We start from the raw sequence: 288,358 nt of genomic DNA, 5'->3' as shown, positions 1-288,358 counted from the left end.
AAAATATTAGTTTTGTGATGTTCACTGTGTGTATATATGTTCGTTCTACTTATCTCAACTTCACCCCTCCTTTCAAGATGGAATGTATTAATTTATTCTTCACAACACTGGCTTTACAAGGATATCTTGGGTGTCTTAAAGGACATTAGAGAGGGGATCATTAAAATAACTTAAAATTGGTACAGTGGAGGTTAATGGGTTTTTTTTTCTTTTTTAAGGGCATGGCTGAATTCTTTACATTTAAAAAAATTACTCCCTTATCCCCATTTCCTGTTGTAAATGGGCAGAATTGTCTAGCCTCTGGAGTTAGAGAAAAAAGGTACAGGGAACATTCTGATGAGTAAAAGGAGGAGTAATTTAATTGTCTAACTCCTTCTGTGCTAGAGAATATCAGACAGATGGGGAGGATAAAACAAGGAGCTCAATAATTAATTTTCATGTTTCTCACTAGTGGGACCCTTTTAATCCCTGTTCCTATGATTATAGAGAAAGGTTGGAATCTGAAGTTTCACTTATTAGCTATGTGTTGTATGAAAATACCTGTATTTTCAAAAGGAATAGTGACAAGAATGAAAAATTTCTGCTATTAAAAATATCTCAGTGTCAGGGTCTTTTGTGAAAGAACAAAAATTCTCTGATTCCCTCAGATAAATAATGAAACAGATGGTTGTTGGGGGTTAAAGGTCAAGCTTTCCCTGTTGACTATAACACAAGGTTGACTTAAAAGATTTTGAGAAGTTATTCAGGATGAATTATCTTAGGGTGCACCTCCTGCTTTTTAATGAAATGAATTGGAAAGTCTTAAAAAATATTTCAGGAGTTGCATTTTCAAGAAGTGATTTATTTTTACATAGTTAACCTATGTTTTGCAAATTATTTTGTCTGTATGAATATTATTACCTTTCTCTTTGTGTGTGTCCTTCTCCCCCCCCATATGTTTGTGTATTTATACACAGATAGAGAAAGAGAGAGAAAGAGAAACCGAGAGAGACACAGAGAGAAAGACAGAGAGAGAAGAGAGAGAGAGAGTGAGACAGAGAGATAGGGACACATAGAGAAAATCACATACATATAGACAAAATCTTCTATGATGAAGCAAATGGGCTTGTGTGTATGTGTACATGCTGTTGGACATGTAAATGTCCAGAAGAGACTCCCAAAGCAAACAGGCCATGATAGATACCCAGACTAAAACCAATCACATATGACAATCCCAATTTTTATCAGTGTGGCAGATTATGGCCAACAATATTCTTTCCACATGTCAATACAACATCAAAAATGGCCCTCTTTCCCCAGAGGCACTAGGGCATCTACCCATGGCAAACTTTGTAGTGGGGTGCTGAGCAGAGCCGGACTGCACCTGCCTTCTTAAATTGCCCATTTCTCCGCTCAGCATCCCACGAGAAAGTTTCAGATCCCCTTACAATTCTTCCTGCCCCTGTTGCTGGAGGCAGCCAAGGTGGCAGAATCTGTAATCCTCATTGCTGGAAGAAGCAGCAGTGGCAGCAGTGGCATAATCTCCCTTCAAGTGCACCGTCCGCCCATGCTGCACCTGCCTTCAATCAGCATTGCCCCGGAAAAGGCAGGGAAGCAAAATTCCTACGTGGAGCTTTTCCTGGGTGGAAATTGCCCCAGCACGACCTTTGTGTACTGTTTGATTCCAGGGCAACTTTCCCAACTAAGTACCTGAGTCCTTCCATCCCCCCGCACTCACCCTGCTTCGCTCGCTTTTCTTCTCAGGTGTGCCTGGAAGCCTGTGTTCTGCTGCCGGAGCTGAGTGGCCTCAGATGCCACCTTTCCATTTACTTCTCTGCCCCTTGCAGAGATCTTGGCTCAGCTTTGTCCTCCACCTATAGAGGCATGGCCATTGACTCCTGCTGCCCAATGGCAGCGAGGCTGAGGGGGAGGGGGGACTCAGCCCAAATGGAGAAAATCATCCCTGCCGCCAAGGAGGCTTTTTGGCCGTGGGCTACCAGTTCCCTTCTCGTAAGATTCCCTCCCTTCCTCAAAGGGGCTCATTGTCCTTGATCATGGTTATGAAATGCTCCACGGGGATCCTCTCTGAGTAAGCTCTGCCCCCCAGTGAGTCACAGGGACCTGCCTCGCCTCCTTCTCATGTTCCCATGTGGCTGTATTCTCCTGCACCATAGAAGGCATCTCTCAGCGCAGTGATGGGGCGGCCAAGTGAGTCGTGGCCTGAAGTACAGTGCTGGAGGCCTGGCCTTGTGGTATGCCACTCTCATCTGAGCCCAGACCTGGATGAATCAGCTGCAGAAGTCAAGGGCGAGGGGAGCAGACAAACGCCTCTCCGCCGAGCAACATCCTCCCTCCAATACTTATGCACAAGTAAGATCACCATGACATCTTACCTGTGCAGAAGTGGGCAAAGAGGACAGAGTATCTCAATCGACAGAGGGGTGCTCTGTCTCCTCCCATTTCCCTGCGAGCAGCAGCTGATTATTCCAGGTCCAGGCTCAGTGGAGAATGGTGCTGGGCCAGGCCTCCAGCACTGTGCTCCCGAAGGCCACGACTCACTCAGGACAGCTGCCATCACTCCACCAAGAGATGCCTGTGGTGCAGGAGAGCACAACAGACCACACAGCTGGAGCTCGGGGGGCACTGTTGGTGCTGGCTGGGGTGGTGAGATTTGGTTGCTGCACATACCCAGAAGCCAAATCTCACATGCACGGTGCGTGCACAGCACATGCATGGCTGGCGGTGATGGAGCTGAGTGTGCATCTCCATTATTGCTGGTGGAATGGTGTTCCACCCCATGGTGCCTGCTGCCCATCTCTGGATATATTGCATTATTCATTTCCCTAGTTAGTGATTGGTAAATGTATTGTCCTGTTAGCCATAAACATTCTGTAATAGCTAAAAGGAGGGGGGGGATTAGCATAATAAGCCCAATGAAATTCAGTTATATTTAAACTGGGAAGTAGTACTTGTTTTGAAATACAAATAGTACTTTTTAAATTCAATAACTACTCTTTGTTGTATATTTGGAGAGAAGAAACTCCGGCAATTTCACAGCACATTAATGACAATTCCATAATTTGATGTCTCTCTCTCTCTCTTTCTCTCAGAATAGAAAATGACCTGTTAAAATATCCCTAAGAGAATATGAATTAGCCCAGGTCAATAGGAGGTCAAATAGACAGGGTGCTAAAATCCCTTTACTACTTTGTAGTATCTTATGATAATTCATTCTTCTTTTCTGTAATAAACAAAGCCAGTTGAAAGTAGATAGCATCACACAGTGATGGGTCCCAAAGCTACAATTTAATACAAATCTAGTAATTCCATTGTACAACACATCCAGTTCATTTAGAAGTGATGAATATTAAAGATGGCCCAGGACTGAAATGCCTTTTCTCACTCAGCAAATATCCTTGGAAGGATATCCTTAGGAGAGAGGGTGAAAGAGGCGGGAGGAAAGAGGGAGGGAGGGGAAAGAGAGAGAGGAGGGAGGGAGAAAGAGAGATCACTAGATGTGTAAATTGAAATTTACACATTGTAAATTGCTGATGGAAACAATTCCAAATGATTTGTAGAAACTTTTAGGTACCCCTAAATGTAGCTGCTAAAAGGCATATGAATTTTGGAATATATTAGATGATATCTCTGACTGGAAGTGACAGTGGAATGGATTATTTGTAAATAATTACAGGAACGATTGTCCATCAAGAAGCATCTAAAAGGATATAAAACATGACATGAAGTTGATAGTGTATGAACCTTTAATCAAAATATGGCTTGGTGAGGCTATTAACTCAGTAATGTCTTAGTTAAGGCCCTAAAAAAGCATTAGATCATTTCCCCCTTGTCAGATGAAATATGTATACAATTAATAAATGGAGAACATTTAAAATAAAGTTGAGAAGATTGAATCTTTCTTCTAACAAAGGGGTATAATTTGGACACATTTGAGGGCAAATCATCATAGAACAATAATTTGTTACTTGACAAGTAGATGAAAAAGAGTCTCTCAGAATTTAGTCATAACTGACTATAGTGGGCACTACTGATCTCCATTTCAAGACCATTGAACTAGTGCTGCCCAAAGACATTTAACAGTGATGTGGCCAGCATGATATCATGGAGCTCTTTTACTTTCCCACTAAAGTGATATCTATTAGTATGCTTGCACTTGTATGCTTTCAAACTGCTGGTTAGCAGGTCCTGAGGTAAATAGTGGGAGCTGACCGTGTCATGCAACACTTGGGACTCAAACCTGGGCTGTTGCCTTTCAGATGACAAGTCCAGCATCTTAACCACTGAGCCATTGCACTTCCCTTATTCAGCAAGTGGTCAGTCCTAATAACTGATTGAGTAAATATATTATTTGGAAACAGACAAGTTTTAAAATGGACTTATTGTAGCTATTTGCATTGGACAAATACAGAATTTATATTAAGCACTTAATATTTTTCAACATAAAAATGGTAAAATGTTCACCTGTCCAAGAATGTCTAACTTTATAGGGTGGTGACTATCTCTGTTTTCTACCCAAAAGAGACAATATTGTTAAAAACGCCTCCATGGTCACGTGGCTAGCATAGGAGCATGGGATGCTATTAACTTCCACTACACTTACATTTTGGTAATGCTATTATGAAAATGGTACCTATTTATCTACTTGCATTTGCATGCTTTTAAACTGCTAGGTTGGCTGGAGCTGGGGCAATAATGGGACCTCACCCATCATGTGGTCCTTGGGGTCTTTGCCAATTGACAGCCTTCCAGTTGACAAGTACAATTCCATATTATGCACTAATATTATTCAATATACTCCTTGTTTTTTAAAAAATGATCTGATTGCACTTCCAGGTTAAAAGGATTATCCAGTGACATCACCATTGTCCAGAAAAAGCATTGTTGGAGGCTGTTTCATGTTTTGTTAATGTGCTCACTGAAGTGGTACCTATTTATCTACTCATGTTTACACATTTTTGAACAACTATGTGACTAAGAGAATGTGAGGAGCTTACCCCATCATATGAGGGTCATCCAGAAAGTAATGCACCACATTTTTTCTTTAACAATTATTTATTGAACACAATGAAACTTACACACAAGAAAGAATGATGTTTCTTCTATATTCTCTATTTTTCAACGTAATCTCCATCCTGTTCTATGGCCTTCCTCCAGCAAGACACAAGGGCGTGTATGCCTTGTCGGTACCACTCCTTGTTCTGGTCATGAACTGTGCAAATTACCTCTTCATCATCCTCAAAATGCCCAAACAAGAGGAACAAACGTTTGCGAGTATGCGGAGAAGGGCGGCAAAGAAATCTAATAAATTATTATTATTATTATTATTATTATTATTATTATTATTAATTATATATTTTATTTTTTATTGAAATGTTGTAAGCCTCCCCAAGTCCACAGAGAGGGGGAGCATATAAGTCCAATTAATAAATAATAAATAAATATATGTTGATATAATTCTAAATGATATACTATTGTCTTATAGAACGTTTCTTATAGAAGACTACATGAAATAAGGATGTGGTTCCTTCTCCTTATTCGCAATCACTGTGAACATGTGATATACTCCTAACTGCAATCATTTATCAGGTTTTTTTAAAAAATACAAAAATTATCAATACAAAAGGGTTGGAATTTGCCATTTATGTGAGGATCACAGCTAATTAGCTTTAGTTAAGTAAAGCATATCCTTTTTTAAGGACAAATCTCCACTTTCCTCTGAAGAATTGCTCCTTATTTACATTTTTAATATTAATATTTTTCAGCCTTTTAATTGTGAGTTGGTGGTGTCATCTGAGACTGCTTTGTAACAAACAACTCAGATTGCTTTTAAGGAATTCTTTTTAAAGGCTGTTTTCCAACAGGCTGAAATAGCTGGTAGTAAGTCTAATATTCCTGTAATAGGATGAGCTATTTTTCCCAAGAGATAAATATCCTCCAGAAGTACCATGAGCATCACATTCACAGTGGTAATAATGCATTAACCAATTCAACATATAAATCTAAAGATTCTCTCCCTGGATTGCTCCACCTTATTGCTCTAGGAATGCATGACAAATCTAACAACAAAAAAAGCTCTTGCAAATGTTATCAATGTACAGATATCTAGTTCTCTTGGATTTCATTTTGTTATCAGTTTTCCTGTTTCAGGTTATTACTCTTATCAGTTTAATCTTAGTTAAACATAAATCTTCTTAACATATAGGGTGGTCCATGTTGGGTAAAATTTAGGCACTGAACATTCCTCAACAATTAAGTTATGCAGTTTTATAATACTATTTGTATACAAACTCAAGCCATCTGATGGACCCACTCACTACCTTCAAAATATGGTTGGTACAACCTAGAGTGTTCCATATTGAGCATATAAATGTTGGATGCAAGCATCCACCAAATAGCCGTGATGGTGCAGTGGCTAGAATGCACTATTGCAGACTAACTCAGCCAACTGCAAGCAGTTCAATCCTGACCAGCTCAAGGTTCACTCAACCTTCCATCCTTGCAAGATGGGTGAAATGAGAACCCAGATTGTTGGGACCAATATTCTGACTCTCTAAACCACTTAGAGAGGGATGTAAAGCACTATGAAACCATATAGAAGCCCCTGATGCGCCAGGGTGGCGCAGGAGGTAGAGTGCTGTACTGCAGGCCATTGAAGCTGACTGTAGATCTGTAGGTCAGTGGTTCAAATCTCATCATTGGCTCAAGGTTGACTCAGCTTTCCATTCTTCCGAGGTGGGTAAAATGAGGATCCGGATTGTGGGGACAATATGCTGGCTCTGTTAAAAAGTGCTATTGCTAACATGTTGTAAGACACCCTGAGTCCAAGGAGAAGGTTGGCATAAAAATCAAACAGATGATAGATAGATAGATAGATAGATAGATAGATAGATAGATAGATAGATAGATAGATGATAGATAGATAGATAAGTCTGCTATTGTTATTCTAATATGTTAGTCACTGGCAACACAGAAACATTTATGTAGAGCACATCAAACCCTATAAAGGGATTTAGTTGCATTAAACCTGAATCCCCATTGCCTGGCTTATTTTTCTTCTCTGTATTCATGAACCTGCATAAAATAAACTTTCTAGGACATGATAGTTTCATATCAAAATAAATTTCATGTAAGTTAATTCGCTGGAGGCTAGAAATTTCATGCTGGAAGAGGGCATGTACTGAGGAATCTTTAACAAGATCACTGAAAAGATTACTGGTTCAATAATGGAGATTTTATTGTAATTCCTCTGAGAAAGGGAAAACATCAAGGGACTAAAAAGAAGAAACTATAACCTTGGCCTGAAAGAAAAAGAAAAAGAAATGGGAAGAGAAATAGGAATTAATAGACCAGTATGTTTGACTTCAATCAATGGTAGGCAAGATTCTAGAAATACTAATAAAGAATAAGATCACAAAACTTCTGGAGATATAAATTAATTTTCTGAAGGGGTATATCCTGTCTGACAAACAGCCTTTTATTAAAGAGGGATACCACATACTAGAGATACAAGTAACTAAATATTTAAAAACTAATGTATTCGAGGGCAATGTGTATAAAATATACCCAATTATAACAAAATGCTGTTTATTAACTTGGATAAAAGTTTAATGTGCAATGAAATATATTATGCAAATTATGTAAAATTCTAATCTTTATAATTTAGTTATTGGTCAAATAAGGAAGTGCAAACAGAGATTTACCTATTTTTGTGTATGTACAGTTATGTGGAGGTGTATAATACTTTTGTTAAATATTGTATACTAAAAGTAAAGGTCAAATCATATGATACAGATACTAGACTTGGACTAAGTGACTTAGATTCACTTTGATTAAGTGAGTCACGGCATGATTTTCTTTATTGAAGAAAAGAAATGATACACTTTGCTTTGAAGAAGTAGTACAGAGGTGATAACATTTTTGTTAAACGGATATCCATCTTAGCCCTCTCCTCAGAACTTTTATTCAGCAAATTTTGGAGATTGCCAATGATTTTGACTAATAGAGCCAGAGTGGCGCAGCAGGTAGAGTGCTGTACTGCCACTGAAGCTGACTGTAGATCTGTAGGTCAGCGGTTCAAATCTCATCACCAGTTCAAGGTTGACTCAGCCTTCCGTCCTTCTGAGGTGAGTAAAATGAGGACCCGGATTGTGGGGGCAATATGCTGGCTCTGTTAAAAAGTGCTATTGCTAACATGTTGTAAGCCCCCCTGAGTCTAAGAAGAAGGGCGGCATAAAAATCGGATTAAATAAATAAATGAATGAATGAATAAATAAATAAATAAAATAAATAAATCTGGATGATCTTAATCATATGTCAATGATACTCTAAGATTGAGTTAGATGTTTTCACCAGCCCAGACATGATTGGACAGGGGAAATCTTTGCCTTTATATTAGAGATATGCATGCCCCTTTGAATTAATTGGAATCTTTGAACTGGAAACTGTAGATAAAAAACTATAACTACTAGTAGGTAAACTGTAGCAATCCAGATGAGAGTCAACAATTACCTTGCCATTGAGAATTATTAGAAGCTAATAGCCAAATATCTGGAAGTTTGTACTGTCTACCTGTGCCTATAAAATCATGCATAAAAGTACCACTGAAGCCAATTGTAGTTCTAAGTATGTTCAACATCCCAGTGAATTTTTTCTATGCAGATTACATCTGGGAAAACAGTTATGAACCTACATATATAAAAACAGATGTTCTGGAAAAGCTACTAATATTTGCAGAAGTCACCAAGTTAGCCATTTAATGGAGGAATGAGATCTCACATGTTGCTTCATACATGGTAGAATAAATGAGTGGAATAAATGTTTTGTAACTTCCTGTATATGAATAAAGACACCATCTATACTAAAGGAACATACTGCACAGCAAAGTGTAGGAAACTATAGTTAATCTGGTAATAAATTCAAAACCTATTCTCGAACTGTGCTAATATGCCCCATTAAAATGGCAGAAATGTTAAACACGTGCTGCAAAAAATATTGAATTCGATGAGCCTTATCAAAACGTATTTAGTTTGACATCCTATTCATATTTCTGCATGGCAGAATCCCATGTTAGGATTTTTGTATAGGTATGTTTAGTGCATTTGCAGAAAAAAATACAACACTTTTATAATCACCACTTCTGTTTTTATAGGAGGATGTTAGAATCAAAAGTATCATTACCGGTCAGGAAACAGATAATAATAAAGTTTAGAGGGATCTACACAGTGTCGTGTAGGCACGCACTTGCACAGTGCTATAAACCAAACTTCTGTGCATATGCAGTAGCAAAAAACAACATATGCATCTGCACAAAAGCAAAGAACAACATAGGTGCCACAAGAGAGCTGATTAAGGGTCATGGCAGGCCTGGCTCATTGCCAGTTTGGCAAGGGGGGAAATTTACCACTATAGAACCAGTCTGTCTATAGAATCCCTGGCTATAGATCCCTGCCAGACTGGTTCTGTAGGTCCACTGGCTATAGATCCCTGCCAGACTGGTTCTATAGGTCCACTGGCTATAGATCCCTGCCAAACTGATTCTATAGGTCCACTGGCTATAGATCCCTGCCAGACTGGTTCTATAGGTCCACTGGCTATAGATCCCTGCCAGACTGGTTCTATAGGTCCACTGGCTATAGATCCCTGCCACACTGGTTCTATAGATCCACTGGGTGTAGATCCCTTCCAGACTGGTTCTATAGGTCCACTGGCTATAGATCCCTGCCACACTGGTTCTATAGGTCCACTGGCTATAGATCCCTGCCAGACTAGTTTTATAGGTCCACTGGCTATAGATCCCTGCCACACTGGTTCTATAAGTCCACTTCTGGACCTACATACAGGAAATAAAACCAAACTGGAAAAATGACTGATGTTTTCACAGACTACTGAGTTAGCTTAAATCTAGAAATGAAAACTCACATATTATTCCAGACATGACATAAGAAAGGCCTGGAGTAAGTATTTCATTCTTGCCTATGGAAAAGACCATATATGTTAAATATTGTAATTCCTGTCCTTACATAGTTCTAACTTAACCTGCCATATCTTTAGGTATTCCAAGGAATTCCCGACCTTTTTGGAAAAAGGTCTCTTCTCCAAATTCCAATTTGTTTGGAAAATTCAAAGGATGAAAATTTATAGAATGTTTATTTCATCTTTCTGACATCGCTTGACAGTGGATCATTCCAGGCTCACAATTTATAGATGTAGATGATAGATGTAAGAAAAATCATGTAGATGGTATAAGACAATGAAAAGCAAATTTTGGCTGGTTTGGTTTTTGTCAAATTTTTACTGAAAGGAATTATCGTTCCTCACATTAAGTATTTGACCAAAATCCACTTACTATACTATAGTACACTATAAATGTATAGCTGGTGTAGGAAAGAGCCATTAAAATGTTCCATCAGGCCCAACTTCACTGTGTTAAAATGAGTATTAAATTTCCCTGGAAATGTTGTTGGGGGCATTCTTTTTTTCCCCAATACAAATACACAGAGTAGTTCTTTTCAGAGATCAATTGAAATTTCACTTATGCACAGAGTCTATACAATAATAGAAAAAAGATCAAGCTTGTAAGCACATTGAGCCAAGCTGAGGATCAGCTGATTTGATTAAAATACCTATTCCCTTCATAAGGTTTTATTTTTTGCAGAAGGAAATGTTTACATGATCTCTCATCAAATGTATACAGTGATTATATTTTAAAATTCAAACAAAACAGATACTTCACGTTCTGTAACATTGTTGATGTAATGTAGCCCAGCAGCAGAATTTTCTTACATTAAAAAAATCCATCAGATTTTATGAGTGATTAATATATTTTTCTAAGAATTCAAAATACACACATCTGGGTGTGTTTTCAATTTAGTTTTACAGATAGAATAATTTTGAAAATTGAGATCCAATATCTTCATATGCAAAATGTGATTGTCATAAATTATTCTCATGTTCTTTGTCATTAGGTTGTGTTATAAATTGTGATTTATAGATTTTAACTAAGGAGAAGGAATTTACAATAAATCTCCTTCTCATACTTAATTTGTCACTTTTCCCAGCCACCCAAATGATTTAGCTGTCTTTATCATAGTAATAATAAAAATTAAAAGGAAATAAATAGAAGTAGTAAGTCTAAGACTGCCTTGTTTAAAATAACATTTTGTAGGGGCTTTTAATAGTGCCAATAAAATGAATAAACTCTTTTCGTTATTTCTACATGATGTTCAAATAAAATAATGCAATGTCAAGAATCAAAATAATGTAATATAAAAAAGAATATATGTAAAAATGAATGCCACACAAGAATTAGTATAGACCAAATATTGGCAGAGGGTAAAATTGCCAGAGAATAAAGCAGGCACATTTAAATGCAAATATCTTAGGCTGCAAAAAGACCATTGCCAGAAAAGACACCACAGTAAATATTGTTTGATTCTTTCTTGAGATGAATTATATGATAGGTCATTGCTGAATCTTACTTTGTTGTCTAGATGTGTTTATTAATGTAGCATTAGCAATATGAATGTTTTGTATTTTAATATTTGATTCTCAGTCCTGGCTCCAGTAATAGACTATTAATGGGTTTACTAACTTGGCCCAAACTGACTTAATCTGAGAAAAAGTTGCATGTTGACTACAAAACTGTGAAATAGTTTTCCTTATTCATCATTTAATGCAAATTTAATATTTAAGCACTCCTTTATCCCCAGAGCTCTCAGATGCAAATGGGCAAAGCAGAACATGAAAATGTCCAAGATATCTGGCTGCAAATGACAACTTTGTTAGAAAGGAGACATCCAAAATTTTGCAGCCAGTAGAGAAGAATGAAGGGTCACAAATTCAGTAGTGGGGCTTAACCACTTTAGAATGTGAAATTAGTACTATCGTGAAGTTGCCTGCCTCCATAAGACACCTGACCATGTTCATGACTTAGCAGAGTTGGCCTTCTCCGGGTCCCGTCGACTAAATAATGTCGTTTGGCGGGTCCCAGGAGAAGAGCCTTCTCTGTGGCAGCCCCGACCCTCTGGAACCAGTTCCCCCCGGAGATTAGAACTGCCCCCACCCTCCTTGCCTTCCATAAACTCCTTAAAACCCACCTTTGCCGCCAGGCATGGGGGAATTGAAATATCTCCCCTGGGCCTATACAATTTATGTATGGTATGTTTGTATGTATGTCTGATTAATAATGGGGTTTTTTAAATGTTTTTAAACTATTAGATTTGTTATGAATTGTTCTATTGCTGTTGTGAGCCACCCCGAGTCTACGGAGAGGGGCGGCATACAAATCTAATAAATAATAATAATAATAATAATAATAATAATAATAATAATAATAATAATAGTTCTGTTTCAGAAAGGATGATCATTTTTATAATGGATATGCATTTTGCAGTTAATCAGTGTGGTGTAAGAATAAGAGACATGAGTTTCTAGGCCATCTTCAACTACAGCAGCTCAGTGTATGACTTTTGAGCTCTTATTATCTTCTCTATCCAGTGGACATTGAAATGTTGATTTAGGAAGGGGGGGAAATCTAACATTTAAGATTACCATTGGCTACTCTGATTGTGACGGAGATGGAATGAGAACGTGGACACAAAGAGCTGGAAGAAATGGGTCACTTTATTGTTTAACATATTAAAATAACTGATTATAATGAAGCCAATCATAAAAATGGGGCGGAAATTCCTAACGGTAAACATTCCTGGGCAACTAAGGGCATAGCTCCTTGCCAATTAAGGTGAGGGGTCAAATCCATCACTATGTTCTAGGCCACACCCACAAAGCATGTAGGAGGGGCTTACTGACCAATCCCCATCCGAGAATAGTGTTAGGTGAGTCCCAAGAGCATCTCTCCTCCAATTGCTCAAGCGGGTAGCCACCCGGAATTCCTGGTGAGGGGCCACCCATCACCTCCCCAAAGATGCCCTAAAGGAGAATGCGCAGAGAATGCACATTTCCACCCCTTACCTGCCAAACCCCAGTGACCAAAGGTATAAACCAATTGTAACCAGATTGAAACTAAAGTGCGCTGCACCCCCCTAACCAGTCCATCCTTACTCTCCAGTGTGAAGTAGGCAAAAAAATGGCCCCAACAAAGGTTGAAACCGTAAAAAATTCCTACTTGGCCCCTGAAAGGTGACCCCTAGAAGCACACTACAAAGTAGAGGAGGACGGGCGTGTGTTCGCTCATGAGATGACAGCCGGGGCAAAAAGGAGGAGCCTCCCCTGCACAGCCTAGGCAACCAGCCGAAGTACAGGAAGGGCTGCTACATCACCCTTTGCCAGGTGAGCAGGCACGCCCCCAGCTGTCAAAGCAGCTTCAGCTGGTTGCCTAGGCAACCAGCCAAAGCTCAGGAAGGGCTGCTGTGTCACCTGCTGCCATAAGGGTTTTTAGCTTCTTTAGTATTGGATTGTCGCACGTTGTTTTTATTATTGTCTACGGAGAGGGGCGGCATACAAATCCAATAAAACTAAACTAAACAAACTAATGCTCCCCGGTCCAGCTGAAGCCTTGGCTGCTTGCTGGGGGTGACGGGGAGATTGCGTGCTATCTCGCACGATCTCGCCATGCCGGCGGCAGCACTGGAAACCACATTTCTCTGCTGGCCCCCTCGCAATCTCCAGCCAGCCATTTAATCAGCTGGCTGTTCATATCTTATGGGTAATTTTAAAAAGTAACATATGAAATTAAATGGGAGAACATTGATTGAAACATTTTAGAGAAATACTGTATAATGAGGTTGACATTTCTCAATATAAGCTTACCTTCATACTTCTTTTATTGCTTAACTGAACTCTTCTTTATTACCGGAATTACAAATGCACTTATCAACTGTAAATCTGTGTTGCAGGAGATTTTAATCTGCATCTGAAATTATGCAGACAACCGTAACTAAACAATAACCAATACCAAAAAATCAGGAGTTGTTTGGTATCATTTTTGCTGACTAACAAATTTTCTGGAAAAGTATGAACTGTTGTGAACATAATAATCTTCATTTGAAGCGGACTACTTTAGAATATAAATCTACATTTCAAAAATAATGTTTTCTGTACTGTTTATATTACTGGAATAGGATTCTTAAGTAGTACATCATATAGAAACTATATATAAACACACATTGTTTTAAGGCACATCCTTTTAATGTATTTCTTTCTAACTTATGTAGCTCAAGGTCCTAAACTTTTTTTTCCCAATGGACACATTAAGGGCGTTGAAGGCATTCTGAAGGCATGGGAAGAAATGTGAAAGGCATTCTGAAGGCAGTGGAAATAATGTGCTGGTGTCTGGAGACTGTTAAGTTTTGAATGGGTGTTAACAGGATGAGGCTCAACCCTGACAAGATGGAGTAGCTGTGGGTTTTGTCTCTCAATGACAATCCCATCTGTCCATCCATCACTTTTGGGGGGGGAGCTCCTTGCCCCCTCAGAGATGATCCGCAACTTGGGCATCTTCCTTGATCTACAGCTGACCCTAGAACACCATCTTTCAGCTGTGGCAAGGGGGACATTCACCAAGGCCTGCCTGGTGCACCAGTTGCAGCCTTATTTGGACAGGGAGTCTCTACTCACAGTTACTCATGCTCTTATCACCTCGAGGTTTGATTACTGCAATGCTCTCTACATGGGGCTACCTGTGAAGAGTGTTTGGAGACTGCAGGTAGTGCAGAACGCAGCTGTGCAAGCAATCATGGGCTTTCCGAGATATGTCCATGTTTCTACAGCACTCTGTGAGCTGCACTGGCTGCCAATTAGTCTCAGAACGCAATTCAAAGTGTTGGTTATGACCTATAAAGCCCTACATGGCACCGGACCAGACTACCTACAGGACTGTCTTCTGCCTCACACATGCCAGCAACCAGTCAGGTCCCACAGTGTTGGCCCCGTCCAGATCCAATCAGCCAGACAATGCTGGATGGTGGGGCCTAGGGGAAGAGCCTTCTCTGTGGCAGCCCCAGCCTTTTGGAACAAACTCCTGCCAGAGATTTGCACTGCCCCCAATCTCCCCACCTTTGCTGACAGGCTTGGGTCCACTGAGTTGTTAATATCTAGCCCTGGCCAATGATTGAATGTATGGATGGATGTGATTGATTAAATTTTAAGTATTGGGTTTTTAAGATAGCATTTTAATTATGGATTTTATTGTAGATTTCTAACGTGTTTTTGCATAAATTTGCTGTAAGCCACCCTGGGTCTCAGGAGAAGGGTGGCATAGAAATCAAATCAAATCAAATCAAATCAAATCAAATCAAATCAAATCAAATCAAATCAAATCAAATCAAATCAAATCAAATCAAATCAAATCAAATCAAATCAAATCAAATCAAATCAAATCAAATCAAATCAAATCAAATCAAATCAAATCAAATCAAATCAAATCAAATCAAATCAAATCAAATCAAATCAAATCAAATCAAATCAAATCAAATCAAATCAAATCAAATCAAATCAAATCAAATCAAATCAAATCAAATCAAATCAAATCAAATCAATAAACACTGAGCAGCAACATATTTTTTTTTTTTAAAAAAAATGCCACCTAGCATGTTGGCAAACTCATTTTTGCCCCCAGACACCACTTTTTTTTAAAAAAAGGAAATTATCTATTTTCATTCTTTGGTATGTACATTTCTCCAGTGTATTCTTCTTGGACATTTTATATTTAAATGAAAACTGCTCAGCCCTTTTTAAAAAAATCCTACACAATTTGTTAATACACAAATTTCAGCAGCATAGTTTATATTATAGCTTATTCTAACAGTCAGATTTTCCTTGGTTTTTCTTAGGTGAGATGATGGCATAAATCCTGCTGAAAATGGCATTTCTAAATCCAGACTCATAGCATAGCAAAAAAAAAATTTCCAGGTGTCTAATTTTCAGTAAATAGCCTTGGATTGTAAGAGAATCACATAGACAAGAAAAGCTACAACTATTGGAGTCAGTCTTGCAAAAACAAAAAGAGTAAAGGGCTATATATCTTTATGTGGGCTCTTTAATTTCAGTAGTTTTTCTTCTCTGTGTGATGAATAATAGGAAAAATAGCAGTGATGAGTGGAAAGTCTGTGGAAGAGCAGCGTCACTAAAGAAAAATTATGGTAGTATCTCAATGGAAGTGCATGTGACATTCATATGAATATCAAATGAATTCATTATAGTCATTGCTCTTCCTATGAATACTAAATGATTGTATAATGATTGCCCTCTTAAAAAGCTACATTTAAAAAAATAATGCCAGAAATAATGGGAATATTAACCTCATTATATATGAAGAGGTTATATTTAGACAAAGTATTTGTGGAGATATGAGTATGAGATTTGGGGCTAGGCCTCTGTTGAAATCAATGCACGTCTCTCCTTAGGATTTAATTTCACATTAGATGCAAATGAATATTTATCAGAGATCATAGTTATTCAAATTGCAGCATATTACCTTAGTATTATTTGTAACAGTAATAATATATACTGTCAGTGAAGGGCTACCAAAATTTTTACTACCACACTGTGGGTGTGGTTTATGCAGGACGCCCTGCAATTTCTATCAACATCTTTCAGTGAAAATTGGATGCTCTGGGGTAGAGCTTCATTTTCGCTACCCCACTGCATCCCCCCCTCCCCTGTCTGTGCAGTACCCCACCCGTGTATACTGCCTATGTAATAGTTTGCTTTGCTGTGTCTCTTTTCTATTATTCATTTAGACTTTCCTGTTCGCTAGTTTGGTGTCTCTAGTATTTAGAAGGCATTCTTCCATTATTATTCCAGAGCTTTTAAGAAGACCACTACAAACAAGCTCAAGATACAGAAGAATCTATCTAACAAAATGAAATTCAATGGTGAAAAAAGTAAGGTTCTACATTTAGGCAAGAAAAACAAAATGCACAGGTGCAATATATGTGGCACCTTGCTCAACAGTAGTAACTGTGAGGGGGATCTTGGAGTCCTAGTGAACAACCATTAAAATGTGAACCAGAAGTGTGCAGCAGCTGATAAAAAAGCCAACAAAACTTTCTAGGCTGCATTAATCCTGCTGTTCTGTTCGCAAAGACTATACACTTGTTCTATTCCCGGGTCTATTTGACCTGGACTAAAAAAAAGGTTGATTTTAGCTACTGGAAGTGTTTTTTTGAATACCTTTTGCATTGACATACTAATTTGAACATTCCTAATCCTAAACTAATGAAAAACGAAATGAAAAAAATAATGATTATTTGTTTATTTTGCTCAGGAAAGCGTCCCCCCCCCAGCTGTGTGCATTTTTTTTTCATTTTATACATAGATTAGGCTGCAAGTTCCAATTTTTTTGAATACCTTTGGAATTGGTATACTAATTTGAACATTCCTGATCATAAAAAAATAAAAAATGAAATGAAAAAATTAATGCTTATTTATTTATTTTTCTCAGAAAGCCTCCCCCCTTCAGCTGTGTGCAATTATGTTCACTTTATATATAGATTAGGCTGCAAGTTCCAAATTACATCCTTGTTTTTAGTATAATGGATTTATTTAATAAAATTAGTTGTCTGGGTATCATGTACTTACTTTTCAAAAGGTAATATTTGGAACTTGCAGCCTAATCTACATATAACATGAACATAATTGCACATAGCCAGGAGGGGGGCTTTTCTGAGCAAAATAAACAAATAAGCATTAATTTTTTCATTTAATTTTTCATTTGTTTATGATCAGGAATGTTTACATTATTATACCAATGCAAAAGGTATTCAAAACATTTGGAACTTTCAGCCTAGAAAGAGTGCAGACGAGAGCAACAAACATATGAAGAATAGTTGCAGGAACTGGTATGTCTAGTTTAATGAAAAGAAGGACTAGGGGAGACATGATAGCTCAGGGGTTGCCACAAAGAAGAGGGAGTCAAACTATTCTCCAAAGCACCTGAGGATAGAACAAAAAGCAATGGGTGGAAACTAAACAAGGAGAGAAGCAACTTAAAACTAAAGAGAAATTGCCTGAAAGAAGAGTTAATCAATGGAAAAGCTTGCCTTCAGAAATTGTGAACACTCTAACAGTGGAATTTTTAAAAAATATTTTGGATAACCATTTGTCTGGAGTGGTGTAGTATTTCCTAAGCAGGGGGGTTGGACTAAGATACCTCAAAAGTACCTTCCAACCCTGTTGTTGTAGTTGTAGTTGTTGTGGTTGTGGTTGTTGTCGTCATCATCATCATCATGATCCAGGGTTCTTTCAAGCTATCAACAACAGCACACTAAAATCAAGAAGAAAATTAGAAGTCCAAACTCAGTGGAGGAAGCACCATCAAAGTGATTAATTACCAGTCATTAAATACAAAACTGGATTAGTTCACTGGACTCAAGCAGAAGTAAAAGTCCTGGATAGGAAGACCCAAAATCTAATGATTGATGCCCTTCATCCATGCAATAATATTTAAAGACTCTACTTACCAAAGAGCATAAGTGGGTGTAGTACATAGGTGCTGCAGTAGACTAAACATACAATGTATGAAGGTTAACTGGAAAGTTAGGTTACAAAGCACGTAGCTCTTGTGTGGAATGTTCACGGGGGAAGTTGGTATTGCTATTGTGTAGTGGGAAGCCCGCAGAAGAGAACAAGCAGTGCCAGCGATCAGTAGATAATAGACTGGCATTGTGGTGAAGGTTAGAGATGAGTGTCCTCATTCCATTTCCCTCCGAGTGTGAGATGCGCACTGTAATATGCTACCTGAATGCATGAACGCTGCTGCAATGGGTGCCCAAGATGCTTACTGAAGCACATAAAATCAACAGTCAGTGCCGCCTGAGAATTTCTTGACCATTTCGAGATTAAAGGTGAGGCTTTTCTCAACTGTATACTGACAGGAGATGAAACTTGGGCTTATCATCATACTCCAGAGAACAAACATCAATCAATGCAGTGGCACCATACCCATTCTCCTTCAAAACACAGCAATCAGCGATAAAAATCTTGGGCACCCATAATGCACAAATCCTGATTTGAGGAATCAGGCGGGAGAATCATGAGTTTCTGTGGCTCTTGAGTCACTTGGGAGTTGCTCCGGCATTGCGTTTTGGGTGGCAGGCAGTGCTGATTGTACGCCCTGATTTTAGAATTTAGAACTGCCTGCTCTCTGAAATGCGATGTTTGGTCTCCACATGTTCTGTTTTTTAATTGGGGAGGGGATCATGGCATTGCCATTTGAAAATGCTTTCCTCCTGCCCAGCGCCCACTTCGCCAAACGAGTCCCTACCTTCCCCTAGCTGCAAGTAAGTAAGGATCCATTTTGCCTGGAACCACCCAAAAAAGTGATGTGCGGAGGCTGAAAATCTCCAAAGGGTGGGGGATGGTGAATGGATGGGGCCACATTCGGAATATAAAATGCACCCAGTTTTTGACCCTCTTTTGGGGAGTAAAATGTGTGTCTTATACTCCAAAAATATGGTATGTAGACATGGTGAATTTTTTTAAAAAAAATTTTTTAAAAGGAAGACAGACTGTCAACGAACAATACCATGATAAAATAGTAACAATGGTGCATTGGACTATTTGCAAGGAACACTATTTGTGTGCAGACTGGAACTGGTGGGACCATAGAATAGATAAAGTATTAGACAATGAAGAAGTTAAAGATCTCTAGAAGTTTAAAACTCAAATAGACGGGCACCCGCCATATAATGTTCTTGACTTAACAATTGTCAATAAGAAAGAAAGGATGGGGGAAACTCTGGATAATGGATGTGGAGAAAATAAAGAATTGGAGAAAATCATATAATACAAAGACTTGCACATAGATGTAAAATGACTGTGACAAAATAAAGTAAAGATATTACCAATAATAACAGGTGTCTTGGATGAAATCCCAAAACATCTGCAGCACCAATTGAGCACCCTTGACATTAACCATATCATTATTTATCAATTACAAAAGTCAGCTTTATTTTTAGCAGCTTACATCTTTTATTACATACCTTTAAAAAGTTCAAAGAACATCTGTCTATCCCAGATCCTTGATAGATAGATAAAAATGCAAAGCCCAATCTAAATATCTGACGGACAAACCTTGACAAACTGTAAAAATAGTAATATTTTCAAGTAAGAAATTTTAAAGAGCAACCATCTATAAACTTTAGCAGGATGGAAAGATATTAGTTCGTCATATTTATACCATTTTTGATAGGTTAATTGTTCAGTTCAGGCTTAAGCAGTTGTAAAATAGTATTACCGTGTTTCCCCGAAAGTAAGACAGTGTCTTACTTTCTTTTTATCTCCAAAAGCCCCACTATGTCTTACTTTCGGGGTATGTCTTATATTGTTAAAGGGGCACTGACAGCTAAAAAAATCTGTGTAAAATGTGTTTTTTAGTGTATATGCATTTTACCTTCTGTGATGGGCGGGGGGGAGGTTTCTTTGGAGTAGGGACATGCCCGAGTAAATTTGCAGAGGCGGCAGTGACAACTGCAGGTGACGGCGCGGTGACGTATGGAGAGGGGGACGGCGCAGGCGTGGGCAGGAGGCGGTGCTCATTTGGATCAGACGGAGGCGGCAGATGCGGTAACGTATGGAGGGGGGGCGGTGCGGACGTGGGCAGGAGGCGGCGTGCAGCTAGATGAGAGGGAGGCGGCAATACCCCCGTGTTTCCCCGAAAGTAAGACATATGTCTTACTTTCGGGGTACGGCTTATATTAGCCAACCCCCCTGAAACCCCCGATACGTCTTACAATCGGGGGTGTCTTACTATCGGGGAAACACGGTAATTGAACAGCATCACTTATAAACCTATGAAGAGAGTAAATTAATACCCCATAAATTCCACCAATCAATGGAGGGTCCCATTAATAAAATTCCAAGGGGTAATTCTATCTTTTAGATGGCCAGTAGATCCCATGAAGTAGAGACAATGCAGAGGAATAGTCCTGCGCACATCTTTGGATTTGCAGCTGAAGAACATAATGTATCTTTTCCCTAGATGTTGCCTTAACTCAGACTGTGATAATTTCTTTCATAGCATATAGTAGCATCAACATAAAATCCATTTTTACACCCATATTTTTTTCTTTTACCAGAATTCCTTTGTAACACAACAAAAATGTATATTATTCATTTACCCAGATATTAAGACATGTTTGCCCACTCAGGATACTAGAAATCAGTTGCTGGTATGTTTTGAAATTTGAAACCACACATCATGGACAAAATTTATATGCTTTCCCTTTCTGTCTCTTTGCTCTCTCTCTCTCTCTTTCTCTTGCTCTCCCTTCCTCCCTCCCTCCCACTCTCCCCCCATGTGTACGTGTGTGAGGGTGAGTGTGTGTGTGTGTGTGAGAGAGAGAGAGAGAGAGAGAGAGAAATAAGTTATTCAGTCCATCACTAAATAACTTTTATGACTAAATCTAAAACAGATCATTTTTAAGAGCTGAACAATGTTATAATAACTTTGATTAAGACTGTCTCTAAATTAGTATTGGAAAGTATTTTAGCAGAATATTTGAGAATTCCCTTAGAATTCTCAACTAAAGCTGTCACAAAAAAGTTATTCTTGTAGGCCTTTAACAGAGATTTTAAAGGAATTATTCTATTGTCTTAAAAAAAAATAAATGGATGAGATTCATACATTAATTCAGCCCTGATATGACTTTCAAAATAAGATAAACAAAAACTCAAATCTCTAAGCAGTTTGTCGATATCTTCAGGATGCACAACTATTCATAATATGATTTGCTAGTTCACATCAGAGTCCTTGTTAGATTTTTGTAATAGTAGCTAAATAAATTACAGTGGATTATATTGAACAATTGCAACAGTAGCAAAAAAGTAAATTACCAGTATGGAATAAGATGACATTTGGCTATTTTAAAATTCTGTTTATTTCCATTCAAAATCATTTCTTCTAATTACATCTTAATGTAAAATACAATTTTTAAACATTAACTTTTCCTTTCTGTTCACAGAAGTCCAATTCAAAGGATAAAACTTTGTGAATTTTATTCAGCCAACTTTTAGACCCTAGAACAAAGGTTTCCTTCCAAACTGTATTGTCATTATTGTGTCACAATATAGCCCAAGCTCACATACTGGGGCTAATATTTAATGAAACACTGGCATCTTATTTTTCTTCCCAATTCACCATCACATTACTATCTAGGCAAAAATGAAATATTCAACCAAATCAGGTATTTGCTAGGATTCTTTTGAATTTATTACATCTCTATATGGTTGAAATATAGTCGACATTGATGTTGATTTGATGGCACATAATCACCAAATCAAATATGAAAAGGATGTCAAGTTGGCTTGGTTTTCAAATTAAAGAAAATATATTTGATGTTCTTTTACAATCTTGACATTGTAATATGCTCTCATGTTTCTTTCATTTATCTGATATAATTATCCAAACTTATTTTAGAAAACTTTTAAAATTATTTATTATATTTTATTATTAGCTCCTCAATGCATCCAAAAGTGCCAGGTTTTCAGCATCTGCTATAACATCTGAACCAATCAACAAAAAATAGTTTAATTGTATATACTCCCATATACTTACTAATGTTGATCCATCTTGTTTTAGGTCTCTTTCATGGACCTGAGTTCAATTGGCAAAAGATAGTTCAGAACCATATAGGTTGGAAACATGCAAAAAAGGCCTTCATTATACAATGGATAAACAATGGCTAAATTGATGATACTGATTGACGATAATACTATGTTTCTTTTATAATCTCGGTAAAGTTTTAAAAGTGTTGCTAGAAATAACCAATAGTCACTAAAAACAGGTTCAGAAAATTTCCCATTACATATGTTGGAACAAAGACAAACATAGTTGTTCTGTCTGGGTCCCCCCAGATGCCAACACCAACCAGAAAGAGTATCCAGACACACTGGTAAAAAGCAGAGGCAGTTTATATACTGGAAAGCAAACACAGGTAACAAAAACTGTTCTTACAGACAGGAACACGATGCAGTTTCACAGAGGTTTCACGAAGGCCAGGCAATAAAACAGGATTCTTGCTGGCAAAAACAACTCTGGAGATAATAAAACCCACGCCTCCCCCAAGTCTTCCAGGCTTCTAGGCCACAAGCCAAGATCAGAGACGCCAAGAATCGAAGCAAGGTCACAGGACTCCCAGTTGATAACTCTCCACGAGACTGTAAGGGCGGGCCTGCCTTTTCAACCCTGCTGAGGAGAACCACACCCAAACCCAGCTGTTGCCAATTCAGGGATGGAAATATCTTTCTAATTGGCCCCTTCTTTGAGCTGCATGTCTCTGCCTCATGTCTATTATAGCCTGTGCGTCTTCATCCAATGAATCCAGGCTACTAACTGGGGAGAGGCCCCCCCCAGGGGTCTCAGGCTGCTCTCCCTCCTCCTCCTCCTGACGTTCCTCTCCCCCGTCTGCCTGGTCCTCCTCCTCTGGGCATGGATCCGGCAGAGCTCCAGCCGGTCCCTGAGGAGCCTCAGGCTGAATCGCAACACATAGTATTACAACATTTTGTTTTTTAAAAACTCTGATATTTATTTTCAGTATTTGTGCAGTAAATGTAATATATTGAGCTATAAATTGGAAAAATAATTGCAGATCCTTTAAGAGCTTGTATTTGAATTAATTGCTGCATCTGTCTGTAAAATTTATTTAGAGCCCCACCACAATACTTCTAACTTTTGCATACCATTTAGAAAGAGGTTGCAATAATAAGGAATGCATTTCCATTGTTTTTCATGTGTAGGGTGATGTGCGTTGTGTTCTGAGTGCACTGAACTTTTTGTAACTGTGCTCAGCCTGCAGCTGTGCACGTGACAGAGTTCCTAATTGAGACACATGAAGCTCATAAGAGGCTTTAGACAAGATCCAGCTAGCCACAAAAGTCATTATCTCATTTTCATTTTATTAACATGATATTTCCAATGGATTAACAAGGTTTTCCCTTTTGTTGCTTGTGCTATGACACTAGCCCTAAAGGGGCTGTTGCTTTTTGTATCTCAAGTGACATTTTTATTCACATTAGATTATAGTAATGCTCAAATTAAAGGAATGCACATTTATTATACATCTTGAATTAAAATTTCCTATTTAAAAGAGGATTTACTTGAGGGAAAGTTTAGGATAGGGCAAAAATTTGTATAAATGTTTATTCAATGATGTGTGAGAATCAACTTTTTGTCCCTTATTACCAAATATCAAAGATATTTTCGCTTGGTACAGAACGTGCATAAATTGAAGGACAAGTTTTGCATTGTTGCCACTTAAATCATTTCCCTTATTTATTACCTGCATCTTGCCACTTTTCCCAATTGCTCACAATGCACTTATGTGATGGAGTTGGTAAAGAGATAGTGACTTCTAAAAAGCCACAATGAAATTTTCATTTTTGCATGGATGTGAACCTTGGTTTCTCTCTATCGATTTTTGCATACCTTCTCTTGCCTTTTAAAAGAAATTTCAGGACAAGGACACCAAAATTTTCATATTGTATCAATATATCAAGTTTTATACCATCTTTTTTTTTCATCAAGAAATTCTCTATTGTTTTCTAAATGCTGACACAAACCACTTTTGTTTATTTTAATATGGATTAATGTTCATAAAATCCATGTCATAAAGTATACCCCAATCATGAGTATAGGATTCGCTTCTCATGATGTCATAATATCTTGTTTGCACACAGTATGTGTTGAAATCTGTGTGTGGTTGTATTTCAGAATTTCTGGGAAGAAGCCTGCTATCTGAGTTTCCATTCTGACTTCCAATGAACCTGCTATATTATTTGAGTGCAAATATTTTTCCGTTTAAATGCATTATGGTGATAGCATTGCTGAGTCAAAGTTGCATTTGACATATACATAAGGGCTTCAATTCTGTAACTATAGTCCATGAAATTATAAGGAGTGATTTCACAAAACCCTCCAGTGAGTCTGTATCAGAAAAATAAAACCAACTCTTTTTGTCTTTCTTAGTCCACAGAGCATTATGTGCTATAGAATGTGATACATTATTCTACGTAAATTAATTATTACAGGCAATCACTTGACTAACTTTAACAGATTTCCCAAGCAATGTGGAATCTGGTTGATGGTTAGAATATTTGTTACTTTTCACATTCTGGAGAGTCCTTTCTATTTTTTTAAATATTTGGATAGAAATGATGCTCTTGAAAAACAGACCTGGTTTTACCAGTACAGAATACTTGACAACAGCAGCCAAAGCTGTATTCAGGTTGACAGGTATGCTGGTCACATAACGGACTTAATCTCTCTACTAATTTGATGACTAACTTGATCATTTCAAAGGAAATCTTCACTCTGGGAGGAAACTTAAAACACTGTTGTACATAAAAATCAATCATTGCATAAAATGGATTATTGTGTCTTCATTTTGCATGTTTCTGTAATATAGCAGGACTATAATGAAGAAAAATGATGAAATTTGTTGCCAGGCTGTGCTTTCACTGGAATTGGTTTTTGAATTACTCTTAAACCATAACAAGCTCATTTCATGTTTTCTATAATACTGTAAAATTCTAAGCAATAGACTGAACACTACAGATTTTAATACTCTTCCCTGAGTCTGTTAATTACACCTCATGCAATGGGAATGAAGATTATGAGTCTATTTTTCTTTTCCAAAGTTTGCTGAAATTGGCTGTCACTGTCACTCCTCCCTTTTTTGAACTAGTGAGATCAAGGCGTTGTCCAATTCTTCTTAGGTTGACATTTATATTCATCCCATAGTTGCAAATAACCTAGGAATATTTGGTATTGAGTTTAACGAGTAAGAAATTTGGACCTGACCCATGGGTAATAATGCAAAATCAAAAGTGGTGTTTGCTACATTGTCATGTATTTGCTTTTTACTCTGGGATATCAAAAGCATAACTTCATCTGGGACTCTCCTGTCCTACTGCACTGCTCTATTCTCTGAGCCTTTGAGTTCAATCCATCTCTGATTTTTGGGTACCATTTAGTAGAAATCAGTGCAACTAATGAAGACCATACCTATTAACTTGTGGCATTGTTAGAAAACAGATAACTATGCATAGAGCCTAATGTTTTTGCAGCTTTCTGTTCTACCCTCCCTTTTATAGCCAATTAAGAAGATGTTTTATTTCCCTCATTAAAAGCGCAGCACCAGTTACGATGTTGAATCGCTAAGACTGAGCTTGCATATCCTGCCTGTAACCTTTCCTTAAAGCCCGAGAGCCTTTGTCATTTTTACAATGAAGCTCGCCGGTTTTACTGATCAATATTTTTTTTAAATGATCTGGCCTGAGAAGCATGCACACAATGTATGCTCATTAATTCCAAGATGTTATGGGCTCTTGTGAAGGTGAATTTGCCTATGTTACATTATAACCTCTTCTGAGAAAAATGGCCAATATTTTTCATTTACTTTTTCTCTTTTGTATAACCAAATTCTGGTCTTTTTGATTTTCCCCAGATAGTGGCAGTAAGTAAACTGAAAGTAATAAAATGGTTGCAAGTATATACTCCTGGCTTATCTTGCAGATTTAAGACATTTGACAAGCAAATGGAGTCAATTTCAGGGTAAGTTCTTCCATGGGATGTAGAAAACATTCAGACGGAATTGCTTTGCAAACTGTAATTGGTTAGAGATCAAAGTTTCTTTGAAACATTTAATGCAGCTGATCCTGTTTCAAGTTAAAATCTTTAAGAAGAACCTGGACAGCCACTTGCCTGAAATGGCTTTGACTTCTTATGAATCTGCTTATTAACTTCCCTAGTTTCATATCCTCTTCTGCTTGAGCAGAGGATTGGACTAGAAGACCTCGAAGATCCCTTCCAGCTCTATTCAGATTGTTTGAGCATAGAAAGTACTGCTGATGGAATTGACAATACAGAGAAATAAATGGGTATGCAGCAAGAGCCACCCAAAGTCGTTCAATAGTGAAATGGGCAGCATATCAATTTAATAAATAAATAATCAACCATGGTCTTCAACACAATAAACTGGATTTGGAACCTACTCTGAGAGCATGTTTTATAATACTCCACTTTCAAATGTTTGTTCAAATCTAGCATTTGCCAACAACATTATTTGATTTTAAATGCTAAGAAACTTACAATATGATGGGTTATTATTATTTTAATTACACAATAGTAATATTTGATATGGTCTACTCTGAGCTGTGGAGATCTTTTTTTCCCATTCTCAATAGTTACATGGAGAAGCATCTCACATTTTACAACACAATATTTTTTAAAAAAAAATACTCACACAGTTGTGCCCACTGTCCCAGATATGTTTGTCCTTCACCCTAGTCATAATCCTGGAATACTCACAGTACTCACTACTACTTTTTAAAGATGTTTCATATGTCACAATTCATGAACCTCCTGAAAGAGATCTGTTTTTATATAATATTTTTAGGTGAGAAATTTAATTAACTTCAAGGAAAGGTGTCCTGCTAATTTCCCTGATCTTATGAAACCTAACTTCTAAAAACATTAGAGTAATTTATACATTTGATAAAGTAGGCATTGCATTGTTTGATATTTTCAACTGATGTATTTTCACATGAATTATAATGAAAAAAATATAGAAGAAATAATCAAACTTTAACTTATTTATTTATTTATTTAATTGGATTTGTATGCCGCCCCTCTCCAAGGACTCGGGGCGGCTCACAGCATATATAGTAGACATGACAATACAATAAATCCAATTAATCCAATTAATTTTTTTAAAAAAATTCTAAAACATTAAAAAAAACCATTCATTAACATTCATCCAATAACTTACGCTAAAAACATTCGTTGGGAAGATATAATTACCCTAGCCCTGGTGACAAAGATGAGTTTTTAAACTTTTTCGGAAGGCAAGGAAGGTGGGGGCAGTGTGAATCTCCGGGGGGAGCTGATTCCAGAGGGCTGGGGCCCCCACAGAAAAGGATCTTCCCCTAGGTCTCACCAACCGGCATTGTTTGGTTGACAGGACTCTGAGGAGACCAATTCTGTGGGAATTCACCGGACGCTGGGATTCGTGCAGCAGAAGGCGGTCTCAGAGGTAATCTGGTACTATGTCATGTATGGCTTTATAGGTCATAACCAATACTTTGAATTGTTTTTGGAAACCAATTGGCAGCCAATGCAGTCCGTGGAGTGATGACGAAAGATAGGCATGCCTTGGAAGGCCCATAACCGCTCATGCGGCTACACCCAGCATGAGGCTGCCTCACATACATTGCGCCAGAGAGAGAAACCGAGGGGGAATGGCAGGAAACTGCCTGGGCCTTCGTGCCACTCTCAAATTTCCTGGGAATTTTTTCTGGTCTCAGGTTCTTAAGTAGAAAATGGTTCTTAAGAAGAGGCAAAGAAATCTTCAATAGCCTGTTCTATCTAGAAAAGTTCTTAAGTAGAGGCGTTCTTAGGTAGAGGTACCACTGTAGGTTTGAAACCATATTCCAATTCTATTGATTTCCTGTACTCATTTTATTCCAGGGGAAGATATGTTGATATTATTCATCCAGAAGTAGCCATATCATAGGGTGAGATATAATACAACTATTACAGACAGAAAATTTTCACCATCAAGGAAATGGAAGGTACATCCTATGTATTTTTCCCCTCTGGAAACTCCATGAAAGAAATTCCAGAGGAACATAGTAGGACAACATCTACAAGATCTGAAGATGGATTCAACTTTTAAACCCAATTGCCTTTGATATGTTTTTTGTGTTTAACACTACTAGCGACTGCTGAGGAAAAAAAGGAACTGAAATTGCATGCCCTATTGTGTTATACCTCTTCCTCCTGCTTCTAATTCAGTTATTAGGAAAACATCCTTAATTCATTTCTGAATGTTATCTCATTCTAGACTTTAACAATAATCCAGCCCCATTTGCTTCAATAATATTTGTATCTGTGTCAAGATAATCTTTTTTACTCTCTACACTGTTCTGCCTGGGTTTTCCCAAACCTCAACACCAACTGAAAAAACAGCCAGACACTCTGGTAAAAGCCAAAAGTATTTTATAGCTGGAAAAAATAAGCACAAAGGAAAACCTGTCTTCACAACAGACAGGTTACAGCAGGGTCCTGATGTCCAGTCAATACCACAAGCTTCTTGCTGGCACACCCCCCCAAGGTTTCAATAGTCCAAGGCACAAACCAGGATTGTAAGCCACCAGAGTTCACAGACAGGTCTCATGAATCTCCAAGATAAAACTCCACAAGCCAGGAAGGGTGGGTCCGCCTTTTATCCTTTCCCAAGAGCACCACACCCAAACCCAGCTGTGACCTCTAATGCTGGAAATACTTAGCCAATTGAGTCCGTCTCTGATTAGCTCTCCTTTGTCGCATATCTATGATGTCTTGAGCATTTTCCCCTAAGGAATCCAGGCTGCTTGCTGGGGAGAGCTCCCCCTGGTGGGACTCTGGCTGTCCTTCTTCTTCAGCCTGGGATTCCTCGTCAGTCTGCACCTCCTGTTCCTCAGCCTCTCCCTCTGAGCTGGAAACCGACAGAAGGTCAGCCATTCCCAGAGGGGTCCCAGACTGAACCACAACATACACCAGACTGATTGATGCATTGATTTTATTGGAAACTTGGAAGCACTATAAATTGGAAGAATTTCAGAATAAATCTAGAGTGAGTAAGTATAGTTGACTATTTGAGATCAGCTTTGTCATATTAATAGGGAAACTTTTATTTACTCACAGTACTCTGATTTGTAACACCATGGGAGGATCTGGGGCTTCAACTCACTGCCCTGAATTCCAAGGGAGCCATCGGTAATGTGATAGTGATCTTATTCTGAAAAGCACTAAATGAGTCAAATATTATTTGGAGGAAATGGTTTACATCTCATATTACTACAGTACCTCTCTTGTTTTTCTTTAAAATTGAAAAAATGCCATTGCCTTAAGAAAAGGCAGCAAAAGTTGTTAACTTAATCCTATGTAGTTTCTGCTCCAGTAATCTCACACTACTAACCAGAGCATACAAAACTTTTGCCAGACCAATCCTTGAATACAGCTCACCTGTCTGGAACCCATACCGCATTTTGGATATATACACGCTAGAAAATGTCCAGAGATATTTTACCAGAAGAGCCCTCCACTCCTTCAGTCACAACAGAATACCCTAGGCAACTAGACTTACAATCCTAGGTTTAGAAAGCTTAGAACTACGTTGCCTTAAACACAATCTAAGCATAGCCCATAAAATCATCTGCTACAACGTCCTTCCTGTCAACGACTACTTCAGCTTCAGCCACAAAAACACATGAGCACACAACAGATACAAACTTAAAGTAAACCGCTCTAAACTCGACTGCAGGAAAATGCCCGGCCAACGGTTTTTAAACCGTTGGCCGAAATTGCCTCAGGGGCGGGGGCAACGGTGATTCAGCTCTTTCGAGCTGCAAACTTCCGGGTTCATTGGAACCCGGAAGTTCGGCTTCTGGCAGCGTGCCAATGAGAGCGCGCTGCCGGTTTGCTTAGGCGGGTCCTAGATCGCCCTATTTAAAGGGCGATCTGTAAGGACCCGGCATTGCACTTTTGAAGCGAACACCCGCCCACCCTCCGCTATCACCAGTGTGTCCAAAGGAGGTCGCCTCAGGGCCGAATAGGAATTTTTTGCGGCCTCCCCTTTAGAGGCGGCCGTTTTTTCGCCTATTCCACACTGACAGGTGCGGATTGGATTGGTTAGGGGGTGCAGCGCATTTAGATAATAAATAGACCTCCCTTTGGTCATTAGGGTTTGGCAGGTGTGGGGCGGAAATGGGCAATTAGAAGCAACTGCGCATGCTCCTTTTGGACATCCTTAAAGGGTGATGGACCGCCTCTCTCCAGGAACTAGAGGTTCGAGCAACGTCGGGGATTGGAGAGAGGATGTCCATGGGAATCACCGGATCCAATTTCCCACAGGGATTGGAGGGTGAACTCCTCCCACACGATGAAGGGGTGTGGCTTGGATCCAGGTGAAGGTGGTACCTTCATCTGGTTCAGCAAGGAGTTCTTGCCCAATGTTGCCAAGGAATTTTATGGTAGGAATTTCCGCCCCGTTAGTTTGGCTCTGCAGGTCCTTAGTTTGTTTTGAATTAAATATTGAAATTTACGTATTCAAATTTATTTAAAGTTATTTAAATATGTTAATTAATAAATCACCCTTAATTAATCCACAATATATGTCTCAGCGTCTTTACTCCGCCTCCGGGGCAATACGACTTTAGTAACCAAATAATTGATGCATGGAATTCATTACCAGATTCTGTAGTATTGCCACCTAATGCCAAAAACTTTACTCTTAGACTATCCACTGTTGACCTCTCCCGATTCCTAAGAAGTCAATAAGGGGCATGCATAAGTACACCAGAGTGCCTTCCATCCTCTATCCTAATGTTTCTTTTTTACTAGTATCATGTATATGAATATTGTTATATCTTTGTATATCACCAATACGTACTTGACAAAACAAACAAACAAATAAATAAATAAAATCACTCAATAGCTATAGGAGGACTCTTTCAGGTTTAGTCAATTTTTTTTTAAAAAGGAAAGGCTAACTGATTCTATTAACAAAGAGAAGTCTGAAACTCTTATTCTGAGCAATTCAAAGAATGCAGAGTCACGTTAATCACATACTGTACTTAACTGAAAAGAAACTTAATTTTATCTCAAATAAGATAAAAGGTAGTAAGAGTTCTGATCCACAATGAAGAATATTACACCATCCAAGTGATCACTACCAGATTTTAGCCTAGAGATGTTCGTGGCCTTTAGATTGTGGCTTTCTCTCCCTTCTTGCTGAGCAGCTGGACATACTTCCAAACAAAGGAAGGTGGGGCATCTATCTTTCCTTATTATTTTCTAATGATGCCTATGGAGCCTATGTGGGACCCAGATGTATTCTTCTGATTGAAAATAATGCTAGAAGCAGAGCTTTGGTTGCTGCATGCTAGTTAGATGGGGCAGACACTGACAGATGCCAAGGGAAACATCTATAAACACTCTGGTCTGATGGGCACTATGTTGCCCACGTCTGGATTATCAGTACAAAGGTGGTATTATCATTTCACAGGACTGACAAACATTTTTTATGAATCTCCAGTCAGCTGACAGCAACTTTTGTTTGGCATCAAATGGATTCCCTTGCTAGGGATTACTCAGGATAGCTGGCTCCATGAACACAGCCGTCAGTGCTCTCAGTAAATCTACATTTCCCTTAATGCAATTTTCATAAAATTCATAGTGAGTGAACCAGCAGTTGGGGAAGGAGAAACAAGAATTATTCATGGCTTAAATCACTTATCACAAAATGACACATTTTTCTGCAAACTTACCTAGGTGTTCTTTTTTAAAATGGTGAATAAATGTATTTGTTTATAACCGAAGCAACAAGTGACTTTCATAAAGTCTGATGGGGTTTGCTCTCTTCCAAGAAGAGGAGTTTAATTCAGAATATCCGATTTGCTGCTTTCAGAATATGTTTTGCTCAGTCTGAATCAAGAAGGATGAAACTGTTCACCTGGGAGGCAGTTCTATGAAATTCACTGCAATCAAAGAGGATTGAACAAGATTTGATAAGCTTTGAGTAAGCATCTGATTGAAAGACTCATTTCAAAACTGGAAATGGGAAAGTTTGCTTATCACAATCCATAATGCTGATTCAATTTTGTGGTAGATCCAACTGCAAGAGAAAATTGGAAATGATTAGAGGAAAATATAGAAAGCAGCTTTTGAATTCAGATCCAATTAAAGAAAGCATTCAGAAGTTCAATACAGACCCAAAGTTCAGCATATATCCCAATGTTCAGCATATATCCCAATGTTTTAAATGTTAACATTTAAATGTTAACATTTAAAACAGTAATACAAATTAATAAAAATTATTTGTAAATAATTCCATAAATTACACAGTAATTACTTACAGGACCGCCTCCTGCTGCATGAATTCCAGCAACCGGTTAGATCCCACAGAGTCGGCCTTCTACAGGTCCCGTCAACTAGACAATGTTGTTTGGTGGGACCTAGGGAAAGAGCCTTCTCTGTGGGGGGCCCGGCTCTCTGGAATAAGCTCCCCCAGGAGATTCATACTATCACCACCCTTCTCGTCTTTCATAAGAGTCTGAAATAAATCAATTTCCAGCCTCCAGAAGGCCTCCAGGGAGTGGGGGAAGCTGTTTTTGCCCACCCCAGGCATTGAATTATGGGTGTGGGCACTCACGCATGCATAATAGCACGCACGCATGCATGCACTTTTGGCACCTGAGGGAAAAAAGGTTCACTATCACTTGTATAGGGTTTCCTTGCTTAAGCAGAGGTTTGGATTAGAAGACCTCCAAAATCCCTCACAACTCTATTATTCTGTTCTAGTCTAAAATGGAATATAATTCTCACAAATAAATACTTTCAGTGATGCCTCAGTACTCAACTGCTTTGAAAGTTGCCAAAATTTATAGTGGATGCATTTTGAAGCAAAAATGTTGTTCCTGTACTCATTGTTTCTTTAGTAATCCATGAGGAAGCTAGTAGTTGCCCCCGGAGGCGGAGTAAAGACGCTGAGACATGGATTGTGGATTAATTAAGAGTCATTTATTAATTAACATATTTAAATAACTTTAAATAACTTTAAATAAATTTGAATAAATTTGACTAAATAAATTTGAATATTTAATTCAAAACAAACTAAGGACCTGCAGAGCAAAACTAACGGGGCGGAAATTCCTACCATAACATTCTTTGGCAACATTGGGCAATAACTCCTTGCTGATCCAGGTGAAGGTACCACCTTCACCTGGATCCTAGCCACGCCTCTGCGTGTGGGAGGAGATCACCCTCCAATCCCCGTGGGACATTGGATCCGGTGATTCCCATGGACATCCTCTCTCCAATCCCCGACGTTGCTCAAACCTCTGGTTCCTGGAGAGAGGCGGTCCATCACCCTTTAATGATGCCCTGAAAGGAGCATGCGCAGTTGCATCTAATTGCCCATTTCCGCCCCAAACCTGCCAACCCCAATGACCAAAGGGAGGCCTATTTATTATCTAAATGCACCACGCCCCCTAACCAATCCAATCCGCACCCGTCAGTGTGGAATAGGCGAAAAAACGGCCGCCTCCAAAGGGGAGGCCGCAAAAAATTCCTATTCGGCCCCGAGGCGACCTCTGGAGGACACACTGGTGATAGCGGAGGGTGGGCGGGTGTTTGCAAAAAGGACAAACAGTGCGGGCACTTTTGCAGATCGCCCTTTAAATAGGGCGATCTGTGGGCTCGCCTTAGCCAGCCGGCAGCGCGCTCTCATTGGCGCGCTGCCAAAACCCGAACTTCCGGTTTCCGAAGAACCTGGAAGTTCGCAGCTCGAAAGAGCTGATTCATCGTCGCCCCCGCCCCTGAGGCAACTCCGGCCGACGGTTAAAACCGTTGGCCGGGTATTTGCCCCCGGAGGCGGAGTAAAGACGCTGAGACATGGATTGTGGATTAATTAAGAGTCATTTATTAATTAACATATTTAAATAACTTTAAATAACTTTAAATAAATTTGAATAAATTTGACTAAATAAATTTGAATATTTAATTCAAAACAAACTAAGGACCTGCAGAGCAAAACTAACAGGGCGGAAATTCCTACCATAACATTCTTTGGCAACATTGGGCAATAACTCCTTGCTGATCCAGGTGAAGGTACCACCTTCACCTGGATCCTAGCCACGCCTCTGCGTGTGGGAGGAGATCACCCTCCAATCCCCGTGGGACATTGGATCCGGTGATTCCCATGGACATCCTCTCTCCAATCCCCGACGTTGCTCAAACCTCTGGTTCCTGGAGAGAGGCGGTCCATCACCCTTTAATGATGCCCTGAAAGGAGCATGCGCAGTTGCATCTAATTGCCCATTTCCGCCCCAAACCTGCCACGGAGGGGGGGTCAGATCTCAATCTTGGCCCCCCCGACCCCCACCCAGCCTCCTACACCAATTCCTGGAGGCACCTCTGCAGGTCCGACAGGAAAATGGCGTTCCCCTCCTCTGAGAGGTGAACGCCGTCGGCTCGGTAGAGCCAGGGGGTTCCAAATTTTATATGGGGATGCTTCACTACACACACACCCAACTCCCTAACCACCTTCCCAATGGCCTGGTTGACCCTTAACCTGGCCTTGTTAACGGCTTTGGGTGAAACAGCATCCCGCCAGACAAGTCTGGGAAGGATCTCAGACCACACAAGACGTGTGCCTGGATACGCGGCTGCGATGGCCCGAAGGTCTTCGCGAGCCTGGATGCTCACCGACAAGCCGCTCAAAACACCAAGATCGTTGCCCCCGAGGTGGATCACCAACAACTCGGGGGCTCCCTCGGATCGACACCGTCCAAAAAACAGGGGGAAAAGCCCCTCCCAGCGTATTCCCCTGCGGCCCATCCATACAACGTCCATCTTCGAGCCCAGGGAAAGCTGCGATCCGACAGGAGACCGTGAAGCAAAACGGCCGGCCCAAAGCACGAAACTGTGGCCCATGAGCCAAACTGCAGGCCAGGAACCAGCAACAGCTGAAACAACAAACAGAAAATTAAAACGGGCAAAACGGGTCCCTATCGGGGGGGCCTGACGTATGTACGAAAGGCTGCAGACCTCCAACGGCCTATGCCCATAATGTGGCGATCCGCCAAACCAGCAGTGGCGGCTGCGGTAGCCACGCCTATACGAAACGAGTGTGTGCCAAACCTGGAGGGGTCCGCGCCCACTTGTTCAAGGGCCCGCTTAGTAACCGCCCAGAATTGGTACTTAGTCAAGGGGGCCCCATTACAGTGACAAAATAAAAATCCCGGGGTTTCCCCACGACTAGCGCAAAAAGCGGTTAGAGCCGACACCGGGCAAACGGCACCATCAGTCGTTGGTGCTAAAACAATCTCCACACCGTGACCATGCTGGTCCGTCTTGGACTGTCGCAGGCGTATGGAGACCCCACTAGTTCGTAGCTGCACGTCGCTCCGCTGGAGCGCGCGCATGCTATTGTCCCGAACAGAGCTGGCTAAAACTTCGCCCACCCGAAAAGCCCCAAAAAAGAGCGTAGTCACTGCCGCATGGAAAAGGCAGGCTTCATAGTGTGAAGTGCACAGCCTGATCCACGTGTGGCTTAAGGCCGACAGCTGTAATATGGATAAGGGCTGCCGGGCATCAGCCGCTGGTGTCGGCCATTCCCGGGACCACCCTTCTAACATTCTCCTAACCCGAAAGTCACTACACATGTCAGGGAACCCTTGAGCCTTGGCGATGAATGCCAGGCCTGCCAACTTGCCCCTAATGGTTTTCACGGTCAGACCACGTTGGTGTAGCAGCACGCAGTGCTCTAACAACTGGTCGACCGGTGCGGGCCACATCTGCCTATAGCCCTTACTAACCCTGAACTCCATAAACTCCTTACCTGACCGGAGGTACGCAGCCCAGGTGCTTGGGGCTATCGACAGCCCAATGGCCCGATTTGCCTCTTGCCTCCATGGTTCTGCAGCCCCGCCAGGCTCCATAAGTGTCCTGGCATCTGTTCTGGTGTGCGTTGCACCCAGGGCGCCAATGCCCGGAACCTGGCAAGCTGTCCACGGGATAAAGCGTCAGCCGCGCCGTTCTCCAACCCCGGCACATGGCGTGCCAAGAACAGTGCGTTCAGAGCCAAGACTTTACTGACGAAAAATCGGACCAGGTGCATTACCCTCTCATTCTTTGAAGACAAAGAATTTACCACGTGGACAACCGTCAGGTTGTCACACCAGAAATGAACCACCCGATTGGCGAGCTGACTGCCCCACAGTTCAACCGCCACCACTAAGGGAAAAAATTCTAAGAATGTGAGATCCCTACCTATACCGGCCGCAGCCCATTCGGCCAGCCATGTGGAGTGGCACCACTTCCCTCCTAGCATCACCCCGAAGCCAAGGGAACCCGAGGCGTCGGAGTGCAATTGCAAGTCTGCTTGGAGAAGCAAATCTTGCCGCCAGAAGGAGATCCCATTAAAATGGGCCAGGAAAATCTGCCATACCCGCAAGTCTTCTCTGGCCCCCACACTGAGCCGCACATGGTGATGGGGCGAGCTCAGACCCTGCATGGCGGAATACAGTCTGCGTAAAAACGCCCTACCGGGAGCAATTACCCGGCAAGCGAAGTTAAGCAGCCCTGTAAGCTCCTGGAGTTGCTTGAGGGTCACCTTCTTCAGGCTGTGCGTGGCGTGGGAACCTCCGCACTTCCCGCAGGCATGTCGGAACTTACAGGAGGAGCGAGCGCAAGAGCCCTTGGCGCCGTACTCAAAACAAAGCTGGGTGGTTCGAACACCCTGCCCCGCAACCGTGCGGGGCGCAGCCGGCTCCTCCTCCATTAAATGACCACTATCGGTCCTTTGACCCGACCCGCTCTTGCGGGTCGCCTGAAACCATAGATCGGGCACCTCCCGATCCCAGGGCAGAGAAGGGTCAAACGCCACCCTGATCCGGAACGCCTCATCGTAGTTCTGCCAGGCATCCCCTTTGACCTCGAAGTGCGCCATGGCAATGAGGTCAATGTACTTAAGGAGCTCCTTCTGTATGATAACGGTGGCATAGGTCAGGAAGGCGTAAAGCCAAGACCTGAAAGACCTAGGTACCTTGACCTTCTTGGCCCGATCGGTACGGGCCTCCTCATCCCTTTCCTTTTTGGGAACTTCCCTATTTAATAGGGTATAGAGATCAATATATTCCCCCCTCCAAATCTTATCTCTAATTGAGGGGTGCAAATGATACCCTAAAGGAGTCGAGGGAAGGCCCACAGGTACCGCCCCCATGGCAGCCGCCATGGGGTCGGTCGAGGTGGCCACGCTGTTATTGGCCAACCCCGCAGAAGACACGGCCGCCATAAGGCTGGCCAATCCAGGCAAAACCACAGAACCACCCACCCCCGGGGGGCTACCTGGACCCCTGCCACCCCAGTTGTGCTAAGCAAAGACCCCGTGTTCACCACTGGCGCCCCGGCTGGAACCAAAGCCGGCGGTGCGGTCGCCCCCAAACCTGGGAGCAGACCATGGGCATGCTGGACCCCAAAGGAGGGCCCAAGCCGGCCGGTCCTGCCAGGCGGTTAAGGTGGGTAACCCCTGAACAACCGGTGCGGGTGCGATGGAAAGAGACTCACCCCTGCCATCCAATGGGGCATCCCGTGCCACAGGGTCGCTCTGGTCCGGAGCTTCTTGCACATGCCCAGCGACAGGAGGGGCTCCCAATGCCGCTGAGGGCCCGGATCCACTGCGTGCCCCAAAGGCGGCTTCCCAGCGGGCGTCCATGCGGTCCAGGCGATCTAAGAGAGCAGAGAACGATTGAGCAGATACCACGGGTTCCTGGCCTCGAGGGGCCTGGGCGGCAGGAGGGGGTGGCACCTGGGGGGTAGGAACTACAACCTCTGCCTCCCTAGCCCGTAAAGATGGGACCCTGGCCCTCCGAGAGCGAGGGCCCTGCGGAGCCTGATTGGCTATGCGCTTCCTGGGGCCCATACTAAACAGGCCACCCAATCACAAACCGAATACAAAAATAAACCCCAAAATTGGGCCTATTCCCCCTCAGCCACCCGGATGGGAGGTACTGAGGTCCTAAAACCCTGGGCAAACCCCACCCAAGGGAAGCCCAAAGCCTACCAAGGTGTGGCCTCTTAATGGGAGCCCCTGGGACCGTAGGGAACCACTAGGTCACCCTACCTAATCCCACCACCCCCAAAACAAGGCCCACTGGCCTCACAAAACCCAAAAACCCCTATGCCCCCTAACTAAAAAAGGGAGGGGGTTGTCCACCCCTTCGGAGGGTTCTAGGCTGGGGTGGGTGGGCTAGCTTTCCACCCCCGGGGGAAGGGGCCTACCTACAACCCCCTTTACCCCGGGCACCAACCTTTCCCAAAACCAAAACAGAAGTACCCAGCAAAAACAAAACAAAATTCCTGAACCAAGACTCAGAGGCAAAAGCCTCTGAATCAGCGACTGCCTACCGGGTGAGGCCTTCGGGCCCTGCCGCGACCTACCCCCACCCCCCTGGAGAGTAGGCTACCCTATTCTCCGCTGTAAAAGCAAAGAAATAAACAAGTCAGGGGCCCGCAAGCCCCGGACCCTGTAACCTGCCGAGGCCTCGATAGGCCCCATCCTCCCACAGAAGCGATCCGCTGCCGCCGCTGCCGATCGCCGTCCGACACAGCCGGCACCGAAAGCAGGCTGTTCGCAAAGCTGTTTGCCTTGTTTGCAAAAAGGACAAACAGTGCGGGCACTTTTGCAGATCGCCCTTTAAATAGGGCGATCTGTGGGCCCGCCTTAGCCAGCCGGCAGCGCGCTCTCATTGGCGCGCTGCCAAAACCCAAACTTCCGGTTTCCGAAGAACCCGGAAGTTCGCAGCTCGAAAGAGCTGATTCATCGTCGCCCCCGCCCCTGAGGCAACTCCGGCCGACGGTTAAAACCGTTGGCCGGGTATTTGTTGGTGTCAGGGGCTTTGTGACTCGCTACTATTTCCATCCGAAACAAACATCACATATTATTCAGGTGGGGTTGTTTTGGTACTCATTAGTTTTAATACTTCTCATACTTTCTTGAACCAATTAATATTGAGTAATATGGTACCACGGTACTATAATAAAATATAGTAATTTTGGTGTTCAAGTTGCACTATATTCATCATATATTTTTATAAAATAGCAAAGGAATTTGATAATGTGAAGTGAAAGAGCTGCAAAACAAAGATTGCAGGAGAGGCGGAGTAACGACACGGACACAAGAGCTGGATTTAACTGGGTCATTTTTATTAAATTAAATTAGCATAATTTATTCAAATAAATTAGCATAATTAGCATAAAATTTGCCTAACAACTATGACCTAAACAATGTACCTGCAGGGTCAAACAATTGCTTCCGGGGCGGAAAAGTTACGTCACATAAACTTCCTGGGCAACTTATGGGCGTAGCTCGATGCTAGTCCAGGTGAGGGACCCCTCCCTCACCTGAGACCCTGCCATGCCTTGCATGGGGGGGGGTCACGCCAGCTAACCCCTAACAGGGGACTTAAAGGTGCGTGACCCAAAGACAGGTTCCCCCCAACTGCTCAGGTCGCTTCCACCACAAGCTTGGAGAGAAGCTGTCAATCATCCCCAAAGATGCCCAAGGGAGAACACCAGTTGCTAGACCACGACCCAGTTTTCTGCCCCTAACCTGCCACGGAGCGGGGGTCAGATCTCTATCTTGGCCCCTCGACTCCCCCCTCTAGCTGCGCCAGCTCACGCAGAGACCACTGCAGGTCCTGTAAGAAAATGGAGTTCCCCTGTTCTGACAGGTGAATGCCGGCGGCCCAGTAAAGCCACAGCCGATCTGCAGTGATGAGGGGATGGGCCACTACAACCCCACCTGAGTCCCTGACTACCCTTCCCAGGGCCTTATTGCCTCTACACCTGACCCGGTGAATGGCCCTAAGGGAAATGATGACCCACAAAGATCCCCGAGAGGATCGAAGACCGCACCACATGCATGGCGGGCCACACAGCGTGAAGCCACCGCAGGCTTCCGCAAGCCTGGCAGGTCCCCTACAGACCCCCAAGCAGGTACCGGTCCTTGCCCGAAGAGCAAGACCAGCGACCAGGGCGCAGCAATGGGATGCCGCCCTCCCCGAACAACTGGGCGTAGCCATGGGATGCCCCCCGCCCAGCACCGCCTGGGCGCAGCAATGGGATGCCGCCCTCCCAGTACCACCTGGGCGCAGCAATGGAATGCCGCCTTCCCAGGACCACCTGGGCGCAGCAATGGAATGCCGCCCTCCCAGTACCACCTGGGCGCAGCAATGGAATGCCGCCCTCCCAGGACCACCTGGGCGAAGCAATGGGATGCCGCCCTCCCAGCCATAGCGGTAGAAACACCCGTCCCACCGCACACCCCTCCTCCCCAACCAGGCAACAATGACCCAGCCGCCGCGATGGCAGGGTCCCACTTCCCGGTGGTACCTTGTTGCTGAGAGGTCGGCGGAGCTCAATGACCCAAAGCAACACCGTCGGTCGTGTCCTGTCGGGGTTAAATAGAAGGGGACCAAAGCGGGCCCTGGCCTAAGATCTACCCCGGACCCTCAACCGTCCGTTCGTACCCTAAAACAGGCCGTCAACCGCCGGCGGTCGGCATCCCCGAATCCTCTTTATCGAGAACGCCGACACCGCACTAGAGGCGGCGCCACTACGGAACGAGCGTTCCCCAATCGGCGGGATCCACGCTTGGCCTGGCCAAACCCTGTACTCCAGAACCCACCCGACTAAGGCAATGAGATGGAAGGCCGAATGACCTGGCAACCTACAATAAGGCCCTGGCTCAGTCTTCCCGCATCCGCACCATGCGGAAGTCACCATAAATCAACAAACCAGCCCCCGCGTAGACAAAAGGCGAGGCCGGCCAACCTGGGCCTCAAAGTCCTAACTGAAAGGCCACACTGCCTAAGCTGGACACAAATATGGCCAGGTACACGACTGGGGCAGGCCAGCTATAGGGGTAACCCGTATCCTGCCTGAACTCCCAAACTCTGCACCTGTCTGCTGCTAAGCCCCCCAGAGTGCCAGGCACCACAGAGAGGGCCGTAGCCCAGCAGACCTTTACACTCCACCACCCGGGAGCCCACCCAGGTTCCAAAGGTGGTCTGGGAATGCCTCCGGCAACTCTCGGGACCACGGGGCCAGGGTCCGAAACCTGGACAACTGGCCACGGGACAAGGCGTCAGCGACCCCGTTATCCAACCCGGGGACATGCCTAGCCAAAAACAACGTGTTTAGGGACAAGGACCTGTGCACAAAATGGCGGACAAGCCGCATGACCCTGTCACTCTTAGAGGACAGGGCGTTCACCACATGGACAACCGCTAGGTTGTCGCACCAAAAATGCACAGTCTTGTCCCTAAACTGCTCCCCCCACAGCTCTAAGGCCACTATCAAGGGGAAGAGCTCTAAGAAAGTCAGTTCCTTAACCAGAGAAGAGGCACTCCATTCCAGAGGCCACGCCGACCAGCACCACTGGTCACCTAACACCACCCCAAAACCGCAAGTCCCCGCAGCATCGGAGCAGAGCTGCAACTCAGCTTCCAAAAGAAGCTCGTGCCTCCAAAAAGACAAGCCATTAAACCTGTCCAAGAACTCCTGCCACACGCAGAGGTCAGCCCTGACCCCAGCGCAGAGGCGGGTACGATGATGGGGCAAACGTAGCCCCTTCATCGCGTTGTACAATCTCCTTGAAAAAGCCCTGCCCGGGACCACCACCCGACAGGCGAAATTGAGTATCCCCGCTAGTTCCTGAAGCTGCCGGAGAGTAACCTTCCGGCAACCAAGAACCTCATCGAGCTTTCCTTTAATTTTAAGTAACTTATCGAGGGGCAATCTAGAAGATTGCTCCTCTGAATCCAATTCAATACTGAGGAAGGTAATCTTGGTGGCGGGGCCTTCGGTCTTCTCAGAGGCTAAAAGCACCCCTAGCTGAGCACAAAGGGCTTCGAAGTCCAGCATTAGAGCAAAACATTGCTCCGAACGCGCAGGCCCCGCCAACAAGAAATCATCAAGGTAGTGAACGACCGAACCCAGACCACTGTGCCTCCTGAGCGCCCATTCCAAGAAGGTGCTGAAGCTCTCAAAAAGAGAGCATGAGACAGAGCAACCCATGGGTAAAAAAGCCCTGTCCACATAAAAACCACCTTCAAAATGGAAGCCCAACAGCTCAACATCGTCTGGGTGTATGGGGAGGAGCCGGAATGCCGACTTAATGTCACATTTACCCATAAGGGCTCCCACCCCACACTTCCTAACCATAGCCACGGCAGCATCAAAGGATGCGTACCGGACTGAACAAAGCTCGTCAGGAATGCAGTCATTCACTGACTCCCCTTTTGGAAAAGACAAATGGTGAATCAACCTAAATTCACCACTCGCCTTTTTGGGGACCACACCTAAGGGAGACACCCTAAGATTCGGGAAGGGCGGCTCCGGGAAGGGCCCAAGGACCCTGCCCTCGGCCACCTCCTTCCGAATCTTGTCTCTAAAAATGTCTTCATGTCCAACAACCGACCTGAGGTTGTCGGACATGAAGGCCTTCCTAACCCCCACGTAAGGGATCCTAAATCCCTTAGAGAATCCTAGCAAGAGAGCGGCCGCTCTCGAGCGAGGGTGGTAGTCTTTCAACCAACCCTCAAGCACCTGTAAATTAATTGGGCTGGGCCCCTTTACCCCCAGCTGGTGGGGGAGGCTTCGGTGGACCCCCACCCTTCTTTTCCGCCCCTTTCTTGGGGCGGGGGCACACGGAAGAGGCATGGTTCCCCCCACAGTTACCGCACGCATGCTTAAACCTGCAAAAGGGACGAAAACACACCCCCTTTGTGGCAAACTCATGGCACGCCTGGGAAGCCCCCTTCCCCGCTCTCCCCGCAGCCGCCTTGGCTGGCGTGGAAGACATGGGCTCCTCTTCCATGAAGTGACCGCTGTCGGTCCTGTCACAACCTTCCTTGATGGACATATAAGTGGCCTGGAACCACAGGTCCGGGACCACCATATCCCAGGGCAAGGAGGGGTCATGGGCTATGCGCATCCGAAACCCCTTATCATAATGCCTCCAAATGGTGCCACCGTACTCGAAGTTAGCCCTGGCAATTAAATCAATGTATTTAAGCAGAGCAGCAGCCCTAACCGGCTGCCTCTGAATCACTACAGATGCGAAGGTCAAGAAAGCTTACAGCCACGAGCTGAAACACTTTGTGACCTTCGTTTTCTTCACCTTTTCCCCAGGCACGACATCTTTGTCCTGCTTGGGGACCTCCCTATTTAAGAGGGAGAAGAGGTCCACATATTCCCCTCGCCAAATTGCTTCCTTCACTGATGGGTGGAGGTGGTACCCTAAGGGTGTAGCAGGCAGCCCACAAGGGATGGCCCCAGGCTTGATGCTGGCGAAGGGGTCCCACACGGTGGAGACCCCCGCTCCCAGCACTCCTAGCCCCAGTGGATACACCAAAGGGGGCGGGGGCATAATAGCAGGAGCTGGAGGGATCCAACCCCCCACCCCTGCCCCAGGTGGGAAAGCCACTCCCGGCGCTACTGCCGGCGGGGCCGGCGGGGACCAAACCTGACCACATGTGCCTGAAGCGGACCCCAAAAAACTAGTGCCACTCCCCAGCGCAGGCGGGCTAAACCCCGGACCCTGCACAGGAAGGAGCGATGTATTGGCTAAGTGTGGTGCAACCTCACCTGCCCCATATGGGGTGGACGACATCCACGGAGGGCCCATCCGAGGGGGGCCCTGGAAAGCTGACCTCTGCCCTGACTGGGCCATCTGCCTGCCCTGGGCCATCTGCCCGGTTTGGGCCATCTGCCCGGTTTGGGCCATCTGCCCGGTTTGGGCTGCTTATTCTTCTGGGTCCCTTCCCCAGGCTGCCGATGCAGCAAGGGGGAGCCCGCCTGGGCCTGCTCCGGACCGCCAGCGCTCTAGGTCATCTAGCCTCTCCAGGACCCTGGCCCAAGAGAGAGACGGAGAAACCTCGGGTTGAGGGGCTGTGGGCATAAACCCCACCACCCCCTCCGACAGGACCACCCCAGGGGGCCCCTCCATGCCTGCCCGAGCCCGGGCAGAAGGCCTCAAAGCCCTCCTAGGCCGCGCTACCGGTCGGGCCGGGGGGGGGCGAGCTTGCCTCTTCTTTGGGGCCATACCCTTATTGGTGGTAGAAATACCTGAATAATCCAGGCCTCAAGGGCCCATGCTGGGAAGCAAGGCCGGCACTACACAGCAGGCCTCACCAGGGGTGACCCCTTGGCAGGCCAATCCACCCCCCCCAGCGGTGGCAGCAAGGCCTCACTGCCCACCGCTTTATCAAAGGGGCCAGAAGGAACTGGCCCACCTTAAGAAAACCCCTGTGTGGCGCGATTCCCTAGAGGGGAAAACCAGGCCTCCCCCCCCGAGGGACACCCCCCCACGCCCCCGATCCCAGGGGCAACTGGAGAGTCAAACCGGGGCGGAGCCCAGCTGATGCTGGCTCCGCAAGTGAAAGAACGGCTCCTGCCACCCAAATCGCCGTCCGAAAAAGGCCTTCTCGCCGGCACCACACAAGCCACAAAATGGCGGCCGCAACACGAGGCCACCTCCAAAATGGCCGCCGCGAGCAGAACTGACAAGCGTCTGCTCGGGGTGATGGTCCGGGCGAAAAGGCAGAGCCTCGGGCCTGCCCGCCCTTAAATAGGGCGAGCAAGCCCCGCCCGGACCAATCAGCAGCCGGGCCTCTGCAGGCCCAACTCTTGGGCGTCGCAAGACTTCGCCCGAGAACAAAGATGGCGGCCGCCATGGGGTCCGGTGTCTTCCCGGCCCCTCCCGCAAACGCCGCCGGCGGGTGAGGGCGCTATTCTTTGTTAATTATCTATTATACTTATCTCTCAGTAACTTACTCAATCCAGTAGACAGCAACAAAGGTTCAAATTAATTGTCTCAACTGTTAACAATTGGGAATGAAGAATGACACGTAGGCTAATTGTTAGAAGTCATTTTGCTTATGAAACATGCTAAATAACTATTTTAATTCTATTCTATTCTACTATTGGTGCTACTGATCTTTTTAACTATAACCTATTAGAAGATTGGCAGTCAGATATATAGGTGGATGGATAGATGGATAGTTAGATATTTTCTCATCATCTCTATCCTGACATATTTCTCTGTAAATGTGTACAACCATTTTTCATTGCCATTTAAATGTTCTTCCTCTCCCAACTGCTGTCTGTTATATTCAATAAAACTTTATCCAACCATAGATATAAGGCCTGGTGATCATTTTTCTTATTTGAGTTTTAGTTCCTTTCCTCAATTGTGCTATGTTTACAATATGTGGTTGATTTCTGTTAGATATTTGCCTGGGTGACCTACCCAGACAGGGTAAAAGTGAAAAGTTCAGATTTGTTTATTGCATGTTGATTGGTTGCCTTCTTTTGGTGCTTAAAATGTATCTTCGGAGAGGGGCGGCATACAAATCTAATAAATTATTATTATTATTATTATTATTATTATTATTATTATTATTATTATTAATTATTAATTATTATCTTTGTAAAACTGCCCTGTTGCTGGGCTAGATTGTATAAATAGGAGAACTGTCATTGTATAGAGCTCTCAATATACTCCATTGCTTCTTGACTGAATTGACTTCCTTGTCCTGTTAGCAAAATAAACCTTGCTTGATTCAACCTTGCTTTGAGAGTTATTACAATTTCTTTTCTTCCTTCCTTCTTTCTTTCTTTCTTTTGCATTTCTTCCATAATCTAGTGGGTGCACAAGTGAAGCAATACTAGGAAGTAGGTAAATTAATTTAACAAACAGAAGCTGATAAAAAGTGAAGTATTTTATTTTAATTTACTTATAATGCATTGTTCTATCTATAGAGCAAAAGTAAAGAAAGCCTAACATACAAGAGCAAATTAGTGTTCTGCATTCCTGAATGCTTTACATTTAAAGATTTAATTATTCTTTGTTTTGACCTTATACTAGTATATAAAAGCAGAACAAAAAAATTAATTTTAAGCTTGAGAAATGAAAGTCTTTCATTATTTATAACATTAAAATATACAAATGTTTGATCAATGCACTTGAAAAAGTCCACGTTAACTTCTGAAGGTTTTAACAATATTCTATAGTTCATGTCAGAGATAGGGGAGTAAAAGGGTGATTATTAGATGGAGAATTGCATTTTAATAATTTCCAGATGCTAATAATGAGGCTGACAAAAGCAAGGCAATTCAAAGCTTAGTTGGTTCTGAAGCCCTGTTCTTCAGAGGCACAGAATAATTTCTTCTTATCCCAACTTCACCAAAAAGGAAGAAAGAAAGTAGAAGCAATAATATGTATTAGAAGTACTTACCCTGTATTGATACATAGTCTCCTACAAGAATAAAAATAATATTTCCTTGATTTGTAGTTTAATGTATTCATGCTAAATTCTATTACTATGCAAACCCATATGCAGGCTTAAAAATAGACAATATTGCCCTGAATGATGCATCAGACGTACCTGTTTAACAAATTATACAAAAACATGTACATTAAGGTGAAAATACATGTAAGAAAATGATGCATGCTTCAGTATCCTGATTTTTAGGTGTCCTATTTTGAATTATCCCTATTTCCTCCTTTCATGTAAGGGTTCAGAAAATATTGCCGCTCTTGATAGCTTGTTTTCTTGTTCTAAGGAAGCTTATATTTGCATATATGGGAAAACTAGCTTGGAATTCTATGAACTATGTGAGGTATGAAGGAAGAGGACCACACATCAAGATCCAGTTAAGAAGATTTATTGCTCAAGTCTATACAAGAATACTGTATAATCAACTAGTGGTCAGCACTACATTGGCACTAGTTAAAAGTTAACAGAATTCAAAGGGGAACTAGACATAATACATTTGTGGGAATATAATGACTCCAGATGGATTGTTTTTTTGACTTCAACTCCAGCCTATTCTTTTCCTACAATATATTGATAACAGGAATAGAAAAAGGAACTACAAGATAATAATAATTTAACCCATTTCAAATCTACATCAACTTTCATGAAAAATCAAGGTATGATGCTCAGGTTTAGATGGTTTCTACATCTAAAAAGAATAAAAATACAGAGTTTGTTTGTGTGTGTGTGTAACTGACATGCCGTACAGCAGTGGTGTTGCTCCTGGTTCAGACTGTTTTTTAGAACTGGTAGTGGTGGCAGTAGGCTCCACCCATCCAACCAGGATCTACTGCGCATGTACAGAAGTGTTGCGCATGAGTGGGAGTGCGCGAACCAGTAGAAAACTAATTCAGAACCCATTACTGATGCAGCAATCAAGAAACTACTCTTAAGAAGAAAATAATATTTGCTGAATGGTACTATTTTGGACAATTTATAGAGAAAATGAAATGTTTGATCACTTTAATCAAATAAATATGATTCTAAATTAATATATCAAACCAACCTTTTAAAAAGGGAATTCAGTCTGCAGTCTGGGACTTTAAAATTAATACAGTGAAAACTATCTATGTAGCAGAAGTGATGATAGATACTGCCATGATTGGATTCATATTAGTTTAAAAAGAGAGCTATATTCTTGTATTCCCTTCACATTAAAATACCACTTATTATGTGATATACTAAGCAAACAGCAGATACTTATTGTTCTGCCAAGCTCTCTGGTAGGAGCCTCCCGAAAATTCAAGGGTACAAATTTCAGATACACATACGTTTGAAAATTCAAAACAATGTTCTTTATCATAAAATTAAAAATAAACTAAGCACTCTTTTTGTATTTCAAAGAGCATTCATCCCAAAACAACCGGGTAGTCTGTACAATTTCCCTTAAGCAGTTATTAAGTACTTAGCTAGCAGCTGTGAAGAAACTTCACACCCCTTCTTCTTCCAATGAAGTGAGACATACACGCACGTTGCTCTGCTTTGGTTTCAAAGGCGTGAAAAACCAACAAAGTCCAGAAAACAGCAACACACATATTGCCCACAATAATGTGGGTCCTCATCTTACCTCAGAAGGAGGGAAGGCTGAATCAACCATGAGCCTTGAATTCACCAAATTGCTGGCAGCCAGCAGAGGTAGCCTGCAGTACTGCATTCTAACCACTGCTCTACCATGGCTCTAATAGACTGGATTCTTGCAAGGGCATAATTTCCAAGATAATCCAGAATCAGTTATGCAGCTACTGTATAAGCAATATAACTAGCTGCAGAAATAAGTAGGCCCACAACTCTACTAATAATGTTATTTTAAAATATTCAGAGGTTGGATTCAGCTGGTTTGGCCCAGTTCGGATGAACAGGTAGTGAAAATTTTGAGCAGTTTGGAGAACTGGCAAATTCCACCATTGGCTGGCCCCGCCTGCCCACCCACTCACTGCTGGACCCACCCACTCACTTGCTGCTCACCCCGCCTGCCCGCTTGCCTACTTGCCACTTGCACACCCACTTGCATGTGCCCACTTATCCTGCCCCACCCAGTCACTCTTCATCTTGTATTGACCACACAGTCTCTGTGGGATAGCCAAATTGTCTGCCTTCCCATGTGGTTCCCCGGCCCAGCCAGTTCCCTCTCCTGCTTTCCTGGATCCCCAGCCATTGCAGCTCATCTAGGCCCTAGGCTAGACCACATGGTACCCGCAGCCCAGCTGCTCTTTGGCTTCCTTATTCCCAATTTGAACAGCTCCCTAGTTAGGTAAGTTTCTGTTTTACTTACATCTCATCCCCGGAGCTGTTAAATGCATTCCCCCTTGGAAATCTATGCTTGCTGCTCATGTTCACATTGAGAACCCTGCCCTTGCATCAAACTATGCCCTTCCAACTGGGCCAAAGCAATTTACCCAGCCTGTGGCTTGTCCTGCTTATCTAAAGGGCCGCATCAATGGCAGTGTGGGTGGGAGGAAAGTAAGGGTGCAGTGAGTGGTAGCAAGGGTGCAGGTGGGCTGAAGCAGTTTGGGTAAGGGTCTTACCTTACTGTCCCATCTGTAAAGCGCTGCAATGGAGCAAAGCAGACAGATTGGGCAACTGTCTCTGGAGAATATGTGGAACATCTCCCCGAGTGCCTGAGGCTTGCTATGCTATAAAAAACACTCTCCCAGCAAGAGCAGTAGTGGAGAGAAGCAGCCACTGACCATAGAGAACATTAAGACACTTGGGACGGATCAGCATGAGGTGGTGGGAGGAGGAAGTGTGTGGTGGGGAAGGCTGCCTATGATTCTTGCAGCCCAAGCCAGAATGTCTGCAAATGTCTTTTGCTCAAGGCAGAAGACCTCCAAGGTTCTTTCTGGTTCTAAAGTCTCCAAAACAAGGGAAATTGCTTAAATTGAGTGTGTGTGTGTGAGATGGTGGGGGGAAGAGAGAGAGAGAGTGTGGTTTCTTGGGGGTGCATTTTGGGGAAGTATCAAGAGAAATTTATTTATTATTTATTTATTTATTATTTGGATTTGTATGCCGCCCCTCTCCGAAGACTCGGGGCGGCTCACAACAAGTGAAAAACAATCCAATACAATCCAATTAATTAAAATATTATAAATTTAAGAAAATCCCCTATACTAACATACACACATACAAGCATACCATATACAACTTCAACGTGCCCAGGGGGAGATGCTAAAAGGGCAATCATTTTGGGATTAAATTCCAAATGAAATTGGGTCTTTAGGGTAAAGAGAGATGAAGAACTTTCAGCAGCAGGTTTCTAAACATCTTATTAAAACGAATGTCTAGAGGCAGCTCTTTAATCCATTAGGGAGCTCATAGGGCCCCAATGGGGTCTTAGCTATTTAGCTCAGGAATAATGGAATAACAAAGTTGAAAGGCACTTTGGAGGTCTTCTAGTCCAACCTCCCGCTCAGGCAGGAAAAATGAGGATGCCAAAATCTGAGTGGAGGGCCTGGGAAAGGTGTCAGAATAACAGAATAATACTTACATGGTGTTGTATATACTCCCATTCAGCCTTCAGATTTTTCGGATTCCGAAAGGGAAAGCGATTATGAATTGGTAGGAGGGCCTGATTTACAGACAGAAAGGGGGAATGCAGGTGATGTGCAGATGCATTCCAGTTCTAGCGAAGAAGATGTCAGGTGGGTTAACCCTTACTTCAGATGCTTGCCAAGGAGAGGAGAACAATGTTAGGGAAAAAATATTAGAAGGGGAGGAACTGGTTAATTAATTTCCTCACATCCGGTTGTGAGCAGAAAAGAAAGCTGTGTTGTCAATCTTGCCATTTCAAAATGGGGGCTTCTCTAACCAGCTCTGAGCATAAGCTATACATTGCGTGAATTTATTGCCTGCTTTTATGACTCTGGATTAACACTGATTAGCCCATAAATTTTAGAATGAATTATGGAATGTTTTTATATGATTTTCAAGTTACTTTACTTTAATGCTAAAACTAGAAATGAGAAAAGAAGAGCTGCAAAGATGATTCAGGGTAAGAAGAGGAAAGAGAATAAAGTTGTCGTTGTGTTTTACAAATATATGCACTTAGCAATTCTTTATTTCAACTATTAGTTGCCTTAGCCTGAAACCAGAACACATGGGATTTTGGGAGGGACCCTATATAATTTCAGAGAAATGGTTATCCAGTCTTTTCTTTAAAACTTCCAGTGATCGAGCACACAGAAAGTCCAGAAGCAAGTGGGTCCATTGGTTAATTGTTCTCACTTTAAGGAAGTTTATGCTTAATTTTAGGTTGCTTAATCTCTTTGTTCAGTTTCTGTCTATTGCTTTTTGTTTTGCCTTCTGCTTCTTTGGAAAATATATTGCCCCCCCCTTCTTTGTGGCAGCCCATCAAAACATGTTTTGTGACCTGCCTATCACAACCCTGGGCAAAGCATGTGAGCCATTTCCTTTATTCAGTTGTCCATGAAAGTACATCTATAGCAGTAATGGGTTCCACTTACCTTTGCTACTGGTTAGGGAATGGGAGCACATGGGCATGTACAATGCTTCTGTGCATACGCAGAGTGTTTATGAAGATGTCTGGGTGGGTGAGCAAATCCTCCCATGACCACTGCTACAGGTTTGCAGACCTAGTTAGAACCAATAGTAAACCACCACTGTATGTAAGATGCAATTAATTAAGTTGAAAAAAGGTTTTTACTGAACTATAGATTCATTGAGGTTGGGCATGACAAGAAGTGGCTGGGAGGGGAGGGGCCAGGTGAGGCATCTGTCAATGTGAGCAATGTTGAGTTGGTCATGCCCACCCAGTCACATGTCCACCCAGCCACACCAGGGGTGGGTTCTAAGTTACATGGCTACCTGTTTGCTTTGTCCCATGCCTCATGGGTGTGCCTCATGCTCAAGAGTGCATGCATGTGCAGTGCCAAAAAAATTAAAGAATAAATCCAGAAACGAAACAAGATGGCGATCGCATGCACAATGACGGAAACTCAGCTCCTGCGCATGCTTAAAAGATTTTTGTAAAAAAAAATTGAAGGAAAAAAGATGGCAGTATCAATGTACTGGCTTGACCAAACCAGATCTGTGACTTGAACATGACATCACCAGTGGGCAGTGATGGGCTACCAACATTTTTACTACCACACTGTGTGCCTGGCTTATGCATTTTGTTTCAACATCTTTCAGTACAAATTGGGTGCTCTGTGGTGGAGCTCCAAATTTTGCTACGGAACTGCTTTCCTGACCATTCCTGTAGGAGCCCATCACTGCCAATGGGTCACTAGCAATAGCAGTTCCTACCGGAACAGTCAAGGATGCTGCACTGATAGTGAAACTTGAGCTGCGTGCACAGCTTTAGTTGTACTGCAAAATCTCACAAGAGACGCATGCACATGTGAGATTTAGGCATTTTTTTGCTTCTTTGCATGCGAGGAAGCAAAAAAATCACTGCGTGTACACAGGAGACCCAAAGCTGCATGTGTAGCGTACCAGTAGCAACGAAAACGGGAATCCACTTCTGATCAATATCAGTTTGGGAAAACTAGTCTGAACAGGGAGGAACTCTCTCCTGAATCACCCAGTTACATGATCACCAGCCATGTCCACAGAACCAGTAGTAAAAACTTTTTAATCTCACCACATACACATACACACACACACGAATGTACATATGTACATATACATGCACACATACATAAACCCAGCTTTAAAGCTTGAGGCATATAGTTTCCAATTATGCCTGGAATAAGGCCTTAGATGTTAAGCCTTGTTGTAGGAACATGATGGTGATGGTGATGAAAGGGAGCAACATCAAAAGTGTCAGCAAGAGGAGAAGGCAATGGCATATCGGTGCAGGAGCTACATGCATATTTCAATTGGTTGTGTGACTGTGCTACTAATTTGGAAGGAAGAAAAAGTGCACAGAACAGCTTTCCATAAAGCATGCAAAGTGTGTGTAGCTGGAGAACTTTTGCCTGGCAGAGAGGTCAGATGTACTGAACAAACTACTATCAAGCATGACTAGATTATGAATTAAAATGTGAAGACAAAGGTGAACTACGAGGCTTGGAATATATTTTCTCTGACAAACACATAAGTCAAAAATATAGAGACTTGTATTCTTCAGTTAAGAAGAAGGTGCAGTTACATTTTTAATCTGGCACATATAATATTTTTAAATCAAACTATTAATCTTTTGAAGTAGTAAGGAAAAAGTTAAAACAATTCTACTAATAAAATTTACTAGATTAATAAGATGGAATATTATATATAAAGTGGCATTAAATATTTATAAATTCTTTTAATAAAATAGTAGATTAATAAAAATACTTATTAAATATAAAAATTTAATTGGGTGCAGTCCATTGGCTTTTAATATGACAGTAGGCACAAGACCTGTAGAAGCGCAAATGTAGCTATTGAGTAAAAAAACTGGAACCAAAAGAATTTTTTTAATATGCTGTGATAAATTTCTTACTCTATTCATATATTGGAATCTGTTTACTTAAGTAAAAGAATGCTGCAACAGCATGTCGTTAAAATATTTAAAGTTAAGTCAGGATTTGAGCTCTTATTTTTTAAATAGGATAAATAAATTTAAGCTGTGGTGAATAAAACAGTCCTACAGCATGATTAAAAGACAGTTTTAACATCCTTCTGAATTTGAAGGAAGTATAGTTCTGGCTAAGAAACAGAAAAATCTGTGTGTATTTTCTAAAACGGAGCACACTCCAAATTCCTTTGGATGGGGTAAGGTTGAAAAGTCAGATCTGGAAGGAATTAAATGATAGAGAATCACTAGTTGTTCTCAGAAAAGAATGATCTTGAGAATGAAACAGATCACATTTCAATTATGACCAGCTTGAATAACAGCCATTCACAGGAAAGTGTTCATCCAATAGAATAAATACATGTCATAACTAGAAAACACATAAACTAGTTATCTAAACTATGTCCATGGCTAGGTGCAGGAAATACTCATTAAAAAACTTTCTACTTTTCGCTACAGTCTATGCTGCATTAACATGAACACATATTTATCGGGACAGAGATATAATTGTCTTCAATGAGTGAATTGTTAAAATTTGATCTCTCCAAAATTTATAGCTGCCCATTGTTTTTTTCTTTCTTCAAGTTCTTTCAGAAAACCATATTTGGAGGAATCAAATGCAAACTTCTCAGATCTTCTGATTAAATAAGCACTTATTTTTTACATACTTCCGATTGGTCTCCGTACGCAGGTGTTGGTAATTATCTAAAAAGCCCTACATAGCTTAGGACCAGATTACCTGCAGAACCATCTTCTGCCTCATACATCCCAGTGGCTGATAAGAGCCTATAGAGTCGGCCTTCTCCAGGTCCCTTCAGCCAAGCAATGTTGCCTGGCGGCGCTGCGAGGATAGGCCTTTTCTATGGCTGCTCTAGTTCTATGGAACCAACTTCCCCCAGGAAATCACCCTTAAAACACAGCTCTGTTGATAGGCCTGGGGCCGTTGGGCATCATACTCTGCTCCAGCCAGCTGCTGAATGTATGAAGAATGAATGTTTATTATTGGGATTTTATACTGTATTTTATCATTGTATTTTATAATTGTGTTTTTTATCCTTGTAAGCCACTCTGAGTCTGCTTGGAGAAGGGTGGCCTATAAATCTAATTAATAAATAATACATAAAATAAATACACAGTAGAGTTGAAAGTTAACAATGCCTCTATGGATATTGTTGTTCTATATTGGGGTTCATACTTTTCCAACATAAATAGAAGAAATCTGCCAATTATTTGATATAAGCTCAATAAATATACTTATGTTCATTTCTCAATCAAATCTTTACTTTGCTAGTTGCAAATCACTGATCTAGCATAAAATAATATTACCGTTTCAAAAATGTGTATAGTGTCTTCCCACTTTTTATCCAAACAACTTATGAACACATTTAGCAAACTAATATTTCTGTAGTTCTACATTCATTCTTCCACTACAGTCCCCCCACACAAAGAAGGCTATTTATTGTTCTGATTTGAGCCCACTGGATCGGAACCAAGAAGCCTTTACAGGCAAGAATTTAATTCAAACACTTTTTTATATATTTAAAGGTACTGTGTACAGGCAAAAGCAGACTTTTCAGTTCATGTTGTCAGAGGCCCTGCTAGAACTAGCCAGGAGATAACACACGCAGCCAAGAGGTAGCCAATTAGCACATTCTTTTTGTTATATAAGGACCATAAATTACTCACATAATCTCTCAGATCTCCAGATTTATTTTTATTTCCATTCATCAGCAACTCTGCATAACTTTCAAAGGAGCCAAGGCAGTTTCTAAGCACAGCATTTCTGGGGCGTGTATGTGCACCTCTGTGCCTACCGTTCCTGTCCTAATGTGTTTTTATCTTTTCTATCTCTACTTTATACTTATATTATGTTAAACATACTATAATACAATACTATATTTGTATGACAAATAAAATAAATAAATAAAAATAAATAAATAAACTCTGAAGTTCCTCCATGACAAATGTTGCAGATCCACGTCTCTTTACCCAGAAACCTTCCCTTGTATACAGACTGGCCATTGTGAACTGTTTCCTAGAGCTATAACTGTCTAGTCTTTTTCCCATAGACTACTTTCTAAACCTTTTCCCATAAAGCTGTTCTTGTCTGCTTCTAAACCTTCTGACATGGACATCTAATAGGGCTCCTGCTCCTCAATGTCCTCATCTTCCTCTGAGTCAGACATTACCATTCTTTCTACAGTCTCTGGAGGTTCATCAGGTTCCAGCTCTCCTTCACTCTCATTCTCTGATTCAGCTGGCAAGAACACTGGCCTAGGGTACCAAAATTGTTGTGGTTAGCTCTGGCCCAGCTCCTGCCCCAAAGACTGTGGATGTGGGGGAGACATCCACATGCTGCAGGCCTGTTCTGCTCCCAGTGGAATCTTCTGATGAAGGCTCCTCTGACCAAGAAGACATGAGTGACAGGGAGGAGGAGAGTGTGGCAGACAGCTCAGAAGGAGATCAATTATCTAGCTCCTCCTTGGATTCGGAACAAGAGTTAATGATACAGCCACGCATGCGGAGAGCAATGCATAGGCAACAACAACTGAGAGATTATTATCAAAGAAAATGAGGTCACCTGTGGTTAGGTGGGGCTGTGGTAATTAGTGAGGCTGCTATAAATAGCAGCCTGTGGATTTGGCCATTGTGGAGGATTATCTGATCGTTGTGTTTCGTGCCTACTTTGCTGACTTTGACCTTTGTGTGTTGATTTTTCCCCGCTTTGAAACTAAACCAGAGCAAAGTGTGTTTCACTTTGTGAAAGAAGGACTGTGAATTACCTCAAAGCTGCAAGCTAAGTATCACAGAACTGATAAGGGACTTGTACAAATTACCAGTTTGTTTAGAGATGAGTGCTCTTTGCTATACAAAAAGAGTGCTTCGTTTATTTGCATTTTCGGTATAACGAACATTGTTTTGAATTTTCAAATGTGTGTGTGACTGAAATTGTTTCTGTGAATTTTCGGGAGGATTCTACCAGAGAGCTCGACAGAACAAAGATGGGCCCAGTTCATCCTCCTCAGAATTTGCCATTAATTACCCAGTCGTGGACCACTCACAGCATTAAACAAACAGACAGACAGACAGACAGATAATAAATAAATAAATAAATCCACTGCGCCTTATACTATTGCATAAGAAATTATGAACTTTAAAAATTGATTTGGTTCAAATGGCAAGATAAAGAGTTTTAGAAAAAGTTTTATTAGTTCTGATTCCATTGGGGAACTGTTTTTGGTTTGAAAGCTTGAACTAGAAAAAAAACAAAGAAAGAAACTTAGACTTTGGTTTGAAGATTGAACAATTGTGTCAAAAAATGACTTGTAATAACTACCGGTAAATATAATACAAGTTGAAGTTGTAAATGAAAATGGTATGTCACTGTACTGTATATTGAAAAGAGTCCCAAATCTTTCTTTTTCCTTTTAAAAAAATTATTTTCCATGCCTTCTCCATTCCCATATTTTAATCTTTATTTTTATTATATCTCACATTGCAATAACTCTTACTAAAAATGTTTTTGAAAGAAGCTGTAATTATTCTATTAAGCAATTTGGATTAGGTTTTTTGTTTGTTTGGTTTTTGCTAATTGTAAACTCCCATAGCAATTGAAATACTTTCATCTTTTAGCTGCTTGTTTCCCTCAGAACATCTGCATAAGTTCTGAAACTCAGGCTATGTTGAACTGAATAAAATGCTCTAGCTAAGCTAGAATTATTTTCATTTGACTTCTTTTTTCCTTTGTGCAATTGGTTTTCTTCCTACCTTCCTGTCTCATTCTAGCCCAAGCTTATTTTTCAATTCAGTGTTTGGCTATCTCAGTTCAAACAGGGAATATATGAACTCAAATTATCCTTTTCTCTAAGACTGCATAGTTGTTAAACTGTTTCCTCTGAATCTTTAAAACATGGGATTTCTTTGGGCTAAATAAATCTCCAGTATCCCTTCATTTGTTTGTTAGTTTACTTTTGAGACTTAAACTGAAGGCAAGATTCCTTGGCAACAGGGTTTAGAAATTCCCCATCCAGATATACAATCTAAGGTTTTCATATAAGGGCTGCTGTGATAGCAACTTACAAAAAATCAGAATAGCATCTATGTACAAAGAAATTTGGATTCTCTATATTTGAATGCTTACACACACACACACACACACACACACGTATTTGTGTGATTGTTGCATGCACACCTACCTATGCTCAAATGCTGCTTATTTATTGACAATTATTAAAACATTTAAACACTTGATGTGAAACCATATATATTTGTTTATTCATTTGATTTGTAAGCAGCCCCACTCCATTGAGATCATAAAGTAGAAATACAGAATAAATAATAATACAACAATGTAATAATAAGGGTCTCGTGGAGTTTTTAAAAAGATAATTTAAATATAAATTAGTAATAAAACATAATATTTGCCAAGTCCTGTTTCTTCTGCAAAAGATAAAGATTCTACCTTTCTTCCTCCTTTTTCTGCTAGTCGAGTAAGGAAAATGATATAAATGTGCTTTGAGTCTTCTCAAAATTTTATCTGTCTGCTCTGTCTCAGTAGATGACTAAGCCAGAAGAGAATTCAAACATAAGCAGTGCGTGCTCAAGAACATCTTCTATCTGCAGTGTAGAACTTGGCAACTTTAAGACTTGTAAGCAGGGGTGGGTTACTGCCCGGATTTTTTGGAGGGGTATGCAGTGGGATAGCGAAAATGAGTCTCACCCTAGAGCACCCAATTTGCACTGAAAGATGCTGAAAGAAAATGCAGGGCATCCTGCATAGCCCATGCCCACAGTGTGGTAGTTAAAATTTTGGTAGCCCTTCACTGCTTGTAAGACTTTTAAGATAGGAAAATAGATGCAGTTGTGTTTATCAGGAAACTAAGCCCTCTGACACAGGGGATCTCCAACCTTGAGTACTTTAAGATTTGTGGACTTCAGCTCCCAGAATTCTGGCAGTTGAAGTCCACAAGCATGGCTGGCTGGGGAATTCTGGGAGTTGAAGTCCACAAGTCTTAAAGTTTGAAGACCTCTGACTTAGCATAACATAACACAATGCTGTCATTTTACTTTTTACAAGGGAAAGCAGCTCTGAGGAAAGCAGACATCACATATGGGAAATGAGTATACATACTAGCTCACTTTTCACAATAGAAATCACTGGTTTATTCTTGTCTAACATTTCCCTCAAATGAAATGGAACATCATTTGATTCCATAATAAATTTAAGAAAATTGGAAGTGTTCCAGCTTTGGAACTCCAGTCTTCAAATAATCTGGATAAACATAGAAATGGCAAACATAGTTATCTGAAGTTGGTTTTTGTCATAGAACAGCCTCTTACAAACAGATATCTTCAGATTTATTAGATTACAACCTCAATCATTATAATTTCCAGAACAGATACAGAAAATGATAATCAATCCGGTAAAGAAACTTACCACAGAAAGTCATATCAACTCACAACATTTCATTCATTCATTTGTTCATTTGTTCATTCATTTGTTAATTAATTCTGTGTTAAATAATTTGTTAATTAATTCCGTGTTGAAAAAAAACATTCAAATTATTTCACAAAAACTTGCTCTCAGATTCAAGTTTTAAACCACAGCCTCGGCCTGTGGAACAACCTTCCCTCTGAGAGTCAACTTGGTTTGTAGTCTGGAAGGCCATTAATATATCTCTGGGCATTAGGGCCAATATTTTACATGAGCCCAATATACACTACTCAAAAAAAATAAAGGGAACACTTAAACAACACAATATAACTCCAAGTAAATAAAACTTCTGTGAAATTAAACTGTCCACTTAGCAAGCAACACTGGTTGACAATCAATTTCACATGCTGTTGTGCACATTCAACTTTGTACAGAGCAAACTGTTCAATGAGAATATTTCATTCATTCAGATCTAGGATGTGTTTTTTGAGTGTTCCCTTTATTTTTTTGAGCAGCATGCATGCGTCTTTATGTAATTATTACAAAATAACTCAGTTTTTTTTGTTTCTGTATTGTATTTTTTGGGATTTTTATATTAGTTTTGTATGTACAATTCTGTTCACCTCCCAGAGTTGTGCATTTAAAATGGGTGACTATATAAATTTTCTGAAATAAGTCAATATTACAATAAACTTTTATAAATACTGTGTAAATTTAGCATCATTATTTTTTTTCCACATTGGATTTTTTTCTGAATATTTCAAAATGCATTCTAATCCTGGGATGAAACTTCCTGGCAAATACAATGCCACCTTTCACATTTTCCAAACTCATAAGCGCTATCTAGAAATATGACGGGATGCCTTTTTTCCAATGCTGGTGTAAATTATATAGAGTAAAAGTAGCTTTGCTTCTTTATAGTACAAGCATGCAAGGTAACTGATGTGAATTTGTGGTTTCCTCTCTTAGCTTTGAAATATCGCAGACTCACAAAAGCTACTGTGGAGTTCAGAAGAAACACAGGGTTATGTTTAGTTATTTGTTTTTGTGGTAAAATAAAATATTTATTACACACAGGCACCTACTGTGAACAGAGGGTAAGGCCACCGTGTTTTATCTCTAGGGTGTCATGTTTGACTTCCATTAGGGATGTATCTCAGACCTGTGGGTTTTCATAAATTCAGAAAGTCCACTTTGAACACTGATTTCAAAGCCTATAGGGGGTGTGAAGGATGTAAGAACACTGCTTACGAAGGCACGAACCTGTTGCTTCTCACACATACCTTATGTTTCTTAAGTCAAAACAACTTACTGGAGAAAAAGGATTGTTCTTTTTCCTTGTACTTTGACAGTTTTCTTTTTAAAAGATGCTCCCCTATTGTTTTTTTTTTCTTTTTTCTTTTTAAAAAGAGGTGGGGCGACTTTAAAGAGAAAGTTCAAACTGAAAATAATTAACATTGCTTTTGTGGAAAACAAAGCATTGCATCATTTTGAGGCTGTAAACCTTAATCCCATCTCAAGGAATTTTGAGGTAGAAGATGTGTATGATATAAAGGATTAAATTGCTATCCTTATATCACCCCTTAATTCTGAGTATCCAGCACAATGCAGTCTATTCAGTGAAAATTTCATTCTGACATTTTGCATGACTTGGAAATAATAGCTTTATTTCTTCCATTCTGTATTTAAAGATTGTGATGATGTTCATCCATCGTGTTTGAGGAGGACCTTGACATCTAATGGGTTGGGGGCTGTACATGATGTACCAGCAGGTGGCTGGTAAGATATATGGGCACGAAATGTTTTGTTACATGTTGGGCAGACTGTAATTGTAATAATTTTGTAATAGTTTTGTGAATAACATATTTGTACAGCAGTTATAATTTCTATAGTAGTTCAGCAACTCAGTGTAATTCCATTATTTCTGAAACCATAACTATGTATAAAGGAACTTTGGGGAAAAGTGCCACCTATCCTAACATTCCACTTAAAAGATTAGAGGCACTGTTGGAGCTTCTGGCATTCCAATCCATAGAACAGTTGAGAAAGGACTAGGATTCTTCGATTGTTCTGATTAAAAGCTTGTGTTTAAAAGTGTTTATGTTTATTAATATTACAAATTAACATCTACTACTTTCAGAACAGCTACTGTTCTCATTTAATATTATGAAATTTTTAACAGTATATTTCTGGGAGTCATCATGATCTTGAAATAAATGTTAAAACCTGGGCAGAATTGAGGGGAGGGCTCCATGATTTTCAGGGGAAATTAGCTTTGCGAGTACAATAGCCTATTAATTTGATCTACCTGACTATCCAAAAAAGCCATCATATATGATTTCCCTGTCTGGAATTGCTATCTCTTTCTGCTTCTCTGCACTGCTCTGTTTGCATAAATTGAAAAATCCATGCCAAGCTGCTGTGAAAACAGGCAACTTCATAATTGAAGTCTGTGGTGGAACTTCTATTGCAATGAAGCATGATATGACCATACGTTGACTTTAAACTGCAGCATTAATTGATGTGCCTCATGCAAAAGTCTTACCACTGGCCTGAAACTAACCAATTTTGTCAAATCTGATTGTCAAGGAGTCTCCAGTTGCAGACAGGGGTCCTTTTTGATGAAATTACAGACTAATTCAACATGGGTAAGCTCCTGTAGAGATCTTTATAGATGACATTGATCTGATGTTCACAAGCCAAATATGCATTTGCCTTTGATAACAAGGGAAATATTGAAAATGGAGAGGTAAAGGATTTAATAATAATGTTAAATATGGCTTAGGGCTTGTGCATTAAAGTTCCCTAAGTTAGAGAACCAGTTAAGGCACAGCTTTCCAAATTTTCTCAGTTCACAGTGCCTCTAGTGGTTCCCAAACTGTGTGTCATGTTAAGTTCTGTTTATTAGGTAGTAAAATATCCTGCAGCACTTCTATGAGTTTAGTGGATTGCCCAGGGTTATGTTGACTTGTTATTCAATTTAAAAGTGAATTATACCAAATTTTGATCCTGGCCCAACCTATTACCCCAAGGCCAGTGCAGTTCTCAGTTTACCCTTGCAAGGTAATGCTATGCATACAAACATAAGTGATAGATCTTTCTGCAGGAGCGATGCTCTCATCCTTCCCCATTTCACCCTCTGGCAATTCAATAGAGACAGAAAAACACAGCTCATTTCATGGCCAGCTAACCAAATCATCCTTTTGCTCAAATCAGCAAAAAAGCCTTCATTTGAAATGGGGATCCAGAATTGTACTGGCAAACTACTCTAAGCCAATGATTCTTCAATCTATGCAAATTTAAATTATGGGGACTATATGTTGACTGGAGAATTATGGACAATTCCATATATCTTAAAATTGCAGAGGTTGAGAAACACTTTTATAAACCATGTCAAAAGAAAGAATTTTAGAAACTATAAAAGTTCTCCATTCCTGATTTATTTGCAAGCTATAGTTTTAGCAGAATTTTCCTCCCTAAGTTGAATGATTTATTTCCTGTAGATGCACATATGACTGCAATCATATTTTTAGAACTTGTTTGCAGGGATGGGATTGGGAACTAGATCTTGTTTACCAGTTGCTTTTGAATTTATTTATTTTAAAATGGCGCAGCAACATAGGTGGCTATTGATTACAGCATTGTGAAAGTGTCCATTTATGCAGTAAGTTGGAACAAAGACTTGTGGGAACCTCTCCATCTCAGCTATGTTGCTGTACCACACTGTCCTAAGTGCAAGCATTTTGTAATCTTTATTTTGTGCCTAATCCATTTCATGAGGCGTACATAAGTACATAAGGGGCGTACATAAGTGCACTGGTGTGCCTTTCGTCCCCTGTCCAATTGTCTTTCCTTTCTTTCACCTATCTTATATATTCTCTTCCTTTCATATATCCTCTCCTCTAAGTTAACTTTCACCCTCATATATATTACCACGTCTATTTTTCTTCCTATGTATTTGTGTATTGGACAATGAATAAATAAAATAAAATAAATAAATGAGAGATGGGTCAGATTTCATAAATTGGCTTAAAACACGTGTCCTTGAGGTTCAGGACACAGAAGCTTATAACTACTAGTGTCTGGTTGAAAATCAGAAAGTACTAATTCTAAATGAGATGACTATGCTCTTTAGGGAATTTATTTGTGTTTATTTGCTTCTGACTTCAAGGAATGGTCAATGACACTAGTTTGAAGATGCTTAATGAATATTGAAATCCTGATATTTAAAATGGATGGATCCCATTGATTTCCCATTATGCGCCTCACATAATTAACACTTTGTACAGTAATCTCAGATCATTTGTGTGGGGAAACATTAGTAACACACCAACAGTGTAGGTATTTCACTTATATGTACTAAGAGTGAATTACACAGAATCGCTCTGACACGTATTTCAGCAGCGTCTGCAAGTGACTGTTTTATTATATGAAGATCCTCTTGAGGTTCTAGAAACACTAGAATTGTATATTTTTGTAGCAACCACTCATGTGCTCCCTGTTCCACATCAGTTCCACCACTAAATGTGAACTTCCACTTCAGATTAAATATGTCATGACCAATGTCAGATATTTGGACAACTTCAGAGTCAAATAACCCAAGGCAATCTTCTGATCACACCATGCCTTCAGTGTAAAGCCATACCATTTGGGAATTTAATAAAATAGTCTATCCTGCATTGATCTTTTCCTGAATCTTTTCATTCTACCCTTTTTCTACCCCCACCCAATTATTTTGAAATGGGGAAAAATTTCCCCATAAGTCTTCCCTTTTGCTATTAATGCACAATTCTTCATAAAAAAAATACTTCACATTTTCTGGCAATATCTTGTTTCTAGATGGCATTTCCCAGCATTCATTAATATAACATTGTAATTTTATTGCAATTTTTATTTAGAACTATATATAGTACCTTCTACCACAGTAAAACAAATGTGAAAATTTGCCTATGGCCATTTTTTATTTATCTCTATAATATAATCATTGCTTTATTTGAAGTCCCATTTTGTTGGATTTCATTTGTTATGTATCCTATTTCTCTGTCTCTCCTGATATACTGTACATTGTAGATCTAATATATCATGGGTTATAGATACAATATCTCAGGGGTTGCCACAAATTAGAGGGAGTCAGGCTATTTTCAAAAACACCTGAGGGTAGGACAAGAAGCAATGGGTGGAAACTAATCAAGGAGAGAAGCAACTTAGAACTAAGGAGAAAATTCCTGACAGTTACAACAATTGATCAGTGGAAAGGCTTGCCCCAACATTGGAAGCTTGTAAGAAGATGTTGGATAATCATTTAGTGTAATTTAGGGTCTTCTGCCCAAGCAGGGGATTGGACTAGAAGGCCTCCAAGGTCCCTTCCAACTCTGTTATTATTATTATTTCTGCATTTTCTATATGCATGTATGAATGTCTCCTTGTTAACTCCTAAGATTATGGAAATATATTACCAAACTGAAATTGCACTAAAAAGGCAAATGCTGACTGTCGCAACATCATCTCCTCCAAAATGATGCAGCGGGAGATATATTTGTGAAAGTATTAGAGAGCCTGTTTACCTTCTTTAGCTGGCATTCATAAAGGAAAAAGGCAGGTTCAGTGTGTGTGTTTTTTAAAAAATTATTTCAAGGGGCATCTAAGGAAGCAGTAGTGTTCTTAAAAAACAGTGGATGAGGTAGCCCAATAAATCATTTTGGGTGGAGTGGGGGAAGAGTTGAATTGCCTATAAAAAGAAATAAGAAAGCAATTAACTTAAGAAGTGTCTTGGTAAGAATAGAAACAATAAGTTTTTCTTGCATAAATGTGATGATGGAAGAATAAATTATAATTTGACTGTTCTACTTACACAGTACAATATTTATGCTACCATTATTTAGATTATCACTAATTAATTTGAGCACAAGGTAATTGTGGAAAATATATAAATGTGGTAACTAAATAAGCTGATATTACTCCTGACTGGCTAAAACAACTAGTTTGCTATACAATGTTTGGTTAAGATTGAAAAGACTAGTTCAAATTCCATTCAAGAGTATGGGGCAGTGACTCCTTACTTATAGATTTGCCAAGAAAATGTGTTTGTGTTTGTTTGTTTGTTTCTTTGTTTCTTTGTGTGGGGTGTGTGTGTTTGTAGGAGTAGGGAACAAGACTTTCTACCTTTATCCAGCCATCTACCTACATACCTAGTTATTCATATCTCTCTCTTCTATTTTCCATGTGTGTATGTATGTATACATGCATGCATCTATCTATCTATCTATCTATCTATCTATCTATCTATCTATCTATCTATCTATCTATCTATCTATCTATTTATCTATCTATCATCTTCCAACTATCATCTTATCTATAATCTGTTATCTATCAGTATAGGTGTTCAGTGCTTTCTTTTATGAAAATAAATAGTTTAATATTTAGTCTTTGTCTAACCCCCCCCCCCCCCCTTCACTTAAGGATTCCTTCTCAACAAAGACTGATCAGAAATCTAATTACTGGCAAAGCAAGATGTCGACACTCGACAGGTCTTTTTTCTATGCAAATCACCTCTCTTTTGTAGCTCCAATTTGTTGGTGTATTTTTTAAAGTCCATTAAAATGCCAGCGTCAACTTTCCTTTGTTTGTGTCAAGCTAAGAGGTATGGCAGCCCTGGAGAGAAGTTAGTGAATATCACTTCTAAGTAGAGATGGATGGTGCACCATTTGCTATCTCCTGGATGGGTGCCCTGCTTTTTTTTCATGTCAGCTGTTTGTCACATCTGAACCATATGTCTTCATCCAGCCACACCAACCTTGGTAAGTGGAACAAACATACGAAAAAGGACACAGCAAGCACCTTTTGGTCTCATTGGTATTTCCTTTATATATTTTCTCAAGCCTGCTGTTGCCTTTAATGCCCATCCAGGTTCTTGACTCTGAATGAGAAATATTTGGAAAGAGATAAGTGGTTTTCTGCCAACTGTATAATACTTTATGGGGATTTATTACAATATGGCTAGCATGCAAAAGGCATTTGGAAGAGTGCTTCTGGATTTCAGGATGTTCTCTGTTTTTAACTTCATATAGGAATTTCAAGTATAAATGTATGAATGGGAATGAACGAATGAATGAATGAATGAATGAATGGAAGGATGAATGGATGGATGAATGGATGGTATAAAATAAAGAAATAATGATAATAAAGAAATAATAATAAATAAATACATTACAAACTTCCAGATAGTTGGACTGCAGTATGAAAATAATTTATAGGAAAAAGCAAGCCTTTGAATATTGGATACAAACTATTTGGCCAGAAATAGGGCAAGGTTTTTTTGGAAATGTGGATATGCGAATGCCCTCAATCTATTCTTCTATAACTATTTGCAGCCAAGGATGTGTTACAAAGGTAGAAATGAAACTGAGACCTGCTACCCATACAGATGTCTCAGATTTGTACAAATTTTGATATTAAATTATCACTTAAGCAGATAGTTGGTTTCCCATACTCAGATGGTCAACTTAGAAAAATGGAGCAGCATATACAGCAATGCCAAAGTTAATATAGATTTTTAAAATCACTTTGTTAGACATGCCATATTAATATTAACCTAGGTTTAGATATATCTTTGTGGAATTAAGTACAAGAAGCATTTTATAAAAGACAAGTGATAAAGCAACTCTAAATGGTTAAATTATTCTGATATGTATCAGAATGTCATGGAGAATTGTAAAATGAAAACAAGGGAAGAGTTGACAGTAAAAGGATGCACAGATCAATGTTTTTTTTAATTTCTGATTTACTATTATTATAAATATGTAATAGTGCTTAGTTTTATTTTAGCAATAATGTTGTTGTATTTCCTGTCAAATTTTCTTCAAAAATGTAAAGATATTAAAAGATAAATATCATTTTCAGAATGAACAATTCTAGTTAGGTAATCCTTATGTGTGTCAGAGTCGTGTAGGGGTATTAAAAACCTAGTTAATAATAAACTTATCCAAACCATTTTGATTAGCAATTGGAATTGTTCCAAACTGCAAAAAGGCAGGATATTCAACAAAGCATTTTTTTTAAAAAAGAAGGGCAAATTATTTACAAATGAGGAGTGCCATGAATTTTCCCCACCAGTAGATCAGACAGACAGACAGACAGACAGACAGACAGACAGACAGACAGACAGACAGACAGACAGACAGACAGATGTATATAGACAGGCAGATCGATAGATATGGAGATGGGTGGATGAATGAATAGATGACTATCTATCTATCTATCTATCTATCTATCTATCTATCTATCTATCCATCCATCCATCCAGCTATCTGTCTGTCTGTCTGTCTGTCTGTCTATCATCTATCAGATAGATAGATAGATAGATAGATAGATAGATAGATAGATAGATAGATAGATAATAAATAGACAGCCATATATACTGCTCAAACAAAAATAAAGAGAACACTAAAATAACACATCCTAGATCTGAATGAATGAAATATTCTCATTGAATACTTTGTTCTGTACAAAGTTGAATGTGCACAACAGCATGTGAAATTGATTGTCAATCAGTGTTGCTTCATGAGTGGACAATTTGATTTCACAGAAGTTTGATTTACTTGGAGTTATATTGTATTGGTTAAATGTTCCCTTTATTATTATTTTTTGAGCAGTGTAAATAAATAAATAAAAAAACATGAATTTTATTACAATTTATTTTTTCCGACACTTCTTAATTATATGTATTTGGTATGTAATCTATTGTAGTAAGCTGCCTATTGCAGAAGAGACGGAGTAACGACTCGGACACAAGAGCTGGATTTAAACTTGGGTCATTTTTATTATAATAAATTTGCATAATTTATTAATTAAATTAGCATGAATTAGCATAAATTTGCATAAATCAACATACTCAACTATGACCCGGAAACAGTGGACCTGCAGGGTCAAACAAACACTTCCGGGGCGGAAATGACGTAAAAGGTCAACATTCCTGGGCAACTATGGGCGTAATCGATGCTGGTCCAGGTGAGGGACCTCTCCCTCACCTGAGACCCTGCCATACACTCGCATGATGGGGGTCCCGCCGGCTCACCCCTACCCTGGGACTTCAATAGCGGGACCCAAAGACAGGTTCCCCCCAAGTGCGCAGGTAGCACCCACCATGGGCTTGGAGAGAACCTGTCAATCATCCCCAAAGATGCCCAAGGGAGAACGCGCAGTTGCTGAAACCACCCAGATTTCCGCCCCTAACCTGCCTACCCAATGACCAGAGGTAAGCCAATTAACCTAATTAAAATGCAAACACCCCCTAACCGCACATCCATCTCCCCAGTGTGGAATGGGCGAAAAAACAGCCTGGCCTAATGGGCGAGGCTGCAAAAAATTCCCATTCGGCCCCCGCAGGCGACCCCCTAGGCACACTGCAAAATAGGGAAGGGCGGGTGGGTGTCTGCTCAGGCACCAGGTCCGGGCGAAAAGGCTTTCTTCCCGGCCTGCTGTCCCTTAAATAGGGCCAGCAGGCCCCGCCCGGACCTGACCTCATGCCCAGCCACGTGGGCAGGGCATTCTCGGCCGAAATCTCGCCTTGCGAGATTTCGGCCGAAAACAAGATGGCGGCCGCCATCGGAAGGGTCCGAGTCTGCCCGGCCCTTCCGCAACAGCGCCGTGGGGCCGGTGAGTCAGCCGGCGATATTGCAGAAGAGACGGAGTAACGACTCGGACACAAGAGCTGGATTTAAACTTGGGTCATTTTTATTATAATAAATTTGCATAATTTATTAATTAAATTAGCATGAATTAGCATAAATTTGCATAAATCAACATACTCAACTATGACCCGGAAACAGTGGACCTGCAGGGTCAAACAAACACTTCCGGGGCGGAAATGACGTAAAAGGTCAACATTCCTGGGCAACTATGGGCGTAATCGATGCTGGTCCAGGTGAGGGACCTCTCCCTCACCTGAGACCCTGCCATACACTCGCATGATGGGGGTCCCGCCGGCTCACCCCTACCCTGGGACTTCAATAGCGGGACCCAAAGACAGGTTCCCCCCAAGTGCGCAGGTAGCACCCACCATGGGCTTGGAGAGAACCTGTCAATCATCCCCAAAGATGCCCAAGGGAGAACGCGCAGTTGCTGAAACCACCCAGATTTCCGCCCCTAACCTGCCTACCCAATGACCAGAGGTAAGCCAATTAACCTAATTAAAATGCAAACACCCCCTAACCGCACATCCATCTCCCCAGTGTGGAATGGGCGAAAAAACAGCCTGGCCTAATGGGCGAGGCTGCAAAAAATTCCCATTCGGCCCCCGCAGGCGACCCCCTAGGCACACTGCAAAATAGGGAAGGGCGGGTGGGTGTCTGCTCAGGCACCAGGTCCGGGCGAAAAGGCTTTCTTCCCGGCCTGCTGTCCCTTAAATAGGGCCAGCAGGCCCCGCCCGGACCTGACCTCATGCCCAGCCACGTGGGCAGGGCATTCTCGGCCGAAATCTCGCCTTGCGAGATTTCGGCCGAAAACAAGATGGCGGCCGCCATCGGAAGGGTCCGAGTCTGCCCGGCCCTTCCGCAACAGCGCCGTGGGGCCGGTGAGTCAGCCGGCGATATTGCAGAAGAGACGGAGTAACGACTCGGACACAAGAGCTGGATTTAAACTTGGGTCATTTTTATTATAATAAATTTGCATAATTTATTAATTAAATTAGCATGAATTAGCATAAATTTGCATAAATCAACATACTCAACTATGACCCGGAAACAGTGGACCTGCAGGGTCAAACAAACACTTCCGGGGCGGAAATGACGTAAAAGGTCAACATTCCTGGGCAACTATGGGCGTAATCGATGCTGGTCCAGGTGAGGGACCTCTCCCTCACCTGAGACCCTGCCATACACTCGCATGAGGGGGGTCCCGCCGGCTCACCCCTACCCTGGGACTTCAATAGCGGGACCCAAAGACAGGTTCCCCCCAAGTGCGCAGGTAGCACCCACCATGGGCTTGGAGAGAACCTGTCAATCATCCCCAAAGATGCCCAAGGGAGAACGCGCAGTTGCTGAAACCACCCAGATTTCCGCCCCTAACCTGCCACGGAGCGGGGGTCAGATCTCTATCTTGGCCCCCCGACTCCCCCCTCTATCTGCGCCAGCTCACGCAGAGACCTCTGCAGGTCCTGTAAGAAAATGGCGTTCCCCTGTTCTGACAGGTGAACGCCATCGGCCCGGTAAAGCCACGGCCGATCTACAGTGATGAGGGGATGGGCCACTACAATCCCCCCTAATTCTTTGACAGTTTTTCCCACGGCCTTATTCACCCTGCGTCTAACCCGGTGGATGGCCCTAAGGGAAATGCGTCCCTCCAAACGATCCTTGGAAGGATCTCTGACCACACCACTTGCGTGGTGGGCCATAACGTGCGAAGCCGCCGCAGGTCTTCGCGCGCCTGGACGATCAACGGTAGACCGCCAAGCAGGCATAGGTCATTGCCACCGAGGTGCAAGACCAGCCATCTGGGTGCGGCTATGGGCTGCCGACCACCCAGTCCCATCTGGGCGCGACCCTGGGTAGCCGCCCGCCCAGCAGCGCCGGGTACCGCCCTGAGATGCTGAGTACCCAGCAACGTCGGTAGGAGCCCCTCCCACCGCATACCCCTCCGGCCCATCCAAACAACATTGACCCACCGTCCCAACGACAGCTGGGTCCCGATGGCGCTTCTGGCTGCGGAGCGGCCGGCCCAGAAGACCATGCTGTGGCCACACAGGAGCGCCGTCGGTTTCTGCCTGGACTGGGAACCTGGAAGAGGACACACACAGAGAGGTTACCTAGCCTAAACCCTGCCCCGGATCCTCAGCGGGCCTAACGTAACCCAAATATGCCGCTGACCGCCAGCGGCCGAACTCCTGAATCCGTTGGGCCGGGAAACCAGAAAGTGCCGCGCTAGTGGCGGCGCCGATACGGAACGAATGCGTTCCATAGCCGGCGGGATCCATGCCTACCTGAGACATAGCCTTAGACACTATCGCCCAGAATTGATACCGGGTCAGGGGGGTGCCATCCTGGTGTAGAAAAAGGTACCCACGCCCTGACCCACGCAAAACACAAAATTGCTGCAAAGCAGCCACCGGGCAAACAGACTTATCGGTGGCTGCGCTAAGTTCAAGTCTAACCCCTCTGTGTAACTGATCTGTCTTGGAGTGTCTCACCAAAAGAGAGACACCCCCCTGTCTAAAGGTCAGATCAGCGAGCTGGAAGGCGCGGAGCGACAAGTCAGACTGCGAGGAGGCCATTGCCTCGCTGACCCTGAGGGCCCGAAAAAACATAACGCAAGTCGCTGCCCTGAACAGCCGAGCCTCGTAAAGAGAGGCACACAGACTGCCAAATGTCTGATTAATCAGAGACAGCTGCTGAACCGTCAGGGCCCGACGAGTGTCAGAGGGGAACCCCTGTCGCTCCCTCACCCAACCTTCCAGCATCCTCCGGATGCGAAAATCACCCGTAAAATCACCAAACCCCCCCGCCTTGGACAGAAAGGCGAGGCCGGCTAACCTAGCCCTGATAGTCCTCACTGAAAGGCCACGCCCCTTCAGCAGGACACAGAATTCAGCTAGGTGCTCAACCGGGGCAGGCCAGCAATGGGGGTAACCCTTACCCAGTCTGAAATCCCCAAACTCCTTACCTGCACGCTGATAAGCTCGCAGGGTGCTAGGAGCTACCGATAAGGCGATCGCCCTGGAGGCCTCGTCTCTCCAGCTCTCGCGAGCCCGCCCAGGCTCCACAGGTGGGCTGGAAACACCTCTGGCGACTCTCGGGCCCACGGGGCCAGGGTCCGAAACCTGGACAACTGACCACGGGACAAGGCGTCAGCCACCCCGTTATCTAAACCAGGGACGTGCCTAGCCAAAAACAAGGCATTCAAAGACAAGGACCTGTGCACAAAATAGCGGACAAGCCGCATCACCCTGTCACTCTTAGAGGACAGGGCGTTCACAACATGGACAACCGCTAGATTGTCACACCAAAAATACACAGTCTTATCCCTGAACTGCTCTCCCCAGAGCTCTAAGGCCACTATTAAGGGGAAAAGCTCCAAAAAAGTTAAGTCCTTAACCAATGAACAGGCACTCCATTCCGGAGGCCATGCCGACCAGCACCACTGGTCACCTAACACTACCCCAAAACCGCAAGTCCCTGCGGCGTCGGAACACAGCTGCAGCTCCGCTTCCAAAAGAAGCTCCTGCCGCCAGAAAGACAACCCGTTAAAACGTTCCAAAAACTCCCGCCACACGCAGAGGTCAGCCCTGACCCCTGCACATAAGCGGGTACGATGGTGGGGCAAACTTAGCCCCTTCATCGCATCATACAACCGGCGAGAGAAGGCCCTACCAGGCACCACTACCCGACAGGCAAAATTAAGAATCCCAGCCAGCTCCTGGAGCTGCTGAAGAGTAACCTTCCTGCAGCCCAAGACCGCCTCAAGCTTGGACCTGATTTTAATCAACTTATCCAGGGGCAATCTGGAAGATTGCTCCACTGAATCCAATTCAATACCAAGGAAGGTAATCCTGGTGGCAGGGCCTTCGGTCTTCTCGGAGGCTAAAGGCACCCCCAATTGAGCACAAAGGGCTTCGAAGTCCCGCATCAAAGCAAAGCATTGCTCCGATTGCGCAGGCCCGGCCATCAAGAAATCATCAAGGTAATGAACGACGGACCCCAGGCCACTCCGCCTCCTGAGCACCCACTCCAGGAAGGTACTAAAGCTCTCAAAAAGGGAGCAGGAAATAGAGCAGCCCATAGGCAATGCCCTATCCACGTAAAACCCACCTTCGAAATGGAAGCCCAGCAGCTCGAAGTCGCCTGGGTGAATGGGGGAGGAGCCGAAATGCCGACTTAATGTCGCATTTACCCATAAGGGCTCCCACCCCACACTCCCTAACCATGGCCACGGCCGCATCAAAGGATGCGTACCGGACCGAACAAAGCTCGTCAGGAATGAAGTCATTCACTGACTCCCCTTTTGGAAAAGACAAATGGTGAATCAACCTAAATTCACCACTCGCCTTTTTGGGGACCACACCTAAGGGGGACACACGAAGATTCGGAAAGGGCGGCTCCGGGAAGGGCCCAAGGACCCTGCCCTCAGCCACCTCCTTTCGAATCTTAGCCCGTACAATGTCCTCATGTCCGACAACCGACCTGAGGTTGTCGGACATGAAGGCCCTCCTAACACCCACATAAGGGATCCTAAATCCCTCGGAGAAGCCCCTCAAGAGCAGCTCGGCTCTCGGGCGAGGGTGGTAGTCGAACAACCAACCCTCGAGCACAGATACATTAATTGGGCTGGGCCCCTTTTCCCCCAGCCGGTGGGGGAGGTTTTCCTGGACCCCCGCCCTTCTTCTCCGCCCCTTTCTTGGGGCGGGGACAGACTGAAGCTGCATGGGACCCCCCACAATTCCCGCAGGCATGCTTGTACTTACAAAAGGGACGAAAACACGCCCCTTTTGCAGCAAACTCATGACAAGCGGGCGAGGCCCCCTTGCCAGCCACACCAGGAGTCGCCTTGGCCGGCGAAGCCGCGCCAGGCTCCTCCTCCATGAAGTGCCCACTATCCGTGCGCTCACACCCTTCCTTCCCAGACATATGCGTGGCCCGGAACCACAGGTCCGGGACCACCATATCCCATGGCAAGTTAGGTTCCACCGACATCCTCATACGGAAACCCTTATCGTAATGGCGCCAGATGGTGCCCTTATATTCGAAATGGGCCCGGGCAATCAAGTCTATATACTTAAACATGGCAGAGGCCATAGCCGGCTGCCTTTGGATCACCACAGACCCATAGGTAAGAAAAGCATACAGCCAGGAGCTGAAGCATTTCGTCACCTTAGTCTTCTTTGTTTTCTCCCCCGGGACAATCTCTTTCTCCTGCTTGGGAACCTCTCGGTTCAAAAGCGAAAAAAGATCCACGTATTCACCCCGCCAAATAGCCTCCTTGACCGACGGGTGAAGGTGGCATCCCAGAGGGGTGGACGGCAGCCCGCACGGTATGGCCCCCGCTTTAATACAAGCGAACGGGTCCCATATCGAGTTGGCCGCCACACCAAAAACTCCCGCCCCGTGAGGATAAGGGAAAACCGGGAGCGGGGGCATGACAGGAGGGGCCGGGGGGAACCCACCCCCCTGTACCTGGCACCGCAGGTGTCCCCGCAGGGCCCGTCCCGGACAGCGGGGCAGCACCGGCCGCCTGCGGCCCCGGAGGAGGAACCGGCGGGGCCCATACCTGCCCGCAGGTGCCCGCGGAGGCCCCCAAAAAGCTGGACCCACTCCCGACCCCCGCCGGGGGAAAACCCGGGGTGGGGGGGAGGAAGGAAGGACAGTGATGTAGTGTGTGGTGCAGCCTCACCTGCCCCGTACGGGGTCGATGACATCCACGGGGGGCCCAATGCTGCAGGGCCCGGGAAAGCCGCCATAGGCCCTGCCGGGGCCTGTCGTCCAAACGGAGCCATCTGCCCAGCCTGGGCCGCTGCCGGATCTCTCCCCAACGCCACGGGTACTGGATCGCTGGACGCTCCGGGGACCGCACCACTCCTCCACTGCTCGAGCTCGTCGAGCCTCTCCAACACCCTGGCCCAAGACATAGCAGGAGAAGAATCAGGTTGAGGGGCAGGAGGCAACGAGACCACCCCCCCCCCTGGTCAGGGACCACCCCCGCAGTCCCCTCCCTACTGGCCCGAGCCCTGGCAGAAGGCCTAAGGGCCCTCCTGGGGCGCGCCGCTGGCGGAGCCATAGGAGCAGTGGCAGGCCTCTTCTTAGGAGCCATCACAGGTTTTCCCCTAGTATGCAATGAGCCACCCAAACAACCTAGGGCCGAACCCCCTGAACGAGTGGCAGGCACAAATCCCCCACCGCAGGGCCCTACCTAGGGCCTGGTACCAGAAAAAAGGAGGGGGGGAAGCCCCTGCTACCCCCTTGACCCCTTTATTGTATTATAATATTTATAATTATATCTATATTGATACCGTATTTATTATTATTTATTGTATTATATTGCTATTGGCAAGCCTCCCTGCGCAGGCAGGCCTTAAAGGCCTGCAATCCGGCCCCCCCAAACAACAACCGCCCAAGACCGGGGGCCCAGACCGAACACCCCCCACCGCGCCCTCCTCCCAGCCGGGAGGAGGTTACCAGTCCCCCTCGGGCCCGAGGGGGATCGCTGAAGACAGCACCCAAGTGGAGAGGATTAAGGCCTCGACGTCGTCTTGAAGCAGGAAAAGTATTCAATTAGCAATAATCGCGCCTCGGATAAACCTCGTTGGCTACGATACAGCACTTTTCGCCCCCTCGGTAGGCCACAAAATGGCGGCCGCAACACGAGGGAGACCCAAAATGGCGGCCGAGCAGCACCAAACAAGTGTCTGCTCAGGCACCAGGTCCGGGCGAAAAGGCTTTCTTCCCGGCCTGCTGTCCCTTAAATAGGGCCAGCAGGCCCCCGCCCGGACCTGACGTCATGCCCAGCCACGTGGGCAGGGCATTCTCGGCCGAAATCTCGCCTCGCGAGATTTCGGCCGAAAACAAGATGGCGGCCGCCATCGGAAGGGTCCGAGTCTGCCCGGCCCTTCCGCAACAGCGCCGTGGGGCCGGTGAGTCAGCCGGCGATAATATGCTGTACCAACCTACATGGATTATTTTGTCCATCACTGAGAATAGAATCCAACAAAGCCTTTACCCTAGAGAAAGTGAAGTTACTTCAACAGAACTAATGTGGAACAAGTGACTTAGCTCACAATTTGGACTAGAAAAGGATATAGTAACAGTTCAGCAATATCCTTTACTGACATTCTGGAAATTGAATTGATGCAATTAGAGCTTGAAAAAAGAAGATTCAAGGTACTTATATTTTCTTTTGTAAGGAACTGAACAGAAGTCTCTTTTAATATTCAATGCCTATGTTTCTTGATCTTTCCTTCCTTATGTTTGTTGTATCTATTTTAAGTTTATTAACTATATGTATCTCATCTCATATCTTGGCATATTTTTGTAATGTCATTTTAAAGTATTGCCCCAATTTATCATTTTTATAAAAAAAAACAATTCTCAAAGCATGCCCAGCTTTTTAAAACATTCACTTTTCCACATGGATACCTTTTATAATGATATGCATATACAGTTTACCACTGGGGGATACTGGATTTTCCTGTTGGCTCATTCTTGAGTTTGTTTCTTTAGATTTTCTCAATTATTTTTCTTGCTTAGAATGTGTTTTCTTATATCTGCATATTTATTTATTTTTCTAATTAGACTCCCTTTTCCTATTTTTAATAGTAAAATCTGGCATTATGTCTCTAGAGCTCATTGTTCCTTCTAAATGACAGCCAGTGTACTATAGCACTAGCACTTAGACTTATGATACACCTCATAGTGCTTTTACAGCACTCGGTAAGTCATTTATTGTTTCAACTCCTACCCTCAAAACGTCGCTACAGAGCACTGCACACCAAGACAACTAGACACAAGAGCAGTTTTTTCCCGAGCGCCATTACTCTACTAAACAAATAATTCCCTCAACACTGTCAGACTTTCTGCTAGATCTGCACTTCTATTCTACTGGTTTTTCTCATCATTCCTATCACCCATTTCCTCCCATGTTGACTGTATGACTATAACTTGTTGCGTATATCCTAAGATTTTTATTAATATTGCTTCTTCATTGCTTATTTGACCCCTATGACAATCATTAAGTGTTGTACCACATGATTCTTGACAAATGTATATTTTATTTTATGTACGTTGAGAGCATATGCACCAAGACAAATTCCTTGTGTGTCCAATCACACTTGGCCAATAAAATTCTATTCTATTCTATTCTATTCTATTCTATTCTATTCTACAGAGATAGCATATTGCCCCAAATAATCTGTGACCTCATTTTACCGATCTCGGAAGGATGGAAGGCTATGTTAACCTTGAGCCTGGTGAGATTCGAACTACCAAATTACAGTCTACAGTCTACTGCATTCTAAACACTGCACCACCACCATAGTACAGTAGCTATACTATGGAGATCCAAATGAATATTGTGAAGAAAAACTGAAGGATAGAATGTTATGTACGCAATCTTGAGGCAAGGGCAAATGATATGAATAATGAATAAATACGATAAATGATCAGATTGCCCACAGAATCAGGCCAGACAAAATAGTGTACCAGGGCCCCTATGACAACTACTCAAAGGGATAAAAATGTAAATGGTAAATAAAATTAAACATATATTTGCATTTTAATGTTAATTAAAATGCAGTAAAATGTAATAAATATGTAGCTGTATTTATATGATACAAGGTATATTGAAAGGCTAACATACACAAATTAGTATGGGGCTCCTATGCTGTGGACCTCCGGGTAAATACCCATCAGGCCAATGCATTAAGATAGCCTTCAAAGATAATGCAGAGCAGAGGAGAGCAGAGCAGAGCAGAGCAGAGCAGAGCAGAGCAGAACAGAACAGAACAGAACAGAACACAGTGGCACCTCTACTTAAGAACTTAATTCATTCCATGACCAGGTTCTTAAGAAGAAAAGTTTGTAAGTAGAAGCTATTTTTCCCATAGGAATCAATATAAAAGCAAATAATACGTGCAAACCCATTAGGAAAGAAATAAAAGTTCGGAATTTGGGTGGGAGGAGGAGGAAGAAGAAGAGGGGGAGGCTTAAAAAGAAAAGGGACTCTGAGGCGGCAAAGAGAAGCACATGCCTCCCATATACTGTGCCAGAGAGAGAAACCCAGATGGGCAAGAGGGGGCAACCTCCAGCTCCTTTGACAAAAAGGCGGCTGCTGGTGCTGGTGTTGCTACCTGCTTCCTCTTCCTTCTCATGCTTAAAGGCTCCCCTCTTCTCTTGTTCACTCACTTTGTAGCTGGCGCCTTTCCTTCACTGTGGTGACTCCTTGGTTTGGATGAAGTTGAGGTGATCCAGACGAGGCAAAGAGCCCCCTTTTGCCACCCAGACGCTCCGGGAGGCAACCTTGTGCCGGGTGTGTGGAAGGCAATGCAAGGGAGTCACAACAGCGAAGTGGTTTATTCCCTCTCCAAGCGCCCAGAGAAAGGAAAAGGTTCCGTTCACTCTGAGCTGCCCAGAGCGAAGGGAGTGTTTCTTTTCTCTGGGCGCTGGCAGAGGTTTATTCCCTCTCCAAGTGTCCAGAGAAAGGAAAATGCTTTGTTTGCTCTGGACTGCACCTCCTTAAGCACCACCGAAAGGCTCCTCTGGCAGCCCAGAAAAGCCCGAGATGGCAGGGATTAAAGGGAGAATGGCAGGAAACTGGCCGGGCCTTCATGCCACTCTCAAATTTCCTGGGAAATTTTTCCGGGCTCGGGTTCTTAACTAAAAAATGGTTCTTAAGAAGAGGCAAAAAAATCTTCTACATCCAGTTCTTATCTAGAAAAGTTATTAAGTAGAGGCGTCCTTAAGTCAAGGTACCACTATACATTCCTTTATCGGCCAAGTGTGATTAGATACACAAGATGCATAAGATTTTAATGTACAGGTACATGCAAAATAACAGTGTAATCATATATAAAAGTAATAATAATCATAAAAATGAAACCAGTAAAATAATGTAGTGGGGAAAAATGAGAAGGATTGTATTTCTCCTGTTCATGGTAGCAAGTTATTCTACAAAAATGATGTAATTCATACCTATCATTTTGAAAATACTGTCTTAATTCCAAATATTATATCCCCAAGTATGAAGCTTTGTTCATTAACATATGGAACATAGGAGAAAAACATTGGGGAGTCTCACAACATCCATGATTTGATTCTAATTGCTTTTTATCAAAAGGAGCAACTATTACTACTAATTTGATGACTTTAAACCACTGAGAAAACACACAGTGTGCTCTCAAATGGTCAGATGCAGACCGCATTGATGTAACAGCACACAGTGCTCCAACAACTGGTCTACCGGTATGGGCCAAACCTGCCCGTAGCCCTTATCAGCCCTGAATTCTGCGAATTCCTTACCTGCTCTGTGATATGCAGCCCGGGTGCTTGGTGCTATCGACAGCCCAATGGCTCGGTCTGCCTCCTGCCTCCAAGGTTCTGCAGCCCCGCCAGGCTCCACAAATGTCCTGGCATCTGGTCTGGCGTGCACTGTGCCCTGGGCGCCAATGCCCGGAACCTCACCAGCTGTCCACGGGATAAAGCGTCAGCTGCACCATTCTCCAGTCCCGGCACGTGGCGTGCCATAAATAATGCATTCAGAGCCAAAGCTCTACTGACAAAAGCACGAACCAGGTGCATTACCCTCTCGTTTTTCGAGGACAACGAATTTACCACGTGGACAACCGCCAAGTTGTCACACCAAAAATGAACCACCCGGTTAGCAAGCTGACCTCCCCAGAGCTCGACTGCTACCACTAAGGGAAAAAATTCCAAAAACGTGAGATCCCTACAAATACCATCTGCCGCCCACTCGGCAGGCCACAAAGAATGGCACCATCTGCCTCCTACATCACCCCGAAGCCAAGGGAACCCGAGGCATCAGAGTGTAATTGCAAGTCTGCTTGGAGAAGCAAATCTTGCCGCCAGAAGAAATCCCATTAAAGCAGGCCAGGAATGTCTGCCATACCTGCAAGTCTTCTCTGGCCCCCGCCTTGAGCCGCACACGATGGTGGGGCGAGCTCAATCCCTGCATGGAGGAATACAGTCTGCGTAAAAACGCCCTACCAGGAGCAATTACCCAGCATGCGAAGTTAAGCAGCCCTGTGAGCTCCTGGAGCTGTTTGAGGGTCACCTTCTTGAGGCCAGACACCTCCTCCAGTTTGAGCCGAATCTTCACCAGCTTATCCTCGGGCAGTCTGCAAGACTGCGTGGAGGAATCTAGCTCTATGCATAAGAAGGAAATCCTAGAGGATGGTCCCTCTGTCTTCTCTGGCGCTAGGGGGACCCCTAAATATGAACACAGCCCCTGGAAAGCCACCATTAGGTCTTGGCATTGGGGTGTGTCCGCCGGGCCTGCCACCAGGAAGTCATCCAAATAGTGGATGACTGACCTGGAGCCAGTTCGTCTCCTGAGTGCCCACTCAAGGAAAGTGCTGAAACTCTCAAACAGAGCACAGGAAATCGAACATCCCATAGGGAGAGTCCGATCCAGGTAGAAACTTCCCTCAAAGCAGAAACCCAGGAGATCGAAGTCATCGGGATGTATGGGCAAGAGCCTAAATGCCGACTTAATGTCGCTCTTGCCCATAAACGCCCCGACCCCGCACGCCCGGACCATGGCGACAGCCGCGTCAAACGAGGCGTAGCGGACTGAACATAGGTCCTCCGGTATGAAGTCGTTCACCGACTCCCCCCGGGGGAAGGAAAGGTGATGGATAAGTCGATATTCCCCCTGGGCTTTCTTAGGTACAACTCCCAGGGGGGATACCCTCAAATTGGGCACGGGGGGGAAGGAAAGGGGCCCAGGACCCTTCCCTCGTCCACCTCCTTCCTAATCTTAACCCGGACTAACTCCTCATTACCCTGCACTGACCTCAAATTTTTTGCCATAAATGCCTTGCATGGACCATGATAAGGGGTCCTGAAACCCTCACTAAAACCCTGCAGGAGCGCGTCCGCCTTATCACACGGGCGATACCCCTGCAGGAGTTCGGCCAAGCACTCAAGCTTGACCGGACTGGGTCTCTTGCGTCGCAGGAGTGGCTGGCTTATTTTTGTCCCTATAATTCTTGTTTCTGCTGGGACGTGTGCACGTGTGGGTGGCGTGAGAACCCCCACACTTACCGCAGGCGTGTCGGAACCTGCAGGAGGAGCGGGCGCAAGAGCCCTTAGCGCTGTATTCAAAGCAGAGCTGGGTGGGCCGAACACCCTGCCCCGCAGTATTGCGGGGTGCCGCCGGCTCCTCCTCCATCAGGTGACCGCTATCGGTCCTTTGACCCGACCCACTCTTTTGGGCCTGGAACCAAAGGGCCGGCACTTCCCGATCCCAGGGCAGGGAAGGGTCGTAAGCCACCCTCATCCGGAATGCCTCATCGTAGGTCTGCCAGGCATCCCCCTTGACCTCAAAATATGCCATGGCGATGAGGTCAATGTATTTAAGTAGTGCTGTGGCCCTGCCCGGCTCCTTTTGTATTATAATGGTGGCATAGGTCAGGAAGGCGTAAAGCCAAGACCTAAAACACCTCGGCACCTTGACCATTTTAGCCCGATCGGTCCGGGCCTCTTCGTCCCTCTCCTTCTTGGGAACCTCCCTGTTTAACAGGGTATAAAGATCGATGTATTCCCCCCTCCAAATCTTCTCCCTGATCGAGGGGTGTAAATGGTACCCCAAAGGAGATGATGGGAGGCCTACCGACACCGCACCCATGGCCGCCGCCATGGGGTCGGTTGAGGTGGCCACACTGGCGCTGGCTGACCCAGCTGAAGAAAAGGCCGCTGTGAGGGAAGACAACCCTGGCACAGCCACTGTCCCGCCTGCCCCGGCGGGAGCTCCCTGGGTCCCTACACTGCCAATCGCGCCTAGCGATGACCCGGTCGACCCTGATGTTCCCAGCAGTGGTTGAGGCAACTGAGTAGTGGGAACACCTCACTGAGTTCCCCCAGTAGTGGGCACCGTGCTCACCAGTGGCGACCCGGCAGGGACCAAAGCCGCTTGTACGGTCGCACCCCAAACCTGGGAGCAAACCGTAGGCGTACTGGACCCCAAAGGGGGGGGCAGACCGGCCGGTCCCGCCGGGGGGGTTAAGGTGGTCAACCCCTGTAAACCCGGTGAAGGTGCAATGGAAATAGACTCACCCCTGCCATCTGATGGTGCCCTGAGGGCCCCGGCCACCGAACTGGAGTCCCGTACGACAGGGTCGCTCTGGTCCGGAGCAGGGTCTTGCACGTCCTCGGAGACTGGAGGGGCCCCCAACGCCGCTGAGGGCCTGGATCCATCGCGAGCCCCAAAAGCCGCTTCCCAGCGGGCATCCATGCGATCCAAGCGATCTAGTAAGGCAGAAAAAGATTGAGCGGAGATTACAGGCATGGGGCCCGCAGCGGCCCGGTTGTCAGGGCGAGGTTGCACGCGGGGGACCGGAGCCATCCCCCCCGCTTCCCTTGCTCATAAAGAAGGGGCCCTCGTCCTCTTAGGGCGGGGACCCGAGGGGGCCTGGGTAGGGGCACGCCTTTTGGGCGCCATGCCACCTGTCCCAATCACCTACAAATAAAACACCTTAGCAGGCCTAAAACCAGGCCCACACACCCCAGCCACCCGGATGGGAGGTCCTGGGTTCTAAATTCACCTGGGGGAATCCCTTTTAAGGGAAAAACCCCCAATCCTATCCCCAAAAGGGGGCACAAATGGGGGGGGCGGGGAGTAGGCACCACTAGGTAGAACACCTAAGCACTCCTCCTTCTGCTAAAGCCCATCAGCATGCAAAAACTGAATCCCCACTAAAGGGACCTATCCCCTTAAAACCGAAACAACCAGCCCAGGAAAAGACCACTCATTGAGAGGGCGGGGGTGGTGGGGGGAGGGTGGTGGGGGCGAGTGGGAAGGAAGCTAAGCCCCTTACAAAAGAGGCTGCTTCCCAGCAGAGGCCCTCTTAATCCCCCCTTAACCAAATCACTCACTATACTACACCAGCCTAAAAAGAGCCAGGGGCAAAAAAACCCTGCCTCCGCTGTATGCTGCCCCGGCGAGGCTTCCCAAGCCCGCTAAACTAGCCCTCCCCCCTTTCGAGAGTAGCCTGCCTACTCTCCCTTCCCAGTAATAAGCAAAGAAAGGGCAGAGGCCGGCAAGCCCCTGCCCAACTAGCCTGACAGGGCCTCAATAGGCCCTGTGACGCAGTCCCAAAAGAGCGATCAGCAGCCGCTGTCGCTCCGCACGCTGTTCGCCTCAACGCCAGCAATATGAGGTCCCAACTAGATCGTCTTAAATAGGGCGATCCAGGACCCTCCCCAGCAAGCCGGCAGCGCGCTCTCATTGGCGCGCTGCCAGAAGCCGAACTTCCAGTTCAAGACAAACCGGAAGTTCACAGCTCTAAAAGAGCTGCATCACCGTCCCCCCGCCCCGAAGGCAATTTCGATCAGCGGCTTAGAAAAAACCGCCGATCGGGCATTTATATACTGTTCTTAGCTTGTATACATTTCCATTCAACCCAAAACCTATAACAAATATACTCTTTGTATTTACAGAATGTCGAAAGAACTTCAAGCTGAAATCTAGGACCTCAATAAAGATGAAGCAAACAAAATAACTCAAAATGCAAAAGAAGAAAAAATGTTTTTCTGTTGATTGTGAAAAACAATTGAAACCAAATGCAAACACAGACAGGAGAAAAACTGAAAATCCTGATTTTAGAAGACCCAGAAGAAACTAGGAGAAGGTGACTATACTAATATCTTAATTAAATACTAATATTTTAAATAGATCTAGGCCCAAGAGAATTATTTAAGAAAATTATATAAATTAAGGAAATCCTATGCCCAAAGAAAGGGATGCCAAAATACAAGGAAGGAAACGATTTACTGGTAAAAAAGATACCCCCAAAAAAGTAGGACAAATATATGGAAAAATTTTATGCAGATAAATAAATCTCAAAATAGATGGTATGTGCAAAATACCAATACTATATTTTCACTGAACCAGAGTCAGACATTCTAGAAGGTAAATTTAGTTAATCCCTAGATACTACTAATAACAAAGCTAAGAAAAAATGAAATACCAGCCAAACTGTTTAAAAGTTTACAACATGATGTATTTAAAGTGCTACTTGTAACTTGTAAGCAGATATGGGGGGAAAGGCAGTGGCTGGGGGGGGGATCAATCTGTATTTCAGAAGCAAAAAAAGTAATTTTAAATCTGCAAAATATTTGCTCTTAACTCACAGCCTTGTATAATTTGCAGTTTAGCTTTCAGCTTCTGAAACAACTACAACATGTAATTGGTAATCATAAGATGGTAAGACATCCAGAATGTAACAATAACTATTTCCATATTTCCAGCTACTACCTGGGAGAGAAAGACTATCAGAGACCTATGCTATATGTACGGATACTCATCACTTATGCCCGGCCGGTGACTTAAAATCACCGGCCGAAATTACCTTGGAGCCAGGGGAGACGCTGCGTCAGCTCCTTTGAGCTCAGGACTTCCGGGTTCCTTTGGAACCCGGAAGTTCGGCTTTTGGCAGCGCACCAAGGTGGCGCGCTGCCTTTTGGGTCCAGGGGGAGGTCCTGGGTCACCCTATTTAAGGGCGATCTCCGCTATCAACAGTGTGTCCTAAGGAGGTTGCCTCGGGGCCGAATAGGAATTTTTTGCGGCCTCCCCTTTAGAGGCGGCCATTTTTTCGCCTATTCCACACTGACTGTGTGGACTGGATTGGTTAGGGGGTGCGGCGCATTTAGTGGTATAGGCCTCCCTTTGGTCATTGGGGTTTGGCAGGTTAGGGGCGGAAATGGGAAATTAGAAGTGACTGCGCATGCTTCTTTTGGGCATCCTTCAAAGGGTGATGGACCGCCTCTCTCCATGAACTAGAGGTTGGAACAACGTCGGGGATTGGAGAGAGGATGTCCATGGGAATCACCGGATCCAATTTCCCACGGGGATTGGAGGGTGAACTCCTCCCACACGATGAAGGGGCGTGGCTTGGATCCAGGTGAAGGTGGTACCTTCACCTGGTTCAGGAAGGAGTTTTTGCCCAAAGTTGCCAAGGAATTTTTCTGGTAGGAATTTCCGCCCCGTTAGTTTTGGCCTCTGCAGGTCCTTAGTTTGTTCGGAATTTAAATATTTAAATTGACGTATTCAAATTTATTTAAATTTATGTTAATTCATCAAATGACCCATATTTAATCCACAACATGTCTCAGCGTCGTTACTCGGCTTCCGGGGGTAACTTTAGCTTCTTATATGGGTATAAATCTTTTTATATACTGAATGACTCACATACAGACATTTCATACAGAATAGCCTATGGTTTACCTATATGCCATATACATGAATCAAAGGAAATTAAAAACTTGGAGTAAGATAGCACCCTTTAGATCAGGGGTGTTTAACCTTGGCAAATGTAAGACTTTGTGGATCTCACCATGCTGGCTGGGGAATTCTGGGAGTCCACAAATCTTAAAGTTGCCAAGGTTGGACACCCCTTTTTTAGACATTTTGTCTTTACTTCGCAGTTTTTATTTTATTTTATTCAATTATCAATGTAATGCTGCTTCTCATCATACCCAGTACAAAATGTGTTGTATGATAGTTGCTCTTCTTCCTATTGTGAAAAATCTTCCTTTTTAATAAATTAGTTAAATTGACATCAAAGTTTACAGAAAGGCTAAATATTTCTTTTGCATTCAGATTTTTTTGGGGGGGAGACTGCAGGGGGCAATTGTGCTGATTTTATTGTATTCTACCCACAAATGGAATTTAGAAGCAAGTGTGGCATTTCTCTTTACTTATACATCTAGGTCATGTTCATTGTCTAGTTGTGATTCGCTGTCCTTCCGCTATCTAAAATCATGTCCTGTTGATCTAGGACATCTGCTTTGGGGTGGTATTTGGTTCCTTGACTTTGCTATTTGGACATCGATTCTGGCTCTGTTGGTCTTGAAAAGCATCTGATTGCTTCATATATTTTTTTTAAATCTACCCTCCAAGGAACTGAGTTAGCCAATCCAAACTTTTTATCTGGTGGTGAAATTTCATTTTGTTAAGAACTTGAAGCCTTAAGAAGGTTGATGGCATTTTGGCAAAATATGAATGTTCCATATACACTCAGGAATTAGTCAGCTTATGGCTTCCTTGGCAATATAATAAAAAATGCATGGTTTGTCACTTATTTATAAAGTAAATGTGCAGCTTACAATCATATTCTAAATAAAGTTTAAACTGTTGTTTAATTCAAACCAAAGTAATTATTGGCAACTTTATTACCTTGGCCATTTTCTGTAACTCAATATGTGCTTAAAAATCAGAGGAACTCTTAAGGCCTAAGCCATATTTTAAACTAATTTATTAGGAAGTAAATCATAGTGAACTCAGTAAAACTTTGTTTTTCTGAGTTCAGTGAAATCTATTTCCTAATAAATTTGCTTAGGACATTAGATGATATGCTACTATTCATTTTTGGAAATAAAAGAAAATACTGTATGTTACGGCATCATTCAGTTTTTGCTTATCTGAAAATATTTTAAGTACAGTTAGAACATCATAATGGGATTATTATTACTTAAAATAAGTAGACCACTATGAAACAATTTCCTCCCCTACACATTTTGCATTTGGTCTAGTACAATGATGGCTAACTTTTCTGGACACAGTGCCCAAATTGCATGGGCATGTACAAATGCACACATGTGTCCCCAACTCTCCAAATACAATGCATGCACAACACCCTGTGTATGCGCCCCATTCATGCACATGCCCCTGCATGTGTCCTGCCACCCTGCATGCATGTGTGTCTCCCCGCACATTTCCCATACATGTATGGCAGAGACCCAATGACCAGCTGGTTGGTGTGAACCATGCACGAATGCACAGAAGAGCTGAACTGGGTGACAGCTCACATGACCACAGAGAAGACACTAAATGCCATCTCTAAAACGCATGCCATAGATTCACCATCTTGGGTGTAGTAGTTAAAGAGCAATCTAGAAAGTAGAAGGCCATGAATTCAAGTCCTGCCTTAGCCATGAAAGCCAACTAGGTGAATTTGAGCCAGTCACTCTCTTTCAGCCCAACCCACATCACAGGATTGCTGTTGGGAGGGGGGATAGGAGGAGAAAGGTGTGTTGGGTATGTTCATTGCCTTGAGTTATTTGTAAAAATAATAAAGGTGGGATACAAATAAACAATAAATCAAATAAACATAAAAGAAGAAGTAAATAAAATTATGCTGTGTAGATTCCAAAGAAACTAACCAATTAATTAGTATTGCCTAGGAGCTTTTGCTGCAAAAAAAAATCTTGAATAATTTAAGGCATGTAGCAGATGCAAATAAGACACAAGATAGTCCAACTACATACATGGTATTTAACAGTCTCACAATATGAACAAATGTGATGATACCTCCCGCCTACCAGACATCTGGAAACCAGCCCTCGTTAACCAACGTATCCCAGCCATACAAACTGAAACCAGACCCAGAACAACACAGGACACTACCACCAATCACCTCCACCAGACCCAAACCCATACCCACCCTACAGACCAAATACAGCTACTACCCAGAAGCCAAACTACAGCAGTGCCCCCAACTGTTGCATCCCTCCCTGACATACACACAAAGCAAACTGACAAACACCATAAACACATGACCAGTCCACAAACTCGCAGCCAAACCAAAATTGTTACACCCCAGACACACATTACAAAACAGCTAAGTAGTCTGCAAGCTCCAACTACTCAGGATATCAACCCCCCCCCAATCCACAAACATCAATTAATCAGCATACATCAATTACATCAATGACCCCAGGTGTTACCCCACTGACTCACCAGGAAGTTTCAACATAGCTTGCAGCTGCTGAGCCAGCACACCATAGCCACCCACCCACCAGTATTTATAGAAGGAAGGCAGCTCAGGTCTCGCTGTTTTTGCCCTAGCAAAAGGACAGAAGCACCAGCCTGAAGATGATGAGTGGGACCTCATTAAAATGTCACCAAAAATCTCTGAACCTTACACAGGAAGAAACCTGTGCTTGCTTGCAATAGTAGTTTGGTTTTTTTTCTTTAGATGTTTTGCTTCTCATCCAATGAGAACCCAAACCATCTTGGATGAGAACATCTTCAAAAGGCTAAATAAGGAAGGCCAGTTGCTTCCTGAAAAAGGACCTTTGGAACATTTACTGAGAATGTTTTTATTATGACTTATATACTTGACATTTTAGAAAAATTGTTATAACCCATTCTGCATGGTCCATGTGCCTTGAGCATCCCTTAATTCCTGATCTTGCATTCCATCTTTTTATAAATGAGTATAGCACGTAGATCTCTAAACCTTTCCACAGATATCCCTTGTCTATAATACACACTTTTCATCCAAATCCTACTTGCCTGAAATGTGTAACTGATATCCCAATTTGGCACTGGCATTTTCTGTTTGTTTTACATTTTTGCGAGTCTTGTTCAGCAGCCAACAGTTCACAAAGGAAAAGACCTATGAAAAAAGCATCCAAAAACTGGATTTCACTTATGACCGATTTGGAACAAAGAATTTCTTTCCTTCCAGAATTTGAGTCCAAGGTCCTTCCTTATTCCCCAGTGGTATCAAATGGAGAGAAAAAACAGGCACAAGAGATAACATGCTGTATAGAAGACAACTGAATTCAGGTACATAGATGAATTTTGCTCTTAATAAAAATTTGACTGATTTTCATTTCTGGTAAGGAAAAGACACTTATTTCTTAGATCCCACCCTCCATTGCTAGGATTTTACTTATATTCATGCTTGTTTTATGTTTTCGCCAGTTTCTGTCAATCCTCTAGTGTGTTGCAATGTTTATTATACATTTTGATTTGATTATGATGGGCTGATGTATAGTAGATCTCCCTAAAAAGGCAGAGAATGGGATTAGCTGCCTTTCTGCCCTATTAGTAAACACATTTGTCCTTACTTTCAATGTTTGTTTATTTATTTGTTTTGGACATTAAATAAGCTATATTTAAAGTAAGCTGCCCAGGGTTACCATGGCGTAAGATGGGCTACCAATAAATTAAAAAATGAAATACAAAATAAAATAATAATAATAAATGAAAGAAAGTAAAATAAAATAAGTGTATGCACATATATATTCATTACACCATGCACTAACCATTCTTCAGAAAAAAATGAACAGTGTTATATTAGAACATTTGCTTGGCTATGGCATTGTTATTCTGCTCAGTTAACTGCTTAATTTCATTTAGATAAGAAAAGACTGGAGATGAATACCTGGACTCATTTATACAATTCTTTTGGCAACAGTTCGGAATAATTCCACTTTCTTTATGTATATTAGATTTATGAGAGAATGTCTGCAGTACAGAAATTGTAGTCCCATTATATTTGACCCATTGCAATTAATCAATTGTCAGTGCTGGATCAAACGTAATGGGATAATCTCCATCATAACTATAGAAAATTTAATGTGCTATGCATTTTGAAGAACTCCTAATCCTTTCACTCTCCCTGGAGTAATAGGTTGGCCATAACACCCTTAATGCAGATTGTGCATTTTATGGCATAATAATCTGAAGTAATCTGAGAAGAAAGACTCTTATACCTTATACAAATATTATAGTTTTTGTACTATAATACAAATAGTATTAGTAGTAGAATAATTGTACATAGTTATGATTATCAGGAATTAAAGGCTAAACACCTCTTCCAGCCGAATAATTAGTCTTCAATGCATACTCTTACAATATTTTCAATTTCCAATAGAATAGAGTAGATGGATTATGCATCTAATACAGAATGTTGTTATTTTTAACTCACATATCAAATTAATTATAAATGCAGATTTAGATAGAGCCATCATGTGTACCTTTCTGTTTCTAGTGTTTCTCAGCTAATTTCTCTAGTAATGATAATTGAGCATTCATGTTATCAAATGTACTAATAGATTACTAAGTAATGCCATCTGTAACTTTTATAGGTTGCTTTTAGGATATGAACAGATTATACAACATTTGATCCAACCACGCGTGGTACCATCTCCCATTGAAACATGGTCTGAATGGGACTTGTAATGAATTGCAGCTTTCTTTTTTAATAGTTATACATAGAGCCTTATGGTTATGAGTCATTTTGACATACTTTACTACTGCCGTCATGAATAATTTCATTTCCATTACTCACATGAGTAAGAATTACTTACATGAGAAAAGGCTTACAGCCTCCGAGGGCTCATCATTGAATGTTTAATTGAAACGAAACAACATATGGTTTTTGTAACTACATTTTCACCACATCAAAATGACATGACAACAATTTTGCTTCATTGTTGTTCTTTCCATTTTTACTATGAAATTTGAAGGTACATAAATATCTCTGTTGCACAAAGCTTGTTTTACATTTACAACAGATAAAGCACCAGTAAAGAATTATGCATATGTTCCCAGATGTCAAAAAGAAAACTTTAAAAGATTGTGAGACATCGTTTTCCGTTCAATAAGCAAAAATTGGAAGATTTTGATCCAAGTTTTTTCAGGGCATTATTTTCTGATAGAACTTATCCTCAAAACATGATGGCTATTATTATTTTTATTATTATGGGTGGTTGCCCATCCAGCTAGATGTTTAGACTAGAATTGGCATCTTTGTCCACTTATCAAGATCTGGAACAGACAGATGTTGTTTAAATTATTATGTAGTTGGAAGAAAGCAACTCATCTTGATTCAATTAAATTGGCATTAAATTTTTTAAACTATGTAAAATTTTTGAAACTTTGGTGTCTGGGAGACAATAGTCATTTCAGCACAACACCTTCTTTAGGTCTGATGAAGCTAACATGGCTAATCTTGCATTGTTGGATCTAACTCTCTGGAGAGAAGAGGATTTTTATTTATTTATTTAAAATAGCTAAGTTCTTGACACTTTCTTGAAGAATTGGCACACTGATTTCAAAAAGAATAAAACAGGATTTTCTGTGCCAAATTCAGCTGTCTTCTTTTCCCAATTCCCTCAAGGGGTTAATCACTACTTTAGCTGGCTTTCTTGAAGTCAGCTCTTTCTCTGAGTCGGTAGTATACTTCTATTCCTCTGATAGTTCTCTTAAAGCTGCTTAAATGCTAGACTAATGATCTAGTTTCCATAAGTGGAGAATCTGGAAGCTACTGTTAATTTATGCATCTAAATGCTTAAAAACATGCATTCTATTTTCTGCCCCCCTTGTCTTCTCCATGACAATATACTCTACAGAGTGGGAAAAATAGCAAAATCTGTGCATATGAGATGGTTTGGCAAAGGGGGACAAAGCTTGGTGAAATAATTTTCTGATTTAATGCCTAATTGTCCTTGCTGTGTAAAGAAGGATCACAGAAGAAAACTTGGCTTTTATTGCATTTTTATTGTCTTCTTCTTTGCTCTCATCAATTCTAAGCAAATATATTTCATGATGTGAAAATAAAATGAACAATTCAAGCCAAAAGAATCAGAATGCCAGACCACTGATCTGACATATGTTCAATACAGATTTGCCCTTACTTTTATGTCTCCCACCTTTGTTAAGTTTCATCTGCCAACTTCTTTATGCTATGGATACAAATTATTTCTATTATGAATGATACTTTCCCACAAAAAGCAACAGACAAAACTCTGCCTTTCATTTTTACAAATAATTTGTCAATGGAGATTCTTGGTCACCCAGATTATTGTTGCCCCAAAGATAACTTTTTAAAGAGACAATTGGACTTTCCGTTTTTTCTTTGAAGACATTTTGCTTCTCATCCCAGAAGCTAAATATTGCCCAAGAAAACCCAAAAAGTCCAGTTGTCTCTTGAAAGAGAATTTGCCTTTTGACAACAAATAAACTTGCAAGCAAGCTATTATCCCCTTCTCTTTACCAGCCATAGGATATGCAATTGTGAGAAGATTCCATTCAAAAGAACTTCAGCCAATCTGAGCCCACCAACCTGACTTTAATTGAGAAAACAATACATAGTATGTGATACTTGGCTTTGGCCTTGGGTCAAAAATAATGTAATTCTTCGTTCAGCCATAATTCTTAAACAATTGCTTAGAATAAATCATGCATAACAGGTTTCTTGCATTTCTGTGGATTTCAGTACAATCAAATAGGTTATCCTTCTGGGACACCTTGCAGGGATGAGATTGTGAAACTTTTTGAACTCATTTGTTTTAAGGCATGATTTAGATTCCTGTTGCTAATCTTAAAAGCCTTATTTGTCTGAGAAACATATAGTCTTTGAAAATATCTACTCTCAGATGAAAAAGTCCAATTTCTATGATCAACCTTAGTTAGAACTTTTGCTATGTCCTGCTTTTTCATGATACTAAGAATATTAATACAAAAGACAATAGAGTGCTCTGAAAAACCAAAATAATTTCTCATTATATTTAAAAAAGTTACTAAAATACTTTTGAAGAATGCTTTCAGCTTTATCTAGCTATCAATCAAAATCAAAATGCTAATTGTTGCTCCTGGATATTATTGATTTCTTTTCAACTTTGCTTGTCATTGTTATCCCATTGCATTGTTCTATTTTATTTTAACAAGAAATTAGGAGGTTTTTTCCTAAGAAAAGGGAAGGTATAAATAGCACTGTATGCTAAAGCTCAATAGAAAAGTAATAAGTATATCTGGTGAAAAACTGGATAAAATTGCTCAACAAAATTTGCTTTATAGAAGGAGACAAAGGTCTTGTTTGCATAAACAAGTCTTACACTTTGATATAATAATTTCATAGGTTTCATAAACACATTGTAATTTGTAAGGCAATATAATAGTGGATTGAACTTATTGGTTTGGAATGAATCCTCAGTTACTTTTATTGATAATTGAAGTGCTGCAATGGCATTCTGTCTACTTTCACCAGTTTTCTGGGGGTCTTCAGATTGAAGGACCAGCTCTTTCTAATGAAGCATGCTAGGGGAATTTGAATTCAACCAGGACTTTTTTTTTTTGTTGGATCCTGCTCAATTCAATATAATGTTACCTTGTTTAATATTGTTGAATACCATATAGGGAGGGAGGGAGGGAAGGAGGGAGGGAGGGAAGGAAGGAAGGAAGGAAAAGGAGAGGGAGAGAGGGAGGGAGGGGGAAAGGGAGGGAAGATGGAATGAATGAATGAATGAATGAATGAATCGATTGATTGATTAATGAATGGATGAATAAGGGTGGGAGGGAGGAAGGAAGGAAAGAAAAAGAAGGGTGGAAGAGGGGGAGAGAGAGAGGGAGAGAAGGAGGGAGGGAGGAAGGAAGCAAGTGAGGGAGGGAAAAGAAAAGGGAAGGAAGATGGAATGAATGAATGAATGAATGAACGAACAAACAAACAAACAAACAAATAAATAACAAATAAATGAGGGAGGGAGGAAGGATGAAAAGAAAGAAAGAAAGAAGGAAGGAAGGAAGGAAGGATGGATGGATGGATGGATGGATGGAAGGAAGGAAAAACAAAGATGGAGAAAGGGAGAATATTATATTATATGGTTTATAGAAAAGGATTCTAAAACCAGATTAGAACTTTTATGAATAGAATAGAATAGAATAGAATTATAGAATTGGAAGGGACCTTAGAGGCCTTCTAGTCCAACCCCCTGCTTAGGCAAGAAACTCTACACCACTTCAGACAAAGGCTTATCCAATATCTTCTTAAAATATTCCAATGTTGGAGCATTCACAACTTCTGGAGGCAAGCTGTTCCGCTGATTAATTGTTCTGTCAGAAAATTTCTCCTTAGTTCTAAGTCACTTTTTTCCTTGTTTAGTTTCCAGCTATTGCTTCTTGTTCTACCCTTAAGCGCTTTGGAGAATAGGTTGACTCCTTCTTTGTGGCAACCCCTGAGATATTGGCATACTGCTATCATGTCTCTCCTGGTCCTTCTTTTCATTAAACTAGCCACGCCCAGTTCTTGCAACTGTTCTTCAATCCCCCCCTTCCCCGATCATCTGTGTTGCTTTTCTCTGCACTTTTTCTAGAGTCTCAACATTTTTTTAACATCATGCAGTATTTGATGTGTGGCCTTACCAAGGATTATAAAGTGGTATTAACACTTCATGTGATCTTAATTCTATCCCTCTGTTAATGAAGACTAGAGTTGTTTTGGCTTTCTTGACAGCTGCTGCACAGTGGTGGCTCATATTTAAATGGTTTTCCACTAGGACTCCAAAGTCCCTCTCACAGTTACTCCTGTTGAGCAAGGTACCATATACTGCATTCTGTACCTGTGCATTTTGTTTTTCTTGTCTAAATGTAGAATTTTGAAGAAATGTAAATGTTAGCATTCCAAATAACATCTACATTTAAATCAGAGTTCAAGGCAAAGACTTCCTCAATGTTCCAATTTATTCTTAGAGCCATCTTGGTACTCTCTAAGGAAACCCGAATCTGATTTCCCCAGGATTTCTACTTTCAGTTTACAATTTATCCTCCTGTGCCATACCCACAAGTTCATCACATGGACCACTAATCTTCTGCCAATGGGTCTGTACAAACCCGGCCTGGTGCTGGCAAAAGATGACCTTGAAACTCTAAAAGAAATGTATTTTGTCTACTTCTAATTCCTTATATAACTGCCCTTCCCAACTTCTCATAGCAAGAAATATTCCAAAAGAATATAGCATAATGTGGCAGGGCAAAATCTCCAAGCATTCTTGCTTCAGCTGCTGCTCCTCCTATTATTTCCTATTTAGGGAAAAATGGCAATTCTATTGAACTGTCTTGTCTGAAGGATAATCTTTTCTCATCTTTTAAGAACCACTATTTAGTTAATTATGGAAATTGTTCTCAGCAATTAGAATGACAGAACAGCCTGAGAAAGAATTGGTTTAGCTAGAGGCCATATGGATTTTTTTAAGACTTTCTGGAGAAAATCACATTTGTCTTTTTTCTCCCTCCCTCTTCATGAGAAGCATGTTTTGCTATGATTCATAAACCTCATTTTATCCAGTCCATGAAAGGGATTTTCTCCATTATGTAAAAGAGAGCTGACACATTTATGTGCAAAATTACTGGAGCATTTATACCACTATTCATCAAGCCAATGTCTTATGTTCTAGAAATATAGCAGTCACCTACCACAAACGGGTTAAAGCGCACACACACCCTCTGTGGAATTTGTAACACACAACTCCATTCAATAACCTTTGGCATTCATAACAGGTGGTACAATGTCTGCTCTGAAATGCTGTTGTTGTATTACAATATTACTAAACTGACTTAAGAGAAATAGTATCAATTAAATAAAAAACTAAACATTTAAAGAAGTATTTTCCCCAGACTGATAATTAACTATGGAAACTGAAGTAAATATTGCAAGATTAAGAATCTGATACTGCAGAATTTGTAATGCAGAAGTGATTTTCTTCTAATGTCCCTTTAATAAAGAGTGCAGCAAATATACAACCTTTAGAAATGGATATTTCCAATAACAATAAAATTAAAGATGGGGAAGGAGGGGGCAGGATATGTGTGGGTGGTAGGCAGGGATGAAATGTTCCTTGTTCACTTGTGCCTGTCAGTCATCAGAGAGCTGGTCGGCTAGGGAAAAGGAGGCTCTGGTCACCCACCCAGGCAATGCTATTTGAGTTCGTTTACCCTCTGCAGAAGCAGAGAGCATTTTGCACATGAGCAGAGGGTAAAAGAAACCAAATAGCAGTGTCTGAGAAGGTGGGTGGAACCTTACACTCCCCTCACAACCGGCTCTCCAGAGACCAATAGGCACAAGCTAATTGGGAGCATTTCACCCCTGTTGGTGGGCTTGTCTAATGGTCCATCAACAAGGGTGGGCTACTGCCCAGACAGTGAGGGAATGCAGTGAGGTAGCAAAAATGGAGCTCCACCTGAGAGCAGCCAATTTGCACTAAAAGATGTTGAAAGAAAATGCAGGGCATCCTGCATAAGCCACACCCACAGTGTGGTAGTAAAAAGTTTTGGTAGCCCTTCACTGCCCATCAACCATCTTCAGCATAATACTCCCATTGGGGGCACAAGGAAAATGGCAGATCCAGGTTCTCCTCTGCAGAGGAGGACAAAGAGGATGGAGCAGATCTTGGGTAGGAGTAGGGGCAAAATGTTAGGACCATAACATTGAACTTTTGGTAACCTTGAACTGACCGTGCAGTAGTGGGATTAATCCATCAGAAACCTTTCTACCAGTAAAATGTTTTATATAAAGGCAATGTAGTAATATGAGGAATGTGAGGAAAATACAACCAAGTGCAACCTCAAAAAAGGTCTACTTTTCTCAGGGGGAAAGAAAATCCTGCATATCTGTTTAATATATGTTCAATTGTTTTCTGCAACTTCTAGAAATACATTGGTCTGTCTTCAAACTCCAGAACTGGGCTTAAGAAATTCTAAAGGTTTCTTGCAATGAAACTCTTTTTGGTATAGATAAGTTCATTTCTCCTGGCACTACATCAAACACAGGCCATTTCATGCTCACTTTATCTGAAATGTATGATATGGCCCCTTTGCTGTTAATCTTTGTAGGGCACAGCAACAGGATATAGGAAGCTGTTTCACTTTGAATTCATCCATCTCACTTAAGTTTATCAGTGCTGATAGGCAGACTCTCTGAGATTCAATACAGTACAATTGCAGTTTCCATTTTTACCCAGAGATAGAAAGGACTGATTCCGCAATCATTCACAAGGAAAGCTGGACTAAGTTACAACTTACAGTCCTGCAACAAAGTATTAACCATTTTAGAGAAGCAAATTGATGAGATTGCTTCTAAAGATTTAACACTGCGAAATATAAGCTAGATAGGTTTTTGAAGGAGGCAGTTTCCCCAGATTTAAAACATGCTTTTGGGTTTTATATAACCTATTTCTTTTCTACAATTTTGGTTGACATTGATCTTATACCAGAAAGATGCCTTTACTATTCTGAATGGTTTTTCTTAAAACCACCACAGTTTCTTGCTTTGCCCATGTTTATTTTTCTGAAAACCAAGGGAGGGAGGGAAGGAGAAAGAGAGAGAGAGAGAGAGAAGACATGCTGGTCCAATTTTGGGAGGTATTTCCTCTTAAAATCAGTCATATAAATTTCAGGTGGCAAAATCCTTGATTTCTGTTACAATTTCTTGGGTTCCACTAAAGCTGAAATTAGTGATTGATTCATGAGTGATAGCCATATCGATCTGTGGAGCTACAAAATTGGTTGAATTTTGAAAAAGGTTAAAGAAACATACATAAATCACCAACTCTGTTCCCATGGCCTCCTATATGGCTATGCTATATTGTGCACTAAACCTGGTTTAACAAAGAAGAATTGAAAATTCATATAAAACGAGTACCCAAATAACTATATCATGTTGGTGATTAATTTGATTGTTTGGTCAAACTATATACTAAATGCCTTGCTCACGTTGAATTATAAACTACCCCAACTGATTTTAATGTCAAGTATTTTTATTTATTTATTTATTTATTTATCAAACAATTATAGGGTGATAATTTGTACATGTTAAACATTTGATAAGTAATGATAAAAAGTAGACAGTAGGACAGGGACGGTAGGCACAATGGTGCGTTTATGCACGCCCCTTACAGACCTCTTAGAATGGAGGCGAGATCAATTGTAGATAGTCTAAGGTTAAAGGTTTTGGGGTTAGGAGTAGAAACCACAAAATCAGGTAGTGCGTTCCAGGCACTGATTACTCTGTTGCTGAAGTCATATTTTTTGCAGTAAAGTTTGGAGCGGTTGACATTTAGTTTAAATCGATTTCGTGCTCCTGTGTTGTTGCAGTTGAAGGTGAAGTAGTCGTTAACAGGTAGGATGCAATAGTACTGTCACTGTACTAGGATGCAATAGTACTGTCACTGACTTTGTCAGGAATTCAGTGACAAATGAAGCTACCCTTGTCTTAAACTTGGATCAATATTTGTAATTGTCAGTGTCTTTTCTCTCCCTCCCCCTCACAATTTACAAAAGAATAATGTCCAAGGAAAATGGGTAGTTAAGAAATATGAAATGTAAATAAATAAATGGGAGATCTATTTAGGACTACATCCACTAAGGACAGAATCCCTGTTTCATCTACCTCCACATTGTGAGAGATGTTGAGAAGCGGCTCCATCATGTGATGTTTCGTGACATTCTTCCCATTTGTGGTGCTGAGCGAGGCATGCATATGACGCATTGGCCCGAGGGCTGCCAGTTTGACACTCCTGCTCATATCCAGAGGTTGGAAATGAAGTGAAGCCTCTTTTGATGATAGCATGCAATTGCTTGATCAAACCTAATTAGCTTGCTATCCATTGAAGAGGATTTTAATCAAGACTGCAAATCCAGAAATAATCTGGCTGCAATGTCTTTAGATGGCCTAGTTGTACATTGTGTGACAGTAGCCACTACATAGAGCAAAGCAAACTGTTAGATACACGAAGAATCCCCTGAATGGAACATTTTTTGTAGTTGTTAACGAAGTTGCTGAAAACAAATAGCCAAACAATTAAAAAGTAAGTGGTAGAGGTATCCCAGTCAGAGGTCAACAGATCAAAAATGTTTCCATCAAATGAGTACCAGCTTCAGTCACAGCAGTTGTGACTGATGACTGACCAATATTGAAGTTGAATAGACATTAAGGTAATTTGTTTAAATAATCTATTCAGGATTAGCTGACTTCTGCAATCTACAAAGTCTAAATTCCTGATGAATCCCAACTAGCATCTGAAACTGTTTTAGTTTAGAGTGACAGCTTGAAGGCTTAGTTGCTATGCACTAAGAGAACTAACTTTCAACATTGATTTACACTCTTGATTTTGTTAGACCTATTCATCACCAGTGGCCGGCCACTAATTGGGAATGGATTGGAGCAAAATAAGAGGAAGGGGTCACATTCAACATGCAGAAGGGAAGTCACATGCAGAAAGAGAGCACACCAATTCTGGGGGGTGGGAGATGGTTTTGCATGTTACAATGAACTCAGAGAAGGATGTGGGGAGAGGGACATGTGGATAGAGAGTCAGTTTTTTGTGGTTCTCAGAAAACTACATGGCAAAGTTCAGTTCTTTGTGCCTTCTTCTTTCCCCTCTTTCCAATTCCTTTTTTAAAAATCAAACCATAGTTTGTTTCAGTGAAAGAATCAAATTTGTTTCAAACCATATTTTCAAAACTCTTTTCAGATGACCAAATCACAGCCATCACATAAAATAAAATTGAGTTTTATAACAACTTGCGCTAAATGAAACAGCTTCTTACAGAACATAGAAAATCAGAAGACATGCAAACAACCACTAATAATTACTGGCATTATTATACAGCAAGTAAATTACACCTACCCATATAGTTATCTATCCACCTATTTAGAAAGCCAATGTATAGCTTTCTAAATAGGCTTCTTCCTGTGAAGAAGGGGTTGGCTGGTACTTACTGAATACATCAAAGGGATGGCTAAACATTGGTCTTGTCACCTGTTAACTCTGGATATCATGCCAATCTGAAAGGACACTGACTGATTGGAAATGATGCTAGCAATTAGGTAAAAACAAAAGGCCCTTTATATCACTATGCCTGGGTCATTTGGATATGGAAGATTTTTCTAGGCTTCAGAATATCCCATTGCCAAATAACCCTGTTCTCTGAAGCACCAGGAGCATACTGTTAAATATGGAATTAAAATTATGCCTATCACTGCCAATATTGATGGAAGGCCTGTAATAATAATTTGCAGAAGAGACGGAGTAATGACACGGACACAAGAGCTGGATTTAAACTGGGTCATTTTTATTAAAATAAATTAGCATAATTTATTCAACCAAATTAGCATAAATTAACATATCTAACTATGACCCAACAATGGACCTGCAGGGTCAAACAATTGCTTCCGGGGCGGAAAATGACGTCACATAAACTTCCTGAGCAACATATGGGCGTAGCTCCATGCTAGTCCAGGTGAGGGACCCCTCCCTCACCTGAGACCCTGCCATGCACTTGCATGAGGGGGGTCCCGCCGGCTAACCCCTAACAGGGGACTTAAAGGTGCGGGACTCAAAGACAGGTTCCCCCCAACTGCTCAGGTCGCTTCCACCACAAGCTTGGAGAGAACCTGTCAATCATCCCCAAAGATGCCCAACGGAGAACACGCAGTTGCTAAACCACCACCCAGTTTTCCGCCCCTAACCTGCCTACCCAAATGACCAAAGGTAAGCCAATTAGACTAAAAAAAGTGCAAGCACCCCCTAACTGCTTAACCCTTTCCCCAGTGTGGAATGGGCAAAAAACCGGCCCGGCTAAAAGGCCAGGCCGCAAAAAATTCCCATTCGGCCCCCTAGGGCGACCCATAATAGCACACTGCAAAACAGGGAGGGCGGGCGGGTGTCTGCTCTGCTGACGTAGTCCGGGCGAACAGGCCGAACCCGGGCCTGCACTCGCTTTTATAGGGCTGCCAAGCCCCGCCCGGACACGTCAGCGATCAGGCCACCCTGGCCTGATTCTCGGCCGAAGTCTCGCAATCTCGCGAGACTTCAGCCGAGATCCAAGATGGCGGCTGCCATGTGTCCGGTGTCATCCCGACCCTCCTGCAAAAGGCACCGGCGGGTAAGTCCGCCGGTGCTATTGCAGAAGAGACGGAGTAATGACACGGACACAAGAGCTGGATTTAAACTGGGTCATTTTTATTAAAATAAATTAGCATAATTTATTCAACTAAATTAGCATAAATTAACATATCTAACTATGACCCAACAATGGACCTGCAGGGTCAAACAATTGCTTCCGGGGCGGAAAATGACGTCACATAAACTTCCTGGGCAACATATGGGCATAGCTCCATGCTAGTCCAGGTGAGGGACCCCTCCCTCACCTGAGACCCTGCCATGCACTTGCATGAGGGGGGTCCCGCCGGCTAACCCCTAACAGGGGACTTAAAGGTGCGGGACCCAAAGACAGGTTCCCCCCAACTGCTCAGGTCGCTTCTACCACAAGCTTGGAGAGAACCTGTCAATCATTCCCAAAGATGCCCAACGGAGAACACGCAGTTGCTAAACCACCACCCAGTTTTCCGCCCCTAACCTGCCACAGAGCGGGGGTCAGATCTCTATCTTGGCCCCCCGACTCCCCCCTCTAACTGCGCCAGCTCACGCAGAGACCACTGCAGGTCCTGTAAGAAAAATGGTGTTCCTCTGTCCTGACAGAGGAAGACCAGCAGCCAGGTAAAGCCACAGCTGATCTATGGTGATGCGGGGATTGGCCACTACCACCCCGCCTAACTCTCTGACTACCGTACCCAGGGCCCTAATAACTCCCCGCCTAACCCGGTGAAGGGCCCTAAGGGAAATGGCGTCCCATCAAGTGATCCTCGGGAGGATCTCGACCACACCACTTACGTGGTGGGCCCCACAGTGCGAAGCCACCACAGGCTTCGCAAGCCTGGCAGATCTAAAGTAGACCCCCAGACCCACACAGGTCCTTGCCACCGAGGTGCAAGACCCACCACCTGGGCGCAGCAATGGGATGCCGCCCTCCCAGTACCACCTGGGCGCAGCAATGGGATGCCGCCCTCCCAGTACCAACTGGGCGCAGCAATGGGATGCCGCCCTCCCAGTACCACCTGGGCACAGCAATGGGATGCCGCCCTCCCAGTACCACCTGGGCACAGCAATGGGATGCCACCCTCCCAGTACCACCTGGGCGCAGCAATGGGATGCCGCCCTCCCAGTACCACCTGGGTGCAGCAATGGGATGCTGCCCTCCCAGTACCAACTGGGCGCAGCAATGGGATGCCACCCTCCCAGCACCAACTGGGCGCAGCAATGGGATGCCGCCCTCCCAGCACACATCCGGGCGCAGCAATTGGATGCTGCCCCCCGCACCAACTGGACGCAGCAATGGGATGCCACCCTCCCAGCACCAACTGGGCGCAGCAATGGGATGCCACCCTCCCAGCACACCTTTGGGCGCAGCAATGGGATGCCGCCCCTGGCACCGACTGGGCACAGCAATGGGATGCTGCCCTCCCAGCACCAACTGGGCGCAGCAATAGGATGCCGCCCTCCCAACACCACCTGGGCGCAGCAATGGGATGCCGCCCTCCCAGGACCACCTGGGCGCAGCAATGGGATGCTGCCCTCCTAGGACCACCTGGGCGCAGCAATGGGATGCCACCCTCCCAGCCATAGCGGTAGAAACACCCGTCCCACTGCACACCCCTTCTCCCCAGCCAGACAACAATGACCCAGTCGCCACGACGGCAGGGTCCCCCCCCCGGCGGTACCTTGTTGCTGAGTGGTCGGCGGGCGCTCCATGACCCAAAGCAACACCGCCGGTCACGTCCTGGCGGGGTTGAATAGAAGGGGACCAAAGGGGAACCTGGCCTAAGATCTTACCCCGGACCCTCAACCGGCCGTTCGTACCCTAAAACAGGCCGCTGACCGCCAGCGGTCGATGTCCCCGAATCCTCTGTATCGAGAACGCCGTTACCGCACTAGTGGCAGCACCGCTACGGAACGAGCGTTCCCTAATCGGCGGGATCCATACTTGGCCTGGCCAAACCCTGTACACTAGAACCCACCTAACAAAGGCAATGAAAAGGAAGGCACAGAATGACCTGGCAGCCTGCGATAAAGCCCTGGCCCAGCCTTCCCGCATCCTCACAATGCGAAGTCACCACAAATCAATAAACCCGCCCCCGCCTTAGACAAAAGGTGAGGCGGGCCAACCTGGACCTCAAAGTCCTAACTGAAAAGGCCGCGCTGCCCAAACTGGACACAAAGATGGCCAGGTACACAACTGGGGCAGGCCAGCTATAGGGGTAACCCGTATCCTGCCTGAAATCCCCGAACTCTTCACCTACCTGCTGCTAAGCCCCCCAGAGTGCCAGGCACCACTGAGAGGGCCGTAGCCCAGCAGACCACTACTCTCCACTGCCCAGGAGCCCACTCAGGCTCCAAAGGTGGTCGGGAAAAGCCTCTGGCGACGCACGTGCCGACGGGGCCAGGGTCCGAAACCTGGACAACTGACCACGGGACAAGGCGTCAGCGACCCCGTTATCCAACCCGGGGACATGCCTAGCCAAAAAACAATGTGTTTAGGGACAAGGACCTGTGCACAAAATGGCGGACAAGCCGCATGACACTGTCACTCTTAGAGGACAGGGTGTTCACAACATGGACAACCACCAGGTTGTCACACCAAAAATGCACAGTCTGGTCCCCAAACTGCTCACCCCAAAGCTCTAGGGCCACTATCAAGGGGAAGAACTCCAAAAAGTCAAATCCTTAACCAATGAAGAGGCACTCTATTCCGGAGGCCAAACTGACCAGCACCACTGGTCACCGAACACTACCCCAAAACCACAAGTCCCCGCAGCATCGGAGCAGAGCTGCAACTCAGCTTCCAAAAGAAGCTCGTGCCTCCAAAAAGACAGCCCAGTAAATTGGTCTAAAAACTCCCGCCACACGCAGAGGTCAGCCCTGACCCCTGCGCATAAGCAGGTACGATGATGGGGCAAACGGAGCCCCTTCATCGCAGCGTATAACCTCCTAGAAAAGGCCCTGCCCGGCACAATGACCCGGCAGGCAAAATTAAGTATCCCAGCTAGTTCCTGGAGCTGCCGAAGAGTGACCTTCCTGCAGCCCATAACCGCATCGAGCTTACCCCTGATTTTAATCAACTTGTCCAGGGGCAGTCTAAAAGATTGCTCCTCTGAGTCCAATTCAATACCAAGGAGGGTAATCTTGGTGGTGGGGCCTTTGGTCTCCTCAGAGGTGAAAGGCACCCCCAACTGAGCACAAAGGGCTTCAAAGTCCCGCATTAGAGCAAAGCATTGCTCCAAACGCGCAGGCCCCGCCATCAAAAAATCATCAAGGTAGTGAACGACCGAGCCCAGACCACTGCGCCTCCTGAGCGCCCACTCCAAGAAGGTGCTAAAGCTCTCCAAAAGAGAGCATGAGACAGAGCAACCCATGGGTAAAGCCCTGTCCACATAAAAACCACCTTCGAAATGGAAGCCCAACAGCTCGAAGCCGTCTGGGTATATGGAGAGGAGCCAGGATGCTGACTTAATGTCGCATTTATCCGCAAGGGCTCCAACCCCACACTCCCTTACCATGGCCACGGCCGCATCCAAGGATGCGTGCCGGACTGAACAAAGTTCGTCAGGAACTAAATCATTCACTGACTCCCCTTTAGGAAAAGACAAGTGGTGAATCAACCTAATTCACCACTCGCCTTTTTGGGGACCACCCCTCATGCGGACACCCCAAAATTCGGGAAGGGCGGCTCCGGGAAGGGCCCCAGGACGCACCTCTCGGCCACCTCCTTCGCTACTTTGGACCGAACAATGTCTTCGTGTCCTACAACCGACCTGAGGTTGTTGGACATGAAGGCTTGCCTAACCCCCATGTAAGGGATCCTGAATCCCTTTGAGAAACCTAGCAAGAGAGCAGCCGCTCTCTAGCGAGGGTGGTAGTCCCTCAACCAACCCTCAAGTGTTTTTAAATTAATTGGGTTTGGCCCCTTTTCCCCCAGTAGGTGGGGGTTGTTCCCTGCACCCCCTCCCCTCTTAACCGTCCCCTTTTAGGGGCAGGGGCACACCAAAGCGGCATTGGAACTCCCGCCTTCCCGCACGCATGGCTGTACTTACAAAAGGGGCGAAAACAAGCCCCTTTGCAGCAAACCCATGACATGCGGCGAACGGGTCCCACACTGTGGTGGCCCCCATACCTAATACCCCTGGCCCCGACGGGTAAGCCATCAAAAGGGGTGGAGGCACTATGGCCTGTGTTGGCGGGGTCCAACCCCCCGCCCCCGACACACCAGGCCCTAGAAGAAAAGCTGCCCCAGGGGCCTGTGCCCCCGCAGTAGAAGCTGGCGGGGGGCCAAACCTGGTTACAGGTGCCCCCCCCGAAAACCCCCAAGAAACTGGGACCAGGTGGCACCAACCCCATTCCCTCCAGCAGGACTCCCCCGGGGGCCCCTTCCTGGTTAGCCCTGGCCGAGGGCCTCATCACCCCCCTAGGCACAGCAACCGGCTGGGCTACCAAAATATATTAAATAATTACTGTTTGACTATAAGATATATATAAAATATATTAATTAATTTTGACCATAATTATCAGTATTATCAGTCTTATTATTATTATTATTATTATTATTATTGTTTTACACCATGTTCTTATTTTTACACAATAATGAAACCGGGGCCGCCCAGGCCACAAAAGAGGGCAGCAAATGGCCTCTGCCCAAACAGGCAGCGCAGCAGCAGGAAGCTGCCACCAAGGGCCTAACTGCCCTCCGTACAGGGGCCACGAACCCGGGGGGGCCGCACACGCGAGCCCTCTGCCCGATCCCCCACGTTCCCGAGAGGGCGACCAGAACGATCCCCTCCCCCGGACGAAATAGAGGGGGCAACAGCCGAAACGGCACAAGGCCCAGCCTCCCCGCCAGACCTGAAGCCCCCAGACCATTCCACGAGCCTCCAATGAGGCTCTCAAAATGGCGACCGCAACACGCGGCTTTTTTTTACTAAGGGGGGGGCGGACTCCAACCTGAAGCCTGGTTGCTGCCTGAAAGCTCCAGGTGGAAGAGGGGCAGACCGCAGGCCTCTGATGGGCTGAAGAGGGAAAATTAAGGGAGACTAGGATGAACAGTTGCAGAGACCTTGCAGTCCAGTCCCCCGCCGAAGCAGGAGACCTCTATTGCCAGCTGCTCGCAACAAGCTGCAGCCTCCACAAGCCTCTGACGAGGCTTCCAAAGAGACGGCTGACCACGCAGCCGCCGAAAGAGGCTCCCAGAGCAGACATCCGAATGTCTGCTCTGCTGACGTAGTCCGGGCGAACAGGCCGAACCCGGGCCTGCACGCCCTTTTATAGGGCTGGCAAGCCCCGCCCGGACACGTCAGCCATCAGGCCATCCTGGCCTGATTCTCGGCCGAAGTCTCGCAATCTCGCGAGACTTCAGCTGAGATCCAAGATGGCGGCTGCCATGTGTCCGGTGTCATCCCGACCCTCCTGCAAAAGGCACCGGCGGGTAAGTCTGCCGGTGCTATTTCCTGTGATCAGATTGCAAATTTGTGGAGCATTTTGAAACTAAAATTAGTATAATGCTTTGCATTACAACATGAAAAGAGTCCATGAGGAACATTCAACAACCTTCTCTAAGCTCCCGTTGTATCCAAGCAACACTTTTAGCATTTGCCTAAACCCCTGAAGCAGAGGGACAGAAATCAGCAACAAGTGAAATGAACACACATTAAAATATGGAGGCAGCAGCTGGAGAGAAGGAGACTCTGGCCATGATGGTCCACAAGATGCTGGAAAACAGCTAAGTGAGTGCACTTGGGTTTCTGTTAAACTATTATGCCAGACCTCTGATAGGCATTTTTTCCTGGTTTGCTCTATCTGCAAAAGTTGACTCTCTGAGAGTCAACTAATTTTTGACTGATTCACTCCCGCTGTGTACTTCTGTTGAACTTCTCAATCTTTTATTGTTGTTCAAATGCACATTTCCATTAGGTATATGTGGACATTTAAAAGAATTTAAAAGAATTGTGAAAGAAGACTAGAATAAGAGTAGTGTAGAGTAGAGTAGAATAGTGTAGAGTAGAGTACTTTATTGGCCAATTGTGATTGGACACAAGGAATTTGTCTTTGGCGCATAACCTCTAGTGTACATACAAGCAACTAGTGATAAATCATGATTTATAATCATAATACAATCATCATAAATCATAATTTACAATACTCAGTGATAGTCATAATATACTAATCAAAGCAGTACACTTAAATCATAAGATACAAACAACAATATAGTCATATGATGCTAGTTAATAGGAAATATGAGAAGGATATTAGTAATAAAGCCCTACTATATCTTTTGGTATCCTTGGGTATAAAATAGAATTGCAAATAATTTGCTGAATCCCAATAGATTTCATTGTATACATTAGAAGATGTGTATGCATCTTGGAAAAAAAGTTTCTGATTAACTTGAGTGGAAAATATATTCTGAACTATGATTCTGGGATTTCCTTTTTTAAAAAAGGTAGCTAAATTAGTTTTACAAATAATGCATACCAACATAAGTACTTTTGGTACCAAAAAAAAGATCTGACTCTTTTTAGGATTATGAAAAGGCTTAGGGTTTAGCATTTTTAGGGTTATGAAAAGGCTGGGGAAAACCCAAGGAAATTTCACGTAGCCTATCTTAAAATTCAAAAGTCCATGCCCATGTTTGTCAATCTTTGAACTAGAGTAATAAATGTCCTACTAAAAAATCTGGAATTTTTAAATTCCAGAGATTTTAATTCCTCATCAACAGACATGTAAGTAAGAAAGCAGTTTACAACAATGTGAAAAAATGGCTATTCCTTTCCGAGTCCTTGGAGAGGGGCGGCATACAAAATCTAATAAATTATTATTATTAATTATAATATGTATGAAAGGAATAGTCATTTGTTTCCCATACTTCACAAGAAGAGCTCTCCACTCCTCACACAAATTACCTTACTCCTCCAGACTTCAATTACTATGTTTAGAAAATTTACAGCTACATACATCATAATGTACTCCCTGTTAGCGACTACTTCACCTTTAACAACAACAACACAAGAGCATGCAATAGATACAAACTAAATGTAAATCGCTCCACACCAGACTGCAGAACATACAATTTCAGCAAAAGAGTGGTTAACGCCTAGAATTCACTACCAGACTCTGTTGTTTCTTCCCACAATCCCAAAATCTTCAACCTTACATTATCTACAATAGACCTCTTGCCTTTTCTAAGAGGTCTGTAAGTGCACTTTCGTGCCTACCGTCCCTGTGCTACTGTCTTTTTTATCCTTTCTATCTCTGCTTTATACTTATGTTATGTTAAAACATTCTACAATACTATACTTGTATGACAAATAAATAAATAAATAAAATTTAAAAATATACTATTACATCTTCAAACATACTATAAATGAATTTGGCAAGTTTCTAAATGGGAACAGTGGATCATCTTAACTAAAAAAAGAGGGAAGGACAAAGTCTATTGTCATTTCTAGTCGCTTAATAAAAAGCAGAGGATTTCCCACATAAATTTAATCTGGTTCTGGGTTATATTTCCATTCCTTCAATACTTTATCTGTTGTTCACTTTAATTCAGAACCTTAGATAATTTTGCACATATGTTTTTACTTGCAGTGAGTTTGAGCAAAGATTATACGAGTTGGCATAGAAGCATACATAGTATAGAATGTCCACATTATTTTTCAATTTCCCACTTTATTTGACAAACATGCAGAGAACGTACACACAGAGAGATTTGGTTTTATACGCTATTTTTCCCCCTTATAATGCTTCCCTTGAATACATTTTGTATCATTTGTAATATTTGTTGTGTTTTAAGAAAGGCATTAATAGTTAAAGTACCATAGAAATTGAGACATTTATAGGATAAATATTGACAAGGAATATTTAGTTAATTTTTATGCTACCCATCCCACCTTTTGTTTAAAAGGTGACTCTGGATGGCTTACAGGTTATAAAACAAGTAAAAACTAATTACAAGATTAAAACTACAAAAATTGTCACGCTGTGGTGATGCAGTGATCAGACTGTAGTATTGCAGACTAATTCTGCCAACTGCCCTCAGTTTGATCCTGGCTCAGCATTCCATCCTTCCAAAGTTGGTAAAATGAAGATCCTGGTTGTTGGGGGCAATATGTTGACTGTAAGTCGCTTAGAGAAGGCTGTAAAGTACTATGAAGGAGTATATAAATTTACGTGATATTGCTTTTATGAAGAAATATACTAAAACCAAGCTAAGAGAGCTAAACTCCAAATGTGACAGAAATGGGGTCTTCTTACCCCATAGCAATGAGCACCCAGAAGGCAGAATGGGTGGCCACAGTAGAAAAAGTTCTTTTTCTTAACCCTGTCTGCTTCAATTTCTTAGCAGTTGGGATCTGTAACAGACCTTTTTTTCTGACATGAATGGGACAGGCTTGTCTCATAGTAGAGAGATGCCTCCTCAGATATCCTGGACCCATGTCATGTAGGGCTATTTAGAAAAGAATTTTAAATCTGATAACAATGAAGTACTTAATCATAAGCATGAATATGTTACTTGAAATAATTACTAGTCTATTCCAATACTAATACTGTTCATGATTTCAAAATATTATTTAATACATGTTTTCAGTTTAATCTGCTTTACAGATTTGCAGTGACATATATCTATCTAAAAAAAATTCATCACCACAGTCATCTATAAATTCATCTTTATAGAAGAAAGACTTGTAACCAATAATATTAGTTATTTTGGCCATTTATCAAGGGATAGTATTTAAAACTAAATCACCAATATTCTCAAACATTAGAAGTATAGGGCATTAATCCTTGTCACAGGAACATAGGCAAGGACAATTATTATGATTGGAACTTTTAGATTATTGAATTATATGGATTATTTATCTCTCTATATCTACATCACTACTATATGTCTTAGCTAGAAAGATAGATATACAGATAATAGAAGATATATAAATAGATAAAGATTGATTGATTGATAACAAATAGAAAATAGATAATGATAGATGATAGATAATAGCTAATAGATAGATGATAGATCAGGGTGCCTAATCCCCAATCTAATGGGCTGTGGCCTATTGAGAACTAGGCTATGCAAATAGCATGTGAGCACACAAGTGCACACAGCTGCATTTGGGCAAGCTGCACATGCATAAAACCACCCCCTATCTCCCCTGCTGCTACTATCATTGCTGCCACCACCACCATCGATCTCTTTGATGTAGTGCCAAGGAGGGAGGGAGGGAGGCAGAGAAAGAGTGGATGAGAGAGAGAGAAGAGTAGGGGGGAGGAAAGGGGGAGAAGGAGGGAGAGAGAGAGGGAGAGAGAAGGAGAGGGTGGGGGAGAAAGAGAGAATATGGACATGTTGAAACATCCATAGAGCAGGTATGTGAAGAGCACTCTACATACCAGATGCTTAGGGAATTTTATGAGAGGAAATCATTATCTGAAAACTTTATTGTTGTATGTTTTTGTACTGAAGCTTTTGTATTTTTTTCCCTTCTGCTTTTTAGGAATTCTCTTTTAGTTCAACTATTTTTTTTAAAAAGCCCATTAGAGTTTGTTGTGGGTAGATATATCTTATTGACTGTAGAAAATGGCTTTCTGAACAAATTATATTTTAAAAACAAGCTAAAATGAGAGAATCTGCCAAGCAGGTTTTCCCAAGTCCTCATAGCTCTACATTATTGTGACTGTCTTCTTGGATCAATTTCCCAGCTTGAATTCCAAATGACTTGGAAGCAATCCTAAACTAATGTGGATGCAGGCACTTCAAATCTCCAGTTCCACTAGTAGTGACAAGGATGTGACAGGAGAACTAAAGAAGACAAATAGGAATCCAGAAACAGGCCAAACACTGTGTTTCCAATTGTTTAAATAATCCAAAAGACACCTATGTTACTTTCCTATATTTGGTCAGTCTCTTCAACTTCTGAAAACATTTTAGGTTGCAGAATTGAGTGGCATTTTAGGGTTACAAAATATGTACATCTTCATATAAAACCAAAGTTCTGAATATCTTGCCTCAGGGTTTGTTTTTTGTTTTTTGTGGTAATGCCAACTATGCTATAAAGACAGAATCGAATCTGCTTTTCTTCTCAAATAAACAGCAAAAAAAATGCTGATGGTTTTTTACAGGATAACCAGGACTGGGCAATCAGTCCTTTCAGGACCTATAGCAGTGATGGCGAACCTATGAGACAGATGCCACAAGTGGCACACGGAGCCGTATCTGCTGGCATGCGAGCCATTGCCCTAGCTTAGCTCCAATGTGCATGTGTATGCCAGCCAGCTAATTTTTGGCTTGCACAGAGGCTCTGGGAGGGTGTTTTTGGCTTCCCGAGAGCCTCTGGAGGGAAGAGGAGGGCATTTTTACCCTCCCCTTATGCCAGGGAGGCCTTTGGAGCCTGGGGAGGGTGAAACACGAGCCTAAGCCATTTCCAGCCTCCAGAGGGCCTCCAGGGGGCAAGGGAAGCTGTTTTTGCCCTCCCCAGGCATTGAATTATGGGTGTGGACACTCGTGCATGTGCAATAGCATGCACACACGCTCTTTCGGCACCCAAGGGAGAAAAGGTTCACCATCACTGACCTATAGCCACAAATTTAAAGCAAGCAAATAATAAAAGAAAAATTACTTCACTTACTTCAATTTATTTTTAGCTAGGATATTGTCATTGTAATCTCAAGTATTTCTACTCAGAATAAGCCACTATATTCCTTTAAACTTAAGCCATATTAACAATACATTGATCTTTCTAGCCCAGCTTTATCTGTATTTTCAGAAATTCATAAGATTTGCAGATGGTAAGCTTTTTCAGCCTTACCTGGATATACTAGAAACTCAATTTGTCACCATCTGCATGGGAAGCACAAACTCTGATCATTGTCCTTTTATACACTCATTTTTATTTTGTAGTTGATATCCTGTGTATGTATTACATTTCTTTTCTCTGGTAATGCACAATGTTGTTGTTGTTTACCTCATTGTTTTATTTTTTTAAGTATAAACCATCCTGACTAACTTGGTGTAATGCATCTTCCAAAGAAAAGAAAAGAAAAGAAAAAGTCATAAGGGGAGGGGAAGAAGAGACAAAGAAGGAGGGGGGAGGGGGAGAGAGTGAGGGAGAGAGAGAAAAAACACACATATACCCAAAGAACAGAGAATAATTCCCCTGTTAATACCCTCTAAGATCAGCCACATTTCCAAAGTATTATCAGGATAGTAGCCATTTGGATCTTGTGGAATAATTCTGGGACAACAACACAGATGTTATGTTTCCTAATGTCTGGAAAATGAAACTAATTAATCTTCTCTGATTTACTAAATTGTATGATATCACTGAGTTAAATTCTGAATACTACTATGGTAATGAGTACATATAGTACTTATTACCATATGAGCAAGTCTTTAAAGATGATATTTTCATAGAGGCTTAAGTATGGTGTTTGATTGATATTAATATTAAACAAATTCTAATTTGATTATATTATGGAAAAGGCCATAACAATAAATGCCTATAGAATGTTCAAATTATTAAAATTATTTTTAAACACTGCTTTCTTATTATTCTAGACCACAGGCCATCAACTGGTAGTTCTGTGGACCACCGGTGGTTATGAGAAAACTTTGGTGGTCCATGGCCCATGGAGGCTGCGCTGCTCCAGCCCCACTCTACCATGCTTCTTAGATGGGTCCCACCACCATCTTCCAGCCCATGGAAGTGGGTGGTATGAAGACACAATCGACGACGCCTCACCAGTCTTCCTCGCTGCCACCCTACTCAGCTCTACCCAGCACCACTTCTCGTAAACTTCCTGGGAGACGGATGGAGCAAGGGAAGTCACACCCATCCACTGTCTCTCCAGGCATATCACTGTGTCCTTGCCGTGCCAAGGCCCCTGCCAGCCCCAGATCCTGAGGCCGGTGGAGTTCTGTAAGTGTGCGCCCTGATGCTGTCCGGCCCTGGAAAGTCTCAGAGCCAAAAGTGAGAAGAGTGGTAGCAACAGGCCACCCACTCTCGCAGAGCACTTTCTTCCTTCTCCCACCACCGAGAAGAGAGAAAGAGAAAAAAAGAGGATGGGAGATAGAGAAAATAAAAGAAAGAGAGGACAGGTAAGAATGAGAGGATAGGAGAATCAACAGAGGAGAGAAAGAAAGGAAAGGGAAGGGAAGGGAAGGGAAGGAAGAAAAGTAATGGGAAGGAAAGGAGAGGAAAGGGAAGGAAATGAAGAAGAAGAAGAAGAAGAAGAAGAAGAAGAAGAAGAAGAAGAAGAAGAAGAAAGGAAGAAAACGAAAGAAAAGTGGGAAAGGGAGGGGAGGAGAGGGGAGGGGAGGGAAGGGACTATAGTACAGCTCTGGAATATGGGACTGACTTTTCCAACAATATCAGCAAGCTGCTGTCAAATAAGCTTCAATTATTCTGTAATAATTACACTAACTTTAATTTTGTTACAATTAAAACAACATTTAAAGATTTTGTTATGATTAAATAAGCATTTACGATTTTGTTATGATTAAATAAGCATTTACGATTTTGTTATAATTAAATAAGCATTTATAATTTTGTTATATTAAATATTTCATATTAATAAAATGGAAATTCTCTGATCATTATTTTACAAGTGCATTTATCTTTATTTTTTTAAAAAAATCAAATTAGTGGTCTGTGGGACTTAAAATTATGAATTAGGGTCCATGGCATTTAAAATTACAAATTTGGTGGTCCACAGGATTTAAAAATATAAATTTGGTGGTCCACGGGATTTAAAATTATGACTTGAGATCCAAAAGGTTGGAGACCCCAGTTCTAGACAACTTAACAAAACGAGGAAGCTTTTTAAAATAAATACTTGATCTGAAGAGGTCCAGTGCTATTATATCTTCTTTTTAAGATATAAAAGCCACATCAGTTTTAGCAAAATCGTATGGCTGTATACATTTAGTCTGAAATATAACAGTGTTCTGTTGTAATATTAAGATAAAGCATCTGAGTTAGACCCTGACTTAGTCATGTTTGGAGTAGATCTATTTAAATAATTGAAAAGAGTTAGTTAGAAGTTAGAAGAGTTAAGAAAACGTTCTGCCATAATGTAAATATCTCCAATTCTTTACTATTTCTTTGGGTCAGGCACACATGCACAGATATATATCGCAAACGGGGATGGGCTACAGCCCAGACAGGGGGGAATGCGGTGGGGTAACGAAAATGGAGCTCCACCCCAGAGCACCCAATTTGCACTGAAAGATGTTGAAAGAAAATGCATAAACCACGCCCATGGTGTGGTAGTAAAAAATTTGGTAGCTCTCCACTGATCGCAAACTATGTTTGCTGTCTATACTGTTTTCAGAGAAAAATAACTATTCCTTGAATTTTGCCTTTTGTTTGCTATCTTGCATTTTTCAAAATGTAGAATTGACTTTAAAAAGTAACTTTTAAAGCAAAACTAGATTTTTTCTAATCTAGCAGATCACTATCTTTTGAACAGTTATTTAAGATTACATTTCATCTTTTTATAATGCAAATATTATGCATTTCTCAGAAGTATATCTCAGGTTATTCAATTGCCCTTATTTCTATTACCAGGTCTCTTTTTTTTCTATTTACCTTGAGATAATAGATAGATAGATAGATAGATAGATAGATAGATAGATAGATAGATAGATAGATAGATAGATAGATAGATTGAATATGTAAAAGCAGTCATTGGTGAAATTTGTAAGTGGGGAAGCATATGAATTTAATACATGGATACATATTAAATAAATATAATTTATAAATAAAAAATACAATTATGCCAATAAAAGGAGGAATTATTTTGTCTCATGTTGAAATGAAGGATCCTTGATGCTCTTTGAGCTCAGTTGTTTTTTTGCAGATATTTCATTACCAAACTAACATCAGCAGTGCTAGTCTCTGATTATACTCTTCTACAGTATTGTATATGATTGTACTATAATACTGTTGTAGAACTGCTACTTCTGACTCAGAGTCATTGATAGTATGTTATACTTTCTCATCTCAGCTTTATTTAGCTAAATTTCTATAAAGCTGATCTCAAAACATCAGTTAAACATCTATGGCATTGTAAACAGGTTGTCACCTATCAGATCTGAAAATACCCGGCCGGTGACTTATCCCCAGCCCGTTTTGCTGCAGGGCCAGGGAGACACTGACCTTCGGTGTGGCCGCCATCTTGTTTCTTCAGCCGAGATCTCACGAGATTTCGTGAGATCTCGGCCACCTCCTGGGAAGGCTTTGGCCTTCCTAGTGATGTCATCCAGGGCGGAGCTTGCAGCCCTATAAAAGGGCTGGGCAGGCTCCAGGGTGGCGAATAGGAATTTCTGGCAGTCACGGTATTTTCTGCGACGGGTTTTTTGCCTATTCCACACTGCGGTGACGGATACGCGGTTAGGGGGTGCTTCGCTCATGTTCAGGCTAATTGGCATACCTTTGGTCATTTGGGTAGGCAGGTTAGGGGCGGAAAACTGGGTGATGATTTAGCAACTGCATGTTCTCCATTGGGCATCTTTGGGGATGATTGACAGGTTCTCTCCAAAGGCTTGTGGTGGAAGCGACCTGAGCAATTGGGGGGAACCTGTCTTTGGGTCCCGCCCATTGCTTTCCCCTTGTATGGGATAGACGGCAGGACCTCCCACATGCAAGTGCATGGCAGTGAGTCAGGTGAGGGCATGGGCCCTCACCTGGATCAGCATGGAGCTACACCCATAGTTGCCCCGGAAGTTTTTAGTACATCATTTTCCGCCCCAGAAGCAATTGTTTGACCCTGCGGGTCCTTGTTTAGGGTTATAGTTAATTTATGCAAATTTATTTAAATAAATTATGCAAATTTAATTAATAAAAATGACCCAGTTTAAATCCAGCTCTTGTGTCCATGTCGTTACTCCGCCTCTGCTGCAAAAGAGACAGAAATAATTGAAGAAATAAAGTTTTATCTAAGCTCTGCATCACAATTGCATCTTGAGGTGCATTGGTAACCAGTCCAGCTCCCCAAGTAAAATTGTTGCATAAGTATTCCAAGGGGCAGCCATAGCTATTTGTGCTGCTACAACTATAGAAGTGTAACTGTAAATTTAAACAACGTATTAAACCCAGAGCAAGATTTTGAGTCTTGAAAGAAATGAATAAGGGACAAAGGAACAGCCGTAGATTTTGAACCAATTATGCAGTGTGTCATGCTTCGTTGATATGTCAAAGATAAAACAGTATTTTATTGCTAACCATATGAATGCTTTTATATTCATATAATTTTACTGCTAGCTATATGAAGGTTTTTGAGCATACCTTTTTAAGAAGCTGAAGAAAGAGAAGGAGGAAGAGGAGGAAAAGGAGGAAGAGGAAGAAGAGGAAGAGTTGGAAAAGAAGACACATTCCTGCCTTTATAGGTGATAAGGCTTTTTGTGGAGAATACTTTTTAATTACAAGCATGACATTTTTCCATTCTTACTACAAGGGTCTGACTGGCACCGAAGTCCACCAATAGACTTCAATGAATATGGGTGGTAAAGCCCAGTCTTTTCATGTTACCTGTCTAACAGACAAGCTTGATGTTTAAATCAATTACACAGACATTTAAATCCTTTTCCCATGCCAGCACGTTGCCCTTTAAGCTTTAAGGTTTTCATTCTTGACTTGGCTCATGCATTCAGCCTGCACATTAACTCAGAGGTAGAGATCAGTAATAAATCATTTAGTGTCTCTGTCAAGAGAGTGGCTGTTGCTTTTTTGGGGGTGAATTGGGATACCCAGGTTTCTGCACTATAATAGAGCAATAATGGATGGTGCTGAAACAGAACACACTGGAATGGGAGGGAAATGTGGGTCCATCCTGAAATGGCAGTTTTCCTAAATAAATAGCACATCAGTTTATTTAAAGCTAATCATAAACGGGAACAAATTGCACCCATGTGCATAAGAAAGAAACCTGAGCAGAATCCAAGAGTTTAAAGAACCCATTGTTTTCTAAGCTGACCCTGGATCTGTGTCAGATTACATCTGTTGGGGTGATTCTAATGCCAGCTTCGTATTTTTTAATTATAAATATATAAAACATTTTAATAAGATGACATTCTGGCCTTCCTAAGCCTTTTAAAAGCTGGATGTGGGTGGAGCGGGCAGAATGGTATTCCACATGTCCCCAGAGAGATGCCAGCGTAGAATGATTGAACGTTTTCCTGTAATAAATTGGAAAAAATCTGGTTTGTAAGAATGGATCCAAATCGCTTGGCACTGGAAAAGTAATTTGTTACCTAGCTTCCTCTTTCCAAGTTCAGTGGAACTTTGTTAGCAAGAAGTATAATATTTTTTTTAAAAAAAAAAGTAATAAGAGAAAGGTGAAAAAAGCTGGGGAGGGGTATTTGTTTTGTTTTGTTTTTTACTTATGGCTCTGAACCAGAGGCTTGGCAGCCAAAAAGAGAGAAGGGGGTGCTTAGGACAAAAGCCAGATCTATAGCTACCTTCTTTGTACCTTTCCAAATCTCGAGCCTGCTTAATTATGATTAATTGCCACATGGATAATCAGATTTCAAAAGGTTGGGGATGACAGTCCAAGGACACCAGGGAAGGAAGAAGTTTTGCCTTTGATACGAGAGAGAGAGAGTGGGGGGGAGGGAAGGAAGGAGGGGAGGGGGAGGGAGGGAGGAGGGAGGGAGGAGGGAGAGAGAGAGAGGGAGAGAGTGAAACACAACAAGTTCCTTGTAACCTTTTCTTATTTTAACAATTCCAAAAGGAATTAATGCCATCAGTATATTGTTCCTCCTCCTGGGAATTCAGCTTCAACTGTACAATTTCTGCAGCTGTCAGTTTTTTCAGACCTCCTGTCAATAAAGTAATGTTGGGGTGCCCCTTTCTTCTCCACTGAAAGCAGTTTCAAGTTTCCGCTTTATGTCTATGCTTTCTGGGTGGTGTGACATGATGAGAAAGTTGAGGGGAAAAAATAATAGCAGTTAAAAAGCTTCTACTCTTGACTTAACTGGATCAAATGTAATAGACTTCAGTCTTTTCTCCCCTTATTTCCTTTGCTTGATTTAGAAAAACACTGTGAAAAGTGCAGGAGATTTTGTCTTGCCAGCTCTTTCCTCCATTTAAAATCCCTTTGGCTAAGTCAAGGATCACAGTATGTCATTTCCAGCCTAACAGAAGTGCTGGGCCTCATTCAGCTCCTATTACGAGGAGGCAAATCCCCAGGTTCCAGGCGCCAGTGTTTCTGCTTTTTTGGCTCTTTTCCCGGTATTGTTTCCTTCATTACATTCCAGAGTGCCTCTCAGCCAGTTAATGTTTGCTCTGGGAGGTCCAAATATCCAGCAATCAGCTCTGAACTTCTTTCTTTTTGTTGAGAATTGCAGGTTTCAAATGCAATTGTTGCCTTTAAAGGGATAGATGCAGGTGAACATACCACAGCACTAATTTTCATTTTATTGACAAATAGTATTATTTGCCACAGCTTTGTTGCATACCCTCATAAAAAAAAAATCCTTATAGAAAATGTCTGCCTTTTTAAAAGATCTTATCGAGGTTGGATGTATTGTTTTTACCAGTTTGGGAGCAAATGCTACTTTCTTCCCTTACTCTACTTCACTTACATTAAAGCAGTGTTTCTTACCCTTGCTTCTTTTAAGATATGTGGACTTCAACTTCAACTCCTAGACTTTCCTAGCTAGCCATAAGGAATTCTGGGAGTTGAAGTCCATACATCTTAAAAGTTGGCAAGGTTGACAAACATTGCATTACATTGAGAGATGGAATAGAATAGAATAGAATACAATAGATTTGAATAGAAGAGAATAGAAGAGAATAGAAACTTGGAGGTCCTCTAGTCCAGCCCCTGCTTAGCAGGGAACCCTATACCAGTGATAGGGAACTTTTTTTTTGCTTGGGTGCCAAAAGGGTGCGTATGTGTGTGCCCACACCCATAATGCAATGCTCCCCCCCGGGTATGTGCACACAACCTACCACTGTGCTGCCCCCTTGGGCATGTGCATAGGACTCACTAGGGCCTTTGGACTTCTGGTAGGCCAGTTGAGCCCCATTTTTTTTGCCATCCACAAGCTCTGGAGGCTTTCCTGGAGCTTGGGGAGGGCAAAAATGCCCTCTCTCCCACCCTCCAGAGGGGCCAGAATCACTTGGCCAGCATTAGCATTAGCATCCTCGTTGCCAGTGAAATAGTCGGAGGCAAGAGTCGGTAACCAAAGGCTTTATTTATTTATTTTATTTATTTATTATTTGGATGTGTATGCTGCCCCTCTCCGAAGACTCGGGGCTGCTCACAACAAGTGCAACAAATCATAATTCAGGGTGTAGAAACAGCGTACAGAGATGAGGAACTGAGGCCATAACAAATGACAGAGTTTATATACTCACACCGGCTGAGGTAACAACCAATCGGGTGACAGAGCTTTTGTCGCCCTCGCTTCCGACAAATAACTTAACCAATCACAGCAACCTGGGTTCACCAATTACAACTAATCTCCAAGCTTACTTCCCTAATCTTTGGGCAGGACATAATATAGGGCAACCCATGCCATAGGTTTGCTATCATGGCCCTGTACCATTTCAGAAAAGTGGCTGTCCAGTCTCTTTTTAAAAACCTCCAGTGATGAAGCATTTTTTCCCATTTAGTCATCCCAAAGCAGATAAGTTCAACTGAATTCCATAAGTGTTCAACATGTTGAATGGCCTTCTTTTGTTATTCCTGGGCTATTGTAATTAACTCTCTGGCTACAGTTGCTATGTGAGAGTATGCCAGTTAAAATGATAAATTTAGTCAGCAAAAGTTTAATATTGTAACCTTTGGCAGATATGGAGTACTATTGTTCAAAAACTCTCAATTGTGACTACTTAAATGTAGTTCACATTATGCGTATTATCTGCCAATTACCAACCTTATCATTTGGAAGGGACTTAATAGGTCATCTAGTCAAAGATGACCTAACAAGTGGCTGCTTAGCCACATTTACTATAAGGAAATTGATCATAATTTTCAATTGAAGGTTTTTTCTTTCAGTTTTAACCCATCAATCTTGTTCTGCTCTTAGTTTCATCAGAAAACAAGGTGAGCTTTCTTGTATGTGACAGTCTTTTAGATATTTGTAAACGTCCATCATCTCTTCCATCATTAGATAAGGTTCTAATTCTTTAATACTTTTCCATAAACTTTATGCCAGAATTATTTATGATCCTAGTAGGTCTAAACTATTTCAGTATTGTTATCATCAAGACTTCCAATATAGTCTAAACTAGATAGAAAAGATGGCACATATGTAATATCCCCCCCCCCCATAAGTGAGGAAAATAACAATTCCCAGACATGTTTAAAAAATTAATTGAAGAACATTTTGTATTTGTTCTATCCTTTACGCTGCCCTGAGTCCATTGGAGAAGGGCGGTTTATAAATTTGAGTAAATAAATAAAATAAATAAACATGAATATAATCGTTCATTGCAATGAATTCAGCCATGTCACTACAAAGTCATGGAGGGTGGGGGAGGCCACTTTTCTCCTATTGCTATAACTTGGACTTCCCTTAAAATCTTAATAAACCGAATACATAAGAAATCTGAAGTTATGATCATTTGGAATTCTTTTCAACATCTTGAAACCATAATCACATATCATTTCCAAATATCTTGTGAGCAAATGCTCTTATTTCTCTCCTCCTCTCCGTGCAAATGTTTGTCTTTGGTATGCAAACTTCTTTTAAAACACTGTAAGCCTGGAAAAAGATTGCTTCCTTATATCTATCATACTTTAACCTTTCATTTAAATGATAAAGGCTTGCAGTAGCCTGTTAACAGATTATATTATAATTAATATAATTTATATTAATAAATATTACAGCCCCTATCTTTAAAAAAAAGAATAACAGCTTCAATAGGAAGGATGTCATTCAAAAGAACTAACTGCAAGGGTGAATGAGTAAGTTTAATTTTTTTGTCATGTTAGTTTCCTACTGACAATCTTCTCTAAATGCCATTGCCTTAAAGAACAGTTGCTGGAACTGGGTATACCTAGTTTGATGAAAAGAAGGACTAGGGTTGACATGATGGCAGTGTTCCAATATCTCAGAGGTTGCCACAAAGAAGAGGGAGTCAACCTATTCTCCAAAGTACCTGAGGGTACGACAAGAACCAATAGGTGGAAACTAATCAAAAAGAGAAGCAACTTAGAATTAAGGAGAAATTTCCTGACAGTTAGAACAATTAATCAGTGGAACAACTTGCCTCCAGAAGTTGTGAATGCTCCAACACTGGAAGTTTTCAAGAAGAGGTTAGATAACCATTTGTCTGAAATGGTATAGGGTTTCCTGCCTAAGTAGGTTGTTGGACCAGAAGAAGTCCATTCCAACTCTGTTATTCTATTCTATTCTATTCTAACAATGAGGAGAATTAACCAGTGGAATAGCTTGTCTCCAGAAATTGTGGGTACTCCATCACTGGGGATTTTTAAGAAGAGACTAGACAGCAACTTGCCTGAAATAGTATATGTTCTCCTACTTGGGCAGGGGGTTGGAGTATTTATTTTATTTATTTATTTATTTTTGTCCAATACACAATAATACATAATGAAGGTAGTAGAAGACACCTTCAATGAAATAAAATTCGAGAAGGAAAAGAAGAGAGAGTATAGGATAAAATAAATCAATGAGGGAATAGAAGAAAGATAAAGGAATAGAAGAGAAGATATAGGAGAGACAATAGGACAGGGGTCAGAAGGCACTCCAATGCACATATGCACGCCCCTTACTGACCTCTTAGGAATCTGGAGAGGTCAACCGTGGACAATCTAAGGGTAAATGTTGGGAGTTAGGGGATGATACTACAGAATCTGGTAATAAGTTCCACGCTTCAACAACTCTATTACTAAAGTCATATTTTTACAGCCAAGTTTGGAACGGTTAATAGTGAGCTTGAATCTGTTATGTGCTCTTTGTGTTCTAGAATACCTTCAAGGTCCTTTCCAGCTCTATTCTATTCTAATTCTAATTTTATCTTCATAATTAGATTCTATAAACACTGACCAGATATTTGTATTTTGCTCTTTGATTTCAGAAAAAATAGAGTTTTGCAGGAGAGACAGAGTAACGACGCGGACACAAGAGCTGGATTTAAAATTGGGTCATTTTTATTAAAACAAATCTGCATAATTTATTTAAATAAATTAGCATAATTAACATAACTAACTATGACCCAACAATGGATCTGCAGGGTCAAACAATTGCTTTCGGGGCGGAAAATGACGTAGAATAAACTTCCTGGGCAACTTATGGGCGTAGCTCCATGCTAGTCCAGGTGAGGGACCCCTCCCTCACCTGAGACCCTACCATGCACTTGCATGTGGGAGGTCCTGCCGGCTAACCCCTAACAGGGGAATTAAATGTGCGGGACCCAAAGACAGGTTCCCCCCACCTACTCAGGTTTTCACCACCACAAGATTGGAGAGAACCTGTCAATCATCCCCAAAGATGCTCAAAGGAGAACACGCAGTTGCTAAACCACCACCCAATTTTCCGCCCCTAACCTGCCACGGAGCGGTGGTCAGATCTCTATCTTGGCCCCCCGACTCCCCCCTCTAACTGCACCAGCTCGCGCAGTGACCACTGCAGGTCCTGTAAGAAAATGGTGTTCCCCTGTTCTGACAGGTGAACACCGTCGGCTCGGTAAAGCCACGGCCGATCTACAGTGATGAGGGGATGGGCCACTACAACCCCACCTAATTCCCTGACTATCTTACCCAGGGCCTTATTTACTCTCCGCCTAACCCGGTGAATGGCCCTAAGGGAAAGGGCGTCCCTCCTAGTGATCCTCAGGAGGATCTCTGACCACACCACTTGCCTGGTAGGCCACACAGCGCGAAGCCTCCGCACGTCCTCGCGAGCCTGGCAGATCAAGGGTAGACCTCCAAGCAGGCATAGGTCATTGCCACCTAAGTGCAAGACCAGCCATCTGGGTGCAGCAATGGGATGCCGCCCTCCCAGTCGCTCCTGGGTGCAGCAATGGGATGCCGCCCTCCCAGTACCTCTGGGTGCAGCATTGGGATGCCGCCCTCCCAGCAACTGTGGCAGAAGGCCCTCCCACTGCATACCTCTCCTTCCCATCCATACGATATTGACCCAACGGCCCAAGGACCCATGGCACTTCTTGCTGCTGAGCGGCCGGCCCAAAAAATCATGCTGTGGCCGCAAAGCAACGCCGTCGGTTTCGTACTGGCATGGCTACCTGGAAGAGGACACAGAGAGGTTACCTAGCCTAAGACCCTGACCTAAATCCTCAGTAGGCCTAACATAACCCAAATATGCCGCTGACCGCCAGGGGCCGATCTCCCGAATCCTCTGGGCCGGGAAACCTGAAAGTGCCGCGCTAGTGGTGGCGCCGATACGGAACGAGTGCGTTCCATAACTGGCGGGGTCAATGCCCACTTTAGCCATGGCTCTGGACACTAAAACCCAGAATTGATAGCAGGTCAGAGGGGTACCGTCCTGGTGTTTAAAAAGGTACCCTTGCCCCGACCCCCTCAAGCTACAAAAGTGCTGCAGAGCAGCCACCGGGCACACAGACTGGTCAGTGGCCGCACTAAGCTCTATCCTAACCCCTCTGTGCAACTGATCTGTCTTGGAATGTCTCACCAAAAGGGAGACACACCCCTGCCTAAAGGCTAGATCAGTGTACTGGAAGGCACGAAGCGACGTATCAGCCTGCGAGGAGGCCATGGCCTCGCTGACCCGTAGGGCCCCAAAAAACATGACACAAGTCACTGCCCTAAAAAGACGGGCCTCGTACAGAGAGGCACACAAACTGTCCAGAGCCTGATTAATCAGTGACAGCTGCTGTACTGTCAGGGCCTGATGAGCATCAGAAGGGGTCCCCTGTCGCTCCCTCACCCAGCCTTCCAGCATCTTCCGAATGCGGAAGTCATCAGAAAAGTCCCTAACCCCCCCACCTTGGACAGAAAGGCGAGGCCGGCTAACTTGGACCTAATTGTCCTAACTGAAAGGCCACGCTGCCTAAGCAGGACACAAAATTCTGCCAGGTGTTCCACTGGGGCAGGCCAACTATGGGGGTAATCCCTCTCCTGCCTGAAATCCCCAATGCTGGTAAGCCCTCAAGGTACCTGGTGCCACTGAGAGGGCCATAGCCCTGCAGGACTCTTCTCTCCACTGCTCGGGAGCCCACCCAGGCTCCAAAGGTGGTCAGGAAAAGCCTCTGATGACGCTCGGGCCCACGAGACCAGGGTCCGAAACCTGGACAACTGACCACGGGACAAGGCATCATCAATCCCGTTATCTAACCCGGGGACATGTCTAGCCAAAAACAAGGCGTTTAGTGACAAAGACCTATGTACAAAATGGCAGACAAGCCGCATGACCCTGTCGCTCTTGGAGGACAGGGCGTTCACAACATGGACAACTGCTAGGTTGTCGCACCAAAAGTGCACAGTCTTGTCTCTAAACTGCTCTCCCCAAAGCTCTAAGGCCACTACCAAGGGAAAGAGCTCTAAAAAGGTCAAATCCTTAACCAGGGGAGAGGCACCACTGGTCACCTAACACATCCCTGAAGCCACAAGTCCCCGCAGCATCCGAACACAACTGCAACTCAGCTTCCAAAAGAAGCTCGTGCCTCCAAAATGATAACCCATTAAACCGTTCTAAGAACTCCCGCCATACGCACAGGTCAGCCCTGACCCCAGCGCATAAGTGGGTACGATGATGGGGCAAACGGAGCCCCTTCATCGCACTATACAACCTCCTAGAAAAAGCCCAGCCAGGCACAATGACCCGGCAGGCAAAATTAAGAATTCCCGCTAACTCCTGGAGCTGCCGAAGAGTGACCTTCCTACAGCCCAGGACTAGATGAAGCTTACCCTGAATCTTGACTAATTTATCCAGGGGAAATCTAGAAGATTACTCCTCTGAGTCCAATTCAATACCAAGAAAGGTAATCTTGGTGGCAGGGCCAAAGGCACCCCCAAATGAGCACAAAGGGCTTTGAAGTCCTGCATGAGAGCCAAACATTGCTCCGAACGCACAGGCCCTGCCATCAAGAAATCATCAAGGTAGTGAACGACCGAACCCCGACCGCTGCGCCTCCTGAGCGCCCACTTCAAGAAGGTGCTGAAGCTCTCAAACAGAGAGCACGAAACAGAGCAACCCGTAGGTAAAGCTCTGTCCACATAAAAACCACCTTCAAAGTGGAAGTCCAAGAGCTCGAAGTCGTCAGGGTGTATGGGGAGGAGCCGGAATGCCGACTTAATGTCGCATTTACCCATAAGGGCTCCAGCCCCACACTTCCTAACTATGGCCACGGCCGCATCAAAGGATGCGTACCGGACTGAACAAAGTTCGTCAGGAATGAAGTCATTCACTGACTCACCTTTCGGAAAAGACAAATGGTGAATCAACCGAAATTCACCACTCGCCTTTTTGGGGACCACGCCCAATGGGGACACCCTAAGATTCGGGAAGGGCGGCTCCAGAAAAGGCCCTAGGACCCTGCCCTCGTCCACCTCCTTCCGAATCTTTGCCCTAACGATGTCTTCATGTCCCACAACCGACCTAAGGTTGTCGGACATGAAGGCTTTCCTAACCCCCATATAAGGGATCCTAAATCCCTCGGAGAATCCTAGCAGGAGAGCGTCCGCTCTCGAGCGAGGGTGGTACTTATTTAACCAACCCTTAAGTGCATGCAAATTAATTGGGCTGGGCCCCTTTACCCCCAGCAGGTGGGAGTTGCTTCGCTGGACCCCCTCCCTTCTTATCCGTCCCCTTTTTGGGGTGGGGTATACAGAAGCGGCATGGGAACCCCCGCAATTCCCGCACGCATGTCTGTACTTACAAAAGGAACGAAAACAAGCCCCTTTTGCAGCAAATTCATGACATGCGGGGGAGGCACCCTTCCCCACACACCCCGTGGCAGCCTTAGCAGGAGTAGAAGCTGTGGGCTCCTCTTCCATGTAGTGCCCACTATCTGTCCTATCACACCCCTCCTTCCCTGACATGTAAGTCACCTGGAACCAAAGGTCAGGCACCACTATGTCCCAGGGTAGCGTGGGGTCAAATGCTACCCGCATCCTGAACCCCTTGTCATAATGTCTCCATATGGTGCCCTTATACTCAAAATGGGCCCTAGCTATAAGGTCTATATACTTAAGCATGGCAGTGGCTCTAGCCGGCTGCCTTTGGAGCACCACCGTGGCAAAGGTCAGAAAAGCGTACAGCCAAGAGTTGAAGCACTTACTGACCTTAATTTTCTTGGACTTCTCCCCCGGTATTACCTACTTATCTTGTTTAGGGACCTCCTGATTCAAAAGGGAAAAGAGGTCCACATACTCCCCTTTCCATATAGCCTCCTTGACCGACGGGTGAAGGTGGAACCCCAGGGGAGTAGCTGGCAACCCACATGGTATAGCCCCTGCCTTAATACTAGCGAATGGGTCCCACACCGTGGTGGCCCCCATTCCCAATACCCCCAGCCCCGATGGGTAAGCCATCAAAGGGGGCGGAGGCATTACGGCCGGGGCCGGCGGGGTCCAACCCCCCGCCCCCCAGGCCCCAGCAGAAAAGCTGCCCCAGGGGCCGGTGCAACCGCCGCAGGAGCTGGCAGGGATCAAACCTGGCTACAGGTGCCTACCGGAGACCCCAAGAAACTGGCCCCACTCCCAAAAACCGGCGGGGCAAAGGCCTGACCGGGCAAAGGGAGGAGTGAAGTGGATGGCATATGTGGTGCGACCTCACCTGCCCAAAAAGGGGTTGAAGACATCCAGGGTGGCCCCAGCCTCCCGGGGCCCGGCAACACCACCATCTGCCCAGGCTGGGCCCTCTGCCCGGCCTGGGCCACTGCGTCTTCGGGATCCCTTCCCAGGGCCACCTGTGCCGACATGGGGGCTCCTCCCGTGCCAGAACCAGACCTCCATCGCTCGAGTTTGTCCAAGCGGTCAAGGTCCCTGGCCCAAGAAAGAGAGGGAGACAAGTCCTGATGAGACACTGTAGGCAGAGACCCAACTCCCTCCACCATGACCCCCACAGGGGCTCCCTCCTGATTAGCCCGTGCCCGGGCTGAAGGCCTTAAAGCCCGCCTTGGCCGCACCGCTGGTTGGGCCGGGGGGGGGGGGGGGCGAGCCTGCCTCTTCTTTGGAGCCATTCCAAAAATGCTATGGATATTTTTATTTAAACAACTTATAAATTTACGCTAAAAATAATATTACTGTGCAAATAATAATATTCTTTCTTATACCAGGCAGCTGGAGCCCAAAGGGGCCCGAGCCACCAAAAGAAAAAAGGAGGGAGCAGGAGGACTCTGCCCCAAGCAGGCAGAGAGAAAAAGCAGCAACGCTGCCACCAAAGAAAGGGGAAACCCAAAGCCCACCGCACAGGGGCCACACAGCCCTTTATAGCCCTCCCCGGTCCCGAGGAAAAAGGCAGGCCGCACACACACACACCACGCTAGGCAGGGCACCTACTGCGCCCTGGGGCGATCCCCCCTGATCCCGAGGGGGACAACACAGCAGCTGGAGGGCTTAAGCCCTCCACTCCACTGACAGCCTTCCTGCCGGACAAAAGAAAGAAGAACGGCTTTCCGCCGGACTGCTAAGAAACCAAACCACTCCACGCCTCCAATGAGGCTCTCAAAATGGCGGCCGCAACACGAGGCCGCCCCAAAATGGAGTCTAAAGAGCAGACACCCAGACGAGTGTCTGCTCTACTGACGATGTCCGGGCGAAAAGACTGAGCCCGGGCCTGCACGCCCTTTTATAGGGCTGGCAGGCCCCGCCCGGACACGTCACCAATCAGGCCACCCTGGCCTGATTTTCAGCCGAAGTCTCACGATCTCGAGAGACTTCGGCCGAGATCCAAGATGGCGGCTATGCCATGTGGCCGCAGTCTCCCCGATGCCTCCAGCAAAAGGCGCCGGTAGGTGAGTGCTACCGGCGCTATTCTTAGGAAAGCTGGGACAAAAAAATGTTAATCTCATATCCTTCCAATCCCATTTAGCTCCAGGCTCATTGCAATGATTGTAAAGGAGACTTTAATGAGAGCCAGAATTCTAATAATGGATACCTTGTCTTTGTATTTTCCAAAGTAGTAGCCAGGATAGTTTTTTCAGCAAAAATAAAAAAAAATAAAAAATGGACAAAGAATCCTATGAACCTTAAGAAATGACCATTTTATTGTTTCTCAATACATTATGTTATGTTGTGTTCCATCAAGGTTTAAACAGCAAAAACAAAAAGGATTAATCTTTAAGAAATCATAAATCTGCCAATTTACATATGTAACTTGATGTTAAATGGCATAACCAATTTACAAACAATTGTAATTAGAGGACCATTAACAAGATTTGTGATTGATAAACATTGTTTTAGAATTTAGGGATTTTAAGAAGCCATTAAAAAAAGTAGTGTTTTTAATTTGGTCATTTAAAAAAAAACTTGTTTGATTGTAAATTGCGTCGCTTTGGCAAGGACAAGGCAGGTGTGCCACTGAGTTACCCAGGATGGAAGCTGCCGGAGCCGCCTCAGCAGTTGCCACCACCAGAGTCACCTCTGCTGCTACCACCTCTGCCAGGACCGGCTAATTCAACGGCGTGCCTGACTTGTCTCTACCAAAGCAACACTTTGCTGCTGTGTGCGGAGCGGAGTCTCCAGGAGCCCCGCGCAAAGATTCCCAGAGAGAGAGAAGGATGGAGACAGAGAGATGAAAGGTAGAGGGGGGGAAGTGAGGGACAACATGTGGGGGGGAAATCCAACTTTGTGGATTTTTGTTTATCACGGGTGGTCCTGGAACATAACACCCGCGATAAGCAAGGGATCACTGTATACTTTTTCCCCAATCATGTTTTCTGCAATGAATAGGGTTGGTAATCTTCCAAAATTATTTCATACCTCATATAAGCACAGAAATTGTCTGGTATTCCACTCACTCGAGACTTTATTACTGGACCATTAGATGATTGCAATGCCCTCTACATGACACCAACATTGAAAACCATTAGAACAGTCCAGTCCAGTCCAGTCCAGTCAGTGAGTCAGTGAATCAGTGAGTCAGTGAGTCAGTGAGTCAGTGAGTCAGTCTGTCTGTCTGTCTGTCTGTCTGTCTGTCTGTCTGTCTGTCTGTCTGTCTATCTATCTATCTATCTATCTATCTATCTATCTATCTATCTATCATATTTATATGCTGCCCAATTCTGGACAGCTTCCAGCAAATAAAAACAATATCTAAAACAGTTTAAAACATTTCATTAGCAAAACCCCATTAAAACACATATACTCTCTCAGTCACTCACCATTCATGGGCGCATGTCACAATCATCAGTGGCCCCAGGCCTGCCACAACAGCAGGGTCTTTACAGCTTTGCGGAAGGCTGGTAAGGTGGAGAAGATAAGAATCTGCAGGGTTAATTGGTTCCATAGGACCGGAGCTGCCACAGAGAAGGCTTTTCCTTGAGGGCCCAATATCCAGCATTGTTTGGCTGACAGGACCCGGATAAGATCAATTCTGTGTGTTCTTATTGGTCATTGGGATGTATGTGGCAGAAGGCGGTCCCAAAGATAGTCTGGTCCTGAGTCATATAGTCCCATAGTAGTCTGGTCCGGTGCCATGTAGGGCTTTATAGGTGATAACCAACACTTTGAATTGTGCTTGGAGACCAATCGGTAACCAATGCAGCTTGCGGAGCATTGGTATGATATGAGTATATCTTGGTACTCCCAGGATAGCTCACGCGGCTGACCAATTTTCAGTGTAGCCTCATGTAGAGTGCATTGCAGTAGTCTAGTTGAGAGGTGATAAGGGCATGAGTGACTGTGCGAAGAGCCTCCTGGTCCAGACAGGGCCGCAACTGGTACACAAGGTGAACCTGTGCAAAGGTCCCACTAGCCACAGCCAAGAGATGTTGATTGAGTTTCAGTTGTGGATCTAGGAGGACACCCAGATTGAGGTCCAATCTGAAGGGGTTATTGTTACAGCCTTTAAGACCAAACATGGACAGTCCTTTGAAGGCATTACCCACAGTCACTCAGTCTTGTATCCAGACCCTCACAGCCTCAAGGATTGGAATATCATGTCTACCACTTCACTGAACTAGCATGGGGTGGAGATGTAAAGTTGAGTATCATCAGCTTATTTCTGGTACCTCATTCCATGCTGGTGGATGTTCTCACCCAGTGATTTCATGTAGATGTTGAACAGGAGAGGAAAGAGGACTGAACCCTGTGGCACCCCTCAAAGTAGGGGCAAGGGGTTTACCTCTGTCCTCCCACTAACAGTGACTGTGAACAACCAGAGAGGAAGGAGGAGAACCACCACAAAGTGGTGCCTCCCACTCCCAATCCCTCTAGTCACCACAGAAGGATACCACGGCCAATGGTATTGAAAGCCGTTGAGAGGACAAGTAGCACCAGGATAGAGGAATGCTCCCTATCCCAGGCTTGACAGAGATCATACAGAATAGCAGAATAACATAGTGGGAAGGGACCTTATTATGCCCCAGCACCAAGCCCCAAATAATTACACAATAGGTTGTCTTGGGTGACATCTGTGAAAAAAAATCAGGCGCTGAGGCATGAAAATTTATTTGTTTGTTTGTTTATTTATTTATTTGTCATACAAACCTTTGTCATACAAACATAGTATTGTATTGTAGCATGTTTAACACACTATATATATAAAGTATAGATAGAAAAGATAAAAAGACATTAGGACAGGAACGGTAGGCAGGAAGGTGCACTTAGCACACCCTTACAGATCTTTTAGAAAAGGGGAGAGGTCTATTGTAGATAATGAAAGGTTGAAGATTTTGGGATCGGGGGGGGGGAGAACCAACAGAGTCCGGTAGTGAATTCCAGGCGTTGTCCATTCTATTGCTGAAATTGTATTTTATGCAGTCTAGTTTGGAGCGATTTACACTTAGTTTGTATCTATTGCGTGCTCAAAATGTAAGCACCCTTTATAAACATGCATACTGCTTGGAACATTAAAATATTTCATAGTCTTTTTCATAGACTTCCTCAGCACAAGGCAATCATAAATAGAAAGGAAAGCAGGACCATGTGTTTACATCTGCTCTTATCATAGGGTAGGGTGAGAAAACAAACATGGATGGAAAGAGATAAACCAGTGAGAGTCAAATGGTGAGATATGATCCACATCATGTTCCTATTCTTCTTTTTAACAATGTTTGCCTACACACTAGTGTAAAAGAGGTTTAGAGGACCCACAATATTTCTTATCATATATTATATTTCACATAAGGCCACCAGAAGGGCAATTGGTAAAGAATGGCCACAAATAATTAATGATCTAAGTTTTGCTACATTTTGCTATATGATAGTTTAAAAAAAGGAAAGTAAAACAATCCTGTCTTTTTTATTAATATAGATAATTCAGGAAAACCATAATAGAAAACCTTGGAATGTATCATGCTACAAATAAAATACAAACCAATGCTACACAAGTATTTTACGAGTCAATGCAGCACAGGTCAATACTTTAAGAAGGTTATGAGAATATAGTAAGGACATCAAATTAAAAGAGGTCTGGAGAGAAAAGATTACATTGTTCTGACAACAACATTTTCCAAACAGCCCTTTAATGTTTTTTTTTTTAATTTACAGTCTGAGATTAAATATTTTATGCAAATATTAGACAACAGCTGAGAAGTCTTCAATTTAGGATTTGAAACAAATTGAAAGCATGCAAGACATATTCATTTCCTAAGCAGTTTAGTTTTAAAATCTGCATTGTCTCTTTTAGGATTAACTGACAGTAACTCTTTGTGTTTAAATGGATTTACCTTCAGCATGGTTTGTTTTCCAGATAGCATTATGCTCCAGTACTCTGGCATAAATGGAAATGTAAAGACACACAGATCAAGCAAAAATGTATCCTTAATTCATAACCCGCAAACTTCTGTTTAAATTTCATTATGAAATAGGATTTCAGCTTCATATCCCATGCCTAATCCTGTTCTGTAAAAGGCATAAAAAAGAATCTCTTGACATATTTTAACAGACTTTTGTGGTCGTTGCCTATATTGATTAAAACATCAAGCAGCTACATATAAACCAATAATGAATTACTTCTCTAAGAAGATAAAACTTTGTGATATTTAAAATTACAGACTTGAAAGTAAGTAAAATTACCATTAATTACGCAGAAGGGAGCAGCACCTTAGCAGTAAACAAGATAAGCACCTCAAACAGCACTAATAATTTTAATTAACATTTCATACTTTCCATTCACTTTCTTTCAAGGTCATCTGCTGACTCCTTCTATGTCAGGATTACTTAGTGTATTAAAAAAATGTTAATTGTTATAATATAAACATCTTAAATCATTATCTACGGTATTTTTAAAAAGTTTTTTTAAAAAAAAACATCTCAACAGATGTGTTTAGGGATAGATACATGAGAATTAATGCAAACATGTAGCTTTCCTGAAGTCGGACATTAAATTGCTATCCACCAGTCCCATTGTCCCATTACTACTTGCTATTGTCCTGTTGCCACTTGCTATTTTGCCACCATAATGGGGTTGAAAAGAAAGCTGTCATTATGAACCAATTCAAGGTAGGTGAAGATTGATGGAGGATCCCTGCAACTTCAATTGACAGTTCAATTCATATATATATATGAAATAAAATCATGACTTATATCCTTTTTTCTACTGATTAGTTGCCATCTTACTCTTGCCTGCCTTTGCTTCTTCTTCTTTTTAAAAAATTGCTTGCTCTTTGCTTTTAACCCTTTTTACTCCCCTTTTCTTTGGTCTTTTCTTCTTTCAACCAAAGTCTACAAATTATTTTAAGATCATATTTTGCCTGACTAAATTGGTTAGTTTTGCCATTTCAGAAGCTCCATCAATTTTATAATCCTGTCTTCTACTGGGAGTATATCATTATTATTCTATTTTTGTGCATACATTAATCTCACTGCAGTTACCATAAACAATGCTAACTTTCTATGTATATTTTTCTTGTCTAATATCCATAATGCCCAATAGAAACAATTATGGTTTCATTATAATGTTAATTCACAATTTCTTTTCCACCATTGTATGGATTTCCCTCCCAAATGTTCTTGCTTTTTTACAGATTCACAATGCATGATTTTTAAAAAAACCCACTTTCTTTTTGCACTGCTAACCCTGGTTTTATGTTCTTTTGTACATTTTCCCACAGCTTTACCAGGGCATATAACCAATGATATTCCATTTTATATTTTTTTTTCTTTTAAATTATGACACAGTGTAAATTAACATCAGTTTCCCATCTTTTTTCATATGTATATTATAATCAAAATTTGTGGCCCATTTTATCATGTAGCCTTTAACCTATTCACCTTCTGTTTCAAATCTGAATAATACTTTATATCTTTCAGCTATTCACAGCCCTTTTTTAATTGTCTCTCTCCTCTTTAGTCTGCCAATCTTAGGGTCCATGATTCCAGAATCTTTCATGCGGTTCTATTGTGCTTTCAGTCTAATTTCAGGACCCAAGCTAACACACATAGCAAAACCAGCATCAAAACACAAGATCCTAATACACTTGGAAGTTTCTTTTTCAATGTGACTAGATTTATGAATATCCAGTACTCAGCTGCCTCCTCTGGTAGGAAACAGAATTGTCAAATTAGTACAAAATCTTATATTGGTATTTCAATCCTGTGTATTCTGCTGGAAATAATCTTGGTTAGCATTTAAAATAACCTAAAAATTAAATATAGGAATACATGAATTTACCTAGAGGGGAAAACATTTTAGAAGTTGATTCATGACACTGAAACCTCTTTCTCACTATCTCTATACAGACATAAACTCACAAATGACAAATCTGAAACTATAGCAAATGAAAGTCAGTTACAATTTATTGCCTGCAGTTTTTGACCCTAACATAGGGTGGTATCTATGTGCTATATACTGTATACATCTCCGTACTCTCCCCCCACCCCCATATCTATCTATATTGAAACAAAGGGGGGGCATCTATAGATTAACTCATACCTTACATTGACAAGTTTTTCACTTTATTTTTTCCCCAATTAAGCTTTTAATAGCATAATATACTTTTCTGTAATATATTTTCCTTGGGGTTTTTTCCTACCCCCCCCCCCTTATTGTTTTAATTATTGTATGCATATACTCTCTGAATGAAGGGGCAAGCAAAAGGTTACAGAATTAATAAACACATAAATAGATCAACGATATATCATCAGGTCTGTTCCATGCCACAGTTCTAATGCACCAGGTCACTTGGAATATAATGTGTAGTGAAAGAATCTCATTAAGCTAAAATGAATGTAAAATGTGTCAATTTGATCCAAATGAGAACTGTAGTAAAACCATGTTTGAAGTTCATGTGCAATAAATCTTTAACATTTGTCTGTAAAGTATTAGAGAATCCATAGGGAAATCTGCATTTGTGATAGCTTGCACATTTTCAATGATTTTCCTCTAATCTTTTGTTGACATTTAAAGCACATGGAAAAAAAATAGAATATAACATCTTCAAAATTTGTATTAGTACGTATGGTACTTTTGCATGGTAAACAATATAAGTACTGATCTACCTTTTCTTGCATTTGGGGAACATTATAGTCAAATCTTTAGCATACTTCAACTATAAAGAGATAATATTTGTCTTTGGATAAAAACTAGTTTATCAAAAACCCAGTTTGATGGCCATTATTTGCCAATTTATTCCTATCCAAGTATATCATTTTAATTTTCTTTCTAAAATAGTTTATTTACAGAATCAATTAACTAATGAATTAAAATGACTGAAATATTTATTTAGTGGGGTAATTTGCAAATTCAAACCTTATTTTTAAATACTTTCTACAAAGTACAAAAATATGAATTATCTGAAAAAGCCATCTCAATATGAGATGCTTATCTAATACCAAGTATAATTCTAATAATAACAGTTGTAACATCCTAAACAGTTGTGTTATGTAGAAAATATATATTTTCTTAGTAAACATTATTTCCATTAGAAATAAATCCAGGAGAAACTAGAGTGAGAAAGCAAGTTTGCAGAAGACCTGCAACTGTTGATGAGAAGAAAACATCGATTTGATCTTCTCAGTTGTAATCTGAATTCATTTGTCTTCAGCCTTCCTATCTTTAGACTTTTTGTCAAGCACTTACAGAAAAGTCTGCTCATTAAAAAAAATAGAAGTTTGGCAAACCAGGGATGAGAAACTTACATAGTCACACTCTCATCACAAGAAGTATCACAACTCCCCAGCCCTTGCTAAAATTGGGGGCATGATGGCCAACACGTGAAGTCTAACTCAATTCTGATATGGTCAATATATCTATTGTACAACTCAGAACTATCTCTAGCATGTTGTGGTTAGCTCTGGTCCAGCTCCTGCCCCAAGGAATGTGGAGGTGGATGTGGGGGAAACATCCACATGCCGCAGGCCTGTTTTGCTCCCGATGGAATCTGCCGATGAAGCCTCCTCTGACCAAGGAAGCGTGAGTGACAGGGAAGAGGGAAGTTTGGCAGGCAGCCCAGGAGGAGATCAATCATCTGTATCATCCCTGGATTCTGAACAAGAATTAATGACACATCCACGCATGCGTAGAGTGATGCATAGGAGACAACAACTGAAGGATTATTGCAAGAGAAAATGAGGCCACCTGTGGTTGGGTGGGGCTGCTGTAAATAGTGCTACAGATAAAAGTACAGCCTGGTGTTTTAGCCTCATGGCAGTTTATCCGGTTCATTGTTTCATCAAGATCGTGGTTTTTGCTGTTCAGGATTGTGTGTGTGGACTCTCTGGACGTTAGAATTGGACTCAATTTCCCAGTTATTGGGTGAGCAATTTGACTGCATTTAACCTGTGCCTTGTGTGTACCAGAAAATCCCTTTGACATTTAAAAAGGGAGCTGTTGCTGTTTTTCTGTTTATAAAAACTTTTGGGTTTTCCTTTTATTGTGTGGTGTGTGTCTTCCTGGACTAATTACCCTGTAATTAGGGGCAGTTTAGACACACCGGCAGAACATAGCATAAGACCTAAAATTGTTCCTTTCATCTTTTTTATATATTTGGAAGAGTTTATTGCAAGAAGAACCAAATGGCAGTGGCACAGTATTTAAGGTAATCATCCCTTAAAGCTCCCCAAATCCCAAAGCCAGTCACGATCCCACAATCGGCTTTCTTGGCATGCCACTCTTCATAGGCATAGCAGAACTCTATGCGTCTTTTACAATGGCACATACTGCTTATGGACTACTTGTCCTTGGATCATTGTAGAAACAAAAGATTCCTCTCTGTATTGGCAGAGCTGAATACACTTATTTCCTAAGAATGAATAAATAAATAAATCCATGCAGCTGAGACTTCTAAAAGCCAGCTTGTACTTTTGATAGTGTGAAAATTTAGATCAAACTTGCTAAAACTGCTACCTCTTTTTTTCCCCTATGAGGTAAACATCTGATTGCAAGGGGATTTATTACTATGGGAGTCCACAGCATTAAAAGCTGGATATTTTAATGCCCCACCAGTATTCTCCAATATTATCTGCACCACATGGAAAATTAATATTGTTCACATTTCAGTCTTTTTCTGAGGGAAAAGAACAGAATATAGGGGATTAGAATTTAAAATACTTAGAATCCATCCACTTCTTTCTCTCATCTGCCACTGGTATTTGGATGGTTTGGTATCTAACTGCGTAAGAATTATATGTGTAAGCTTTTCCATTCCATTCCAGGTATTTCCAGAAACTGGTTAGTGTGGAACATTTCAATAGCTATAATATAAATATTTTATTTATAGCTTAGACTAAATTGGTGGGGATACTGAAGGTTTATTTCCAACATACTTTTAAAAGGGCTGTTCAATAGTTGTGTTAAGCATGAGGAAGTCTCTCATCAAACCTAATAACCATAAGAGAGAAAAGATCTATAGTGTTGAAAGATATAAAACAAATGGAAATGAATAAACAATTCTTAAAATAGAGGTTTGCAAGTCCTTGAGGAATCAGTGCTAGGATCTTGAGTTAGATATTCTATAGACCCCCAAAGTGATAAGAGCAAAGAGAAATGTTGATGCTAGAAGACCTGGGAATATTAATGATTTTTTGAAATGCTAGTGGTTTTTAATCACTGCTTCCTTCATGAATACTGCTCTCTCATTTGTTCCCACACCAGTTTGCAAAACACACTGCAGAAATCCAGAAAAGTTTCTCTCACAGATGGCGACCTTCAAAATGGAAGTAAGACAATAATCAGCTCTACTATGCACCTGCTTTTGGAATGATTGCTTTTCAACTGAAGCCAACAGCTATACCCACTGTTGACATAAGGTCGGGTAATAGTACCAGGCAGGTAAAACAGAGTCAAGCACTAAGTAGTATGTACAGTAATCAAGAGAAGATGAAACTTGTAGGACCCCAGCAACTGCCCAATTATGTTGCCTTCTGACACATTCTTAAAGTGGATTGAATCCCCTTTTGAGAAAAGATACATTATAAAAAGGGTTTTTTACACCGTTATAAAGAAAAATGAGGTTACTGAGCTATATTAAATTATATATGAAATAAAGGAAATTAAAAGATAGTTCAATATTTAGTTTGGTTTAGTTCAATTTAATTGAATTTAATGTAGGTCAAAACCAAAATGCCAAGAAAAATAAAGCAAGAAAAGGAAAAAGAAAAAAAAACCCCAATAAGTATATCAAATGAATTTTAAATGTTTTTCTTCCTCTTTCAAAATAATATGACTTGAGGTTATCTAATAAAAGTGAAAAATGTGAAATTTGCAACAGATAAGATGAAGTATTTTTATATTATACATAGATTATTTAACAATGGTACTGATCACTAAGATCATTAAGAAATACTTTATCAAATTAGTAGTCCAAATTCTTTGGAGAATATATCTATAAATAAGAACAAATCACCATGATTATATATTACCTCTAGTATCAAAACATGACTAAAAACACTCCATTGGTCAGGAACATAAGATGCTATTGTCCTTAAGTCTTCTTTGTTAAATTTTTGTAGATTTTATTCAATTTAGGGACAATAGAATTTGATTTTACCCCAAAATAATGTTGTACATTCAAAGAATGTTGAATGATTTTAGGATTCCCAAATTCCAATTCTGATTATTTTGATTCTTGAGATAATTTGTTTCATAAATATTGCTATAGTGTTTAACGCTGTAAACAAGTCTGAACGTATAAACTTTTGATGGACATAGAATGTGTCCTAAATGATGTATATGAGCCATGGTGACATAGTAGTTAGAATGCCGCATTGTAGCCTAACTCTGTCCACAGCCAGGAGTTTGATCCTGACCAATTCAAGGTTGACTCAGCCTTCCAGCCTTCTGAGGTTGGTAAAATGAGAACCCATATTATTGGGGGAAATATGTGGACATTTGTAAACCACAAATGAGAGTGGTATGGAGTACTATGAAGCAGTATATAAGTCTAAGTGCTATTTTTAAACAACATCAAATTATCAATTACTTTCAAAACTGCTGCAATAATTGCAATGATGTTCTTTCCTTTCCATTGTTGTATTGATATTTTATTTAAACCTGTTAGAGCAAGATAAACTTTCCTTATTCACTGTACAACATCCATTTCCTTTACTGTACTTTGCAAACATTTATATTTATTTTTCAGCCCTTCCTTTCATCTTCTGCTTCTATATTCAGCCTCTTTCTATCTCTGACTTCCTATTAGGAAGTTTCATACTTGTCCTAGGCCCATGATGGTAAACCTACGGCATGCGTGCCACAGCTGGCACACAGAGCTCTCTCTGTGGGCATGCAAGCCATTCTCCAGCTCAATTCCACCGTGCATATGCATGCGCCTCCTGCAGGCCAACTGATTTTGGGGATGTGCGGGAGACAGGGCAGATATGCAAGATGTGTGTGAATGTGCTGGGTCATATGGGCTTGTGGGGTGGGTGGGTGGGTCTTGTGTGCATGTGCAGGTGGGCAGGAGGAGTGTGTGGGGTGTGGCGCTTCCCATGTCCCATATTTAGGACAGGGAGGCTGCAGGGAGGCTATGCCCAAAAGGTGCGTGGAGGGGTGCGGCATGACCCCATGGCCTATTTTTGGTCCCAGAAGGCTGGAGGTCTGCTAGGCCCAAAATGAGGGATAGGGGTCACCTGTGCATGCATGGGGGCAGGAGGAGTGTGTGGGGGGTCATGATGCATGCACAGGGGGATGGGGAGAGCATAGGAGTTGTACTTTCATGAACGGGGTGCACATTGCATTATGGGTGCCAGCACACGTGCACGATGTTGTGTGCATGCACACATGCTTTTGGAACACAATGAGAAAAGGGTTAGCCATCACTGTCTTAGCTAATATCATATTCCCCCTTTTGTTTACTGAAAATGACTTGCCAGATACTGCTAATTATCTTATCCCCTGTTACCTTTCTAAACAATTTTATTACACTTTCTAATATAAAAGAAAAGTGAAAGCTTCTAATATAAAAGAAAAGTGAAAGCTTGAAGCAAGCCTAACTTAAAACATCTTTCAGAAATTACTTTCTTTCTTTTTCATTTAAGATATTTTTCCTTGTTAAAAACTGGGAAATATATCTGAATATGAATCTGAAAAGTATATATGAAAATATAAATGTAATTTATTTATTTATTTATTTATTAGATTTGTATGCCGCCCCTCTCCGTAGACTCGGGGCGGCTAACAACAATAATAAAAACAGCATATAACAAATCTAATATTTAAAATAACTAAAAACCCTTATTAAAAACCAAACATACACACAAACATACCATGCATAAATTGCATAGGCCCAGGGGGAAATGGATATCTCAATTTCCCCATGCCTGACAACAGAGGTGGGTTTTAAGGAGCTTATGAAAGACAAGGAGGGTGGGGGCAATTCTGATCTCTGGGGGGAGCTGGTTCCAGAGGGCCGGGGCCGCCACAGAGAAGGCTTTTCCCCTGGGTCCCGCCAAACGACATTGTTTAGTTGACGGGACCCGGAGAAGGCCCACTCTGTGGGACCTAACTGGTCGCTGAGATTCGTGTGGCAGAATTACAGTAACATTTGATAGTAGCATTATTTTAACTAAATTGTAACTTCTAAATGATGGGACAATTCCCGATGAGATTGTATATTTCATTCTCACTGTAACTGTACACTTTTTGGGTGACCAGAAACCACATTTTTAATAAATAAAACTTTAGATAGTAGTTATTCACCAAGATAAATAGTTTGGCTTATAGTTTATATTTAAAATCCAGGATTATAGGTTGGAATGGCCAATTAGAAAAAAAAAATAAATGGATACAATTTAAAAAAAAGGATAAACCCATATCAATATCATATGAAGCAAACTGCATAGATGTAAATCACCCATAACGTATCTGGAGACGAGGTTACATCTTGCATGAATTTATTATGTACATGTACCTACTACATTTATGTCTGCAACCAAATGCCCATTTGGCATTTACTTGTAGTTTTACATATGCATCATACTCATTATTTCAAATGCAATATTAATCAGTTCATCATAAAACTGTAGTAATTTTCAAAATAATGGCACCAAAATTCTAACTATTCACACTAAGCATTCCCTTGTCTACATATGCAATCTACCATTTGTAGAGACTATGGTGAATAACTGATTTCATTTCCTTTTTAAAATATATATATATATATATATATATATATATATATATATATATATATATATATATATATATATATATATACACACAACAGTGAAAAAGATGAGATCCTAGCATTCCAAAATTAAAAACTTCTATTTATTAACCTTAAATAAATCCTTTTTTGTGTGGCAAAAATAATTTCTCTTAATATGTTTCTAACTTTCAGAGAATGCTTTTAGGACATACAACATTAACATAATTTTTTCGACTGGGGTTCTCTTAGGAGAACTGATAAAGTCTCTACCCTTAATTTTAATTGCATAGATTGCATCCTTAATTAAAAACTGTACAAATGGATTTTATGCTATGCCAAAAGAAATCTGAGTTCATTAGTTATAAAACCTTTTAAAAATTGATGTAAATATGTGAATTCTTTAAAAGTTTGAATTGTGACTCTTCATTTTATGTTGAAAACTTTACCTAGAGAATAATGAAACTAATTTGAATTGACAGCTCATGATTTCCCTCTGAAATGATAACTAGAAGGGTGAAATATCCAAAAGTATCTCTTAAAGGAAATAAATCCTCATATATTTTCTTGCAGAATCTGCTTAATCTAAAAATTAAGAGGAAATTAAACTTGCATTCTTTTCCAGGATATATAATAGAGTCTCATACTTTTTATTAGCTTTTCATATAAAATTGGTCATATAATTTAAAGAAAAGAAATACAACTTTTATAAGGAGTAAAATGATAGACCAAAAAAAGGTTAATTTGTTTTCTGTACATTAGTAATTTAAAACAAGTCTGTAATTCAATGAACCTTCAAGTAACAAAAAAGTATGAGACTTAAAACACTAAACAAAATAAGCTTGACATACATCATTGTCTATTTTTAAACTGGGTTAATCCTAGGTGATCTGAAGAAAGTGAAACATTTAATCAAATGAATTTGGGCTTATATGTTCTGGAAAAAAACCAAATAGCTGGTCTTAGCAGAAGTAGGGTTACATTTGTCATATGTATATCAAAATAAACTTTTTGTATCCTAAATTATTTTGTGTTTATCTCTGGTTATGAATTATATTAGACTCAGCAGCCAAGGTGATGAAATATCACAATAAATACTGTCCTAAGAGTTTTGCAACTTGATCTGAAATGAGAAGTACTTATAATCACAGAAGAAAATGTGTTTTACAGGTTTCCCACACTCTCCGTTTAGATTGGCAGACCCAGGATGTTGAAATCTTACCCAGAAAGTTTGGATGGGTGCCAGAAATGTTACCCATATTTCTGTCTTCAAAACCTTCAGGTCTTTTGTAGTCTATCTATTATAATATATTTCAATTATTACTACAATATCATTGTAAGTTTAGTATTGTGGTCAGCCATGAATAGAAAACTACAGTATCTGCTTAATTCATCTTTTTTTTTTCAAACAAGGAAAACTGTTTTAAATTTATATGGTAAAAAGAAAAAGAAAGATTCATTTCAGAAAGTTTTCACCAGTAACTCAAGTAAACTGTTGCCTCTGAGAATAAACCTTCATTTCAGTTTGCATCCAATCTTTGTTTGAAACAAAAATACTGGTAACCTCTTTCCCATAATGCTGTAATGACAGAATTCTAAAGGTAATGATGTTAGCTCTTCAAATTAGATAAGGTTAGGAAATAGGAGTTACTATGATTCTACTATGATAATCAAGGTAGAGTTGTTTTCAATTTCTTTCACATGCTTTTTACAGATAATCCTTGAGTCCAAAATTTATGTTGCTAAGTGAGACAATTGGTAGGTGAATTTTAGCCATTGTACTACTTTTCTTGCCACAGTTGTTAAATGAATCAGTGTTTTTCTTCTTTTTTTTCATATTTGCTTTCAAAAATGTACAAATATTTTTGCTGATCCAACCTTTTTCAGGCAGACACTAATCCAGCTGTGGCATAATATGTCAAATGCCTTCTTATAATCTATCCACACCATATTTAAATCTATTCTTCTTTGTTTTGCATTTTTAGTACATTTTTGTCAATGAGCAACTGATCTTTTGTTCCTCTTGATTTTTTATAATTTCATTTTGGTCCTACTGGGTACAAACTGTTTACCTTCAGATGATTGAATACTGAATTTGCCAGTACTCTTTTAAAAAGTTTGAATGTTGTTGGCAGACAATTAATTGGGCTATAGTTGCTATGCCCTTTTCTGGATCTTTCATTATCAAGTATGTTCACTCAGCTGTTAACCATTCTTCGCTTGCATTTTGAAGCATTTCATCAGATTGAGTGGCTATGCATTGATAGAGGTTATTTAAACCAGTATCCATGCAGTTTGTCCAGGCCAGGTCTGCTCCAATTCTTCAACTTCAACTGTAACCATATCAGTTTATTATTACAATGTCAGTTGTTATTACAATGCTATGAATGTGGATGATTGGTTTATTAATATATAGGGGTTTTAAAATGTAATTTAAGTTAGATTTTAATGTGGTTTTAGTATTGAGATTTATAGAATATTTTAATATTAGATTTCTTCATTTTTTTGTTATCTGTTTGCTTTGAGCTGCCCTGAGTCCCAGGAGAAAGGCGGCATAGAAATCTGATTAATAAATAAATAAATAAATATTATACATTTTGTTTTGTGTTGCTTGTTTTTGAGTATCTTTGATCCAGGAGGAAGTTTTATCATGTTCCACTGAGGTTTCCCATAGTTGTTTCCAAAAGTTAAGTTTTTTCTTTACATGGGTAAAGAAAATATGACTATGGTCTCAACCTTCATCAAGTGACTGGAAGAAGATATGTTGATTTCTTCTAAACTGGACATTTTCACAAATATTGTTTTATTTGTCCTTCATATCATGCTGCTTTAGTTCTTCCATAATTTCTGTTATTATTTTTTCCTCCAAGTTATATTTATTGTGTAAACTATTTTTCAGCTTTTTATTCTTTGGTTTCTTTCTTTTGATTATTTCGAATTGCTGACATCTCCTTGTAGGTTTTTTATTTCATTTTCAAGTTGAATTTTCCACTTTTTGTTCCAGTGGGTTTCTTTTTTTGGCATGTTATAATCCAATTATGCAGTTATAATGGTGGCTTTGCTGTACATTTGTTGGCTTATTTCACGTAGAGTGCTGGATGGAATGGAAAGTAGTTAAAATGTTGTTCATCTTATTAGTAGATCTTTCACTCATTTGCCATATATTACTATTACTATTGCTACTACTATTTCCATTGGTGGTTTAAACCTTATGCTTTTGCTCTCTATATAAAACTTTGAAAATTGGGGCAGATGAATGTTTAACTATTTGGCATGCCACAATTCATAATTCGGAAAATACAGTATGTTTGGTATGTCACAAATTGAAAAGTTGTGGTATGGGAGTTGGCATATGAAATATTGAGTTTCATGTATTGTGTCTGAAATCTGCAATGTAAAGACTCCATACCTGTAAACCATCAGAGAGAAAAACGATGAAAATTGGGACAGTACCATATATTCTGTCTTAATTACACATATGCTAAGCAGGCTGCTGAGATGACAGTCCATTTTATAAAATTGTAATGCTTTTTACCTCTAGAGATTTGCATAATATGAATATTCTCATTCTCTCTCTTTCTCTCTTTCTCTGTGAGTATGTGTGTAAAACAACAAAGAAAAGCAGTAGGTTCTATCTGCAAGGAGGGCAGATGTCTTGATAAATATGCTTGATCTATGCTCCTATTGTGAACTCATTCCCTTATGATAAAATTGCTTTGTGAAGGAAATCACACTATGTTTACTAAGCAGATCTTTAACCTCTTGCTACTACTTATTAGCATAGCAGTCTTTATTCTAACTCTGTGGCTGGTGTAAAAGATTTATTCTTTTGAAAGTTCAGAGGCAAATGTACAAACAACAGTTCCACTAGAAAGATATTTATTTTTATGTTTCTGCTTTATTTCTATTATTTTGATTTGGTTCTAATATGGCTTTATTTAACCAATCCCTACAGATTTAAATACTTTAAAATGTCCTCTCTGAAATTAACATGAGGTAATATTCAAAGTCCTCTTTCTTTAGTTTTTCTTTCCAACTAGTTTTAGTAGTTAGTAGACTTTGTTCACTCTAGACTCATAATGGATTTGGAGCCACTGTTAATATATTCTAGATTAGGATGCAGTTTTGCAAAATAATAATAACAATAACAATAACAATAACAATAACAATAATAACAATAATAATTCCTTTCTAACCTTGAGTAGTCTGTAATTGAATACACACACATAGCCACACAGACACAAGCACACACAAAGATATGTGTGTATGTATACACACACACACACACACACACACACACAGAGAATAATTTTCAAGATTTTTCACAGAATCTTGCTTGTTCCTAACATTGCAGGCTCTGTATTGGAAAAAAATAAAAGAAAGATAATGCAAACTAATATATAGAAAAGAAATAAAATAGAAAGTTTGAAGTGCAAGATAGGAGCAAAAAAAGAAAAATAGAAGTTAAAAGGTTCCAAAAAAGAGGTTTCCAATATCCTTGACAATAGTTACAAGTACAGTTATAAATTTACTTCTTATTCCATGGTTACATCACTTTCGATAATGCATCCTAGATAATTATTATAACTATAAATCATAAGTTCATTTTTTTCTATTCTACTTTAAAAAAGTCCATAAGGGCTTTCCAATCATCAATAAACAAAGATACTGCCTTCTTTCTGATGAAATAACTCATTTAACCATCTTAGCAAGTTCTATTATCTTGCAAGCATTCAACCATTGTTGGTAAAGCCCAAATGTTTTCATCTTTGCTGCGTATAATAATCTTGCTGCAGCTATCATATGCAAAGGGCAGCGCCGGACTTACCCGGCAGGCAGGCTTTGCTGGAGGGACCGGGAGACACGGTCCCTCATGGCGGCCGCCATCTTGGATCCCGGGCGAAGTCTCGCGATGCGAGACTTCGCTCGGGGAGAGCAGGGCCTGATTGGCTGAGGCCCTGATTGGTCCGGGCGGGGCCTGCTTGCCCTATATAAGGGCGAGCAGGCCCGAGGCTCTTCCTTTTCGCCCGGACCGATCTACTGTAGCAGACGTTCGTTCGTCTGCTCCGGCGGCCATTTTAGGTGGCGACCTCGTGCGAGGCGCCATTTTGTGGCCTGTGGTTTAAGCGAAGAGCCTTTTCAGCGTTTGGCGGAGCCAGCATCGGCTGGACTCCGCTCCAGTTTGGAGCCTCATTGCCTGTTTGTGGGTGGTGGGGGTGCTGCCCTTGGGGGGCCCCGCGGGCTTGTGGTGTCCTGGGGGTGGCTTGTGGCCTGGGATAAAGGCCTGGTGTCGGGCCTTGTTGCCCACTGGGAGGTGGGATTAGCCTCTTGGGGGGCTTGGTTCTGCGGAGGCCTGCTGCTTCGGGCAGGCCTTTGCCCACGGGGTGCAGGGCCAGTTGGGGGAGGGCTTGGTCCCGCCCTATTCCTTTTTGTGTAAAAGATAGATTTTGGTGGTATGGCCCCTAAAAAGCGGCCAGCTAAGGCCCTCCCGGCCCAACCTGTGGTGCGGCCTAGGAGGGCTGCCAGGCCGTCTGCCCGGGCTCGGGCGGCGGCAGAGGGGCCCCCGGGGGGGATCCCGGTGGGGGGGGTGGTAGGGTTTATGCCCACAGTCCCTCAACCCGAGGTGTCCCCTTCTCTCTCCTGGGCCAGGGTCCTGGAGCGGCTCGACGAGTTGGAGAGGTGGCGGTCGGGGGCAGGCCCGGAGGGGCTTTCCTCGGCTGCCACCGCAGCTTGGGGCGCAGACCCCGAAGAGGAGTCGGCCCCAGCTGGGCAAGTGGCCCACGAAGTACCGATGGCGGGAACCGGATAGGCGGGCAGCACCGGGCAGACGGGCCATGCTGGACAGATGGCCCAGCCTGGGCAATGGTCATCTTTCCAGGGCCCAACCAGGATGGGCCCACCATGGATGGCGTCTACCCCTTACGGGGCAGGTGAGGTTGCACCACATACAGGCACATCTCCGCTACTGCCCATCCAGGGTCCCGGGTTCATCCCGCCAGCTATGGGGGGTGGCAACAGTTTCACGGGGGCTGCTGCAGGCACCTGTGGTCAGGTTTGGTCCCCGCCAGCTCCGCCAGTAGGGGCGCTGGGGGTGCCTGTCCCACCGGGGGCGGGGGTGGGGGGTTGGATCCCTCCTCCACCGGCCATTATGCCACCGGTCCCATTCATGTATCCACCGGGGCTTGGGGTGCTGGGCTCGGGGGCCACCACGGTGTGGGACCCGTTCGCCAGCATCAAGCCTGGGGCCATCCCTTGTGGGTTGCCCGCCACACCTTTAGGGTACCATCTGCACCCGTCAGTTAAGGAGGCAATCTGGCGGGGGGAGTACGTTGATTTGTTCTCCATCTTGAATAGGGAGGTCCCTAAACAAGATAAGGAGGTTGTCCCTGGGGAGAAAGTGAAAAAGACAAAGGTCACGAAATGCTTCAGCTCGTGGCTGTATGCATTTCTGACCTTTGCGTCGGTGGTCATTCAGAGGCAGCCGGGGAGGGCCGCTGCCTTGCTGAAGTACATCGACTTGATAGCGAGGGCCCATTTTGAGTATGGGGGGACCATATGGAGGCACTACGACAAGGGCTTCCATATGCGTATTGCCCATGACCCCTACTTGCCTTGGGATATGGTGGTTCCGGACCTGTGGTTCCAGGCCACTCATATGTCAGGGAAGGAGGGCTGTGATAGGACCGATAGCGGTCACTTTATGGAGGAGGAGCCTGCGACGCCCGCGCCGGCCAAGGCCGTGGCGGGTGCCGTTAGTAAGGGTGCCTCTTTAATATGTCACGAGTTCGCTGCAAAGGGGGCGTGTTTTCACCCCATTTGCAGGTTTCGTCACGCCTGCGGAAGTTGTGGGGGAAACCATTCCGCAGCCGTGTGCCCCCGCCCCAAGAAGGGGATTGAAAAGAAAGGCTCGGGTCCCCCAAAGCCTCCCCCACCTGCTGGGGGAAAAGGGGCCCAGCCCAATTAATTTAGGGGTGCTTGAGGGTTGGTTGGGCGACTACCACCCTCGCTCGAGAGCGGCCGCTCTCTTGCTAGGTTTTGCAGAGGGATTTAGGATCCCTTATCAGGGTGTTAGGAAGGCCTTCATGTCTGACAACCTTAGGTCGGTTGTTGGTCATGAAGACATTGTTAGGGAGAAGATTGGGAAGGAGGTTGCCGAAGGCAGGGTCCTGGGGCCCTTTGCGGAGCCGCCCTTCCCGAATCTTCGTGTGTCTCCCTTAGGTGTGGTCCCCAAAAAGGCGAGTGGTGAATTTAGGTTGATTCACCATTTGTCTTTTCCGAAAGGGGAGTCAGTGAATGATTTCATTCCTGACGAGTTGTGTTCAGTCCGGTATGCATCCTTTGATGCAGCCGTGACTATGGTTAGGAAGTGTGGGGTGGGAGCCCTTATGGGTAAATGCGACATTAAGTCGGCATTCCGGCTCCTCCCCATACACCCAGACGACTTTGAGCTGTTGGGCTTCCATTTCGAGGGGGGCTATTACGTGGACAGAGCTTTACCCATGGGGTGCTCTGTCTCGTGCTCTCTTTTTGAGAGTTTTAGCACCTTCTTGGAGTGGGCGCTCAGGAGGCAAAGTGGACTGGGTACGGTCGTTCACTACCTTGATGATTTCCTTTTGGCGGGGCCTGCGCATTCGGAGCAATGTTTTGCTTTGATGCGGGACTTCGAAGCCCTTTGTGCTCAATTAGGGGTGCCTTTAGCCTCTGAGAAGACCGAAGGCCCCGCCACCAGGATTACCTTTCTGGGTATTGAATTGGACTCAGAGGAGCAATCTTCCAGATTGCCCCTAGAGAAGTTGGTAAAGATTAAGCGGAAGCTTGATGAGGTTCTGGGCTGCCGGAAGGTGACCCTACGGCAGCTTCAGGAACTGGCAGGCATTCTTAATTTTGCCTGTCGGGTAGTTGTTCCTGGAAGGGCTTTTTCCAGGAGGTTGTATGATGCGATGAAGGGGCTCCGTTTGCCCCATCATCGTACCCGCCTTTGCGCCGGGGTCAGGGCTGACCTCGGCGTGTGGCGGGAATTTTTGGATAGATTTAACGGGTTGTCTTTCTGGAGGCACGAGCTTCTGTTGGAAGCTGAGTTGCAGCTCTGCTCTGACGCCGCGGGGACTTGTGGTTTCGGGGTAGTGTTAGGTGACCAGTGGTGCTGGTCGGCATGGCCTCCGGAATGGAGTGCCTCTTCGTTGGTTAAGGACCTTACGTTCCTGGAGCTCTTCCCCTTAATAGTGGCCTTAGAGCTTTGGGGGGAGCAGTTTAGGGACAAGACTGTGCACTTTTGGTGTGACAACCTAGCGGTTGTCCATGTAGTGAATGCCCTGTCCTCGAAGAGCGACAGGGTCATGCGGCTTGTCCGCCATTTTGTGCACAGGTCCTTGTCTCTAAACGCATTGTTTTTGGCTAAGCATGTCCCCGGGTTAGATAACGGGGTTGCTGATGCCTTGTCCCGTGGTCAGTTGTCCAGGTTTCGGACCCTGGCCCCGTGGGCCCGAGAACTGCCAGAAGCGTTCCCCAGCCACCTCTGGAGTCTGGGAGGGATTCAGAGTGGTGGAGAGGCGAGGCATCCCGGGCAATCTCCTTGTCTGTAGCGCCCGGCACCCTCAGGGCATACCAGCGTGCAGGTAAGGAGTTTGGGGAGTTCAGGCAGGGCAGGGGTTACCAGCTTAGTTGGCCTGTCCCTGTAGAGCATTTGGCCGAGTTTTGCGTCCAGCTTAGGCAGCGTGGCCTGTCAGTTAGGACGATCCGGTCCCGGTTAGCCGGCCTCGCCTTTCTGTCCAAGGCGGGGGGGTTTGCGGATCTTTCGGGTGACTTTCGCATCCGGAAGATGCTGGAGGGCTGGCTTAGGGAGCAAGCGGGGGCCCCAGGTGACACTCGTCAGCCCCTGACGGTGGAGCAGCTGTCATCAATCAACGTGGTTTTTGGCAGTCTGTGTTCCTCATTGTACGAGGCCCGTCTTTTCAGGGCAGCGGCGTGTGTCATGTTCTTTGGGGCCCTTCGGGTCAGCGAGGCCATGGCTTCGTCTCAGGCTGACACTTCGCTCCGGGCCTTCCAGTTCGCTGATCTGACCTTTAGACAAGGGGGGGTGTCCCTTGTAGTGAGAAGGTCTAAAACGGATCAGCTGCACAGAGGGGTTGCCTTACACCTTAGTGCGGCCGCCGACCAGTCGGTGTGTCCGGTGGCCGCCCTACGGCTTTATTGCGGTATGAGGGGGTCAGGCCAGGGGTACCTGTTTAGGCATTGTGACGGTACCCCTCTGACCCGTTTCCAATTCTGGGCTTTAGTATCTAGGGCGATGGCCCAGGTGGGCATGGATCCCGCCGGTTATGGAACGCATTCGTTCCGTATCGGCGCCGCCACTAGTGCGGCACTTTCTGGTTTCCCGGCCCATCGGATTCGGGAGATCGGCCGCTGGCGGTCAGCGGCATATTTGGGTTATGTTAGGCCCGCTGAGGATCCCAGGCAGGGCTTAGGCTAGGTAACCTCTCTGTGTCTGTGTCCTCTTGCAGGTCCCCAGGCTAACACGAAACCGACGGCGCTGCTGTGTGGCCACAGCATGATTTTCTGGGCCGGCCGCGCGGCAGCCAGGAGCGCCATCGGGACCCACCTGTCCCTGGGGCGGTGGGTCAACGTTGCCTGGATGGGCCGGAGAGGTATGCGGTGGGAGGGTCTCCTACCGGCGTTGCTGGGCGGCCAGCATTCTGTGGCTGCGCCCGGCAATATGGGGGGCGGCTCCTGGAGTCGCGCCCAAAGGGGTCTGGGTGGGCAGCGTCCTGTGGCCGCACCCAGGTGGCTGGTATTGCACTTAGGTGGCAATGACCTGTGCATGCTGGGAGGCCTGGCGCTGCTCATCCAGGCACGCGAAGACCTGCGAAGGCTTCGTGAGGTCTGGCCCACCACGCAGGTGGTGTGGTCAGACATATTACCTAGGATTGTGTGGAGGGATGCCTCTTCCCTTAGGGCCATTCACCGGGCTAGGAGACGGGTGAATAGGGCTATGGGGAAAACGGTTAGAGAATTGGGTGGAGTGGTAATACCTCATCCCCTTATATCAATAGATAAGCCATGGCTCTACCGTAATGATGGCGTTCACCTGTCTGACCAGGGGAACGCCATCTTCTTACAGGACCTGCAGCGGTCTCTGCGTGAGCTGGCGCAGCTAGAGGGGGGAGTCGGGGGGCCAAGATAGAGATCTGACCCCCGCTCCTGTGGCAGGTTAGGGGCGGAAAATTGGGTGGTTTAGCAACCGCGCGTTCTCCCTTGGGCATCTTTGGGGATGATTGACAGGTTCTCCGCAAGCTCATGGAGGGAGTTTCTGCCTGAGCAGCTGGGGGGAACCTGTCTTTGGGTCCTACACCTTTAATTCCCCGATTCGGGTTAGCCGGTGGGACCCCCCTCATGCACAGCATGGCAGAAAAGGTCACAGGTGACGGCCTGGCCCTCACCTGGACCTTGCATCGAGATACGCCCATGAGTTGCCCAGGAATGTTTGCTGGCATACGTCATTTCCGCCCCGGAAGTATTTGTTTGACCCTGCAGGTCCAGTTCCGGGTCATAGTTGTTTATGCTAATTTATGCAAAAATATTTGAATAAATTATGCAAATTTATGTTAATAAAAATGACCCAATTTTAAATCCAGCTGTGGTGTCCGTGTCGTTACTCCGTCTCTCCAGCAAAGCAAAATTCCATGCTTTTTTTCTAACTATTTGTCCATCAATCCCAAAGAAAAAGCATCTGGTCTCAATTATATATTAATCTTTAAAGCTCTCACTATCTGTATTGGAATCCAGAATGTTTTTTTTTCAAGATCCATCAAACATGATAAAAATATTTATCATTTATCTTATTGTCTGCATTTCCAACATGAATTTGAAATGCCTTTATACCTTTATACATTCTTGACAATTTCTCTGGTGACATACAGTGTATAAATGATACATATTATAAAAATTCATAATAACAACTACACATTGTTCCATCTGTATATTATAAACAAAATATTTAGCTCATTTTATCCTACATTCTTTCCCTTTCCCTTTTCTATTTCAAATCTCAATAAAAACATATAAATTTTAGCAATCACATATTTGTCATTTGTACACTATTCTATTTCAAACTCAGTCTTACATTTTAAAAAAAATAATCCCTATAAACTATACCCATGTGATTGATTTTATCATTTACATGTAATATTTCATTTCAAAGAATGTAAAATTTTCTCTAAGATTAGTCCACAGATCATCTAGACTCCAGATATCTCTCACTGGCCATCCCTGGAATAATCAAACATAAATTGCCTCCAGTGCAGACATTACATCTGGTTAGGGTAACTTTATAATACATTGCTTTTTGGAATAAGCTGAACAATTTTAGAAACCAGATTTCCCCACTTCTTGTCAGGCAGATGTGTTGGGAATACAACTTTCACTCTGGCTGTGTATTCTGGCATTTTTAATCCCAACACATCTGGAAGATACCAGGTTGAAGAAATCTACATTGAACCCAGCACATAATTCACAGAACAAACAAATAAATATATTTCTTGGCTCTATCATGTTGCTGGACAACCTTCTTGTAATACTCTAATTAGGTCTGCACCCAGGGCAATGCTTATTTTTAATTTTTATAACTATATATTCATTTGTGTGATTGTTTTGTTCTTGAAGCACATCAAATGTACTTCAAGAGCAGATGCACAATTCTATGTGTGAAGTCTACTAGATCTGTGATGCAAAAAAACTAAATGACTACAAGGCAGAAGCAACGAAATACTAAATATGTTAACTCAGAGCTGTCCCCATTGTTGCACAACATTGACATGAAACTATTAAAAGAGATCTTCCATTAATTCAGGATGAGGTGCTGCTATGACTAGAGTATATTTGCTTTCCTGGGCTAAGTCAATGATCCCATGCAATGTTGAATGTCTGTAGGCATTGATGTTAAATATTACAATGTGCTTTCAAATAAATATTACAGTGTGTTGTGCATGGCATTGCTATTTGCACTCAAATATTGTACCTGGTGCAAAACACAATGGCTAGATTGTTGCCAGGATAATCCGTGAGTGGAGAATCACACCTATATTAAATTATATTAGCTTCATCAGCTACTAGCAAGGCTCCAGAGCCCATTCAAAGTAGTTTATTACTGTTAAAGTCCTGCAAAGTACAGCACTGGGATATAGCAGGCAATTCAATTCATCTGCTTGTCCAGTTTGGTCATCTAGAGAAGCTGGACAAGGAACATTGGTTTATTTCCTTGGAAGATTCATCATATGTGAGCAAGTTAATAAGGCTTCTCCATTGTAGGCCTCATATTGTGGGCCTTTTTCTACCATCACATGATCCACAAGTTATGTTTGAGGAAGAACACCTGGCCCAAGTCACAACTCATCTTGTCCAAAATCACAGAGTCCCGATAATAGTGAGGGCTATCCAGCCAAGTCAGTTCCCCTAAGTGCCCCAAGACCTTTTGTGCCCAGCATGTTACCAAGCATGAATCCTCATCAACTCTCATGTTCCATAATAGGCATTACTTCTGAGATGGTGCCAGGCTTTTAGGAGGGAGGCACCAGGGAAGTAAAGTGTGATCAGGAAACATAACCTAGGATGCTAAACCTGTGCATGGAAAGAAAAAAACAGGCAGATAAGAAGGACCAGGTCCAACAACTCTGCCATGAGGCTTCTCTGCCAGGCAAGATGTGGACAAGAGAGAGAGCAAGCAGGGAATATCATTCTACTGGAGGAATAAATCAATCATCTATCAATGTAGTAATAAAATCAAATGTTGGTATTATAATTTAAAGCTCCACTTTTTAAGCAACTATTTTGGGAGAAAAAAAGAATAAATTGAAAGACATGCACTTTACCTTTTTCATTTTTGATTCACTAAACTTTTTTTTGCCTATGAGTCTTTTGGTGCAGCACTCAAGATGATTTGCATTTAAATTCTGGGACCTTTTTTAAAACAATCACTTTGTGTTTTTACAGCCAAAAGACTGGACCAAAGTCAGTCAGCTGGCAAAGTGGTAAAATAACTCATTGTGTTCTGGTTTTTAGCCCGATATGTCAATCATTACACCAAGTTGCTCTATGTGCAAAGCTTAAATTTGAATCCAGGTTCAGAAATAAAAGGAAAAAAAATTAATCTAAATTGTGAAAATATTTTATTGCCGAAATGTTTCTCAAGACACGAAACGCATGATACAAAGGATCTAGGACAGATAGGCTGAACTTAAATAACGAGCTATAGGGAAAGATATCACTTTTCTTTAAAGGTACACATAAGGAAATTCTGGATCACCATTCTGCATTCATATTTAATTAACTTCAGCATGGTAGATTACTTTTGATAAAATTTCTGATGTCCTTCTGTCCCCCAGTTTATTGGTCTATGGCAACAGAATGTCATGAATCATCTAAGATGCCAGTGTTGAAAGGTATAGCTAGTTAACGTTCACTGAATGCTTTGAGATACAAGGCTGAAGGAAGGCATAAGTCAGGTAGCAGCTGTACTCTTCCTTGCTGTGGACCTCCAGGGAACCTTGTTAAAGATTCAATAGGTGGCCCTTGTCCCTTTGATTCAGTACTGCATCTGTGTGCCAAAAGAAGCTAGGGGGTATTCTTTTGCTGGAGGTGCTGTCTTTTAAGTGAAAAAGCAAACCAGAGGACCTAACTACAGCTAGTCAAAGAATGTGTTTGTGTGCGTAAGGATGAGGATGTTCAAAGGACCAAAAGAAACAGTTCAGGGTTAAGTGAAATAATTTCTGTATTCACTAGCCTTTTTTCAGATGCTAGATTTGAAAGCTTAATGAGCTAAATATTTTGAGGCCTTCACTTGAAAAAAAAATTATAGCCATTCTCCACGTTATTCAATGCACATTCTCCAGATCTAAGTTTTGTCCATGCCTTTTTCTTACAAAGAAACCCTTGACATGACTCATGTTAACCCATTAATAAATACCAGAAATAATGAATTGGTTGTCTAACCAAAGCATCATACACATTTGCATGCATGTATGTATAAAACTGCTTAATATAAACTGGGTACACTTGATTTTAAATGCTATTTTCTAATGCCTTATCCAAAAATACACACATTTTACTTGTAGTGAATTACAGTTTTGCCTCAATTAATTTGTACTTGTTATAATATAATGAGAAGGTTATGAGAACAGAATGGATTTGCCAATATTAAGCATCTCTCGAGAAAGTATTTTTTATGGATGTTACAAGCTTAATAAGTTGGGTTGTTCCTTAGGGTTTTGAAAATGTCTTTTGCCTGAAGGGCTACACAATTCCAGATGTTGTACAGATTCCAGTTGTATGTCAGGGTGGCTTGTCCTTGATCCCTTGGGCCTATCTTGCTTTGGGTTATACAATTTGCTCACCTGCTTGTAATTGCTGTATCAGTCTTTTGCAGACTGGATTTCTTCAGTACTGTCCAATGGATCATAAAACGTGCTTACTTACAAGTTTCCATAAGTAATCTCTCATGAGATAGTCAGTTTAGGTTTGTATCAACAAACTCTGTTTTAAAGCATTAGATAATTTTCTTGCTCAGAAAATAATATGAAATGAATGTGGTATATCATTGCATGATCTAATAAACCTCAACCCATAACAAAAATCTATAAGGAATATTTTCCATTTGGTTTGTATATAATATATTACAATATATACTTTTCATGATTTTCTGACTTTCACATTTTGTTCTGTTTAGGTGTGTATCATTACTTATCCCTAAGAAAATGTTCCCACAAAATGTATCAGTTGTATTACCCAAAGGTTTTTTTTTTTTCAAAAAAAGAGAAAAAAACTGAAATACAAACCCTTGTTCTCTTCAGCAAAGATAAAAGAGAAATGATACCTGGCTGCTGTGGCTTAGAGGTGGAGCTCTTGCCTCACAATCAGGAGGTTGTGAGTTTGATCCTAGGTAGAGACAGATGTAAGGGTCTCCTGCTTGGGCAGGGGTTGGACTATAGATAACATGCAAGGTCCCTTCCAACTCTCATTAATCTAATTCGATTTCAAAGAATATTTAGCAAATTCCATATTGTAGAGAAATATTTTATTTCAGTTTTTTCTAGAGGGAAAGCAATAAATACTACCAACAAGTCTTGATAGAATGTAGATATCATAATTCAGACAATTTGCCCACCATAGCATATCGAGAGTAATGTTCTCTGACGGAAGGATCTCAGGTAGAATTCTTTCATACAACCACTTACATGGTCATTTTAAGTATTGATGCTAGACAATGTACCTTTACGTGAAAATAATAATAATCTACTATGATAAATATGAATAATGGATCCATTCATCAAAATAGTATATCATTAGGAATTTTTTAAAATTGAATTTTACTTCCTGTACAAAAATAGTTTCACTGTTTCTGTCACTAATAAAGTATGGCCCAACTTGAATCTCTGGCTTTCCTTCTATTCCTGCTAATTGTCTCATTTGTTATCTTCCACAGCAGTTGGGGGAAGGCACAGTATTGATGTATGCATTTCTAATTATAGTTTCATATAGTACATAATCCACATCTACCTGCTTACCTACTGTTGTGGTTCAGCCTGAGCCAGATCAAAGACCAGCTGCGTCTCTGCTGGCTCCATGCCCAGGGGAGGCTGAGAGTGGAGAGGAGAGTTCTTTGCAGTCAGACAGTGCAAACAGCAGTCACGAAAGTGAAGGTGATGCAAGGCCTGAGAGCCCTGGGGAAGGGCTATCTCAAGCAAGTAGCTGTGATTCCCTGGAGTCCCTGGATGATGACGCACAAGCTATCATTAGTATGCGGCAGAGACGCATAGCTCAAAGGAGAAATCAACTGCGTAGATATTATCAGCGTTGAATGAGGAACACCAGGGGGTTGGGTGTGGTCCTCATTAGCAGGGAAGGGTTTATAAGGCATGAGAACCATTCCAGCAGCGTGGAGTATTATCAAAGGGGAGTTGGTGTTATCTGCATTTTCTCTCAGCGTTTTTGTTCCTGGCTCGTGGCCCAGCAGCCTTGAAGATTGGTGGGAGGTGTGTGTCTGTTGGCTCAACAGCGTCGTCTGGCATTAAGGATCCTGTGTTTCTGTATGAACAATTGCCTTCGTGTATCTATTTGGAGTTCCAGTGTTTTCCTGATCTTTAAGGACATTTTCTGTTTGCTTCTTTTCTCTTTACCATTATAAAACTGTGTTTGGATTCAACCGGTGTGTCTGGCTTATCTTTTGGGGTTAGTCATAGCTTCTGGAGTGACCCAGACAGAACACCTACCTACCTACCTACCTACCTACCTATCATCTATCTATCTATCTATCTATCTATCTATCTATCTATCTATCTATCTATCTATCTATCTAATCTATCTGTCTGGGCCCAGCACCCAGCAGGTCAGAAATAAATAGACACACACGCTGTTCCAATTTTGATCATAGGCAAAATCTATTGGTAAAGCAAATCATGCAATCCACTTGTTAATTCTAAGGAATTTCACGCTGGCAGCTTCTCTCTAATGTGCTGTAGATAAGAAAACCCAGGCTGTGAGTCTTAGTCCTTGAAGTTTTTCTGGAAGGTTGGGCCAGCAAAAAAGTGCAAAGCAACACACAGGCATGAAGAGAAAGGATTGGAACTCAGAAAGTCCTCTCAGCTCCAATTCTCTATCAGCCATGATGAGGAATGTTGTCTGCCGCACCCATTTCCCCTTAAAAAGTCCCTTATATATTGACAAGGTGTTAATTCCAAGAACCCCTTCTTTTCAGATATTCTTGTCTAGACCACTTTCTCCTGACTATTGCTTTTTACAGGGGGTCCTCCTCCTCTAATTTCCCATCGTTCTCTGACTCACTAAGTCCCATAACTGGGGGTGCTACAGTCTCTGGTGGTTCCTGAGTCTCCAATTCCCCTTTACTCTCGCTCTCAAACTCAGATGGCAAGAACATGGCCTGCAATGCCAGTACTCATCCGTCTCCTGGTCCTTGAAATTCATGACCAGCTGAACTGGACATGGACCACTCACAACACTCTGTCTGTCTGTCTGTCTGTCTGTCTGTCTGTCTGTCTGTCTGTCTGTCTATCTGTCTATCTATCTGTATATCTATCTATCTATCTATCTATCTATCTATCTATCTATCTATCTATCCATCCATCCATCCATCCAAGTACACGTTCATGGCAAAATGGTGACATGACTATTTACTGATGTTCAGGAAAGGAACAAATGGGTATTTCTACAAAATTGCCATCTACCACAATATCACCAAATTTTGACATGTGTGATGCTTCTGAATACTGCTTCTCACAGTGCATTTTGGGCTGACCATGAGTTAAAAAAAGCTGGTAAATGTACATTTTGAAAAACATAATTGGTAATAAGTGAAATAATGGAAGCATATCACCATATTATATCACTATGTGCTCATCTATCTTAAATTTATAAATTCCAAATATATTTAGATGAACAGAGGAGAAAAAACATTCGTTCTTACAAATTTAGGCAGTAATTCCAAGCAGAAGAAAGTTCCATTTTCTTATTTTGTGCCTGTTTCTGAGCAAGAATTGGCACAAAAATCAAGCAGCTCAACTGAACTAAGAAAGTGTGGCCACAAGAGAGTTTTAATTTATTGATGGTTCTTGCCCTACTGTACATTCACTGCTGCTATTTGAGTGTAATGGATGAAGCAGATGGTTGACATTGCAGCACCTCTTCATAACTTCACCCTTCAAAAACAGTTTTACAAGTGCTTACTAGTATTGGTTCCCATTCAGCACAGGAAACTGAGGTCATTGTGAAACATGAGGCCCAGGCAGAAGTCTGAACTCATGTGCTCTGCAGCTGGGCCTACGTCGTCTAAGCACGTTAACAATTTATAAAACAGCCATAATTTTCAGCTTATGGACAAAGAAATAAAAGTGTTGACACCATTATTGTAACATCTGTGAGGGGAAAAATACAAGTCCATGTCTAAGTGAACAAATGGTGCAAGAATTAAAAAGATTCTTTTATGTTAAATTGTATTTATTACCAACAATAACTAATATTAACATCTGCATTTTGTCTAGTTTTGACATCAATATGAAACATTGTGATTTTACGGTACAAGGGGTGGTTTTCATTTATAATTAGATTTTGTTAGCTCTTATTTGTATATCACACTGGCAAAGCAAGTTACATGACTGATTTGCTTTTAGCAAATTCTCTTCAGTTAGATTCATTGTCTTTCTTTATGGTTCTCTTAATACACACTCTTCCTGGGAAGATTTAATTTTTTTTTCTTCCAAGTCACTTAATAAGTCATTTTCTATTTTACTGTTTTAAATTAGGGTTCCTCATTCCCTTAGACAACCCTTTATTATAAGAAGCAAATTAATGGTCTTTTCTTTATATCAAATAGCTGGTTTTGCAAAATACTTTGTAGTCGAAAGTAATATTATTTATAGCAAGCATTGTGTAATTATCTTATGTTTTAAAGCATAATAATCATAAAATCAGATCATAAACCAGAAAATTCCATGGGGTTATATATGAAAGTTCATAGAAATATGGAAAATAGTTAGTATGGCAAGAAGAATTAATGGGAAACTTTCAATATAATCACAGTTTGAAAATGTATCAGTGAAATTCAAGATGGCCACTGTTAATTAAAACAATCTTGTTATTGCTAACTGGGAAGGAATCTTCTACAGTATATAAATCAAATGTATATTTAATTAAGAAATAATTACATATACTATTGAGGAATTGCTGCATCAATTCACTTTAAACATTGCATTATAAAATAACTTACTAAGGTAATACTTGTTCAAATGCATTATAATACATTGGGTTATGGGGTGACCCCCCATCTCAAATCCTTACATATGAAGGGTGACCTCTATTCTAAAGAAATTACTTGGTTCATAAACATTTTCCTCACATAAGTTCAGAAAGGTAATATTCCATTTATAGACATTGTGTTTAATAATAGAGGGGCATTATACATATTACCAACCTCCATTATTCAAAACATTCAATACAAAAAGTACATAATATTATTTTGCATATATGAACCCTTACCTGTTTGACCAAGAATTCTAGAAAAGTAGGTTGCTCAGTTGCTCATTCACTTGGGAAGACAGACATGTATTTTCAATTGTATGGGTACTGGCATATATTGGGTACATACTATGTTCTCTTCAGTCCTCCTTTCCAACATTGTTCAAGTATACTGAGATTTTTTTTGGAAGTAACAAAGTTCACATCTCAACCATGTAATTCAACAGAAAAGAGAAGTTAAATATTGCCTGTGATAATAAAATGTGATAGCTAGATGATAGCTAGATAGCTAGATACTTAGGATATATCCAACCTAAGATAAAATACAAGAAAAGGTATAAGGGCAGACTAGACTGTGAGGTCTTTTTCTGCCGTCAATCTTCCATGTTTCTATACAATAGCCAGCTAGATTTATTTATTTACTTACTTACTTACTTACTTACTTACTTACTTACTTACTTACTTACTTACTTACTTACTTACTTACTTACTTACCTACCTACCTACCTACCTACCTACCTACTTACTTACTTACTTATTTATTTATTCAATTTCTATGCCGCTCTCCTCCTGAGACTAGACAGATAGACAGATAGACAGATAGACAGATAGACAGATAGACAGATAGACAGATAGACAGATAGACAGATAGACAGATAGACAGATAGACAGATAGACAGATAGACAGATAGACAGATAGACAGACAGACAGACAGACAGACAGACAGACAGACAGATAGATAGATAGATAGATAGATAGATAGATAAGATTTACAGACAGACACAGAGACACACAGACACACACAATAATTAAAGAGTTTTGGATATATGGCTACATTTCAACTCAATGATATATTTTATTCAGCACTATTTGAGAAAGCAGAATAGTTAATATTTAATATATATGTGGATTGACAGCCATTTGAAACAGTCATTATGCTGAAAAACTGTAACTATAAAGTAAATCTTGTTATAATTTTTTAAAATGCATGTCATTATTACACCAGAGCAAGAATAGTTCCACTCAGCCCCCCCTCCCTATAAAAGGGAAATGATGGGCCTCCTGTTATAATCACAGTAAGAATGGCTAGGTATTTTCACAAGGAAGCTTCACAAAGCAATATCTATGCCTCATCACAATTATTGAATCTGCAAATAAATGAGCAATATTTTTATAAGAATTGTACCCTTATTATATTTTCATTTTTCTGGAAAAATAACTTCTTATTCAATTAAAGTTGCAGTATCCTAGTTTAATAAATTGAATATAGGTATTGAAGTGTGTTATTCTGCCCACCAAAGCAAATTTCATCAAATTATTAATACTAATTATTTAGGCTTTTAGAATTTATCTGGAACTCTATCAATCGGAGGTACAAGTGGGAGGTACAAGTGGGAGGTATAAGTTTAAAGATATAATGCCGTTGCTATGGCAATCATTTTCTTGATAGTCTCATGGCTGCACTCTATAATAAATAGCTAAATAATATGCTTAGAAAACAAATATGTAAAAATATGTGAATATCAATTAATAACCTGGCTTGGTCAGGGTTGGTAGCTGCCCCAATTGTGAGTCAGTGCCCTTTTGATGAAGTGATTAACCCCATAGTGGTGAAGACCAGAGATAAGTGAAAGGTGTTTCCCTCTAGCAGCAAGAAGTCTTCTTTCAGAGCTATCCCATACCCCAGAAAATCTTCTAAGGGTTTTGGCCAGTCCCATGGGAAGTGTCCCTACCGGGGGCAGTATCTCGGGCAGTATGGCTCTCACCAAACGACCCTCCCAGACAGATCCTTTAGGGGTAATTAACCCAGATGGCCCTTTCAAGGAGCCGGTGGTCTCCCCTTCTGCCAGAACAAGTAGATCTATGGCCAATCATCTCATAGGGGTTTACCTGTCATTATTTACCAAACGATGGAAGGAAAATACCAATGATGCATGGGTTGTAGAGACCTTATCATCAGGGCTCTCCCTAGAATTCTGCTCTCCCTTTCCTTGAGGTTTTTTTTATGCTGTCCCCTATCATCAAATTCTCAAAAGCGGGTTCTTATGAATGAAGCTATCCAGCACCTGCCATCCAGCAGAGGACAATGCTGTTTTGTTCCAGACTCTTGCTACATCTATTGTCTCTGGCTTGTGATTTTAAAAGAACCACATTCTTGTCTACATTAATTAGCTCCAGGCTTCCAGACAACCTCTGTAAGTCTATTATGAGGAATTCTGTTACAATCTAGTAATTACTGTTGTGTTTACCTATTCTTGTAACTCTGGCCAGCTGCTAAGACATTATCGTAAAGACTTTATTAGATGTTATTTGCTTTTTGAAGAGACTCAAAATTGCCAAGGCTTTTATTAGTAGTAAACGTTTAGTACTAAATGCGGTGGTGTGAATCTTATTTTGGGGGACTTGATGCTGAGACAGAACAATATCTTAATTGATTTCTAAATATTTTGCCAACTTCCCTAGAAACACAAATTGTATTTTTAGTTTTAAACTTTTCTTGATGTTTTCCTAAGGAAAAATAAAGCTGTCTCATGGGAGAACAAAAACTCAACTGACAGCCAAATAACAAAATATATGTCTATATTAAGAGATGCCAAGTAGTTGAAATCTATTGGTTTCACTTAAATCAATTAAGTGGTTTGTATGCTGAAGTAAAAAGTCCTGTTGCTTCATTGCTCACAGGTTTGCATTGGAAAGCCTCAGAATTCTCATTTGGAGAATAAACATAGTAAACATAAACTTGCAATAGGAATATGGCTCCTCTTGTAATTATTATTAGATGAGTTCTTGACATATTGCTCTGGCTATGCATGGATGACTTTGGGGAATATGGGGAATAGATGCTGCCTAGGAAAAAGTCAGAGAGGGAGAGATGAGCCGCAAGTGGCTTAACAGTTAAGGAAAGAAAGACACACCCTAATGAATCAAACAATTAAAAGTGGAGGCGGGAAGCTTGTACTTTCAGACTTGCGAGATTCTATTAATGTAGCCTTATGATGAAGTAGAATTAGTTCAACTTGCTATGTTTCCTGTCTGGCTGAACTGTCAAGTAAAAATGCCAGATGTCAGGGCTCCAACCAATGCCCTAATTAAATATTGAGCCTCAAGCCAATCTTCAAAATAAATCCAGTTATTTATTAGGAGCTTAATGTTGGCACGAATCAAGTGAAGCCACCTCTGGCCTCATTGAATTTATGCTTTGGTTCTGACCTTGTTTTCCCCTCCCCTAAAGGTGTGTCATCAGTCACATTCCCCAATGAAGCAATTTTGTTGTAGAAGTCACTCCCTCCATTGGTACCTCTGGAGATGAACTTGTTGTTGCTGCTGGAATATGCTCTGTTTTGACTGAAATGCAAGTTCTTCAATGTACCTGGGAGGCTCGGTTCCCCTATCCCCCTGCCTATGGAAAATCAAGAGAAGACCAGGAATGCTTTGTGAATTGACACCGGACACACAGATTTCCACATTTGATAATGTTAAAACCCAGCACTCACTCACTAACTCACTCACTCACTCACTCTCTCTCTATCTATCTATCTACCTATCTACCTACCTACCCACCTACCTATCTATCATCCATCAATCCATCCATCCATCCATCTTGCTTATAATAGTGTAAAAAAAAAATCAAAATTCAAATTATCTAAAATCAAAATACACAACTATCACTGATACCCACAAAAGAAACCTCAGGACTTTTTAGCTCTAGAACCTCAATGTCAGTCAGCTTTCCTATAGAAATTACTTAATGCATAGGTCAGTCACACATTCTTCAATAGTCTTTGTAATGAATTCTAACACAGCCTTTTTTAATTTGTCTATGTGATTAGGAGCAATGGGTGTCAAAATGCAACACATCTGGAATGCATAATCTTTGTGACAGCTGCTGCAACGTCTTAAAGGAAAGAGGAAGAAACCTCCTTAGATTGATTAACCTAAACATTGCAATATGAAAATGTCCAGGTAAAAAAGATTATAGCTACTTTTCTGAATTGAGAACCAGTGTTCTTTTCAATATGTCTTACTATATAATTAGTGATATAAACCTCCATGATTCTTCTCTTCTGCCTCTGGGTTACCTTTTATAAGGATATGCCACATGCAAGCAGTTATCTATGCAGGTAATCTATGAAAAACGTATAGAGAGGAAAATTAAAAGAACATCCCCCTTCCTGATAACAATTATACCTCCAACTGAGATCCCATCAAAGAAAATCATATTTCATGAATTCTTGAGCCCTGGTTTCAATGCAGGGTTGCTTCAAGTAGTTGAACACCCAATCTTTTACTACTACTAATGGTTATTATTCATAGCACAAAGCCAGCCTTTGCAAATGAAGCAACAATATTTCAGATTAATATGGCAATAATTTACGACAATTAAACTTCATGCTAATGGATCATTTAGGTAGCAGCCAGGTCTACTTTTAAGGGAAATTGAAATATGCTTTTGGAAACATTTCAAATAAATCCTATTTTTTTTTAAAAAAAAATCTGGTATCATTCTTAGTGATGATTTAATGAAGTGAAACAGCATTGACTAAGTTCTGTGTACTTTTCTTTACAAAGTATGAAACAGAAACATTGGTCTTTTATCTCAACTGTTGGGAGTTATCAAATGTGGTTAGGAGTTTTTAAAATCAACCTCCATATATGTACACATACAGAAAGACATGCATACACAATTTGCATACTTTTTTTAATCATTGGCAAGACCCAAATCTGAGTTTACATACAGATTGAACAATACTTCAGTGGTTGGTCAACCATTTCTTATTACCAGTATTCTTTACCTAGAAATCAATATAACTCATCTTTGAATCTAAATCTGCATATCTAATACTATATTTTAGTGATATTTGATTCAGAAAAATTTCTCAGACACATCAATATATTTCCATTAAGTTTCAAGGAGGCATATATTTTACATCAATTAATACACTAATTTTATTGTGCATTCTATTCAGTTTTCTTCTAATAACACCCCCCACCATATGCATTATAAATTTATTGGGATGCTATATGTGTACCAGGGTGAAATGCTCCCAGTTTTCGAAGCTGGTAGTGATTGCAGTGTGAGGCTTTGCCCACCTGACAGGATTCTGTCATTTGGGTGCTTTTACCCTCTGTGCACACACAAAGCATTCTGTGCATGTACAGAGGGTAAAAGAACCCAAATAGTGGTGTCTGGGTGAGTGTGAGAGGCCTTGTGCTGCGATCGCTATCGTATATATGATGACCAGCAAGCACACCCAGTGAAGGGCTACCAAAGTTTTTACTACCACACTGTGAGTGTCTTATGCAGGATGCCCTGCATTTTCTTTCAACATCTTTCAGTGCAAATTAAGTGCTCTGGGGTGGAGCTCCATTTTCGCTACCCCACTGCGTTCCCCCCTGTCCGGGAAGTAGCCCAACCCGGGGACACCCAAACCAGGAGCATTTCATCCCAATATGTACTTAATAATGTGCAAATTCTGACCTTTTTTTCCTGTAACATAATGTACAGTTTACATAGTGTTTTCATAAACATGCAACCATACTGAATGCATATGAATATGATGAACCTGTGTGTACTATCACTAGCTATCACTGAATTATTGTTAACCATTTTAGTTTAAGGAAAAATGGAAATATGAGTGGAATGTTTTGAAGCTAAAACAAGGCTGAGGCAAAACTGGAAATTCACTAGAAGTATATTAAGCAACAGATGGGATTAGCAAAAACAAGTACATGTCAATGCACAGAGTCAAGAAAAGTACAAAGGCCAGCAAAATATCAATAAAACTGTGAGAATTGACTGGAATGTCACAAAGACAAGATACTACTGTGGAGTTTTCAAGGAAATGTGATAAAGCAGTAATAAACAGGAATCTCACACCAAAAATAAGCTTTTCATAACATCAGACATTAAAACTATGATTATGAAGCCCAATAAGATATTATGCAAAGCCTACTAAAAAAAAGCTAGATTTCTATGAATAGATTGATCAGTTCAATGGCAAGAAAAACAATCAGAAGAAAGAAGGCTTGTATGGATGAAAGATTCATAGCATGAAACTTAGGCACCTAAAGAGGAAGATTTATTCAATGCAATTGTCAACCTTTATGATTTGTGGACTTCAACTCCCCAAATTCCCCACTTCGTCATAGAACAACATAGAGAATACCTACCAAATTCTATTATGTGTCATCAAGTCATTTTCAATATCTAATGATCACATGGATAAATTTTTCTCCATCACAATTTATCTTTAACCCATTATTTCAATTCTCCCAATGTTATATTATTTCCACTGTAACTGAGTCAAATCATTTTGCATTCCTTGTCTCTTTTCTTATACCTTTCCCAACATTATTGACTTTTCCAGAGAACTGGGTCTTCTTATAATCTGTCAGAAGTTGGATAATTTTAAGTCTAGTCATTGGTGCAAGAACTCTGGTTTGACTTGTCCAAAAATCCATTGGTTTTCTTTCTTTGCCATCCATGGGTTTCACAGAAATGTTCTACATTGAAGTTCAAAGATGTTGACATTCATAATGCTGCTTTCATTTCCACAGAGAATACCATGACCTGCACGATTCTGATATTTGTAGATACAGATAACAACAAGGTATTTGAATATCTATGATCTATACTTAGTGTTCATCTGCAGCATAATTCTTAACAATCTGGATTTGCAACTGGGACCAAAAGTTTTGTCTTCTGAGCTTTCTGTTGAGTTTTAGTACTAGGGCTTGGAAATAGTTCACATTTTTGTACCATCAACATACCCTGTTTCCCCAAAAATAATACATCCCCTGATAATAAGCCCAATTACGCTTTTGAGTGCATAGCAATAAGGCCAAGCACTCATTTCAGGTTTCAAAAATAAATAAATAAGGTATTGTATTTTTGGGAAAACATGAGTAGTGTCATCAACATGATGCTATTTATTGATGCTTCATCCTTCAATTTTAAAATCATGCCCATGCCAAACTATCTTTACTTAATATATATTAAACAAATTGGTTGAATGACTAAGTGAAGAATATACACACAGCCTTGTTGCACTGCTTTGTTGACTTGGTACCAATCTGAATCCACATGTTCTTTCTGTTCTGTGACTTCCCAATTTGTATATGTTTCTCATGATGACAATGAGATATTCTGGGATCCCAATTTTTGTGAGGAAATAGACATCTGAAGTTGTTGGTTAGTCTTTCCTGAATAAAATTAACATAATTTGTCAAGACAGAATTAGTATTTGAATCTGCCAGGACCTATGTGTCATGTACTGGAAGGCTATTACAAATAAAAAAAGAGGTACAAAAGAACTGTTAAAAAGATGACTGGATTGTAGATTAATAATATCGTCTTTTACCTGGGAACTGAAGTAAAAAAGGCTCTGAGTGAGTGTGTGTGTGTGTGTGTGTGTGAATGTGTAACACAGCAATAAATCTAAACAGACATTTGATTATGACCATGTGTTTTGTTTTCTGGATAATGGTTATAAGCCTACAAGTTGCTGCTCTAGGAAGGTGCATAACATTCTCAAAGACTCTTCTCATCCTGCTTACAATCTTTTTGAACTGTTGCCTTCTGGCAGAAGATACAGGACAACTAGAACTCGGACCACACTTTTCCTGAATAGTTTTTATCCCAAAGCTATACTCGCATTTAACAACGAACTAAAGGGTCACCATCAGTGAACTGTTGGACAATATTACTTGGTTTGTCATGTAGATGGTTGAGTGGTTTAGGGTGGGGAATTTGTAGTGGGTGGGATATTTTATTCTATTTTTTTATTCTATTTTTTATTCTATTTTTAAATTTACCTATTCTAATTTTATGTATGGTGGGACTGGTCTCTGGGTATCACACGACTTTCGTTGCCAATGACAATTCGTTGTTTTGACAATGACAATACATTTATTATTATTATTATTATTATTATTATTATTATTATTATTATTATTATTATTATTATTATTATTAGTTCAACTATTGAAACAGTAAAAAATATAAAGTGAATTTCTACTCTAAGTTGATCTTTCCAAACTTCATTTAGAAATTCCTCCTGTCCATGGAGTCAGAATTTAGAGACATTTGCCCATTTCTTAAAATTAAGGGAAACTTTGGAAAGAAAGGAATTTAGAAAACTCTGTTCTGAATTAGCCATAAATATATTGTTTAATATAATCATGACAATGAACTGACGATACGTGATCTTCTCAATCCTCAGGTAATTCAAGAAAGATACATACCAAATTCCTAGGTCTAACAGTTTGAAGTATTTTAGCACTCTGATGGAAGGAAGGCTCATTTTTGTTTTCCTTTCCTCCAAGCAATAATAAAAACATACACTAGAATTATATATATAATGTCACATAGAAAGCTGAAGGCAACTGTAAGATTGCATCTGACCTTGGCTGTAGGTGTTTCCCAGAAGAAGTGACTCCTGTAAAATTAATTTGTGATAGCAAAGCCCTTTAAAAAAGTGCCACCTGTTTTAGCAGGACCTTAATACACTGTGACATAAAACCTGGGAACAAGAAATGGGGGTGGGGGGGGAGTTCCTTAGTCCTCCGTTACCTTTGGAATAGTCTCCCTTAACAAACTCTGACATTTCATATAGAGGAAGAGTAGTTCCACCATCTTCTAGTGCTTCAGTAATGGCTTAGATAATATTGATATCCCAGTGATTATCTGAATTGTTTATACGGCTGAGTCAGCACCAGCTTCTTTAGTCCAATGAAGATTTATCAATACTTACAATTCTATTCATTTTATTACTGTTACATATTTAAGACCATCATATAATATTTTAAATAGACCGTATTTGAGATGGAGTTCAGCAGTTTGTTTCCTTAAATTATTTAACCTGTGTAATTTTAGAGAAGAGAATCTTTTTATTATTATTTTAGAGAGTTTGCTATTAAAAAGTCCTTTTAGCTCGGGTCTGCAAGAGAGACTTATTAATTTGACACTCATAAAAATGTAATGTTCCTTTACCTGAGGCTAACTTTTGGCAGGTCAGACACAACCCTTCATGGTAAGCGGAGAGAAAAACAAAGAGAGAGAGAGGAAGTGAAAGAGGGGAAAACGGAGTGCCCAAGCTGAGACAGACACAAAGAACTCATTTGTTCAGTGTTCATTTCAAGAGCCAGAAGGCATTTCTTTCACCTTTGACTTTTCCTGGGCACCAATATGTAGTGATGATGCCGGGGGAAATGGCATTTGCAGGGCAGGAAGCAAAGAGAAATCTAGAGCCTTGTGAAACTGTGACAAGTTGCAGGCAGTTCCTTCCAGATTCTTCTTCTTTAAAGAAAAGATAGAGCTTGATGATTGAAACATTTGGGAGAAGAATCCTTCTGACCACACTAATGTCAGCCATGTTCATATCCATTGACCTTTTTAAAGCCAAAAGTCTTTTACAAAGTCTTCTTCTTTTTCAGCATTTCTAATGGGCTGTCTACTTTCACATGAAATCTTTGGGCTTTCCACAGATAATGCTTTCAATATTTCTGGGGTAATGGATAAATCACTGCAGGTGGGCAGTAGAGGAGTTTTAAGTATATAAAGCACAATTCTGAAATTATATTAGATGAAAAGATGTTTTCTTACTATTCCAAGGCTTCCAGGATAGCCACCTATATCAAAGGTTTATTTATTTATTATTTAGATTTTTATGCCGCCCCTCTCCGCAGACTCGGTTAGTAGCTGAGGAAATAGGAAGTACTGTATAGAAGAAATTTTGGAAACTTAAAAACTCAGAAGATTAGGGTGTAGTAAGGCAAGGACAATGCTTGCCATGAAGCATTTGTCATAATTCAACTAATAACATCATATAGGTTGCACACATGTCCTTTATAGCTTGATCCTGTGTGTTTGGTTGAAAAATACATTTTATTCTGAATAGGTTGGTTTGAGAAGCAACCTAGATTTGTGATTATTCTCACCTAAGCAGATTGTTCTCACTTGAGCAGAAATGTATGAAATGTAGTTAAGTACAGTACTAGTTAAAGTTGAAAAAAGATGCAGGTATTTTGAGTCTTATTTCACAAGAAGTGCTAGAAATGTCAGGGATTGATCTTGCTAATCAGCTTGGGTTTCATCTCAGAATCTCTAAAATAGCGCCGGCGGACTTACCCGCCGGCGGCGTTTGCCAAAGGCAATGGGGCGACCAGGCACACGGCGTAGCCGCCATGTTGTTTCGGCCAAAGTCTCGCGAGATCGCGAGACTTCGGCCAAGGATCAGTCCACAGTGGCCTGATCAGTGATGTGTCCGGGCGGGGCCTGCCAGCCCTATATAAGGGCGTGCAGGCCCGGGCTCGGCCTTTTCGCCCGGACAGCTCACCGGAGCAGACACTCGGCTAGGTGTCTGCTCTGTTCCACCATTTTGGGGCCTGCCTCGTGCGCGGCCGCCATTTTGGGAGCCTCATCGGAGGCTCGTGGAGAGGTTTAGAGGCTGTTCGGTGGGAAGGCTATTAGCGGAGCCGGCTTGTTTAGCCGGTTTGCTGCTTCTGTCTTGCGCTCCTCCCCGGCATTGCGGCTTTGGACTCGGAGGAGCCTTGCCGCTGCAGCGGTTTCAGGAGCTTCCCCTTGGGATGAGGGGGGATCGTTTCAGGGTCCCTCCCGGGAGCTGGAGGGATCGATCGGCGGGGCTAGGCTCGCCGGTCACTGATGTGGGGGGGTTTGTTGCGGCCTGAATTCCCGGGAGCGGGGAGGCGTGCAAGGGCTGTGTGAGCCCCTTCTTGGAGGGTGGTTGGCCCCTGATTGCAGCATCGCTGCTTCTCTGCCTTTCGGGGCAGGGGCCACCTGCTGCCCTCTTTGAAGCTTGGGGCCTTACGGCTCCTGCGCCTTTGGTATAAGCAAGATACACTTGGCTAATTAAATAAATTAATATACGTAGCATAGTTTAAACTTGTATACATAGTTTTGACATTTAACAGTTAAGTTGTGTCATGGGCCCTAAGAGGCAGAAGGCCTCGGCCACACCGGCCCGGCTGGCGGTTAGGCCTAGGAGGGCGCTGAGGCCCTCAGCCCGGGCCAGGGATACTATGGAGGGGGCCCCTGGGGAGGTTCCATTGGTGGGAATGGGGTTGGTACCACCCGTTCCTCAGCAAGATTTGCCTTCTCTCTCTTGGGCCAGGGTCCTCGAGCGCCTTGATGAGCTCAAGCGCTGGAGGTCCGGATCCGGGACGGGGGATGCCTCCGCGTTGGCGTCTCTGGGGAGAGATCCGGAGGAGGCTGCAGCCCAGTCGGGGCAGAGGGCCCAGACCGGGCAGATGACGTCTACACCGGGCCCTGGGATCCCGGGGCTGCCTTGGATGTCTTCTCCTCCTTTTGGGGCAGGTGAGGTCACACCACACGTGCCACCCCCTTCACTCCCTCCTCCACCTGGTCAGGTCTCGGTCCCGCTGGGTTTTGCGGGTGGGGCCAATCTTTTTGGGTCGCCAGCGGGCACCTGTAATCAGGTGTGGTCCCCACCGGTTCCTTTGATGCGGCCGTGGCCATGGTTAGGAAGTGTGGGGTTGGAGCCCTTATGGGTAAATGCGACATTAAGTCGGCATTCCGGCTCCTCCCCATACACCCCGGCCTGCGTGTTCGGAGCAATGTTTGGCTCTAATGCAGGACTTCGAAGCCCTTTGTGCTCATTTGGGGGTGCCTTGGGCCCCCGAGAAGACCGAAGGCCCTGCCACCAAGATTACTTTTCTGGGTATTGAATTGGACTCGGAGGAGCAATCTTCTAGATTGCCCCTGGATAAGTTAGACAAGATTCGGGGTAAGCTCGATATGGTTCTGGGCTGCAGGAAGGTTACTCTTCGGCAGCTCCAGGAATTAGCGGGGACTCTTAATTTTGCCTGCCAGGTTGTGGTGCCTGGCCGGGCTTTTTCTAGGAGGTTGTACAATGCGATGAAGGGGCTTCGTTTGCCCCATCATCGTACCTGCTTATGCGCAGGGGTCAGGGCTGACCTCTGTGTATGGCGGGAGTTCTTAGAACAGTTTAATGGGTTGTCATTTTGGAGGCACAAGCTTCTTTTGGAAGCTGAGTTGCAGTTGTGTTCTGATGCCGCGGGGACCTGTGGTTTTGGGGTTGTTTTAGGTGACCAGTGGTGCTGGTCTGCTTGGCCTCCGGAATGGAGGGCCTCCCCCCTGGTTAAGGACTTGACCTTTTTAGAGCTCTTTCCCTTGATAGTGGCCTTAGAGCTTTGGGGGGAGCAGTTTAGGGACAAGACTGTGCACTTTTGGTGTGATAACCTGGTGGTTGTCCATGTGGTGAATGCCCTGTCCTCCAAGAGTGACAGGGTCATGCGGCTTGTCCACCATTTTGTGCACAGGTCTCTGTCCCTGAACGCATTGTTTCTGGCTAGACATGTCCCCGGGTTAGATAATGGGATTGCTGACGCCTTGTCCCGTGGTCAGTTGTCTAGGTTTCGGACCCTGGCCCTGTGGGCCCACGCATCGCCAGAGGCTTTTCCCGACCACCTTTGGAGCCTGGGCGGGCTCCGAGCAGTGGAGAGAAGAGGCCTGCAGGGCTATGGCCCTCTCAGTGGCACCAGGCACCCTGAGGGCTTATCAGCATGCAGGTAAGGAGTTTGGGGATTTCAGGCAGGATAGGGGTTACCCCCATAATTGGCCTGCCCCAGTAGAACATCTGGCAGAATTTTGTGTCCAGCTTAGGCAGCGTGGCCTTTCAGTTAGGACAATTAGGTCTAAGTTGGCCGGCCTCGCCTTTCTGTCCAAGGCGGGGGGGGGGGTTTAGGGACTTTTCTGGTGACTTCCGCATTCGGAAGATGCTGGAAGGCTGGGTGAGGGAGCGACAGGGGACCCCTTCTGACACTCGTCAGGCCCTGACGGTACAGCAACTGTCACTGATTAATCCCGGCTTTGGACAGTCTGTGTGCCTCTCTGTACGAGGCCCGTCTTTTTAGGGCAGCGAGTTGTGTCATGTTTTTTGGGGCCCTACGGGTCAGCGAGGCCATGGCCTCCTTGCAGGCTGACACGTCGCTTCGTGCCTTCCAGTTCTCTGATCTAGCCTTTAGGCAGGGGGGTGTCTCCCTTTTGGTGAGACATTCCAAGACAGATGAGTTGCACAGAGGGGTTAGGATAGAGCTTAGTGCAGCCGCCGACCAGTCCATGTGCCCGGTGGCTGCTCTTCAGCAATTTTGTAGCTTGAGGGGGGCGGGGCAAGGGTACCTTTTTAAACACCAGGACGGTACCCCTCTGACCCGTTATCAATTCTGGGTTTTGGTGTCCAGAGCTATGGTTAAGGTAGGCATTGGACCGCCGGTTATGGAACGCATTCGTTCCGTATCGGCGCCGCCACTAGCGCGGCACTTTCAGGTTTCCCGGCCCAGAGGATTCAGGAGATCGGCCGCTGGTGGTCAGCGGCATATTTGGGTTATGTTAGGCCTGCTGAGGACCCAGGTCAGGGTCTTAGGCTAGGTAACCTCTCTGTGTCCTCTTCCAGGTAGCCATGCCATCACGAAACCGACGGTGTTGCTGTGCGGCCACAGCATGATTTTTTGGGCCGGCCGTTCAGCAGCGAGAAGCGCCGTGGGGACCCAGCTGTCCTTGGACCGGTGGGTCAATGTCGTGTGGATGGGAAGGAGAGGTATGCGGTGGGAGAGCCTTCTGCCGCAGTTGCTGGGAGGGCGGCATCCCAATGCTGCGCCCAGGGGTCCTGAGAGGGCGGCATCCCATTGCTGCGCCCAGGTGGGTCTGGGAGGGCGGCATCCCATTGCTGCGCCCAGATGGCTCATCTTGCACCTCGGTGGCAATGACCTATGCCTGCTTGGTGGTCTGCCCTTGATCTGCCGGGCTCGCAAAGACCTGCGGTGGCTTCGCACTGTGTGGCCCAACACGCAAGTGGTGTGGTCAGAGATCCTCCCGAGGATCACTTGGAGGGACACCATTTCCCTTAGGGCCAGTCACCAGGTTAGGCGGAGAGTAAATAAGGCCCTGGGTAAAATAGTTAGGGAATTAGGTGGGGTTGTAGTGGCCCACCCCCTCATCACTGTAGATCGGCCGTGGCTTTACCAGGCCGACGGCGTTCACCTGTCAGAACAGGGGAACGCCATTTTCTTACAGGACCTGCAGGGGTCACTGAGTGAGCTGGTGCGGTTAGAGGGGGGAGTCGGGGGGCCAAGATAGAGATCTGACCCCCGCTCCGTGGCAGGTTAGGGGTGGAAAATTGGGGGTGGTTTAGCAACTGCGTGTTCTCCGTTGGGCATCTTTGGGGATGATTGACAGGTTCTCTCCAAGCTTGTGGTGTTGACAACCTGAGCAGTTTGGGGGGAACCTGTCTTTGGGTCCCGCCCATTTAATTCCCCTGTTAGGGGTTAGCCGGCGGGACCTCCCACATGCAAGTGCATGGCAGGGTCTCAGGTGAGGGAGGTGTTCCTCACCTGGACTAGCATGGAGCTACGCCCATAAGTTGCCCAGGAAGTTTATGTTACATCATTTTCCGCCCCGGAAGCATTTGTTTGACCCTGCAGGTCCATTGTTTGGGTCATAGTTAGTTATGTTGATATGGTAATTTATTTAAATTAAATTATGCTAATTTATTTTAATAAAAATGACCCAGTTTTAAATCCAGCTCTTGTGTCCGTGTCGTTACTCCGGCTCTTAGGCAACAGAAGGACTTCAACTTCCAGAATTCTCCAGCCAGCATAGGAGTTGAAGTCCAAAGTTTCCAAGTTTGCTGACCTTGCAAAATGTCCTCACTTCTATTCTGTTTTTCTCTGCTTGTTTCCTATTAAAGCACAACTCATGGGGCAGTTTTTGCTTTCTTAAAGTCTATCTGTTTTACAACATTGCAGTGTGGCAAATTCTCATTTTAAATAAAAATCAAATTGAACGAAATCCACATCTATCCCTATTAAAAATACCAAAACTAGAAATACTGGATTAATATCTAATTTAACTTGTTTGTATAAACAAAAGAAAGTGCGTACTATTTTTTTTTTAAGTGTCCCTTTTTAGTACAGATCGTGAAGCAACAAAAACTCAACAAAAATATGAGTGTTAATACGTTTACCTTAGTCTAGTAATCTAAAAAGGAAGTTTTAATCTGAACATGTGACCTTACTCAAGCAGTTATCAAAATAACAACCAGTGATTTTATGTGCATGTGCATGTGTATGTGTGTGTGTGTGTGAATGTATTTTCCCATGTTATCTGCTTTATAAAATGTTAGCATCACTCCCTAAAACAAATGTGAAAATAAACCCACATTGGAACCATTTTCAAATGTGAACTTTATCTGGCATAGGGTGAGCTGATCACTATGTGTGATCCTCTTAAAATTACACTAATATAATTCACTAAATGGTGATATTTTATGAACATGTATAGTAAAAAAATAATAAATATCTAAATATGGTTTTTATGATGGATGAAACATATTTTGTGCATTAGCATTTTAAATAATGTTACAAGTGTAGTCTAAGGAGCATCTGTAATCATTAGTCTCCCCCCCCCCAGCCAACACACACAATGTCTAAGTAGTATATGCTATTTTCCCAAACATCTGAAATCTTGCTTTCTATTTGGATTTCAGTACACATAAAAATTGCCTTTAAGCTGAACTCATCTTAAATAAATCTATATCATTTTCATATACATTTATTTGGGGGAAATTTGGAACTGCAGCAGGAGTGCCTATTGATTTCACTATTTGTATTATGTTTTATGTTTTAAATATCCTACAGCTGTTTGCTGTCAAGGTATAAACTGAATGGTTAATACGCATTTCACTTAGTGTCTCACTAATATTGTTCCTGTGTATTGTGTGTGTAATCATGCAACATATGTTCCTATGAAGCGTCAGAACAGCAGAAGGAGCAACAATTAACCATCTTGTTTGACTGTATTTTTTTGGAATACAAGATGCACTGGTGTATAAGACCCACCAAGATTTCAAAGAAGTAAGTAAGAAAAAAAGTTTTTATCCTCCACGGCCCCAGGAGCACTCTGCAAGTCTCCCAAACCCGTGTGCCCCATTTTTCTTGCAAAACAGGGATGCTATGGCCTTCCCCCAGCCGCCAGGAGAAAGCTACAGGCCTCCCAAAGCCTATGTGCACCCCTTTTTTGCAGATAATGGGCCCAAAAATGTGACATGGGGTTCTGGGCTTCGGGAGTCCATAAATGGCTATATTCAGTGTATAAGATGCACCAACATTTCCACCCTCTTTTAGTCAAAACGTTTGTTTTATACTCTGAAAAATACAGTAATTGAGGATCCAAATTTATAGGTTTTTTTCCTGGGCCGATTCCAAGAAGCTTTGTTCCCAGTTCCTCAACCTTTTTGGAGTTTGGAATCTATGAACCATATTGCCTTCCATAAGTGTCAAGCATAGAAATTGCATCACATCATTTTTCATTGTAGCCAGATGAGGCCTGAGTGAAGGAATGAAGAACAGAAAAGCAAGAACATCTGAAAAAATTGACAATGCAAGCTGGAACGTGATTCCGCTGTAAGGGGCAGCTTTAGCATTTTCCAGGAAAGAAAGGCAGCTTGTAGACAGATCTGGGTCTTAGCCTGCCACCCCAAGGGCCCCAATGTCAAGAAATAGTGAAAGAACACTGCTCATTTATGCAACATCTGTAACACATATAGCAAATTATTAATAGCTCAATCTGCCAATCTGCCACTGTGCATTCTGACATGGTGGGGACTGAGAGAATGGAAGTTCTGTAGCACAGATGTGCCAGTAGAACTGGTCTATGGAAATTAAACTCAGGATTTCCAAATTTCTCCTGTCAGCATATTTTTAGACAGTAGCACTTTTCTAAATAATTTCAATTAACCATCAAGTGGCTAATTGAACTTTCTTTCATCTGCATTATTTATGTCACCTGCCAGAATGTAATATGAACAATCTTTATTTGTTTTACAGATTATATTTGCCTACTGGAGATCTTAGAGCAAGGTTGGAAAGTAACTTTTGAGGTTGCTTTGCAGTGAAAAGGAAACCATGTCATGATCTCAGTTTCTTTATGCAACTGCAGAAAAACATCCCTGGTCTATTTCTTACTGATTTCTTATGTGAATAATTATTAAAGATAAATAATGACTTTTCTTGTCAATTTTTTTCCTTTCTGAAATTGAGAGCAGGATTTTACCTGAACTGCAATAAACTTGAGAAAATTATTCATAAATCTCAAAACTTATTTAAATAAAGAAGGTGCTTTCCATTCCTAAATTACTTATGGGTGCTCACGTATAACAATATGCACATAAAAAAATCAGTTGCAACACAAGAAACCGATTCAAGCAAACATCATTATAGTACTAGAAATTTAATGTCTGAATGGTCACCATTGGAAACACTTAAAAAAAACATTTTAGGTTGTATTATAGCTGGGTGATACAAAGTATTTCAGCTCACAGCTAGCCTAGATAAGTATATATTACACCTTAAATATGCAGATCTATAGTTGCAATCTTTGCAAGTTAACTGGCACTATATTTCCTTATTGATATTTCTCTGTGGACTTCTTTAATGACACCTTCTGGAGCATGAAATCCCTCTGCATATAAGCAAAACAGCACCTTATATTGCATTTGTACATGCATTGGCAAATAGGAATCAGTATAGAAATAACTGCATATACTCAACTCCAGTGAACAATGTACTATCAGAGTGGAGAAATCTTACACAATTACAATTATTCTTGTCACCCCCCACCTCTTCTTTTCATGATAACATGCTCATTCTAAGGAACAGTGGCATTAGGAAGTAATAAAGAATGAATGGGACTTTTTCACTACTATACTATGTATGTATACTAAACTAGTGCCAGAATTTTTAAAGCATTAGCAACAAAAAATGCCAGCTTTTTTTAAAAAAAATGTTTTAAGGATATAGCTGGGATTTCAAGCACAAACAACACAGATGAGGACTTGTATGGCAATTAATTGAATGGTAAAAAGCTTTTGTCTTATAGTTTTTGTCAAATATCTTCTTCTTTGCCCCAAGAAGGGAGAACAAGAAGATTTCAATAGGACACCAACTTCATGTAATGGCGAGTTCCCATCCATGTAGAGATCACTTAATTCTATGACTCTGGACAATCCTGCCTAGGAGAATCAAGCTATTCTAAGGTACCAAATGCTACACTAAGGAAAGCAGCAGTCACTAGATTGAATCTTAAAATGTCTCCCATGCTGCCATCAAGTATAGAGATTATTGTTGGCCACAAAATGTGATGCACGTTTGATTGTACCAATAAAGGATAATATTTGTAGCTCAGGGTTGAAAATAGGAGTACCTTGTGCTCGTTGAGCTTGCTTGTTTTCTTGCAGATGTTTCATCACCAAAGTAAGTAACATTATCAACAGGTAACATTATTGAAGATGTTCTTTGCTGTCAATTTATATTTTGCTTGTCAGTGTTGGTGGGGTTGGTCTTAGATATTCTATGGTTGGGCTGTTTGCTGCTGGCTTCTTTATCAGTATCTTTACTGGGGTATTGGTTACTTATTGCTTGACTGTTGGTCTGAAGTTAATATTTGAGTTAATTTATCTAACTTGTCTGGTATTAGTGTATTAATTCTATGGGAAATTTTTCTATTCTCTTCATTTAGTTTCATAAATATCTATATTCATTGATACCTGCAAGGAAAAGTCCCAAAATCAAGATGGTGACCATGTAAATGCAAGCAAAGCCCCATTTATTTTTTATTGTTTGTTGTGTGTGTAAAGCAGATCCAGCTTCAAGCATACGATTTTTCATTTTTAAAAAACCATATGCTGAAAATAACCACACTCGTAGATTTTTCAAATACCCTGAGACAAGTCAGGTGATATGTAGGAACAATGAACAACACAACGTCCTTTGTAACTTTAAGTAGTCATGTTTAAAAATATGATAAAATATATAATAAAATGCTAAAAATATAGAGCTTTATTTCCAAGAGTACTGTGAAAGCAGAGGTTCAATTTTGGAGCAAAATGATTTATAATATAGCTGGGAAGATAAAAGAGTGGTTGCAATCTGTAAAGGGTCTTCCACTCACATGGAAATCTCAGCAGGATAATTGGGGGAAAGGGAGAAAATACGGAAAAAAGAAGAATTACTCTGGGACAGGAAGTATCTCAACAGTACAACACACTCTTAAAAAAAAAAGCTGAAAAAAAGCAGTGAATAACTTACCCCTCTTTTCCCCCCCACACAAATGTACTGTTTCCATTCATGATTTAGTAGCAGAGTCTGCAGAATCTGGACCCTGTAGATACAAATCGGTATAAAGCTTGCTGTAGCTATTCTTTTATGAGTAGAAATAAATAATAAGCTCTTTCCCATATTTCATTTATCATTTATATTTTTGGCTCTAAATCCTATACACGTGTCCTTAAATGCCTGCAGATATCTTATAACCCTCCCCACACCTTCTTCTATTCATGTACAATTATACATATGTTTTCTATTAAGGGAAAATGTATCAGACATAAAGAAAAATGTGCCTCTGTTCCAACCTTAAGCCTTTCTGGCAAGGCAGAAAATTGTTACAGCAGGATATAGCCAAACAATCTTAAGCCTAGCCAGTTTTTCAAATTGTTCAGGGGTTTTTTTGTGTGTGTATGTGGTGGTGGGGAACAGGGGTAAGTGTGCAAATCTGATATATTATAATCTGTAAGTGTAATGATGAAAAGATATGTATAGAAGCACAATAGAGTTCATACCAAACCTTCTTACTTGGTTGTATAGTTGTTAATTATTGCATAATAGCCCAATTTAAATACTGATTTATCTTAATACTCGCATATTTCAAATTGATATAAAATATTCCAACATGCATATTAATGTATATATCTTATACTACAGTAATGTCCTTTTGAATTTTTAAGTTAATTTGAAAGATATGTCAATCACTATCTATTTTTATCTATTTTTAATTGTTTTTTTTAATTGTGTTTGCATATTTGAATATCATGTGGACAATCCAATGCAATAATGTTATTGGTTGGTAGTCTGAGAAAATGCCTTTCACCCTTTTAATTAATTTTTAATGGGACTTAATTATTCTTACCTCCTTCTAAAAAAAAAAATCTGAAATTTTAAGCCTAACATTTTTATATACTGTTTTTATTTTTTATTTACACTGCCCAGAGTTAAGGGAGGTAGACAGTTCAGAATTGTGGAAAATAAATGAATAAATATTTAATGAATAAATTTATTTTGGAAAAGACAAAGAAATGTGGTTAAATAAAATCTATTTTCAGTGGGTTTAAAAATCAGTCAATCAATAACTTCCAGAAAGAGGAAAGGAACGGGAAAGGGGGAGAGAGAAAGGGGAGGGAGGAGGAGGAGGAGGAGTAAAGGGGAAGGACGAGGAAGAAAAGGAGGAAGGGGAAGAGGAAAGAAAAGGAAAAAAAGAAAAAGAAAGGATTTATAAATTATTTTTTCTCAAACTCTGTAATATATCTCCCTTGAAAAGATTCAACTGAGTCTAGAGGAGGCACAAAGAATCCTTGAGTTCCATCTTTCCTAAAATTTAATTGTATTTTTGTCAATTGTTCAATGGTATTCATTTTGTTGTTTGGATTTTTAAGGAAGGTGTGAATATTAAGATTACATCAAAGGGACATTTGTTGGGGGGGGGGGAAATTGGAACCCTTTAGCATCCACAGGTTATTTAAATGTAACCAACTTTAATATTGTTGTTTAAAGTGTCCCTAATCCCCTCCAACATCCAACCACCTTCAAAAATTGAAGCAGCAGTGGATCTCCAACATGTGTAGCCTAGTGAACATATTTGAAATGTTGAGACAATGTTCTGAAAACTCCTGCAACGTAGCCTCATTCATTCATAAAATAACTGCCTTGGGGGATATAATCATCCAAAGAACGGTTGGATAAAAGGAAACGATATACATTGCAGCATGCCAATGTTATTCTCAGTTTTTATTTTTTGAAAAAAGCTAAGGTCAAGTGAAACAGGAATACTGGCAGGAATCAAAAGGAGGTATCCATGGACACATTGTGATTATAAGATTCTACATTGGAGGCTTCAGAGATAGAACTTTAATTTAATTCAGAAAAGGATTTGCTATGTACTTATAAAGTTGTTACTTATTATGGACTTAAATTTTTGATGTTATCATTGGCCATCTGTTCCTGATGAGGTTAATAGGCCTGTTGAATAAAACTTAGGATATCCATAATGGTTTAAATAATGAAAAAAATGTTTTGTAGATTAATCTATTAATTTCCTTTTCATGTCAACTTTTTCCTTGTTCCCTCTCCTGGTTTTCAGACTTTCCCTTGTTGGCCAAAAAAAGAAAGAATCTTGAAGTGAACAATTTTGAGGCCATGAATGGCCCTTCAATTCTTTGTTCAATTTAAAGAGCTTTAAATTTTCAAATGGAAGTTAAGTGAGAATTGCAACATTCTATTTAAGAAGGTTTGATTTGTATACCTATTCTCAATAGTAAATTTATAGTGTTTATTTTGGCATATTCATTCATTACAGTACTATTACTATTCAATTTATTCTGCATTGTTTCCTTCTGTCAATAATCATTTTGCTTAATGACTGAGTAATTTAAGTTATTATTTCTTCAGTTATTCCCTTGTTGTATTTGCATCAATTGCCTTTATATTATATTATCTTGAATTCATTTTATGTTAAGTCTGGTACCATATGCTATTGTGGAAGCAATCCTATTGAGTTCCACAGAAATATTCCAGGATAACTAACATTATCATAGCCTAAGTCTGCTCTCGGGGTTTCAAATAGCATCAAAAACTAAATCAGAGTCTGAGGCAAAGTATTCCTCAAAGTTCCAATTTTTTAGCAGGGCAATGTTGGCACATCTGGGAGAATATCGCCGGCTCGACTTACCGGCCACGGCGCTTTTGCGGAAGGGCCGGGCAGACACCGGACTCTTCCATGGCGGCCGCCATCTTTGTTTCGGCCGAAATCTCGCGAGACGAGATTTCGGCCGGGAAAGCCAGGCCCACGTGGCCTGGAATGACGTGGGGACCGGGCGGGGCTTGCTGGCCCTATTTAAGGGCTGCAGGCCCTGGGCCAAGCCTGTTCGCCCGGACCCAGTCATTGGAGCAGACACTTGGCTGTCTGCTCCTGGAGCTTTGCGGCGGCCGCGTGGAGGCGGCCGTCGCCTTGGAGGCCTCGTGGCGGACCCAGTCTAAGGAGCAGGCACTTGGCTGTCTGCTCCTGGAGCCTCGCGGCGGCCGCGTGGAGGCAGCCGTCGCCTTGGGGGCCTCGTGGCCCAGTCTAAGGAGCAGACACTTGGCTGTCTGCTCCTGGAGCCTTTCGGCGGCCGCGTGGAGGCGGCCGTCGCTTTTGAGGCCTCGTTGGAGGCTGGAGGTGGCCTGCTCGTCGGGTCAGCAGGCTTCGGCCCATCCGGGGCTGGCGGTCTGCCCATCTTCCAGAGGAGCTCCGGGGCAGCATCGAGCTTTCGGCGTGAGGCCTCCCACCCCCACCCCGCTGTAAGGCGGCCGCGTGTTGCGGTCGCCATTTTGAGAGCCTCATCGGAGGCTCGGGGGAATGGTTTGGGGGGCTTCGGTTTTGGCGGGAAGGCCAGGCCTGGTGCCATTTGGCTGTTGCGCCCCCCCCCTATTTCTGGGGGGGGATCGTTATGGTAGCCCCCTGGGGACGTGGGGGGCTCGGGCGGAGGGCTCGCGTGGGCGGCCCCTCCCGTTGCGTACCCCCCCCCATGAAACAATAAAATAAATAAACATAAAATGCCTAAAAAGGGAGGACAGTGGGGCCCGTGGCGGCAGCTTCCTGCTGCTGCGCTGCCTGTTTGGGCAGAGGCCTCTCGCTGCCCTCTTGGGGGCCCGGGCGGCCCCGGTTCCCTCTGTGTAAAATAAGAACCACGGGTACACATAGATTATAATAATAATAATGGGACTGATGATGGTTACAATTATATATTTTATATGGCACCATGAACATATGACGGCAAGGGTAGACCCATTGGCCCCTCTGGTCTGCCCTTGTTCTGTTCTGTATTTTATCTTGGGATGGATATATGTTTATCCCAGGCATGTTTGAATTCTGTTACTGTGGATTCATCTTCCGGGCCTGCTGGAAGTTTGTTCCAAGCCTTCGCTATTTCAGTGAAGTCATGGTCAAACTTCGGTAGTTATAATCTAACTTAATATTTAAGTATTGTTGCCTCTCGGCCCCAGTTTTTGGGGTTTTTTGTTTCGGGGGGGGGGGACACCTGTACCCAGGTTTGCCCCCCCCCTCCTGGCTCCTAGGGCGGGACCACAGGCCCCTGGGGCTGCTTTTGCCAGGGCCTGGTGTGTCGGGGGCGGGGGGGTTTGACCCCGCCAACCCAGGCCGTATGGCCTTCCCCCTTTTGACGGTTTACCCGTCGGGGCCAGGGAGCTTGGACATGGGGGCCACCACGGTGGGACCCGTTCCCTGCATGTCAGGGGTTTGCTGCAGAGGGGCTTGTTTCTCCCCTTTTGTGTGTGCGGCCATGCGTCTGGGTAGCGGGGCGCCCATGCCGCTTACAGGTTGCCCCTGCCCCTGAAAGGGGACTGTTGGGAGTGGGGGGGGTCCAGGGTACAAACCCCACCTACTGGGGGGAAAGCTGGGCCCTGCCCAATTATTTACAAAACAACAACAACAACAACACTGGGGTTGGTTGAGGGACGACCACCCTCGCTCGAGAGCGCCGCTCTCTTGCTAGGTTTCTCCAAGGGATTCCGGATCCCTTACATGGGTTCGAGCAAGCCTGGGCGGCATTGTTCGGTCCGGAATAGCATAAGTGGTGGCCATGGGGAGGGGCCTTGGGCCCTTCCCGGAGCCGCCCTTCCCAAATCTTGGGGTCTCCCCATTTGGGGGGTCCCCTGAAAGGTGGGTGATGAATTTAGGTTGATTCACCACTTGTCTTTTCTTAAAAGGGAGTCAGTGAGGGATTTCCTTCCTGACGAACTTTATTTAGTCCGGCTCGCATCCTTTGATGCGGTCGTGGCCATGGTAAGGCAGTGTGGGGTTGGAGCCCTTATGGATAAATGCGACATTAGGTCAGCATCCCGGCTCTTCCCCATGCACCCAGACGGCTTCGGGCTTTTTGGGCTTCCATTTCATGGGTGTTTTTATGCGGCGGGGTTACCCACGGGTGGCTCCGTCTCTTGCTCTTTTTTGGGCGAGCTCAAGCACCTTATTGGAGTGGGCGCTCAGGAGGCACAGCGGTCTGGGCTCGGCGTTCACTACCTCGAGGGTTTCTTGGTGGCGGGGACGGTGCGGGCAGAGCACTGCTTCGCTCTGCTGCGGATCTTTGAAGCCCTTTGGCCCTGTTGGGGGTGCCTTTAGCCCCTGCGGGGACCGAGGGCCCCGCCACCGGGATTACCTTCCTTGGTATTGAATTGGACTCAAAGGTGCAATCTTCTAGATTGCCCCTGGACAAGTTGGCTAAAATTGGGGATACCCTTGGTACGGTTCTGGGCTGCCGGAAGGTCAACCTTTGGCAGCTCCAGGAACTGGTTGGGATACTTAATTGCCCGCCGGGTCGTGGTGCCGGGCAGGGTTTTTGCTAGGAGGTTATATGCTGCGATGAAGGGGCTCCGTTTGCCCCGTCATCGTACCCGCTTAGGTGCAAGGGTCAGGGCTGACCTCTGCGTGTAGCGGGAGTTCTTAGAAAGTTTTCTGGGGTTGTTGTTTTGGAGGCAAGAGCTTCTTTTGAAGCTGAATTGCAGTGTGTTCTGATGCTGCAGGGACCTGTGTTAGGTGCAAGGTGTGTTAGGTGACCAGTGGGGGCTGGTCTGCGTGGCCTCCAGCATGGAGGGCCTCTTCATTGGTTGAGGATTTGACCTTTTGGGAGCTCTCCCCCTTGATAGTGGCCCTAGGGCTTTGGGGGGAGCAGTTTAGGGCAAGACTGTGCATTTTGGTGTGACAGCTTAGTGGTTGTCCACGTGGTGCACGCCCTGTCCTCTAAGAGTGACAGGGTCATGAGGCTTTTCCGCCATTTGGTGCACAGGTCCTTGTCCCTGAGCACATTGTTTTTGTCTAGGCATGTCCCCGGGTTAGATAACGGGGTTGCTGAAGCCTTGTCCCGTGGTCAGTTGTCCCGTTTCGGACCATGGCCCCGTGGGCACGTGTGTCGCCAGAGGTTTTTCCGGCCCACTTTCGGAGCCTAGGTGGGCTCCTGGGCAGTGGAGAGTAGAGGCTTGCTGGCTACGGCACTCTCGGGAGTGTCTGGCACTCTGGGGGGCTTAGCAGCAGGCAGGGAAGAGTTTGGGCTTTGCAGGCAGGATACGGGTTAGCCCTAGCTGGCCTGCCCCAGTTGTGTACCTGGCCATATTTGTGTCCAGCTTAGGCAGCGTGGCCTTTCAGTTAGGACTATTAGGTCCAGGTTGGCCGGCTTCGCCTTGTTTAAGGCGGGGGCGGGGTTATTGGTTTTATGGCATCTTCCGCAGTGTGACAGTGCGGGAAAGTTGGGCCGGGGCCGCATTGCGGGCCGCCGGGTCAATTTGGTGCCTTCCATCTCATTACTTCAGTAAGGTGGGTGCTAGTATGTAGGGTTTGGCCAGGCCAAGTATGGATCCCGCCATTCGGGAACGCTCGTTCTCGAGAGGCGCTGCCACTAGTGCGGTAACGGCCTCTCGATACGGAGGATTCGGGAAGTCGCTCGCCGGCGGTCAACGGCCTGTTTTAGGGTACGAACGGCCTGTTGAGGGTCCGGGTAAGATCTTAGGCCAGGTTCCTCCTTTGGTCCCCTTCTATTCAACCCCGCCAGGACGCGACCGACGGTGTTGCTTGGGGTCAGAGCGCTCCGAGACCACTCAGCAACAAGTTACCATCGGGGGTGGGGACCCTGCCGTCGTGGCGGCTGGGTCCTGGCTGTCTGGCTGGGGAGACGGGGTGTGCGGTGGGAATGGCGTTTCTACCGCTATTGCTGGGAGGGCGGCATTCCATTGCTGCGCCCAGGTGGTCCTGGGAGGGCGGCATCCCATTGCTGCGCCCAGGAGGTGCTGGGAGGGTGACATCACGTTGCTGCGCCCAGTTGGTCCTGGGAGGGCGGCATCCCATTGCTGCGCCCAGGTGGTGTCGGGGGGCGGCATTCCATTGCTGCGCCCAGTGGGGCTGGGAGGGCGGCATCCCATTGCTGCGCCCAGTCGGTGGCCAGGGGCGGCATCCCATCGTTGCGCTCAGAGTGTGCTGGGAGGGCGGCATCCCATTGCTGCGCCCAGTTGGTGCTGGGAGGGCGGCATCCCATTGCTGCGCCCAGCTGGGACTGGGAGGGCGGCATCCCATTGCTGCGCCCAGTCGGTGCCGGGGGTCGGCATCCCGTTGCTGCGCCTGGATGTGTGCTGGGAGGGCGGCATTCCATTGCTGCGCCCAGTTGGTGCTGGGAGGGCGGCATCCCAGTGCTGCGCCCAGTTAGTGCCGGGGGCGGCATCCCATTGCTGCGCCTGGATGTGTGCTGGGAGGGCAGCATCCCATTGCTGCGCCCAGTTGGTGCTGGGAGGGCGGCATCCCATTGCTGCGCCCAGATGGTACTGGGAGGGCTGCATCCCATTGCGGCGCCCAGGTGATGGGTCTTGCACTGTGGTGGCAAGGACCTGTGGGGTCTGGGGGTCGTTTTCGATCTGCCAGGTTCGCGAAGCCTGCGGTGGCTTCGCATTGTGCGGCCCTCCACGCAAGTGGTGTGGTCGAGATCCTCTCGGGGATCGCTTGGTGGGACGCCATTTCCCTTAGGGCCCTTCACCGGGTTAGACGGGGAGTTAAGGCCTGGGGTACGGTAGTCAGAAAGTTAGGTGGGGTGGTTGTGGCCCATCCCCGCATCACCATAGATCAGCTGTGGCTTTACCTGGCTGCTGGTCTTCCTCTGTCAGAACTGAGGAACACCACTTTCTCACAGGACCTGCAGTGTCTCTGCGTGAGCTGGCGCAGTGGAGGGGGGAGTCGGGGGGCCAAGATAGAGATCTGACCCCCGCTCCGTGGCAGGTTAGGGGCGGAAATCTGGGTGGTGGTTCAGCAACTGCGCGTTCTCCCTTGGGCATCTTTGGGGATGATTGACAGGTTCTCTCCAAGCTCATGGTGGGTGCTACCTGCGCACTTGGGGGGAACCTGTCTTTGGGTCCCGCTATTGAAGTCCCAGGGTAGGGGTGAGCCGGCGGGACCCCCCTCATGCGAGTGCATGGCAGGGTCTCAGGTGAGGGAGAGGTCCCTCACCTGGACCAGCATCGAGCTACGCCCTTAGTTGCCCAGGAATGTTGACCTTTTACGTCATTTCCGCCCCGGAAGTGTTTGTTTGACCCTGCAGGTCCACTGTTTCCGGGTCATAGTGGAATATATTAATTTATGCAAATTTATGCTAATTCATGCTAATTTAATTAATAAATTATGCAAATTTATTTTAATAAAAATGACCCAAGTTTAAATCCAGCTCTGGTGTCCGTGTCGTTACTCCGTCTCTTCTGCAATATCGCCGGCTCGACTTACCGGCCACGGCGCTTTTGCGGAAGGGCCGGGCAGACACCGGACTCTTCCATGGCGGCCGCCATCTTTGTTTCGGCCGAAATCTCGCGAGACGAGATTTCGGCCGGGAAAGCCAGGCCCACGTGGCCTGGAATGACGTGGGGACCGGGCGGGGCTTGCTGGCCCTATTTAAGGGCTGCAGGCCCTGGGCCAAGCCTGTTCGCCCGGACCCAGTCATTGGAGCAGACACCCACCCGCCCTTCCCTAATTTGCAGTGTGCTATTGGTGGGTCGCCCTCGGGGGCCGAATGGGAATTTTTTGCAGCCTCGCCCATTTGGCATGGCTGTTTTTTCGCCCATTCCACACTGGGGAGATGGATGGGCGGTTTAGGGGGTGCTTGCATTCAATAGGTTAATTGGCTTACCTTTGGTCATTTGGGTAGGCAGGTTAGGGGCGGAAATCTGGGTGGTGGTTCAGCAACTGCGCGTTCTCCCTTGGGCATCTTTGGGGATGATTGACAGGTTCTCTCCAAGCTCATGGTGGGTGCTACCTGCGCACTTGGGGGGAACCTGTCTTTGGGTCCCGCTATTGAAGTCCCAGGGTAGGGGTGAGCCGGCGGGACCCCCCTCATGCGAGTGCATGGCAGGGTCTCAGGTGAGGGAGAGGTCCCTCACCTGGACCAGCATCGAGCTACGCCCTTAGTTGCCCAGGAATGTTGACCTTTTACGTCATTTCCGCCCCGGAAGTGTTTGTTTGACCCTGCAGGTCCACTGTTTCCGGGTCATAGTGGAATATATTAATTTATGCAAATTTATGCTAATTCATGCTAATTTAATTAATAAATTATGCAAATTTATTTTAATAAAAATGACCCAAGTTTAAATCCAGCTCTGGTGTCCGTGTCGTTACTCCGTCTCTTCTGCAAACCCAAATTTGAAGCCGTGGGAGTTTTTCCACCCAGTTGAAAGTTCAAGCCTTTGTCCCCAAACCTCTAAATCCCTCACAAATCTTGATTGACGAATCTTCATTTGCCAACTTGGCAGCAACTCCTATCTCTTTCTGGGCAGGTGCAGAAGTGCAAAGACAAAGGATGACCTTGAAAATCTAGAAGGAATTTGCTATGGCTACATGCAGTTACCCCTCCCAAATTCTCACAGCTAAGAATGCATTTAAAAATAGCGTAAAGTGTGGCAGGTCAAAGATCCCAACTAAAATGGCTTTGGACTGACATCTGCAATATTAAAACTTAGTTCTGTAAAAAATTAATGGCAGTGACAAAATCACTATTACCCATAATTATTTTGTTATATATAGATATTCAAATCTGGATTCCTATCAACAATACTAATACTCAAATTTGAATGAAGAGCTATAACAATAGATATTAGCGTGAAGACATAGCCAAATAGATAGAAATATTTTTATTAAACAAGAGAAGGCCTCGCAGGATAGTATGTACAGCATTTTTAATATGTTTTTCAAAAATTTGTAATTTTTCATAAGAGTCTCTTGTATTGTTGGTTAAAGAATATCAAAGAGAAAAACTCTTTAGCAGTTATTATAGCAACTTAAAAACCATGAATTTTTAGATTAACTAAGTATCAGACAGCTTGCTTCACTCATACCACATAAGCACAAAGAAGGATCTCATGCAAAGCATATTTATCCCCACTGTATGTTACCAATGCCAAACATGGACAGTTACAACAAAACATAAAGAAAAATTAGATACCACAAAAATAAGATCTTTGAGGAAAGCTGCTGGAGTGGCTAGAAGGGATAAAATTAGAACTGAAACCATAAGAGAAAAATTGTCATAGAACCAATCTTAAACTACACACAAAAACAACAAATAAAATGGTTTACTCACCTGGAGAGGATGTCATGGGATTCCATACTGTACAAGGCACATACCAGGGGTGTCAAACTCACATCATTGCGGTGTTGTCATCTGACCTATTGTGACTTTTTTCCAGGGATGAGCTATTAGCCAGAATCGGGCTCGCCTCCATGGCTCTGGGGATCCCATGAGATTCAGCAAAGTTATGCTGCTTCTCCTGTGCAGGTAGCAAAATCATACATGGAGACGCTGGTCCACCCATGTTCCGGAGAGGTTTTTTTTACATGTGCAGAAGCTCTCCCTGTCTCTTCATCAATACAAACTGGCTCACTAATGTGTGAGTTCCATGGATGGCTGAAACAGAGCACACAAAGCCCTTATTATTAGATAATTGTGGGGGAATTACAGTTTTGCAATTTAACAATGTGCCACTGCCAGATTGCAGGTGTTATTGTAACATGGACAAAATCTTGATTGTTGTGAGTTGCGAAGTCATGTCGGACCCATCGTGACCCCACGGACAACGTTCCTCCAGACCTTCCTGTCTTATATCATCCCCCACTTTAAACTCATGCTGACTGCTTCAGTGACTCCATCCAATCACCTCATTCTCTGTCATCCCCTTCATTCTTTCTAACCTTTACCAACATTAGGCTCTTCTCTAGTGAGTCCTTCTTTCTCATTAGGTGGCCAAAGTCTTTGACAGTTGCTGATACATAGAAGAAAATATTAGTGGTAGGATTCACTACTTACATTTAAAATCTTCTTGCAACTCAGGCACCATAAAATGATCATTTGCAAAGGACCGAAGATGTGGTTTGATGTTCCAGTGCTCATTTTAACAAATGGCACACATAACTCCATAAAATTAACTGGTATATACATTGGTTTGTGTAGGTTGACCGTATTGGGGGATCACAAGTCTCCTCTCTTTAAGACTGAAGAGCATATTACTTAAATGACATATGGTTATGTCATGTTTTCATAAGTAATGCAACTTTATGACTGTGGTGGAATTGATTGAGAGAGACATTTGAGGAACTTGGTTGTCTCTCTCAATTACCACCCACTGTTGCTAGTCTGTAAGGCACTTGGAATATTCTAACAGGCAGTTCTTCTCTAATAGTCAATTGTCATTAAAGAAGCAGGAACAAATAATACTCAGAGACTTCCTAACAAAATAAGGAAACCTCTAGTAATACACCAATATATCACATTGCTTCTGCAAGTGGCATGTAACTTGCAGAACAAACTTAAAGGAGTAATTATCAAGTGCGGGTTTTAGGATAACCATGGAATAAGAAAAGACTTTGTGATGCTGAACAAGATTAGGCATTCCAGTACATCTATAAACACACAAGGTTCAAGCATTCATTTATTCGCCTAGAAAACCATTAATAAATATCTTTGAGTTTTAAATTAAAGAGTGTCTGTTTCACTTGTAAAGACTTGTGCAAGCATTGTTCCAGAAGCATGTAATCTCAGAATAAATATGTTTTTTATTCCTATAATCTAATAACATATTAAACTGAGAAACATTTGCAAAAGCATTGGGAAATACATTCTATCATAACCTGGTGGGAAAAAAGCCCCCCTTAGAACAGGAAACCTTTAGTCTAGATGGAAGACTATGCGGGAAATAAATAATTTAAACTGGTTCCCTTCCTTATTGTTATGAAACATTGGAGACAGGTTGAATATTTTTCTCCCCCACCCCTTTCCTTTTATTCCCCCCCTTTTTTGTTCCTATCTTTATCATAAAAGATTCAGGTAAATGTAGCATGACAAACCAATTTAAGCTAATTTCAAAGTTATTTGAGTAATTGGTTGTTGAGATAACGCTCTCAAATTTCAATTCAGCAATTATCCTCTTAAAGATACAGACTATAAGGAGAAAGGATTGTGAATTAAAGCAGCAAGGTTCTGTTCTTCCTCCCATCTCACAAAAGATGGGCATTTAAAAGCTGTTCTGCTTTTAAATGCTGTTCTGCTTTTAAATGCTTTTGAACGAGACTTATTATTGTAATCAGGGGTGGATTGCTACCGGTTTGGCCCAGATCTGCAAACTGAGGCGGCTGGAGGCTCCGCCTACTCACCCGGGATACTTCTGTATATAAGTGCATGTGCACACACAATTGAACCAGTCAGGATGGGATTTACAACCCACTACTGATCGTAATGTATGCAATCTTTCTAAAATGAAAGCAAGTGATTCTAACTTCTGGAATACAGTAACCTTTAATTGAAGAAGATCCTAAAGACTGACAGACTAGCAAGTGACACAGAAAACAGTTTTCACAGAAGATGTAGTGCCAACTGATACAAAGGTTGATGACCAAAATATACAGTTTGGCAGAATGACTAGGTTGAATGTTTCTTTTTCCATCCTGGTGAATAGTGGAGTTTTTAAAAGCATTTCTTAAATGGAGGAAGGATTTTTGGAGTTTATTCCCATTTAATCAACTTTTTAGAATAAGGAGCCACGACTAAATGTTACTTCAAGCTACTATGGGTTAATTACTGGTTTCGTGTGTTAAATAAAAGACATTGCTGATGTTCACCAAAAGATTAAGGTTTTTGGAGTTTTCAATCACTTGGAATTTGAAAGTTGGTTGCTTTTTTATGTCCTGGCCATAGTTATAAGAAATGGCTTAAATATTGAAGTGGGCATTAACCAGAACCACTGATTCCAAGCCTCAAGATCTCAGAATCACTGGGATTGAAGCTAATCTGGCTATCAAGAGATAAATCAGTCTTATATATAAAGAGTAAACTGACTGGAACTGTATTCAACTTCAAGTGATGACAGGATATAGATGAGCAGAAGTTTTAGACACAGATTCAAAATGTCCTTAACTACATGAAGTGAGGAATATCAATGTTTTCCTTTTAGGAGCAGAGAAGATTATATTTTTATTGCATAAAATAATTGTATATCTTCCCAACCATCAAGTTAAAACTGAAGTGAGAAACAATGGCCTCTTTATGACTTGTAGACTTCAGTTCCTAGAATTCCTGAGCCAGCATGGAAGCCAACATGGGAATTGAAGTCCACGAATCATAAAAGGTCCATCGTTCCCCACCCCTATATTAAACGGACTGCTTAAGGTAAATGTTTTATTTTTTAAAAAAAATCACAAGTATTTATTCACTACTTGAATTATGTGCCATAATAAACAATATTATTAGATAAAAATGTTCCTAGAGAGAAATATCTAAATTCACTAGGGCAGTGATGGTGAACCTATGGCACGGGCATCACAGGTGGCACACGGAGCCATATCTGCTGGCAAGCAAGCTGTTTATTTATTTATTTATTACTTAGATTTGTATGCCGCCCCTCTCCGAAGACTCGGGGCGGCTCACAACATGTAGAAACAAATCATGGGTAATCAGACAAGTTTAAAATGTTTAAATATTAAAAACCCCATATGCTAACAGACACACACACAGACATACCATGCATAAATTAAACGTGCCCAGGGGGAGATGTTTCAGTTCCCCCATGCCTGACGGCAAAGGTGGGTTTTAAGGAGTTTACGGAAGGCAGGAAGAGCAGGGGCAGTCCTAATCTCCGGGGGGAGTTGGTTCCAGAGGGCCGGTGCCGCCACAGAGAAGGCTCTTCCCCTGGGGCCCGCCAACCGACATTGTTTAGTTGACGGAACCCGGAGAAGGCCCACTCTGTGGGACCTAATCGGTCGCTGGGATTCGTGCGGCAGGAGGCGGTCTCGGAGATGTTGCCCTAGCTCAGCTCCAACGTACATGTGTGTGCCAGCCAGCTGATTTTTGGCTCACACAGAGGCTCTGGGAGGGCATTTTTGGCTTCTAGAGAGCCTCGGGGGAATGGGGGAGGATGTTTTTACCCTCCCCTGGCTACAGGGAAGCCTTTGGAGCCTAGGGAGGCCGAAACACGAGACTACTGGGATCACCAGAAGTTGGGAAGCAGGCCATTTTTGGCCTCCAAAGGGATTCCGGGGGGGGGGCAAAAGAAGCTGTTTTCTCCCTCCCAGGCACTCGCGCATGCACGATAGAGCACACCCACGCTCTTTCGGCACCTGAGGGAAGAAAGGTTCACCATCACTGCACTAGGGCAATCTTAACTCAGGGCAATCCCATTTTAGATATTAAATATTTTTTCCTTCCTATTTGCACTTCTATATTTAGATTACTTATATTAAATTATGGTTCTATTTAAAACATGTAAACTCACTATTGAAAATGGATTTCAAAGTCTTCACTAATGTGAGTTTTCTGAAAGTGATACTTATGTGTCCATTTTTGGTTTGCTTATATCTTCTGTGCATGTTTCTGGGAATGAATATGCATTTGCCCCCCGGAGGCGGGCTAAAGACACTGAGACATATTGTGGATTAATTAAGGGTCATTTATTAATTAACATAAATTTAAATAAATTTGAATACGTAAATTTGAATATTTAATTCAAAACAAACTAAGGACCTGCAGAGGCCAAACTAACGGGGCGGAAATTCCTACCAGAAAATTCCTTGGCAACATTGGGCAAGAACTCCTTGCTGAACCAGGTGAAGGTACCACCTTCACCTGGATCCAAGCCACGCCCCTTCATTGTGTAGGAGGAGTTCACCCTCCAATCCCCATGGGAAATTGGATCCGGTGATTCCCATGGACATCCTCTCTCCAATCCCTGACGTTGCTCCAACCTCTAGTTCCTGGAGAGAGGCGGTCCATCACCCTTTAAGGATGCGCAAAAGGAGCATGCGCAGTTGCTTCTAATTGCCCATTTCTGCCCCTAACCTGCCAAACCCCAGTGACCAAAGGGAGGCCTATTTAATATCTAAATGCGCCGCACCCCCTAATCAATCCAGTCCGCAACGTCAGTGTGGAATAGGCAAAAAAACGGCTGCCTCTAAAGGGGAGGCCTCAAAAAATTCCTATTCGGCCCCGAGGCGACCTCCGGAGGACACACTGTTGATAGCGGAAGGTGGGCGGGTGTTCTCTCCAGTGTAAAACCAGCAAGGAGGAGGTCCTGACTGGATCGCATTTAAATAGGGCGATCTGGGACCTCCCCTAGCCAGCAGGCAGCGCGCTCTCCTGGCGCGCTACCAGAAGCTGAACTTCCGGGTTCCAAACAAACCCGGAAGTCCGGAGCTCTGAAAAGAGCTAACTCATCGTCGCCCCCGCCCCACAGGCAATTTTGGCCGGCGGTTTAAACCGCCGGCCGGGCATTTCTCCCTCACAAGCCCCCTATTAGGACTTGCTACAGCTTTCCTGGGTTAATAATTTAAAATTATAGAAAACACATTCGTGATTTTCAACAATCATATAACAAAATTGGTGACATAATTGGAGGAAAACCAGAAATGACAAAAAGTGGTTTGGGAACTGAATATAAGTTGTTTAGCTCTATTTTAGATTTTTAAAAAAATACCTTGCAGCTAATTAAGCTAGAAATCAAAATTCAACAAATGCAAATAGAAGAGAGTCACAAATTCAGATATGTCCGGAAGTTGTTTGAATAAACTTAATGAATATTATTAATATAACCTGTATGTTTCTAATGGGATTATCTTTTAAGCAGGGAAATATTGATGTAATGATGGGGAAAAGTGACAGATATTCCTTTAGTGATATTTATTCCACATGTGATAAATAAAGTTATTCATAAATAGGAGACAAGGGTTTTGAATGTGTGAATGTGGATGCCACCACCTTGATTTTTAAAAAAATATCCCATTCCCACAGAAATTCCTTTATTTAAGGGTGAAAGTTGCTTTATTGAAAACAAATGATACAAATTGACTAATAAAAGAATCCTAAACCTGTGGACAAAAAATGACAGATATCCTCAATACCAATACTCAACCTCAATGTCTATACATATTTATGCAAATTTAAAAATAATAACATTTCCCACTTTTAATGATAAAAGTATAAAACAAAACACAAAAGGGAATCCTTCTACTGAATCTCTGAATGAAATGGACTAGGAAGCTGCCTCTGATACTTCATATTTACTGAATTAAAAATAGGTGAAACTTTGTGTTTTGTGTATTTCCTTATTACAAATTGCATGTGCAATTTTGAAGCAGAGGTGGGTTGCTAAGGTGGAATGGTGACATGTGCTCATCCCCGTGGCTCTGAGTGGTAGCAGAATCCAGCACAATTATGCTATTGCACCTGCACATGTGGAAGCAAAAAAACGTGCTGAAACACCACCGCACTGGTGGCTCCGTGCGCAATTTTGCTACCTGCACAGGTGCAGTAGCATAATTGCGCTGGACTCTGCTACCAGTCAAGAGCCACGGGGATGAGCACATGTCACCGTTCCCCCTTAGCAGTCTATCTTTGTTTTGAAGTGACTTTTCTTTTTGAGGGCATTTTTCAAATATACACTGCTGAAAACAATAAAGGGAACACTTAAACAACAGAATATAACTCCAAGTATTCAATGAGAATATTTCATTCACTCAGATCTAGGATGTGTTATTTGAGTGTTCCCTTTATTTTTTTTTATCTCTCTCTCTCTCTCTCTCTCTCTCTCTCTCTCTCTCTCTCTCTCTCTCTCTCTCTCTCTCTCTCTGTGTGTGTGTGTGTGTGTGTGTGTGAATGGGGTGACTCTTTCAAATAGTTTCCCTACAGCAGACATAGTTCAGGTTGACCAAAGTCAGTAACTAGGTGGCTGTGGATCTTTACTCTTTCTTAGCCTTAGATATTTCACTGGATGGTTATGAGAAGAAAATCGATAACCCTTTTTATGATCTTGCACTCTGCTCCTTAAAGAAAACAGATGCAATGGAAATAATAAATCAGAGGTGATGACAAGGAAACATGTTAGAATATCTATCAAGAGCCCCTACTGAAAGGATTCCAAATAGAACAAAGCTGGCTACTGTCTTCAAAGAAAGTAAATAGTAGAACAAGTCCAGCTATGCCCTGACACTGAATATTTGTTTGTTTCTGTCCTTCAATTCCAGGTAGATGACTAGATTGGGTCTTCTGCAATCTGTAAAGTTTTATCCAGAAAGAGTAAATGATCTATAGCCACCTAGTGATTGACTAGGAAGTTATCTTCAATCAAATTGCATTTTTATTTTTCTGCTTAATTCTAGGATCACATTAATACTTGTTTGTTTATTATTTTTTCATATTTCTGTACTTCCCATCTCCTTCAAAAAGGAGGATGATATATTTGTACTTTCTACTGTCCATGTGTCAATTCAATTCAATTCAATTTATTGGATTTATATGCCGCCCCTCTCCGAAAACTCGGGGCAGCTAACAACAGTCATGAACAATATACATGAACAATATACAGTAAAAATCTCTGCACCTCCTCATCTGGTTTGGGGATATTTACAACTTGATATGATTTTTGGGATTTAACTGAAGCAGGAAGCCAGAACCAGAGGCTGCTGGAAAAGTGACAGCCAGAAGAAGAAGAAGGAGAGAGAGAGAGAAGAAGGGAGAAGGAAAGAAGAAACAGAAGAAGGAAGAGGAGAAGGAAGGAGATGGAGAGAGAAGGGAGAAGGAAAAGAAGAAGGAGGAGAGGGAGGAGGAGGAGGAGGAGGAGGAGGAGAAATAATCTCAATTTCATAACTAAGATAAATATGAGAACTTCTCCTTCTTTTCACATATGCTTAGCCAAGTACCCTGGTACCCTGTTGACAATGACCTTCATTTCTGCCACACCAGATAAACATCATTGGGGGGGGGGACTAAGAGAAATGCTATTGTGGTATTGTTTTAGGTCCTTCTGATCAGTGCTCGCCTAAACTGGCCTTTTTTGAAATTAAATCGGTCCTGCAGCTCTTTGTGTGATTTTATGTGAACAGTTGTAGGAAGTCTTGAAATTGGTTAGAATGGTTCAGCATGACTATTTGTTTCTAACGCCAATTAAAGTAAAGCTGTTAAATCAACAGTTTATTTTGGCCAGCCCTAAAGATGCAGCATGGATAACTTTCCTGCCATGCACATGTCTGCAATTTTCCAAAGTTCTTGGCTCAGAGAGTACAAATCATTTAGCTGCTCAGCACTGTATGTAATAAAACACTCAAGACATCTGGAGTTTTTTGGATCCGTCTCTTGGCATGAAGCAGAATTGGAAGTGTTGGATTATTTTTGTGCAGTTTGGAAATCAGCATGTTTTCCAATGCAATTGGAAACCTGTAACTGTTCACATATCCTCGGTTGGGTCCTTTGTTATACTTCAGTGCCATTGATTGGTTTGTGGCTTGTAAGAAGAGTAAAAGGAAGGAAGTAAGGGAATAGAATTGAAGGAGAAGGAAAGGACTGTATATGATAGACCTACAGCAGTGGAGCCAAGAACCACTAGGAATCTTTTCAATACATTTTCCAACCAAAGGATAAAGCCTGACTGTCACAGAAAAATCAAATAACCTTTCAGTCCTCAATCGCCACATAAAACACAATTATGTTATGGAATCAGGATACTTTCTCACCATTTGCACTCTTGCAAACAGAATGAAACAATCAGAGGATCATTCATAGCTATGAACACCATTCTTGTAGACAAAGTCAATTGAATCACTCTTGACTTAGATTCAAATGTTGGGGTCGGAAACCTTGGCAATCTTGTCAGGTTGTCATAGATCCTTCCAACATTTAGATCTCAAGACTGTGGGACAGATGTATTGATTGATAAGGCCCAGGTTATTTTTATTTCAATTTTAGAAAATTGATACGGCCACCTACTTGCAGATGGCGACTTATGGTGGCTTACAGAGACATAAAAGCATAATATAAAAGAAATAAAAATAAATAAAATGCTAGCTAAATAGTTAATGTATCATCTTATTATCAGTGCCTCTTTAGCATTATACTGTATGTAAGATAAAGACATTAGCTGTAAACCTTTATTGAAAAACTTGTTTTTTCAATTGGAAGATTAATGGGAAATCTAACAATAGGACTATGATGGCCTCATACTGTAGTTGCATATAAAGCTTGATTAAAGTGATTTTTTGATATCAATATTCTTATAAATAAGACAAAGTAATGATCCATATAATATAAGTGTCACTGATTTATCCAATAAAGGATCTCTGAGTACTAATGAACCATTCTATGCACACAGCCAATGAAGATACCCATATGCAAAAATATGCCAGCCACATTGCAATGTCATTTGGGCCCCATGAAATGAGTTTGGATGAGCATGGGGATGTGTGCTTCTATCCAAAGCCAGATTTAAGTTGGATCAGAGCCAATATCTTTTTTTTTACATCTGTTATTCTGAACTTTGTGTCACATACTACTCATTAAACAGGCATTTAATATTCCAGAATTTGTTCTAGATGAATACCTTTTATATTCTTTTTAAAATTGGATCTCTTGATTTCACTGAGTAAAGTTGGGATGGATAATCTACATTATATGGGGGCCAGTTTACCAGACTGTCTTTCCAATATATTTTTTTTCCTGATTTTCTTTTTTTGGGGGTGGGGGGTGGGTATCAGCTTCTTTATGTTCAACTCATATATTTCATTTAAACTATGAGCTGATAATTATGGCAACATTTTATTAGCACATCATTATTCTGCCAAAATTTCAGTTTTGAACTTTGGCCAGTAAAAACTGCAGTGTGAGAAAGAAAGTGTGTATACACACACACACACACACACACACACACACACACACACACACACTATTCTCCTTGGCTTTTGAGATGCGTGTTAAGAATAATAGAAATTGAAGTATCATGTTACGAAAATGTGGTTTCAAGCAAAGGTTTTCCATAAATTTATATTATTCTAGGATATAATTCCAAGAAGCTGTTGGAACTCAACTCAGACAAATTTAAGTCTTTGTACATAACATTGATTTAGTGGGAAAATATCAGGTTTTAAATCTTCTAACATTGCTTAAGTAATAGTTTTTATGATATAATTCAAATAATTCACTTTATATCTTCTTGCCTGGCCAGGTATGTAGATCGTGTAAACTCAATCCTTATATATACATATATAAAAGAAAAACAATAAAACAGTGATCAAATGCAGTCATATTTTTTTGATAAATCAGGCTTTTGTTTTTAAAAAATCCCCAATAAAAGCACTGTATACATCCAGGATAGTGAATTATGTAAAGGCAGGAAATGAACGTTTACTAGCCACTTCTTCACAGAAGATTTTTGCAATGAATTTTTTGCAATGAAAGCCAATATGGTGCACTATAATGCATTTAAGAATGACCTTGGTATACTGGTTGGGGTGCCTCAGATGGAGCAACTGGCAAGAAAAAGATTTCTCAGTCCACAAAGGGTTGTGAGTTAACATTAGATTTTCCCTGGTTTTTGGAAACTAAAAGAAAAGGAGAGAAGAAACAGTTTCAATCGTGCAAGTGAGGTAGTCTAGTCAATAAATAATATGGATCACTTTCTTTATTGTAAAGTTACATTAGTGGAATCTTTCAGGAATTAAAGACCTGTCTCCTAAGCTCATTCCCACATATGTGTAAGAAACCAGATTTTTACTTAGTTTTTCATAGTCCATTACTTGTTGATTTCACTAACATCTCAAATCAATCCTCAAAGCACTTTAAGATAATTGCAGAACCAGTACTTATTTATTTTATTTATTTGTTTGTTTTGTCAAATACATATTGGTAGTCTACAAATATATAACAATATTTATATACATGATACTAGTAAGAGAGAAACATTAGGACAGGGGATGGAAGGCACTCTGGTGCACTTATGCATGAACCTTACTGACCTCTTAGGAATTGGGAGAGGTCAACAGTGGATAGTCTAAGGTAAAGTTTTGGGGGTTAGATGAGGATACTAAAGAGTCAGGTAGAGATTTCCATGCATCAACTACTTGGTGTTGTGGTTGGCTCTGGCCCAGCTCCTGCCCCAGGGAATGGGGAAGTGGATGCAGGGGAAAATTCATCATGTCACAGGCCTGTGTTATTGCCGACAGAATCAGATCAGAGTTTAGTTTCCTCAGACGAAGAAGAAGGTGGGTTTGGCTATTGTGGAAGAATATCGGTTGCAGTTTCTTCAGGAATCTTGTGTGCTGGACTTTGTTGTTTTTTCATGCCTTTGAAACCAAAGCAGAGCAGTGTGTGTGTGTGTGTGTGTGTCTCCCTTCGTTGGAAGAAGAAGGGGTGTGAAGTTTCTTCACAGCTGTGGGCTAAGTACTTAATGACTGCTTAAGGGAAATTGTACAGACTACCTGGTTGTTTTGGGAAGAGTGCTCTTTGCAATACAAAAAGAGTGCTTAGTTTATTTTGACTTTTGTGATAAAGAACATTGTTTTGAATTTTCAAACGTGTGTGTGTCTGAAATTTGTATCCTTAAATTTTCAGGAGGCTCCTATCAAAGAGCCCGACAGAACACTTGGTTACTAAAGTCATATTTTCTGCAGTTGAGTTTAGAGCAGTTTACTTTAAGTTTGTATCTCTTGTGTGCTCATGTGTTGTTGTGTGGTTGAAAAAAGTAAGAAAAAGTTTTGCAGGAGGAAAAAAAATGATCTGTGTTGTACCACATTTGGTATAGTACCACATCTGCTTATTTCCTAAATTATTCCTGCTGATTTTGTACGAATGTGCATACAGTTTTTTTTCCTTCAGTACAGGAGTGTTTGTAATTGACTTCTTCAGAAACATTTTTAATGTCCCTAACTAATCTGTAGATTTACTATATCCTTAAATTTTCCCAGCTAACTATCCAAATTTCCAACCAAGATAAAGACAACTACAATAGATACTGTGGTTGCAGTTGCTAAAACATGTACTATATGTACACGCCTGCTTTTCTCTGGAACTTGAAGCTGGCAAAGCTAGCCTATGCTGAATACACTAAACATACTTTTTTCTATTATAAAGGCTACTAGCTGGATACCCATGCTTTGCTATGAAACTATGTGATGGGGCTTAATAAATTGGCACTTAAAGCTTGAAAATTAATGAGTAGTTTAAAAAGTGACTGTATTATTTCGTTATTGCCGGTGAACTAAGTTTCTGTTACAGATGAAGTCATACCTGTAAGTGTAAAAACAATGATGGGCTTAAGGTCTTTAATCCCAGCAGCAATCGTGGCTGTTTTGTCTATGTTTGTCTATTGTCTAATAAATTGAGTAGCATATATTTTCAATTTGTCCCTCAGATGAATTGCTGAGGTCCTCCATGTAAACATTTCTGGTTTTGCTGTCTGGCTGGAGGATGACCAGGCTGTCAGCTGTTGATAATGTCATGGAGGGCTACATCTGGGTCAGGATCAGGTACCTCAGCACTTATAACTTTTGTCAATGGACTCTGGTCTTATCTTCTAGCCATGGAAGAATATGAATGTGGGGGAGTCTACTTTTCTGCCATTCCCCAGAGTATGTATGACACCTGGTATTTCCAAAGATGCAACCTTTAGTGAGGATCTTCATAGCATCTTTTACTTTCATGTGAAAAATCGTTGCTACTATGTCATGTCTATCATGAGATATCTGTCTATGTTTCAAGATCTGTATGATTTCTGGCCATTTCGGATTGCAGGCAAATGTAATGAACAGACCCGGTCATCCAAAATGGCAGACATATGTCATCACATCTTGAATTTGCTCATGCATATAAAGGGGGTCCTCCAGTGAAAGAAGATGGCAACACAACCATCTTGCCAAGCTGGTTGTCAGTTCTTGTCATGGCGTCCTTCAGATGCACATACTCCTCACTTCTCAGGGTTTTTTTTGGTTTCTACTAATCCAATTGGGTCTCTCAATTTTTGCATACATATGAACCAAAAATTGATTGAGAAGGTTGTGGAACAGTAGTAAATAGCATTCTTTGCCATCACACTCCATTATCCTGTAGCTGTAAAAGACAGCAGCAGACACAGTATTTTAGATAGGAACCTTGATGTTTGGTTCGCACTGAGGTAATTGATGTAATAGCCATCTTCTCCATGGCAGAACACCAGAGGATTCTGGAGAGCGTCATAGGCATGGTGTGTCTCACTCATTTGTAACAACTTGTTGTCTCTGCTGTGGAAAACAATATCTCTCATCTCAAAATCCTGGCTGACAATGAGAACAGCCACCTCTGTAGTGGCTTCAATGGTCTCCAGAAGGCTTCCTATTACCACTTGGAAGTCCTTGTGATCCTTAGGAACAAAATCAACAGCAGCCTTAAGTTCCATAATATACTTGTTGTGTTCAAGCAGCAATTTCTGCAGTTGGCCAGTTGTGGATTAACCAGTTGTGGATTAACACCTGGGTAGTTTCCACAATTGGTGAGCCTCTCATTGTCATCATCACCAACCAAGTAAATCTGGAGAAATGAAGGCTGCTGATGAGGCCATGCCATGGTACTCCCTATCATGTGGTAGATATGCCCCTGCACTTTGAATGTTAGCATAAAATTTCTCTCCTTCACCTCTCTGGCTCCCAAAGACATCATTTGGAAGCACATGGTGTACAGCAGAAAGAAAGTGCTTTGCCATTGAATGCTGGTGGGTGAGAAGGCTGTGTATGAATTCAGGGTATGGTTGAAGGGGATGAAGATGGACTTTACCACCACTGCAGCACATCCCAAGACTTTCATCCTGCCACTTTAGAGCATGAAATGGATACAGGGTAACCAGGGTCAAAGATCAACAACCTTGTCCCTGGAGTAATCAATCTGAGGCTCATATTTAAAACCAGACAAATACTTATTAGTCCAAGACATTGATGTAATTTGTGACTGTTAACATGGAGGTTATTAGATGATGTTGTGGTTAGCTCTGGCCCAGTTCTTGCCCCAGGGAATGTGGAGGTGGATGTGGGGGAAACATCCACATGCCACAGGCCTGTTTTGCTCCTGATAGAATCTGCCGACGAAGTCTCCTCTGACCAAGGAAGCATGAGTGACAGGGAAGAGGGGAGTTTGGCAGACAGCCCAGGAGAAGATCAATCTTCCTTATCATCCCTGGATTCTGAACAAGAACTTATGACAGACCCACGCATGCGGAGAGTGATGCATAGAAGAGAACAACTGAAGGATTATTACAGGAGATAAGTGAGGCCACCTGAGGTTGGGTGGGGCTGCTGTAATTAGTGCTACAGAAAAAAAGAGCAGCATTCTGGTTTAGCCTCATGGAAGTTTATCTGATTCATAGTTTCGTCAAGATCGTGGTTTTTCTGTTTCCTTGTTCAAGACTGTGTGTGGACTTTCTGGACTTTGGAATTGGATTCAATTTCCCAGTTACTGGGTGAGAAATTGGATTGCATTTAACCTGTGCCTTGTGTGTATCAGAAAATCCCTTTGACATTTTAAAAGGGAGTTTTTTCTGCTTTTCTGTTGCTAAAGACTTTTGGTTTTCCTTCTATTGTGTGGTGTGTATCTTTCTGGACTAATTACCCTGTAATTATGGGCAGTTGGGACATGCCGGCAGAACAGATGTATACATTTTTACAGCCTGTTTACTGATTTGGGGCTGAGTTTTGACAATTCTTGTGTATATCTACCCCTGCTTGTGTTTATCTAATCACACCTGACAATGAGAGGGACACCATTGAGAAACATACATGGCAAACATCAACTAATCTGCATACATAAATTGTATCAATTACTCAAGATGTTACCCACCAACTAACTAGGAAGTTTCAACAGAGCTTGCAGAAGTATTTATAGAGGGAAGGCAGCTCAGATCACGCTTTGTTCAAAATAATCAGGGCCTAAAACATATTGCAGCGGGGCCATTATCCACAGAGCCAAAGAAGCTTCTTGAATGAGAAGTGAAATGTCTTAAGAAGTCCAGAAAATCCAGTTGCCTCTTGAAAAAGCACCTTTGGGACAACCATGACCTGGATGACTGAGAATCTCCATAGACACCCACAGTGTTTCAGAGGTGAATCCTAGTTCTGGGTAAATACTTCATCATTCAGTCTCTAATATAGTTGGCCAGCCTCTTTCATAGGCATATACTGTACTTCATTTTGTCCACAGTTGTGTTGCTCCTTAGATAGCAACTGGTATCAATTTTCAAATTAGGCAGGGAGTGTATTTGGCCCAGGAGCTTCAGCTTATGACTTCTAAGCATGTAGCACAAGGGAAATAGCTGAGATGTTGCTGAATGTTTAGATATGAAATTAGAACATCCCATCTCTTCCCAGCACTCCCTCTAAGCTTTCACATTTAACAAACCTACTGACTTTGTGGGCTCACTGTAGCAAGTTCTAAATGATGCATGAAATGAAGAATTTCTAGCTGTCTGTAGAAAAAATAATAGTGGTTGGTAGCACTCACACCTGAGCAGTATTTTTTAGCTATATGGCATGATGATTTTCAGATGAGAAAAATTATCTACAAAGTAAGATTAAAAAAGTTTAAATGTATTAGCATGGCTTTACACACACACACATATATATATATATTAAAAACCCTACTTTTCCTTTTTTGTTTGTCTGTAAGAAATTTCCCCAAACTTTATGAAATCACACAAGGAGAAGTTTTTTCTAATCTCAACCTAAATACATGACAACTTTCTGCAAAAGGAACATTTTGGACTTTAAAATGGTTATCATGTTGGATTTTGAAACACATTCTTTTCTCAGCAAGCATGAAAACATCAATTCCTATAAAATGTTGGACTTTTAAAATTAAAACATTACTTTTAAAAATAAATCAGGTGCTGATAGAAAGGAATTGGTGTCAGCTGGTTATTTACTTGATTCACTGTAGATCAGGCCTGTCAAACTGGTGGCCCATGGGCCAGATACGTCACATGCAGGAAGCGGTGGGCTACAAGCTGGAATGCTAAATTGCGCTCACCACGGCAGCTCATAAGTGCTTGCAGGGCCAGCACTATTTTGCTGCTGCACTTGTGGAGGTAGCAAAAATGTGCACGGAGCCACAGGTGCGCCCGTGTTTCAATGAGGTTTTTTATTTATTTATTATTTATTTATTAGAGTTGAAAGGCACCTTGCAGGTCATCAAGTCCAACCCCCTGCTTAATCAGGAAATCCTACAACAGGTTTTTTTTTTACCTAGGTGAAGGACTTTACTCTTCTCGACGTTGAACATCATTTTGTTAGTTTAGGCCCACAGCATTAATCAATCTAGATCTTTCTGTATTTTGAGCCTATCATAGGGTGTTGGCTATCCCCGCCAGCTTGGTGTCAGCTGCAATTTTGATTAGTTCCCCCTCTATTCCCTCATCTAGGTCATTGATGAAAATGCTGAAGAGCACAGGACCCAGGACAGAACCTTGTGGTACCCCACTGCCTACCTTCTTCCATGTGTATTTGAAGCCGTTGAGGACTACTCGTTGGGTGTGGTTGGTCAGCCAACTGTTTATCCATCTGCATGTGTTGTAGTCTACCCCATTTTGTTTCTAATTTGTGGATTAGGAGATTGTGATATTTTGTTTCCGTGCATGCTGAAACACGAGCGCACCTGTGACTCCGTGTGCGATTTTGCTACTTCCCCAGGTGGTATTTTGCAGATTTTGCTGCAGCAAAATCTGCAAAATACCACCTGTGGGGGAGTCTACAAAATAACCTTGCTGAAACACAGGCGACCTGCAGCTCCATGCGCAATTTTGGTACCTCCATAGCTGCTGCAGCAGCAAAATTGTGCTGGCTCCGCAAGCACTTACAAGCCGTGGCAGCAAGCGCAATTTAGCATTCTGGCTCATAGCCCACTGCTGCATGCAGGCCACACCTCTCTCAGCTCTGCAAAGCCAAAAAACCATCACAATACATCATGATACGTCAGGTATCATGATAATATCTTCCAAGATTCATACAGCAGGTAAATATCTATATCTATATATCTATATCTATACATCTATATATCTATATCTATATCTCTCTGTATATATATGTTTTTGTAGATTTTCACGGGTACAGGTATGAAGGTCTTGGCATATTCGGGTTTCTTCCCATGTAGGATTTAGAGATTTTTGGTGACGTTTCGACGAAGTCCCACTCGTCGTCTTCAGGCTGGTGCTTCTGTCCTTGTTTTAGGGTGAACACAGCAAGACCTGAGCTACCTTTCCTCTATAAATACTGGTGGGTATATTGCCTCAATACCCAAATCAAACAATTTATTTCATAGAGAGTACTGTTGTGTATGCCTGCAAATTTACTATATGTGCTTGTGTACTTATACAGAGAAATATACTGTATCTCAATTATCTTCATTGAAAGGAAAGTAATTATTGTGTAGCAGAAATCCTGAGACCTTGCTTCACTATAATAAAGTGTCTAAGCAAAGAAAACTTCAATATTAATTAAAGAAAACATAAGATTTTGCTCAATTTGAATATACATAAGTTTCCTTTCCAAAAATGAATGACATATTTCATGTAGATAAAACAATTATCATTTATGCGGAAAATCTTTAACAAATGCAGGTAGAAAAAGCAACAAGGATTAGGAACACATTAATGTCCCCTTAATTAAAAGAATGGATGCAACAGAGCAATTTTTGCAACATTAATTACATCCCAATTTGATTTAACCTATGTGGGCCAATCAAATACAGTCCGAAGCAACTTATCACCTGCTTGTCAGGAGAAGTAAATTGAACTCTTTATGGGGCACTGAGATAGGTCATCAGGCACTTCTGTTTTTTGTTTTTTTGCCATCACCCACTTTTCACAAGCATTAGAAGAAAAGAGGGCAACTGTCAATCCAGCCGTGTGGCAATCATTACAAGTTTGCAGTGAAGCAGAAAAATGGTGTAATAAACAGGTCTTGCTGCCTTCTATCACTCCATTCATCCTACACTTGAAGCACTTGGGCCTTCTGGCCTTACTGAGCGTTAAATCCCCATCCAGCTGTTTGACCCCATTATGAGAACATGATAGGCACCCCGTCACATGAAATGGCTGCAACAGTCTGATGCACTGAATCTATCTTTCCGACAGGTAAACCTATGGATAATTTATTTTGATGTGGTTTCAAAGTATGTTGACAGCAGTCACAGAGGGCCTACACCACATGAACTCTCTGTGCACATGAGTGTATGTTTTAAGGCTGAGCCGTTTTCATTGCTCAGGAGCGATTATTAATAAACATGTGGTTAAAAAGAGCGTGCTAATGCTGATTGACCACTTTTAACAGTCTGCCTTTTGATATGACCTGCAGACCATAAAGCCGTAATGCAGCCTCAGCATATGTGCTATTAATAAAATCAATATCCAATACTTGAAATCCACAGTATCCCTACTCAGACCAATCTTTCTTCCGTTGTCATCACTTCAACAATCAACTATATCTATGATGTTTAATAATGTTAAGGAATTCTGTAGTGCGTATGAATATCAATATTGCACTTAAATTAATAAATACAGTTTATTTTGGGTTTATGGGATAATTTGGGGCCACATGGGGAATCTTAAAGCAATTATTTGGAGGCAAAAAATGTTTATAGATGCTGCGGTCTCTTCTCAGGAACTAAATTGTGTAAAATACAATAAAGTCATTTCTCATCTGGTCTTTGATGCAATATTTAAAGTGCTGCCACGTGGCCCACCCACTCCGATATATGTTTTGCTCCATCATATTTGAAACAGAACCTTTTTTAGAGGTAAGTCTGAAAACCAAATGACTTACAAGTCACCCTCTTGATTGCTGTTTGACCGTACCTTTACGTGTGCCATTTAAGCCTACAGAATCCAATCAGTGTGTCAGTTAAATTGCTCCTCATCTGTCGAGATTAAGCGTTCAACTATTACCTCAGATTTAGTAGAAGTCTTAGATACTGGCACATTTCACTGGAGCCATTAGTAACACCTGGAATCATTCACATTAGTTTAAGATCTGGCACCATAAATTTCCAGCCATTAATGATTATTCTGACTTCTCAGGATAAATGGCTTAACGTTTTTTGATAATGAAAATATACATTCTGCAGTAGTTCTTTCTTAAACCCACATTACCTTTGTAATGTACTTCATGGCTGATAGTAACAGACTGTGTCATAACTCTTGCAGAAGATTTTTAGGATGCTGTAAAGCATTTAAGGTATGTTGTGCTATTAATTTCCTCATATTTGATGAGATAACTTGTTGTCTTGTTTTTAATTCCAAAGCGGAATGAAGTCTATTGATTGCATAACATATAATTGGAGCTCTCAGGAAAGATGCCTTTACAAAAACAAATCAAAAACTTTAGAGGCTTCTGTTATTCCTTGTGATGGAGAGAATGTATTTTCCTACCATGACAGTCTCAGCAACACATTTCTTCAAATATTATCAAAATAACGTGGGGGGGGGATCATCGCAAGAGCGGTGTGTGTCAGATTAGTTATAGCTGAGAGAGATTATTTAAATATCTCAAATAAATCTTTTCATTCTCAGCACATTCATCTCTTTTAAGTGCTCATTAAGGTAGGGTGTGACAGTTCTGGAAAATGAAACATTAATTCTTTTTCCCTGAAGCTTAAGTCAAACATTCCCAAGGGCAGCGACAGTATTGCAGAATGAGAGGGGCTTATAGGCCCCTTCTATATCTCATTCCAAAAAACAGAGAGACAATATTTTCTGTTGCCACTGTTCTTCTTGGTCACATTCCCATGATGTATTTGAGCCTGAAGAAAACAGATATCAATTTATGGGGCTTGATAAGCCCGCGATGAAACTTAGATGTACTTTAATTCATTTCAGGTCAATATATGTTGCAATCATTCTTCTTGAAAGGTTCTAGATCTAGTCTAGCCAAGACAACTACCAACCCAAAAGAAAGATCTGATTTTCTGCCTTTTTTTTCTTCAAAAAGCAGAAAAAGAACTGTTACACCAAGCACATCAAAAATAACATTGTATTGTGGTATTGTTAAAATGTCTTGGGATTTATTCTGAAAGATGTTAGTTGTCTTGACAAACAATAACTGATCAACTCTTCCACAATTCCTTTTTTTTAAATTGCTGTTCATTCATGATAATTTTGGGTTGAACTATCATACATCTTGCTTAGTTTGGGGTTCCACCATTTTGGTTTATGTCATCTTTTCATTTGAAAAGCTTCATAAATTATAGGATTCTGTTCATTATTTGAATTATGTCACCATACATAACTGAGTAATGAAACTAAGGTATATAATAATATAACAAGTTCAAGGTTTCTATCTTCCCATAACAAATTGTGAGTCCTGTTCCCAAATAACTCCTTTGCACAAATTATTGTTTTTTCAGGTTTGGGAGTGGGGAAAAGGGGAGAAAAAAATATTATCTATGCTTGGATTTTTCTTAGTGATATACTCAACGATAAATTCCTCCCTCCCTAATGTTTAAGCACTCTTGTATTTCTTTCTTTTCTTTTCTTTTTTGGTCTTTTATATTCATAGTGATGGAAAGGACCTTTGATCCTTTATTTGCTTTCCTTGATTAACCCCTACTGAGCTTGATATGGCTAATTGATAAAATCTTTGGGATTCCTCCTGCTTGTGGTCCTCAGAGTCTGACAGATCTTATTTGAATGACTTATAGCTGTGTGCTATTGATGTACCCTGAAATGTATAAAATATGTTTTTGATGAACCATCATTTGGATTTCAACATTTTTAGTTGAAACAACATTAAAATGGTTATATAAATTAATTCCAAGATAAAAATGTTTAATAATACTGTGATTAACACCTTTGCTTTAACTCCTAGAGGGCATTTTTATTATAACAGAGACAAATGTTTGTATGGGGAGGAAAACTCAGAACATGTTTTAAATATACTTTATGAAATGTACCAGAAACAGATGGTATGTCATTGTCATTTTGTTACTATGGTAAGTGGAAATGTTTGATTGTCAAAGGCTGCCTTCACCTTTCCTAGTGCTCCTCAGCATGTGGCAACCTGAATATTAAACAATATAATTACTGAATGATAGAAGGTCTAAAAATTCACACCTGGTTTTTTTTATCCTAGATTTTGAAAAAGTTGTTTATGGAAGCTTCTAAAAATTATGTGGATTTGTAGAGCAAGATGACTTTTTGGAGCAGAGTGATGTAAAACTATTTTCTTTTAATATAATGTACTGTAGTTACCATAATAGCGCACATTGCAACAAAAATATAGAATTCCATTATCTGCATATCATAAGTATATTAACAGTACTGTATTGAAGAAATTTTTTTATATGTTTGAATTTGCTTTCTTCTGTTGCCAATTAATTATTATTTCCTACTATCCATCCAAATTTAGATGTAGACAACAAATTGTTTGGGGACACACCATGTTAACAAGGGAAGTGAAGAAGACTATAAGGTCATTTCAATCTAGATTTGATTAGAGCTTGATTTTCTTTATATTGCAGCTCATTTCTGCTACAGTGCAAATCCATTTTAATGCTAATCAAAGAAAATAACAATGACAATGACAATGACAATGACAATGACAATGACAATGACAATAACAATAACAATAACAAGTCAATACAACTCAGCAAACAAGATCACTATGCTGGATTTAATATTTCATCACCAGTCGGATGCTTCCCAAACACCTAGGACTACATAATATTTGGATCCATTTTCAGTGCTATAGTTCAAATGAAAAGTGTCTGTTGTGTCTTGTCCACAAGGCAGGAAAGTGCTGAGAAATGAGAGCAATGAAGGAGAAGCTACCAAAATACTCAGCATTCTCTGTGTGTCATAGAATGAAGAAGGCAACACCAAGTTCAGCATGCCAAGGACATAATTTTCCAAGTGATAACACTGGGAGTGCTATTATGCATCATTAAAAATGTCACCAGTAACCACTTGAGCGTCTTGTCTGGATAGTAGAATAACAAAATTGGAAGGGACCTTTGAGGTCTTCTAATCCAACCCCCAGCTCAAGCAGGGCAACCTGTACCATTTCAGGACCTATGTCTTATGTAACTAGTTATAAGAAATGCAATTAGGTTAAGGTATTTATGTTATAAAGCTGTCAACCGATGCACCAAAATTAATGAAACTTACAACTGAGTAACCCAACTCAGAGCCATGATGCTCAATGTCCTGGTGAATGTTTCTTCATTGAAGCAAAGAGGCAACGATCACCTAGATTTGGCACAGGTTCAGAAAGGTCTCTGGGCATTCTAATAATTCATTGGAAGTTCTAAGAGGAGCATCCAAATCTATATTACACATATATTACATATGTGCAGTGCCATTCAAGTCAGCTAAACCAAACCCATTGCAGCCTCTTCACTCTTGGCAGGGAAGGGGAAGCATTTATTCCTGATACCACTTCAGTAAGTTCTTTGGTTGAGCTTTGATCAATGTAACATCACTCCCTTGAGGATCAGAATAGATCTTATGCTACACTTCAGTGGCGCAAATAAAGCAGGTGGAAACCTTCATAGAAATTGGAATCAAATCCCAATCTTTCTTTAAAAAATCATAATGCAAAATGATTCTTTGAATGCGTTCCATAGTTTAAAAGTTTTTTATTGTTTTAAAAATTAATAAAATTAATTTTCAGGATGATTTCTTGTTTCATTCCTAAGAGAGAGGGAAATATAATTACCTGTTCTGACATGTATAAGTTCTGATGAGAAATGCACAACTGGCGGCTTAAACCGGCGGCCAAAATTGCCTGCAGAGCTGGGGGGACGATGACGGCAGCTCTTTTGAGCTCCGAACTTCCGGGTTCCTTTGGAACCCGGAAGTTTGGCTTCTGGCAGCGCACCAGGGAAGCGCCCTGCCTGCTGGTCTGGGGGGAGGTCCGAGATCGCCCTATTTAAGGACGATCCGAATAGGACCTCCTCCTCTTGCTCCTGGCCTTCAGAAGTGAACATCCGCCCACCCTCCGCTATTAACAGTGTGTCCTATGGAGGTCGCCTCAGGGCCGAAAAGGATTTTTTTGTGGCCTCCCCTTTTTTTCGCCTATTCCACACTGATGGTGCGGACTAGATTGGTTAGGGGGTGCGGCGCACTTAGATATCAGTATAGGCCTCCCTTTGGTCACTGGGGTTTGGCAGGTTAGGGGCAGAAATGGGCAATTAGAAGTGACTGTGCATGCTCCTTTGGGCATCCTTTAAAGGGTGATGGACCACCTCTCTCCAGGAACTAGAGGTTGGAACAACATCGGGGATTGGAGAGAGAATGTCCATGGGAATCACCGGATCCAATTTCCCATGAGGACTGGAGGGTGAACTCCTCCCACACGACGAAGGGGTGTGGTTTGGATCCAGGTGAAGGTGGCTACCTTCACCTGGTTCAGCAAGGAGTTTTTGCCCAATGTTGCCAAGGAATTTTCTGGTAGGAATTTCTGCCCCGTTAGCTTTGGCCTCTGCAGGTCCTTAGTTCTGTTTGAATTTAAATATTTAAATTTACGTATTCAAATTTATTTAAATTTATGTTAATTTAATAAAATGACCATTATTTAATCCACAATATGTCTCAGCGTCTTTACTCCACTTCCGGGGGGGGCAAACAAAGATTCTGGAATCACCAAGAATTTCTTCTGAACATAAAATACAGCTTTATGAATTCTTAGCCGGAACAATGATGCATAAAACTAGCTTTACATGAGTTCATCTCTAAAATGAAACTTTATAATTTCTCAACCAGCCAGAGTTGCAATTTGGTATACCAGCAGCATAATGGTAATAACCCAATCCATCCTATTTTGTCACTTAACCATGATTAGGATTAGGACATTAGAATTAGGACATGTACTTGGGAAATTATACTGTATAGCCTGGAAACATGTCTTGTTGAACTCACTGGATTTATTCTCAAGTTAGCAAGTGTGGTATTGCACAGGTAGGAGTTGTTTTTCTTCCAATAAGCTTCATTTCACTGAATATGTTCTAGTTCCTGTATTATCCCACTTATTCCTGTGGTGTCCAGCAGGTGATCATTTTCCAACTGATTGCTATTATTTGTTGGCAAGGAATAAGTAATTATTTATCTCACAGAGTGCTTGGTGAAGCACAGAAATAGCACAAAAAGCACTCATAATGATAAATTTATAGTAGTCAGGAAAAGCTAATGGTATAGTTTTAAACCAATTGTATATATCTCATTATTTCAAAAGGGAAAAAAACCTAGTGTTAATTTCACCTTTCATGTACATTATGTAGGCATATTCATTTTGATTTTGATTTGTTTTTGTGATTTATTCTAAGTATGTTCTGGGTATGCTATTTTGTAGAATTCTGGTTACTGCAAAGTTTGAGAAAGTATGCATTTCATTGTCTTGGTATATTATTTTTTTGCATATATATTTAGATAAATTTAGGAAGTTCATATTGAATAACTTTCCATTAAAAGATAAAATGACCAAATAAATTACCGTATCTTATTGTACAAGTTTCCATAAATCAATGCAATATTATTATCGTATTACTTATTTTGCTAATTGCTTTCATATATTGGTTGCAAATTCCTATGGTTTACAAATACAAACCACAGCACTGGTATTTTAAATTTATAGAATCATAGAATCATAGAGTTGGAAGGGACCTCCAGGGTCATCAAGTCCAACCCCCTGCTCAATGCAGGATTCACTAAACCATCCCAGAAAGATAACTGTCCAGTCTCTGTGTGAAGACCTCCAGTGAAGGCGAGCTCACCACTTCCTGTGGCAAACTGTTCCACCAGTTTATCACCCTTACTGTTAGAAAGATTTTTCTGATATCTAATCTAAATCTACTGCCTTGCAGTTCCATTACATTGTTTCTAGTCTTTCAATGTGCTAATGAGAACAATGCTGATCCCTCTGCTCTGTGACAGCCCTTCAGATATTTGTAGACAGCTATCAAGTCTCCTCTCAGTCTTCTCCTTTGCAGACTAAACATCCCCATATCCTTTAACCGTTCCTCATAGGCAGGGGTGAGCTACTGCCCAGATGGGAAGAACGCGGTGGAGTAGCGAAAATGGATCTCCACCCCAGAGCCCCCAATTTGCACTGAAAGATGTTGAAAGAAAATGCAGGGCGTCATGCATAAGCCACGCCCACATTGTGGTAGTAAAATTTTTGGTAACCCTTCACTGCTCATCCTTGTAACTCTCCTTTGAACTTGCTCTAGTTTATCAATGTCCTTTTTAAATTGGGCCTGCCAGAACTGAACACAGTATTCCAAGTGTGGTTGTACCAAAGTACTGTAGTAGAGAGGAATAATTACTTCACATGAGCGAGATTCTATGCTCCTCTTGATACATCCCAGGATTGTGTTTGCCTTTTTTTGCAGATACTTTACACTCTTGACTCATGTTTAATTTGTGATCTACCAATACACCCAGGTCCTTCTCACCTGTGCTGCTGCTCAGACATATTCCTCCCATTCTATATGTGCTGTTTTCATTATTTTTGCCCAGATGTAGGATCTTGCATTTCTCTCTGTTAAATACCATTCTGTTAGTTTCAGCCCATTGTTCAAGCTTGTCTAATCTTTTCCAATCCTATCTCTATCATGTTTAGTCATCAACAAATTTGATAAGTTTTCCTTCAATTCCTTCATTTAAAAATATGTTAAATAGCACTGGGCCTAGGACAGACCCTTGCGGTACTCCACTTGAAACATTCTTCCATGTGCAACCATTTATTACTACTCTTTGAGTACGATCACTAAGCCAGTTTTGAATCCATCTAACTGTTCTTTTGTCAATCCCATTCACTGGTAAATTCACTGCACTGGTATTTTAAATTCTCTTTTTTCATGTCAAAAGTCAAAAACAGAAAAGATGCCCCTTATATAGAAACTGTGCACATTACTAAATATTTTGTTGTCTTTTCCAGTTCTGTGATATCATTACTGTCATCAAGTGATCAGTGACCCAGATCTTTATTCCAGATGAATTATACTATAAATGTATATATGTAAGTGCATGCCATCACTAGCCATTTAAAAGATCATTTTTGTATTAGTGACTTATAGAGTCTTCATAGTATCACCCAGCTGAAAATGAAGTGCCAATAAAGGAAAATGTTTATAACTCAAGGTTGAAATGAAGGGTTCTTGGTGCTCTCTGAGTTTTGTTGTTTTCTTGCAGACATTTCAAGGTGTTTCTGCAAAAAGACAACCAAGCTCAGAGAACGAGGACTTCCCTCCAATACTGAAGTACTAATAAACTCAGTCCATCATTTTAAATATATATAATTTCACAATGTCACAATTCTGCCATTCAAGATTCTTCAGTGCTTAGTTCTCAAGATGTTAATAAATAAGCAGCATGGGGGAATAACAGAATAAGAGATTTGGAAGGGACCTTGGAGATATTCTAATCTTACTCCCTACTCAAGCAGTGTATCTACACCATTTCAGTAGTAGTTCAATCTCTTCTTAAAAACCTGCAGCTTAAAAACCTGTAACGACTGAAGCAACTTCTGGAGGTAAATTTTTCTACTGGTTAATTGTTCTAACCATCAGGAAATTTATCTTTAGTTCTATGTTGCTTCTCGCCTTGGTTACTTTCCCTCTATTGCTTCGTGTCCTGCCTTCAGGTATTTTGGAGAATAAGTTAAGTCCCTCTTTTTAGTGGCAACCCTTGAGATATTGGAACATTGATATATTGTTCTTCTTTTCAGGGAAAGTGATATTTGTTTCTTCTCTTACATAGGCAAATTTACCTATCACAATAGTATATTATTTGACATTAGGTCTAGTGTCAGCATCTATTGTCTTTGGCCAAGTATCACCTATTTTCAGAATAGCTAAAAATATTGATATCAGACAATAGGTTCAACCATCAGAATATTGCACAGTACACTAGCAAAGCACCACCCACATAGTCTTTGGGAAAGCTGAAATGGCATTTCTTAGCTATCTGTCCTTTCTGCCATCAACAGGTAAGCCCTGATTAACAACATCTAATTATTTATCTATTTATCTATTTATCTATTTATCTATTTATCTATTTATCTATTTATCTATTTATCTATTTATCTATTTATCTATTTATCTATTTATCTATTTATCTATTTATCTATTTATCTATTTATCTATTTATCTATTTATCTATTTATCTATTTATCTATTTATCTATTTATCTATTTATCTATTTATCTATTTATCTATTATCTCTCTCTCTCTCTCTCTCTCTCTCTCTCTCTCTCTCTATCTATTTATTAGATTTGTATGCCGCCTCTCTCCGTAGACTCGGGGCAGCTCACAACACAATAAAACAGTTCATAACAAGTCTAATAATTTAAAATTTAAAATATTTTTAAAAAACCCTTATTAAGCAGACATACGTACAGACATACCATACATAAATTGTATAGGCCTGGGGGAGATATCTCAGTTCCCCCATGCCTGAAGACAAAGGTGGGGTTTGAGGAGTTTACGAAAGGCAAGGAGGGTGGGGGCAGTTCTAATCTCTGGGGGGAGCTGGTTCCAGAGAGTCGGGGCAGCCACAGAGAAGGCTCTTCCCCTGGGGCCCGCCAAATGACATTGTTTAGTTGACGGAACCCAGAGAAGGCCCACTCTGTGGGACGTAATCGGTCGCTGGGATTCATGCGGCAGAAGGCGGTCTCGGAGATATTCTGGTCCGATGCCATGAAGGGCTTTATAGGTCATAACCAACACTTTGAATTGTGACCGGAAATTGATCGGCAGGAGAGCATTATTTTTGGAGTGGGTTCAAGCAAAGTTACTGGAGTTACCTCACACTATTTTATGTTTCACAGGTTAATTTAAGATATAATTTACATAATCTAATTCTATCTGAACATGATAAAATACAAGTAGGAAAAAATATAACAATAAACCAAAGGATGTGTTGATGTTATCTTGAAACTAACATGCAAGTTTCAAAATAATTTTGACATAATGAGAATATTGCCTAAAAATTTTAACTGGGGAGGAGGAGGAGGAGCAGAAGCTGTTGTATCTATCAGACAAAGATACAGATCCTGGCTGGTTAGCTGAGTCTGGAGGCAAAACAAGAAATGAAAAGATGTACAAACTTTGCAAGAAAAAAAATTGTTTTCCTTTAGCACTGAACATGTAAAAATTTAAGAATTTTATTATATTATTATAAGAAGAATATTGCAGTAACAAAAGAATTGAACCTCATGAAAATATCATCCATCAGTGGTGCTGAGAGTCATTTCATTCCAAAAAAACATTGTCCTACAAGCTCAGAGGCAGCAATTGCTAGAATTCCAAGCGTGCCCGCAGGCTTTCCAACACCTGTTCAGAAAATACAATGTAATTAAATATTTAGGTGATACACTGTTTGTTGAAAAATGAGCAATTCAGAATTAATTTAGGTGGGCTTTAATTCATCATGATATTTAAATGTTATAATATTACAAAAATAATTATCTTAAAGTACCATGTTTGTGAAATGGTCAGGGACTTCTTAGAATGGGTGCTAATACTGCATAATTAAGGCCAGGCACCAGGGATATGCAAAACAAATAATACATTTCCTGAATAACTCATATAGTAGCTCTAACAAGAAAGATACATATTTTAGCAAATTACTCAGAAAACCTGCCTCGGAATATTTAGGAGTGTATGAGCCAAGTGAAACAAGCGCAAGTAATTGAAAAGTATATCTAAATGTTACAAGAGCTTTTATGCTAGGCATCAACTGGATTTGTACGCTAAGCTGAGTACACTAACTAGAGAAAAAGAGCCAATGAAATTCATTAAGCAAAGCACACTGTGTGTGTCTTTGTGTCTTTGTGTCTTTGTGTGATTGAGTTGTTCATTCACTGTTCCATTTTAAATTCTATATTACTTTATTACATTACTAAGTATTTTCCATGCAGGGAGAAAACACCTTGTACATATGCTTGTCTACTACAAAACAAAAATTAAAATAAGAAAGCTTCAAGCCTTTTTCTGATTATCAAATTCATCATATTTAGAAACTAGAAGAATAATTTATATATAAAAAGTCATATTTTAGCAACTGTCTTCCCTGCTTTTCAAAACACAGCAGTCTTTATCCAGAAAGAGGTCTGCTATCTGATTTTACTCAATTCTAGCAACAGTTAATAAGAATAATAATATTGATAAACATGTTCTTTCTAAGTAAAACACAGCATGACAACAGGTATCCTAGACTTAATGAAGCACAGTGGACCAACAGATGACATGACTTCCCAGATTAACACAGTGGAAACTTTGGCATCTCATTTGGAAACCAAGGGCCCAGACCATGGAGGAAAAATGGAGAGGCACACACTACAAGATACTTGAAGTTCAGTGTGAAGTTTCCACAATCTGCATTGATTTGGGGAGCCAACATCTGCTGGTGTTGTTCCACTATGCTTCATTGGGTCCAGGGTCAAGCCAGCCATCTACCAGGGGATTTTGAAGAACTTCATGTTTCCTTCTGCAGATGAGCTTTATGGGGATGTTGACTTCATCTTCCAGCAGGATTTGGCACCTCCCCACACTGCCAAAAGCACCAAAATCTGGTTCAATGACTATGGATTACTGTGCTTGATTGGCCAGCAAACTCACCTGACTTGAAACCCATAGAGAATCTATGGGGCATTCAAAGTGTTGGTTATGACCTATAAAGCCCTTCATGGCATCGGACCAGAATATCTTTGGGACCGCCTTCTGCCGCACAAATTCCAGTGACTAATTAGGTCCCACAGAGTTGGCCTTCTCCGGGTCCCATCGATGAAACAATGTTGTCTGGTGGGACCCAGGGGAAGAGCCTTCTCTGTGGTGGCTCCGACCTTCTGGAATCAACTCTCCCCAGAGATCAGGACTGTCCCCACCCTCCTTGCCTGTTGCAAACTCTTTAAAACCCACCTCTGCTATCAGGCATGGGGAAATTGATTTCCCCGGGCCGTTCCGATTTATTTATGGTTTGTCTGGGATGTATGACTGTTTTTATATTAAGGGTTTTAAACTGTTTTTTAATCATTGGATTTGTACTGTGTTCTGTTGTTGTGAGCCGCTCCAAGTTTCGGGAGAGGGGCAGCATACAAATCTTAATAATAATAATAATAATAATAATAATAATAATAATAATAATAATAATAGATGAAAGACATGAAACCAAACAATGCAGAAAAGCTGAAGGCTGCTATTGAAGCATCCTGGTCTTCCATAACACCTCAGCAGTACCACAGGCTGTTAGCTTCCATGCTATGCCACATTGAGGCAATAATTGTTGCAATAGAAGGCCAAACCAAGTACTGAGTACATACTTTTATACTTTTCAGAGGTCCTATATTGTTCTATGTACAATCCTTGTTTTATCGATTGCATGTAATATTCTAATTTTCTGAGATTGTGAATTTTGGGTTTTCGTGCTGAAAAAGTCCTGAAAAAGAAACTACATGCATTGTATAAAATAATGTAATGTATGATTACTTTAACATTACATCCAGAAACTAAAGAATATTGACAATACTGAATATTAGTCTTGTTTTAAATTAATTCATGGGTCAAGAAGCAAAGTTTATTCTTGCCTTTTGAGTAGAAACATCAGTTCATGTGAGTCATTTATTTATTTATTTATTTATTTATTTATTTATTTCAATTTTTTAATGCCGCCCTTCTCCTTAGACTCAGGGCGGCTTACAACATGTTACAATAGCACTTTTTAACAGAGTCAGCATATTGCCCCCACAATCTAGGTCCTCATTTAACCCACCTCAGAAGGATGGAAAGCTGAGTCAACCTTGAGCCAGTGATGGGATCTGAACCGCTGACCTGCAGATCTAGCAGTCAGCTTTACTGGCCTGCAGCACTGCCCTCTACCCACTGCGCCACCTCAGCTCCTTCTGACCTCAATAAAATATATTGTCAGTTTTTTAATTACCTTTTCATTCTCCATTACTATTTGTTTTCTTTTCTGGTGTGTTTTTACACTTCAAGCCTGAAGCAGAACTTGTCTGCTTTATTTAAAGTGAACCCATTTTGGGGAAATTAAAAGAGATAAAAATACAGTAAAGCAAATAATAAGGTAACATGTCTGTGAGTAAAGTTAGGTGACACAGAAACATATAGTGATTCATCTAATAGATTTCATGCATAACAGAAAAATGAATCTGGATTGCTTTAGCCCTAAGATAATATCTTAAGGGTATTATATATCATACTGGTTCTCCATTTAAAAAAAAATCCCTTCTATATAACTGTAAAAAATGAATTTTTGATGTATTTAAACTTAAAATGAATAACAAAGAAATCCATTTTCTTCATCCTGGCTTTCAGCCATGGATCTGAACGGATGATGTGTGAACTGATTCAGAATATGATTAATTTGCTGTTAAGTATCACATGTGAACAGAGATTCTCATGTTCTTCTACTGCAATAAATGATAAAGGCCAAGCTTCAATCAATGGGCTATCATTATGAATACAGGATGGTATATAACATTGTACTGCAGATAATTAATCTATTATGAGTACATTGTTCATTCATATCACAAATGTAAGTGCATGTAACATCTCTGACATTACCATTATTAGACCATAATTATACTCCAGTTAATGTAAATATACTGCATATTATAAGTGTATTTCTGTGCTGGCACACAGGAGATGGGGTTTTATTTCTAAAGATTATCAGCGTAATATTTAGCTATCCCTAATTATTATTATTATTATTATTATTATTATTATTATTATTATTATTATTTAGATTTGTATGCCGCCCCGCTCCAAAAACTCGGAGCATCTCACAACAACAGAACAGTACAAATCCAATGATTAAAACAATTTAAAACCCTTAATATAACAACAATCATACATCTCATGCAAAACATACATAAAGCGGAAACAGCCTAGGGGAATCAATTTCCCCATGCCTGATGACAGAGGTGGTTTTTAAGGAGTTTGCGAAAAGCAAGGAGGGTGGGAGCAGTCTAGAGGGTCAGGGCCGCCACAGAGAAGGCTCTTCCCCCGGGTCCCGCCAGGTGACATTTTTTCGTCAACAGGACCCAGAGAAGGCCAACTCTGTGGGACCTAACCGGTTGCTGGGATTCGTGTGACAGAAGGCTGTCCCGGAGATATTCTGGTCCGATGCCATGAAGGTCTTTATAGGTCATAACCAATACTTTGAATTGTGAACGGAAACTACTAATTACCACTACTATTAAGAAATGCTTGATTTTCTGATGATCATTAATAGAAATTTTACAGTTTCTGATAATATAGCATAGATATATTATTTTAAATAAACATTTTATACATTATTTTAGACAGATTTTAGATGATGATGATGATTATGGATAGATGAAGAAGATAGATAGATAGATAGATAGATAGATAGATAGATAGATAGATAGATAGATGAACATTTGCAATAGTATCATGAATTGGACCGAAATAAAGAATGTTACATATTCTTTATTTTGTATATATTGTTTATTTTGTCTATCACTCAATAGTTGTCATATTTTTTTAAAAAATGTCTTTATCAGGTAGCTGGCTTCCAGGGATGGTATTATAACGATCTGATGGAGTCCAAAGAAGCAGGGCAAAATTCAAATCAAATACATTTTAGAAAATTAATAAACATAACAGACTTTATATTGAATAATTTTCATTATAGAATACAATTTTCTTACCAGAGCACAGCAATTACCCAGTGATTGTTGATGTTGGATGTTGCCATTGTTCCATTTTTAAGCTAGAAATTAAATTGCACAGTGATAGTTGCTCAGCAGCCGTAACTTTTTCATACACACCTCCTATGGTTTTGGAACAATGACAATATTGTGATAACAAGCTGGCAGAAGTCTTTTCTGAAGCAAGATTCCTCTTGATATGGAAATGTATGCTGCATATTATGTATTATGTATGAAAGAATTAAAACAATTATTGCAATTGAGTAATGAGCCTGAAATAAGTGCTGATTTTATTTTTGAGAGTTCAAGCAAGTGAAATTAAAGGCTTCAGTCTGCACTGAAAGAAATTCAGAACAACCTGACAAATTCCATAGCTATAACTACATATATAGCACACTTATTTAAAAAGATAAGGTCAGAACAAAAATATATCCTTTTATTGTGGATTTGTTTTTCTTCTTCTGGTTTGACATCTGTTTTTGGTTTACAAAGATAAATTAGTCTAGGAGAGGAATAGAATAGAATAGAATAGAATAGAATGGAATGGAATAGAATAGAATAGAATAGAATATTGGCCACATGTGATTGGAAACACAAGTAATTTGTCTTGGTGCACATGCTCTCAGTGTACATAAAATAAAAGATATGCTTGTCAAGATCATAAGATACAACACTTAATGATGGTTCAAGTACATATTCTCTTCATATAAATGAGTTTTTTAAAAATATAATTAATAGAATAACTAAATTTTAAAAAATAGTATTTTGTCTCTTATAATTAATAAAAAAGGAGAATATCAATGTATGCTGTATTTTTCTTACCCTATAAAATTTTAATTTACAATTGGTTGCTGAATTTGAATGACTATGTTACCTGCCAGGCCCTCCATGAAGGAGCATGTCAGTCACTTGGTCATAATAACATTTCACAGTTTCAAATCTTTCGGCTGAAATGGTCACAAACTTTTCAGAGATATGTCAGACTGAGACATCATCTATGCTTTCCCATTCTGCTATCACCTCTTCATTATTACTGGGTCCTATATTCCAACTTTCTTCTTGTTACTGGTGTCTTAACATCTGTGGCCTTCTTGAAAAGTTTCACATTCATAAAAATTACACTGAACGTTAAAAGAAATAATCCTGACCTACCATTTAAGTTTAAGTTATCTAACCAGGATGAATTTTATTAATGTTCATAGGAAAAATAAATTATTTACTTGAAAGTAACATTCCTAGTGTAGTATATCCACAGAACATGGATGGGATTATTACTGGGAATAGACAAGTTGCTAAATCTTTAATGAGATTTGGATGATTTAATTGAGGCTAACAGGCTTAATTTACAACTATAAGCATAGAACACCTTGGAAATACAACTTGAGACAGGTATACTGCTTCATAACCTATCATTATTTTTTATATCATTAATATTTTTTACCTTCCTATAATCTTCAGATCTTTTTTTCCCATGATTCTATTGGAATATACTGGGATATTCATAACTTACATTAATACACATATTAATAATATTGTTCTTCTCTTACTTCCATCAAGTAACCTCTGCATGCAAATTCCATGCTTTCTTGAGAAATTTTTTTATTATATTTTTGACCTTTGAACTTAATCAAAAAAGATATATATTTAATTGTTGGGGTTTTTATATATCTTTTTATTATTAGATTTGTTCTATTGCTATACTGTTTTTTATTACTGTTGTGAGCCGCCCCGAGTCTTCGGAGAGGGGCAGCATACAAATCTAATTAATTATTATTAATAATAATAATAATAATAATAATAATAATAATAATAATATATGTGTGTGTGTATGTGAGTATTCTTCATTTACAAGACATTTTCTGATTTAGCTTTTTCTGGCTATGTCTTTATTGGGAAAAAGTTATATCTTCTTTCTTATATACAGGAAGACAAATATTCTTTATATTCTTTAGAATTTAAATATTCTTTAGAATTAGATTACAGCTATCCTATTTTTTTTTCTTTTAATGTCCCTGCAATCCCCTGCATTTGGGTGGAGTCAGGGTAACTGAAGGGAGCGGAGGGTTTATTAGCCGGATGCTCTTCCTGACACCTATGCAGAGCTCACAGTAGATATTTTCTCTTTGCACTCAGAGAGAGAAATATCTGCTGCTACCTAAGATCAAAATCACAAGCTTCATGATTGTGAGGTGAGACCTCCATCTCTAGGCCATCACATGGCTTACCTACCCCATCAAAAATTGTTAATAAACAATATGTTGATACATAATTAAATGTTAATAAATCATTCAAGTGTCACAAAGTATATCAGTATGAACTGCATTGGGCACAAAACAAGATGAGTCTCAAGTCATAGTGATCCTTACCATTAGATTATCTACGGTTGACCTATCCAGATTCCTAAGAGGTCAGTAAGGGGCGACTACAAGTGCACTAGAGTGCCTTCCGTCCCCTGTCCTATTGCTCTCCTATATCTCCTATACCTTTCTTCTATTCCTATATCTTTTCTTCTATTCTTTCATTGATATGTTCTATTACTATATCTTCTTTTCTATTCTTTCATAGATATATTTTACTATGAGTATCTCCTCTATAACCTTCATCATGTATTTTACTATGTGTATATAGATATATACCCACTAAAACCCTCATTGTGTATTGGACAAAATAAATAAATAAAATAAAATAAATAAATCACTATGAAAGCTGGTGTTAAAATGCAGATATCTGTGAAGATATCTGTGAAGGGGTGTCAAACTGGTAACTCACAGGCTGGAAGCATCATGGCTGGCAACACCCATATCCTCTTTAGCAAAGAGGGGAAAAGTCATAATACACCACATGACGATGACATGACGCTTCAAGTTTGACACCCCTGCTTTAGAGAATTGAAACATTTTTGCAGCTTCTTCAGCATTGCTTTTAATACACATTTAGTGCATACTGAAATGTGCAAGTGATTTGATGTCTGGTAAAACTTCCTCTCACAAAATTCACTGCCTGCTTCCCTCAAGACCTAGAGTCTGGAGTCCACACCTAATTAGGGAAAAATTCAAACACTTTGGCTTCTGTTACACATACTGCATTATGTAGTGGTGACACAGCGATAGAGAATACTTCTTAGAGCCTTTAATCATCAAGTGCTATTTCTTCCCCTCTTCTTTACTCACAGGTCACTTCTTTGACATAATAAATTATGATCAGCCCCTCAGTTTAAATGTAAAATTAAATAGAACTATAGTGCCACAATGCACTGTGTTGGCCCTGTCAGTATTTCCCTTTCATTAAAATCGTCTTTGAAATAGTTCATCCTCAGCTATCTTTGTAGCCCAGCAAGAACATCATAATTTTGGAAGCTTTCTCTGTGTAGGAAATAAATTGTAGTGCCTCAAAACCCAGCAGCTATTGTTTTAAAACTATTTAAAATGTTGTTACTTAGAGCAGTGATTTTCAACCTTTTTTGAGCCGCGGCACATTTTTTACATTTACAGAACCATGGGGCACATTGAGGGGGGGGGAGCTAAAAAAAGTTTGGACAAAAAAATTATCTCTCTTCCTCCCTTTCGCTCTATTTCTCTCTCCCTCTTTCTCTCCTCCTTTTTTCTCTCTCCATCCCTCTTTCTTTCTTCCTTCTCTCCTCTTTTTTGCTCTCTTTCTCCCTCCCTACCTCCCTCTATGTCTTTCTCTCTCCCACCTTCCCTCCCTCTCTTTCTTTCTCTCTTGCTTTCTGTCTCTCTCTTGCTCTCTCTCTTGCTTTCTCTCTCTCTCTCTCTCTTGCTCTTTCTTTCTCTCTTTCTCTCTCTCTCTTTCTCTCTCTCTTGTTTTCTTTCTCTGAGCTTCGCGGCACACCTGACCATGTCTCGCGGCACACTAGTGTGCCACGGCACACTGGTTGAAAAACACTGACTTAGAGGATATAACAGATAAAGATCAGGAAATACTTTTGAAATAAATCTTTGGCTTTTAAAGAAGAAGGTGGGAAAGCAATTGTCCATGAACTCAGCTGCCTTTAGCAAATTCAGCTTGCTTCTTTTAAAGAGACAGTCCTATATGGCAAGTTCCTAATAGTGTCCTCTACTATTACCTCTTTTGGAACTGGATTTTGGCACCAAGTGCATTTGTCTTCATTCAAGCTTTTCTTTGTAAATTCCTAATTTCCAACTAATACAAATAGGACACAGGAAGAGAAGTTGAGAAGGATTGTTGACAAATATGACAGACAACTTCAATTATTATTAGGTGAATGTCTATAATTGAAAAGCAGGGACAGCAGAGTAGAGAACAGTGTTTTTATCATATTTTTTGATATCAGTGGGAATAGTTTTCCTCTCTTTTGCTAAGTTCAACATTGCTCCTGCTTAGAAATGCTGTTGGAGTTATTGACTCAAAGTTTTAGTAGCAGCAACAGTGGAGTTACAACCGATAGTTAAAACCAGAGGAAGCTAATCAATAAATCTCAGCATGGTCACAAGGGCTCAATAGTTCAAATAAATAGAATACATGCACTGGACTATACAAAAATCAAACCCCTAAAGTCAGTTTATAATACCAAGGAATAAAACTTTACAAGGTCACACTTACATCTGATTTTTTAAAAAGAGACAAACCTTTACTTTCCTTGTAAAACCACATATTCTTTCAATAAAACCTATGCTGTAGGCTAGTGTTTACTTTATTATTATGGCTAATTTCCAGAAAAAGAAATGTGTTTTATTTAGTTCTCCAATCAAACAACGTGTGTGTATATATGTGTATGTATATGTGTACATGTATGTATATATGTGCATATGTGTACATGTATGGTATGTATGTGTATGTCAGTGGTGGGTTGTAAAATATTTGGCTAGTGGTTTGCCTGCTTTCTTACATACACAGAAGCATCCTACACAACTGGGAGGAGCATCTCTACGCCGGTGCTACTGGTCTAAACCAGGAGCGACCCACTACATATGTATATAGGAGAGACCCACCACAAAGCCAAAAGCACCAGCCTGAAGGTGACAAGTGGGACCTCATTGAAATGTCACCAGGATATTCTCTGAAACTTACATGGAAAGAACCCCAAATATGTCAAGACAAACACACACACACACACATTTTATATGTGATTTATAATTTATAATTTATTGATTAGATTTGTATGCTACCCCTCTCTGAAGACTCAGGGTGGCTTACAGTATATAATGTAAACCAATAAAACACAAAGACAAATCTAATTAATTAAAACTACATAACCTAAAATCCCAATATACAGTGATCCCGCGATCATTGCGAGGGTTCCGTTCCAGGACCCCTCGCAATGATCGGTTTAGCGCGAAGTAGCGCTGCGGAAGTAAAAACACCATCTGCGCATACGCAGATGGTGTTTTTACTTCCCAGCAGCAAGGAGCCGAAGATTGGGGCTTCGCCCACGCAAACTCCTCGCTGCTGCCGCGCCCGCCGCTCGCCCGCCCTTCGCCCGGCCACCCGCCGTTCGCTCGCTGCTCGCCCGGCCACCCGGGTTCGTTTGGCTTCGGGACATGCCGGCGGCAACGTTTTAAAACAGCCGCGCGGCTTCCCAACTGAGTCCCGAAGCCGCGCGGCTGTTTTAAAACGTCGCCGCCGGCATGTCCCGAAGCCAAACGAACCCGGGTGGCCGGGCGAGCAGCGAGCGAAGGGCGGGTGGCCGGGCGAAGGGCGGGCGAGCGGCGAAGGGCGGGTGGCCGGGCGAAGGGTGGGCGAGCGGCGAAGGGCGGGTGGCCAGGCGAAGGGCGGGCGAGCGGCGAACGGCGGGTGGCCGGGCGAACGGCGGGCGAGCGGGTGCTGGGGGGGCTTCGCCCTCCCGCCAGCAAGAGGGGGAAGACCCAGGGAAGCCGCCCAGCAGCTGATCTGCCCGGCACCATCTACGCATGCGTGCCCATAGAAAAAAAGGGCGCGCATGCGCAGATGGTGTTTTTACTTCCGGGTTCAAAAATCGCCATATAGCCGTTTCGCAATGATCGGGATCGCAATACCCGGGGGATCACTGTATTGGGAATCTTCGGAGAAGGACGGCATACAAATCTAATAAATTATTGTTATTAATTATTATTAATTATAATAATTATTAATATATAAATTATAAATTATAAATTATAAATTATAAATTATAAATTATAAATTATAAATTATAAATTATAAATTATAAATTATAAATTATAAATTATAAATTATAAATTATAAATTATAAATTATAAATTATAAATTATAAATTATAAATTATAAATTATAAATTATAAATTATAAATTATAAATTATAAATTATAAATTATAAATTATAAATTATAAATTATAAATTATAAATTATAAATTATAAATTATAAATTATAAATTATAAATTATAAATTATAAATTATAAATTATAAATTATAAATTATAAATTATAAATTATAAATTATAAATTATAAATTATAAATTATAAATTATAAATTATAAATTATAAATTATAAATTATAAATTATTATTATTATTATTATTATTATTATTATTATTATAATAAATCAATCATACAATTCAGATCTCAACCATACATCACATGCATTGGTCAGGAGGCCAAGATCTGATTGTCCCAAGCCTGGTGACATAAGTGAATCTTAAGACTCTTGCAAAAGGTGAGGAGGGTAGGGCAGTGTGAATCTCTGGGGAGAGTTGATTCCAGAGGGCTGAGGCCCCAAACAGAGAAGACTCTTCCCCTTGTGCCACCAAGTGACATTATATGTATGTATATATGTATGTATGTATGTATGTATGTATGTATGTATGTATGTATGTATGTATATCCCGTCCTTCCTTTTCATTATTAAAAAAATGTTACATACATACATACATACATAATATATATACATATAAACCCCAGTAAGGGTATGGCTAGCTGATGAGGCCAGAACAAGGCCAAAATAGTGCTATCCTAGTCTCTCTTAATTTTAAAAATTCAGCAAAAAACATGTGATACATACAGAATATAGTGTGTCGGCTATGAACAAAAATTAACTGCTTTGGAAATGGCCCTGGGTTGGGCTGAGAGGCAAAAAGGAAGCCGTGACACGCCTTATACCAGGGTGATCTGACAGAAGTGGAAAAAAACCAACATATAGCCCCTCCCTGGTACAAAGCTGAAGGGACCAGGTCCTGTGGCCTAGAGGTTAATTCTCTGCCTTACAAGGCAGAAGCTGCAGGATCAAACCCCAGTAAGGGTATGGCCAGCTGATGACGCCAGAACAAGGTTGAAATAGTGCTATCCTAGTGAGATAATTTCAAGTTACAGTTTAATCCAATGAAAAACATATACCCTGAATGAAAACTAAATCTAAAAGATTTTATTTCTTTATAAAATTATCTATCTACCTACCTTCCTACCTACCTACCTACCTACCTACCTATCTATCTATCTATCTATCTATCTATCTATCTATCTATCTATCTATCTATCTATCTATCATCTATCTATCCAGCTCACACATAGGTACTTTGAAAAGCAGGTTGGCAGTAATTGTTTTTTCTGCCGTTCTGATAATTATCCTCTGAAGTCTGTTTGTCTTGTTGGATTGCAGAAAAAATCCCATATACTGTATAAGAACATATAAACGTCTATAAACAATATTACATGATCTTATGCAATAGACTTATTCAATGGCCCAATTGTAATTGTGACTCACAGACCTACACCTAGCATTAAGGCTAAAATAATATAAAAACACCTCTGGAGCAGCAGTAACAAACAATAACATCTCCAACACCAAAGTGTATCCCAGAGAGAAACAATAAGCCTCAGGAGAGAGCAAGACAAATACCATCCTACAGATGCCAAAGGCCTGTGAAAAAGCTGGGTCTTAACAGCTTTGCAAAAGGCCAGAGAGTCAGAGCCTATCTAATGTCAGGGGAAATACTGATCCAAGGAAGGAGGCAGAATAGGAAAGGCTGAGGCCTCTGTAGATGCCTGTGGTGGAGGGTGGTAATCAGATCTGATACACATAGAGCCAAAAGACCTACCTTATTGTTATTTATTCCTGCTTACAATAACACATATAATCTGTTTGCATGCACAAGGGAGGACAAACATAAAGAGTCTATTGATAATTAACAGGAAAAAAATGAAGTTTTTTTTTTAAAATCTATTTTTCTTGCTTACACAAAAAGTAAAAAAAAAGAGGAAATCACAGAAGTAATATGATGGAGATACATTACATTTTCAAAGAGGAAAAAGGAACATGTTAAAATAAGGGATGAAAATACAACCAAGAGAAAAGAAAATGCAATATGAAATGTTATTTGAGCAATAATCAGTTACAATTCTATATGTCTAGAATATGTTATGCATGTCTAATACAAATGATATTCAAGGTGGCAGTGAAGGGCTACCAAAATTTTTACTACCACATTGTGGTCGTGGTTTATGCAGGACGCCCTGCATTTTCTTTCAACATCTTTCAGTGCAAATTGGGTGCTCTGGGATGGAGCTCCATTTTCGCTACCCCACTGTGTTTCCCCCCCCATCCGGGCAGTAGCCCACCCCTGCAAGTGGGTATATGTTTCTAATATTTTTAAACTATATTTTTTTATTATTATTAGTTTACTGTATTCTGTATGAATCAGTCCCATATTCATTATTACACTTGTCTTGTCTATGCAAAGTCTACGTCTATAGGTAATCTGCACATAAGTGGCAAGTGGAATGAGGTCTTCAATCCTTTGAATAGATGGAGCCATATCTTTATCTTTCCAATTGACGGCGCTGGACTTACCCGGCAGGCAGGCTTTGCTGGAGGGACCGGGAGACACCAGACCCCCATGGCGGTCGCCATTTTGGATCCCGAGTGAAGTCTCGCGAGGCGAGACTTCGCTCGGGATTTCGGGCCTGTTTGGCCCGGCTGCTGATTGGTCCGGGTGGGGCCTGCTTGCCCTATATAAGGGCGAGCAGGCCCGAGGCTCAGCCTTCTCGCCCGGACAGCAGCCTCGAGCAGACACATGGCTGTCTGCTCGTGGAGTCCTTTCGGCAGCCGCGTGGGCGGCCGCCACTTTTGGAAGCCTCGTCGGAGGCTTGAAGAGGCTGCAGCTCGTCGTGAGCAGCTGGAGCAGCCCTTCCGAGGCCTGCGGTCTTCTCCTCAGGCTCATAAAAGGCGGCCGCGTGTTGCGGCCGCCATCTTGAGAGCCTCATCGGAGGCTCGTGGAGCGGCCGGGGCTTCGGGTCCGGCGGTGAGGCTGGGCCTGTGCCGTCTTTGGCTGTTGGCCCCTCTATTGGATCGTTCCGGTCGCCCCCTCGGGAACGGGGGGATCGGGCAGAGGGCTCGCGTGTGCGCCTCCCCCCCCATTCGTGGCCCCTGTTGGAGGGCAGTTAGGCCCTTGGCGGCAGCTTCCTGCTGCTGCGCTGCCCTTGTGGGCTGCGGCCATTTGCTGCCCTCTTTTGGGGCCTGGGCGGCCCCGGTTTCATTCCTGTTAAAAAAGAACTATGGTGTAACACAAAACATACACAATAATAATAATATTGATAATTGTGGTTAATATTATTTAATATATTTATATAGACACACAGAAGGCAGGAAAAGACCTGTTGGTCCCTCTAGTCTGCCCTTATAATATTTACTGTATTTTATCTCAGGATGGATATATGTTTATCCCAAACATGTTTAAATTCTGTTACTGGGGATTTATATACCAAGTCTGCTGGAAGTTTGTTCCAAGGATCTACTACTCTTTCAGTAAAGTCGTAGTCAAACTTCAGTACAACCGTTATAGTCAAACATTAATTATTTAAATGTTTGGTAGCCTAGGAAGGTGATGAGGCCCTTGGCCAGGGTAGCTAGGAAGCCCCCCCCCCGGTGGGTCCTGCTGGGGGGGATTACGGTTGGTGGCCACTCGGTCATGGTTTTCTTGGGGGTTTTCAGGGGGGAGCACCTGTAACCGGGTTTGGCCCCCTGCCGGCTCCTACTGCGGGGGCACGGGCCCCTGGGGCAGTTTTTCCTATGGCCTGGTGTGTCAGGGGCGGGGGGTTCGGACCCTGCCAACGCAGGCTGTAGTGCCTCCGCCCCTTTTGACGGCTTACCCGTGGGGGCCGGGGGTATTAGGTACACGGCCCCTAACGGGACGGTTGTGAGGTGAAGGGGTCCAGGGAACGAACCCCACCTACTGGGGGAAAATGGGCCCAGCCCAAGTATGTAAGCACGCTCGAGGGTTGGTTGAGGGACTACCACCCTCGCTCGAGAGCGGCTGCTCTCTTGCTAGGTTTCTCACAGGGATTCAGGATCCCTTGCATGGGGGTTTGGGCAAGCCTTCAGGTCTGACAACCTCAGGTCGGTGGTGGGACATGAGGACATTGTCGGTCCAGAATGGCGGAGGAGGTGGCTGAGGGGAGGGTCCTTGGGCCCTTCCCGGAGCCGCCCTTCCCGTATCTTGGGGTCCCCTTTAGGGGTGGTCCCCTGAAAGGCAAGTGGTGAATCTAGGTTGATTCACCACTTGTCTTTTCCTAAAGGGGAGTCAGTGAATGATTTCATTCCTGACGAACTTTGTTCGGTGCGGTACGCATCCTTTGATGCGGCCGTGACTATGGTTAGGAAGTGTGGGGTTGGAGCCCTTATGGGAAAATGCGACATTGAGTCGGCATTCCGGCTCCTCTCCATACACCCAGACGGATTCGGGCTTCTGGGCTTCCATTGCGAAGGTGGGTTTTTTGTGGACAGGGCACTGCCAATGGGCTGCTCTGTCTCATGCTCTCTTTTTGAGAGTTTTAGCACCTTCTTGGAGTGGGCGCTCAGGAGGCGCAGCGGTCTGGGATCGGTCGTTCACTACCTTGATGGATTCTTGTTGGCGGGGCCTGTGCGTTCAGAGCAATGCTTTGCTCTAATGCTGGACTTCGAAGCCCTTTGTGCTCTGTTGGGGGGGCCTTTAGCCTCTGAGGGGACCGAGGGCCCCGCCACCAAGATTACCTTCCTCGGTATTGAATTAAACTCGGAGGTGCAATCTTCCAGATTGCCCCTAGAGGAGTTGCTTAAGAGCAGAAGAAAGCTGATGAGGTGCTGGACTGCCGGAAGGTTACCCTACAGCAGCTTCAGGAATTGGCAGGCATTCTTAATTTTGCCTGTCGGGTGGCTGTCCTGGTAGGGTTCTTTCCAGGAGGTTGTACGACGCGATGAAGGGGCTCCGTTTGCCCCATCATCGTACCCGCCTTTGCGCTGGGGTCAGGGCTGACCTCGGCGTGTAGTGGGATTTCTTGGTCAGGTTTAATGGTTTGTCTTTTTGGAGGCACAAGCTTCTTTTGGAAGCCAAGTTGCAGCTCTGTTCTGATGCCGCGGGGACTTGTGGTTTCGGGGTAGTTTTAGGTGACCAGTGGTGCTGGTTGGCATGGCCTCCGGAATGGAGTGCCTCTTCGTTGGTTCAGGACCTTGCGTTCTTAGAGCTCTTCCCCTTAGTAGTGGCCTTAGAGCTTTGGGGGGAGCAGTTTAGGGACAAGACCGTGCACTTTTGGTGACAACCTAGCGGTTGTCCATGTGGTGAATGCCCTGTCCTCTAAGAGTGACAGGGTCATGCGGCTTGTCCGCCATCTTGTGCACAGGTCCTTGTCCCTAAACGCGTTGTTTTTGGCTAGGCATGTCCCCGGGGTGGATAACGGGGTCACTGATGCCTTGTCCCATGGTCAGTTGTCCAGGTTTCGGACCCTGGCCCCGTGGGCCCGGGAGTCGCCAGTGGCGTTCCCCGGCCACCTTTGGAGTCTGGGGGGGCTCCGGGGCGTAGGAGAGTAAAGGTCTGCTGGGCTATGGCCCTCTCTGTGGTGCCTGGCACTCTGGGGGATTCGCAGCAGACGGGTGCAGAGTTCGGGGAGTTCAGGCAGGATACGGGTTACCCCTATAGCTGGCCTGCCCCTGTTGTGTACCTGGCCATATTTGTGTCCAGTTTAGGCAGTGTGGCCTTTCAGTTAGGACTTTGAGGTCCAGGTGGCCGGCCTCGCCTTTTGTCTAAGGCGGGGGCTGGTTTGTGGATTTATGGTGAGTTCCGCATAGTGAAGGTGCGGGACGGCTGGCCAGGGCCTTATCGCTGGTTGCTAGGTCCTTTTGGCCTTCCATCTCATTGCCTTAGTCGAGCGGGTTTTGGAGTACAGGGTTTGGCTAGGCCAAGCGTGGATCCCGCCGCTTGTGGGAACGCTCGTTCTGCAGTGGCGCCGCCTCTAGTGCGGTGACGGCGTTCTCAATACTGGGGATTCGGGGATGCAGACCGCTGGCGGTCGACGGCCTGTTTTAGGCTACGAACGGCCAGTTGAGGGTCCGGGGTAAGATCTTAGGCCAGGGCTCCCGTTGGTCCCCTTCTATTCAACCCCGCCAGGACGGACCGACGGTGTTGCTTTGGGTCATGAGCGCTCCGAGACCACTCAGCAACACGGTACCGTCGGGGGTGGGGACCCTGACATCGTGGCGGCTGGGTCCTTGTTGTCTGGCGGGGGAGACGGGGTGTGCGGTGGGACGGGCGTTTCTACCGCTATGCTGGGTGGGCGGCATCCCATTGCTGCACCCAGGTGGTCCTGGGAGGGTGGCATCCCATTGCTGCGCCCAGGAGGTGCTGGGAGGGCGGCATCCCATTGCTGCGCCCAGATTGGTCCTGGGAGGGCGGCATCCCATTGCTGCGCCCAGGTGGTGCTTGGAGGGCGGCATCCCATTGCTGCGCCCAGTTGGTCCTGGGAGGGCAGCATCCCATTGCTGCGCCCAGTTGGTCCTGGGAGGGCGGCATCCCATTGCTGCGCCCAGTTGGTCCTGGGAGGGCGCCATCCCATTGCTGCGCCCAGGTGGTGCTGGGAGGGCGGCATCCCATTGCTGCACCCAGTTGGTCCTGGGAGGGCGGCATCCCATTGCTGTGCCCAGTTGGTCCTGGGAGGGCGGCATCCCATTGCTGCGCCCAGGTGGTCCTGGGAGGGCGGCATCCCATTGCTGCACCCAGGTGGTGCTGGGAGGGCGGCATCCCATTGCTGCACCCAGTTGGTCCTGGGAGGGCGGCATCCCATTGCTGCGCCCAGTTGGTCCTGGGAGGGCGGCATCCCATTGCTGCGCCCAATTGGTCCTGGGAGGGCGGCATCCCATTGCTGCTCCCAGGAGGTGCTGGGAGGGCGGCATCCCGTTGCGGCGCCCAGATTGGTCCTGGGAGGGCGGCATCCCATTGCTGCGCCCAGGCGGTGCTGGGCGGGTGGCATCCCATGGCTACGCCCAGTTGTTCGGGGTGGGCGGCATCCCATTGCTGCGCCCCGGTCGCTGGTCTTGCTCTTGGGGCAAGGACCGGTACGGCTTGGGGGTCGGTTGGGGACCCGCCAGGCTTGCGGAAGCCTGCGGTGGCTTCACGCTGTGTGGCCCGCGACGTATGTGGTGCGGTCTTTGATCCCCTGGGGATCTTTGTGGGTCGCCCTTTCCCTTAGGGCCATTCACCGGGTCAGGTGTAGAGGCAATAAGGCCCTGGGAAGGGTAGTCAGGGAATTTAGGTGGGGTTGTAGTGGCCCATCCCCTCATCACTGTAGATCGGCCGTGGCTTTACCGGGCCGATGGCGTTCACCTGTCAGTACAGGGGAACGCCATTTTCTTACAGGACCTGCAGCGGTCTCTGCGTGAGCTGGCGCAGCTAGAGGGGGTAGTCGGGGGGCCAAGATAGAGATCTGACCCCCGCTCCGTGGCAGGTTAGGGGCGGAAAATTGGGGGGTGGTTTAGCAACCGCGCGTTCTCCCTTGGGCATCTTTGGGGATGATTGACAGGTTCTCTGCAAGCTCATGGAGGGAGCAACTGCCTGAGCGGCTGGGGGGAACCTGTCTTTGGGTCCTGCACCTTTAAATTCCCGGATTCGGGTTAGCCGGTGGGACCCCCCTCATGCAAAGCATGGCAGGGTCGCAGGTGATGGAGTGGTCCCTCACCTGGACTTGCATCGAGATACGCCCATGAGTTGCCCAGGAAGTTTTGCCCTAATGTCATTTCCGCCCCGGAAGTGTTTGTTTGACCCTGCAGGTCCATTTCCGGGTCATAGTTGATTATGCTAATATATGCAAATTTAATGAATAAATTATGCAAATTTATGTTAATAAAAATGACCCAGTTTAAATCCAGCTCTTGTGTCCGTGTCGTTACTCCGTCTCTCCAGCAATGACGGCGCTGGACTTACCCGGCAGGCAGGCTTTGCTGGAGGGACCGGGAGACACCGGACCCCCATGGCGGCCGCCATTTTGGATCCCGAGTGAAGTCTCGCGAGGCGAGACTTCGCTCGGGATTTCGGGCCTGTTTGGCCCGGCTGCTGATTGGTCCGGGCGGGGCCTGCTTGCCCTATATAAGGGCGAGCAGGCCCGAGGCTCAGCCTTCTCGCCCGGACAGCAGCCTCGAGCAGACACCCGCCCGCCCTCCCTATTTTGCAGTGTGCTTAGGGGTCGCCCTTAGGGGGCCGAATGGGAATTTTTTGCAGTTCTGCCTCTTAGCCGGGCTGTTTTTTCGCCCATTCCACACTGAGGAGATGGATGTGCGGTTAGGGGGTGCCTGTATTTTTATTAGATTAATTGGCTTACCTTTGGTCATTTGGATAGGCAGGTTAGGGGCGGAAAATTGGGGGGTGGTTTAGCAACCGCGCATTCTCCCTTGGGCATCTTTGGAGATGATTGACAGGTTCTCTGCAAGCTCATGGAGGGAGCGACTGCCTGAGCGGCTGGGGGGAACCTGTCTTTGGGTCCTGCACCTTTAAATTCCCGGATTCGGGTTAGCCGGTGGGACCCCCCTCATGCAAAGCATGGCAGGGTCGCAGGTGATGGAGTGGTCCCTCACCTGGACTTGCATCGAGATACGCCCATGAGTTGCCCAGGAAGTTTTGCCCTAACGTCATTTCCGACCCGGAAGTGTTTGACCCTGCAGGTCCATTTCCGGGTCATAGTTGATTATGCTAATACATGCAAATTTAATGAATAAATTATGCAAATTTATGTTAATAAAAATGACCCAGTTTAAATCCAGCTCTTGTGTCCGTGTCGTTACTCCGTCTCTCCAGCAAACTGCAATATCAAGTCTTTTTTTTAAAAAATTAAATCTTAACAGGACTTGTAATTGAACATTTTCTTTAATGTCTTCTAGCTCTTTTGGGTCAGTTTTGGAGTGTGAATCATTTTTCCTTGTTATTTACTCTTACAAAAGGAAGAAAGAAAGAGACTTCCAAGGTCCCTTACAACTCAGGGCTGCCTTAAAGTATGGGCCTGATTAGCACAAGCATAGAAGCCCCATACTAATCTGTGTATGTTAACCTTTCAATGTACCTTGTACAGTGATGGGCTCCTACGGGTATGGTCAGGAATGCAGTACCAGTAGCAAAATTTGGAGCTCCACCCAAGAGCACCCAATTTGCATGGAAAGATGTGGAAACAAAATGCATAAGCCATGGCCACAGTGTGGTAGTAAAAATTGTGGTATCCCATCACTGACCTTGTACCATATAAATTAGCTGCCCTAGGTCCTGTTAACTAGGTGGCATATAAATATAAAAAATAGATAGATAGATAGATAGATAGATAGATAGATAGATAGATAGATAGATAGATAGATAGATAAATTTATGATAAATAGATAAATAGATAAATAGATAAATAGATAAATAAATAAATAACATTTGACTGCATTTTAATTAATACTAACATGTAAATATATGTTTAATTTTATCAACCATTTACATTTTTATTCCTGTGAGTACTTGTCGTAGGGGCCCCAGGACATTGCTTTGCCCAGCACCCATAAGACGGCCCTGTTCCATCTCTGTTATTCTATTCTGTCCTAAAAGAAGCAATAAATACTCCTTAGTCTGCCTCTTTCTGGCTCCAGCATGGGAATTGCCTTTGTGTTGTATTTCAGTGATGTTAAGTCCAATATTGTCTCTTCCAACACTGTTTGTGGTCTTTTGTTTCCCCCTCTGCAGAAGTCTTGTGGTTCGTTTGTGTTCTTTAACCATGGATCGTCTGGGATTTCTAGTTTTCTCTCTTCTTCATATTTTGATCTGCTCTGATCATCTCTCTCACTGGCAGCACCTCCTGAGAGAAGATACAGATAGTTCTTGACTTGTGACTGAAATTGAGCCCCAATTTTCTGTTGTTAAGTGAGACATTTGTTAAGTGAGTTTTGCCCCGTTTTATGACCTTTCTTGCCACAGTTGTTGAGTGAATCAATGCAGGTGTTATGTTAGTGACATGGTTGTTAAGTGAATGTAGCTGGCCCACCGACTTTACTTGACAGAAAGTTACAAAAGAAGATCCCATAATCCCAGGACATGGGAAATGTAATAAATATGAGCCAGTTGCCAAGTGTCTGAATTTTGATCACATGACCATGGTGATGCTGCAGTGATTATAAGTGTGAAAAACGGTCATGCCACTTTTCTCTCTGTTTTAAATAGTCACTAAATGAACTGTTGTAAGTCGAATACTCCCTGTACTTCCATACCCAGATTTGGTTTGAAAACATATTGGACTTATCTATTTTATCACTAACAAGCTTCCATGCCATTTTCCAGATGTTTCCCAAGAGATTTTTTTTCCTTTCATGCCATCAATCTTCTATGTTTCTATGCCCACAAACATCATCCATTCGTTCCCTCAAAAAGAAAACTCAAATATCTTTCTCTCTAGATGTTCATGTTTCTTTAAAGAAGCTTCCCATTCTTGTGCTTGGTAGTTCACCCCACCCCAATGACATTTTATAAAGAATGAGATCCATTAAAAAATCTTCACGATCTTAATGAATGGGCTGAAACTGCTGGGAATGGACAGTCAATATAGACAGCCAAGTTCTGAATCAAAGAAGGCTTTAAAGGGGCATCTTTTTATTAGATTATTTTATAAGAATTGAAAGGGACCTTGTAGGTCATCTAGTCCAACCCCCCACTCAAGCAGGAGTCCCTACACCATTTCGGACAAATGACAGCCCAATATCCCTTTGAAAGTCTCAATTGTTGGAGCTCTCACAGTCTCCACAGGGAGTTCCACTGGTTGATCGGTTTCACTGTCAGAATGTTCCTCCTTATTTCCAGGTTGAATCTCTCCTTGATCAGCTTCCATCTGTTATTCCTTGTCTGGCCTTCTGATGCTTTGGAAAACAACCTGACCCACTTGTCCCAAGTTTTGGAACAGTGTTATCATGTCGCCCCTGGTCCTTCTCTTCACCAGACTGGCCATGCTCAGTTCGTGCAACTGCTCTTGATATATTTTAGTTTCCAATCCCCTAATCATCCTGGTTGCTCTCTTCTGCACTTTCTCTAGAGTTTCAATATCTTTTTTGCAGTGTAGTGACCAAAACTGGATGCAGTGCTCTAGTTGTGGGCTTTATAGAATGGTATTAATACTTCCATAGTCCTAGATTGTATCCCTCTGTTAATGCAATTTAGGATTGCATTGGATTTTTTTTGGCTGCTGCTGCATATATTGTCCACCAAGACTCCAAGATCCCTCTCACAGTCACTGCTATTGAGTGAGGTTTCACCCAGTTTATATGCATATCTTTGGTTTTTCTTACCTAGGTGTAGGATTTTACTTTTTCTCTGCATTGAGTTTCAGTTTGTTTGATTGGGCCAAGTGTTCAAGTCTGTCAAGATCCATCTGGATCCTGAGCCTGTCCTCTGGGGTATTAGCTTCTCCTGCCAGCTTGGTATTATCTGCAAATTTGGTTAGTTCTCCTTCTATTCCCTCATCTAGGTTATTGATTAACTCCCCGAAGAATACTTGAATCTTGAATTCCACCCTGAAGAATACTGGAAATTATGCTGCTATTATATATTTCTGTCTACTTATGTATTTGCCAAGGATTTCAAACTTATGTTTCTTCCACTCTTTCAGATTAATGGTCTTTGGCCATTCTGTCTAACTTAGAAAGTATTTGTTCAGAGCACTAATATCTATTTTGTCATAATAACATAATTTCTGACAAGTAATGATTGTTGTTCTCATTTAGTCATGTCTGATGCCTTATCCATAATATTGAAAAAGAACTATTTAGTGAGGTGGGCAGGAACAGCGGTAGGATTCAAATACATGGCTATATCAGTCAGACCGATATTTTTAGATCACCTATAACTCCTTAAAATTTACAAAATCAGTAGAGCAGCTTTGGTGCCATATAATTCTTAAATTCTTCTTGTGACGAAATCTCATTAAAAAGAGGAGTTGGAGAATTTTCTTGGTGGTGGTGGGGAAATGATATTTTATTGTGCTTTCCGTGGCAATTTGTAAATAAATATAACTTGGAAGTTGTAATTAACATTTTTATTAGATAAATGACTCATACTTGGTAAATTACCATGTATAAATATTCTATTAATATGCAACACAAACTTATCATAGTTTACAGCTATCAGCAGTGCAAACATATGTTCAGACACAGTGCCTCAGTGTATCCATATTTGAGGATTCCTTGGCAAACATATTGATGATTTAAGGATCTTAGAATTGCAAAGGGAAAGCAAATCTTTCAAGTGGGCTCGATGTGATGGCAGGGTGAATTTGTTTATGCTGGTAAGAGGAAAGATTCATCATTGCCAAAGTATTTTATCCAGAACTGTTTTTTTTTACAAACTAGTTGTTTTCCCAACATTCTTACTGTGCCATACAATAATCAGAAAGGAAGACTATTTACTTAGATTACTGAAAGAGGAGTAAGCCTAATTTGGCTCCAAAATTGGAAACAGCAATATTTTAATCATTACCATACCATCTTCTTAATGTCCTCTTTTACCACTTTGGGTGTTGGGGGTATTTAACTGGGTAACAGTTAAAAATAATAATAATGCTAACCAGTACATATGAATTTAAAAAGAAACAAATACCCTGGTAAGAAGAACAAAACCAGCAACGTTCCTCTATTTAAAACATTCAATACACTTACAATAGCACAGAAAAAAGTGACTTGCAAATACTCCTTGCAGTTACAACCATTACAGTTGTACAACTGCAACTTACAACCCAGAATCATGTCATCAAAATTTAGGCACCTGCAAACCAGTTGCAGTGTTCCATGGTCAGGTGATCACCATTTGTGACCTTCCCAGCCAGGCTTCTGACAGCTAAAGGGTGAAACTGGATTTGCTTAATGGTGGCCTGACTCACTTAAAAACCACCCTTTTAAAAAATAGGAATTCCAGTTCCAATCGCAGTCATAAATAAGCATTAATTGAGTTCATTATGCAAACTCATTTCACTTAAGACAAAAATAAATTAATTAAAAATTGTTTTAAAAAAAGAGAGAACATGAAATTTGTCACCTAACACGATTAAGCTTGCCAAGATGTCAGGTTATAATGTTCTATTTTTTTTTTTAGCAAAGCAGCATAAAGTGGGTTAAAATTAGAAAACGCAGAGAGAAATGAACCTGCAAGTGTAAGTTAAAATACCTTCTTCTCCCCATTCATGTATAAGTTAAATATCCTGGAGGAATCAATCATGTAATTACAGGCTTATGTACACTAATCAGAGAACTGTCCATCTCATTGAAGGGGGAGGTTTAAAACCATTAATCTTCTATCACCTTACATATATAAGTGTTATCTATCTATCTATCTATCTATCTATCTATCTATCTATCTATCTATCTATCTATCTATCTATCCAGTGAAGGGCTACTAAAAAATTTACTATCACACTGTAGTCGTGGCTTATGCAGGATGACCTGCATTTTCTTTCAACATCTTTCAGTGCAAATTGGGTGGTCTCGGGTGGAGCTCCATTTTCCCTACCCCACTGCATTCCCCCGTCTGGGCAGTAGCCCACCTCTCTATTGATCTATCTATCTATCTATCTATCTATCTATCTATCTATCTATCTATCTATCTATCTATCTATCCATCCATCCATCCATCCATCCATCATCTCTCTCTCTCTCTCTCCCTACCTCCCTACCTCCCTACCTACCTACCTACCTACCCACCCACTATTCTAGATTTCAGGTGCCTGACAGAGATGTCATACTTCCTGAGTCCTAAAATATGGCACTATTTCATTGAAGCAACTGGAGTACACCACTTTGCCAGCTATTATCAGTTAAGCAGAAACCATGAGAGACAGGTACTCAGTTAACCATACCTTATGGCATTTAGAAATTTATTGGTGATAACTTGGTACATAAATGTGAATTGCATCCAGAAGCCCCATGGTACCTAGTTTGACTTTGAAAGAGAGGTATCATGTGCACACGCTGAGAAGGGCTACTATTGCCTTGGGCAGAATTGGTGCACAAGCTGGGATTTCTCCTATTCTCAAACAGCAATGGCAGCTATGGCTAAAAAGAGATATTCAAAATTACATCTTGTGTGGCAGTTGTGCCCATTCATGAGTTGGCAGCCATTGGTCACAATCATTGATGCATTATTTACCTTTTGGCTGGACTATTGTAATGGGGTATCCTTGAAGAGTGTTGGTTGAGTTGTAGGGCGCCCCACAGTACATCCATATAACACAGCTCTTTCATGAACTGCTGTTCTATTGCAGTAGGCTTCCAGTGCAATTCAAGGTGCTGAATGTCACTTTTAAAGACTTATATGACATGGGTGCAGGTTACTTGTGAGATTTCTACTCTCCACAGGTTTCTGCCCATCCCATTGGATCAGGCAGACTGACATCCTCCTCCTCCTCCTCCTCAGTTTATAATATAAAATACTAAAAATTTTGCTACTCTACTTTCACAGCTCACCCCTGGGTATCTCCATGTAGAACACATTGCAATAGTCCAGCCGAAAATCCAATAGTAGGAAAATAGGGGAGGGAAATGGGAAGGAAGAAGTGTAGAAAAGAAGAGAAAAAAGAAAAAATGTCTTGATTTCTGATTCCCTCTAGTGCAGTATAGTAAGACAGTCACGCCAAACCTCTTTTTTTTAAACTTTTCCATAATAGTATAAACTAGCTATTTCTATAACAATTCTTTCTAAACAATAAAACCTAAAATGAAAGTTTCACCTTCCCCCCACCCTAAGAATAAAGTCTAGAAACTGTTTCCAAGTAAAAACAGAAGCATTTACATTTCTTCTTTGATCAAAGAAGTCAATTTAGCCATCTCTGCTAACTTCACCAGCTTTTGCATGCAATTCATCCATTGTGGGGATCAAAGTGTCCTTTCATTTTTTTGTGCATAAAGTAGTCTTGCTGCCATCAACATTTATAATATCAAAGTTCCAAATTTCCAAGTCTTTTTCCATTAAACTTAACGGTTTTATCTTTATATTGACTTTATATTCACAGATTTCTCTGCATCAGTATATGAATCCTACTCCAGTATGTCTTTGCTTTATCACATGTAAAAATATGGAACCCTAAACCACTCTTCAAGGGTATCTCCAGTGAAGGGCTACCAAACGTTTTACTACCACACTGTGGGTGTGGCTTATGCAGAATGCCTTGCCTTTTCTTTCAACATCTTTCAGTGCAAATTGGGTGTTCTGGGGTGGAGATCCATTTTTGCTACTCTACTTTCACAGCTCACCCCTGGGTATCTCCATGTAGAACACATTGCAATAGTCTAGCCAAAAGGTAAATAATGCATCAATGATTGTGAACAATAGCTGCCAATTCACAAATGGACACAACTGCCCCACAAGATGTAATTTTGAAACCATCGTTTTAGCCATGGCTGCCACTGCTCTTTGAGGATAGGAGAACTCCCAGCTTTTGCACCAATTTTGCCCAAGGCAATAGTAGTCCTTATCAGCATGTGCACATGACATCTCTGTTTCAAAGTCACACAAGGTGCCATTGGGCTTCTGGGTACAATTCACATTTATGTACCAAGTTATCACCAATAAAGTCCTAAATGCCATAAGGTATGATTAACTGAGTACCTGTCTCTCATGGTTTCTGCTCAGCTGATAATAGCTGATCGAGTAGTGTGCTCCAGTTGCTTGAATGGATTTCCATGTCATCATTTTACAGGGGCCATGCTAATCTTCTCTGTGTCGCTCAAATTTTAATATGTGGGTTGCCAAAACAAGCACGCAAACTAGGCATGCTCTGTACCCCTATCAGGAAGCAGTGTGCTTGGTGAGTTCTCAGAAACTTGCCTGTCTAGCTATCTTGCGAAACAGTATTTCCCTGACATAGGGATAACCCTGACTCTGCTAACCTTCTGATAGCATAAAGATTTGTCTACTCTCCTGGCATTGGGGCCAATGTACTAATAGATCCATTGAGGGTACGTGTCAATCTATTGCTATTATTATGAGGGTATTTTTGGAGCCTAAAATGCTATCTCTTGTTTATGCAACTTTTGTGAATTGTGATTGTTGCTGTTTACTATTCAGGGTAGGCAGAGGGTCAGCCACATAAATGCATTAAAGAATATGAAAAAAGAATTAGATCACTCTCTTTATGTAGTCCATACTCTGGTTCAATAATGGCAAAAAAACCACATGGTTTGAGAGACATATCTAATCAGACAAAAATCTTACTGAATTCACATGGGTTTACATTCAGAAAATTGCTATAATTAGCAGCTGCTGACTATTCATACCTGATCATTGTTTAAACTCTACCTTCTTGTCTTATGAGGAACAACCCTCTGAGAAATTACAGATGTGTCTGCTACTTTCCCAGAATTTCCCACAGAGAGAGTCACCACTGGCAGCACTTAAGTGTCCAGATACACGTTAGCTTTATGGGAGCCAAGGATCAAATATTTTTTCACCGTTTTATGTGGATAGTTTCATGAAAATTGATCAGGTCTAAAAAGTCACAATCCAAATGAAGCTAAGGTTAAAGATAATTTATACATGATATTCCTAATTTTATTCTCAGCCTTTTTATTGCAGCGTGGGCCTTTATGACTTTAAAGAAAATGTCAGTGGCAGCAAATGACATTGTACTGAATAATCTAGTTATGAGGAGAAAGACATTTAAACTATTCCATATCAGCTTGGCTCTCTTCTGCTGAGCATACAGTTTTCCCCCCTCTGTAACTGTCCAAAATGCCTACTTCTATTTTGGAAGACAGTTCAGGATTGCTAAATGAACTGAAGCTTCTAGGTGCCTGTGCTTTCTCATTTTCTTTCATTTTATTATTTATTATTTTTATTCAGGCCTGAAACCTGAAGCATATCATGAAACTTTCCTTGAACGAGAATATCCCTGCAGTGACATCTTCCTAAAAGGAACGTCCATCTGGTGTCTTTGGCCTGCAGTCTTACAGTCCCTAAAGCATCCACTTGATGGGAATCATGGACGATGCTATAGCATCATAGTGTTTTAGGGAGCTGTATGGGAATGAAAGTGTTATGAGAATACCGCTGGTGGTCTTGCCGGAGGGCCGGGGGACATGGCTACCGGCATAGCCGCCATCTTGAAAGGGGCCGAGATCTCGCGAGGCTTCACGAGATCTCAGCCAAATTCAGGTGGCTTCTGGCCTACCCGATGACGAGTCCGGGGAGGAGCCAGCCAGCCCTATATAAGGCCTGGCTGACCCAAAATCCTCCTTTTGCTCCAGACTCATCAGAAAGCAAACACCCACCCGCCCTCCCTATCTTGCAATGTGCCACTGAGGGTCGCTCTAGGGGGCCGAATAGGAATTTTTGGCGGTTGTGGCATTTGCCGTGATCGTTTTTTCACCTATTCCACACTGGGGAGATGGATAAGCGGTTAGTGCGTGCTTTGCCCCTGTTCAGGCTAATTGGCTTACCTTTGGTCATTTGGGTAGGCAGGTTAGGGGCGGAAAACTGGGTGGTGGTTTAGCAACTGCGTGTTCTCCGTTGGGCATCTTTGGGGATGATTGACAGGTTCTCTCCAAAAGCTTGTGGTGTGAGCGACCTGAGCAATTGGGGGGAACCTGTCTTTGGGTCCCGCCCATTTAATTCCCCTTGTAGGGGTTAGCCGGCGGGACCTCCCACATGCAAGTGCATGGCAATGTCTCAGGTGAGGGAGGGGTCCCTCACCTAGATCAGCATGGAGCTATGCCCATAAGTTGCCCCGGAAGTTTTTATGATGTCATTTTCCACCCCGGAAGCAATTGTTTGAACCTGCGGGTCCTTTGTTAGGGTTATAGTTAATTATGCTAATTATGCTAATTTATTCAAATAAATTATGCAAATTTGATTAATAAAAATGACCCCGTTTTAAATCCAGATCTTGTGTCCGTGTCGTTACTCCGCCTCTCCTGCAAAAACTATGCCATCTACGTTCGGACCTAAGCTTAGTACATAAGATCATCTACCTTAACATCCTACCTGTTAACAAATACTTTAACTTCAATCACAATAACACTAGGCTATCAATAGATACAAACTAAATGTAATCCGTTCTAATCTTGATTGCAGAAAATACGACTTCTGAAATAGAGTAGTAAATGTCTGGAACACTTTACCTGATCCTGTTTTTAGTTTCTCTAACCCCTATATGTTTTGCTTTAACTGTCTTACACCTTTCTTAAGAGGTCCCTAAGGGGGCATGCATAAGTGCACCAGCATGCCTACCATCCCTGTCCTACTGTACCCATTTGTATGTACTCATTTTATGTACTTATGGCTATGTTTGGCTTCTTTATAAGCATTTATTAGGGCCATTTTTTCATGTGTCCTGTTTTCTTGCACTTGTTGACAAATGAATGAATGAATGAATTAATTAAAATTTTTACTTGCATTCTCTTTCCTTAACAACCAAGTTATTATTAATTATTTTCTTGAATGCAAGGATTTTTTTTCCTTTTATTTGTAGAAAAGATTAAGCATGTTATCATTATTTATAGTTGTCCATTGTAGAAAGTCAGGATGGTGGTCATAAATACATGATTGAAGACCAGCCATATGCATTGAACCTGCAACAATAGTAGAAACAATAGCTTCAATTGTGTATTCAGTTCTATTGTTCTGATTTTTGTTATTCTCCTGAAGATTCACCTGCACCTATTCATATAAGACTTATAACTATTCTATAATTATTATTTTTGCATGTTATAAGACCAGTTTCCTTTTTGTTGATACCTCATAGTTGGTATTTGGAACTTCTGACACATGTTATTTACTTTCCATGCCACCAGTTGATCTATGGTACTTTAGCCCCGTGACTAGAGTAAATTCAAAGCCTTTTATTAAGGCTGGTTAGGGAGAAAAACTGAAGGGGGAAAAACAGATACTAAATACCACTTCTTCATTTTGTGTTTTAATACAAGCTGAGCCATGCTAAGCTTTGCCTTGGAATTACTACCAAAAATCACGTTGGATGTAATGTTAGAAGTGTCAGTCTTAGCTGCTGTTTAAGCCTTTTTGGGAAACAAGCTGCCTTCAATAAGCTGATGTTTGGCAGGTTATGACAATATAGTTGAGTTACATTGTGCTAACTTGCCAAACATAATGCAACAGGTATAAAATCAGAAGCAAAAATCACTCCAGAGATACAGCTTAAAATTCCAGGACCTTAAATTGAAACCCTTTGGTCTCAAATTTCTGGATACAATTTTCTTAACCCCAATGATGTTTCTTGGACTTTCTCCTTAAAAATCCCTAGAGTCCTGATTGAGCTGCCTAGAATTGCTTTGGATAGAGAGATGTGTGGCATATAAATTTAATAAACAAATAAAAATCTTGAAACACTAGGAGCCTCCACTTAAAAATCTTGAAACCCCAAGTCCCAAAGTTCCTGAGACTAGTTTTCTCAACATTTTCAAGGTTCAGGGGAAATCCACAATGAAAAAGAATAATGATAACAGATTAGTTCTTGGAACCTTCATTTAGAAATGCCCTGGAACTCTCATTTTATAATGATTTTTCCTAATGCTTCATTAAAAATTGTTTCTTACTAGTTCCACCAATTTACTTCAGCTCTCTGCTTCAATAGAAACTAAATCTCCTTAGAACACTTGAAGGCTGCTATCAGTATGAGTTATTCCTACTAACCTTCATAGGACTTGATTTCCTTATCATTCTTATAATTCTACTTCTAATTCAGCCCACCTTTTCTCCGATCTTCTCAAAAGTATGATTATATTTTGAATACAGTTTGGCCATAATTAACTAATAGGATTTTTATAGAGGCAGATAGCTGTATTATTACTGCATATAAGTAAAAGTTCTAAATGTGTTCCAAAGGACAGAGGAAGCTCTAGCTGAGTCCAAATGCAGGAACAGAGAAGACATTGATGGTATTGGTATGGTATCATGATCATGGAGAGGAAGAGTTGAGTAATGACAGAGTACTCAATAACATGAAGCTTCAGTTAATTAGGAACAACTGCAAATGATTCAGATTTAAGCTACTCAGCCCTTTCTATCAAAATCAATACCAATACCTTAATCGGTATTTTTGCATATGGAGAAGATATTTTATGTTATATCAAACACATGATTTATTCAATGCATACACTTCTAGTAGGATTATGCTCAACCTGGAAGAAGGTAAATGCAACTCTTAAAGAAGAAGTTTGTCTTTGAGTTAACAGACAGGATGAGTACACATTTTTGGCATGTATACAATAATTGTTACAAATGAACCCAGTACTCTAATATTAATCACTGCATTGATTTATTGGTGTCAAACAAAGAGATTGCAACATGCAATATTTTCATAATGTTTCTAGGGACACCATCCAACTACTAATAAATAAACCCATGCTGAAGAGTTTCCAGTATTACACTTTAAAAAAAATGGTTATGTATTCTACAGGCTAAGAGGTAAAGAAAGAAATTAGCCTTTTTGTCATTAACTGTCCAAGACTGCCATTCTTTGGATCGATGCAGGACCCTGAAGGTTTTCCAGATGTTTACTTCAAAAGCAACTGTTATTATTGTCATAATTGCGTTCATAGCTGAGTAAATAGCTTCACAGGTGCAAGAGATCCAAATACTGTGTGAAGACGTACAAACTTCCTGAAATCGCAAGCAAGCGAAAAAGAGCATGAAAGAAAATCTATAATTCTCTGTTTCATAAACAACAGTTGATTAGTCTAAAAATCAAGCACCCACACACCCATATGTACAAGATTTCATTTAATGCATGAGAATACTTGAAAATGGTTACAAAAGAAGAAGCATCAGGCATATCTTTATTATTATTTTTTCTTTAGAGGCGTGCCAAACAATGGATGTTTATGATCCATTCATCAGGTAAGAATTATTTTATTTGCACAAAAATGAAACTATTTTCCCCTTCTTTAACTGTTTTTCTCTCTTTCACTCTCACATTCACTTACCCAGCTTTATGCTTTCTTAGGGTAACGTATCTATATAATGGGTTATCTTGAAGGAACCAATTTGTTCCTCCTAAATATATTTTCTTAAAGAAAGTTATTTTATTTCTATTATATTTTATTGCAAGAAGAAAATTTAGATAAACTGTTGTGAATTATACATACCATTCCTATATAAATTCTGAGCATATGATAGGATAGCCAGTGTTCAGATTGTCCTGTAGCCTGCAGCCTTTTCCAAAGTTGCTACCAACCTATAATAGAAATGGAGTAACTCTTTTCATTTCAATTTAATTTCAGGCAATTTATGTGTACCACTCAAAAAGTAGACAAAATGTTCCAATCCCATGTTCTTTTGAGAAGCCCAATCTAAAAATGGATTCCTGTTGCAAAAATAATGCTCTGTGACCCTGGACAATAAAGCCTCCTTCAAAAGTTACTAAATTTCAATCATTTGTTTGAAATGATTATATAATTCAGTATCATGTGAATGCACCTTATTTTTCAACATTGAAGAACAATTCAGCAGGTAGAATATAGTAGTAATTTAGAATACTAAATAGTTTATTTACAATATGAAGTGTTACAGATATTGTATGTGTTTGATTTAGCTGCAAGTGGTTGGAGGAACTTATTTAAATCTTTAGTATCTTTCACTGCTGAGCCATCACTCTCCCTTTATCATTCATTACCCATACAGATGTTTGCTGCCCATACCTGACAACCTTTAGGGAAGAAATGCACGATGGAGGAATTTTGATTTTGTAAAGTATAAATTGAATGGTATCAACATTAATTTTTGTCCAATCCCACTATCAATTTCAATGAAGTCTAACTCAAAAGCATAAAAAATAGATATTTGGGGAAATTCTGAATGTTCAATTATTTGAAACAAAAATTTTCTTGCATTTCACCCAGTACTGGACTGACGAATAAAAAAAAAATCTGACTTTGAAATTATAACGAATTATTTTTTGTAATCAAGAATATATCATTGGGGTATTAATAATAATAGATAATAGATAGAATTTTTATTGGCCAAGTGTGATTGGACTCACAAGGAATTTATCTTGGTGCATATGTTCTCAGTGTACATAAAATAAAAAGATACATTTGTCAAGAATCATGTGGTACAAAACTTAATGATTGTCCTAGGAGTCAAATAAGCAATGAAGAAACACTCAATATTAATAAAAATCTTAGGATACAAGCAACAAGTTACAGTCATACAGTCCTAAGTGGGAGGAAAAGGATAATAGGAATGATGAGAAAAAACTAGTAGAAATAGAAGTGCAGACTTAATAAAAAGTTTGACAGTATTGAGGGAATTATTTATTTATTAGAGTGATGGCGTTCGGGGAAAAACTGTTCTTGTATCTAGTTGTCATGGTGTGCAGTGCTCTGTAGCGATGTTTTGAGGGTAGGAGTTGAAACAATTTGTGTCCAGGATGCGAGGGGTCAGTAAATATTTTCACCGCCCTCTTTTTGACTCATGCAGTATACAGGTCCTCAATGGAAGGCAGGTTGGCAGCAATTGTTTTTTCTGCAATTCTGATTATCCTCTGAAGTCTGTGTCGGTCTTGTTGGGTTGCAGAACCATACCAGACAGTTATAGAGGTGCAGATGACAGACTCAGTGATTCTTCTGTAGAACTGTATCAGCAGCTCCTTGGGAAGTTTGAGCTTCCTGCGTTGGTGTAGAAAGAACATTCTTTGTTGTGCTTTTTTGATGTTAGGTGACCATTTTAGGTCTTGAGAAATGATAGAACCTAGAAATTTGAAAGTCTCTACTGTTGATACTGTGTTGTCTAGTATTGTGAGAGGTGGAAGGATGGAAGGGTTTCTCCTAAAGTTTATCACCATATCTACGGTTTTGAGTGTGTTCGGTTCTAGATTGTTCTGGTCACACCACAAGGTTAGTTGTTCAACCTCCTGTCTGTATGGAAATAGGAAATAATGGTAGTATAAAAAGAATAAAACCATTCTGAAATGGAAGGTATTCTCTTCTCATGTATCTGCTATACAGTAGAGGCCTTGGATGGATAATATCTTTGTATGATGTCTTACTGCAAAGAATGATGGGACATGGGCAACAAGGAAAGTGAAGACAGATAATAAAACAATGATAATTATGAAGAATATTACTCACTTTATTTGTACAACTTAAGATGGTATACACAATGTTTACACAATGTCCCCAACAGCCAATTGAATTTTCATAGGTAAAGTTTCCCTATTCTAATTAGGATTTAGATTATTTAATTTCCTACTTCTAAAAGTTAGATCTGAAATATGAACCTTCTTTACACAATGCACTTAATGTGGATTTCCCCTTATGTTTAACTCAGCAACTAATTTTAATTTTAGAAATCACTCATTCAAAAGCTGTGACTGAACAGCTCAGGCTAAAACCTGATACTTCAGTGTATCACATCTCTATTACATTCTCTTGTATTTAAAAAAAAAGATAAAATAAACTTTTCTTCTTCTAAATGCAAATCTTTTTGTGTGTGTAATACTGTGCCTAATCTACTACAACTAATTAATCTGTTTGAGCTGATGAAATGTTACCTCTGCATTTTTTTTGTTCCTTGTATACAATTATTGTAACAGTGGTGAATAAATCAATATTCCCAATCCAACTGTAAAAAACAATCAAGAAAGGCAGCGCTTCTGGGGGGGAAAACACCAAATAATATTTATTAACTCTGTCTCAATCCACAGCAGAGCCTGGTACCATTCAAGCATTTTCTGCAAGTGTAATAAGCAAACGCTGATACATGATGAAAGTGGCACATGCCAATAATTTCACCATTTTACACTGCAGAGTAATTGAAGGATTTAATGAGAAACAAACCAATAAAAATAAATAGACCATGGTAAAAGAGCAAAAACTGATCGGAAATGGAAGTGGCTCCATTGTGAGTTTTAGGGTTTTCATTTTCATGGTATGACCGAGAAAAGAGATTATGTCAAAAAATATTATCAGTTTTTGCCCACATTTTTACAAATACTACTTTGTTTAAATTTATATGAAATTCGACCACAGAAAAGCATCTTTCTTATTGTGGCTCATTTCAATCTCCATGAAAAGTGCAGAAGTTAGAAACTGCTTTTATTATCTTGGCATTTAGAAGCAGTGTAAGAGGTTCTAGATTTGTAAATAGCAGCACAAACTGAATTTGATGTTTTTAAGAACGATCTATAAATAATGGATTTCAGATTATGAATGGACTTCAGTTCTTTATACTTTAACTTTTCAGTGATGCATGATTCTGTTTTATATAGTCACATTAGATATACTGAAGATTAACTTGGTAAAGCAATGCAATCATCCCTCCATCTTTTATCTATATCTTTGTCTTCAATTCTTTCTTGACTCATTGCCAATGTTTTTTTCAGAAGGAATTTTGCCATTGCCACCTTCTTGATAATGACTGACCCAAAGTCACTCAAATGGTTTCATGTTTAAGATAGGGCTATAACGCATGGTTTCAAGCCTGGAGTCTTTAATCACTGCAGCCAAATTGTAAACCTATATTCACAAAAGTCTACCTTTACCTTTCCTTATCTTTTTATTTTCTTCTGTTTACTTTGCTTCAGGGGCTGGCTGAGAGGAAGATCGCTTTGAAAATGTCCTGCAAAACCCTAGAAATGGGAAAATCGAGAGAAGAGAGAAGCTTAGAAGAGTCAGGCCAAATTAACACAGGCCTCCTAGGCTCCATTGGGAATTAAACCCAAACACACACACACACACAAACACACCATCCTAGAAGGAGGCTTTGATAACCACTTTATTATGGTGTGCAAAAAAAAAAAAAGCCGTACCCATGTCTAAGTTGAGAAGCTAATCTTAATTTAGAGGAGGCTGTACTTTTTAATCACTTGCCCAACACACTAAATGGTATTTTGTAAGTATCCTTCTCATGGGTTCCTTTGTGCTGTCTGATTTTCCTGCAAGAATTTCATGATACCCAGCAAAAAAAACAAAAAACAAAACACCCAACAACCCACAACCAAGCTCAGAGAGCACCAATGATCCCACAATTCAATCCTGAGGTACAAATATTATCTTCTATTAATATCCTTACCACCGTATGGTGACAGAAATAAACTGTCAAGAAAAAGAAAAGGAAGGAAAAGAAAAACTATTTTTTATTCAACTTGCATTTATAAACTCAAACAAATATGTGAACAGAGAGAGGGATGTACTGTATAGAAGCCAAGAAACATGTATTTGGTGTATGTGATGCAAAATTTTCTGTGTGAGGAAATATGGGATAAATTAACCCAGGGAGTTTCCAACCACAAAACTGTGGGCAAAGCAGTTGAAGCTAGGAAGGAATATAGATGATTTGATTGAAATTTACATTATATCTAACATTACTAAACTCATTGCCTGTGTTCACAAATAAAACATGCTTTCAGTTCAGCATACTAGGCATGTATTCTCAATGGAATTGGGTAGCTGCATCTTGTAACACAAGTAGAAATCAGTGCAAGTAGGGAAAAGAGCAAATAAATGTTTGTTTCCTTCCTCTATTTTCCTCTCTCCCCATCCCCTGCCTGTACCCTGTGTAAGGAACTGATGACCCTCAGTTTTAATAAGTTATTGCTCTGCATGGTACTTGAAGAGGAAAAGGAGAAGTCAAGGTCAAATAGCAGGTGCAGAGGGGTTCTTCCCTGGGCAGCAAATTCAGTGTACAGGTCATCAAAACTTTGATAAGACTTTAAAGTATTATCCTGGTGAGCATTGACTGAATGAGACATTTCATTTTAAATCAAGTTAAAATAAAAATAAAATCGGAAGCTTTTATTGGTTTCAATACACAAATCAATTTTTTCCCCAAAATGACTTCAGATGATATCTGGATGCAGTTGTTATATCATCATCATCATCAAATAAAGAGAGAGATTTATGTTACCAGCTCCTATATGTAGCTGGTTTTAATATTCACTGTGTTAACAACCAAATGGAAACAATCACACTAAGCTTAAACATTCAGTAGAAGAATATTTATTTTAAGGATACTTGTCTTAAATGATAAAATCACAGGTAAGTCCCAGGATTTTGTTTTTAAGCTCGGAATATACTTATTAGCTGTAAAATTCTCTGATCATCTGAAAGAGGCTGAAACTATACTAATACAGTGCCAATACATAATACAGTTCCTGCATAAATACTTGAATCCTAATATTGTTGATTTAAGTAGGACCATTAATATCAAACTTGGTTTGTATATTGTACATTGGGATAGAGATAAATCCATTTTTCTCTATACAGAGAAAATAATGGCTCCATTATTTCCTGCTATTTACATAAACAAGAAAAGTTTCTGAAAACTATTAACTCAGACCTAAAAGAAGGAAACAATCAGTTACTTAAACATTCCCAGTCCATGTTTCAAAATCGCACACTTTCTAGGAGTTTTTCTGCTGGTGCTAGGAACCAGTAATGGGTAGCCAAAATGTTTACTGCCACACTGTAGATGTGGCTTATTTTGTGGGTGTGGTTTGATGGTCATGTGACTGAGTAGGAGTGGCTTGCCGACCATGTGACCAGGTGCAACTGGCTTGAATGATCATCATTATTCAAGTGAATTGTTAGGGCCTCGACTTACAACATCCCCAGTGTCGCTCTTTGGGGTGACAATTTGCTTCGCGTTTCATGCGCTCTCCTTCCTGGGTCACCCCCTGCCTCAGGCTGGGTAGCTAGGCGAATGGTGCTGATCAGCTGTTGAGAAAAGAGGGGGGAGGAAAAGGGCCCTCTGCAACTCCTGCCAGTGCTGGTCTCCCTGCCGCTTTCCGAGGAAGAGGAGGAGGATGGGAGGGGGGATAGTCAGCTGGAGCTAGGCACACAGCTTTGTTTCCACCAGTGGAACTGTGTTTCACCACATCCTGCCTGCTGCCCACCCCTGCTAGGAACTATTGGTACAACAAAGGACCTGCCAGCCGCTTCCAGGCTGGACAGGGATTGTGGCAGTGTTGGGAGCACATGGAGGGTAGCGGCAGCAGCGGAGAGCAAGGGGAGGGGGATGTCAGTGTGTAAGTTGAGCATGCGCCTCTGTCCCAGCATGCCATGTGCTTGTCGCAGAGCATAATGTGCTTTCTGGGGGCAGAGTGGCAATCCCAAGTATAAAGGCGACATCAGCAATGTAACTATTTGTTACATTGTACAATGTAACTATTTGTTACATTGCCGCTGGTACAAGGAATCTTCTAAGATCAAAATAATTAAAATTATTCCAGCAAAAAGAGTTTAGAAAAGTTTTGAACAAAGCATTTGATAAGATGTCATATAATAACAGTAGCCTACATTTTATATGCAATAACTTAAGGCAGGTATTCTTGAGTATGGTCACAAGGAAAGAAGCAAAGCAAAGTTGTAATTTAATCTCTTTACCACTCAATGTTTACATCAACTAAATTATTTTCACTATAACAATAATAACTTTAATTCACTTCCATTCTAAGGTGTCCAGTGTATCAATAGCAACACTGTGTAAATTATTCAAATATCTAGAAATAGTTTTCCATGCTAATGAATTCTTTTAAAATAATAATAAATTTAAGATCACTATCATAGAAGATCCCAGTAGGATGAGGTTCCTCTTCTTGGTTTTTCCCTATTTGAGAAAGTATCTTTATTTTTCTAACATTTATTTTCCATCTAAGAACTAATTTTAAGTTTACAACTTCAGAAGGCCCTTGAGGAAATGGATTTTCTGGATCTTTTTCAGTTGGGATTTAGGCTGAGGTACAGCACAGAAATAGGATTAATTGCATTTGTGGATAACCTCTGGCAAGACCAGGATAAAAGTGTGATATGACTCTCGAACCTACTTCGTCTCTCAGCATTCTTTCAGTAACTTTCAGTATCATTGGTCCTTTGAATCATCTTTGAGAGTTGCAGTAAGGAGCAGTGTGTTACTGTGCTACTCAGTGATGGGCTCCTACGGGAACGGTCAGGAACGCAATTCCCGTAGCAAAATTTGGAGCTCCACCACAGAGCACCCAATTTGCACTGAAAGACGTTGAAACAAAATGCATAAACTATGCCCACAGTGTGGTAGTAAAAATTTTGGTAGCCCATTACTGGTGCTACTCCTCTTTTCAGATGATTTGATGGTAGAGAATTCAGATGTCACTAATATCCCAGTGGCTAGAAGTTGCTATAATTTGATGTCAAAGAAAAGATTCTATAATCTACATGAAATTATTATCAAAAACTTCCTGTGATGTCAATATTCTAGATGGGCTTGCATTTATCCAGACATAATTTGTATATAATTTGTGTATCTCTTGACCTTTGGACAGATAAATTAAGTGCATCAACTAGGTCAGTGATGGCAAACCTTTTTTTCCTCGGGTGCCCAAAGCGCATGTGCATATGCTATCGCACATGAACGAGTACTCATACCCATAATTCAATGTCTGGGGATGGCAAAAATGCCCCCCACCCTCCCCCAAGGTCCTCTGGAGGCCTGATACAGCCCATTTCCCAAACTCTGGTGGGTCTGGTTAGGCCCGTTTTTTACCCCCTCCAGGCTTCAGAGACAAAAATGCTCTCCCCATCCAAAAACGCTCTCCCCCAGCCTCCCAGAGCCTCCAGGCAAGCTGAAAATTAGCTGACCGGCACACACATGCACATTGGAGCTGAGTTAGGATAACAACTCGCGTACCAGCAAATATATCTCCACATGCCATCTGTGCCATAGGTTTGCCATCACTGAACTAGGTCATCTAGATCTGACATAGATATTTGGGGGAAATAAATAAAGAGATAGATTCCTGAGAATCTGCAAACTGGCAAGAGGCTGATGATTGATAGGTATATTGGGTACAATATGAACATGCTGGATTACTTACATTTAAAAATCATGGGTTAAATTTTCATGCTGTCTTTTCACAGCAGTAAATGAGGATTTGTTTTTTTCCCCAGGAAATTAGCTTCATTAAAATGAATATTAATATTAAACCAACAAACAGAAAATGTTTCCCTTCAACTTTCACTCAGTGTAATATTTCTGCAGAGATAATGATCTGCAATTGTTTGTTGCTTACATATGATAGTGCAAATCATTATGTATTGGGTACTGTGAATATTCCTTTTGAATCACAGAGTGTGTAAACCTGCACACACACAAAGATTAGAAAGTGCACTGCCGAGTACCAGCATAATTAGTCCTTTTTAATGAAATGGACTCTAGATATATTCCACAGCGGAGTGCCAGTAATAGAATTTAAGTGAAAGTAATTTCAAAGTGCAACAGTAGTTTACATATTAGTTATTGTATAAAAGAAAAAAAAGTGCTCCGCCATTCTAGGTTAAATGCAATTAACATCCAGGCCTTTTCCAAGACTCCTGGGAAGAAATGATTGGTTTGGCAGGTTATTTCTCAGATTCTGATATTAAAAAGGGAGAGTATTTGCAAGAGAAAGGCATTTTATTTTAAATATGTGGCATTGTGGTGGGGGATAGAGATGTGTGTCTGCATTTTAAATCTTCAGTAAACACACACAAATTCAGAATACTGACTCATTATTCAGAACTTTACCTATGAATAGTGCCAATTATTGTTTATACCGAAAATAGGATATAGTAGCATCTATCTCATTATCCAATCTTTTTTCTTATCACTGTAATGTTCACACATCCAGAATGTGTGAAAATTAGTTTGTATGGGTTTATGGACCGATTAGAGAGCAGGAGAGAGAGAGAAAGTGGTTTTCTAATAATTAAATTATTAGGACATTAAATTATTATCCTGTCACTCATAGATAGATTTATTTGCAAACTTTACCTTTTATATTCAGATGTACCCTTCATTTGCTAAAAGATTAATTATCTGGGAAAACAAGGAAGTACTCTTGATGACAGATTTCTTAGCAGCTCCCCAAACTACACAGTTTTATTTCCACATAATGGATGACTTTTTAAATTGAAATGGATGTCCAGATTTATAACAGGCAGCTTCAGTTCTTTATTATTTTTATAAACAATTTTGATAACTGAATATATTGGGCCATAATTTAATTATGCCAAGAGATTATAGTAACAGTAGTAGTAGTACTACCCTATTTCCTCCAAAATAAGACACTCCCTAATAATAAGTGTCATTGGGCTTTTGGGTGCATGGCAATAAGGCCATGAGCTTATTTCAGGATTCAAAAAAAAATATAAGACAGTGGTAGTGGTGGAAGAAGAAGAAGAAGAAGAAGAAGAAGAAGAAGAAGAAGAAGAAGAAGAAGAAGAAGAAGAAGAAGAAGAAGAAGAAGAAATACCAGTTGACTATCATATTTAGGGTCTTGATCCTAAAGCAAAGTATGGTGAGGTAGCAAGTGTGAGATTTTGTTGTTGCTGCTGTTGTTATAAAAAGAACCCTTATGTTTTACATGTGGGTTGGGGTGTTAACTATCAGTTTTGTTAACTGATCTGTTTGGATTTACCTACTACTGTAGGCTTTTTTTAAAAAAAAGCTTAATATTTTTGCTTATTTTCTTTTTACTTACTTGCTGTCCAGAGTCATTTCCTGAGAGGTCAGCCATCCACGTTCATTTAAAAGCTAAACAACCACATTTATTTATTTATTTATTTATTTGTTTGTTTGTTTGTTTGTTTGTTTGTTTGTTTACTAATAGTGACAGCAATAACAATAGCACTTAGACTTACATATATGCTGCTTCATATTGCATTACAGCCTTCTCTAAAGCACTAAAGTTTACAGAGTCAGCTTATTGCCTCCAGCCATCTGAGCCTTCATTTTCCCAACCTTGGAAGGATGGAAGGCTGAGTCAATCTTGAGCAGGACAGAATCGAACTGCTGACAGTGAGCAGAGTTAGCCTAAAACACTGCCTTCTAACCACTGTATTATCATGGTCTTTAGAATAGGTATATTGGTACACAATGTTTTTTTTCCTGAGGACCTCACTTCTTTAACAGAATTCACTAATCATGGAAAGAAGCAATCATAGGAAGTGGAAAGAGGCAACATGTGTGTGTGCGTGTGTGTGTTTATTTATTTATTTATTTTATTTGTCATACAAATATAGTATTGTATTGTAGTATGTTTAACATAATATAAGTATAAAGTAGAGATAGAAAAGATTAAAAAGACATTTGGACAGGAACGGTAGGCACAAAAGTGCACTTATGCCCGCCCCTTACAGATCTCTTAGTAAAGGGGAGAGGTCTATTGTAGATAATGTAAGGTTGAAGATTTTGGGATTGGGGGAAGAAACAACAGAGTCTGGTAGTGAATTCCAGACCACTCTATTGCTAAAATCGTATTTTCTGCAGTCTAGTTTGGAGCGATTTACATTTAGTTTATATCTATTGCATGGTCTTGTGTTGTTGTTGTTGTTAAAGGTGAAGTAGTCACTAACAGGGAGTACATTGTGATGTATGATTTTATGAACAACATTTAAATCAGTTCGGAGGTGGCGTAGCAGTAAATTTTCTAAACATAGTAATTGAAGTCTGGAGGAGTAAGGTAATTTGTCGCATGAAGAGGAGTGGAGGACTCTTCTTGTGAAGTATTTCTGGACTCATTCAATTGTATTAATGTCTGTTATGCAGTGTGGATTCCATACAGGTGAGCTGTATTCAAGAATTTGTCTGACAAATGCTTTGTATGCTCTGGTTAGTAGATCAGTGCTTCTAGAGAAGAAGCTGCATAGAATTAAGTTTGTGACTCTTAGTGCTTTTTATTTTATTTTATATCCCTCTCTACCAGCTTGGAACCATATACCAGGGGTGGTATTGCGCCAGATGCAGAGTGAGAACATGGAGACCATAGCTGGATTTAAAATGGGTCACTTTATTAAGGTGAATAAAAACTTAATTAATTTAACAACAGCTAGCTAGGACCTGCAGAGTTCACTAAAGCTAAATCGCTCAGGCCGGTGATGACACCGTGAGCTCCTGGTGAGAGTCTGCCCATCATCTTCAAAGATGCCCAAAGGAAAACATGCAGTTGCTACCACTACCCAATTTCTGCCCCTAGCCTGCCTACCCCAGTGACCAAGGGGAATCCAATTAAACAAATCACAAAGCTATGTGTGCAGTACCCCCTAACCGAACCATCCTGCTCCACAGTGTGGAATAGGTGAAAAAACAGCCATGAGCTAAGACACCGTGACCGCCAAAAATTCCTATTTGGCCCCATAGGGTGACCCATGAAGCACACTGAAAGATGGGAGGGTGTTTGCTCTTCAGCAGCCAGGGCGAAAAGGAGGCCATCCTGTGGCGTAGCCCTATTTATAGGGCTCACCCAGCCCTCTCTGGTTGCATTATAGGCCTGCACCATGACGCCATGGTAGCTACGCCGGTGGCCACATTCACCCAGCCCCAGTGCAAAATCCCGGCCAGTCGGTAAGTCGACCGGCAGGCAATTCTGTTGGTTTTATCCTGTTTGCCTGAACTAGTAACGTAAATCACAGGAGGCCCCACCCACCCAAACTGGTTCTCTTTCATCCTTTTTAAGTATGTTTTTAAGATAAGGCACACACTCAGGATGATCTGCACATGTGTGAAAGAGAATGATCTGCACATGTGCATGCTCACATGCAAGTCAATATCGCCCCTACCTTTTACCCAGTCAGAGTGGAATGACCACATTTGTAGATGACACATTTTGATGGAAACCATAATATTACATCCCAAATGATCAAAATAAAATCAATTGAAAAGTGTGAAATCAAAAGATTTAGACCAAAGTAGAGAATTTATGTTGCATTAAGTTTTGTTTTTTTATTATATTACATATCCCTCTCTGTTTAAATATGAGCTGTAGTAGCAAACCTAAGGACAAAAATGTTTTAAGGAACAATGAATTCATAAATTATTTCCAAATTTATTCGGTCCCTTATTATTAAACCAGACAAAGCACCCAACAGTTATATATTAAAATAAGATTTTCCCTGAAACTGTCTCTAATGCTTTGTTTTACAGCTGGAGTAGGATGAAGATGAAGATGAGGCTATAAAGAAAGGGCAGGATTCATGCTAATATTTTATTGGCTGAATGCAAAATGTAGAAAAAACAATAGGGGCCCCAAAACATATGTGTTATTAGTCTCAAATGTAACTAAATTTCAATAATGCAGATTGTACATGGTTTACTACCTAATGCACGATGTGGAATGACTACCAATGGAATTGAATACTATTCTGGTATTCTAATACTTTACGAGACAAAATTTCAGTTTGGGTTCTATGTTTCTTCTTTTCTTAAAAACAAAGAACTAATTTTGTGCTTGTTGCACTAAAATCCTTGGAACAACCTGACTAATAGGAATACATTCTGTGAGTGCAGGAATATTAGATATAATCACACATTGGACGGTAAGAAGAATGGAAGCATAATCTCAATTTCTACATGCTTCTGAGATTCTCTGGGTTCACCTCATATCCTCCACTTTCCTGGGGCTATAGAGGTGAGGCACCTATTGAGTAATCAACCCAAATAAGAAGCTGAAATAAGGCTTTTATGCATTCTTCTTCATCATAAGTGGAATATGAAAATACATGGAGTAACAAAAACTGTGTAAAAATGTGATAGGGAACAAATTATTGTATGAGAATGCAGAGTGAGGAGGGGTAGGCAATAGGAAAGTTATATTTTAGAGATAAGAGTAGGGAAGTCAACTTACTTGTATAAGGGATCCTGAAACAGAGGCATTATGTAAGACTGGAACTGCCTATGTTCTCACCATACCTAGTTTATATATATATATATCTTTAGTAGATTATTTAGTAGCAACATTTATATTTATACTGTTAAAACATCAATACATATATTTGATAAGAGAAATTCATTTTCTACAAAGATCTAAGCCATATGATATTATCACTTTTTTCACTGTTCTTTAAAATCTTTCTCCTTTAAATTTACCTAAGCAAATTCTGCATTGTGACAATATTCTTTTAGTTATAATTCTTTTACACCTGCACCTATGAATTTAACCTTCTTCTACTGCCATACAACATATTCATGCCTTGCATGTTCTTAGCAGCTAGGGACGATCAAAGATTTATTTCACCGCATTTTTAGTGCCTGGATTTGTTCCTTATCTAAAAGGTGAAATAAGACCAGAGATAAAGATCCAACAAAGCTATAAATCTACAATCAGAATCTCTTTCCCTTTCTTCTGCTGAATTCCTTGATTCTCAGTTGATTAATAAACATCTATTCAACAGCAAGATACAAGCACTAAAACCATTAAATCCAAACAGTTCAGATTGTTCATTGTGCTTGACACTGAATTAGGCTACTTTATTAATAATAATATATATTACAGCTATATTTGCAAAGTAGTTTATGTCCCTTCTCACCCAATTGTAAATCTACAATTATTTCATTATTGTAATTCTGTAGACAGAGCTTTATGCAATGTTGACTCACAGTGGGTCCAAAACAATAAAGCTTTGGATTTTTCATTTTTCCCTTTTGCAAATCTACTTTTTTTGTCTGTGGGATTGGAGAGATTTATTTATTTTATAAACCCTGAATATACTCTCCTCAAAACTAAAACTTTCTGTTTAGATTTAGATTTTACACTTTAGTGTATTTTCATATCTCTCTCTCTCTCTTTTAAAAAGAAAAAATCTGGAAAAAAACTTAGCCAAACATCTAAGCTTTTTAGGATTGTAGAGTTTCTCCAAGTTTCTACAAATGCAGTCAGCTGATTTAGCAGCCGGCCAAAATTGCGGCGGGGCCTGGAACAACTCAGGCTCGGTGCTTACCATGTGAGGCATCAGCGATCTCGTGGTATCGCGAGATCACTGTGCCAAGGTGTCATGCTTCGGCACGCAGCGTTTGGGAGTCAGGGGCATGCCGGGGTGATCCCTATAAATACGGCTGCACCTCTGGTGTTTTTTCCTCTTGTCCTTGGCTGTAGAAGAAGCAGACACCCTCCCGTCCTCCCTATCTTAAGGGGTCACCCAGTGGGGCCGAATAGGAATTTTTTGTGGTCTCAGCGCTTTAGTGGCAACCGGGTTTTTTTGCCTATTCCACACTGGGGAGTGAGGATGGACTGGTAAGGGGTGTAGCACATTTAGTCACAATTTGATAATTGGCTTCCCTTTGGTCACTGGGGTTGGCAGGTTGGGGGTGGGCAGTGGTAGCAACTGCGTGTTCTCCTGTAGGGCATCTTTTGAGAGATGATGGGCAGCCTCTCGCCAAGAGCTTAAGGTACTGTGCAGCCAGGGCAATTGGAGAGAAGGGCCCTTGGGACTCACCTATCCCAATAACTGGAAGGGGATGGGACGGTGAGCCCTGCCACATGCCAAGGCATGGCCAGGAACCAGGTGAAGGCGTGGTACCTTCACCTTGTTCAGTATAGTTGCCCAGGAAGGTCATTCGTGAATTATTTCTACCCCATATTTTTTTAGTGGCCTCTGCAGGTCCTGGTTATTGGTCAATAATCAGTTAAAATTCATTTAACTTTAATAAAGTGACCCATTTAAACCCAGCTCTTGGTGTCCATGTTCTTATTCCGCCTCCAGCACAACTAAGTTTTGCATGCCTCGGCAATGAAAAATAGTTCACTTTTTAGGAAATATAAATTTCAATAGAGTTATACAAATCAGTTTTACTTATTTCAATTATCAGGCTTCAGCAAAGATAAGCATTTGGTGATTCGTTTCAGCTGATTTCTGATAAATATAATAGGTTATTATAGTGTCTTCTAATATGAAGCCATATATTTGGCTTCATGATAAATCCATAGCGGGATTGTAGCTGTAATATAAATATGTGAAAGGATATCACAAAAAACTATATCTGCAATAATAATTAGTATAGGATTTTTTTTCAAATGAAATATTTATAGTTTTGATTAGATTTTTTAAGTGGGGAAGTTCTTATCCTTCTATTAATTCCTACACTTAAATGTCACAATAAAAATAGTTAATGTATGCAGCCTCTTGTGCCAGGTGCCTTATAAAATTATTTATACCAAATTGTGAAAGAATGACTGCTCCATTTCCAGTGATTCATTGTGAATGGCACCATAAACCATATTTAATTGAAACAGTAATGATCAAAATAGTTATTCTACCAAATTTGTAGAATTGTTTTACAAAGGTTTAACCAAAAGTAGTTTCACTCCCTAATTGCATGAATCATTAGTTTTGTTATTCTTATAACTCAACATTAAATTTACATAAAAAGGTATATAATTGATAAGTATAAATTTAATTTATATATTATTAATTGCTAAATTTAGCCTATTCCATTGAGATCAATAAGGATAGAAGATATAGCATATAAACAAGTTTCTGGCATAAATGAATATATTGGCAAGAATCTATATAAAAAAGATTTTTTTAAAAATTTCCTACATCTGCTATATAAAAAAGCTAATTTATTCAGAAAAAGAATAGGACTAAATACAAAGAAAAATTGATTTAAAAGAATTAAACAGATTTATATCTGTTTACGTTTTATCAAGTTCTCAAAACTGCCCCAATACCCACAAAGTTACCTGATTATATGCACATACACAGAGAATATACATTAGCCTCATAGAGCCATGATGACAAACGTATGGTACATGTGCCACAGGCAGCATGTGGAGCCATATCGGAGGGCATGTGAGGCATTGGCCTATGTCAGCTCCATGTGTGTGCATGCGCTAGCCAGATGATTTTTGGCTTTGGATCATTTCACCCTCTCGAGGATTCAGGGAACCTTCCCTGAACCCCCGGAATGCAAAAAACAGGCAGAACTTCAGAAAAACTAACTTCCGTTTTGCTCGTTGAGCTGTTTTTGACACTCCAGATGCTTCAGGAAGCTTCCCCAAAAGCTCCGAAGTTCAATAAAAAGCACAAAGGGCAAACCAGAAGTCTGTTTTTCCAAACTTCTGGTTTGCCCGTTTGGCCATTTTTTCACCATCCCAGGCTTCAGTGAGGCCTGTCTACATGCATAGGAATGCGGGGGGGGGGGGGATTGTGTACATGTGCAGCATATGAGTGTGTACATGTGTGTAGAATAGATGTGGCCACGTACGTGTGTACTAGCACATACCCTTTTGGCCTGTGAACTAAAAAAGGTTCACCATCACTGCCAAAGAGAGTTAATTATCTTAATTATCTTAAAGTTCAAACTCTACACAGATTGAAATTATTTTAATCTGAAGCTTATTTTAAAAAATGTACTGATAAAATAAATATTCTTATAAATATAAATATTATGCTATGCTAAATATGTTTTAGATTCCAAAATGTCTTTCAAGAAAAAATTATCATTGTATTGTGGTGGTTTTTATGTAGTCTATATTTTTTATTTAAATCTAGTATGTGAAATAAATAGTTTAATTTATATTAATATAACATGGTGTTTTTTTAGTTTTTTTCTCATAAAGGTTTATTTTATTTTAAATTAATTAAATAAACTAGGAAGCATACATTCTTTTAGTGTACTAACAATAGTATATTAAATATTTTGTTCAACCTCATCAATAATAAAATAATGATTTGAAAAACTATTTTATGACAGTCATTCCTATTATTTCCCAATCACTCTTTTTTTTTAACAAATCAAAAGTGTGATCCCAGCCACTTAGATATAATGTAGTAAATAAGATGGCACACATCACACAATTAAATTAATCATATGTACGACATATCAAGAAAGCTTCAAGCTCCCCAAATTTGGCAAAATTGTAAAAAGCCCACTTTGTAAATGAATATGAATCCAGCATCTTGCCAGCACATGTAGTTCACAGAAGAAAACAAAATAAAAATCGGCGATATGAATGAGAGCAAAAGCTTTTTAGAAATTAACATTCTTTGTATATATGGTGTATAAAACCTTTATTTCAAAACCAAACTTAGATAAAGAGAGAAGGAAACTCCCTTTGACATTTTCCTGACCCAGATTGATAATTTGTCCAATTCTTTTTGATGCAATAAAACTTCAGCTGACATCGTGTTGTTTGGTTTTCCTTAGCATTATTGCCACATCTTTCGCTCTGTGGTGCTTACTCTTTTTCAAATAACAGTTATGCATCGTAATGGTTGTTGAAATTTAACAGGGAAAGGAAGACAGTCCTCTACCGAGTATTTTGCTTAAAACAAGGAAGCTTTATTAATGTCTGTTTGCGCCCGATAATAATCTATAGTTTTGTTTTGTTAAGAACAGTAAATGGCCATTCTGAGCAGCGTCTGTTGCTGCTGAGACAGAGAAGTGTCATAAAAGACTGGCAAATATAATAGGGGAGCATAAAGTTTACAGCACCAAAACCTAGCCCCAGGGCACATATCCCCAGATAAAAGACAGTCACTTCATTGAAGAGACAAGAGATTTGTCAATGCTGTCCTTTAAAGCCTGGGGTGACATGATTTGTCCAGAAGGGGTTAAAAAAGGCACATAATACTGTTCATTTGCCTTGGATTCTGACACACCATGCCCGTGGTCAGTTGCAGTCTTATAATTTCATTAGGCGTGAGATCCAAATTCCGAATTAGCAGTTGCCTATGCAGAATTATATTAAACACAGCCTGGACTGGAAATCAATATTCAGCTTAAGTAACTGGCCCTCCAGTAATTTAATGAAATGAAATTGCATTGCACAGAGGTAAGGTGGTGGGGGACCGTTTGGTCTCAAAACTTCCATTATACGGAGGTTGTACAGCTGTATGCCTAAAGAGAAATCCAATGTGTCCTGTTTCGGTGTAGCTCCTTGAAATTAAGAATTGCGCCATTCACAAAAGGCTTGACTTTTAGCTTTCTTCTGTTTAAAGCTGCAACAGCTAATTGGCAGCTGAGAATTACAGATTTTATAACAAGAGGTGGAAGAGACTCAGAGTAAAAACCTAGCGATCTCAACAAGTAGATTTGTTATTCTTTTAAAAAAATGAATTTAAAGGTTTTGGAATCTATCACATTGCTATGCTGAATTAAATAAATCCATGTTCTAAACCAGGATAAAAAGGAATAACTTGGAGCTATTTTTTAAAAGTGGTGTGTATGTTCATATCAAAATGGAGGATTTTTACGCCCAAATGCAAGGGTTTGATTTATTAACGACTCACAGATGCCTTGTTCTGTCAATCCAGTCTCAAGCAAGTCAAAGTTTTATTGAGTCCTGAAACATTTACTTACATCTTCTTATGAAGTGACTTACGATGTTGGAAAGCTGCACTGAACATGCCAAATCATCCCCCATCAAGTGTCTCCTCATGACATTCATGATTTCCCTAATTTTGGTTAAACCTGCCTGACAAGAACAAAGATGATCTGACAAGGGTGCTGAACACTCTTTTATTCATTATTCATCTACACATTTTCGGTGCCAAAGAACTCTAAGGAATGTGTATGTGTATGCAATTGTGCCTGCGTGCATTTGTAAGAGATACAAGATGATTGTGATAGGGAATGAGATAATATTGTTTAGAGATTATACCTCAACTAAATCATTTCATCCAGTACTTCATAAAAAGTAGCCCAAATTCTAGTTAAATACAACTTAACTGGTATATTTGAAAAAATGAAAGGAAAAGAGAAAACACACACACACAAACACACACAATTGTAATTTGAGGAAAGAAAAGATTTGAATTTGATTTGCACACTGAATCACTTATCCATTCTTGTCATTCCATCCTAATATTCTTGTGACATTCTCTTCTTATTTACACAGCCTATTTGCTTACTCTTCAGAATATCTAGTTAAATGGAAAATGACTCAACAGTAGATATCTGCAATCAGACCCATTTAATGCAATAAAAGTGGAAGAAATGACCAGATTGTGCTCAAGGGAATTGTCAAATGCATCATCAGTCATGAGTCCCTTTGTGCCACCAGAGATCTAAGCCCAGCCCACCTTGAATGTCTTTCTTATCTCCCTATAATTTCCCTTGATTGTTAGTAGCTGAGATTCTTGTAGATAGTTTATGCTTGCAATAAATCATTTGAATTGACTGATTTTCCTGATTTTTCTGGCACTTGACAAAAACACCATCTTTGCAAAATAAACTAAGTAATCTTTGGCAGTATATAGATAGGACATTCTTTGAAAGAAATCAGAAAGGAGTGGACTTAACAACAATATCTCAAAACTGCAAAGTGACATTTTAGGAATACTAATTGAGTATTCCATCAATATATTTAGATTTCCAATGCAAAGCAAATGGAAATGGCAAAAATTAAGTTAAAAAGTCTGAAATGGTAGGTTTTCAGAGTCTTTAAAAAATCATGGTTTACTAAACTATTTTGTCCTTTTATATCTGTCATGAAGGAAAAACCCACAATGAGATTTAAACTTATTTTATCAAATAATTTATCATTTTGAAATAAAGTCTCACCTCCCCTTCCTGCCCCCCAATCCTAGGGCACTCATTTGTAACGATAATAATAATAATAATAATAATAATAATAATAATAATAATAATAATGCCGTATGGACAGCTGGCAGAACAAAGCAGTAAATGGCCAGTTCTTGGAGAAGACTGAAGGCAAAGTTGATAAAGAAAAGACCTGGTCATGTCTTACAAGTGCACAAGAACAAGCCATTAGAACGAATGGTATCAAAGCCAGAATTGAAAAATCAACAAATGATTCGAAGTGCAGACTCTGTAAAGAAACAGATGAAACAATTGATCACATACTCAGCTGTTGCAAAAAGATTGCATAGACTGACTACAAGCATAGACACGATGCTGTGGCACAGATGATCCACTGGAACTACCATCTACCAGTGGCAAAGTACTGGTGGGATCATAAGCCTGAAAAAGTGGTCGAAAATGAGCAAGCAAAACTACTGTGGGACTTCAGACTGACCGAATTTTGAAACATAATACACCAGACATCATGACTGTGAAGAAAAATAAATTATGGATCATCAACATTGCAATTCCAGGAGACAGCAGAATTGAGGAGAAGCAGCTATAGAAATTTGTGAAATACGAAGACCTAAAAATCGAGCTGCACGACTCTGGCATAAGCCAGTGAAAGTGGTCCCAGTGGTCCTTGGCACACTGGGTGCAGTGCCAAAGGATCTCAGTGGATATTTGAAAATAATCAGAATTGACAAAATCTCCATCTGTCAATTGCAGAAGGCCGCTTTACTGGGATCGGCACACATAATTCACCACTACATCACGCAGGCCTAGGTGCTTGGGAAGCGCCCAACTGGTGATGAAATAGGAAATCCAGCATAGTGATCTCATTTGCTGTGTTGTATTGTTGATCATCATCATCATCATCCATCCATACATACATACATACATACATACATACATACATACATACATACATGTGTGTGTCAGGATTAGTAATCCTGGGTGATATTTCCTTTTATTACCATATAAAGTAAAAGGCAGAATGCTGAGTCATACGGTATGAACTGCAACCTGATTAGGCCAGAGCACTATAAGATGCAAATCAACTTCATCATGATCTGTGGTCGTCTGCTCTTGTTTGCTGTTGATGGTGGTGATTGTTAGTTGGCTGCCTGGAGCACTTTGAGCATAAGTTAAATATTGAGTAGAGTAGTAGCAGGGATATGAAGAAACCTGAATTGGTTTAATATCTACTAGAAATCTGGATTGGTTTAGTATCTACTTGTAAGTAAGCTGAATATAGCTAATGTAAAGTTCCTGTATATAGAAGACTGAAGCAACAAATATTTTGCACTGAAGAGTAAAATTATTATTTTCCACATGTGTCTTCATCATTTATCTGGTTTATTAATTGCCGCATTATATTCTGGTATCTTATCTAGTCGTCCTGTGTTACTCTGCATATATCCGGACAATACATACATACATACATACATACATACATACATACATACATACATACATACATAAAATTGTGAATAAAATTTATGGGGAGAGGCAATATAGGATCAAAATGTGCACTTGGCTACTGTCCTTTTTTCCAAATGTCTGGGAAAAATGGGAATATATCCTTTCTTCTTTTTCTTCAGTAGAATATCTAGACTAAAAGAGTCCATTTTGTTTTTCACAGTTATACATCACACATATCAACTCTAACATACTTAAACTCCCCAACGTTCAATCTAAAAATAATAGGTTTAGGGAAGGATGTGCTCCTTTATAGATGTCCTACTGATGACAGGAACAATAATAAAGGATGCTTGGAATTGTAGTTTGGACAAAATGGAATGCCAAAAAGACCACATCTCCGTGAAGGACAAGTTGGTTAACATTTGAAATTACAAACAAGTATTACAATAGAATACAACAAGTTAAAACAAAAATTATGACCTCTCCATGCATTCTTAATTTATGACAGTAAACAAATCCCAACAAAGAGTGCAAGGTGTGTCCAGTCTACGACTCTGAAGAAATTCCTGGGACTGCTTCTTTCATACATGCAATACAGTGGTATCTGCTATATCGACTGATAATACCATACATTTATTGTATGAGGCTATTTGCAGCTCATGGGTGTGCCTAAATTTGTACACGAAAAATGCAATGTGTATATTTTGATATTGAATTTAATTTAATTCAGTTATATGCCAACCAATCCATGGGATATACTTTGGATCCAGAAGTAAATTCTATTACTCTTCACCATCCTTTTTTTTTTTTGGGGGGGGGGGTCAGTTATGTTAGATATGCTGCCCAGTTACCTACCCAGTTATAGGGTAAAAGTCAAAAGTTCAGATATGTTTATTGTATGTTGATTGGTTGGCCTCTTTTGGCGCTAAAAATGTATCAATGTAAAAGCTGCCTGTTGCTGGGGCTAGTTTGTATAAATACTGAGAACTGTCATTGTATTGTGCTCTCAATACACAATTGCTAATTGACTGAGTTAAGCTTCCTTGTTCCTGTCAGAGCCATGAACCTTGCTTTTGATTCAACCTATTTTTGAGAGTTATTACAAGTTACATGGTAATAAAGTGGCAAAGAACATTTAGAGAGACTTATACAGTGGTACCTCTACTTAAGAACACCTCTGCTTAAGAACTTTTCTAGATAACACTCCCTTCGCTCTGGGCACCGAGGAGTCACCATAGCGAAGGAAAGGTGCGGGCTACAAAGCGAGAGAGAGAGAGGAGGCCTTCAGCATGGGAAGGAAGAGGCAGCAGGTAGCAGCAGCAGCAGCCAACGTATGGGAGGCAGTGTATGGGAAGCAGCCTCACGCTGGGTGTATTGGAGGTGCGTGCTCTTCCTTGCCGCCTCAGAGTCTCTCTCTCTCTCTTTTAAGCCTTAAAGTTTTAAAAAAAATTTGATTCCCCTCACCTCACCTTCTTCCTTCAGCAGTGACTCTCCTCTTCTTCCGCCTTCACCTCCCACCCAAATTCCAAGCTTTTATTTCTTTCCTAATGGGTTTGCACGCATTATTTGCTTTTACATTGATTCCTATGGGAAAAATTGCTTCTACTTACAAACTTTTCTACTTAAAAACCTGGTCACAGAATGAATTAAGTTCTTAAGTAGAGGTACCACTGTACTAAAATTGCCATTACCAGCAGCAGTAGCACCTAATCATGTACAGTGGTCCCTCGACTTTCGGGGGTCCAACTTTCGTGGAAAGCCTATACCACGGTTTTTAAAAATAAATAAATAAATAATTTTTTTGAAAACCCGTGGTATTTTTTTTATTTTTAAAATTTATTTAAAGAAGCCATCTTTAAATAAAAGCTCTGCTTCTGCCCCACCCTCTCGATCCTTCCCCTTTAATTTTCGGAGCATTGGTATGCTCCACTTGAAGCCAAGCCTTATTGCCACCTGCTGCAGCCAATTTTGTTGCCATTGATTTTGCCACCGCAGGGCCTCTCAGCTGTTTGGAGGCACAATTTTCCTCTGTCGGCCACGGTGGCAGCAGGAGGTGCAATCTGGGCAGCAGCGGCCAAGGCTCGGCCCCTTTGCCAGACCCGTCTTCTTTCGGCGCTGGCCCCGCTCGAGGAGGAGCCCTCGGTGGCCATGGGCAAGCCTCCAGATCTGGAGGCACAAGGCAGCATGCCCACAGCAGCAAAGGGGGCTGACGGTTCGGGCTGGTCAGCATCCTAACGATGACAGGCAAGCCGGAGGGATAACCCGGGAGCTGCTCCTCTGCTTTCAGGATGCCGAGCTGCCGGGGCAGCGGCATGTAATAGAGGCAGTGCTTTGCAAGGAAGTGCTTGGAGCAGTTAAAGGCAAGGAAGAGGAGGGTTCAAATGGCTTTTTTTTCTTCATGAGGGAAATCAGGCCTAGCGACCCCCACCCGCCCTTTACTTTCTCTCTTCAGCCCAGGATGCCCGATTTCACTGCTGCTGGGCCTCTCAACTGTTTGGCGGCCCACGTATCAGCCGTCGCTGCCCAGATTGTGCTTCCTGCAGCCGCAGCAGCCGACAGAAGACACATGGGCCGCCAAACAGCTGAGAGGCCCAGCGGTGGTAAGATCTGCAGTGACAGCAGTAGCAGGTACGTGTGGGCCACCGAGCAGCTGAGATGCGTGGCCTCCACTCCAGCCTCTGCCGCCACCACATGCACCCTAGAGGGTAGCAAAGCCCCCAGATTGCCACCCCGTTGCCTGTGCGGGTTCTGGGGTTAAGTAAAACCAGGAATGGAGGAGGGAAGGGGAGGAAGAAAGGAAACATCTCTAATTCATGGAAATTCGACTTTCGCGGGCGGTATTGGAACGCATCCCCCACGAAAATCAAGGGAACACTGTAGTGTCTTTCATGAAGTAGCTGACTATTTGTGAATGAATCTGTTCTGAAACCAAACTTGGAATGCCAATGCAATTCATCTTTAGAATTGTTGATGTAACAGAATGTATAAAAACATACAGTTTTCTTACATATGATGTACACTGAAGATGGCATTTAATTTAATTATCCTAAATGAAATGACAATAAACTAAACTAAATTAATGTAATATTTTCAATCAATTATAAAAACAAAACTATAAAACATTTGTGCAGAAACGAACATGTTCAGCCTTCATGTGATAGTGAGCTGCAGCACCATGCTTATTTTTCAGCCATGCTAAATATGTGCTTTTATAATTAAGGCTCTGTTCATGAGCCTACTTGTCACCGTGTTTGAGAAAAATGCAGTTGAGTGCCAAAACATGATGTGCATGAATTCTACATGCTGGTTGGATCTTTTCATTGTTCATTTATTCTGATCCTTTACATTTTAAATTTACTTTAAAAAAATGTATTCATCTGATTTATATGGTCATCCATCTCACATTAACAACATTGGATGGTGGAAGGATTAAAACAATAGCAATAGTATATAATCCATGGTGTCCAAGGTTAAAACAGTAAATCCCAAATCATAAGAGCTATATCACTAGCACAGTTTGCCTGACCTCCTGGTGCAAATGCCTTGGGAGACAGCCAGGTCTTCAGAGCCTTAGAAAACTAACAGGGTAACATCTGGGATCTCAGGGGAAGGGATCCTGTTCTACAAGACAGGTGCTGCCACAGAGAAAGCATGACTCCTGGGCCCAATAACACAACTTTGTTTGATGGATGGGATCCCAAGCATGGTTTCTTTTGCTAGATCTTGTGAGTTGAACAGAAAAATTGGGAGACAAGAACTCCCACAGATTGCCTTATTTCCAGTTCCTTAAATTCAGAATGACTCACATAAAAATATCAAAAGTTATATAAAATAATTCCCCTTTAAAAGGCAATTGTCAAAAACAGTGTCAGCTCAAAAAATTGATGATCAACTATCACCCAAGTAACTAAAGAACATAAAGTCAAAGGGAAGTCTTGCTATTAATAAATTTAACCAAATAATAAATTCAACCAAAAATACAAAAAGATTACTGAATGAGAACAAGGTTTGTCTCCCAATTAATAATTGAATAATGCCTGGCTTTCCTTGGAAGTAGCTTTTTTGCATATGCTTTTCCCTCTTCCTCTATTTGAGAGATGCTTTTACAACTTGAAGACTTCAACTCCCAGAATTCCTGCGCCAGTCATGCTGACTCGTGACCATGTGGCTCAGGAATTCTGGGAGCTGAAGTTCACTGGTTGTAAAATTGTTATAGTTGCCTATCCCTGACTCAGAGGTAAATACACATCCTTGGGTTGGCATAAAACATAGTCAACATGAAATTGTTGTCATCATTTGGCCATTTACTTTATTGCTTCTGTCCTCAGCTACAACAGAATTGTGTTGTCCTAAAACCAGGACTCCTTATAATTAAGATAATTGTTTTCGCCTATGCTTTACTGGGGTTGTATTTCAACATATTATCAGTCCACAAGGAAAGTATCTACCAATTCAATGTCTTCCAGGTGCAGACTACATATTCCTTAAACAGTGACATTTGACTCATTTAATCTGATTGTGTGTTGCTACTACTACTGCTAAAGAGATCTGATTGGCTTCATAACTAAACAGATTAAACATGATTTGTTAAGTATTATTAGCTTTCTAGCATTCCTTTACTTTTGTTCTGATTTTTATTTTTTTATTAGTGAAGCAAATAAAAACATCAGATCGTGCAGAATGCAGCTGCGAGAGCAATCATGGGCTTCCCCAAATATGCCCATGTCACACCAACACTCCGCAGTCTGCATTGGTTGCCGATCAGTTTCCGGTCACAATTCAAAGTGTTGGTTATGACCTATAAAGCCCTTCATGGCACTGGACCAGATTATCTCCGGGACCGGCTTCTGCCGCACGAATCCCAGCGACTAGTTAGGTCCCACAGAGTGGGCCTTCTCTGAGGCCCGTCAACTAAACAATGTCATTTGGCGGGACCCAGGGGAAGAGCTTCTCTGTGGCGGCCCTAGCCCTCTGGAACCAACTCCCCCCAGAGATTAGAATTGCCCCCACCGTCCTCGCCTTTCGTAAGCTCCTTAAAACCCACCTCTGCCATCAGGCAAGGGGGAACTGAGATATTCTTTCCCTCTAGGCCTCTACAATTTATGCATGGTGTGTTTGTATGTATGTTTGGTTTTATAAATAAGGGTTTTTAGTTGTTTTAGTATTAGATTGTTACATGCTGTTTTTATCACTGTTGTTAGCTGCCCTGAGTCCATGGAGAGGGGCGGCATACAAATCCAATAAATAAATAAATAAATCGTGGAGATATATCAAAAGTTTAGTGAGTACCAATGAATATTATAAAACAGCAGATTCTTTTTAACAATTCATATGTTAAATGATAGCTCTTATGGGGATCTGTCTTCAAAACTGTAGCTCAAATAAAATATTTTTTAAATGGGTTGTTTAGTTTAATTTAACCATTCTAGCCCTGTTTACATTTAGCATTTTTATGATGTCAGGTTGTACAAATGAGAACAGTTTCAAGTGTTCCTTTCAGCACTTTCTAGTTTTTGCTCTCTGATTTCTCTTGATGATGATGTGTTGTCAGAGTCAAATGCTGGATGTGTTGCTGAGCAGGAACAGCTGGAGGAATTAAAATTTCTCTCGTAATGCAAACCAGCAGTGACTTTACTAAACTTTTTGTGCAGTCTGGATGTTCACTATGTGTACTGTAGACCAGTCACCAGAGCTCCCATTATTAAGTGAGGTGCTTACGTTCAATGAACCAATGATACACACTGACTCAGGAATTCTAGGAGTTGAGGTCCACAGGCTCTAAAGGGACCATGGTTGCCCATATTTGATCTAAAGTAAGAAAATTCTGTCATTTTAATTTAGAATTACATCCAAATTATTCAACAATTTTTGCAACTCCAAATTTACCTTAATTTTCTTCTGAAAAAAAAATCAAAACCACTGGAACCTCTCTTTCCACCCTCATTTATTATTTTTGAATTTATTTAGTGTAGTATATATGTAAGTGGTAACTCTGTCTAAGAACTCTTCTACTTAAGAACTTTTCTAGATAAGAACCGGGTGTTCAAGATTTTTCTGCCTCTTCTTAAGAACCATTTTCTATTTAAGAACCCGAACCCGGAAAGATTTCCCAGGAAATTTGAGAGCGGCATGAAGGCCCGGCCAGTTTCCTGCCATTCCCCCTTTAATCCCGGCCATTTCAGGTTTTTCTGGGCTGCCAGAGGAGCCTTTCAGTGGTGCTTAAATTAAGGAGGCTTTGGCAGTCCAGAGCACAACAAAGCATTTTCGTTTCTCTGGGCTCTTGGAGAGGGAATAAGCCTCCTCTTCCTCCCACCCAAATTCTGAGCTTTTATTTCTTTCCTAATGGGTTTGCATGCATTATTTGCTTTTACATTGATTCCTATGGGAAAAATTGCTTCTACTTACAAACTTTTCTACTTAAGAATCTGGTCACGGAACGAATTAAGTTCTTAAGTAGAGGTACCACTGTATTGTGAATCTTCATTATATCAGTAAGCTCCCCATGAGACCATGATACATTACGACATAGCATCTAGAGTAATTTGGAATGATGTGATATTAAGATATAGTATCTTTCAAAAAGCGGCATCATGGGGAAATATGCTGTTCAGTTTCTTACAATCTGCAATTTGTTTTTAATTGCTTTAAGTGCCCCTATATCAATGCTTAGGCAACAGGGAGAATTCTCTTGATTAAGTTCAGCCTATGAACAGAATCACAAGAAAAAATGCTCTTCACAGTGATGGCCTTCTGTAGTTCACTCATACTTCTATCATTTATAAGTTGATAGCATGCATTGACCTGAATTGGTCTTGGCACATTAACCCAATGCTTTTGTACAGTGACATGCCAAAAGTGCATCAAAAGGATTGCCTGTACCATTGGCATGCTTAAAATTGTCTCAGACACAAGGGGCAGACATTGCTCAATCCTTAGTATTAGTTCAGTGGGATAAATGCACTTTTCTGCTACACATATATGCTTTAATATCAAAGCAAAAGAATGTTTAGAACAGTGTCTTTCAAACTTGGCAGCATTAAGGTCTATGGACTTCAAGTCATCAGAATTTTCCAGCCAACATATTGGCTGAGAAATTCTGGCAGTTGGAATCCACACATCTTTAAGTGGCCAACTTTAAAGAACACAGTTTTACAATGCCTTTGTGCTTAGTTCTCTAACCAATGAATTACAAGAGGAAAGGAGAGGAGAGGAAGGACAGGACAGAAAAATCCACCAATTCCCAAAAGATCAGCCTCTCATTTCTATACCCTATATCCACGATGGCGAACCTATGGCATGCATGCCACAAGTGGTATGCGGAGCCCTCTCTGCAGGCACATGAGCCATTGACCAGCTCATCTCCATTGCACATGTGCAACTGTCTCCCACTGGCCAGCTAATTTTTAGGTCAGACAAGCTCATACTTTCTCCTTACTTTAGGCAGCCCGGGCCTTCCCAGATCTCTGGATATTTGACCCCAGAGCTGTTTGGGAACATAAGGCTCCCACCCCCAGTTCTGGTTGGGGATGGGAAGCTTCCCCCCAGCTCTATTTGAGGAAAGAGGCTCTTCCCACTCCCAGCTCTGTTTTGGGATGTGAGGCCAAAACAGGGGTGGGGGTCATGCATGCATGTGCAGGGGTGGCAGGACATGCAGTAGGGGTATTGCATTATATGTGTTATCTCCTGCCATAATACACTTGTATACATTCTCAAGACAGATGTTAATTATTTATTTGGCAGTGAATACAGTATGACTGTAACTTCTTGCTTGTATTCTTAATTTATATTGCCTGGTTCCTAGTACAATTTGATTGCTTATTTGTACACAGACTATCATTAAGTGTTGCATCTTATGATTCTTGATGAACATATCTATAGTGGTTGTACCGAAGTTACTCCAACTCTAGGCGAACTGCATTGGCTACCAGTCCATCTCTACACAATTCAAGGTGTTGGTTATCAAAAGCCCTAAATAGCTCAGGACAAGACTACTTATGGGACTGTCTTCTGCCTCATACCTCTCAGTGGCCAATAAGGGCCCACAGGGTTGGCCTTCTCCAAGTCCTTTTACCAAACAATGTCAGTTGGTGAGCTTCGGGGAAGGGCCTTCTTTGTGGTATCTCCAACCCTTTGGAATCTACTTCCTCCAGATATACATACTATCACCACCCTACCAGTCTTCTGGAAAGCTGTTAAGTCCTGGCTTTTCCAGCAGTCCTGAGACTAGGAATGATTGAATGTATACATGGCTTTTTAAGGGTTATTTATGTATTTTATGCTATTTGCTGCTTTTATTGTTGTTACATTTTATATTGCTTTTTAGTTGTGATTATTGTGAGTCGCCCATAGTCCTGCAGGAGTTGGGCTGCATATAAATATCACAAAATAAATAATTCTATTCTGTCTGTTCTGTTCTTTTCTATTCTATTCTATTCTATTCTATTCTATATAAATGAGATAGCATGCCTTAAACCATTATTATTTGTCATACCTTGTAACAATATTGCTTCAAATCTACTTTAGTCCCCCCCCCCGAGATTAGAACTGCCCCCACCCTTTTTGTCTTTCGTAAACTCCTTAAAACCCACCTTTGCCGCCAGGCATGGGGAATTGAGGTATCTCCCCCGGGCCTATACAATTTATGTATGGTATGTCTGTGTGTATGTCTGCTTAATAACGGGTTTTTTTAAAAATGTTTTTAAATTATTAGATTTGTCATGAATTGTTTTATTGATGTTGTGAGCCGCCACGAGTCTACGGAGAGGGGCGGCATACAAATCTAATAAATAACAATAAAATAATAATAATAATATCACAATTATCATTATAGAAAAATTCCAGAAGTAATGATGCATGACACTACATGGCTTTAATTGTAAATAACTTTGATATAGGTAGCCTGTACAACCATTTGTTTAATGACTGTTTGAAGTTACAATAGCATTGAAAAGTAATTTATGACTGATGGTCATAAGTGTGAGGACTGGTCATAAATTAGTTTTTTCAATGCCATTGTAACTTCAAACAATAACTTTCTCACACTATGACCACTGCATCAGCATCCAAGTAACATGATCAAAATTCTGTGTTTTGGCAACTAGCCTCTATTTATGACAGTTGCAGTGTGCTGAGGTGATATGATCACCATTTGCAACTAATATCTGCAAGGAAAAGTCAAGCTGGATTCACTTAACAACTGCAGTGATTAATTTAACAACAGTGGCAGAAAATGTCATAGAATTGGCCATGCCCAACTTAACAATTGCCTTGCATAGGAATGGAACTTCGAGTATTATTTGTGGCTATAAATTAATTCGTCTATAATGTCATTATTACACATCTTGATGTTTGTAATAATGGGAAAAAATTAGTTTCCAAATGCTATGAGAACTCTTTCTACTTAAACAATCATTTTGAATTTGGTGACACCTACTGAGAAACAGTTCTTAAGACCTTGTTGCATTTACATATACAGTATTTGCTAATGATAGCAACCACCACTTAATATAATTCAGAGGATTTGTGTGATGATATAATCAATATTAATCTTCAATTCTATAACATATAATCTCCTAGAACTATATTATCTAGACTTTTGAGACCATTCTTGTTGAGAGCTGCAGTTTCAATAAATTAGTAGGGGTTTGTTGAAGTTTGAAGACTAACCTAAACCATAAACAGATAGATTTATTGGGGTGTTTGTACGGAACCACAAAGTTTAGAGGCCTATGAGAAGGCAGAGAAAAGGTGAGATAATGGCTCACTTGTTTGTGACTTGTTTGTTTAAATTTTCATGCCACCCAATTCCCTAAGGACTCTGGGCGTCTCACAGCTAAAAAGAACAAGAAATATAGTATAAACATTAAAACATCTAAAAAGAAAAACAATTTAAAAACAATTTAAAACCTACAATAGAAACATATGTATCATTTATGGCTGGATCACAATGGCGCACCATCTAATCAACGGCCCCAGGTCTGTGTGAAAAGCCAGGTGTTTACAGCTTTCCAGAATGCCATTAGGGTGGGAGCAGAGTTCCTAGACCAGGACATGTGGACTTCAACTCCTAGAATTCCTGAACTAGTATGATTGGCTCAGAAATTCTGGAGTTGAAGTCCACAAGTCCTGGAAGAGCCAACTTTGCCTACCCCTGTCCTAGACAAATCTGGCAGACTTTGGTGTCAACTAAGATGCTTGAAATAATAATAATAATAATAATAATAATAATAATAATAATAATAATAATAATGAGGAAGAGGAGAAGGAGGATAACAACAACAACAACAACAACAACAGCAACAACAAGGTATATAACTGTACCTCTGGGTTATTAACTCATTAATGTGTTCCTTAGTTTCTGCGGCTGCATCAGTGTTTTGACATGTATCAGGGAGATTCAAAACATTCCAGAAAGAAAGCTTAAGAACACAAGCCAAATATACTGGCAAAAGCATATTTTGGAGTTCTATGTGCACTCAGCAATCTGCCAAGAGCCAAGCAATGCTTCAAATCCTCCAAAGAATTTGTCATTGTCAATCACCCAAAAATGTCTGGTTGAAAAGAAAATCATGACTTTTTAATCTTTCTTTAGTTTCTGGAAGTCAAATTGATAGCCCTTTTTTTTTAAATGGATACGAAGGCCATTTCTACCTATAACATTATTTTTAGCAGTCTTAGGAGGTGGAGAAGATGAGAAGGGGAGTGCTTTGCCGAAATACTTAATTCTGCATACAATATGGAAAGCACCCAATTTTAAGTCAAATGAGATTTCCAAGAGATGTGCTATTTAATTCCAATAAGAGAGAGGATGTGTTTTCTCCTGCAAATTTAATGACTGTTCCTGCTGATTGCTCTTTTTACTATACTGAAAAATAACATCTGGGTACTTCTGCAGTGTTTTTGTTGCATGAGGAAAGACTGGAAGTGATATTCATAAATAGAAATAGCACTTAGACTTATATACCGCTTTACTGTGCTTTACAGCCATCTCTAAGTAATAAACATTGTCAACCTATTGCCCCAAACAATATGGGTTCTCATTTTACCAACCTCGGAAGGATGGAAGACTGAGAGAGTCAACCTTGAGTTTGGTGAGATTTGAACTGTCAAATTGTAGGCAGCCAGCAGTCAGCAGAAGTAAACTGCAGTACTGCGTTCTAACCACTGCACCATCATGGCTTTCCTAAAATAGTCCAGGAAAGTCAACTTTATTTTTATTTATTTATTTGCATCCCATCTTTATTATTTTTTACAAATAACTCAAGGCAATGAATTATTATTGTTGTTATTTATTAGACGTGTATGCCGCCCTTCTCTGAAGACTCGGGGCGGCACACAGAATACAGTACAACAAACAATATGTATACAAATCTAATTAGTTAAAAATATAAGCTAAAATCCCATTACATTAAAAAGCAGTCAATTAACTCAGTCATATCCACACATAACATTTAATGGTCAGAGAAGGGGGGCATGGTCTAGCTGCCCCATGCCTGGTGAGATAGGTGGGTCTTAAGGCTCTGGCGAAAGGTGAGGAGGGAGGGCAGTGCAAATCTCTGCAGGAAGCTGATTCCAGAGGGCCGGTGCCACCACTGAGAAGGTCCCATCAGACATCATTGTCTGATCGACGGGATCTGGAGAAGGCCAACTCTGTGGGACCTAATCGGCCGCTGGGATTTATGCGGCAGAAGGCAGTCCCATAAGTAATCTGGTCCAATGCTATGTAGGGATGTATTCAACACATTGTCTTTCTTCTATTTTCCTCACAACAACCCTATGAGGTGGGATGGGCCAAAGGAGACTGACTAGACCAAAGTTATACAGCTGGCTTTCACAGCTAAAGCAGGACAAACTCACAGTCTCCCACTTTCTAGACTGGTGCCTGTTCCCTGGCCCATTGACCTGCAGGAAATCAAGAGCAAGGTAAGGGCCATGGCGTGGTGGAGGGGCGAGTGGACAGAGCTGCCGCTTGTGGTAGCACCAGGGGGTGATGGGGGCGGTGTGGCAGGGATGGCATGGTGGGGGGCATTGGGGGGCAGTGCAGTGGGGGAGGCACAGTGGGGGCAGTGTGGTGGGGCAGTGTGGTGGGGGCAGCACGGTGGGAGTGGCGTGGTGGGGTGGCATGGCAGGACAGCATGGTGGGAGCTCGCAGGGGCTCACAGTGGAAGGGCAAGTTGAGCAGCTTCTCCATCAGCTTGCCCCTCCACTACGCGGTGAGCCCTTGCCACTGCCACTAGCAGCCTCTCAGCTCCGTTGCCAGCGGCAGATCCATTAGTTTGCCCCTCCACCACACCCCGAGCCCCTGCAGCCCCCCTGGCACCACCACAAGCAGCCTTACCTTGTTTTGCTGGTCACATCAAAGCGACCGGCAGCTTTTCTGTCCATTTTCTGGGTCTTTTTGCAGAAGCAAAAATCAGGAAATCGTGCATGTTTTCACACAAGATTCAGCTTCTGCACGCTCCCAGCCTGTTTTCTTAGGACCAGGAATGGTAGCCCCTCACTGCCCACACCCATAATACAATGCTTTCTCCTCCCTGTGCGCATGCGTGCATAATCTCTCTGCACTGCCCCCTCCCACACATATGCACAGGACTCACTGAAGCCTTCAGACTTTGGTAGGGCCATTGGTCCTGTCTTTCACCATCCACATGCTCCAGAGGCTTTCCTGAAGTTCATTTCTCAACTTCTGTTAGGACTGTTGGGCTCTTTTTTCAACATCCACAGCCTCTGAATGCTGGGGAGGACAGAAATGGTCTCTCCGCTGCAGAGGACTGAAAATCATCTGGCCAGCATGCTCATGCATACTGGACCTGACATAGGGCAACGTCTCAGGTGGCCTCAGATAAGGTTCTGACAGTCCTATTTTTTAAAAAAAATAAGGAACTATTACTAAAGAGTTTGGGTTATGTAAATTGTTTTAAGGAGACTCAACCAGCTGCTGAATGGAAGCACTCATTTTGAATGAAAAAAAATGGATTCCTTGGAAAGCAAGTGGATGCTTGAAAAATGGCAGCAGATACAGTGCTGATCATTCAAGCATGAACTGTCTAGACCAGGCAAAATGATGTCCATGGGATCTCAATGATTCAAAAGTGATGGTATAACTGAACAGCAAACTACTCCTTTCTTCTCTCAAGGTTCCAAATAGCAACCAAATCTAAATCAGAGGCAAAATATTCCTCAAAGTTCCAATTTATTAACATGTTGGCACATCATGGAGAAACTTGAATCTGAAGTGCTACAATTTCTCCAACCAGTTTAAGCCCTTTCCCCCACACACCTAAGACCATCAAGTCGACCAATCTTCGACTGCCAATTTCCTTCCATGCAGTTGAATGAAGACAATGCTGTTGTGAGCCGCCCCGAGTCTACGGAGAGGGGCGGCATACAAATCTAATAAATAAATAAAAGATAACCTTGAATATCTAGAACGAATTGGTTATGGCTACATATAGACAGCCCTCATGCAATTTCCCCTCCCAAATTGCCACAGCAAAGAATACGTTTTGAAATAGCTTAAAGTGTGGCAGGCCGAAGACTGCAACTTTGGCTTGACACCTTCCTTCCTTCCTTCCTTCCTTCCTCTCTCCCTCCCTCCCGCCCTCCCTCCGTCCTTTCCTTTCTTTTCCCCTGAAGGAATTTTTTGAAGGCAGAGATCTAGTGGAAATTATATGGTATTTAAACCCATAGTCTACTGACAGGATGTGGTGGAATTGTTGATTTTTTAAAAAAAAAGAAAGAAATATTATTTTAACATTATTTTGTCCAATTCAGAATTCTAGTATTCATAGCCAGTGCAGTTCAAACCAACATGCACATTTATATCAATAAATGCAATATATGATATGATTCCTTAAGATAAGTACCCATTTCAGAATGATGTTATTAGAAAATCCCCATAGATTTAATATTACTGATAATTACCAGTTGTTGCATTCATTCTCAGAAAAATATATTGAATGCTATGGGATTCTCATGTCCATAGCAAGCTGTATTTTACTGAATCAGATCATTTGTTTAACTGGTTTAACATTATCTTTTCCAATGCTTGCTTAACTGGAGCATTGGAAGGTTATTGTGTTGTGGGAACTCAAAAAAAGAAGTTTAACTGACACATTCAAATAGCCAAAGGATCTACATTTAGCCCTAAATAAACCAGTCCTGCAAAGAATTAAACAATGTATATTAGCTAATGATGTGATAAGAATTGCTGATCGTGATCTTTTATCTTCTGTAAATCATAAATCCTTCTCCAGGTAACAAAATCTCTGATGGGAAAACGTGCACATGAGGAAAGTGAAAAATGAATAAATAAAAGCTGTAGGGAATCAAAATAAGATTCCCTTTCCCTCAAAAAAATTGGCAACCTCAGATAGCCTCCCAGTAATGGTTGGAAAGAATATAAAAATGCCCAGTTCAGCACATGAACAGCTGACCCTGATTATGTGCTGAGTCCCTTGACTAGTGTAAGAATCTGAAAAAATAATTGGGAGCATTTCAAAACATAGCAAATCAGCAGCATATATTTCAGTTTTCTTTAAAAGATGCATGAGCACTTCATTTAAGGGATGTGGGAGAAGAGAGGTTGAGTTCTAACAACTGACAGAGAACCCGCCTTGGTTCATCCCATGATAAACGAGACATGGAGATTTACTTAGCAACTTGCCATTGTTGAATCGCAATAACAGTTTCCCTTCCTCAACTGATGTGCTTAAGTCATCTAAAATGTGCTACCTATTAAACTGGAAGGCTTCATAATCTCCATGTTAACCTCCCAAGCAATTCAAACTACCTCTGTTTCTTCCCAATTCCATACAACCTAATCCCCAGAGACATGTGTTTCTCCATTAAACTCCATACTTGCCCCAGCTGTTACTTGGCCCATCTAAAGGTCACATCAGTTAAGCAATTAAATTCATATATCCAGATCCTGCAGTTCCTTGTTTGCTTTCTGGACTACAAATGTTAAACGCGACTCAAGTTTGCCGCGAACACTTCAAGGCATGACAAAGAAACATTTTCAAGCTGGCAATCTCTTCCCCAGTGCCAGCTGCCATTTGAGTGCTGAATTCCAAGGCTAATATCCAAATTAAAAACACCAATGTTTCTTCTTCCAAAATGCCCTTCCCTTCCCTCTTCCTTCCAAACTAATCATCAGCCTGAAATGTGTGGTTTATCTCCAGTGTACTGGCCCAACTGACAAAAACACTGTCATTTGCTTGCTCATCTTCCATTTTACTAGACCCTGCGGCTTTGATTCACAGTTCAAATTGCTGTTTGAACCTTTTCCAGATATCCTCAGCATTCCCCATAATTTTTAAGACTGGTGGGGGATTTACACATTGCAATCACACAAACTCAGCCACAGTTACTTTTATTCTACCTTTCTCTTTGCTGGAGTCAGCACTGAATTCTTCACAAGGTTTTTAACCAAGTGAGTTAGGTGTTGTTGTTATTTGTGTGGGCCAACATAGCATTTCAGGAGAAAGAGAAGCACCTTTTGGATAATTTAATTACTTAGAGCTACAGAATAGCTTAGAGAGACAAGGTGCATTAAGCTGTCTCAGGAACACACATAACACAGCAAGTAAAATGCTGTTGTAGGTGATTTCGTTTCTCAGTCAAAATCTTTTCTTCCCAAATTCTCCTGGGGCTGCAGTACATGACAGAGTCCTTAGCCTAAGCTATCAGTCCCTTTCTCTTTTTCCCACACACATGTCATTCAACCCTTAGTTTTAAATAGGACTTTTTTAATAGCACAAAAGGGTCCTTGTCAGGGGTGAAATCCAGCAAGTTCTGACAGGTTCTGGAGAACCAGTAGCGGAAATTTTCAATAGTTCAGAGAACCGGCAGATACCACCTGTGGCTGGCCCCAGAGTGGGCTGAAAATGGAGATTTTGCAATATCTTCCCCATGTCATATCCACCAAGCGACAATAGACCTACCAAGCCGGACTAGACCCACCAAGCCGGACCCACAGAACCACTAATAAAAAAATTGGATTTCACCACTGGTCCCTGTATTCAGTTTTTGTTATAGTTATTATTATAGACAGAGAAACATTCAGAAATATTTAGTAGCCTAATGCTTACCAATAAAGTAATGCTACTTGCTAAATTAAATAAAAATGCTGCATTCTAACTACCAGTGGTTCAGTGGTTAGAATGCGGTATTGCAGGAGATTAACTCAACCTTCCCTCTTTCTGACATCCGTAAAATGAGGATGCAGATTGATGAGGGAAATATGCTGATTCTGTAAATGGCCTAGAGAGTTCTGTAAAACATTATGAATCAGTATTTAAGTCTTTTTCCCAGATGTTCTTTTCCCAGATCTTCCCATAATATGACTCTACCTGTCATGGACATTGCAGAAGGATCTGGTAAACCATAACTTTGGTCAATACTATGAGTTGCCCTATCTCAAATATCGGGGTCCTAGACCATTGCAAGATTTAACACTGTTCTGATTAGTAACCTCAATCAGTCAAAGGATTATTTTAAGATTGGTGTTATGCAAATCTTAATTGTCCTTCAAAGCAAACATGCATATTACAATCATTCAAATGGAAGGTTAACAAAACATGGGCTGCCATGGCCAGACCATCCATGTCCAGGAAGAAATTCAGCTGTCATGTCATAAATAATTGTCTGAATGTGCTCTGAAAATACATACTATTTATGTCTGAAGAGACCGAGATGATGTCACTCCAATCCAAGAGACGAACTTGAGACAAACATTATATAAATAAAGATGACTAAAACATTTAATATACAGTATATTATACAAAGAAGAGAGAGAGAGAAGGTAAAGCTGTAGTCTTCCTATGATTTTTGAACTGATATTATTATGGTCATAAATCTTGGGGGTAGGGAGAAGAAGGGATAAGAATGCATATATGTACTGTAGATACACATATACACACATATACACTGCCTCCTTTTTAAAGTGATAGGTTTTAAGAACATCTGCAGTTACCAATGCAGTTATATTTGTTGAAATATTACATTCGAAATGATATTTGAAAGAAAACCAATTAGGCGATTCATTATAACATTTGGACACCTGAAAAGGAAAGGGAGGATGGTTAAACCAAAGTTAAACTGACGTTTCTGAGTAGTGAGGAGTTTTCATATTCCTAAATTTCCAGGCAAACTTTGAGGATTTCCAGCCAAAAGGGAAAATAAAATTAGCTTCAGGAACTAGTTTCACAAACTAAAATCTCCTGTGTCTCTCTTTGTGTGTTGCACACCTTTCAGTACCACATTATAATGGTACTTTCCAAACAGTAGCTATATATGAAGTCCGTATTTCAATATTTTTTTGTCAGAAATTTAACCATAAATTCCTACAATAAGTATCAAAATATATTTATATGTTATTAAAAACTCTTGTGGTCATGTTATTTAAATAGGTGAAATTATGTATCATAGGGCAACAATTTTTGAACTGTGCAGTAACTGTGACACATCCCTGCAGCCCCTATGCATTCTTCTTCATCCATGCCACATGTGCCCTACTTGGCCTGCATAGCAATTGCACTCCATGACTTCCATAAGCACTTTTAAACATCTATGCTACCTCACTACTCATTTTGCACAATACCTTTCATACACCCCTGGGGACCCTTTCTGCATATTGCCTACTATATGCTGACTACCATGGGTGGGTTCTAACTTAACTTGCTGTTGGTTTGCTTCCTCCCGTGCTGCATAGATGCGCTGAGAGGAGCTTTGCACGCATGTGCATGCGCAGTGGCAATCCCCCCTAAAAAATCTAAAAAAGCTAAAAACAAGATGTGACACATTCACAGTGCTAGAAACTCAGCTTCTGTGCATCTGCAGAAGGAAAAAAAAGGAAACAAAATTAAAAAATATATGGTAGCCACCACGGACAGACACCGACTGAACCTGTTCCATGTCATCATCATGACATCACCATCAGATTGCTACCAGTTTGGGTGAAACAACCCGAACCAGGAAGAATCCACCTCTGCTACCTGCCCATATGCCCTTGCTGATTATCAACAAAATAGAACTGCATTGGCAGATACATTGGCAAATGCAATGAGGCATCTCTCATACAACGCCCATGTACCACTTCCAATCATTTCCCCATGTACCCTCCTGTTGCTTCCCCCACCAGCAGCAGCCACTTAGCAGTCTGTTGGCCTTTGAATTCCTGCTGACTTCTCAATTATTTTCTCGCTTTCACAAGCAAAGTAAATGAGGAAGGCAACAGCAATTCTAGGCAGGTGTAGAGGACAGAAGTTGTGAAAGAGGGATAATTCACCACAGCCAACTCGCCATGGCCAACTTACCATGGCCAATTTGCTATGGCACAACTCAACATGATTGACATGTTGAGTTGTGACATTATTTAAAATAATTTAAAAGTTACTTTTATTTTTATCATTCACATTCATTTTGTGCCTGCCTTGGCATCCCTTTTTAAATGATTCTATTCCACTATTTCTTCTATATTAATGTAACTCTTGATCCACGGCAAGTTGTCCTGCAAGCCAGTTTGACCATTGCAAGTTGTCCCTTGGTGAATTAGTGACGAGTTGGCTGCAACAAGTTGATTATGGTGACTTGGCTGTGATGAGTTGGCTGTAGTGGATTGGCCATGGCAAGTTGTTGTAGACCCAAAGGGAGGGGCTGGTAGAAATGAAAGATAGACAGGAAGAAGGAAGGAGAAAGGGAAGGAGGTAGGGAGGGAGGGAGGAAGGAAGGACAGAAGGAAGGAAGGATGGATGGATGGATTTTAGATGCTCCCTGCCAGCTTCTCATAAGAAACGTAATGGAGAAGCCAACTGGAGATCAAAAGTTGCTCCTGCTCCCACTGCTTTTTTGTCCAACCATAGTCTTTCTTTTTTTTTCCCACTAAAATTTCAGAAGTAGCATACTACTCACTTCTGAGAAGATCAAAACAGATTCTGGACACAGTTGACTTTTTCCTTATTGGGACGTGCCCTTCGCAATTATTGATTTGTGGAATCTAACAGGTGTTGCTTTTCACAGATGGAAGTATTATTTCCTGCTAATCTCTCCCTAATGGTAGCTTCCATAAGTCAATATAACTGTCTTGTTACAGAACATTGCAAAGTGCACATTTGCTTTAAGATTAAACATCAATGTGTCTCGTCTCGATATCATAGAACAGCACGTTTGTTTGTTTGTTTGTTTGTTTGTTCATTAATTCATTCATTTGTTCCTTTATTCCTTTATTCATTCATTCATTTGACTTCTATGCCACCCAATCCCGAAGGACTCAGGGCAGCTTACAACAATATAAAAAAGTACAATTAACAATAAAAAGAAGTCAAGTATAAATTAAATTAAAACAATAACCCCTGTTAAAACCCACAACTCTCTAATCCAATCAAAACATACATATCATTCAATACAATTTGGCCATGAAAGATGTACAATTCATGGCCCCCAGGCCTGCCTGCAAAGCCAGGTCTTCATAGCCTTTCAGTACAAACTTCGGGGGAGGGTTGGTTCCATAGAGCCAGGGTGGATCCAGAAAAGGCCCGTCTCCTGCAGTCCTGCCAACCTGCATTGCATAGTCAATGGGACCCACAGAAGGCCAACCTTGTGCGATCTTATTGGTGTCTGGGAAATATACTTTTACTTGGAGCTGAGACTGAACATCACTTAGTCTTGTTTTCTCAACCATTGGAGTGGTTGGGGAAGAACCACTGGGAGGATCCATCATTCTTCGTACTCCTTCTTCAGAAGATCAAACCTCTTCCATAGCTATCATCCTCTGGGACCTTCCACTCTGATTGCTTTTAAGGCAATCAACAATAAATGGACAAATTAACAAACTAGTTCCTGATTTATTTTATTTTTTTTAGTATATTTGCCCAAACCTGATAAAGTGATTTCCTGGTTGGACATTAGAATTATGACTATTTCCCTCCTTTCATTTATGGAGGACTTGGAGAGAAATCTAAACATCTTTAAAGCTGAGTTGAATCTGGAACTCTGGAACCAGTATAATCTCTTTCAAAGTGCTTCAAATCTTATCACCCTCATTTTTAAGCTGTTTGAAATATCCTTAGGGTATAATTAGTGCAATATAGTCATACTGATTATACCCTAAATGCAACTGAAGTGCATTACACAAGGCAACAATGGAAACATATGGTTCTTTCTTATTTCATTGTGTTCACTTACGTCCATAAACA

At 41.5% G+C, this 288,358-nt stretch overlaps 1 non-coding gene across 1 annotated transcript; it reads right to left on the bottom strand.

The window, feature by feature from the left end:
- Positions 1-242,119: 242,119 nt before the first annotated feature.
- Positions 242,120-242,229, bottom strand: LOC139168649 (U6 spliceosomal RNA). Its single transcript, XR_011559319.1, has one exon. It is a non-coding gene; the product is annotated as a U6 spliceosomal RNA (small nuclear RNA).
- Positions 242,230-288,358: the final 46,129 nt, after the last annotated feature.

The sequence above is a fragment of the Erythrolamprus reginae genome, chromosome 5, assembly GCF_031021105.1.
Source record: "Erythrolamprus reginae isolate rEryReg1 chromosome 5, rEryReg1.hap1, whole genome shotgun sequence".
NCBI classification, from domain to species: Eukaryota; Metazoa; Chordata; class Lepidosauria; order Squamata; family Dipsadidae; genus Erythrolamprus; species Erythrolamprus reginae.
Note: the sequence above shows the minus strand (reverse complement) of the source record. Positions and strands in the feature narration are given on the sequence as shown.